This window comes from Schistocerca cancellata, chromosome 3, assembly GCF_023864275.1.
Source record: "Schistocerca cancellata isolate TAMUIC-IGC-003103 chromosome 3, iqSchCanc2.1, whole genome shotgun sequence".
Classification (NCBI taxonomy): domain Eukaryota; kingdom Metazoa; phylum Arthropoda; class Insecta; order Orthoptera; family Acrididae; genus Schistocerca; species Schistocerca cancellata.
The window spans coordinates 940,163,749-940,432,844 of record NC_064628.1 but is presented as its reverse complement, the minus strand read 5'-3'; the positions used below and the strand labels follow the sequence as shown (position 1 = coordinate 940,432,844).

The 269,096-nt window shown below is 43.3% G+C and overlaps 1 protein-coding gene across 1 annotated transcript; it reads right to left on the bottom strand.

Annotated features, from left to right (window-relative positions):
* Window positions 1-35,695: 35,695 nt before the first annotated feature.
* LOC126176011 (E3 ubiquitin-protein ligase ZNRF2-like) lies at window positions 35,696-182,247 on the bottom strand. The gene is made up of 4 exons (XM_049923129.1): window positions 182,066-182,247; window positions 155,279-155,374; window positions 40,623-40,728; window positions 35,696-37,615 (listed from the first exon to the last, which is right to left on the bottom strand). Exons 1-4 carry the CDS (start codon window positions 182,238-182,240, stop codon window positions 37,558-37,560), a joined length of 435 nt encoding a protein of 144 aa, XP_049779086.1. The 5' UTR covers window positions 182,241-182,247; the 3' UTR covers window positions 35,696-37,557.
* Between the last annotated feature and the right edge of the window lie 86,849 nt (window positions 182,248-269,096).

Sequence of the window (269,096 nt, the reverse complement as noted above, 5' to 3'; positions counted from 1 at the left end):
ATTCACAGAACTTTATTGTCAGAGGTTGTATACAGCAAAGACAGATTAGATAACATAGGATGGGGAGAGTCCACTCCAGTTGACAAAAATATTCTCTCTTCTGAGGTTGAAATTCAGTGCGACAGTGAATTTATCTAGCAGCAAACAACATGTCTAGGTGAAACCAATTTAATTGTTGGATATTTTTACCGGCTACCCAATCCTGCTGTGACACTTGTAGAATCCTTCAAAGAAAGTCTGTGGTCAGCATTGCAATAATACCCAGTTCATGGAATACTAGTTGGAGGCAACCCGAACCTGCCACGTACTGACTGGGACATCCACGAATTAGTTGCAGGCGATACAGAAAGGCAGTACTTTTGAATATGCTTCCCAAAAACTGTCTTGGGCAGCTAGTTTGGCAGCCCACACACAACAGAAATATCTTAGACCTTGTAGCTATAAACGAACTAGACCTTATCAACAACATCAGTATAGAAATGGAGATTAGTGCTCATGATGTCATCATAGCAACTATGGTCACAGAAGTTAATCAATCAGTCAAGAAGGCGAGGAGAGTGTGTCTGCTAGAAACAGCAGAAAAATGTAAGTTAATGTGGATGAGTGGGAAAAACTAACCCATAATGTCCAGAGACATCGTTAGTAGCAACCTGCCTTATACAGTCACATGGTTTAAAGATCTGGGCATAACACTAAGAAGTGATACGAAATGGAATGAGTGTGTCAACATTGGTTCAAATGGTTCAAATGGCTCTGAGCACTATGGGACTTAACATCTATGGACATCAGTCCCCTACAACTTAGAACTACTTAAACCTAACTAACCTAAGGACATCACACAACACCCAGTCATCACGAAACAGAGAAAATCGCTGACCCCGCCGGGAATCAAACCCGGGAACCCAGTCAACATTGTGGTAGGAATTTACTGGGAGAAGTTTGGAAAAGTGTGGCTCTTCTGTAAAGGAGACTGCTTATAGGACACTTCTGTGACCTATTTTTAACTACTACTCAAGTGTATGGGATTCGCAACAGGTCAGATTGAAGGAAGACATCGAAGCAATACAGAGACAGGCTGCTAGAATTGTTACCAGTAGGTTTGAAGAACATGCAAGTATTATGGAGATTCACCAGGAACTCAAATATGAATTCCTGGAGGGAAGATGATGTACAGGGCTATTACAAATGATTGAAGTGATTTCATAAATTCACTGTAGCTCCATTCATTGACATATGGTCACGACACACTACAGATACGTAGAAAAACTCAAAGTTTTATTCGGCTGAAGCCGCACTTCAGATTTCTGCCACCAGAGCGCTCGAGAGCGCAGTGAGACAAAATGGCGACAGGAGCCGAGAAAGCGTATTTCGTGCTTGAAATGCACTCACATCAGTCAGTCATAACAGTGAAACGACACTTCAGGACGAAGTTCAACAAAGATCCACCAACTGCTAACTCCATTCGGCGATGGTATGCGCAGTTTAAAGCTTCTGGATGCCTCTGTAAGGGGAAATCAACAGGTTGGCCTGCAGTGAGCGAAGAAACAGTTGAACGCGTGCGGGCAAGTTTCACGCGTAGCCTGTGGAAGTTGACGAATAAAGCAAGCAGGGAGCTAAATGTACCACAGCCGACTGTTTGGAAAATCTTACGGAAAAGGCTAAAGCAGAAGCCTTACCGTTTACAATTGCTACAAGCCCTGACACCTGATGACAAAGTCAAACGCTTTGAATTTTCGGCGCGGTTGCAACAGCTCATGGAAGAGGATGCGTTCAGTGCGAAACTTGTTTTCAGTGATGAAGCAACATTTTTTCTTAATGGTGAAGTGAACAGACACAATGTGTGAATGTGGGCAGTAGAGAATCCTCATGCATTTGTGCAGCAAATTCACAATTCACCAAAAGTTAACGTGTTTTGTGCAATCTCACGGTTTAAAGTTTACGGCCCCTTTTCCTTCTGCAAAAAAAACGTTACAGGACACGTGTATCTGGACATGCTGGAAAATTGGCTCATGCCACAACTGGAGACTGACAGTGCCGACTTCATCTTTCAACAGGATGGTGCTCCACCGCACTTCCATCATGATGTTCGGCATTTCTTAAACAGGAGATTGGAAAACCGATGGATCGGTCGTGGTGGAGATCATGATCAGCAATTCATGTCATGGCCTCCATGCTCTCCCGACTTAACCCCATGCGATTTCTTTCTGTGGGGTTATGTGAAAGATTCAGTGTTTAAACCTCCTCTACCAAGAAACTTGCCAGAACTGCGAGCTCGCATCAACGATGCTTTCGGACTCATTGATGGGGACATGCTGCGCCGAGTGTGGGAGGAACTTGATTATCGGCTTGATGTCTGCCGAATCACTAAAGGGGCACATATCAAACATTTGTGAATGCCTAAAAAAACTTTTTGAGTTTTTGTATGTGTGTGCAAAGCATTGTGAAAATATGTCAAATAATAAAGTTATTGTAGAGCTGTGAAATCGCTTCAATCATTTGTAATAACCCTGTACTTTTCGAGGAACACGACTGAGAAAATTTAGAGAACCAGCATTTGAAGTAGATTTCAGAACGATTCTACCGCTGCGAACATACATTTCATGTAAGGATCAGGAAGATAAGAAATGACAGATTAGGGCTCATATAGACACTCATTTTTCCCTTGCTCTATTTGCTAGTGGAACTAGAAAGGAAGTGACTAGTAATGGTACACGATACCCTTTGCCATGCAATGTATGGTGGCTTGCAGAGTATGTATGTAGATGTAGTTGTCAGCCCTGGCTATTAACAAATATGACTCAGTGAAGACAGAAACAACTTTATCATATGAGCAGCCAAATGGTTCAAATGGCTCTGAGCACTATGGGACTTAACGTCTGTGGTCATCAGTTCCCTAGAACTTAGAACTACTTAAACCTAACTAACCTAAGGACATCACACACATCCATGCCCGAGGCAGGATTCGAACCTGCGACCGTAGCAGTCCCACGGTTCCGGACTGAGCGCCTAGAACCACTAGACCACCGCGGCCAGCTATGAGCAGCCATAGCTCTGGAAATTCATGGTAAACTGAATGTGAATAAGACTGCAAACAGCTGGTAATTAATGATTTATTCACAACCAGTTTCACTAAGTTAAAGTAGCATCTTCGAGTGGTTCTACAGAGAAAACAAAGTATCCTTGTAATCTACACATTTTAAAACTTAATTAAGGACAGCCAATAATATAAAACCTAAATAAAAGTATGTACAGTAGCGTCACATTATTAACACATGGAGATGCCCCCAACATTCACCGTCACAGAATTCAACCCCATGATGCTGGAAGTTGTCAACAAATAACAACCAGCAGGGGATTGGGGCAAATAGCACAGGGAATGATGCACTATGGCAAAAAGAAGCATACTTAATGTGATAAATATAATTAAAATTTAATACAAGAAGCATAAAATAACATACCTACAATGGAGCATCTGTCTGAGAAATCCAAACCATCAACCAATTGTTACTACAAAGATAAAAACTTCTAAAAGGATAAAATCAGATTAAAAATCAGGAAGAGAGTAATTAATTAAGCTATGGGCCTACCTGAGCATCCACGTGCAAATTGAATGCAGATGAAGGACTGAACCTATTCAAAACCTTATAAAGTTATAAACTTTATTCAAGACACTAGTAAGAACCAATAATGAAAATCAAATAATAATAAACGACATTTATAAAGGTCGGTCGGATTAAAAGAGGGGGAAAGGGACCAAACTACAAGGTCATCAGTCCCTTGTTCCCAATAAAACAATGCCACAAGTGTGAGAATAAAAGAAACGAGACTGATAACTCAAAACAGAATGAAAGAAAAAATCACAAGAACAATGAACCCCAAAAAACATGTAAATGGACAAAAGGGGACAAGAAAACAGAAATGCAAGAAATGGGATGAAGAGATTAAAACGACAAAGCAGATTACCATGGCTGGCTGACCATGAGAATAAAAAAGGAGAAGCAACACATTAAAATCTTCACCCTAGAAGCACTAGGGTGGAGGACACAGAGGGTCAAAGAACATGCCCTTAAACTTAGATCAAATGATAAAACCCAGCTTCATGTATAAGACGTAAAACTAAATCAGCCACTTTGGTGTTGTCAGATAAAATTAGCAGCAACTAGTAAAGTAATCCAAGATTTTGTTGCTGAGCAGTCAATGTCGGACAGAGCACCAAAATGTGAGCCACTGTCAACTGGGCGCCGCACCGACACTCTGGCGGGTCTTCACGGCACAGGAGTTAACTGGGGGTCGCTAGAGTATGGCCAGTGTGGAGCTGGCAGAGGACAACTGATTCCCTGCAAGAGGCCCACATGGAAGTCTTCCACACATTCATAATCTCCTTAATGACAGTTTGTTGTGTGTAGTGTTACACCATTCTGTCTCCCAAAGCCGAAAAACCCTACGGCATAAGTCAGAATATAGGTAAGGTTCAGAGATGCCCATCTCCAGAAGCGGTTTCTGCGTAACCTGTTTGGCCAGCCTGTTGGCAAGTTCGTTGCCTCGGATGCCAGCATATCCTGGGGTCCACACAAACACCACTGAACGATGGGACTGGTCCGGGGCATAGATGGACTCCTGGATGGATGCTACCAAAGGATGGTGAGGCTAGCACTGGTTGACAGCTTCTAGGCTGCTCGAGGAGTCAATACACAGAAGAAACGATTCCCCGGGGCATGAACGGTTATACCGAAATGCACGAGAGATGGCCACCAGCTCTGCAGTGAATACACTGCAGCCATCGGGCAAGGAATGCTAATCGAAATGGCATCTGTGGATGTAGGCAAAGCCAACGTGACCATCAGCCACCGAGCTGTCAGTGTAAACCACTTCAGAGCCCTGGAACACGGCAAGAATCCAGAGGAAGTGACAGCGGAGAGTGGTAGGATTAACTGTGTCCTTATAGTCATGCGAAAGGTCCAGACAAATCTGCAGCCTAGGTGTACACCATGGAGGTGTGTGCAGATGGACCTGGATAGGAGGTGGTAAAGGGAAGGACTCCAGTTCAGACAGAAGGGATCGCACACAAACTGCAATTGTTAGCCCTGACCTGGGCCGCTGATGTGGGAGATGAACTGCTGCGGGTGGAAAAAGGAAACAGTAACTCGGGTGCTTAGGAAAACTACAAATGTGGGCACATCAGATCTGCAATGGAGGGACTCCAGCCTCCACCAGGACACTGGTCAACGGACTCGTTCTAAAAGCTCCCGTCGCTAGGCGAATGCCACAGTGGTGCACTGGGTCGAGAACATGCAACGCTGAGGGCATGCTGAACCATAAACCAGACTCCCATAGTCAAGGAGGGATTGAACAAGGGCTTCTAGAGCTGCAGCAGAGTAGAGCGATCTGCACCCCAGTTGATGTTGCTCAGACAGCGGAGGGCATTGAGGTGCTGTCAGCATTTCTGCTTAAGCTAATGAAGGTAAAGTAGCCAAGTCAACTGGGCGTCGAAAACCACTCCTAAGAATTGATTTGTCTCACCACAGTGAGTGAATCGTCATGAAGGTAAGTTCTGGTTCCGGATGAACGGTACAATGCTGACAGAAGTGCATGACACATGACTTAGCAGCTAAAAACTGGAAGCCGTGAGGGGGAGCCCATGACTGCCCCCTGTGGATGGCTCCCTGTAGGTGCTGCTCAGCAACACCAGTACTGGTGGAGCAGTACGAAATGCCGAAGTCATCTGCATACAGAGAGGGTGAGACAGATGTCCCTCCACTAAAAATTGAGATATACTCAATATAGAGCCCTGAAGGACCCCATTCTCCTGGATATGGGGAGAAATATGGAAGGCACCAACTTAGACATGAAAAGTACGGAGCGACTGGGCCGCCCTGATCTGGAGCCAGCAGGCCATCTGACTCCAGGACCCAACCCAACTGTCGACACACCATACGTTCCAGCAGCTTACAAACAACATTGCTGAGGGTGATGGGCCAATAGCTATCCACATCAAGCAGGTTATTACCGGGTTTGACCACCGGAACAATGGTGCTCTCCTGCCATTGCAATGGAAAGATGCCATCACACCAGATCAGGTTGAAGATGGTGAGGAGGTGGCGCTTGTAGTCAGGCGAGAGATGTTTAATCATCTGACTGTGGATCCGATTTGGCCCAGGTGCTGTGTTGGGACAATGTGCAAGTGCACTGAGGAGCTCCAACTATGTAAATGGGGTGTTACAGGGTTCACTGGGGTGTTACAGGGTTCACTGTGGTGTGTAGTGAACGAGAGGACTTCCCTTTCCATCCGCCGTCTGAGGGTGCAAAATTCTGGGGGGTAGTTCTCCGACACAGAGGCTCGAGCAAAGTGCTCGGTAATCGTGTTTGTGTCGGCACATAGCACACCATTGATGGTAACGCCAGGGACATTTGCTGGGGTCTGGTACCCAAAAGATGTCCGATCTTCGTCCAGGCTTGGGAAGGTGACGTATGGCACCCAATGGTCGACATGTACCTCTCCCAACACTCCTGTTTCCATCGTTTTATAAGCTGGCATACACAGGCACGGAGCCGCTTAAAGGCTATCAGATGCTCTAGGGACGGGTGCTGCTTATGTCGCTGTAGAGCTCACTGACACTCTTAAATTTCCTCAGCAACTTCTGGCAACCACCAAGGGCCTGTCTTTTGCCGGGGGCATCCTAAAGAGTGAGGGATCGCATTTTCTGCCGCAGAAACGACTGTGGTAGTCACCTGCTCAACCATCACATCGATGTTACCATGTGGGGGAAGTCAACGGTGACATCACAATTGAAAATTTCCCCGTCCACCTTGTTTAAAGCCAATCTGGGTAGGCTTCCATGGGCCTGACACCAGGGCAGTGACAGGAAGATGGGGAAGTGGTCACTACCGTACAGGTCATCATGTGCTCTCCACTGGATAGATGGGAGAAGTCCTGGGCTGGAAACTGATAAATCAATGGCCGAGTAACTACCTCGAGCCACACTAAAATGTGTGGTGGCCCCAGTATTATAGAGGCAGAGGTCGAATTGAGACAGTAAAGTTTCGACATCTCTGCCTCAGCCAGTAAGCACGATGTCACCCCACAAGGGGTTAAGGGCATTAAAATCTCCCAAAAATAGAAAAAGTTTAGGGAGTTGATCAATCAGTGCAGCTAATACATTCAGGGGTACTGCACCATCTGGAAGAAGATATACATTGCAGACAGTTCTTTCCTGCGTCATCCGTATTTTGACAGCTACAGCTACAAGAGGGGTTTGAAGGGGAACAGTTTCACTACAGACTGAGTTTAGGACGTAAACACAAACTCCACTTCACACTCGATTATATTCGCTATGGTTCCTGTAATATCCCTTATAGCCACGGAGGGCAGGGGTCCGCACTGCCAGGAACCAGGTTTCCTGGAGGGCACTGCAGAAAACAGATGTAAAACTTATCAGTTGCCATATCTCAGCCAGGCGGTGGAAAAGACTGCCGCAATTCCACTGGAGGATGAAGTCATCGTGAGACAGGGAAGGCATGGAACATTCGATGAGACAGTTTACACCTCAGGGTCACCTGTTGCCGCCGACTTTTCACCTGATCAGTCTACATCCATTGTCTCCGAGGCTCCGGCGAGATCCAGGTCCTCAGCAGACCCCAGAATCTCCACCCCATCCTCAGATGCAGAGCTCGTAGGTAGCAATGGTGTGGATGGCACAACAAGTTCCTTGTTCTTGGGTGTCTTCTTTTTCGATTTCTTGCACTGTTCCTTGTGTTTCCCAGGTTGGGAGAGCTTCACTGGTTCAGTCTCTGGAACTGAGGATGAGTTTGAAGCCCTACGACCAGCTGCTTTTGGGCTCTTCAGCGACTGGCAGGTGTCATATTTCCCATTAGCAGAAACCTGGGAAGGGAGTGACCCAAGGGACCCCTTTCTAGCAAGTGGAGCCAAAGAAGCCTTACACTTCTCTGGCTCAAAAGTGGGGACTGAAATCCCTGATGGTTGGAGGGTGTTGCTCCCACAGAAGATGGTGCGGGAGCAACAGGGAGGGAAGTGCCCCCCACCATCAAGGGGGCAGGTGCAGTCTCCCAGATCTGAGAGGCAACAGGAATGCGAGGAACTGATGGGGCAACAACTGTTGGTGTAGCAGTGGTGTATGAGGAGGTCATAGGCACAGGATGTGGGCGCTCAAATTTCCTCTTAGCCTCAGTTTAGGTCAGTCGGTCCAGGTTCTTGTATTCCATGATTTTCCTCTCTTTGTAAAATCCTACAGTCTGGCAAGCAAGGTGAATGATGCTCTCTGCAGTTGACACAGATAGGAGGGAGGCACATGGAGTATTGGGATGCAATGGATGTCCACAATCTCGACAGGTGGGACTGGAAGTACAACGAGAAGAGATATAGCCAAACTTCCAGCAATTAAAGCACCACATCGGGGGACAGATATATGGCTTGACATCACAGCGGTAGACCATCACCTTGACATTCTCAGGCAATGTGTCACCCTCAAAGGCCAAGATGAAGGCACCAATGGCAACCTGGTCATCCCTCGGACCCTGACTGACGCACCAGACAAAATGAACACCTCACTGCTCTAAATTGGTGTGCAGTTCATCGTCTGACTTCAAAAGAAGGTCCCTGTGGAATATAATACTGTGGACCATATTTAAGCTCTTATGAGGCATGATGGTAACAGAAACAGTGGTGTCACCGCCAGACACCACACTTGCTAGGTGGTAGCCTTTAAATCGGCCGCGGTCCGTTAGTATACGTCGGACCCACGTGTCGGCACTATCAGTGATTGCAGACCGAGCGCCGCCAGACAGCAGGTCTAGAGAGACTTCCTAGCACTCGCCCCAGTTGTACAACCGACTTTAGCGATGGTTCACTGACAAAATACGCTCTCATTTGCCAAGATGATAGTTAGCATAGCCTTCAGCTACGTCATTTGCTACGACCTAGCAAGGCGCCAGTACCAGTTACTATTGATACTGTGAATAATGTACCGTCAAGAGTGGTGCTCATCATTAATGGATTAAAGTTAAGTATTCCACCAGCTACGTCCGTTTTTCTAAATTCTAATTTCCTTGTCCTGTTCCAGACCTTACGCCAGCCTGCCTGAGCTAAAACGCGTGCCTTTAGGCTTCCTCTAGTAACCCAGTGTTGGCTCTCCTGCCAACCCACAACATCGGCGACGAGGCAATACTGCGTTCTTAACTATACTGCCCTGATTTACTTGTGCAATGGCTTCGCCACCATCTCCAGATGTACTGTCCGAATTTTATCGCTTACAGAATCAGCAGACGCAGGCCTTACTGGATGCCCTTGGACAGCTTGTCCAGGGTCAATGTGCAATGCAAAACGATGCAGCAGCCGCCGCTCCACCGCTAACGCAGCCACAACACGCAGTTGCACCAACTTTTCGTCCTTTTGATGCTGCACTGGAAAGCTGGACGGAGTGGTCACGCCAATTTGGATTCCATCTTGCCGCCTAAAGAATTCAAGGTAACGAGCGGCAGCCTTTTTTGTTATCATCCGTCGGGGTGACCACGTACCGTGTGATAGTCAAATTATTTCCCCGATGTGACGTAGCAACTCTGTCCTACGAAGAAATTTTGTCTGCATTAGATGCAATTTCAAAGAATCAGTCAATGTAGTTGCGAAAAGGTATACCTTCTTCCGTACAAAACGTTCGGCAGGTGAGACTAATCGGGAGTGGGTTGCAACCTTGCAAGGCCTTACTAGGGATTGTGCTTTTGAGTGTCAATGTGGACTCCCTTATTCAGATACTATGGTACGTGATGCAATTGCACACAACGTTTCTGATGTGCGTATAAGGGAACAGATTTTGAAACTAGTCAATCTCTCCCTTCAACAAGTGATGGACATACTGGATCGGCAGGACACACTTGACTTCGCTGAGGAATCATTTGAAACTTCACCACCTGTGTGTCAGGTTAACCGGCTCGCCGGGCGAGCTGCACGGAGCAGTAAACAGCCCTCGTGCCCGGCCGCACTGCTGCCGCCAGGCTCTCAGCTACGTGTACAGCACCGGCAAGCAAATGCAGTGCTAAAATCATGCCCGCGGTGTGCTACTAGACATTCGCGTGAGAATTGCCTGCCACGCCAAGTTATTTGCTTTTACTGTAACAAAAAAGGACATGTTCAAAGTGTTTGCCAGAAAAAGCCCAGATCGGACACTCAAAATCATTCCAGGCCCTTTGCTTCGCGCCGGAATCGGAATCGAACCAAGGATACACAGGCTCGCGCAACTTCACCCATGGAAATTCATATAGTTCATTCCACTCCGCCCAGTGCCACTCTCTCTAACAGTGACTGTGTTCGTCCCACAAATAGTGTGGGTCGACATCGCCGGAACTCCCATCAAGTCGCAAGTGATTTTGTACCAGTGTCAGTTCACGTTGCACGAGACAGGCGCTCTTGTCGTCAGCAGGACAATAAACTTTTTGTGGACTTGGACATTAATGGCAAAGTGATACCGTTCCAGCTCAATACCGGGGCTGCAGTTTCACTGATCAATCAAGACACTTACAAACTGCTGGGCACACCTCCGTTGTGTGCCACAACTGTTAAGTTAACTAGCTATTCAGGTCACGAGATCCCTGTGTTAGGACAGTGCAGCCTTCATGCAACATACAAGGGACAAGGGACAAACAAAACTTGTGTCATTTTACGTTCTTCGTTCTTCTTCTGCAGTGAACTTGTTTGGTTTCGATTTATTTCAGTTGTTTAACTTGTCTATAGTAAATCAGGTCCTATCAGTGAACCAGACTGTGCCTTCCAACAGTGTTTCTCGTCTACGTGAAGAATTTGCAGACATTTTTGCACCGGGCCTCGGTTGCACTAAGAACTATAAAGCACTGATATGAAACTTCCTGGCAGATTAAAACTGTGTGCCCGACCGAGACTCGAACTCGGGACCTTTGCCTTTTGCGGGCAAGTGCTCTACCATCTGAGCTACCGAAGCACGACTCACGCCCGGTACCCACAGCTTTACTTCTGCCAGTATCTCGTCTCCTACCTTCCAAACTTTACAGAAGCTGTCCTGCGAATCTTGCAGAACTAGCACCCCTGAAAGAAAGGATATAGCGGGGACATGGCTAGCCACAGCCTGGGGGATGTTTCCAGAATGAGATTTTCACTCTGCACACAGTTTTAATCTGCCAGGAAGTTTCATATCAGCGCACACTCCACTGCAGAGTGAAAATCTCATTCTGGAAACATCCCCCAGGCTGTGGCTAGCCATGTCTCCGCTATATCCTTTCTTTCAGGAGTGCTAGTTCTACAAGATTCACAGGAGAGCTTCTGTAAAGTTTGGAAGGTAGGAGACGAGATACTGGCAGAAGTAAAGCTGTGGGTACTGGGCATGAGTCGTGCTCCGGTAGCTCAGATGGTAGAGCACTTGCCCGCGAAAGGCAAAGGTCCCGAGTTCGAGTCTCGGTCGGGCACACAGTTTTAATCTGCCAGGAAGTATCCTATCAGCGCACACTCTGCTGCAGAGTGAAAATCTCATTCTACTATAAAGCACATTTGGAACTGAAAGTAAACACGCAACTGAAATTTTTCAGAGCACGCAATGTTCCCCACGCATTGCGTGATGAGGTCGCAAAAACATTACACGATTTGGAATCACAAGGTGTCATTGAACGTGTGCAGGCTTCTCTCTGGGCATCACCCTTAGTAATTTTGCCAAAACCTTCCGGAAAATTGAGACTTTGTGTGGACTTCAAGGCAACAGTGAATCCACACCTAGTGATTGGAACTTTTCCTTTACCCCGCCCGGAAGATCTTTTTGACAAACTATGCCCGGGTAAATATTTTTCGAAGTTGGACCTAGCAGATGCGTACTTGCAAATACCGGTGGATGAAGAATCCCAGCACGTTTTGGAGGTTAACACGCATCTTGGTTTGTATCGATTCAACCGACTGCCATTCGGGTGTGCATCCGCCCCTGCATTGTTTCAGCAATATCTACAACCTGTTTGTGTGTCGGTCCCTACTGCAGCAAACTGTCTGGACGATATTGTGATCTCCGGAAAGACGGAAGACGAACGTTTAGCCAATCTCAGGTCTTGCAACAAAATGGTTTTCGCTTGTGGAAGGATAAATGTGTGTTTTTTGCTCGTGACTTGCCCTACCTGGGACATGTACTCAATGCCCAAGGTATACATCCCAGTCCCGAGCACATCCGTGCCATACAAGACTTGCCTTCGCCGCAAAATTTGAAGCAGCTACAGTGTGTGCTGGGACAAATTAACTATTATCACAGATATGTGCCGCATGCCTCTTCCATTTCAGCTCCGCTTCATCGCTTACACCGTAATGGTGTTACGTTCGTCTGGACGAAAGAATGCAAACGCGCCTTTCGCCAGTTGAAATCGGCGTTGCTTTCCAATACTTGCCTTATGCCATTCGATCCCCAGAAGCCCCTTTTGTTGATGGTGGATGCATCGGATTTCGGGATCGGTGCTGTGCTTGCGCACAAAGATGGATCGCACGATCGCCCTATTGCCTTCGCATCCAAATTGCTCTAGTCTGCACAAAGAAATTATTCACAGATCGAGAAAGAAGCATTGGCTCTCGTATTTGGGGTTACAAAGTTTCATGATTTCTTGTATGGTTGTCACTTTACCATCACAGACCACAAACCTTTGACATCGTTTTTTCATCCAAACAAGTCTGTACCTCCACGTACAGTGCAGAAATTCATTCGCTGGTCTATTTTCCTCTCGCAGTACCGCTACGATATCTTGTATCGGTCCACTGCTAAGCACGGAAACGCCGATGCGTTGTCCCATTTGTCTGTTGCTGAGGATAGAGCATTCGATTCCTCCGAACTTGCTTGCATGTTCATTGATACGGAAACCGATGGCGTGGTCGAATCGTTTCCAATTGATTTTCGTCGTGTAGCTACAGCCACAGCTGCCGACCCTGTCCTTGCTACCGTTCTGCGTGGTGTTGCTACGCAATGGTACTTGTCAAAGTCACAGATCGGGGACACGTTGGTTCGCCGAATTTTTGCTCACAAGGAGAGACTTTTTGTTCGACATGGTGTTTTGCTGTTGCATTCTGATAATGATCTGTCCAGGGTTGTGGTCCCACGTTCGTTACAGTCCTCTGTCTTACAGCTTCTCCACCAAGGACATTGGGGTATAGTGAGAACGAAACAACTTACTCGTCAGCACTGTACTTGGTTCGGAATCGATGCCGCGACTACGAATATGCGCTCTTCTTGCATGGTGTGTGCCGAACAACAATCAGCACCATCATGGAAATTCTTTGCATGGCCAAAAGCCAGTTTCCTTGGCAACGCTTACAAATTGATTTTGCTGGTCCATTCTGGAATGCTCGATGGTTGGTTGTGGTAAATTCATTCAGTAATTTTCCTTTTGTTGTCCGCATGTCTTCCACGACATCATCTGCCACCATCCAAGCGTTATCTGCTATCTTTTGCATTGAAGGTCTTCCGCAGACTATTGTTTCTGACAATGGCCCACAATTCATGTCCGCAGAATTTCAGTCATTCTGCAAGGCCAATGGTATTCAACATCTGACGTCTGTGCCGTTTTCACCACAGTCAAACGGTGCCACTGAACGATTGGTCAGGACTTTCAAGTCACAGATGTTGAAGTTGAAAGAGTCGCATTCTCGGGAGGACGCGTTATTGCTCTTTTTGTCCTCGTATCACTCTTAGCCCCGAGATGATCGCTCACCGGCTGAGTTGCTCCACGGTCGCCCTCATCGAACCTTGATGTCTTTGCTACATCCGCCGCATCAGGTTCCTGTGCAGCGGCAGACACCTGCTTTTGCTCCAGGCCACGTTGTCTACTATCGTCACTACCGAGGTTCACAGCATTGGCTCGAAGGGCGCATTCTTCGCTGCCTCGGCCGCGCTATGTATCTGGTTTTGGGGGCCTCTGGTGAGGTGCGCCGGCATCTCAACCAGCTGTGCCTCTGTCGTCACACGGGATCTGCCACTCGCCGTCTGCTTTCAGTGACGGTGCCGTCCGGTCAGCGCACTGGGGACCCATCTACTAGCTCGCCTCGGCCCCAGGTGGTACCGACGCCGCCTTCCATTTTGCCCCATGGCGACGCGCCACCGCCGCCGCCTGTTCTCCCACCAGCGACACCCGCAGTGGACGTGTCACTGCAACCGCTGGGAGCCTCCCTGGGTCACGCGCCGCCGATCGCTTCCCGTGACCAGTTGTCCTCCAACATGGAACTCTTGCCCGCTCCAGACCATATGTCGTCTTCGCCCGTCGGGTGCCCCGGCCCGATGGAGGTCGACCCTTCGGCCCCTCCTGTCTCTCCGCGGGCGCATACACCGCATGTTGGCGTGCACCCTGGAGCAGGTTTTCAGGCATTTCCTAGCTCCCCGCAGTCCGAATGGCAGGGTGCGGGTGGCACAGCCTCGCCTGTTGTTAGGCTCCCCACCTCGTCGCATACGTCAACATGGGGTCCTCCCCACAGCGGGCGGAAGCCTTATGCCACAACCGTACGCCAATTTGCGGGGGAGGAATGTGGTGTCACCGCCAGACACCACACTTGCTAGGTGGTAGCCTTTAAATCGGCCGCGGTCTGTTAGTATACGTCGGACCCGCGTGTCGCGACTATCAGTGATTGTTGCAAACCGAGCGCCGCCACACGGCAGGTCTAGAGAGACTTCCTGGCACTCGCCCCAGTTGTACAACCGACTTTGCTAGCGATGGTTCACTGACAAAATACGCTCTCATTTGCCGAGACGATAGTTAGCATAGCCTTCAGCTACGTCATTTGCTATGACCTAGCAAGGCGCCAGTACCAGTTACTATTGATACTGTAATCATGTACCGTCTAGAGCGACGCTCATCATTAATGGATTAAAGTTAAGTATTCCACCAGCTACATCCGTTCTTCTAAATTCTAATTTCCTTGTCCTGTTCCAGACCTCACGCCAGCCTGCGTGAGATAAAACGCGTGCCTTTCGGCTTCCTCTAGTAACCCGGTGTTGGCTCTCCTGCCAACCCACAACAGAAACATTCCCCAACTTGCCACAAGCGAGTAATGCCCATGACTGGGCAGAGGATGCTGTTTTTATCAAAACTGACCCAGAGTGCAATTTGGACAAGCCCTCCACCTCCCCAAACCTGTCCTCCAAATTCTCCACAAAAAACTGAGGCAACATGGACATAAAATAGTCCCCATCAACTCTCATACATACAAGGTACTGGGGCAATAAGCTTCGCTGCCATCCATAGCCTGGCATTCCTCCCATAGTGTGGCCAGGGAGGGGAATGTCTTGGGGTCATATTTCTTAGCACTGAAGTTGGACTTCGTTCACTTAGAGACTGCTGGCAGCAGACCACCAGTAAGAGATGACATACTATGCTTCATGGTGTGTCATCCACCCTGATGCCACCCACTTCACCCAGGGGACCTCCCCACGAGCGCCACCCAGCCGCAGCAAAGGCCACCTGGCAGGATGGCCGTTGCCAGGATTCCCAATGTCCCAGGGTAATGGGCATCTACTCCTGGGTATACGTGGAGAGTTAATCAGCATAGTGATCCCTGTGTTGTCAGGGGGCTACAACCAACAGGGTACATGGCGGCCCCACCACAACGGACTGGCTACCGTGATGGATATGAGGTGCAAAGAAGTCCACGTTCATCGGCGGCATAGGCAGTGACATCGCATAGTGCATGGTGGAAACACACCCAGGAGGTGTCCTCGTCCAAGAGATGGAGGATGTGTGGGACTGCAATGCAACAACGAGAAAGTGGGCTAAGGATCTCAATGCATGATGGACACGATGTACCATGTAAGGTGCCCTTCCCCAGTTGGCTCGCTCTTTGGTAAAATTTTGAAAAATGGAGGTCAAACCCTACAGGGGGCTATCACATAAAGGCCAAAATGTGAGAGACTCCTTTTAGTCGCCTCTTACGACATGGAGGAATACCTCACGCCTATTCTAACCCCTGGACCCACAGTGGGTATTTCTACAGACAAACTTAGGAACCAGAAGAACAGATTTATGAACCACATAATATAACTTAAATTTTCCAAATTTACCAACACACAAAATTTACATACCCTGTAGCTGGTTGTTATGAGGTCAAAACACTGGATGAGGTCAACTGTGTACTAACCTCACGGGGTTGGCCATATGACTGGAGGCACAAGTGTACGAAGGAAGACTACAACATGTGATAGGTGAGGAGGGGTTTTTAACTCCAAAGATCTGGGAGTTCCTTACCAGTGGAATAGTGTTCTATGAAACAAAGAACATAGTAAAAATGGAGATGTGCCCACTGTATTTAGTGGGGAACGCTAGAAATGTATAAAGTGAGGGAAGGTACCAAAAGTGAGTATAAAAGTCCTGACTTTGAAATCTATTAATGATAAGCTGGCTTGCAACCAGGCCTTAATTACACAGGCTGATAAGGAGAAGACGGTGGTCGTAATTGAAAAGAAGATTTACACTGAAAAATTGGAGCAGTTTTTTATTTACATTTAATAACATTGTCAAATGTAAATTTGATCTAATGTCCAAGTACAAGAACGTAACTAGTCTAAAGAAGGTCTTTAATTCCTTCGAATGTCTTCTCAACGGCTTTCAGTAAAATCAAATACTTTGAATGCATTCAACCACCCCTCAATTATGGGCCACTATGAAGTTTCATAAGGACCACCGGCCTGCCCAACCCTTTGTTAATGCTAGGGGGCAGCTGGCTATCATGTTTTGCTGGCTAAGTACTTGAATAAATATTACAAGTGTCCCACTTAGTTATTGAGAAACTGCCAGCACATGTGAAACATGTATTCCAACACTCAAACTGATGAAGTTTTAATTCACATTTCCAGTAATTTATGCACTTTCAAAGGAAGGAAAAAATAAAAAAAAAGCAAGGGGGGGTGGGAGAGAGAGAGAGAGAGAGAGAGAGAGAGAGAGAGAGAGAAGTAGATGAGGCCATAGACAAACTAAGGATAGCACTTCAGTTTACCTATTTCAGGTTTGGGGACTCTTACTACATGCAAGAAGACGGGCTGCCAATGGGGTTTCCCTTGGCCTTTTGTTTACCTAACACTTTTCTGACTAGTTCTGAACAGGATGTCACAGAATAATTTTGCTGCCATACGGAAAAAATACTGTTGTGGTGCAGATATGTCAGTGACATTTTGCTAGCCTACGATGCCAATAGGGAGCCTCCACCCAAAGATTCAGTTCACCGTGCAAGAAAGTGTGTTGGGTTCACTTCCTTACTTAGTCTTCATGATCATATTGCAGAATTCCTTTATCTCTTTTGATATTTATAGGCAACCTACATCCACTGACTCAGTAATCCACAGTACTTCAAACCATTCTCCCAAGTATAAAATGGTCACTTTCAGAACAATGCTAAATGAACAAAAAGAACTAAATACGTTAGCTTCCAGTGAGCATTCATTTATTTCAATGGAACTAGTTGGACATGTCCAATAGAATAGGTGCCACATATATATAGCCATCTAAATAAGATGCACGTTGTGCCCTTATCTTGTAAGTCATTCAATAAAGAGTACCAACTGATTCAATTAATATTTTTTACGTAATGGTTACAGTACCAACTTTTCTATTGATATTAAAAAGGGCATTTTAAACAAAAGTGTTCTGATCTGAGGTCTGGTCATACTCATGGCATTACTCTCCAGCCAATAGCTTAACAATTGCGAGGCCATGGTTGCCATAGGCTACTCTATTCTGGTAAGATTTCAGAGAAGACTGGTGCCAGTCTCATAGCAAAGAACATCCCCCCTGATGTTTTATACCTCAGAGCATTGGTTATAAATGTAGGCACACAGATTACTCTACAGCTTGTAAAGTCGATGTACCCATTGTTTATAGTATCCCATGAGGTCCAATGAGACATATCGGCCAGACTGATAAGTCATTCAGTACACATTTCCAGGAACATCTTTATCTGGTCAGTTGAAAGTCAGCCTTGAGCACACCCCTCCACAAAATGGGACATACAGTTACAAACTTGAACTCCAATTTACTTATTATGCCCCATCAGAAGAAAGATCTGAATCTCAACATTCATGAGGAGGTTGAGATTATTCACAGTAACAACACATTCCAATGGTGTACTTTAAATAACCCGATGGAGCCAGGACACTATTGTATTCAAAATAATTTTGTTTGTCTAACGAGTGGAATATAATACCTTGGATCCAACAACTTTTGCATTTACTGTTGATGCCTTATTCCCTCACTATTTATATTTCTAGCATCTCCACTAATATGAGGAAGAATCAGAAAGTCACACACTAATTTTATTAACAAAAAGTTTAATAGGTAACAAAACAAAAAATAAAAAATGGACCTACATCATTCACCTACTTTTCTACATAGTCACCAATATTCTCAACAGATTTTGCTGATCATTGTAAAAGCTTCAATATGCACTGTTCATAGAACTCCATTTTGGTTGGAGTACAGTCATCTGTAGACTGCTTATTTCTCTTCCACATCTGCTGTAAAGTGTTAGTCCACCAGGAATTTCCTCATGGGACCAAACAGATGGAGGCCTGGCAGTTCAAGGTCCAGACTGTATGATGGGTGCTGGGGCACCTCCCACCCAAATTCGGAAATTTTCTCATTAAAAGGAGCAGCAACAAGGGGGTAAGCATTTTCATAAGGAAGTCTCATACTGTCAGCATTAATGTAGTGGCATTTGTTACAAAGGGCATGATGCAACTTCACCATAGGTTTAATGTAGACTGAAGCATTCACAGTGGTCCTGTGTTCTGCAAAATCCACCAATAACACACCATACATATCCCAGAGCACTGTCACGAGCACTTTCCAAGCAGACCAAATCACTTTGAATTTTTTTCACACTAGGGAACCAGCACACTTCCACTCCATAAAGGCTCGCTTTGTTTTGGGCTTGTAGCAGAATCAACACTTAATTTCTAAGGAAACAATGAGCAACTCTGTCTCAGTCAGGGCCCACACTGCAACATATGGCAGCAGGCAGCTGAGCATGAAGTCGCTCATATCCGCAGGGACAGCAGCCTCCAATCAGTCTAAAATTTTATGTGTCAGTATGCGCCTCGCTGACCATATACAACCCATCCTCCACAATAAAACACGTTTTGTTTTCTGGGAACTTGTGGTAAAACTTACAATGAGAAATGATTTTTTTTACAAAATATTGTCCTGAATTCTGATATTTGCAACATAATTTATCATAACCAAAACAATAAAACCACAATATTTAATATAAACAACAGATGCTATCATCTGTCCCCATAGCAGTGTCACTTTGCTTCCTTATTCCACTCAATACATATCTACACAATAAGTCAGCAGTCTTTGTGACTATGATGTCATGTCTTGAATGAGTACCTAGAATTAAAAAAGCATTTAGTGATGATAAAGTTACTCCCACCCATGGGAGTCACATACAGTTGCAACTTCCCAAAGAGATGTGATATGAGAGATGGAATTGGATGTTTGGTAAATGCTTTAAATGTCATTTGTCTTCTACTCGTTGAGTTGTATTACAGCTCAATTAATCTAAGTTCATATTTATTACACAAATAATTTAATACATGTGTACCATTCTACATCTCTGGTCCTAAATTGCTCCATTAAGATCAAAAAACAATTCCCTAGGAGGTGCCACAATGCCTTTCCAGCACATACCAAATGAAATTAACCCCTGGTTTCAAGCACATTTCGGCGGTAAAGCATGCAACTGCACAACACCCTGCGATCACCCAAATGGTAAGAATAATTCACAATAGATGCTCCAGATTGTTGCACCAGTACAAGCCGCCTACTTCCTCGACACATGAACCAGCTCAGTTGCACACCATTCCCACGCAAGACGTGCAGACTCTATATCATAGACCATACTCCCAACCAATATTTTCTCAATGACACGGGGTCTGAAGTGAGTACCACACTTATGAGCTAACATTATTGGAAAGAACTTTAACCACCTTCCAACTTCATGCAGCAAACGATTCACATATTGCAGCATACGGAACCTCATTTCAAACCTTGAACCTGAGTGTAGAAGAGATGATTTCACGGTAGTTCTTCATCGCCGACGTCAAGGAACCAGTACTGGGGACTCATTTCCTTAGAAATGTTCATCTGTCTCCGGATATGACACTTTGAACTCTTCTACATCACGGCAGGGGACATTTTGTGACTGGAACCATACACACACGCCTTCCACAAACACTAGCTTGCAAACCACTCATTACATCAACTCTTAACACAGCTGATGATCCTCCAGTCAGTGTTCAAACTTCTCTCTCTCTCTCTCTCTCTCTCTCTCTCTCTCTCTCTCTCTCTTTCAGAGCTCATATCGACAAACAGACTGATAGTCTTTGGGCCCCTAATCACAGCACATGTAGGCTGTGCGGTGACTATCTGTCTCTTAATGCCTGCATGATCCTGGACAGTCATCCAATTTGGAATATTCAGGTCTTTACTCAAGATTTAACAATCACCTCCATGTTCAGTGCGCTGGACTGTTAAAAGGCTTATTTTGCAGATTCCCATGAACCAAGGTGCTACACAAAAGAAGACTATTATTGCCTCTTTTGCACTTTATGAATTCTGTTACATGCCATACGGACTCAAGAATGCAGTGCAGACTTGGCAGAGGCACATACAAAATAATCTTTTCATGTTTTCCTTGTGCTACGCTTACTTAGATGATATTTTAGTCTTCTCTATTTCTTAATGCAAACATGAAGGGCATCTCAAAGTAGTTAATGATGATAAACGTCAACTGCAACAGTTGAGAGTTACTTTCCTTAGTCATTTGGTTAGCAGTGACAGCATATGCCCTACAACACAATGGACTGAGCTCATTAGTATACTGCTGTGGCCACAGAACTTTCAAGGATTAACCCAATTTCTTGGCATATTTTTATAGCACATGGCTACCTCATGCAGCTGCCATCCAGGCATTGCTGACAAATGTGTTAGCAGGCAAGCACACACTGAGAGAGCGAGACAACAAGTGGAACTCAAAGATGCAACAGGTATTAGAGCAAATTAAAGACTGCGTTTCTCAGGATAGGATCTAGGTACAACAGCTACCCACCACATATCTGTCAATCACTTCAGGTGCGAACATTTCTCCAAGTGGAATGGTTCTGCACCAGCTGGTAGCAGGAATACAGCAACCACTACACTTCTTTCAACAGAAGATGACTGACCTGCGCACAAGTGGTTGATGTATGACAGGGAATTGTTGGCTGTGCATGAAACAGTATGTCAGTTCAGAAAATATTGAGGGCAGGCCTCTAACAATCTACACCAGTCATTGGCCCCTGGCAGATTCCATCTAAAATCTATCAAGGATTGCTGCACAGTCATTTTGCCATTTAGATTATATTTCACAATTCAAAACCAACATTCAACATCTCCATAGCTGAGAAGATATCATGGCAGACGCAATCTCTCAAATCAACACACTCTCAGTTGATACTGATTATGAGGAACTAGCAGGTGCACAACTACAGGAATGACACAATTATGCAAACCCCGGTGTGACACCACAACCAGTTTGCGAATAGAATGCCTCACCATTCACAGCTTGCCAAGAAATGTTGTGTGTGAGATTCCACAGAATCATCTTTGACTAATCCTACCGCTCCGTACGACGGATGCTGTCTTCGATAAACTACACAGGCTGTCCCATCTGTGGGGACTCACCACAGACCACTTCATGTGACCAAATGCCAAGGGATTGTAAAACCTGGATACAAGTGTATGCTGCCTGCCAACACTGTAAGATATGACGGCATGGACAACCTCAACACAATCATTACTCAGTCCCTAAGGGTCACTCTCAGAATGTCAGACCACTCCCTCAATCAGTTTTCATTACACCCTTTCAGCAATCGATAGAGTACGTCACTGGGTTGAGGCTATACCAGTATCTGACATAATGGCAGAAACCGAGGCAATGGCATTTGCCCACTTATGGATTTCTTTTTTTGGCTGTCCTGCCTCTGTAGTTACTGATCAAGGCAGCCAATTGGAACCCACTTTTTACTGAACCCTGTCAGTTTCATAGTGTTCAGCCATTCCGAACCATGTCCTACCACCCTGAACATACTTGCTTAGAGGAGCACTGGCACCACACACTCTAACCAGCCCTCATGTGCCAAAGAGGGGACCGCAAGGAGGCCCTGCCGCGGGTACTTTTAGGTGCGCATTCCATGTATAAGGAAGACCTTTCTGACCTTAGCATAAATCCTTTACAGGGAGCCACTAACTGTGCCACCGGACTCCACAGGGCCATCTCAACCACCAACAGATATAGAACTTCCTATGCTTGTCTGCAATGTGAACTGGCACATCACCCATCTCAAGGTACCACTCCTGCAAGCACATGGTTCACATAAAATCTTCATCCATCAAGCTCTAAAGGACTGTGATCATGTAATGCAGATGGATGACACATTCTGCCTGGCCTTGCATCAGCCATATGCGGAACTCCACAGAGTGATTAGGCAGAGCAATAACATGTTTGACATCCTGCTTTGCAAGAAATCAATGGCTGTTACCATCAATAAACTTCAACACAACCAATTATAGCACTGCCCACATACATGAAAGTACTTACATTGCTCACAGTGTATTTGTAGTGTGACTAGACTAGACATGTAACAATTTCAACCTGATAAAACTCATCAATAACCTTGTCATCATGGAAGGTCAACACAGGGAAAGGCTGGCAATGAAGGGACACTCCCCAGAATATCCTCTGACAACTACAGACTACCACTGCAGGTGCCGTTACTTCCCAGCTTTTGGCACACAGAAACACCACTGCCACAGCTGCTAAGAAACAACCAAGCTTCAGCTCTTGCAAATGTAGCAGGACACATCCATAGCCAAGACATTGCCACAGTCACACTTCGGACACTTCACTCCATCCAACTGCCGCATCGAGAAAGTTCCAGCTGTGCCTGCTTTAGCAGCCACCAACCACAGCATGGGTGGTCCTGCTGCCCCCCCCAGTTCCAGCTGACCTTTTACTATGCGCACCTGCATTTTTTTCATGTATTGCTACCATCCAATAAAGTGCAGTATTTCACATTTATTGTCTCAATCATTCAACTATGAGCATACTTGCCTGGGTCTTCTTCAAAAAATAACTGTTAGGTTGTAAAACTTTCCTTTCATTCTTCTCCAGCATATTCTTTGATAGTTCCTTGTTCTGTTGGCTACTGCAAACCAACTGCAAGTTGATGTTTAAGTGTTTCCACTATAGAAGTAGCAGCAGAACAATCTTTATGTGCCCCTTCTCTGCACCACCTGATCTCCTGCAGTGCCACTAAATCTAGCCTGTGCTTATTCCTTTCTTAATCCAACATCTTCACTGCTCCACGCATGCAGAGTGATCTTACATACTTAGTACATCAATTCAGTCAGGGATTGTTCTGAGATCTTCCAGTACTAGTCATTGACTTTCTAGAGTCAATTACATTGTTGTTCCAAACCAAATGTTAAGCTATTTCTTGGGTTTCATAACAGTTATCATTATTTTATGGTGTGGGGACTCGGCCCCACACCCAACCCCCAATCTGGAGGACCAGGTCATCCCCTTCAGTCTGCATCATCACATTTGATCTGTCCAGCTTGGGAGACCTTACCATAGTTCAATCTACAAAGAAAAATTGGGGAAAAACTCATGCATCACCAGTTTTTTTACAATTATAGGAGGAAGTGTCTTGAACAACATACTGAAAACTCTGACCGGTGTGGTGTCAGCATTGGTGTGATGGGGTGTTTATAGGTCACTTTTTTATGTTTTTCTTGAATAACTACAAAAAGGTGGTGTTTGGTAAAAATATCTCCCAGTACAATTTTGTGCAGAAAACGTCAAATTCAATTTTCTCTTTGTTGCAAGGGATGGGATAATGTAAAATATTGTTTTAATGGTATAAAATCAATGTTCATCTTTGAATGAAGTGGATTAAGAACAAATATTAAATGTGTGTACCAGTTCTAACTGCAGCACAGCTGTATGAAGGAATAAATTGTGTTCTGGCAGTGTAACAGGATGGAAGGAGGTGGAGGGTACAAGTGCAAGGGAGGGAGGTCTCCACATTGTGTTCATGCACTTCCCTCATTCATGCATCTACAAATTGAAGAGAGAGTAGGTGATTCTCCACTCTGAATGCCCCAAAATATCACAAGAAGCAACTATAGAGTGTTTCACACAGCTATACCCACCCTCCACAGTGCACCTTATGAATCACTGGTCATGCAGTGTGCAAAACATGCCCGTGCTGTTTATTTTATACAAACTGCATTAACACTACAAGGAAACAGGTACAAGTTGCTGATAATACTAATGCAAGAAATGCATATGGGCACTCTCTGGTTACATCTCTGCATGCTGTACTACACTGGTACAGAACAAAATTATCCTTAAGCATCCTGTACAGCAGTTACAGTGTTCCTCCAGGAAGCGCAACTTCCCCCAACACAAGTGCTGCTTGTTTTTCATTTTGCATATGAAATCTACCTCCCCAGCATTTCCTGTCCCATTCTCTTATGAGAGTAGACAAACAAACTTTACTGATCTTATGTTTATGTAGTGGAGTTATCTTCAGTTTATTAAATGAGTGCTTATTTGAGTTGCTAAGTGATCTTGTTTGTAAAATATGTCCCTATAAACAATGGCTGAGCGGTGTATAATTTGTGCCACGTTTTCAGTGACTGTTGCAGTGTTGGTAGGAAGTAGATTGGATTGGGAAATGTGGCACACTGCTGTTGTCTACACAGCATGCTGTGAAGTCATGTAATTGTGTTGTAGTCATTTGGTGGTGAATTAATGATTGGCCACAAAAATATTGCATTTCTCTTCCCATTAATTAAGGTATTGCATAAATACTTACAGTCATGAATTGCTGGCACTTGTAGAGCGGGCTGTACCAATTGCAGCCCCTAGCCACACATACACAGTGTATTTACCATGTTGGTTGTGAATATGTCGTGTTCAAGTCTAGAGCATAATTTCCTGTAATCTGTTGCTTGACTTGTGGCGAGAGATCTGAAGTTCTGTAACATATATGTGATTCTACTTCTGTGGTGATCTTCTTCTGGTGCAGGAGGAGATAATTTAAGCCTCTGGACCTCTTCAGATCTTGGGAGAGCTCAGGCTGAGGTGACACATGTGACAGCACCCATACTGTGAAAACGTTCCAGACAGTGATAATGGAGATAACAAAACAGACATTATCAAACACATATTGATGGCATGTTACACGTGGGACAAGCTCTTCAGTATGGTAGACAGTAGACAGCTCCAGCTCCCCAACATTTTTATGTAATAGCTCAATTAACAGATGTAAACACCCATTTAATAAACTAAAAATAACTCCAATATGTAAACAAAAGTTGACCAAAGTTATTTGATCAACTTGCATAAAAGAACTGTACAGTAAGTACTGGGGAGGAGTAGCCTGTCTGCAAAATAAAAAGTGAGTAGCACAAATTGTGGAGGAAGTTGCCTTTTCCAGAAGAACAATGCAGGTGCCTTACTGGATGACTAAGATTCAGTTTTCTGTCTAGCAGTGTAGGACAGTGTGCAGAGATTTACGTAGATTTTGTCCATATGCATTTCTTGCTATTATACGTGCTTTCTATTGCTTATAACCTGTATCTCTATGCTATGTTATGTTAATGCATTTTGTGGAAAATAAACACCCCCTGGTATGTTGCAAACTGTGTTGCCACTGATCCATAAAGCACACTACGGACAGCTGGTATGACTTTGTGAATCACTTTAGTTGCTTCTTGTGACATTGTGGGGTAGGTAGAGTGTTGGAACACCTGCTCCCTCTTCAGTTTGTAGACGTATGGAGGCGGGAACTGCACGAGAACAATCTGGCGACCTCCCTTTTCTCGCACTTCTATGGTCCACCACATCCGCCTCCACACTGTTACACCTCCACAATACAAATTATCCCTTAATATGGCTCTACTGTGCTTAGCCATGGTACACACATTTAATATTTGTTCTTAATCCACTTCAAGTCCTCTACCTAGACAAGGTAAGGATAGCAATAGAGGAGCCCACGACTGATCTTCTCAAATCAGGACATGAAAGGGGGGGGGGGGGTGAGGGAGGGGGGAATGGGGGGGAGAAAGGGGGGAATGAGGGGGGAGAGGGAGAGGGAGAGGGAGAGGGAGATGGGGGGAGAGGGAGAGGGAGAGGGAGAGGGAGAGTCAAGAATCAACCAAAATGAATTATTTACAATGTAGGTAATACATTACTGCTTTATGTAACAGCCAGTGCTACACCAGCAGTAGAAGCTGCTGTTTTGTATCATATCATCATAATTTTGTAGCAGATCTGGAGCCAATTGGGAACCAAATTTGTGCAAATTTAGCTCTATATTAGATAATGAGACAAAATAAGATTGTGTGCATTGAAGATGGTTTTTCATTCGACAGTTTGTATTAAGACCCAAACCTCTCGCCAATCTCAGGCAATCTGCTCTCTTAAAAGCTATCTCTTTAATAAATTATATATACTTCTCCTGTTGTCACCTTGCATGCGTAAATGATTGTCTTACATTAATGGCACAGTTGCAGCTGTATATTTGGCAGTAAGAGGGTGTAACAGAACCAAACTGGTGCTAGGTTCTTGAGAACAAATTAAGGCCATACCAAATGGTTGCAATATGTTGGGTACTTTCATCCACTGGGAAAATTTAATCTATCAAGCAACCTAGCCTTCAGCACCTGAACTAGGCATCACTGCTGCAATTTCAATTTCAAATGTTTGATGAAAAATAGTTCAGTGCTGCAATTAGTATTGCTGCTGCTGTTATTAATCCTTTTGAAAGTGCCTAAAAATAATATGAGTAGATGATTTTTCTACATTTTGCACCATTCAGTATCAGCTCTGACTTGTCTCTTGAGCTGTTATTGATGTATTTTTTCCCCAGCTTGCACTTGTTTTGAAAGTGTTTCTCAGCTTCACCTGATCCTTTGTGCTGTCTTCCTGTGAAGTATGCTACTTTATATTTTACATTTGTTTTGCTTTGGCCACCTACAGACGCAGGAATATGTGCAGTCATTTAGAATGATTTCCTTTAAGTCTGAAAAGCATTTATTATTAAATATATAAGAATCACTATAGCTCTCACAGTTTGTGTCATATATGGTATTTATCTTTCAGATTTAATCTAAAAGTAGTCAAGATTTTATTCATACTTAAGGGGTGTTTATTAACTTATGACACAGAATTGCTGGCTAATACTTGTCTCCAGGACGCAAAATATTTAGTACTGCCAACAGACTTACAAAAGTATGACATACTATCCCAGCTCTTGGAACTAGTAGTTCTTTCCATGGACATGCAGTACACAGTTGCTGAACGTGCTGTCTCTGCAGCACGAGTCAAGGGAATTGAGTGCCTCCTACACCATCCAGGCTACTTGGTTCCTCGCATTCGATACTAGTTTCCCTGAATTCTGAAGACAAGAACTTGCCTTCCAACACATCCTCGCATCCTGACACCCTCCTGAGCTATTGCTTTCATTTCATCTTCATTCTCTACCCTCCACTCTTTATCTTTTTACCATCTCTTTTCCTCCTCATTTTCACCTTCATTATTCATTCCTCTTCCCCTTCCCCTTTAACCCATCTTTACTCTTCACTCTGCCCTATCATGTCTGGAAAGAAGCTGACACAACCTATTACTGTCTTCGCTTCCTCCTCCATCTTTGTCTACCACTGTCCTCATAACAATTGGGTCCCTCTCATCCTGGGGTCTAAGTAGCCTGCCCTTCCTTTTAACCTGCCCCAATTTATCTTCCTCTCCTCCCCCAAAAAGGATCTACCAGTCATAGCACATTTAAACAGAATGTGCATTTTGCATATATATTCTTAGGTGGGTTAAATTTGTCTACTGAAAGCCAATGATAATATTGCCTAAAAATGTGATCTATTAAATATTGTGCCAGTTATGTAAAAAGGACTCCTTTCAGATGGATCCTTTTAAGCTATAATTTACTTATCAGGCATCCAAAGTATGTTTATAGTGGGCTCTGTTATGACTTTTGCAGCCACAATTGTAAGAAGGAAAAATAAGAAGATAGTTTAGAGAGCAAATATTTGGCATTCTATCTGCTTTGTGTAGTGTAAATGGCAGCAGAACATACTGTTCATCAAGAACAACATGTTTCATTCCTTCCTTACAGGCTGATCAAAGTCGTTCATGTGACAAAATTATTTAGGTAATTAGTACGCAGGGAATTTTCCATTGGGTCTGCACCGAATTGACGTATGTACAGAACTGAAGGTGTCGCTTATGCTTTGGTGTTGTGGCTTGTCGCTGTCTTGAAAATCGAGGAGCGGACAGGCAGACGGCAATGTCAACACCCTGTAAACAGCTGAAGAGATGAAAACATTATTCTGTTCTAAGATTCTATTTGGAGATGTTAGTCTGATCTATGAATTAATGAAAGATCTGTTCACCGAATGTCGTTACTGTAACATACAAATACAGAAAAGTTATTTAAAAAATGGTCATGTCATTTCGTAGCATGGACTTCTGTTACAGCCCTCTGCAGAAGGTGAAGAAGTTAAACCGGACAGATCAGGGTCACTGCATCACGAAACTTAAAGAAAGGCAACCGCGCAAACATAACTGAGCTAAAAATTATCGTGAAATTATCAGAGTGACCGATCATTTGTAAATTACACATACACACTGTATGTGCTAAATGTGTGTACTGTTCAATCTAATGGTTGGGGATAAGATGTATGATCCAAGAACACTATGTAATCTCTAGAGTGTATTGTTTACAAAGTATTATAATATAAATATAATGAATGAGACTAGTAATTTTTTCCAATATATTGTGAAGCATTGAAAATAGTGGTTATTCCACATCCAAATGCAGTGTTCTTAATAGACCCTAAAATGGGACAAGAGAAAGGATTGATATTGTAAAGAAATTTATATCCCCAGGAGAATTTGCACCCTTTGCAAACTCAACAGTGTGATATCCATCAGTAGCAACAGTTAATTGCTTCGTAGCTTTATATTTATTTTTATGAAGCAATTTCTTCATCATCAACTAGCCATTACCTTCAAATGATCTCCATCTCGTACTGTCTATCATAAGACGAAACGTGAGAGTAGTGAGAAATGTGTCATTTGAGAGCCAAGCATACAGTACATATATTATTAAGTAACAATTATAAACAACATGGCTGTTCAAGCACACAAAAACTATGAACATAATAATTTTTTGTGCTTTTGAACAATTTGTACACATGATTTGTGCTTTTTCTTTCCTAGGGTTTTGTTTATCTTTTATAGTGGAGATTAGGTAATTTTAGTTATTCACTACATATTGCTAAGATGAAATATTTTGCATTATCACACACATACATACATACATCTGACGGTGGTGAAATACTTTGACTGACCCAACTTTTAGAGACTTTGCTTTGGCACAGTAAGTAGACGATTCTTTTTACTGTCGTTTAAAGAACATGTTACCAATGTCAATAGAGTGAAGGGTAGAGAAAGGGAAACTATTCCCTACGGCAGTAGGGTTGGTGACATGCTAACATGTAAGCGAACAGGAAATAGTGCAGTAAGCGAACTATATTGCCACCTCTGTGGTACATGGAATTAGTGTTTTAAGTTTTAGGAGAGTGCAGATGACTTGTTCAACAGATGAGAAGTGTAAGTAAACTACAGAACACTGCAATAAGAGAGTGCTAGTGCATAAAGGATTTCTGTAAGTGTAAGAAAACTGTGATAATTTTATACCACATCTTTCAACATAAAGCAGAAGGGTTAAAGAGCCACTAAGTAAACGTCTTGTATTTTATAATTATTAAAAAAGATGAAATAGAGATTAACAACAAACATAGAAGTGTGCTCAAGAGAAAGTGGGAAATTACTTTATAACATATACAGCAAAAAAGTGGAAGGATAAGTTGAGAGAAGCCTCTTTGTTACATAGTTTGAAAGCATTGTGAGAAGTATAGGTAAAGGAGTACAAAAGTAGAAGTCAGGAAAAGTTGATAAGCCATGGAGCAACTTCATCATTGGAAGATATACAGTTAAGGGTCAGAAGCTTTGCATAAAGCTAAAAATTATTACGATGGGGTGGACCCAAGTTTATGTAGGTATGGGAGACAGGAAGGATAGGCGAACACAGGGAAGGGATGATCTAATCCTTGATCAGGTGAATCCATAGAAGGAATGACATGAACCATTTTTATGGAAGTATAAAGAAAGGGACACTCACATCACAAAGACAATAATGTATGTACATAGTGTCTCTCTGGGGGATAAGATGTAAGAGCAGCTATTACAGAGGTAAGAGCTGTGAAGTGACTGTTAGTCACACTAATGAAGTGTTCTCGAACATTGTCAGGATTATTAGACATACCTGAACAATGAAGATTCTTGGAATTTTCACTTCTGTACACGTTTGACTTCATGTCACCAAGATGCGGCAACAATTGAGAGTCTCCACCTCCTGTGGAGAGGTCGCTTATGCTTTGGTGTTGCCCCTTGGCGTTGACTTTGAAATCAAGCAGCAGTTGGGCAGACAATAATGTCAATCCCCAGTAAACAGTTGAAGAGATACAATGTAAAACATCATTATGTTCTAAGAGTCTATTCGGAGATATTAGTCTGATCTATGAATTAATAAAAGATTTGCTATTTCAATGTTGTAAAAGTGTTAAACACAAGTAACAAAACAAAGAAGAGTTATTTAAAAAGTGGCCATGTCATTTCATAGCTTCCAGTTCTGTTACAGCCTGGTACAGATGGTGAAAAAGTTAAGCAACACCGATCAGAATCACTGCATAACGGGTCCATTACATCAGGAAACTTAAAGGAAGGTGAGCATATGAACATAATTAAAGTAAAAATTATCATGAAATCATCAGGATGACAGATCATTTGTGGGAGTAATACACCAGATGGCTTAGTCCAGCTACAGAAGATGGATATTACATGCCAGAACTTACATAGGCATGACAACACTCAAAATAAATTCATGTTTTTAAACAATTTTTCCCACAAATCTTCAGATCCAATGGAAATCATTAACAACATGACATTGACAATAGCATCATTAATGGAAACACAAAAAGAACTTGAAAGGCACATCAATGAAGTAGAAATAAACCCTTAAAGAATAAAATACAAAGTTTGCAAAGATTTCAAGGCAGAATAAATAAGAAATCAGGAATAACATGGACAGAAGAAAGAACAGAGGAGAAAGTGGAGTGCTGGAAAAATAGGCAAAAATGAAGAAAGAGGAGGAATTTAAGTTATGTGATCCTTGTTGGTCATCACAAAGATAAAAAACCTATCATGTGGTACTAAGCTTGCTGCATCTACTCTTAAATCACTGGCATGAAAATAGTATACTACTGCTGTAGAAAGAAATGCATCAAAGGTGTTAATAGAGTCATTCTCATTCATATATGTAACGAATTAATTTCAGGACTCCACATCTACTGAAATTGCACACCATCTAGAAATACTGATAATTAAATGTTTACATTACTGCATAAATTAATGAAAACCAATAAGCAGGAAATAAGATCTGGTTCGAATGATAAAGTTATTAGACACTGATCACCTGCACTAATTCTGTGAGATTGGGGAAGTAAATTGGTCATGAAGTCTTTAACAAACCATTTTGAGATTTGCCTTAAGCAGTTTAGAAGAGGCATGAAAAATCTAATCTTAAATCACCAACCAGTGATTTGAGCCCCGCTTCATCTACACAAGTCCAATCTCTACAGTACTACCTCAGACCTTCTAAAACATTATTTAAAATTAACTTTGAAAAGGCATTTCTAAATGTGCCTAACATCAATATTAATGTATAACAAAAACAAATGGATAACAGGTATTGGGAAGTCCTCCCAAACCTCTAAGTATCTTAGCTTTATGAAAAAGAGTTATAGTAAGACAGAATTCTTAAATTCCTATCGGATGCAAAAAGATTTATGGGAAGCTTCTGACTGCTGCAAAAAAAACTTATTTAATGATGAAGTAATATAAAATACAGAGAATAAAATCAAAGCAGTCCTGGAAGTCAGCAAACAGGAAAAGGGGAAAGAAAAACAAAGGCATAAAACATACTGATAAAAGATGAGGATAAAGCAATAAATAATCGACATCAGCCAACAAACTATTTGAATGAGTGATTTTCAAATACTGCTGAGGAATTGCACCAAAAATTCTCAAAAACAGGTGGGACACCTGTAAATACATAGCTGTTAGTGAAAATTAGAACCATCACAACACTGAGAATGAATGGCTGAAATCACTCCAAAATCTGAGGATGTGTAGAATAGTTGAACAATAATAAATAATTAAAATTGTACAGAGACAATGTGCACATAGGCCAAGCTGCACCCTCTTTTGTATGAGCTAACACACCAGTGTTACAACGTGTTCAGTCGGTGAAGGACGTTAAGCAAAGTGGAAACACAACCAAGTGTTCAATGTGCCTCCTTGACCTCGAAGGGCACAATATCAGCATTTGAGCGAGTTCAAAAAGGGCAAGAAGGCTGGACTCCAGGGAACGATAAACGAGTACTGGACCTAACAAAGTGACCACACAGCAAGAGGATCGACATATTGTCCACGTGACCGTAACCGACACAATAGCTTTGTCTACATTTTTAGCATGACGTTGAAGTACTGCAACAGGTAAAATAAGTTTGCGTCAACAGACTGACACCATCTTCTGAGGGATGGACTGGTGGCCATTGCATCAACTTCCAATGCCCAGAAACCACCAATGCTTCAGACTACTATGGGAATGTCAGTTGCATGCAGAGTTGCTAAATGTAGTATTTTCAGAGGAGTCCCACTTCAACTAAACCTACAGTGATGGCTGCATACTCATTAGATGTTACTGTGGTGAACGAAATCAGACAGACTGCACTGTAGATAGGCATAATTGACATAAGCCAAATGCGACATTTTGGGGCACCACTGGCTACAACAAGTGATCTCACCTTCTACATATTGATGGTAATATGAACAGCAACAGCTACATCAGTACATCAGGGAGGTTTTTGAGACCAAGTCACTGCCCCTCCTGCAGGCAGCTCCACATTCCATATTTCAACAGGACAATACCTGGTCACATGTGGCAAGGAATGGACAAGCTTTCTTTTAAGAATTACAAGTACCACTGCTTCTCCAGCCTGCACTGTCACTTGACATGTCATTCTTCGAACATGTCTCAGATATGGCCTGTCGGCAACTTGTTCATTCGGTGCTACTGGGGAAACAATTACAGCCTGTGTACAGTGTGTTCCACAGCAACATATCCAGGCCTTCTTTGATTATGTGCTAAAACATCTAGAGGCTTTGACTGTAGCATACACTGCCTTCATTCCACGCTTAATTCCACAGTCGAAGTGCATGTACTGTTCTGTAATTCTTATCATTTGTAAATTGTCACATCCCTTACCGTGGAATAAATTTCGTAGTAATCCTGCATCTCCTTCTTTGTGTTGCAACTTTTATAAACAGTAGTGTAATTATGTGCACAGTACAGTGAAGTTACTACCAACAACAGAGCATGAAGTCAGTAAACTGTACAAAACCTAAAAAACCAAATGTCAGTAGGATGAGATAATGTACCAAGGTGTGTGCGGAAGCAATGTATACAGAGTATACAAGCTCCCTCCACAAATGAGTCATTTATATCAGGGAGATTTCCAGAGTATTTAAAACAGGCAAGAGCCGTGCACATGCTAAAGGAAGGTAACGCAGAAGACAGAAAATACCAGCCCAATTCCCTGGTGTCATTGTTCTAAAAAATAATAGAATTGATTATAAAAAAACAGATTAATGAATAACTTGAGTAAATACAACCTACTATGGGAATTACAGTTTGGTTTCAAAAGTAGTAGAAGTACAGAATTATAAATAGTAGAATTCACAGAATATGATACTTAATGCTCCTGACAAAGATGAATGTGACACAAGACATATTTACAGATCTTTCTATATCTTTTGCAACTGTTGACCATAAGATTCTACTAAATAAATGAGAATCATTAAGAATGAGAGATGCAGCTAATGTCTAGTTCTGATCATACGTAGTGAACAGGGTACAAGAGCAGAAATAATATATGATCAGAGTTTTTATAGTGCTTTAATACGTGTACTTACCAATGTTTTAAGTATCATTGCCTCATATCCAACATTTTCTTGTCACACTCCTACCATCCCTCTTTTAGGATTGTACATGGACTGTACCATATTTTAACTGGCTTGTAGTAACCAACATGATGTTTGGCACAGTAAGTTAATTCAGACCATTGGGAATCAATTAATCCCAAACAACTTAAATAATCTAAAGATTAAACTATCACTTGGCATTTAAATTGTAATTTCTGACATAAAATTTTGCAGCTAAAGTGTAGGTTGACATTGCAATTTAGGGGAACTTTCATCAGTTTTTATATGTTCTAATTAAAAGTGTTGAGAGCTGTTACCTCCGAATGCGACTACTGCCTAATATATCTGTATTTTTGTAGTTTCATGATTTTTTTCTTAAATATGATTATCTAAAATGAACAGTCTACACTTACAACCCTTATGGACTGACTTAAACACAGGCAACTTCAAAATCCTGTCAATTTTCTGCTATTAAACATCTTTCCTGTACCATTTCTTGCTTTAATACAAACACATGAATCATATCTGGCAGTAATAAAAGAACAATTAAGCAATTACATGAAGTTTGTTTTCCCACCTCATCAAAGTAAGAACAACTGTGGGAGAGTGTTACACACAGACAGAAGACTTCTCATAGTAATGACCTAGCCACTACCAGAAACGTGTGTGTGTGTGTGTGTGTGTGTGTGTGTGTGTGTGTGTGTGTGTGTGTGTGTGTGTGTGTGTGTGTGTGTGTGTGTAATATTGTAGTTCATATTCAGGACAACTACATGTTGAGGAGGTGTAATGAACACTTTGTGTGAAAATTTTACAATGTCTAGTAGGAGAGAGTGAGTAAGCCATCTGAGAAAACACTACACCTCTTATGATTTCAGTGCATAAATTCTGACAGTGGTTTATAGCTGATAACAGAGCTAACTGCAGCTCTTTAACAAAACGGAATAAGTTCAAAACATAATTTAATGACACCTCCTTTCTCTTCAAATAACAGTTGTCTCTCTTCATTTGCCTATTCAGCCAATATCTTCCAAATTACTTAGCACATTTATGAAGAAAGAAACCAATAAATGGTCAATCTTTCTAAAAATAGCTCAATCAGAAACACAGTTTCTTATTAAAAAGTAGCTCAAGAAGTCACTCCCCACACATCCAATGCCATGCATTATCAAGCATGACACATCTAGCAGTACACATAAATGTCAGTTGACTGAACTAGTCACACAATTATTTGCCATCTTACAATCAATCAATCTTACCTTCCTTCTATTGCACTACTTTAACAATCTGTAAGAATTGTCTCAGTTTTTGTAATGATATACAAACCATGGATCACTCGAAAATGGCTCACAATGGACAAGCTGAAAAAAGGTTCAGTTTTAGACTTTAATGAGTTGTTGCTTTTGAGAAGCACCAAACTGTTATCAATGTATACAAGGTTTTGATTCCAGTGTTTACAGGATTTGACTGGAAAAATATACACAAACACACAGGATGTTGTTGTATATTATAATTGATTTTGGCTAAAATAACAATACAGAAGTTTCATCATCATAATATTGGTTATTTACATGTCTAATTACTGCATCACAAGGAATATATTTCCACACAAATTTGAGTTTTACACCTTCAAGTGTAGCACCAAGGCATCTTTCCGAAATAGTGGCAGCACAGTGCAGCCTGGTAAAATCAAGCCTTTATAATGGAATCACAGTTAGATTTTATTACCACCTCTTCTCACTCTTCACTTAGCATGTGAAAAGCACTGACTGCTGTCTCTCTTCAGATTCACTTTTTTTAAATAAATCATTCTTAAACCACTTCAGTGTTTCAGCTGTAAGAATTAATCACAATGTTGTCATGTTTTACTGGAGTTTGTTCCACAATGCATCTTTATCTTACTATCACAATGTCATAAAAACCATAAAACAATTTCCCATAGCACACATATTCAACATTGTTTAGAACTTAAATCGTAAAAGCAAATAGCACTTATAAGCTAGCAACAATCATATAATTTTCACATAAAAATTAAACTGCTAAGATAATTTCAGGATTTTTGTTACACTGTAGCTGATTTCAATAATTATATACGATAGGAACAAAATTGAAAGAAATGGCACAACATGTTGTAAGGTACTCTTATAGTCACTCCCACTGTAAGCTTGCAGCAAACTGATAAAACTTTCTAGCAACAGTACAATTTGACTTAAGCATCATCAAAACAGTGTGTGTTTATAGGGTTAAACCAACTGTTAGAAACTGCTTACGAATACAATTTCCACACTCATTAATAAAAAGTAAGGATTTACAAATCTAATATTTTTTTAAAAAGTTTCTAAGCAATAAAAATTTTGGATGCAAACAGTTTTAAACTTTAGCACTGTTTAATCAACATCTTTGGTTTCACTTATTTCCATTCACAACAATAAATTACTTAAGCTGTCACTCAAAAATACTCCTGAGTAGCATGTTTGCTCTATATAGTTTTTTTATGAAAGTATCAAAAATATTAAAGCCTACCAGACTTTTAGGGAGTTCCCTGCTTCTAACACAGTTACTTGTATGTGCCCGTAATCCTTAGTCTAAGTCTTTTCAATTATACTTCAAAACATATTACAAGTATTATACGCTCTTACAGCAAAGACAAGTGGTCGTTGCAGTGAGTGATGTTAAACACAAGAACTCGAAGGACTAAACATTCGGCTTTCGTTTCAGCATGTAAATACAGTTATGTTAATCAAATACTCAAACATATGTCTAATATGTCACAGTAAATATGGTACAATGCCTTAAAACTGTATGTTATACCAAAAAAGGCAAAGCAAGCAATGTGTTCTGTCTGAGAAATATATATATAAAATATGAAGCAATATTCATGAACAGAACACGTAATTAAATTCTTGCCCTTTCCCATTCTATTTCAGTGAGGTTTCAAACAACCTCTCTTAACTGTTGTTAGTAACTGACAAGAATGCTGGCAAAGCACAGTAGCTTCTCTTTCCCTAAAAAAATCTTTCAACACATCACAATATGAGTCATCCATCCCCCTCACAAAACCATCTCTCTCTCTCTCTCTCTCTCTCTCTCTCTCTCTCTCTCTCTCTCTGTTGTTCTTATTTGGGTAGATAATTAAAACAGATACAGAGGGCAGGATTCTAAAAATGTGAATCCAGATCACAAACTCAACAACTATATTTTTCAAACTGCCTAACTATCCTCCCAATGTTACTGCATTTGTTACGGTGTGAAAACTGTAATTCCTATTTGAATGTATGTAACAGTTTTAAAACAATCACTTCACCATGAGGTAATACCTCAACAGTTCGGGAAGAGGCGGCTGACAGAGGCTAATCACCAGGGTGTTCTGGACACGAACGGTTCACTTCAAACCACCTGTCAATGCAGCTGTAACAAAAAAATTTCCAATAGATATAGATCCACAAGTAACTTCAATTTTCAGCTACAAATAATAAGAAATGAAACAACCTTTAGCTTGGCACTACACTGTAACACTCATTTAAAATCAAACACTTAGCAAAGGCACTGGAAAATGATTACTAAAAAGATATTACATTCAGTTACACAGATGAAATGAAAAGGACCCTTTCCCACACTTTACAACATTGTTTGATCTTAATATCCCCATCCCCACAAACACCATTCTTCATTATGGAATCACCTCACAATGTAAACGAAGAAATATGAAAAAACTGAAGGAATATTTTACTTTTTGTGTGTCACTGAGTGTCATCTACTCTATTAATTTTTAACGGCTGCCCTCCCCCCATTACTCACTCACACAAAAAAAAGGGGCGGGGCAAGTATGGCACTAATAGCACCTACTAAAAGCCAATGATTATAAAAGGAATCAATACATCATGTGTAATGAGTAGGAAATTATATGAAAGGGTTAGGGCAATTGAAGAGGTAGGAAGATATACTTTGCTTTATTGTTAAAAGTGATTAAAGAATAAAATCCGAGACTTATATAGTGTATGAAAATAATAGCTGAGATGATAAAATTAATTCTGAATGAGGAATAGTAAAGATATAAATCAATAAATAAACTGAAGAATGTGGAGATTTTGTTTTTAAAGATAACAACCAAATGGCATTATACAATAATCTGGTACCAAACAATAATAACCCCATCACTGAAATAGTTCAAAAAGCTGGTGTGACAGTTCAAGGAATAATACAATACAACATATGCATGAAGCAATACATGCAGCAAAACCATAATTACTGCATGCTGTACCAAAGACATTAAGAATGTAATTCACTTACTCAATAGTAACAATCCTCGCAGAGCTGATAATAAATAAAATAAATTGCTAAAACCCCATTCTTCAGATATATATCAGGAACTCAGTTACATATGTAATACACCATTATCACAGGGTATACTTCCTGACAGGCTGTAATGTGGCACTGTCAGACCACTTTAGAAGAAAAAGTTACGTACGCAAGAACAATAACACACCTACCTCAAAGTAAAATATTAAGTCAGTTTCAATTTAAGTTTTAAAAGCATCTCTCCACAGAAGATGCCATTTTATGGTCCACAAATCAGATTATACAAAATTTAAATTAGAAATACTGACTTTTTTCCCCCACTGCGACATGCCAGAAGCATGCAATTGTGAGGTCACCATTTTCTCCAACAGAAAGTGTAATATTATGGTATTCAAGATCTTGTTGGTAATCAATTTTTATTACGTCTAAGTAGATAACAAACCCAGAGAGTGTATACAAAAAGTATCTTCATAGAGGGGAACAATCACTGTAGGTGTATCACAGAAACTGGTGTCGAGTGGTCGTTCTTAGAATATATAAACAACATGCCATCAAATATAGAAGAAGCTGTAATAGTTCTTTGCTGATGGCAAGGCGCTATAATCATGTTTAATAAAAAAATTTCAACACTGAAACTTCCTGGCAGATTAAAACCGCATGCTGGACTGAGACTCGAACTCAGGACCTTTGCCTTTCACAGGCAAGTGCACTGGCGACTCAGCTACCCACGCACAACTCATGACCCAACCTCACAGCTTTCCTTCTGCCAGTGCCTCATCTCCTACCATCCAAACTTCACATAAGTCATTCTGCGAAACCTGCAGCGCTAGCACTTTTGAAAGAAAGGATTTAGTAGATACATGGCTTAGACAGCAGCTTGTGGGATGTTCGAGATTTCCACTCTGCAGCAGTGTGTGCACCGATATGAAACTTCCTGGCAGATTACGACTGTGTGCCAGATCAAGACTTGAACTCCTGTCCATAATGCTTCCCTTTAGAGGAAAACAACCTGAATCATTTAATGCAACAGCATCAGAGTTACAGATGCTAGCTTGTGTATTAAAAGACAACTGAAAGCAACGTTACTAGTAACAGTTGCTTATGCAATGAAGTGCAATACTTGTGTTTTTGCTAATAATTGTAGAATACAAGTAAGATAGATGGTAAGATCTTGTGGCAACACATAGTTATTCCATCTAAATAGCAACATGTGGACTGCTGGACTTATGGACCCACTGGATGGATCAATCACTAATGCCCTTATTCAATAAGACACTGCAAAGAGGTTTACAAAATAACTGGGATGTTGGCACACAGAGAGTGATTAGCAGATGCATCTCACCATCTCTCCCCCCACCCCCAAAAAAACATTGATCACAAAAATTTCATTTACCATCAAAACTGGAAATGACAAACTTAAGTTCACCACCACGATGCTAGAGTGCATTTGCAATATCGCTACAGAGAAAGGTGTACAACAGTAAGCTGGAATTTTGTAGGGCTCAATATGTTTTTACAGATGCCTTACAGGATGACATATCAGAGCCATAAGAGTGGTCTACATCATGTTACTTAGAAAGATGAATATTATGTTAATTCTGTAATTTTCAATGAGTAACATGCTCCTAAAATAGCATGAATGTCTCGGATTTATTTTATGAGCATAACATGGTGTTATAAGAGCAATGACGTACATGAAATAATTCACTACTAAAAATCATCCATAAAGTAAGTTATAATGCACCTACTATATTTACAGATATGACTTGTTCCTACATCAAAATCACAAGTGTCACTAATGTATCCAATATATGATACTTCCATTTTAGATACTTGAAAATGGCCTAATGCCAAAATTGTACAATTGTACATATAATAAGGAGAATGGCAGCTGATGGCATCAAGAAATCTTTCGAAACAGTATGTTAATTGTTTGAGAATACATCTCACAGACAAGTAACTGGCCATTCTGTAACCTATCATACCTAACCAAGTAATTATTTTACCTTTTTTTCAGAAACTGAATTTCAGCATATATCTTCTATTTAACTATGCCTTATGAAGTCTTATCAAATCATAATCAAAAAGCTGTACATTTGTGAGAAAATTTACTTGCCTTTTGTGATATATACAGAGACAAGGCAGTCTAGCAATGATATCTCCTTGCTGTAGATCCTCCAGGCATATGACACATTCTCCTTTGTCATCTGCCAGAACATCTTCTGCAAAAACACAGTTAAACAAAATTGTCAATAGTTTTTAGTAAAAAAATTATGGTTAAAACAAAAGCAAAAGGAAAGTGTTTCAGTATGTGAAAATTACTGTTATTTTAAGAAATGACATAAGCTTTCTTTTTCTTGAATTCTCTTGAGCGAATATTAATTTAAATAGATGGCTTAACTGAACTATCTACTGTTGTATGTATTACAGTTTTCTGTAATAAAGGAGGAATATTATGCCAGAAAATGGTAATATAAAATATTACAAAATCATAAAATTAGCTGTCATTACTGTTTAGTAGAAATGGAAGATGAAGGAACTGTAACTGAACTGAAGACCTGCACTACAGACAGATGCTGCACAACTGTGTGTCTCAATTAATGCTTCAGTTCCATGTTGAACATTCAAAGCTATTGGACTTGGTAAATACAAAACCTTTACAAGAAAACTGCAACAAAACAAAAAATTTTTTGCAAGAATGCAGCCAATTTAGGCAATGTGACAGAGTTTCGATACTTATTTTCTGACGTAAATTGCTCAGTGGTGTTTGGTTCTATTGACACATTGGGAAATTGCACCAAAGGTACAAATTGGTACTCATTCCCTGCCCATCTCTGCCAATTAACATTCTACAAAAATGATGGACATCATACAAAATTTGATGACAGTTTCATACAGTGTTCTCAAGATAATGCACATCTAGCTCCTGTAGGACCAATTTCCTGTCAAAGAGTAGTATAGGTGCTGTCATGGCTGGAGAGTCATTGTAATTTGATACTAATGATGACTAATATGAGGGTTGGAACTTTAATAGTGGCAACTATTTATTTATAGCTCGTACAAGATAGATACGTGTTTCAAAGTTTTACTGATCTTCATAGTAGTCACCAGCATTGTGTATAACCCGTTACCAGCGATGTGGAAGTCATAGGATACTCTTAGCAGTCCCAGATGTGTTGACAGTTCAAGCGGTGTGGCCTATTGCCCAATGAATTTGTAGCAGTTCTGAAGCGAATGCCGTGAAGTGTTTCCTTGTGTGACTGACCAAAACTCAAAGCTCTTTTGGAACAGTAAACATAAATTCGCTTTTCCAAGCACAAAAATTACACAAATTAGGGAACAATAATTCCACACACATATGGGATTAATTTTGGCAACTACAGGCTTTCACCCCATCTCTATCCCCCCTCTTGCCACTCTCGCCCCCTTCCACCCTCCCCCCCCCCCCCCCCTCTCTCTTTCGCTCTCTTAAAACGTGCCTCGGAGTTGCCTTCGCCATTAACAAGAACATACTAAAGTCAGCAATAAATATGAATCCCTTAAATAGCAGATTAATAATCATCACCGTAAAGTGTGCAAATCAATAAACGCTCACATTTTTGTCAATGAAGGTAGTAGAAACGATGCTAGAGATGGGAAAAAAACATGCAGATTCAGGTCAATACATGACTGGTTGACTTTAACGAACAGTTAAGTAACTGTACCGGCAAGAAATACTGGAAAACAAAAGTGCAGAAAAATGGACTAAGTTGAATACAAGAATAGTCAAACGTTTAGTGAAGTAATGTGTCTGACAGTAAATAAATGCTGAGTACAGAAACACTTGACGTAACTCATTTTCTATATTTCATTGCAAGCATCTACATCTACATCTACATTTATACTTGACAAGCCACCCAATGGCGTGTGGCGGAGGGCACTTTATGTGCCACTGTCATTACCTCCCTTTCCTGTTCCAGTCGCGTACGGTTCGCGGGAAGAACGACTGCCGGAAAGCCTCCGTGCGCGCCCGAATCTCTCTTATTTTACATTCGTGATCTCCTCGGGAGGTATAAGTAGGGGGAAGCAATATATTCGATACCTCATCAAGAAACGCACCCTCTCCAAACCTGGACAGCAAGCTACACCGCGATGCAGAGCGCCTCTCTTGCAGAGTCTGCCACTTGAGTTTGCTAAACATCTCCGTAACGCTATCACGCTTACCAAATAACCCTGTGACGAAACGCGCTGCGCTTCTTTGGATCTTCTCTATCTCCTCCGTCAACCCGACCTGGTACGGATCCCACACTGATGAGCAATACTCAAGTATAGGTCGAACGAGTGTTTTGTAAGCCACCTCCTTTGTTAATGGACTACATTTTCTAAGGGCTCTCCCAATGAATCTCAACGTGGTACCCGCCTTACCGACAATTAATTTTATATGATCATTCCACTTCAAATCGTTCCGCACGCATAGTGCCAGATATTTTACAGAAGCAACGGCTACCAGTGTTTGTTCCACTATCATAAAATCATACAATAAAGGGTCCATCATTCAAAGGCGCGTAAATATTTCTCCAATCTATTTCATTGACAAATCATTCCACAAAACATTTGATCATTTTTTTTTCAAGTTTTGCTCAGGAAAATATCGTATTATTGACATGTCATTTGCTTTCCTATGTCTTCTCGTCTCGAAATGTCCTGTATGCACTTGTTCAAAGGAAACCCATTTGACAGTTAAAATTTCACACCAATGAAACCTTTAATGCGCAAAATAACTACACCTTGAAATGAAGGACTTTTTGACACTTCATTTTGATACCTAGCAGCAGCTGTTCCTGAAATATTACAATTTTTTCTCGGATCACTTGTTAATCTTTTCTGAATTACCTACATCGTCTCGTCCATTTTTCACTCTTCCTCTGGATATGAGAATTAGGATCAAAACCCACTGTGTAATTTACGAGAAGTCTTGTTTTCGCTCCGCTCAAACGTTTGACGGCCGAACTTAATTGTATACTGCAGAAGCTTCAATCCGATAACGCTAAAAAAACCTACAGCAGAAAAGGTGGAAACACGCTAGATGGAATGAGGAATGCGAGCAGGTAATTAAACTGAATCAAGCATATGAAGTAATAGCTGGAGCTGTGTGCGATATTGTTGCAGTGTTGCACAACTCCCAAACTCTACACTCATTTGCTGTCTTTGCATGTAATCTTTTAGTTTAATATACCAAACATATCCTCTAAAATATGTTACAATCGACCATCTTCGGCCGTTCAACGTCCACATTCTGCATATCCCGATCCTCCGTAACAGGCCAACAAACGGCCTTCTCAGCCGACAGCGCGCCACAGTAGCTCTGGCAGCGATGGGTGATGAGCCCACAGGCGCAACTCTGGAACAGTGCACCTGCGTATTTCGGTGGCTTGTTGCTGTCAGGTTAGGTTTCGATTTTAGTGTCGATTCGACAGTATACGAGTGTCTGAACATACACAACGTGAAGATTTATATTATAATTTATACAAATTTGTTATGAGAGTTTCGTAGGAAATGTTTGCTCATCAACATTTTGTATTTCTGTCCGCTGTAAATCGAGATTACAAGGAGAGCTTCTGGTCTCGGAAATTCAGCTCGGAATGAGACTTGGCCGGTTCGTAGTATACCTTAAGCTTGTGCACTCGTAGAAGTCTTAAAGTGCACTATCCAGAAAATTCCGAGAAAAGGAGCTCTAAAATTTTAAGCGCACCTCAAATAACGTTAGACGTAGCGTTCCAGCACACAGGTGAAACGGCTCAGCCAGTAGCGTGTTAGAATGTCATACGGCCGATCCGGCCCTGTGTGGGAAGCCAGCGAGAAACAAAACGGAGAACAAATTTCCACAGGGCATCTGGAACCAAATACGGAAGAAAATCCCCCAAAACGTGTTACGAAAAGATGCCAAGTGGACATGGAACAAAAGAGTAAACACAACGGTGCTAACCAATCAAAGACTGGCGGAGATAAAACTCGTCGCAACTGATAAGTGTGACGTATGCGCCTTGACAGACACCATCGAGCACCGTTTCACCTGCGGAAATGCCACCGAAATATGGAAAGCATGCCAGCAAATGATAGCTCATATCATCGGAACAGCGCTGAGGAGTGTCACAGTGGAAGTTATCACTGCCCCAGAGACCAACCCATTTCCACGACCCAAGAGGCTGTCGACCCTCTGGTTGCTCGCCTTCGCAGCGAGGAAGCGGACTGGCCACCTGGTCTCCCTCGTGGACCTCTGCGGCGAGAACACGAGGGCCCAGCAGCACAGACAACTTCAAGAACTTCCTCCAGATTCCACTACAGACAGCAATCGGCAGAGTCCTCCCCAGCCTGTGACCACCACCGCCGCCACCTATCCAGAGAAAGTGCGCAGTGAAAGTGAAAAAGTGCAACAGAAAAAAGGGTATCTCCTCACGCTCCAAATAGCCTACCTCGATCAAATATAACAGTGTGAAGTGCGTTTAAGTGAAATTAGTGTTTACGAAGTGTTCTCCCTCTGTAACATCTGTCATGTCCGTAATTTCAAATCATAGTCCAAAGAGCTTCCAAAAATATTACCAGTGTTTTCTAAATGTGTGTGTGTGTGTGTGTGTGTGTGTGTGTGTGTGTGTGTGTGTTAAAAAAGCAAACTTTCCATCCTGCCGTGCAGTGTTGCTTACCATCCAGCCGTACTCGACTGTACGTACTACATTGTGCTAGGCAATATGCTTTACTCAGTGACAAGCGCCTATTACACGCACATTTTGAATGGTTTCCTTTTGTTATATGCTTTACTAGTTTTATATAATGTATACTCTCATTCTCCTCATGACTCTTATATAGCATGACATCGCTTTTCAATTTATCTTTTTGTTGTATTGTACGCAAATTTCTTCCACTTCTGTTCCACCCGTCATGCTAATGTTTTCTCTCATACTTTGCCAATGCTGATTAAGGAAAGAAAATTAGACCAGCATACACAAAGTGTCTGTGGCATCATAAAGTGCATCACACACGCAAAAAGCTGAACTCAACAATCATTGGTGTGTTGAACTTAGATATACGTTTATTATGCTTGTCCTGCTATGATTTATCTACATAAAGACGACAAATGGCCATGGTAAACGGATTTGAGGAAGACCAATAGGGGAAACCAAACCGAAACGGAATGTACAAACGAAAAAAACCATAAAAATAACAGCAATATTTACCAACTTTGACAACATTGATACATTGAAATGTTAAGAATTTATCGTTGTTAATAAATTTAAAATATATATATACGGCTAAAAAAATGTTCGATTCTAGCTGCAGGTTCGATTTTTTTTGTTTTCTTAAGTATTTCAAGAATGATAATTTTTAAATAAAGTTAATGACCTAAAGTATTATCAAGTAAATCATAAACAATTTTATTTTGTTTATGAAATGGCTGTCAAAGGCTACTTAAAATGTGAATTACAATCGTCAATACTTCTTTAAAAAAAGTTGAATTACTTCCAATGCATTTTGATGGAGGTAAATTAAAGCGTTAATTATTGTCATTAGCGCTACAAAATTGGACGATATTATAAACTGTGGAAAGGTTATAAATATTGGTTGTAAATTCGAGGAACCGGTGTATAGCTGATGCCCTATTGTATATACACCCATGCTCAGAAATTAAGGATAATGCTGATACATGGTGAAACGACGCTCTGGTGGGTGGTTTGGAGGTTTTAATCACCTCGGGGTACGACCGTGCGGTGCATTTGACCTGCGTTCGTCGCACGGTGGCGCTGGCAGCAGTCCACATACGCAGAGGTGTGTTGGTGCATGTCAGAGTACGGTGCAGCGAGTTAAGTGTGCACATGTTTTCAGACGTGCTAATGGTGACTGTGTATTGGAAATGGCTCAAAGCACACATATTGATGACGTTATGAGGGGTAGAATACTACGGCGACTGGAGGCTGGTCAAACACAGCAGGTCGTGTGCCACATAGTGTGATCTCAAGATTATGGCAACGATTCCAGCAGACAGGAAACGTGTCCAGGTGCTACAGTACGGGACGTCCACGGTGTACAACACCACAAGAAGACCGATATCTCACCATCAGTGCCCGCAGACGGCCACGGAGTACTGCAGGTAGCCTTGCTCGGGACCTTACCGCAGCCACTGGAACAGTTGTCTCCAGACACACAATCTACAGGCGACTGAACAGACATGGTTTATTCCCCTGGAGATCTGCAAGGTGCATTCCACTGACCCCTGGTCACAGGAGAGCCCGTAAAGCCTGGTGTCAAGAACACAGTACATGGTCATTGGAACAGCGGTCCCAGGTTATGTTCACGGATGAGTCCAGGTATAGTTTGAACAGTGATTCTCGCCAGGTTTCATCTGGCGTGAACCAGGAACCAGATACCAACCTCTTAATGTCTTAGAAAGGAACCTGTATGGAGGTTGTGGTTTGATGGTGTGGGATGGGATTATGATTGGTGCACGTACACCCCTGCATGTCTTTGACAGATGAGCTGTAACAGGTGAGGTGTATCGGGACGTCATTTTGCACCAGTATGTCCGCCTTTTCAGGGATGCAGTGGCTCCCACTTTCCTCCTGATGGATGACAACGCACAGCCCCACCGAGCTGCCATCGCGGAGGAGTACCTTGAAACACAAAATGTCAGGCGAATGGAGTGGCCTGCTTGTTCTCTCCAAACCTAAACCCCCTCGAGCACGTCTCGGTCGACGTATCGCTGCACGTCTTCAAACCCCAAGACACTTCAGGAGCTCCGGCAGGCACTGGTGCAAGAATGGGAGGCTATACACCAGCAGCTGCTCGACCACCTGATCCAGAGTATGCCAACCCGTTGTGCGGCCTGTGTACGTGTGCATGGTGATCATATCCCATATTGATGTCGGGGTACAGTGGCGTTTTGTACCACATGTGTTTCGGGACGGTGTTCTCAACTTATAACCACGTGGACTTACAGATCTGTGTCGGGTGTGTTCCCCATGTGCTTATGCTATTAGCGCAAGTTTTGTGTAGTGCCACGTTGTGTGGCACCACGTTCTGCAATTATCCTTAATTTATGAGCATGAGTGTAGAAACAGGTGGACGGTCAGGAAGTATAAGATCTGCACGGAACTAATCGAGAAATGGGTCTTACCTGCTACAGTGCCAGTTCATTCCTGGCTTTCGCAGAGATGGAGCGTCCTGTACTGTAAAATATTACCAAAATGTTTACAATATTGTGAATTAAAAGTATCTGTCAATGAAGACATCGTGAAAATATAGGAAGCTGCAGATTCATTATACAGTGAAGTGTCGAAGGTGATGTTAAAAGATGTGGTTTTTTATTAAGAAATCTTGCCTGCTGCAAATAATTTGATTGCATCGGAATCTTGAACGGCAATTTCTCGTGAAGCAGTGTCGATCGGTAAAGAAATTTGCAGAGGTAGTATGGCCATGTTGGCTGAAAAAATACTTGTGACTGATGAACTTGCTCACGAAAATGAAAACTGCGAAGGTGACCCTTTCGAAAAGTGGGGAGGGAGACCACAGCTCATCGGATGTATATCAACCAGATGAAAAGAAAGCAAGAGAAGTACATCGTGTTTCTCTGGATTACAAAAGCAGCGTTGTTAATATCCCAAAGGCTTACCCCACGTGGAAACTACAAACATTACAAAAAAGAGGATGCAGCCGGTTAAGAAAGAAGGATAATTTATCGCAATGGACAGAAGAAATAAATAAAAGGAGGCAATCAATTTGGTAAGTACGCGACAATCAGTTCCTGGACATACCATCTTTTTGTTGAATCCCGATGGAATTGTCAGCAAATGACGTGTCAGCAAGACACGGAATTTACAACAGCTGGCTTTAGCAGCAGCACAACAGTCTACAGATTTTGAATTTAAAGCTTCTGACAGCTGGTTCATAGATTCAAAAATAAACATGGAATTCGTCAGCGAAAACTGACAAGATTTGTTTTAAGAAAAGAAACAGGGACGATCGAAGAAACCTTAGCTGCTGCAGACACTTTTCGAACCCAGACATCAAAATTGACTCTGAATTTCAACGAAGATTTTGTTATCAACACTGACCAGACAGATATTTTTTTCGGGGTATTTAAAAATTCATTTTGCTCTCTGACAAAAGACTTTGATTTCGGTTGTTTTTTCTTTCCACGCTGTCACTATCAGTCGATGTACAACAGAAATCTGGCTCTTCAAAGGAAGAAAAACTATTTTCGTCAAAAGATACGACATGAATAAAGTGACGCATACATATACCGCTCAATATGCTCTCACTCTGTCTGGAACCATCCTACCTCAAGTGTGAGTTTACTTACAAGAGGTAACCGGGAACTTTTGTTCCCGAGTTCAAGAAACAGTAAATAAATATGAGCAAATTATAAAAACGCTGTAATAACGTCTTCCAAAGTAACGACAGAACTGTATACAGACTTTCTCAACCAATGTTTGAAGTCATATGTGTGTCAAGAACGGTTTCTGTCACTCTTGAGGTGAACACGCAAAGCCTGAATTATACGACGATGCACTAAATTATAGACTGCAGCAATCAGTCGTCCTTTTAAAATTTTATTATGCAGATCTAGATTTCAGCTAGAAGCTAGCCATTCTCAATGCACTATTATTTTCGCTCAAAGTATGTAAGTCCCTTCACCCACAGTCGCCGAGTGCAACCGCTTTCCGGATGGAAGGTAACCTGACGACGATATCTTTTATGGATGACGAGAAATCACCAACATGTACAATTAAAGCGATTCCTCCGAAATGTACTCCACTTGTTCTACCATGTGACATCTATTTTTATAGACAAGTAAAAAAATCTGACAAAGTGTGTACAAAATAGCGCTTATGTTATTAAACATAATATGGAAATAAATTCTCGTGAAGACTGTATATAAAAATACAATCAATAGTCTATCGTCAGCTGTCATCACCAATTTGCTTCCACGCTTTCTGATGAAAGAGGAGGTTTCAGGAATGTCAACGAAGTATGTTTTTCAACAGACCTTTTTAAAAAAAACGTTGTTCCTGTAAAACTATCGTCGTTCATGAATCGTACAAGATGCAAAAATATTTTTCGTTTTCAATTATTTTATGACAATTATCATTCTGATGCTTGCACATAAAATACAAAATCAGCAAACGAACATGATATTGTAAAAAAATTTACATAATAGAAACTCCACCCTGAATTTTGTGATTGTGGTAATTAATTTGCCTCCATTAAAAATGCATTTGAAATTATTCAACTTTTTAAAAAGAAAACACTGATGAGTATAATTCACATTTTAAGTAGCTGTGACAGCTATTTCATAAACTAAATAAAATTATTTATGATTTAACTGATAATACTTTAGGTCTTTAACTTTATTTAATAGTTGTTATAATTTTTAAAACAATTCATAAAACAAAATAAAACCGTACCGACTGGTACGTGCGATCGAACCCATGTCGGTCGCATGATAGTCTAGGACACTACTGACTGAGCTACTTCACGTATCTGCTTGGTTGCATTTAAAAGAGGGAGGGCGAGGAGGGGGGGGGGGGCGAACTGCCAGGTCATCGGTCCCTTGTTCCCAGTAAAATAATTACACAAGGAAAAGAAGAAAAGAAAGGAGACGTACAGCACAATAACAGGAGAAAGGAAGAACCAGAAGAACGACAAAAGGGCAACCAACACTACTATGTACAAAACAGGAAAAGAAAACAACAGAGACAAAAATGGCTCTGTGCACTATGGGACTTAACAGCTATGGTCATCAGTCCCCTAGAACTTAGAACTACTTAAACCTAACTAACCTAAGGACAGCACACAACACGAAAATAAGAGAGGGAAGCAAGTAACAGGTAGAAAGGGTAAAAACAAAAGAGCAGATGACGGTGGCTGCCCGAACACTAGAATAAAAAGGAAAAGCCAGTCATTCAGCGACACATTAAAACATGCACCATAAAAGCATTAGAGGAGAACACAAAGGGACAAGGGACATGCGCTAAAACTTTTATAGAATAATAAAAACCACCGTCACGTATAGAACGTAAAACCGAATTAGCCGATGAGGCGTAATCAGCTAATATTTATGGCAACGAGTCTGGTAACTGAAGAGTGCGTCGCGGGGCAGCCAAAGAAGGGCAGCTCACCAAGGTATGGGCCACTGTCAGCCGGGCGCCGCACCAACGCAAGCCGGAAGAGAACCACAGAGGCCGCATGGAGGACTGCCACACTTTCGTAGTCTCCTTAATGGCACGCAGCTTGTTTTGCGTGCTGAGGTTATGTCACTTCGTCTCCCGAAGCCGCAAAACTTTGCGGCGTAGTACTGAACGCAGGTCGGTTGCAGAGAAGCCGATCTCCACAATCGGTTTCCGCATAGCCTGTTTGACCAGCCTTACCGGCAAGTTCGTTGCCTGGGATTCAGACGTGACCTGGGGTCCACACAAACACCACTGAACGACCGGACCGTTCCAAGGCATAGATGGACTCCTGGATGGTCGCTACCAAAGGATGACTAGGGTAGCACTGGTCGGTAGCTTGTCGGCTGCTCAAGAAGTCAGTACACAGAAGAAACGATTCCCCACGGCATGAACGGATCTGCTCAAGAGCACGAGATATAGACACCTGCTTGGCAGTGAAAACACTGCAGCCATCGGGTAAGGAATAATGTTCAGTATGTCCTCCATGGACATACGCGAAGCCGACGTGACCATCAGCCATCGGCCTGTCAGTGTAAACCACTTTGTGGCCTCAGTACATGTCAAGTACCAAGAGGAAGTGGCAGCGGAGAGCTGTGGGGTTCACTGAGTCCTTAAGGCCTTGTGAAAGGTCCAGGCGAAACCGCGTCGTAGGTGTACATCATGGAGGTGTACATCAATGGACCTCAAGTATAGGTGATAAAGACAAAGACTCCAGTTCGGAAAGAAAGGATCAGACACCAAGTGCAACTGAAGCCCTGACCTGGGCCGCTGATGAAGGAGATCAACCGCTGCGGGTGGGAAAAGGAGACGGTGATTCGCATGCGCAGGAGAACTATGAATGTGTGCAACGTAACTGGCCAGCAGCTGTGCACGCCTAACCTGCAATAGAGGGACTCCCGCCTCCATAAGGCGCTGATCACCAGACTCCTGTCGCTAGGCGAACGCCACAGTGGTGCACTGGGTCGAGTGAACGTAACGCTGAGAGCGCCGCCGAACCGTAAATCAAACTCCAATGTTCAAGGCGGGATTGAACAAGGGCACTGTAGAGCTGTAGCAGAGTGGAGCGATGAGATGATGTTTGGTTTGTGGGGCGCTCAACTGCGTGGTTATCAGCGCCCGTACAATTACCCAATCTTTGCTCAGTCCAATTTCGCCACTTTCCTGGATGATGATGAAATGATGAGGACAACACAAACACCCAGTCATCTCGAGGCAGGTGAAAATCCCTGACCCCGCCGGGAATCGAACCCGGGACCCCGTGCTCGGGAAGCGAGAACGCTACCGCGAGACCACGAGCGGCGGACAGAGTGGAGCGATCTGCACCCCAGTTGGTGTTGCCCAAGCAGCGGGGGGCACTGAGGTGCTTAAGTTGACGAAGGTGAGGAAGCCAAGTCAATCGGACGTCGAAAACCAGTCCTAAGAATCGATATGTCTCCACTACAGTGCGTGGGACGTCATTAAGGTAAAGTTCTGGTTCTGGATGAACGGTACGACGCCGACAGAAGTGCATAACACACGACTTTGCGGCCGAAAACTGGAAACCGCCTTGTGGATAGCTCCCTGTAGGCGCCGCTCAGCAACCAGTACTGGTGGAACAGTACGAAATGCGGAAGTCGCCTGCATGCAGAGAAGGTGAGACGGACGGCCGTACAGCTGCTACTAGACCATTAATGGCCACTAAAAATAGACACTCAATACAGAGCCCTGCGGGACAACATTCTCCTGGACATGGGGGCAACTATGGGAGGCACCGACTTGGACACAGAAAGTATGAAGCGAAATTTTGGATGAAAATTGGGAGCGAGCCTTGGACACCCACTTGCATAATGTGGCAAGGATATGACGTCGCCAGGTCGTATCATCCTCTTTTTCGTAAATCAAAAAGATAGCAGCTGGCGTCTGGAAAAGGCTGTTCGGATGGCAGACTCGAGTGGGACAAGATTATCAGTGGTAGAGCGACCCTGGAGGAAGCCGCGCTGACATGGAGCCAGTAAGCCGCGTGACCCCAGGACCCAACCCAACTGCCGACACACCATACTTCACAGCACCTTACAAAGAACGTTGGTGAGGCTGACGGGCCGATAGCTATCCACATCAAGCGGGTTCTTACTGGGTTTGAGCACTGCAATGATGGTGTTCTCCCGCCACTGCGATGGTAAGACACCATCGTACCAGATCCGGTTGAAGATGACGAGGAGATGGCGCTTGTAGTCAGATGAGAGATGTTTAATCATCTGACTGCGGATCCGATCTGGCCCAGGAGCTGTGTCAGGGCAATGTGCAAGGGCACTGAGGAGCTCCCACTCTGTAAATGGGGCGTTATAGGGTCCCCTGTGGTGGCGTGTAGTGAACAACAGGACTTTCCCTTTCAGCAGTCATTTGAGAGTGCGAAAGGCCGGGGAGGGGGGGAGGGGGTAATCCTCCGACGCAGAGGCTCGAGAATTGTGTTCAGTAAAGTGCTAGGCAATAGCGTTTGCGTCGGTAGATAACACGCCATTTATGTTAACACCGGGAACACCTGATGGGGTCTAATACCCGAAAACACCTTTGGTCTTTGTCAAGAATTGGGAAGGTGACGTATGGCACCCAATGGTCGAGACATATCTCCCCCAACACTCCTGCTTCCGTCGTTTGATAAGTTCGCGAACGCGGGCACGGAGCCGTTTAAAGGCTATGAGGTGCTCCACGGAAGGGTGCCGCTTATGCCCCTGTAGAGCTCGCCGACGCTCCTTGATTGCTTCAGCGACTTGCGGCGACCACCAAAGGAACTGCCTTTCGCCAGGGGCACCCTAAAGAGCGAGGGACCGTGTTTTCTGCCACAGAAACGATTGTTGTAGTCACCTGCTCAACCATCACATCGATGTTACCGTTTGGGGGAGATTCAGCGGTGACAGCAGAGGTGAAAGTTTCCCAGTCTGCCTTGTTTAAAGCCCGCCTGGGTAGACGTCTATGCGCCTGAGGCTCGAGACAGTAAAGTTCGACATCTCTGCCTCGGCCAGTAAGAACGGTGCCACCCCACTAGGGGTTATGGCCGTTAATATCTCCCAAAAGTAAGAAAGGTTTAGGGAATTGGTCATTCAGTGCTGTTAATACATTCTGGGATACTGCACCATCTGGAGGAAGATATACATTGCAGACAGTTATTTCCTGCGTCGTCCTTATTCTGACAGCTACAGCTTCAAGAGGGGTTTGAAGGGGCACAGTGTCACTATCGACTGAGCTTAGGACATAAACGCAAACTCCACCTGACACTCGATTATAGTCGCTACGGTTCCTGTAATATCCCTTATGGCCATGGAGGGCAGAGGTCCGCATTATTGCGAAATACGTTTCCTGGAGGGTAATGCAGAAAGCAGGTGTAAAGCTTAACAGATGCCATAGCTCAGCTAGGCGGTGGAAAAAACCACTGTAATTCCATTGGAGGATGAAGTCATCGTGAGACTGGGAAGGCATGGAACATTCAATGAGGCAGCTTACGCCTCAGGATCACCTGCTGCCACCGACTTTTTGCCTGAGCAGTTTATATCCATTGTCTCTGGGGGTCTGGCGAGCTCTAGGTCCTCAGCGGATGCCAGAATCTCCACCTCATCTGCAGGCAGAGACCTTGTAGGTAGCAGTGGTGTGGCTGCCACAGCTATTCCCTTGGTCTTGGGGACCTTTTCGATTTCTCTCGCTGCTCCTTGGGTTTCCACAGCTGAGAGGGCTTCACTGATTCAATCTCCGGGACTGAGCATGAAGTCCTAAGGCCAGCTGCTTTTGGGCTCTTCAGCCTCTGGCGTGTCGTCGTCTTTCCCACTAGCAGAAACGTGGGAAGTGAGTGACCCAAGGGACCCCTTCCTAGCAAGAGACTTATGGTTGGGGGGGGGGGGGGGTGTTGCTCCCGAAGTAGGTGGTGTGGGAGAAACAGGGAGGTAATTGCCCTCCCCCCCCCCCCACACCGGTCAAGGGTGCATGTGTAGTCTTCTGGTTCTGAGAGGCGACAGGAATGCGAGGAACTGATGGGGCGACAACTGTTCTCGTAGCAGCGGCGTCATAGCCACAGGATGTAGACGCTCAATTTCCTCTTAGCCTCAGTCTAGGTTAGTCGATCTAGAATCTTATATTCCATGATTTTCCTCCCTTTCCGTAAAATCCTGCAGTCTGGCGGGCAAGGTGAATGATGCTCTCTGCATTTAACACAGATGGGAGGCGGAACACAGGGAGTATTGAGATGTGATGGACGTCCACAGTCTCGACATGTGACGCTGGAAGTGCAGCAGGAAGACTTATTGCCGAACTTCCAGCGCTTATACCACTGCATTGGGAAAGGGATATATGGCTTGACGTCACAGCGGCAGACCATCTCATTGACCTTCTCGGGCAATGTGTCACCCTCAAAAGCCAAGATAAAGGCTCCGGTGGCACCTGATTATTCATCGGACCGAGACGACGTGAACACCTAGCCGCTCAAAATTGGCGCGCAACTCGTCGTCAGATTGCAAGAGAAGGTCCCTGTGGAATATAATACCCTGGACCATATTTAAGCACTTATGAGGCGTGATGGTAACAGAAACATCCCCCAACTTGTCACAAGCGAGTAATGCCTGTGACTGGGCAGAGGATGCTGTTTTTCTGAAGACCGACCCAGAGCGCATTTTGGACAGGCCCTCAACCTCCCCGAACTTGTCCTCCAAACGCTCCACAAAAAACTGAGGCTTCATGGACATGAAAGATCCCCCATCAACTCTCGTACATACGAAGTACTGGGTCGAATACGCTTCACTTCCATCCTTAGCATGGCGTTTCTCCCATGGTATGGCCAGGGAGGGGAACGATTTGGGGTCATAATTCTTAGCATTGAAGTTGGACTTGCCTGCTTAGAGACTGCTGGCGGCGGACCACCAGCAAGAGACGATGTACTACGCTTCATTGCGTGTCATCCGTCCTGATGCCACCCACTCCGACCAGGGGCCCTCCCCACGGGCGCCACGCAGCCGCAGCAAAGGCTACCTGGCAGGATGGCTATTGCCGGGAGTCCCGATGCCCCAGGATGATGGGCATCTACTCCTTGGTATACGTGGGGAGTTAAGGGCGCTGGCATCAGCAGAGTGATCCCTGTGTTGTCAGGGGGGTACAACCAACAGGGTACATGGCGACCCCACCACAACAGACTGGCTACCGTGCTGGATATGAGGTGCAACCAAGCAAAGAAGTCCAATATCATCATCGCGTAGAAAAGGATACTGCACAGTTGATGGAAAAATACACACCCAGGAGGGTGACATCGCCCTATTGTTGGAGAATGAGTGGAAGTGCAGGTCCACGTCGTCGAAGGATGCGAAAGGTCTCAGCGCATGATGGACACTATACACCATGTAAGGCGCCCTTCCCCAATTGGCTCGCTCTTCGGGAAAATTTTGATAAATAGTGGTCAAACCCTACAGTGGACCATCACATAAAGGCCGAAACGTGTGAGACTCATTTTAGTCTCCTCTTACGACAGGCAGGAATACCTCTGGCCTCGCGGTTTTCCGAGGTGATTAAGTGTTTTGGTTTCAGACACTTATGTAGGTGCTGTTACGACTGATAGGTTTGCGACTTTGTCAATATAACACAGTGTAGCGTTAATAATTTTTAAGTTAGAACTGTCTCCTCATTGAGGGCTTACTAATTTGCTGCAACACTCAGAGGCTGATACAGGTGACATCAAAACGAATAAGGGCCGTTATAGAAGAAGAAACCAGCGACATTGCAAATGTATTTCAGATGCCTGGTTTGTACTGTTACGTAGTAAGCTGTAAAATATTGGAAAGGTTACGACGTGACATGGGGCTCAGACGTGCTGCATGTTCAACATCGCATGTTTAACATTAGAGAAGCACAAATTAAATTAAATGCCCAAAACTTTATTACACACACGTACGACGGGGCATGCGTTATAGCTCATTCCTTGTTGGAGTACAAGCTAGTCTTATTTTTGGAAGATACATCCCAGCACAGAGTCTACGTTAATTTTGTAATAATTAGGGCAGCATCAATCAACCGCAATGTGAATTCTTTTAAGCATGAAAGGAATTTAATGCATTTTTCTCCCGAAAGCACCCAGCTGTCCGTGATCCTCGATGAAGTGATGAGAAAGAATTTGTGGCGATCTTGTATTACTGCGAAGAATTTTTGGTTCAGAACTTCAAACACAGTTTATGATGAAAGACGTTAGCAAGTATACAAATCAGAGTTTGGAAGGCGCGTTACCTAAAGAGTGAAACTGCAATTTGTCAGGGTCTTGGTGTAAACAAGTTCCACGCAGGTGTAGTTTTAATTGCTGGTCGGACTTCTTTGGCACAGTAACGCCACTATGGAAAGTCTCTGTGGGTGAGCTGAACACGGAGCCACTGACGCCGAATCAGCTTTCCAAGTAAATATCATCGAGGGCCTGACCAGCGGTAATGTGCTCACTGATTGTCCACAGACGAAAACGAAACTGTACAAAAGAGAGTGGAAAAGAGGAAGTGTGTCTCAAAAAAAGACGCCCGGAAGGTGTCCGCGCGGGTCGCGCGGCATGGCCGCCTCTCTGACGCGCTTCCCCCGAGTTAAGCGTAAACAAATTGCCGTCTGATTAACTCGAACTTACATATATTTACAGTAGTTGCTGAAAATGATGTCCCTCTGTGGTAGAGAGCAGCCTGACAGCTCATGAACACATTAGAAAACACGACGAATTTTGGCTGTCGAAACCTGGAAAATGTCTAGCCGAACCTTGTCTTCCAACTCTTCGAGCGTGTGGGGACTGGTTGAATACATCTTGTCTTTTAACGTTCCCGAAAGGTAAAAATCACACAGATTTAGATCCGGAGAACGAGGAGGCCTGTCAACTATCTTATCAAAAACAGTTCCTTTGCTGTCACAGATGCATAGGTGATGTGTGGTTCTGTATTGTCCTGCATGAAGTAACCGCACATCTTTTCGTTAGGCGTTAGTTTTCGAGAAAGAAAAAAGAAAAAAAGGAGGCACTGTATTGTTCACATACCTGTCCCAACGCACCGTTTCGTGGAAAAAGATTGCTCCAATAATTCGTCTTGCTGTAACTGCACACCCAACTCCTCTCCGCATCATGCAGAGGTTGTTGATGCGATTCATGAGAATTTTCGGAGCTCCGAAATCGACTGTTCTGATAATTTACGTACCTTGACGGCACTACCGTTATTTTGTATGGTTTGAATTTCAGTTCGTGCACAACTCTGTGAGCAGATGCTCTTGACACACCAGTCTGGAGTCTCCAACGGCGCAGAGGTTTTCTCGGACTTCTTTCCAAGGCCTCCCCTATCTCGTCTAATTTATTTTCGGCTAAAACACTAGGTTCTTTAGGCCTTAGTTTGTGTTATAGATCCAGTCTCTCTTAAATTTCTTCACTACTCAAAGAATCATTGGAAACATGCACTCCGGGAAATTTTCGTATGACCTCAAGCCAACATTCCATATATAATTCTGTCTATGCATAGTTCGACACAAGAAACACTCGCTGATCCTCCGTGTATTCCATACCGAATGGAAACTCGACAGGAAACCCAAAACAAAACACCCAAACACTCAAGTCTCCCAGTATAGAATACACGCGCATGGTGTATCTGTCCGAGGACCGGGCCAACGACAAAAGGGCAGGAGAAGCACCGGACGCGGCGCAGCTGTTATAATGACGTCTATCAACAATATTTGAAGCGATTAAACTTCACAAAAAGACTCAAAAGAAAACACCAGTACACTCAGCCGCATAATGTAGGGGTCGCGCGCAAACTATTGCTGTCCGAGAACTACGGAGAGCGACAACCGCCTCGCCCCCCCCCCCCCCCCCCCACAATGTCTTTCGTTACCCTTGTGCTTTCCGTCTTTAAAGATTGTTCTAGCTCATGAGGTCGCCCTATACCGTCCTAATTGTTTCTCCAGAGAATTTCTCTTCTTTTGTTGTAAGTTCCTTGATGATATCTGAAAGACTGCTGTCCAGTGTACATACTTTTGGACAAGTTAAAACTACTTTGCATCTATTTAGCACAAGAAGTAAGGTTATTTTCTGCTGCCGTTAGTCTATACGAGTTTACAACAACAGAGAAGACGTTGACGGAGAGTTTAACGCTGTTCCAACTAATCATTGTAATAAGAAATGACATCAGTTGAAGTACGAAGGAGTGTTTCTACTTTGGAAAGAATAAGAACGTCCTTAAGGTGTCACCTTACTAATATTTAAAGAGCTCCTCTTGACGTTTTTCTGTGCTTTCGATCTAAAATTTGGGTTGTTTTGAAAATCTGCCTTATGCAAACACTATCTATTTCTTGTATTCGTTCAGACGGGTTTCGACGCCTATGTGTCATCTTCTTTGGATCAAACTTCTTATCTCTCTAAAGTGTAATGTAAACTTTATAATCATTTATCTAATGTAGGTTTAAAATTTTAACAGGTGCGTTTTGTTCCGATTGCTCGAATCAAAATTAGATTGGTAGTGAAACTGCGTAATTATACATGGGTTTTTGTGTCCTTTTTTGTCATTTTTGACAGCATGTCATCCATCTGCAAAGCAATCGGGAAGATAATTGCTTGTGCATTTGTGAAGTACTATTTCGTGGGCAATGGTCATGTACGTCACTGTACTTACATTTTCGTCCTGTTGCGTATCTCTGGTGGATATCTCTTTATATTGCTACTGAGTACACTGTTTCCGCACTGTTATTTATAAAACTTCGCTCACAACTTTACTTCGCAAGTATTATCCACAAACCGTCACTTGAGCAGACACTTCTGTCTCCATTCTCACTGAGAGGTGGTGCTATGTTGTCGCTGCTCACTTGTTCATCGTCTGCATTTTGTTTAATGTGGCGCTTATTTTGAATGTTTCGTGACGAAGATACTGAAGATGAACGTTAAGATGAGAAAAATTTTAGGAATTTAATTCTTGGAAAACCCTTCTACGATCTTCTTCCATTTCTCAACCGCAGGCTTATTTTTGTCATCAAAACACTGTGCCACGTCCAGGCTTCTTTTAATTATTTGAAATTCTTTGTATAAAGAGTCCATGTTCTTCAGTTGATCGACGCTTAAAAGTTCCGCAGCTTTTTGAAAATAGTCATAATGTATTGGTGATTTTAAGTTTCAAAACAGTATTTTGGAAAGGATGTTGTTTTCAAAAACATCTTATCGTGGTAAAAAATATCTAACAAAACTGGCTCTGAGCACTATCGGACTTAACTTCTGAGGTTATCAGTCCCCTAGAACTTAGAGCTACTTAAACCTACCTAAGGACATCACACACATCCATGCCCGAGGCAGGATTCGAACCTGCGACCGTAGCGGTTCCAGACTGAAGCGCCCAGAACCGCTCGGTCATTCCGGCCGGCAACAAAACTGGTATAGAACTGTAGAAAATCGTTCCAAATAGACTGTTGTGTATTAGTGTTTAATTCGCCCGTTATTTTTGTCTTACTTTCGAAAAAGTTGTGTTCATTCTTTGCTCAATCTTCAAGCGAATCCCGTGCATTTCAGCATGCATCTTAACAACTGATGGAAAATCTCATTCAATCTTCTTCTTTGTTGTTTCTATCGAAAACATTACGTTATGCAGTAACGACGAATAGACCAAAGTTTTTTCCTCTCCTTCATCACATGTGATTATCTTTTCTAATAGACGAGGACAACTAATATTCTTTCGATATGCGGACCAAGAGATAAAAATCTCGAGGCACTCTACTGAAGTATCAAACTTTCTACATCACTTCCAGTTTATGAGCACTGTGATCTGTCGCACTATGGAGGATATGGACGGCACTACCTTCTTTGACAATCATTTTCAGCTAGAAGAAGTGTATAAATGGAAAGGTTTCTCCCGAAGTTTACATTAGTGTTGTCAGCGGCGAATGCCGTAACTTCATTTAAAGCCAGTCCATTCTTCTCCAATGTGTCCATCAATAAACTTCGAAATTTAATATGCACATTCATCTGAACATTCTACAAATTCCAGTAGACTCTTTACAGCCCTGGTATCGCAATCAAAGAATCGTTTGCAAATTGAAAACATTTTCCCATTTTTTTTATTATTTGCATCTGTCGCTAAAGAAAAGGATAGATTTTTTTCCTAGGATGGTCTTAAAAATATTTTCAACTCATTCTTTGGTCAATACACCGCATACAATAGCTTCCGCTTTTGTTCTTCCGCAGCTAAAACGAGCGATTTTTGAATCACTGCAGATCTTTTGATTTACCTGCTTTACGTATCACGAGCAATTTTTTTTCTCAGTTCCATCTGCGTTAGCACAAACCAAAACTGTTTTTCGTTCTTTAGATAACTTGCCACCGAGACGTTTTTCGCCCTTGACTTTTAGAGTTTTGTCGGGCGTCAATCTAAAGAAAACCCAGTCTCGTCTGCATTCAAGATGTCACAGTCTGCATATCCTTCACGAATTGTAGGTGACACAGCAGTGAGCCACGATTCAGTATTCACACTTATGGCTTCACCTCTCATTATTGAGAAAGTAATGCCGTAGCGTTGCTTGAATCTGTCAATCCAGAAACACAATTTCCTCATCTTTTAATTTCTTGGCAAATTCTTGTGCTTTCACCATAAGCAGAGGTCCACTAATGGGTGCACTGTTGCTGAGACCACTTAAGCAGTACTTCATCCACCTCGCTCCGTTCAGCTTTTCATAACCGCTTAATTTTAGATCCATTTTGTTCAAACGCTGTAATAATTTGATACCTGTTCTCCCAAATCGTTTGCACTGTGGAATTTACGAGGCCAAACTGACGAAACACGTCAACCTTTTTGGCTCCAATCTCTATTTCATGAATCACTTTCACCTTTTCTTTTGCTGGCCATGCTGTCCTAAAAAGCGTGCACTTCGTAACGAATTGTTATGGAAACGGACATCACGTCTACTGTTTACTATTATCCATTTCATAATGATTGAACCCTGACTTTGAGCTCAAATTCTGGTCAGATCGCATGGCGAACATCGATATGTTACACCTTGTCGGGATCGTGGAAATGTCTACTTTAATTTGGTGTACGAATACTAGATTTTAGTTGAAAAGGGGGGTGGCATACGCGGTAACATTTAACAGAAAGCGTGCTTTTTCGACCAATTTTTGGCGAGTGTAAAATTAGAGGAGTCATAGAAGTCAGACCGCAATTGGGAGAAAAATTTATTTTGTTCAGTTTAATGAAACAACCATATTCCATTTCAATCCAGACTAACTGTCGTTGGTTTCCAATTAGTCGTTTTGTCCTAATATGGCGGGCGTAGATGGCTGCAATTCGCCTAATGGAGGTACATATTAACATCTCTACATCTACGTCATTCTCCGCAAACCACAGAATGGTGTGTGGCAGAGGCTACTTTTCATACTACTAACTGAGACGTCCACCCCCGTTCCACTCGTGAATAGCGCGTGGGAAGAATGATTGTCGGTAAGCCACTCTACTGGCTGTAATTTCTCGAATTTGTCCCTTGTGGTCATTAAGCGAGGCGTATGTGGGTGTAAGCAATAAGTTGTCAGACTCTTCTCGGAAAGTGCGCTCTCGAAAATTCGATAGTAAAGCTCTCCGTGATGCACAACACCTGTCTCGTAACGGCTGCCCATCCAGTCTTTTGAGCATCTCCGTGACGCTTTCGCGCCGGCTGAACGATCTCGTGACGAAACGCGCCGCTCTTGGTTGGATCTTCTCCATCTCTTCTTTCAGTGCTACCCGGTAGAGATCCCAGAAGGATGAACAGCACTCAAGACTCGGTCGAACAAGAGCCTCATAAGCCACTTCCTTTGTGCATGAGTTATATTTCTTTATGAATCTTCCTATAAATCTGAGACTGGTGTCTGCTTTCCCCACTATCTGTTTTATATAGTCATTCCACTTAAGTAAGGTCGCTCTGTATAGTTACTCCTAGATATTTTACGGTAGATACTGTTTCCACCGGTTTGTCATCAATAGTGTAGCTGTACAGTAGTGCATTTCTTTTCCTATGTATGCGCAATATGTCACAATAATTTCCGTTTAGGGTCAGCTGCCAGAGCCTGCAACATTCATCAATTCTGTGGAGGTCATACTACAAACTGTTACTATGTTCTGGCGTTGCTACATTGTTTCAGACAACCGCATCATCTGCAAACAGCCTCAGAGAGCATCCGACGCTTTCTAATAGATCATTATATACATTGTAAACAGTAACGGTCCTATCACATATCCTTGGGGTACTCTGGAAATTACCTTTACACCTGTCGACTTTGTTCCGTTAAGAGGAACATGTTGAATTTTTTCTGCAAGGCATTCTTAAATCCAGTCGCAAATCTGCTCCGATGCTCGATGTGCTCGTATTTTTTTTTTTTTTCCCCACTAAACGGCAGTGCGGGACGGTGCATCGACCTGAACGCTATTGTCTACGGCGCTGTGGATCTCGTGGAAGAACAGCGTGAGCTGGATTTCGCAGGCTCTTTGTTTGCGGAATTTATGTTGATTTTTTATAGAGTAGGTTTTCCTTCTCCAAGAATGTTATAATTCTTGAGCATAAAACACGTTCCATAATTCTACAACACACTGACGCCAAAAATACAGGTCTATAATTGTGTGCATCTGTCCTACGGCCCTTCTTAAAAACGGAAATGACCTGCGCTTTCCTCCAGTCGCTAGGTGCCCTTCGTTCCTCAAGCTATCTACGATAAATTACTGCTAGAAAGGCAGCAAGTACTTTCGCATGATCTTTGTAGAATCTTACAGGTATCTCATCTGATCCTGGCGCCTTTCCACGATTACAGTTGTATTTCTCTTCCGCGATCGGCTGTCTCACTATCTGCCATTTCGACGTTCGTACGGCGAATTTCGGGGAACCATGTTGCGATCTTCCAGGGTGAAACAATTTTAGAAACCAAATTCAGTATTTCGGCCTTCTCTCTATTATCTTCCGTTTCGGTGCCAGTATGGTCACTAAGTGAATGAATAGATGATTTTGACCCACTTACTGATTTTACATACGACCTAAATCTGTTAGGGTTTTTACTCAAATTGATTGACAAAATTTTATTTCAAAGTTATTGAACGCTTCTCTGATTGCTCTCCTTAGCTCATTTTCGTTTCGTTCAGCTTTTGTTCGTCAGCTAGGTTTTCACTTCTCTTGTATCTAAGATGAAGTTATCTTTCTTTACGTAGCAGTTTTCTATCACGGCTGCTAAACCATGGTGGGTCTTTTCCATCCCGTAAGACTTTACTCAGAACATACTTGTCTAGGGCATATTCGTCCTCATCACAGAATATTTGATGCGACTTCTCCGATACAATGAAATTTGTATTCTGGGCAAAAATATCTTCATACCTTTCTTAACATTCTTTGTTAAGACCCGTTGTCATAGATGCTATCACAGCGTTATGATCACTTAAATGTGTGTGAATTCCTGAGGGACCAATCTGCTTAAACCAACTTATGCTAAGAACAACACACACACCCATGTCCGAGTGAGGGCTCGAACCTCCCCAGGAGGGGCCGCGCAGTCCGCGATATGACGCCTCAAACAGCGCGGCCGCTGCGCGTGGCTGATGACCACTGACAGCTTCCTCTACGTGCACCTATTCGATAAGTTCAGGTCTTTTGCTGCCAGGAGGTCTAAGACGTTATCCTCACAAGTTGGTTCTCTAACTACCTGCTCAAAATAATTTTCGGACAAGACATCCAAACAATGTCTCTGGCGCTCCCAATCTATACTGACAAAGTAGAACTCATCCCAATTACAACGGCAAGACCAGGAAAATTTATAATGAATTCTGAGGATTCTGTCTGAAGCGCTCTACCACTAGAGTTTCTGATCCAGACGGTCTATGGAAGCATCCGATTACAGTTTTTGACCCATCTATGATACTTAACTTCACCCACGTCAATTCACAGTCTGAATCAGGGGTAACCTCGCTAGATTTTATCGAATTCTTTGTCGCAATAAACACGCCGCCACCATTGGCGACTACCCTATTCTTACGATAAATACTCCAATCTGAACTGCCGGCCGCCGTAGCCGAGCAGTTCTAGGCGCACAGTCCGGAACCGCACGACTGCTACGGTCGCAGGTTCGAATCCTGTGATGTGTGTGATGTCCTAAGGTTAGTTAAGTTCAAGTAGTTCTAAGTTCCAGGGGACCGATGTTAAGTCCCATAGTGCTCAGAGCCATTTGAACCAATCTGAACGTAGGATTTCGTTGACATTTATGTCCGGTTTCAAGCAACTTCCTGTCCCTAATACTATCTGTACTTACCTTCAGTAAGCGGTAATATTCTGGAACCTTTCCTTGGATGCTCCTGGAGTTTACTAAAATCATATTAACCTCTTATATCTCTAATCTGCGACGACAAGCATTTTCTGGGAGACTGTGACTAATTTATCAGGCAAATCTTCTTTGATCCTACGGTAGGGTTCATCTAGCCTAAAAAGGCCCCATATGTACGCCACGGAATCGTCTTAGCCTCTGGTTTAGAGCTTCGACTCTGCTCCACACCACATGAAAGACGAAAACCGTAAATGCAAACTGTGTGGCCTTTCACAGCAGTTATGTTTTTATGCACATAAATCTGCTCAAAACGCTAGTATCACATCTTTAATTTGTTTGCTTTTGCGTTTCTACGCGCTGTACGCTCGCGTATGCTATGTTGCCGAACCTCTGAACAGTATTTCCACTTCACCACTGTGCTGATCTGGTGCAAATCATTTAACATGCCTTTTGCACCACAAAACGTACCCAATTATCACACAGGAAGTTTTCAAGAGTGGAATGGCTGGAAAGGAGGAATTCAAACACCGTCCGATTCTGTGGAATGCGTCTCACTGGGAACGAAGGTTGGTTCATGCAAAATGCTGGCATATGCTTTATTGGGAAAAAAGGAGGTACACATTATCATTGTGAAATGAATGCCAGACACTACCTCGAGTGGTTTAGGAGCATTCGCGAAAAATTACCAAAGAGTTCTGCTATTGTTTTAGGTCAGGCTCCATATCACGCGATGATAATTTATCACGAAATCCAAAAAATGGCTCTGAGCACTATGCGACTTAACTTCTGAGGTCATCAGTCATCTAGAACTTAGAACTAATTAAACCTAACTAACCTAAGGACATCACACACATCCATGCCCGAGGCAGGATTCGAACCTGCGACCGGAGCGGTCGGTCGGCTCCAGACTGAAGCGCCTAGAACCGCACGACTACTCTGGCCGGCCACGAAATCCATCTACGAAACGGAGAAATGATTCTATTACTGGATGGATGGAAAGCAATAATGTAGATCTTCTGTCTAATGCCACATCGTATGAAAAAATTACCAAAGCTGGACTACTGGAACACATACGACCGCAATTCAGGGCGCAGGAATACCTTCTGGAAAGTATACCTCCAAGGAAATCAAACTTATGTTGTCGCCTGTAGCGCACTGCGAATTGACAGCCTGAACTTATCTGGACGTTTGTCAAGATCAATGTCGCAAACGAGAACAAGAATTTTAAAATAAATAGTACTTTACAGTTGTGTCGCTTCGCTCTGGGAAGTGTTTGGACGAATTCAGTGAGTAATGTACACAAACTTGGAAACAGTTATCCACAAAGAGTCCCTGTTTTTACGTAGCAACAGAACCGCAGCTGATCCAAGTAGACGAGACGACTGCAACAGCAGCAACGAGACCTCAGCCAGCAGCGACAGTGATTACGGTAGGTTTTATTTCGGTCATCATTCTTTACTGAAAAATATATTCGATCTAATCGACTTTTCCATGACTGAAATGTGCTATACAAATGCTCATTTACTGTGAGCTGCTTGCATGTCAGCATTCATTTCCAATTTTCCATATTATTTGCCTCTACTCGCAACGTGGCCAATGCTGTACTGGAATGCGACTACGAAGTTGCCGTTCGCGCTAATTGAGACGCGTACAGCACGTGTGACGTGGCACGACACTGCAGCGCGACACGCACGTGCCGCACGAGTCGCGCGGGTGCAGCGCACATTGCGATGCGTGCAACCATACTTCGCACGCGCCGACTGGCCACGCTCTGCGCTGACAGAACCGAAGCGCGCGCAACCTGTTATCTTTCTCAAACGATTTTACAGAAACTATTCACTGAAAATATATGATTTTTGCCTTACTTGTAGCGTTATATGTCAGCTTCGTGACGAAGTGCCCATCAACTCGCTAATGACCATTCTTATTGTGATGTACACATTGTAGTAAGACACTACGCATCTCTCGTATCTCCTAAACCGCTCGAGACATCGAAACGAAAGTTTGGCGAATGATAGCACATAAGGAGTTGAGTGTTTTGCCAATTCTAAAACACACGGAACTTTCTTATCTATGGTGATATATCAGTACTTACACTTCCCTTTTTTATTTCACTCCAGTGACTGTAATTTTTTAAGAGTTATCGACAGATAGCGAAACAAGAGCTTCCTAGTATGAAAATAAACATGAAATTTCTTCTTTTATATTAATGGAAATATGAGGTTCTTCGTAAGCTGTTGAGCTTTGTGACTGCCAATTACGTGTTTAATGAGACACTCCGTTTCGTAAATGACACTGTGACAAAGGAAGTACAATTAAACCATTCACCAGGAGAAATGTGGCCGTTACTCACAAACGGTGATGCTTCTTCGAATGAGAAACGATTAACAACTCATAGACTGCCAATTCCGTTGGAATTTTGGTGGAATCCACGTATTTTTAACACTGAGCGACTGGAATGGAAACTTACCAAAGGATTTTATTCCTTCTCTTGATCTGAGCAGTATTAAAATAATGACGAGCGTTCCTTCAGGCGGAAGGATAGGCACATGCCAGATACTGGTTACTCACCTACGGCTTGCCAAATTGACAATGTGTGATCACGAATAAAATAGTTGTTATTGACAAAAATAAATAATTTATCTGTCGCACGCCGCAGTCAGTGTATTGTCAGCAGCGGAGGATAATGCGCGCGACAGGAATGCGGAAGATTGCCATGTGTGCCGTGTGAGTTGGAGTTCAAGTAGCAGTACATTCCAACAAATTAAATATATCTAATCATGACACTCTTTTAGGATATTCCTACTTTCGTAATAATACCGACCATTTTCATCATTTGTGTAGCCTGTTGTATAATTAGTTTATTAATGCTGATAATGTGCATGCAACAATTGAAATCCTTTTTCTCATCACGACGAACCAATTAAAACACTGTTATTTGTGATTGCTTTTCGACTGTTTCTAGCTTGCAGTCGAAATGTGATGTTCACATGCATGTAGTGCAGTGTGTCGTATTACATTATTACAGCCACATCCAAGTACAGCCACATCCAAGTAATCACAATGAGACTTCTATACGTCAGATCTCGGACGCTTTTTACCAGGAGCACAAAGGGATCACACCTGTTGAGATTATCCCTTTCTAAATTTTTGTAACACATCATACAGATAAGCCAGCATACTAGGCAGCGCGAAGATAACCTTGTTTTACTTTCCTGCCTTGCTTCTTAATCACATGATTTTATAATATTCCTTGCTTCCTTTTTTACTACCCTCTGTCCCTTCTTGCGATCTGAAAACATCGCGGAGGCATACGATACAACCCCAGCGGCCAATGGCTCACCAGTTACCGAAGTATGCATTTTTCCTGAGAGAAGAAAAACAAAACTATACAGATACAAATAACAAAAAAGTATAATGTACTAACGAAGAAAGCTGGAGGGTTTAAATGGCGAAAAACGAAACACTACCCAAACGCAATAAAATTTAGTATACAGTAAGACAAAATTTATCGTATTGGCAATACTACCACTGCTCATATGTGCAGTTCCGATGTGAGCACATGGCCGGATTACTTTTCCGCTCCCCGCCTCAAATTTCCCACGGTGCAAGCGAGGCACGCGCGACGCGAGAAACTGTGCCTCAACCACAACGCCGCGCGACCTGGCGCAGGCGCGTGTCGCGTCCCAGTCGCGTCGCGTCGCAATTTGCGTGGCCCCATTTGAACCTGTGATGTTACAAAAACGCGCGCTGCGCTGCGTCGCGCTATACGCGTCTCAATTTGCGCCGCGCCGTGCTGCACCGCCTTGCTGCACCCCGCGCACAGCTGTACAGGCTACAGCTGGTTCCTACTAGGGCTGCCGCGCGGCAGCGGCGTGGTTACCATGGGAACGCCGTCAGCGGTCGCGGTTTGCTTGATGTACCGACAACAGCCGGAAAACTGCGCGGTGCGGCGTGGCACGACGCGGCGCAGCGCGGTTCGCCGTCCACACAGCAGTATTCATATGACGTAACCAACAAAAGTTCAAGCCTAACACCAGTGTCTTCCCCGTCGCAATAGCTACACCGGTAAGCTCAATCGCAGAGCTTTAGCGATGGCTCGAGTTATTAGAAAATAACTAGAATCCCCCAGTAAATAGAACAAGATTGTATCCCCCAACTGTGCAATGGAAATTTTTCTCCTAATTACGGTCTGATTTTTGTGCGTCCTTAAAGTTGACACTCGACGAAAAAAATTTGGGAAAAGGACAATTTCTCTTAAATATTACCACGTATATCACCCCCATTTCAACTAAGATGTAGTATTCATACTCTCAATAAAAGTAGACATTTCCAAGATTCCGCCAAGGTATAACATATCGATGTTTGTAATGCAATGTAACCAGAAAATGAACTCAAAGTCAGGGACCAACTATAATGAAATGGATAATAGTTCTTTGATTGTCACCACTACTGTACTACGAATGTGCTAGGGTAACAATGACGAGAGTTGTCTGTACGACACTTACTGTTGACGGAAGGGCAGAGAGAGGAATATACGAGGTTGCCATACTGCAACAGATTTCCTTCTACAGTACATTGATTCTTAGAAAATCTTGTTACCAAATGAAAATGACGTTGAATTATTTGCCTTACGGGGAGTATGGAGAAATCACGAGTTATGGCTGAGCTGTCACTGTAACAGATATTCAAGTGTAGCTTGGTGAGACATGTCAAGTACATGAAACTCAAAAGAAAGTTTGAGAGGTTAGAGGTGGGAAAAAACTGAAAACTGTGTATTACCATTCAAAATAAATAAAGTAAATCTATTTCCAAACACACTAAACTGAACACTACAATTTCGTCATTACATCACAATATCTCAATGATTCAGAAACACTAATTTAGAACCGGAAACGCTGAAAAATGAGAATGGAAAATAATTTAAAAAAATCCTTGAACGGAAATGCACAAGAATTCAGTTGAGGCTAAGAAGCAAGGAAAGTAAACAGGCGATCATAGTGACGTGACGTTAGTAAACAAAATTTTTCGGCACTATCAAAACAAGGAGACCTGATAAACTTGCAAGACAAACACTTACATTTTATGAAACCAGGGAAAGCAAAAACAGTGGCCATGAAATGGAGCAGAGAAAAATACAAATAATTATCAAAAACTGCCATGGATCACACAAGATGACACCCAAAACATAGACATTTTTCGGTCTACAGTTCAACAAATTGCAATTTGACCGAGAGGAAAGAAAGAAGGCTGGAGCAGCTTGATCCGAGGTAATGATGCAAGCCCATAGCAACAAGACTGCACAGAAGAAGACCAAGCGAGGTTTCTAAGTACTTGGTGTAGTCTTGGATGGGGTTATTCGCATCAAAAGTGACATTCATTTATCCTCAAACGATCACCGCCTTCATCAGTCGAGTACATCAAGCGATCTACCATAGCGATTAACACTTTGGAGTGATATGTCGCTTTCGAGAGAAGTGTGGTTCCAATATCTGCCCTGTTGAGGTAATTTTGTTTTGTTTTCCTTGGGTTACTTAAATATCTTCAGGAGAATTCTGAAATGGCTCCATTAATAGGCGCCGACCGGTGTGGCCGAGCGGTTCTAGGCGCTTCAGTCTGGAACCGCGCGACCGCTACGGTCGCAGGTTCGAATCCTGCCTCGGGCATGGATGTGTGTGATGTCCTTAGTTTAATTAGGTTTAAGTAGTTCTAAGTTCTAGGGGACTGATGACCTCAGATGTTAAGTCCCAAAGTGCTCAGGGCCATTAATAGGCCAACGCCGTTTCATTCCGACACCCGATCATCAACTGGTGTGTCCATTTGTAGCAGTCTTCAGGTGTCAACTGTTATGAACCGCCGGCCGGAGTGGCCGTGCGGTTCTGGGCGCTACAGTCTGGAGCCGAGCAGGTTCGAATCCTGCCTCGGGCATGGATGTGTGTGATGTCCTTAGGTTAGTTAGGTTTAATTAGTTCTAAGTTCTAGGCGACTGATGACCTCAGAAGTTAAGTCGCATAGTGCTCAGAGCCATTTGAACCATTATTTTGTTATGAACCGACAAACTGCCTGATATTTAGTAAGTGGCTAAAAATAACCTGGTACGTGCAGGAATGAAATTCAGTAAGTCCATAAAAAGTAATCTATTGTTTGGAACGGTATAATCAATTTGGAACGGTATAATCAATCAATAATCTTCAAAATACGACGCTCTTGCGTCAATACATTTTCACCAGCTGGATTTCCAAGCGTTTTAGGCATCTTGGAATTCCTGGGATGGAATGTCCCTTAGGACACGAGAAACAGCTTCTCACTGGTCTTGAAACTGTGCTCTCCTAAGCGTCTCTTGAGGCAGAGAAACAAAGAAGTCTGCTGTAGTGAAGTTGGGATTGGTAAGGGACGGGCATTGGGTCAGCGTAGCCATATCGATGGTAACTCCTCAACAACAAGACGATGTGGCTGGGCGCCTTGTCTTGGTAGATCTTGAACGGATCGAGAATGTGTGATTGGACGCGCACTGCCCTTTTCTCAGGCTTTTGCGTACTTCCACAAAATAGGCAGCACTGTCCTCCACGTACAAACTCATCACGGATGACACCACTATCACAGAAAAGGATAACGAGCGTTGCCTTCACTTTGGATCAGCTCATGCGTGCCTTCTTAGGACACAGTGACTGCGAGGTGTGTCTCTTCGTCTCAACGTCATATTTAAAAACCCACAGCTCATCTCCCATTATTTGTCCAAAAAGTAGTATCATTTCTACATGAACACAGAAGTATTTCTACAAGAACACAGAAGTTCTTCACAAACGAGCACTTGGTTGGATTTGCGGTCGTCGATCAAAATTTTCGGGACCATTTTTGTACACTTCCTTCATCTGCAATTGCTCTTTTACAGTTTCGTGGCCAATGGTATTGAGTATATCCCACGTGTAAACGTGCACTCATTCAATCATTGAAAACGTTTCAATATCGGACGCCCTAAGATTCACGCAGACTTTGATTTCAAGTGCACACTTCATCGTGGATGGAAACGGTGCCAAACACAGATGCACGTATGGACATGTCCAGACTTTGGAGCAGCTCGGATAATACTAGGCTTAGCTGCGTTACGACGCTAACAAAATTCTACCAAATAACCCACGCAGATGGGCCGTGGCCCGGCCAACAGCAACGTCATACTAGAACTGGACATACTCTTTTCCACTAACCTTGTTTTCCTTGCTACTGTGGTGGTCATATTCTGAAAAGGGAAAGTATAGATCGCAGCTGTAATTAATTTAATAAAAGCAGACAGCACAAACAGTAAGATCGCCATCAAAGAACATATGGTATACCGATATACGAAGGTATGGACGAAAATAATGTTCTCACGTTATCCAGTTGATAATGAACTGCCAGCAGACAAAGAACACCTGCAGTCAGCTAGCGACTAATAACAAAACAGGGATTACCATTAACAAGATAAGTGGCTTGATTTACAATCGCTTTGTTATCAGCTTTGCGATACTGAAATCCGAGCAGCCAGCTAGCTTCATCATCATCATCATCATCATCATCATGAGTATTCTACGGCTGGCGCCGCTTCTCGCTTTCCGTGTCCCATGTCCTCCGTTCATGCTAATCTCTTTCTCGGTGTCTGAAGTAATAACAAAGACCAACAAATTTGGAAATCAGTAGAGACAGTGAAATACCAACTTCATGCTTTGATCAAAATAGTTTAAAATATGTCACGTTATTCTGGGATGTGGTGTTGTAGATCTGCTACGGTTTGGAAAACGTATAGCAACAGAACACTGAAAGTCTTATATCGCTCAAATAACCAAACGAAACTTAACATAGAGTAACGGAATTGTAATTCTTACGCTATTCATCGAAATTCTAGTATTGAAGTATTTCTTGATAAGACAATATTATTGCATACAATTATTAGGTTATTTTTTTAATGCTTCCTGTTTCAATTAAGATGACGTGTCTGATAATTTGAAAATAATCTATGGATGAACAAACAACTAACAAGCTTAGTTAACGACGTCTTTGTCATAGAATGACTAATCCTGTAACTATTCCTCTGAATTCAATAACAAAATGCTTCGGCTCTCCACCCGTACCTTGAAAGTTACGCAAGGATACATACTATTGCGGTATAATATAATTTACGTCTGAAAAATCATCAGTTGTCAGTAATGAATTTCAACGGTGAATCCATAGGCAGATAACTTCGCTACTTGTAAGACAAGTAAGCCACTTTGAAAGCCTAAAAATCGAATAAAAATCATTTTGAAATAGACAAGTGGCTGTACTATCTGTAAATTCAACATTTGTGTACCTCCGATGTTTGAAGGTTAACCATTCTGAAGCATACGCATGCGCAAGCCGCTGAACAAATAACAGTGATTAATAGAGAACTATTTCATAAGAGTCATAAATGAGGGAATATTTGACCAGAAGCTAAATCTCTGCTTCAAACAATGTATGTTAACACATGCAGTACTTGCTTCTTTCTTCCTCTTCGATGTATCGACTGGAGCTCTCCGATGTCCTCTGTTCCGTGTCTCTACAGTAACCTGTTTGGAATTTCGTCTTTTTTTTTTTTTAATGTCATCCAGCATTCTTAGCCGTCTTCGCCTCTTCCTTTACAACTCTTCCTTCGATGTCTCTACGTTGCAGTGCGATTTTCTCATTCTCGTCATTTCCACTAATTTTCTTTCCTCTCCTATTTTTCGCAGGACTTTATTCGTCATTCTGTCAATTCATTTCACTTTTAGTATTTTCCGCCACAGTGACGTGTTTTTTCCTCTTTCTTTTCAACTATCTATCATTCGCGGCCATATATCACACTCCGGACAAAACATGCGTATTTCTTAATTCCATTGAAATTACTTTTGATGTCAACAAGTCTTTCACCTTTTCAAAAGCTGCTTTATCCATAGATATTCTTATATCCTCCACACATTCCTATTTCCTCCACACTGTTTTCACTTTCTTTCACCAAAGTTCAATATATTTCCTTCTAACGATTTTTTGATGGCACCTTCATGTTTGTAGATTCTCAACTCTTTGGTGTCTCCTATAGTTATATTCGTTTAATTTTTTTTCTCACTTTTACGATCCTCTCCATCATAAATTGCAGTTCTTCTTCTGGTTCAGCTAACACCGCCTGACCATCTGCAAACTTAACTGTCTTTATCCTTTCTCCTCCTCTTGTTTTTTCTAATGCTATACCTGTCGGTTTGTAGCATAGTTATTCAAAAGTGTTGATGATTAACAACAATCTTATGTAACATTTCCTCCATTATCTGTCTCATTCGTTTTCTTATCGCCAATCCACGTCGCCACTCTCTCTGTTTTAGAGTTCGTTTGTAAGTCTTCTGCTCTTCAGTCCTCACCAACGTATTTTACGATATTCAGGAGGATACAACAGTCCAAAAAAATGGTTCAAATGTCTCTGAGCACTATGGCACTTAACATCTGAGGTCATCAGTCCCCTAGAACTTAGAACTACTGAAACCTAACTAACCTAAGGACATCACACACATCCATGCCCGAGGCAGGATTCGAACCTGCGACCGTAGCAGTCACGCGGTTCCGTACTGAAGCGCCTAGAACCGCACGCCCACCACGGCCAGCCAGTACAACAGTCCACTGTCATACACTTTTTCGTAATCGTCATTACATGTAAAAGATACGTGCTCTATGTATGTCTCATGTTAACGTCTAGCATTCTTTGTCCTATCATACTCAACGTCCAACAGCATCTCGTGATCCTCTTCCTTCCATGAACCCATGTTTTCTTTAACTTGTATTTCTAATCTTCAGAGCAGTAGACTACACACCGCCTTTGTAATGTGCCATATGAAATTAACTGCCCTTTAATCTTTGCATTCTTTGGTGATGTATTTCTTTGGTAAAAGCGGCTAGAACGGTTTGAACTAGATCTTCCGGCCAAATACCTTCGTCATATACCCCACCGATCAGGCACGTTTGTCTGAATATTGCTCTATTTTCAAGCCGTTTCGACCTTCAGCCACTATTTATCACAGCCCACTTGTTTCCTCTTTCTGAGATGCTAAAAGGTTTTCTCCAATTCACACCGACAAATACATATAATATCACATATATAATTTTCGGAATCTATAGCCTTTTCAGTGGCAGGCGTGATGATCTAAATCCCTCTGGGTGGCTGGCAGTCATAACATGTAAAAATCACTGTAAATGGCCAACATCAGTACGCAATTCAGTTTCAGAGGTTCTAGGACTGTTGATAACCATCCTGATAACATTTAAGTTGGAAGATTGTACACTGTACTTATACTTCTGAGTGATTTAATGAAAAAAATTTATTTCTTTTCCAATCTAACAGGAAACTGGTGTAAGTAAATAACCGGGCAATGACGAATAAAGAGATAGTAACGGTATAAAGTGATAATGATGATGTTCACTATCTGAAGGGATTGTTGCCCGAAACATTTGTAATAAATCATTTCTGTACAGAATTTTTCATTTAATTCTCTTGAGAGCAAATTTTTTCGAACGTAATAAGCAGTTTCGGCTATGCACTAGGCATCTTGAGAATCTACTAAAGAAGTGAATGTTGTTTTTTTCTTTTACTTCTATACCAGAGCAACACAATACAATAGGCATCTTCAGAATCTACAACAGATGTAAAAGAAAAAAAACGTTTACGTCTATTGTAGATTCTGGAGATTGTTATTTTATATCCGAAACCGGTAATTCTGTTCAAAAAATCTTTGCGATCAAGATAATTAAATAAAAAATTATATACATAAACATATAACTACTCTCCAAATTATTTTATGTCCAATTCTGTTCAATAAATTCTGGTTTAATTCACTACCATGCCTGGCACAGGCAGCTGGAGATGATAAGATTATTAAAATTACCTCTTCAACCTGATGCAGTCCAAAAAGAAAGTGTACTTTAAAGCAAATCTATTTTGCCAATAATTTTGGTGCTACTCAAGTCGACTTGTTATATCAAAAGCTAAAACAAACAAATAACACACACAAAAATTCTAACAGGAGATTTACTAAAATAACTTACATGGGATTTACTTCACACATGATAAATTACTGGAAAAACCAAATCTGACGATAGCCTTCACAACCACCAAGATACTACAGAAGAAACTGAAACATACAATTGGCGAATATAATACATATCAAAATTCTGGCATCTACAAAATACTGTGCAATGGCTGCGATAAACAATATATCAGACAAACTGGTTGTATCTTTCTACTACTTGTTAGAGAGTACACTTCTGGTACTGCATATACCAGAAACTTGTCAGGTCAGCATCTTGATGTTGCATTTCTAACAATTTGAAAATTTTACACAAAACACCTGAAGGGCTGTTTCTTAATATGTTAGAAGTAAATCTAAACCTATTCACATTATAAAAACAAGTTTCCTTGAGCATTTGACGATCTGCTTTAGAATGCTTACTGTGATGTCCTGATTTTCTAACAGTACAAATCTATTTTACACCTTCTTCACACACTTTTTATTGAGACCCACATTATTTTGCTTCCTTGTGATTTTATTGAAATATAATGGCTCATCACATTTTCTCATTACTTTTACAAATATGTTCCACATTAGGTCAGTCAGAAGTGGATTTTTAATGTATATTTGTTCCTCATGGAATCATTTTAATTTATTACTTGTCGACATTACTTATTGTCTCTAGTTACCACATGATATATTTTACAAATATGGACAGATATTTGCCTTTAATATTGCTGGCCTCTCACATTACTTCCGTCTATTTGCTACCACATTACGATCTACAGCTATTTACTATAGATCGTTACGTCCATTAACGGATTCTGCTTGTTTAATATCCTGAGGCTGCGTCTATGGAGCGTTCTCTACTTCATTAATCAATGCTGTAGGTGCTTCAATGGAAACCGCGCAACATCAGCGCCTGCCGTCTCCAGAGTAGCCAAGTACCACGGAAGGTCGCCTGCTGGACCTCACCTATCGATACTCGCAGCCATGTGCTACATCTTTGCAACGCCGCCCACCTACTCTGCAGAAACCAACAACACCGTAATTATTTTTCCAGCATGCTCCTAGACTGCAGCCTACACAACGAATGTGACGTTTGTTTGTTTCCTTTTTAAAGCTCTTAGTATATTTATTCGACAATAGCTGTATTAACATAACAACACGTTTCTTGTTTACAATAATTCTATGTAATTCTGGCATTGTGTTTACTAATAAGTACATCTTTTTGTACATAATTCTCTCGACTTATACCTAACTGGCTGAAACTGACGTAATGTTGTCAGCTGTAGCCGGAGTCCCCAGTATTTAAGAAATAGCTGCACTGCTCTCTCAGCAATGACTATCGTCGATCAGCGGTTCCTGCTGCATGTACAGCCATTGTCCATCACTATGGGTATATCTATGTTTTGTAATTTAGTAGTTAATTTTAAGTTATTTTTATGTATTCCTCTAATTTATATCCTTTATTATATTGCAGCTGAAGATCAGAAGATGATCACGTGATGATCGAAACTGGCCACCTTTTCATAAAATGTGTCTTACGATCTGGGATGTTTTATTACTATTTTCAATATTACGTTGTGATCGCTCACTTTCTCCGGCAAGAATCGCCAACGCTGTATAATGAGGAACTTGTTACTCTAGTATCCAACAGCACATACCTAATACCCTAAATTTTCTTATTTCTGGTCTTAAGGGGAAATAGATTGTCGCCGTTAATAATTTAACTGCAGGGCACGTGACTACCAACAAAACGGAACGTCTTTTACAGTTAATTATCTCTCTGAATTACATAATCACGGTAGAGTTGAAGATGACAACCTGCATTTTTTTATTGGTGTGTGTAAAATATAAAAACCTAAGAGTGAAAACACTACAAGGACTGATGTGTTCATTCTTCCTCACTCCGATCTTTCCCAAGTTCTTCGAACTATCCAGCATGTAAATGTATGTATAAAGTTCATCAGATCATAAAGGGATCTGTAACGATAATTTTCTTTAATTTGATTAATTTATGAAAAAGCTAATCTTTGAATGATGTAATGTTCAATCTCCTTATATTCGTGACGAAGCGTCTGAATTACAGTCTAAATTCAACCTCAGTCATCACGTTTGTGAAAAGCTTCCACTTCAACATGCGTCCAAGCGAGGTCTAGTCCACTGATCTACACTCCTGGAAATTGAAATAAGAACACCGTGAATTCATTTTCCCAGGAAGGGGAAACTTTATTGACACATTCCTGGGGTCAGATACATCACATGATCACACTGACAGAACCACAGGCACATAGACACAGGCAACAGAGCATGCACAATGTCGGCACTAGTACAGTGTATATCCACCATTCGCAGCAATGCAGGCTGTTATTCTCCCATGGAGACGATCGTAGAGATGCTGGGTGTAGTCCTGTGGAACGGCTTGCCATGCCATTTCTACCTGGCGCCTCAGTTGGACCAGCGTTCGTGCTGGACGTGCAGACCGCGTGAGACGACGCTTCATCCAGTCCCAAACATGCTCAATGGGGGACAGATCCGGAGATCTTGCTGGCCAGGGTAGTTGACTTACACCTTCTAGAGCACGTTGGGTGGCACGGGATACATGCGGACGTGCATTATCCTGTTGGAACAGCAAGTTCCCTTGCCGGTCTAGGAATGGTAGAACGATGGGTTCGATGACGGTTTGGATGTACCGTGCACTATTCAGTGTCCCCTCGACGATCACCAGTGGTGTACGGCCAGTGTAGGAGATCGCTCCCCACACCATGATGCCGGGTGTTGGACCTGTGTGCCTCGGTCGTATGCAGTCCTGATTGTGGTGCTCACCTGCACGGCGACAAACACGCATACGACCATCACTGGCACCAAGGCAGAAGCGACTCTCATCGCTGAGGACGACACGTCTCCATTCGACCCTCCATTCACGCCTGTCGCGACACCACTGGAGGCGGGCTGCACGATGTTGGGGCGTGAGCGGAAGACGGCCTAACGGTGTGCGGGACCGTAGCCCAGCTTCATGGAGACGGTTGCGAATGGTCCTCGCCGATACCCCAGGAGCAACAGTGTCCCTAATTTGCTGGGAAGTGGCGGTGCGGTCCCCTACGGCACTGCGTAGGATCCTACGGTCTTGGCGTGCATCCGTGCGTCGCTGCGGTCCGGTCCCAGGTCGACGGGCACGTGCACCTTCCGCCGATCGCTGGCGACAACATCGATGTACTGTGGAGACCTCACGCCCCACGTGTTGAGCAATTCGGCGGTACGTCCACCCGGCCTCCCGCATGCCCACTATACGCCATCGCTCAAAGTCCGTCAACTGCACATACGGTTCACGTCCACGCTGTCGCGGCATGCTACCAGTGTTAAAGACTGCGATGGAGCTCCATATGCCACGGCAAACTGGCTGAAACTGACGGCGGCGGTGCACAAATGCTGCGCAGCTAGCGCCATTCGACGGCCAACACCGCGGTTCCTGGTGTTTCCGCTGTGCCGTGCGTGTGATCATTGCTTGTACAGCCCTCTCGCAGTGTCCGGAGCAAGTATGGTGGGTCTGACACACCGGTGTCAATGTGTTCTTTTTTCCATTTCCAGGAGTGTATGTTCCGAAGCGGAAGCTTACCAGGCGAAGTGACTCAGCGTTAACAAGATCGGAGAGTGCGCGTTACAGTGCGGGCATTCCGGTATCAGATTCTGCTAATTTGGTGCCATTACATCCGGCTAAAACCGGAACTTTCTCTTAATCACTGCCTGCTACAATTACCTGTAGCGAGCTGTGTTTAAACCGACACAAACTTGGCGTCGCTAACGATTACATTTCCGCTCGCACGAAACGCTAGAGTTTAGAGCGCGTGAAGGGCGCAAAGGGTTTGGATGTCGTAAAGGAGGACGAGGACGAGGATGAGGACGAGGACGACGCAGTGACTGATGAGCGGGAGGGAAAGAAGGAAGAGGAAAAGGAGCGAAAGAACGGCGGCTAACTTGCTTCTGCACTCACAAACACACACTTCCCATGCAGATCCAACAATGTGGAAATTAAAATGGAAATGACAGTTGAAAAGCGGAAGGCTAGGAAGCGGTGCTCTTCTACCGTCCCACCATCACAGCTGAACTGACGTTTAGTACGCACAATAGACGTAGACACTTTAGGCGTGTTGGAGCGTCGTGTAGGAACACATCTCAAAGAAATGTAACAAATGAGAAGGGAATCTTGAGGGGACGGGTTGAATGATTCAAAACTTGTCTAATCACTTTCAGTATTAATAAGCACACAAGTTAAGAGGCTGCCTTGCTTGTAGAGCTGCTATTGCTCCTCGTTTGCCTACAACAGCTGTTCAGATCTGTGCTATAATACGGTTTTATGTGGCAAAAAATCTCAGAGATGCTGACATTCTGCGCGAATTTGTGCTGTACGGGGACCGAATGTGAAGAGCGAAGTGTTGTGCGCGTCTACGGCGTCACTGGTGCACATGACAGAAATCATTTATAGTCAGGAACAAACTTTACAGAAAATTGACAATTCGTGGTAAATGGCGTTCCACAATATCTCAACCGTCGTACAACTTCCCGCAGAGATCCTAAAGAGGTTTTAAATATTGCGACCGAAGTATTATAGGGCAAATTTTGTGCAGTTTGGGCTCCAGAACGACTTTCTGAGAACCACAAAACTCTATAGATGACTGTTTCTCTGGATTTTCTCTCTCGTTTCGATGTATAAGGAGAAAACCTACTGAACGGAAGGAGAAAACCTACTAAATGGAATCGAGACCAATGATGTCAGGGGTTTCCTATGCTAACGCGAAGACAAACTACCGGTCAGTGGTATGGGGAGAGAGCACTTCGCCCCCTCCTCTTAAAAAAAAGTACGCGCAGTTTATGCCTTTTTTTTTACGAGAGGAGATGGGGGGGGGGGGTCTTACGGAAACCTGATCGTGGATTCTACGCCACGCGCGCCTGCAAACACTTCCGAAGCATACCGTGCGACATGACGGAATCCGGCAACCTCTTGACGACAGGTGTGCTGTTTTTTGCACGAAATGCTCGACCATACTCCTCCCGGCACACACAAGAATTATGTAAGACGTTCCTCAACCTCTGTCCTACAGCCCAGACTTAACTCTAATTGATTTCCACCTATTCAAGCAAATGAAAAAAATCGCTTGGATCCCGACACTTTAAGCCGATGAAGAACCTCAAGATCGTGCCTTTCACGAGCTATCTGCAATGCCAGAATTTTACTCAGAGGGGATTTGGTAACATAAGAGATGCGACAGATGCTTAAACATGAATGGTGATTATGATAAACGGATGGTATTTTGCATATATTTACAATAATTATTTCAGTATTTCATTTGTAGCCTAAAGGAGAATACTTTCTAGTAGCATATGAAATCCCACACAATGACGTAGTTAGGGACTGACAGAAACTCAGATTCATCAACGAGGCAAAAGTAAATCGACAGGGATTTTTTCAAAGACCCCATGCTTGCAGGAGATTTACAGACAGCACAGAAATCTAATTATGGGTGGCCAGACGGGGACTGGAACAAGCACAGCGTGTCTGCCTCAGTGGCATCTCGGTTGTAGAGGGTGACTAGTGGGACAGCTCCGAATGGCAACAAACGAGACGGCGCAATGGTTAAAAGGCAGGCCTCGCATTTAAGAATATCGCGATTCAAATCCTGTCCCACTTTCCTAATTTATGGTTTCGGTGGTTAACGGACTACTGCCGCGAAGTGTTACACGGGTAGCTCCTTCCACCGGCTGCGGAAATATTTTAGGTCCGTTATGTTCATCACTGTCACCTAACATACACTACTAGGCAGAGGCTTCCTCCAGACTCTCCCATGCATTACGGTTCCTGCTTATAATCATACATGTTCCTCCTGCATGATTTCCATTCCAAATTCCGTAAGATCGCTGTTACGATCTTTCCTGCCTCGTCACTTTCAGCAAGGAACTTGACCAGTTCTTCTACTAACGGTAGGCTGTTGACAATGTCTAGACAAGAGCTTTCACTCGGTTGCAGGCAGCAGAGGTAGCAAGCTCCGCCTTCCGAATCCCAACACTCAGGAATAAAGGACGCTGGGCTAGAGTTGCTGTTCGTTCCGATGTATCGGGACCGTCACTTCTATGGACCTCCTGTCCCGACATCTCGATAAGACCCAATTTTGTGCCGATTTTGCAAAATACTGTTACGAGCTTGGTTACGTACTGGAGTAATGCCATCTGTTAGCGCATCATGTAAATACGGCTACAGTTAGTTAAAAGTCAACAAGCTTATGTTGACGAGGTCTCACACATGGCGTTGCATGTTGCGTGTCCTATATCAACGATGTAAGCCCCTTCTAGATCTAACGCAATCATTCGGGAAAATAACAGACGTCTCCAGTATTACGCGGCTGGAACAATTAATCAGCGCCGCGCGGAAGAATCGTGTTGTTCCCATTTGAATAGCGATCTGATAAGGTGATCCTTTCTAAACGTAATACGATCAACGAGAGCAAGTTAGTAATGTCTGAAGTATTTACTGCCGATATACAGGCCGTGAACTGTACGTTGACGTGTACTTCGTGGACTAAAGTGTTATTGTCGACTGTTTACCGTCTAATAAACTTATCATAGCTTACGAAAATGTCTTAAGGATGGAAAGCGAAAGTGTCACTTTTCGGATGATTACACAAAAGAGCGGTCTTTTGTCAAGAAGGGACGTACGAATCAGGAAGCGTTGTGAGAGATATGTAGCTGTTTCATCTCAGCAGCTCACAGAGATGAGGCAGCTGTGAGCCATCACATTTCTACGAAAAATCGTACAAATAGATTGGCGGCAGCATCGAAATTAAAGCCTATTTCTGCATTCATGATTAAAGATGATACCCAGGAAGAACTAACAACAGCTTATGAAGTTTCATCAGTCCTTCAGTTCTCTCGAGTGGACAGTAAAACTGAACGCTACAATGTATCCTCAAGCCGAAGTCGCCGCAAAACAGGCTACAGCCACGACCAAAGTTGCAGCGATTTTTAAAAATATTCTCGCACAACACTCCGTGTCAGAATGCATAAAATAATCGCAAGAAGTTTCATTTTATGGCATAGGCACCGACGTTTGAACCACAAGGCTGAAAAGATATTTCCTTTAGTTGTTCAGTACTTTCCTGAAACTGATGGAATCCAACAGAAGCTGTTGAAATTTGATTCGCTGAGTAAAGAAACATCGGAGACAGTTTTCAAAGTTTTTCTAGACACTTTAAGACAACTGCAAATTCTATTTGATAAATTAATCGCTTTTGGTGGAGGCAATACGAATACGGCCAGCGGAATGTCTCACCAAATTAATGAAGAGCTGGGAAAATGTAGAAGGAATTGGAGATCTTGCCCATATTCTCCACAATAATATATCAAGCGCTGCTAGAGTCTTAACCGTCGACACTGAAATCACCGCCATGAAAGTATTTAATTACTTTTCAGTACACACGATAAGGACAGAGAAGCTGAAAGAGTTTTGCTTATACGTTAGGTCAGTCATCAGACTCTCCCATCTCACTCAAAAACAAGATGGCTGTCGTTAATGCCCGCACTTGAGAGAATTTTTAAGCTTTGGACTCCATTAGAACAATTTTTTAACACCGAAGACAGGCCACCTAAGATAATTGCAGATTTATTCAGTAGTCCGATCAGTGAAATTTACCTCGTGTTTGTGCAGTTAAACTTGGCTCTGTTTGAAAGAATATATATATATATATAAACAGCGTGGAGAAGAATAAAGACTCGATAGTTGAAATAAGAGATATATTAATCGACACTCAAAGATGTTTGAATGAAAGGAAGACAAGACTGCCAATTATATTGGCATGCAAACAAAGATGAATTTGAAAAAACTGAAGAGTGAGAACCCTAACCAAAATAAAATTAATTTGATTTCGTAATTTGAAGAAGAGACGATGCCTTACTATACCATAGCATTTGATTACTTAGAGAAATAGGCTTTTTAAAAATAAATATCAAGTATTTGATTGGATGACGCTATGTGAAGCCCCAGATTTGGTGATGATTGAAAACACTGACTAAAAATGGTGTGAAGATTTCAGGCTTGGTAGATTGGTTGATGTAGAGGCGGGAGAAGGGACCAAACTACGTGGTCGTCGGTCCCTAGTTCCTAATAAAACAATCCCACAAGTGTGAGAATAAAACGGACGAAACATATGACACAAAATGGAAGGAAAGGAAAAAGGGATGAACACTAAAAGGAACAAAGGACGACAAGAAAACAACAGAGAGACGCTAGAAACAGAAGAGAGTAAACCATGAAAGCAGATTATATTTGCTGGCCGACCACGAGAATAAAAAGGGAAAGCCAGCCACTCTGAAACACATTAAAACCTCCACTTTTTCACTAGGGTGGAGCACACAAAGGGACAAAGGATATGCACTGAAACCTACATAGAAGTATAAAACCCACTCCCACAGATAAAACATAAAACTAAAGCTGCATTGTCGCCCAACACCGAAGGCAGGGTGCTGGGAAGGTTAGAAGTCTGCCGCAGAGCGGCTAAAACTGGGCAGTCCAGCAAGAGGTGGACGACTGTCATTTGGGAGCCACAGCGACACTGAGGTGGGTCCTGGTGATGGGGTAGGTAACCATGCGTTAGCCACGTATGGCCAATCTGGAGCCAGCAGAGGACAACTGATTCCCTGCGAGAGGCCTGCATGGAAGACTTCCACACATTCATAGTCTCCTTAACGAGACGCATTTTGTTGAGCGTGCTGTTATGCCATTCCGTCTCCAAAGCCGGAAAACCCTGCGGTGTAAGACGGAACGCAGGCCAGCTTCGGAGATGCCTATCTCCAGGAGCGGTTTCCGCGTCGCCTGTTTGCCCAGCCTGTCGGCAAGTTCGTTGCCGGGGATTCCGACGTCTCCTGCGGTCCACACAAACACCACGGAACGGCGGGACTGTTCCAGAACATAGATGGACTCCTGAATGGACGCTACCAGAGGGTGGCGAGGGTAGCACTGGTCGATAGCTTGTAGGCTGCTCAATGGTTTAGTACACAGGAGAAATGACTCGTCAGGACATGAGTGGATGTACTCAAGATCACGAGATATGGCCACGTGCTCTGCAGTGAAAACACTGCACCCAACTAAGATGACGGACTACGCTTCACCGCGAGTCATCCGCACTGATGCCACCCACTCCGACCAGGGGCTCTCCCCACGGGTGCCACCCAGCCGCAGCGAAGGCCACCTGGCAGGACGGCTTTTGCCGGGAGTCCCGATGCCCCAGGGGAATGGGCATCTCCCCCTTGGCATACGTGGGGAGTTAACGGCGCAGGCATCAGCGGAGCGATCCCTGTGTGGTCAGGGGGCTACGACTGACAGGATACATGGCGGCCCCGCCACAACGGACTGGCTACCGTGCTGGATATCAGGTGCAAAGAAATCCATGGTAATCGTCGACGCAGAAATCGACACTGCATAGTGCATGGTGGAAAACGCGCCCAGGAAGGTGTCCTCGCCCAAGAGATGTAGAATGGGCAGGACTGCAATGTGACGACGAGAAAGTGGGCTAAAGATCTTAGTGCACGATTGACACGATGCACCTTGTAAGGCGTCCTTCCCTAACTGGCTTGCTCATCGGGAAAATTTCGAAGAATGGAGGTCAAACGGTACAGGGGACCATCACACAAAGGCCGAAACGTGTGAAACTCCTTTTAGTCGCCTCGTACGACAGGCAGGAATACCTCGGGCGTATTCTAACCCCGGACCAGCAGGGGGAAGATTTCAGGCGTCAATTGTTTACAGGAATATATGTATCTGAAGAGATTTTTAGAAACTAAGCATGACCCGGAAGAATGGAAGTCTAAACACTCCGTGGAAGAAAGGAGGATCTACTTTCTTAAGGAAACAGAAAATCCTTAACGCAAATGCCAACTGCTAAAATTATACGACTATTTGTTTTCTACTCCCGCACACAACGCCACTGTGGAAAGAGTATTTTCGCTGATGAAAGGAATCGACTGTTGCCAGGGACTGTGAAATCAATCTTATAGTGTCAGTTTAACTAAGGCTGACTTTCATGGAGTTTCATAAGTACGTCAAAGGGAGAAAAGATTTGCTGCAAAACGTGAAAGCTTCCGAAAAATATGGTGTTACAACTACTTCTGTCACAAGTTCCATGTAATTGTGTTATAAATACAAAGGAATAACATTAAATAAATTTTTTACGTTAAATTGTACATTCCTATCTCGGAATGACCCGAAAAAGGTCACAGCTAAATAGTACAACCCTATGCGTGAAGCAAACAAGTCACGGTTTCCTCATGCTGTTCTGGGACTACATATTATTATGCGCGGAATGATACAACATGGAAAGACAATCACTTCGTAACGGCTACAGTACACAAACATACAGTATTGTCCCACTGCAGATGTTCAGCTATCTTCTTTCTACTAGAGAGGGCTCTCGTTAGGGACGTTGTGAACAAGTTATACGTCTCGGTCACCTCCATTTCATTCCGGTCATGATTACGTTTCCACTCCAGCCATTGTTTTCACGTGTTAACTGCCAATTCCTGACATGCTTCTCTGCATTACTCACTGAACAACCTCTCAACATTTGAAAGCTTTTCCTGTTGGGAGTCCATGTTTCGCTGCAATAAGTCAGAACCATCCAAAGAACCAACTGTAAACTTTCCGTTCCAGGAAGATCAGAAAGTTTGTTTCGAAATTTATATTAATTCAGGACTTTTTACAATAATGTTTATTTCTTATAATGTCCATTTAGTCTTGCCTTTAACTGCAATAAACACAAAATCTTTTCTACTGATTTTATTTGTTCAAATTTAATTTGTACTATTTTCTTTCTTATTCATTGATTCTCCATTCTTCTTATTAAAATGATGTTCTGATCTACTTGAGAACATCCCCTATTTTCTTTTGTTAGCTGATGAAGTCACGAACAGTAAAGAATCATTAGTAACATACGGCTGTTCAGGAACATCGCTATATCACATACTCATTCTTCTTTTTCCCCAGTTTAAAAATCAGAGAACATATTCTGTGACTACTGAGAGTAGCTGTGAGGATATGGAATTTCCTTGCCGATTCCTCTTTCAGTTTAAATTTCCCACTGTCCTGACGAAATCTAATGGAAGTTAAAGCACTGTAGTGACCTACCTAGTCAATAATGTTATTGAAATGTAATTGACCGAAATTAATGAGTTTATGTAGAGTTTTCCAGAAGAAACTTCCCAGCATGTTCTGAAGAACTTGGAAAAACAGTCCTACCATACTGCTTCCTAATAATAGCAACACTCAAAGCCTCATCTTACCCTAGAAATTTGAAATGTGGACTATAACTGAGATAGTACAAGTCTTCTGGACGCTGCCTGTTACACAGTACTCTGCCGACACATACTTACCATGTTGTAGAGGGCGTGCATATTGTTTGTGTTGAAAGCAGCTTTTCGTTCAAATGTGTGTGAGTTTCTATGGGACCAAGCTGCTGAGGTCATCGGCCCCTAGTCTTACACACTACTTAAACTAACTTATGCTAAGAACAAGACACACATCCATGCCCGAGGGAGGACTCGAACCTCCGGCGGGAGGGGCCACGCAGCCCGTGACATGGCGCCTAAGACCGCTCGGCCACTCCGCGCAGCCAGCTTTTCGTAATGGTTCGAGTGATATGCCCCATGTAAGCCAAAAGCCACATCCGAAATTAATGTCATCTACATCCGCTTTCAGCAGGTGTAAATCTTCGTGAAACAGCCAAGTGATGCCTGGATTATTTTTGGCTGGGCAAGATAAGGTGGCCGAGGTAAAACTGACCCGGAACAACTCGCTGCTGCCAGCACCTCTGATGTAACTCTTTAAATGGGTCAAGTACGTGAATAAATGTCAAAAATCGATTTTTTTTAATTTTTGTCTTAAAAGTTTCTGTGTAGTTTGTTGAACAAGAACAAGTTTACTTCGAGGAAATTGTACCGAGGAATATAGGGAATTAGAGGAATTTAAAAGTGTCTGCACGCAAGTCACGCCGACAGCTCTATTAAAAAAAGAATTTTGTGCTCGCTTGTTGTTTTATGACGTTTTAATCTATAAAGTCTTAGTGACACAACACTGTTAGAGAAACAATTACCCGGTAGGCCTAAAACCCAAATGAGAGTTATAACAACTGTATATAGGAAACGGATACCAAAAACTGTCCTGGTAGGGCTAAATACTTGGAAAATGTGTGTGCTGGATGCTCTGCTATGTTTCACTAATGATGCAGTGTCGAAGTTTAAGGTTATCGAACTGATGGGAGTGCCTGGTGGACTAAATATGCAAAGAATTTCAATTGCAATTGACCGCAGACGATTCTTAGAAGCAGAGAATTCAATGTTGGAAGCTACCAAAGAAGCATGAAGAAGAAGAAGAAGAAGAAGAAGAAGAAGAAAAGCCTGAGATAGAAACGGGAGGGAGAACAATAACAGAAATCAGATGAATATGGACACGGGATTCATTACTGTTATGCTGGGTAGGCAGAGAAAAAAACTTTAGCTTTAATCTGAATTACGTAGACGTTATTTTTTTATGTTCTGCTACACACTAGTTGAAAACTATTACAGATAGAGCGCTGAAATTTTGTAAACTCTCTTAAAACATATTTAATTAAAAAATAGACTATTCTTACGACTTAAATTTGAAAATTAAAGGCATTTTTAAAGAAAAACTGAGTTAGTTATTGAAATTTCTGATAATCATTAGTAAAAACCTTTCTGAACCATGATGTATGACAGCAATATCTTTTTAAAATCCTACTTTAAACATAATCACGTAAACAGCTACCAGAAAAAAATGTAGCTACTACTTTGTTTCTATTTCGAGGCATGTTTACCTACGCTGAAAATAAACAATTAACATTTGAAACACAAAATAAAATTCGGGAAAAGTATGAGACCAAAAGCAGTGGTTTATACGTAACATTGTTCCCAAAATATCTCTTAAAAGATTGTAGGCATTACACGGACTTACAACTCCCTATTTGTCGGGCTACACTGTTCATAAAACTGACAATTTTTTTTTAGGCTGTCCCCTTGTGTTCGCGAACCAGTCCCCTGAATGCAGTGGTCGTCAAACTGCCAACTATTAGTATGGGCTGCAGTTCGCAACCTTGTTTTATAGTGATATGCAACTAGTAAATAACAGCCTCATCCAAAAATGTCAATTGACGTTAAGAGCGTCCTAAGAAAGTAGTTCTCCGCTCAGGAACAAATAGGAGTTTCCATACAGACAGTTATATTTTAAGATGCGCTTAATTTTAACCGACTCTGGTGAACTTGGATGTGGGCTCAGCAAAGTTGACCGCGTTGACCGCTTGCCTTAGTGGCAAAGGAGTAAGTACGGTGACCACAGCGCGGTTAGAGATGTGAAACAGGAAATGTTTCGTTGCTTGCCTTCCAGTACTAATGACCGAGGCGCGTACGCGACTCGTGGCGGTCTATCGATACGGCATAAATTTTGACACAGAAAATAACACGAATTCATCATGTTCAAACGTGGTAGGTATTTGTAGCAAGGAAAATGAAATTAGATTAAGGGTTCTCTAATACAACACACTAAGTAGTAGAAAAATGACATGCCAAACACTTAGCAAACATCTGTGATCGTGTCTCACACTCAACAGAGCATTTAGATAAAAGTAGAGTTACTGTTAATCATACGCTCATACAGACAACACAAAAAAACTTCGTCAGACAAATACGATACTTTGGGATCGCTGAGAGTGGCAGGAATCTGAAACAGGGACACGAAGCGTTCCGAATGGTGGCGACTTTTTAAAGATCAGTGCTCGGTGGCCGGTTGCCAACTTACCGCTCATGACATTCGACGAGTGTTGCCCAGAAAGTAATGCACCGATTTTTTTTTTCCTCATTCGAAAACAATGATACGTTACGTATGTATTATTTGAATTCTCCCGAGCGAGCGCGCCAAGTTTCCGTCACTTCCGACAGATAGAGTAGCTGGAAGACAGTTTCAAAATTGCGTCTGTAGGTGTACGTAACAAGCATCGTGCCGTCATTGAATTTCTCACTGCAGAGAAAGAGACTGTGGGGAATATTCACAAACGCTAGTGCAAAGGCTGTGGAGCATCTGCTGTCGAGAGAAGCTCAGTTAGTCGCTGGGTACGGAGGGTGTTCAGAAGGCGGGGAGAGCATCCACGGCTGTCACACCTGACACACTGCAGCGAGCTGATGTTCTCACTCGCGAGGACAGACGCATTACGACTCGGCAGTTGGCGCTGCATCTATCGATCGGCAAAGGCAGTGTGGATGCGATTATCCGCACTCTTGGATATTCAAAAGTGTCTGCAAGATGGGTCCCGCCGTGTCTAACGGTGGATCAAAAAATCGCAAAGAAAAAACATTTGTCGTGATTTGTTGCAACGTTTTGAAGCTGAGGCGGAGGCCTTCTTGTACCGGATTGAGACAGGTGATGAAACGTGGGTTAACCATTTTGAGCCCGAAACAGTCGGTGGCATGGCGCCATTCCCACTCCCCACAGAAGAAAAAATTCAAAGTAACTGCTTCTGCCGGCAAGGTCATGATCACCGTGTTTGGGACTGTGGAGGTGTGACTGTCATTGATGTGATGACGTGTGTGTGTGTGTGTGTGTGTGTGTGTGTGTGTGTGTGTGTGTGTGGGCGCGCGCGCGCGTGTGCGTGTGTGTTTTGCTTTGAGGCACAATTTTGTGTGTCCTGATTGGCAATGTCCTCTTTACTGTTTCAATTGCCCTGTCACGACAAACCGAAAACATTTTTTGGGATAGCTCTCCTTTGACAACCTGTTAACCTTATTTGGCACCTCCCCAGGAAATAATAGTCCGCAGCTCGTGGTCGTGCGGTAGCGTTCTCGCTTTCCGCGCCCGGGTTCGATTCCTGGCGGGGTCAGGGATTTTCTCTGCCTCGTGATGACTGGGTGTTGTGTGATGTCCTTAGGTTAGTTAAGTTTAAGTAGTTCTAAGTCCTCGGGGAGTGATGACCATAGCTGTTAAGTCCCATAGTGCTCAGAGCCATTTGAACCAGGAAATAATAACAGATTGTAAACGTCGGGAAAATTCCTGCTTTTCGCACATTCAGGTTTCTTTCACATAGATTGATATTTAATGTGTCAGATTATTTACTAATGCATAAGGGAAATAGAAAGCTGTAGCTTTGTGAGATGATGTGATTATTTTCATGGTATGAAGCACATACCGAAGTGGTGACCAATGCAACTCCTTGTCTCCCCCCCCCCCCCCCCCAGTTCTTTGCTCTTTCCTGCACTTTTTACATACGAGAATGATGTGACTGAGATCAGACTTTGGGAAAACTTCCTCGGCACAGTACGCATCATCCTTTATTTTTATCTTATGAAGAAGGCCTGCGTAACGTGTGTGTCCTAGGCGCATCTTACGTCTTGCATAATAACAGAACTAATGCTACAGACGGTTATTCACTACTTTTCAGTACAATATGTTGCAATGGTAAGTTTCGATACTGAACATAACGTCAAGTGCCTTGCATTTTTTTGCAACCTCTTCTAGCGTGAAGTTCGATAAACATGATTTTCTCTGTAAAATATAATTACTTTTAATTTTTCAACATTCTACTGCATTGTGAATGATTGTTTTAGTAACCAAACTATTCAAAATACTATATCGTTCTTTCTCAACTATTTAAAGTATCAACTAGATCTATAGCAGTTAGATTTCCATGTCTATAGAAATGTGATTTAATTTTTGTTGTTGTTGTTGTTGTTGTTCTTCAAAATTCCGACAGAGAACGAAACATTTATGGCAATAGACAACATGGAAGACGCACGAAAACTGTAAGCTTAAGTTTCTTCAGTTGTCCAGCAGATAAGTGCACAAGCGAATTTCCACTCATAGGATCCGTGTTTTTTGCTTCAAAGTGAACATTCACGAAATCGAGCGAAAACAGTGTTTCAATATTTCTTTGAGAGTAATTCGAATTAGACGTATTGGTGGCGAGTAATGCGGGGACAAGTGATCGCCCATAACTAACTCTCACTGATGCTGTAAATGTAGCACAGTGGAGCCTCTTTATTTCTCGAAACTATTTAGAGAATGGTCTGCCACTTCGCTGACATTCCTCGTTACATTCTCCTAATTATATTTCTAACTCTTCGAATTAAGCGACGTGTAAGGTATTAAAAGCAATTTACTGAATTCTCATTCAACTTTCGTACAGATCGTAAGTTAGTGTTGCTTCCACTTACGGGAATGCTGCAAATTAAAAATCTTGGGAGCGCGCGTAGGTACATACAATATCCGCTTGCATTCTGCGAACAAATGTAATAATAACACTGTTATCGAGATATGACGCTTTATGTATCAGTAACAAGAAGAACCCAGCACCGTAGGATCACAAAATTCTATTTTAATATCTCACGAAAATATTACATTTCTTGTATGTCAGGGTAGGCATAATGTTCAGAGATGACGGTGTAGAGCGATGATCGCGTATTGTACTCTCTGCTACGACTAGGTTGTTCAGGATTCCTGCTTAAAAAAAATAAAATAAAAAATGTATAATGTTCACTTTAATCTTACCGCTCGATACAGTATGACATGTACTTTAATTAGGCACGCGATAAGCCATTTTGTCTGTACACATTGGATGTATAATTCATTCTAATTTACTGAAGAGAGAGAATAGTCACACGAAAATTACGTAATTACCTGTAGTCAGAATAATTATAATATTGAATATCAATCCTTTTCATCACTAGGAGAATTCTTGTGTGGTACGGTATTCATTACCGGGCTGCATTTCTGTAAGCGATTTACTTTGGTTATCTGCTGCCAGCTACTGAATCCGCCCTCACCAACGGCCCACTGAGCGATCGAGCGCGCACTGCACCGCACGTGGCTCCGCAACAGCCACTTTGCGCAATAAATTCTGCTCTCGAGCTCAAAAAGAAAAAATACCGAAAGTTCTTTATTTCACTAAAAATGGGTTTGTCTCTTAGAGTAGTAAAGGAAATATGCGTTGTACACAGTTTAAAGTAAACAGAAGATCAGTTCACGCTCTCTGCGGCTGCCAGGAGACATCATCATGAACACCCGATCGCCAGTGATCATTTCGTAGGATACTACGCTAGTGTTTGGAGGTTAACCGAAATAGGAACAGAGAGCATCAACGGAAAGAGAAAACTTCAGCAATCGTTTCCACTGACCGTCAGAGTTTCCACATGTACCGCAATTCTTATTAAAACAGTCTCGAACGCTTGTTTTACAATTTTACTGATTATCTGTTCTGGTCGTAACCATCAACACAATTTATTTCTTTTGCCGTATGATACCAACTCATCATTCACTACACATTTTCATACAAATGTATAAATCACTACCAGATAAAAGCTCGTTCATTATTTTTAATTTTATTTCAAAGAACAGTTTTCACCTCTTACAGCGTCTTCTACATCTGCACGCGTACTTGCCAAGCCACGGTATGGTGCATGATGGAGGCTACCTCGTACCACTACTAGTCACTTCCTTCCCTGTTCCATTCGCAAGTAGTGCGAGATAAAAAAAACGACTATCTGTACGCCGCAGTCGAGGTGTAATTTCTCTTACTTCTTAAACTGGCACGAACGTTTCAAGTGCTGAAGTAGTCTGAAATTGCTTTTTATACAAGATTTAACAAACATAGAACGGTGAAACTCGTAGGCGATAAGATGTCGGACGTCACAGAACGTGGCAATCTGAGCCTTGCCCACTCCATGAAGCAGAACAGGCGACGATCTGTGGCGGATCTGCAGACAGAGTACAACGCTGTCGCAGGGGCGAGTATTCCTGAGGACAACGTTCAACCCACACTGTTGACAAGCCGCTGTGCAACAGACGACCCGTCTAAGTCCTTCCAAGGTGACCGAACGACTTCGCCAATTACGATTTCAGTGGACTCGAGATCATCGAGACTGGACCGTACACAGACGGAAACGTGTCGCCTGGTCGGACGCGCCATCGACCAGGCGGAAAGCTGCCCGGTGGGGGCAGTACTGTGCTTTGGGAGGACATTCACCTGTGGTAGTAACCGAAGGCACCTGGACCTGTGCGCTACATTAATATGATCGCGGACCACCTTCATCCTTTCTGCTTTATGTCTTCTCCGATGCAATGGCATTTCCCGCAACACAGCTTGTAACACCATTATCGATTGTAAGTAGTTTATACAGTGTTATTATGTGTATTTAACTATGAAGTGATTGCTCTGTACTAGTTAAGATCATTGAATTGTCAGAGGGAAAGTGGAAGTTTATGATCTGTATACTGTAAAGATTTAATAATGTTTAAAAATAATTAAACTTTATAAAACACGTATGCTCGTAAAAGAGAAATTCTACTTCGAATACTGGTTCATTAGTTGTATTATATAAAGGAAAAGGTGAAGGGAACCCCTTCCGCTGCGGAACGGGCTTCGCGCGTGGGAAAAGGTGGTTTTGTCGGCCAATCTGGGCGGCAAGAGAGACAGAGTACATTACGCAGTCAGTGGCCAGTAGTTGTACAGTCAACACCGTACGCGCCAAGTGAGGCATTCAGAAGCCGATTCGTGTTGAAATTGCCTCGGATGTGGTTTCGACTGTAATATGGTGCTCTTGTATTATGCGATGGTTCTGAAATGATCAATACGTTGCCAAGAAGAAATTTGAAAAGAGCCTTAAACTGCAAGAGGTGAGACCAGATTGCCGCCACGAGCTTGCCACCACTATTGCGCCACTGCTTCGCCAACTTCAGGAAACCAGATATATATCTTAGTATGGACCAGTACATTTGTGTGTGTTTCTTTCAATAATAATTGAAGTGATAAAAACGTGTGTGAACTTTGAAACTGTTCTGATCATAAAACCGTATTACGGTCCTATCCTACACGTGCAAAAGACCGAGTATCCTGTTTCTGAATAATCATTGAATTGTTTCTAATTTGAATGTGCCAAAGTTTCACTGCTAAAGTGTATAAATGAGGCTAATTAAACCACCTGCTTCACAGGAATGAAAGAGGTACATAATTTCAACTTTCATGAAACTTAACTTTGTTGTGACTATTACTAGGAACTCAGTTCTGAAGTTTTATTTCAAAATATTAATTGATTAAATTGCTGTGTGGTGTTGAAAAATAAAAAAAAACTCAAGTGGCGTTAGATATCCACATTAGTGTAATGCAGTTGTCTCTTAAATACACTCCTGGAAATTGAAATAAGAACACCGTGAATTCATTGTCCCAGGAAGGAGAAACTTTATTGACACATTCCTGGGGTCAGATACATCACATGATCACACTGACAGAACCACAGGCACATAGACACAGGCAACAGAGCATGCACAATGTCGGCACTAGTACAGTGTATATCCACCTTTCGCAGCAATGCAGGCTGCTATTCTCCCATGGAGACGATCCTAGAGATGCTGGATGTAGTCCTGTGGAACGGCTTGCCATGCCATTTCCACCTGGCGCCTCAGTTGGACCAGCGTTCGTGCTGGACGTGCAGACCGCGTGAGACGACGCTTCATCCAGTCCCAAACATGCTCAATGGGGGACAGATCCGGAGATCTTGCTGGCCAGGGTAGTTGACTTACACCTTCTAGAGCACGTTGGGTGGCACGGGATACATGCGGACGTGCATTGTCCTGTTCGAACAGCAAGTTCCCTTGCCGGTCTAGGAATGGTAGAACGATGGGTTCGATGACGGTTTGGATGTACCGTGCACTATTCAGTGTCCCCTCGACGATCACCAGTGGTGTACGGCCAGTGTAGGAGATCGCTCCCCACACCATGATGCCGGGTGTTGGCCCTGTGTGCCTCGGTCGTATGCAGTCCTGATTGTGGCGCTCACCTGCACGGCGCCAAACACGCATACGAGCATCATTGGCACCGAGGCAGAAGCGACTCTCATCGCTGAAGACGACACGTCTCCATTCGTCCCTCCATTCACGCCTGTCGCGACACCACTGGAGGCGGGCTGCACGATGTTGGGGCGTGAGCGGAAGACGGCCTAACGGTGTGCGGGACCGTAGCCCAGCTTCATGGAGACGGTTGCGAATGGTCCTCGCCGATACCCCAGGAGCAACAGTGTCCCTAATTTGCTGGGAAGTGGCGGTGCGGTCCCCTACGGCACTGCGTAGGATCCTACGGTCTTGGCGTGCATCCGTGCGTGGCTGCGGTCCGGTCCCAGGTCGACGGGCACGTGCACCTTCCGCCGACCACTGGCGACAACATCGATGTACTGTGGAGACCTCACGCCCCACGTGTTGAGCAATTCGGCGGTACGTCCACCCGGCCTCCCGCATGCCCACTATACGCCCTCGCTCAAAGTCCGTCAACTGCACATACGGTTCACGTCCACGCTGTCGCGGCATGCTACCAGTGTTAAAGACTGCGATGGAGCTCCGTATGCCACGGCAAACTGGCTGACACTGACGGCGGCGGTGCACAAATGCTGCGCAGCTAGCGCCATTCGACGGCCAACACCGCGGTTCCTGGTGTGTCCGCTGTGCCGTGCGTGTGATCATTGCTTGTACAGCCCTCTCGCAGTGTCCGGAGCAAGTATGGTGGGTCTGACACGCCGGTGTCAATGTGTTCTTTTTTCCATCTCCAGGAGTGTAGTTATAGAATTTACCTATAGAGCAAATTACAGTTTATGGGCCCTCACTATATTCTTTTCCACTATGAGACAGTCAAACTAAACATTATTTTTTGTTGCTATTAAAAGAAATCTGTGACATTGCTAATAATGAAGGCATAATAAGTATAGGTGTAGGATTATTTAATTTCATTTGTGGTATGTATGTGTTAGCCGAAATCAAAACTCTTTCCATGCCCAATTTCAGTGCAGTGTGTCTTTAGTAACATCTTCATGTTAAATTAGTACTGAATTAATTAATGATTGCAATAGTAACTTTTATTACTAGGAGTGAAGTATTATTTAGTTCTCTATGTTGGCCGGTTGGTGTAAAAAGCTATCTACTGCTGACCACTACGTAGTTCGTTCGTTAGTTGTGTGTACCCACTGCACTTTTAAAAGGAGCATTAATGGAAGTCTCTTCAGCAATCCATGTTCATTTCTTTTTTAATTTAATGTATCAAGGTATTATGCCTATTTTGGCTGCCGACCGTTTAGTATTTCATTTACATGAACTTTACTACTTTCATTACTTACAAAATTGTCTTTCATCTTTCTATTAGCTGCCATAGTCACAAAATCCATGATCGGTACACTTTGTCCATTAGATAAAAATACGGTCCAATTTCAAAATTCCTCCCGGAGGGTGTCGCTAGTTGTGAGAGCGTTATACTTAGCGCTGACTTGCAGCATATATGTTATAAACTTTCTGCCAGAAGGTGGGAATCGTGTTACAGTGGTTTGACGAGCATCACAGTGAGGTAACGTTGATGTCTTGGCCATCAAATTCGCCTGATCTGGCCGCTGCTGAACACATCTGCGACGACAGTTCTACGTCCGCAAACTATCGGACCGTAATTTCCGGGAACTTCACGGAATGCGACACCCCTCAAAAAAATTACCAACGATTTTTCGAATCCACGCCACACAGAAAGGCTGCTGTTTTGTCTTCCAAAGGTGAAACAACTCGCAATTAAGTAGGTGCTCATAGAGTGTGTGTGTGTGTGTGTGTGTGTGTGTGTGTGTGTGTGTGTGTGTACAGCAAATCGTAGACGATATACGATGCACCACCTATGCGGAATTGGTAACGGTTTGGCAAGCGACATGTTTGTAAAACTGGGTCAAACTAGACTTAGAGTTCATGATAAAAAGAACAATACAGAAATCACTGATCTCTCTTTCTGATATCGAGGTGATAGTGAAAGTGAGTGTAATAGACTTGCAAGCCTCACACGCATTTGCACTTTCACTGTAAGCAGATGGTAATATATTTGTGAAGTTTACAATGTAATGTCACAAAGACGCACAAGGAGTCTGCTTTGCAAGGCAGAATCTTTGGCATCCTGGCGCAGAGCAGAGAGAGATCGCAGTTTTAGATGAAGCGTTATTTTGAGAAGAACTATGGACGAACGTGGCGTTAACTTCGCGACGTAATCCAGAAATATCCGCAAGGACACTTTGCACTGAACGCGGCTGCCTCGCAATTTGCAGGGTTTCGACCAGTGACTGCTGAACTGCAACGGTAACATCTTTTGTGGACAATATCAGAATGTGACCATGCCCGCATCAGTTTGCAGAGTCCGTGGTTACACATCACGGGCAGGGCCTGGTTGCGGCAGCCGCCGCTTGGGGCGCCAAGCTGAGACGGACACCCAAATGAATGGTATTTACACAGTGGTTATCACAATTAGCAGCAAAAACTGACACGGGTGGAAGTATACGAGGGAAAAAGAGGGGGAGAGGCGCCAAATGATAACCCGCTCGTGTGGTAAAATGTTCTCGGACCGGCCCCGATAATAGCGACAACTTTGTGGTGGTGGTCGTCGTCGTTCTCCCGGAAGTTTAAACTGGTATTAAACGACACACCTACCATATACACCAGCGCCCCCTATTACACCTAACGTGTAAGTCTGCACCAGCGCCCCGAATGTACGCCGCGCGGGATTAGCCGAGCGGTCAAGGCGCTGTAGTCATGGATTGTGCGGTTGATCCCGGAGGAGGTTCGAGTCCTCCCTCGGGCATGGGTGTGTGTGTGTTTGTTCTTAGAATACTTTAGGTTATGTAGTGTGTAAGCTTAGGGACTGATGACCTTAGCACTTCAGTCCCATAAGATTTCACACACTTTTGACATTTGACCAGAATGCACATATTCCGAACCACAGGCTTGGTTACTTCGTTGAGTGTGAAAGTTGATATTTTTGTAAAGTTCCTACTTCCTCTTGAAACTGAGAGGCCTAGTTTCGTATTTATTAGAAAGTTATTGTTATCTTGTGCAGCTATAACAAAACTACTTAATGATTATGCAACATTTGCCGCGACAGTGTCCGCCTTAGTCGTTAGGAGAAGGCCAGAACGATGAAGTAATGCCAACAGTAGGAAGCTGATCCACGGCAGAAAGCGCTGTTGCCAGCTTCCAACTGCAAAGTGTTACCGGCTACAGGCGAAAGCAGTTGCCGTCTACAGAGGTGTAACAACACTGAGGCGTTGCCATAGATACGTGTACAAAATCGCTGGCTGAAGCTACCGCGGCCAGCCCACTGCAGCTGTCAGGGATCAACTTACGTGGATTCAACTGTAGGTGGCAGGCCGTCTACACCTGACTTGGCGTATCGTATAATTCCGGCTTTAGGAGCACTATGCTGGCTGTCAGACCTGGAACTTGAGGAATGTGGCGCCTCAGGAGGAAAATTGTCAAGGTACTATGGTGCAGAGACGTGACGCAGCGCACATATACTTCTGCAAAAGTGTAGTTGCAACTACAGGTTTCCTCTTCGTGAACGGCAGTGCCCGCCCGCATCGAGAGGCCTCGGTCCATGAAACTTCAACAAGTGAAGGTATCTACCACATGGACCAGTCAGCAAAATCTCCAGGTCTGAATGCTACACTGCATATGTAGTTTGCATAAAGGGAAACGATTTTCAGCCTACAGCTGTCACTAACAAGGGAAGCACCCCAGCTAATAGCGCTGGGCTACTTCACATGTAAGTACAGTATACGCTTGAACGATCACGCGCTTCCTTCTCGGGAGGGAGATCGACTGATGACAAAATCCTTCCACAACTTCTCAGAAAGGAAGCCCAGCATTGGTGTAACCATCATCCTCTTCACTTTTTAGTTGTTGTCCAAGAGACTTTTTACGAATATCTCGGGTTTGAGGATATTTCTAATGACATATTTAGGTCATTGTCAGTGTCACACATCTTGTAATTAAATTTAACTCTTTCTGTCCTGTTTACGAAACTTGATTACATCTTATTTCGCATAGCTACCGAAAAGTGTGCTTCCGTCCATTTACGTAGTCCTAGTTGTGGTGGCGGTGGTGGTCCTAGTAAAGAAAGCGTTTTGCATAAGCAAACTTTTAAGAAAGAGAACGATATTTATAAAGTAGCTGGAACAATCAGTGCCTCAGATTGTATGGAAAACAGACTTAAGGAGAAAAGCACAATGCCACTCTAACAGATGATACTATTTTAAACATCTACGATAGTGGCAGCTGGTGGGAACAGGGAGGGGGGTCTTTAAAAAATGAACCTAAGCTCTGGACAGTGCAAGGAAATCATCCGCGTCGTTTTAAAATGAACCACCTTGGGCATTTATACTTTAACAGATTCTGGGAAACCACAAGAGACATACACTGGATAATCATACCGACCAATGTAGCGCAGTGTTTTAGCATACTAGTTTCGCAACCGGGAGCACGACAGTTCGAATCCCCGTTCAGCCATCCAGATACAGGTTCTCCGTGATTTCCCTGAATCGCTCCAGACAGATGCCAAAATGATCCCTTTGTAGAGGGCACGGAGGACTTCCTTCCCTACCTAAGTTGTGCTCCGTCTGTTGTCCGTGGGACGTCAAACTCGAAATATTACCTCCTGTATGGTCAGACACTACTTCAACCCGGTCTTTCCGAATACAAACCCTGTGCCACCAACGTTACGTCAACTCGCTCGATCCACACACTAGCTACTTAAGTTTTCTTACGGCTACACAGGTCCGTTTCTTAAGCTTAGCCCGGTAGCACCTAGTTTTTGTTAATAAAGGCTCTGTCGACAGTCACACAATCTGAACGATCTCTGTTCCGAAGAAATTAGTATCCCTCAGGCCATGTCAATGTGTAAAGTTGGTTGTTGACCGATTACTTCAGTAGACAATAACATTTTCATTCGTAATTTATTTCCTTCTTTTGGCTGAACAATTCTGTTCGTGACCGCAGCCGTTACTCAGCTGTGACAACGTACGTTTCGTTTCGTATTATATTGATTCGTGTCGCTATTCAAAGGCACCAAATCGATAAGACCGGGGCTATGGCGTGCTGCTGGCAGTAAAGCCAAGCTGTCATATTCCCACCCATTTGACTAATTGTTTCTACTGCAATACATTTTCAGGCAGCTGGCGATTACGAAACCAAACTTGAATTATGAAGTGGCAGTCCTATAACCATTCTCGCTCATCAGTACAAACTTTGACTGATACATTTTCGAAGCAGTGTCGAGAGTGTTTCATATAATTACGTTCGTATTGACAACCATAATCAAAAAATTCTCCTTTCACATCACAGAAAGTTAAATATTTACTAGGCAGAACTTGGGATGTTTATGTAAAAAAAGAGAGAGAGAGTAGTTTTTCGATTTATCTGGTAGTTTCAAACACATTTAAAACAGAAAATGACGTATTCGCGCGTTTTTATTTGTTAGTATCAGTACCCCCGTCACGTAATAAAGTAACATGATACATAACGTCATGTCGTATAACATGGCACATACCATCACGCGATCCAACATGGCATTTGTCATCTCGGGCAATATGAAACAACATGTCATTAACGTTTAGGACGCGTGCATCCCACTCTCGGATATTTTCTATTGTAGATCCATCCCACTCTCCATAAGCATACAAATTTATATCTATTTGTTCTTCACCCAACACCGTAGACTGTAATCCAGGTGCAGGAGGGTCCGCTCCAAACGCGAATTAACTGCACAGGCAGAGTACACACGCGACGGCGTGATAACAGCAAATTGCCGTGCCCATCGAAAGCTACGCCAAGATAGACACAAGTGGTTACAACAGCAGAATATCCGATCGCAGAATATTAAGTCATTTCAGGCTTTAAGACACTGTTTGAATTAATTTTAGGTGTGCCGATCCCGGCAGTACTGAATTGCCGGATCAACCCCAACGGTGGTTGTGTTTGAGCGAGAAATAGTCCCCTCGGAAAAAAGTAAAAGAAAAAGAAAAATTAAAAAATCAATCCCTCCACCCAGAACCTCGAAATTGTTACAGCGTCACCCTCCCCATTCCTAGAAATGTTACGCCCCAAAAATACTTTTTTATAGCTATTACATGTATGCTCTTCAGCCATATGATACTATATATTGTTTACTATGGCTGGGCGAACCTTCTGGATTTTGGACACTAGGCGCAAGTGCGCCAATACCTTGCAGACGTAACTGCGTAGAGGAAGTAGGGTTAACTCGTCAAAAACGCGAACATGTCAAGAAGTTTCGATTTAAATGTCTTTGAAGCTTCCAGATGAAAAGCTAGTTCCCTTCTTTTCACATACCTAACTCTGCTGAGGACGTATTCGCCTCTTTCTGAGCTACGCTAGCAGCTCTGTTCGTTCTGGTTCCCAACTTTTACTCTACCACAATTTTGACATTAGACCGCCACAGTTTGGCAATCGATGCAGATATTTGTTGACTCGGGCAACGACTGATCCGGTTTAGATTATTTTGCTGTCTTTTGAACCGCATCGCTTGAGCTGGGCATCGCTGGCCTGGCTGCGTCCAGTAGGCCTACTGTGCCCCTGAGCACTATTTGTTGACTCGGGCAACGACTGATCCGGTTTAGATTATTTTGCTGTCTTTTGAACCGCATCGCTTGAGCTGGGCATCGCTGGCCTGGCTGCGTCCAGTAGGCCTACTGTGCCCCTGAGCACTATTTGTTGACTTGGGCAACGACTGATCCGGTTTAGATTATTTTGCTGTCTTTTGAACCGCATCGCTTGAGCTGGGCATCGCTGGCCTGGCTGCGTCCAGTAGGCCTACTGTGCCCCTGAGCACTATTTGTTGACTCGGGCAACGACTGATCCGGTTTAGATTATTTTGCTGTCTTTTGAACCGCATCGCTTGAGCTGGGCATCGCTGGCCTGGCTGCGTCCAGTAGGCCTACTGTGCCCCTGCGCACTATTTGTTGACTCGGGCAACGACTGATCCGGTTTAGATTATTTTGCTGTCTTTTGAACCGCATCGCTTGAGCTGGGCATCGCTGGCCTGGCTGCGTCCAGTAGGCCTACTGTGCCCCTGAGCACTATTTGTTGACTCGGGCAACGACTGATCCGGTTTAGATTATTTTGCTGTCTTTTGAACCGCATCGCTTGAGCTGGGCATCGCTGGCCTGGCTGCGTCCAGTAGGCCTACTGTGCCCCTGAGCACGCGGGCATCACCACTACGTCAAGGTCAAATGACCGTGGGAGGTTTTTTGTTTTATTTCTTATATTCTCATTTTTCATATTTATATTTTTAATATTTTGTTTCATATTTTTATTTTTGTAATATTTTATTATTTTTAAATTTTTTATTTTATAATTACATTTTATTAATATACGCATGAGACTATATAATAAGCAAACATATGAGAAATAACCATGAATACTTAACCCGTGCACAAAACAGCAGCAAACATAAATATGATATCGAAAGAAATATTGAATACCATGCGAAGTTTATGATGATAATGAATGCTAAATAACTTATATTACCTAGATCTTACGAAAGGACCATATTACACAGATAAACTTACTTTAAATGTTACTACATCGCAACTTTAACGATTCGTACAAAAAATAATAAACTACTGAAAAGCATATATCTTCGTATTATCTATCTTAAAATTCTTGTCATTGTTTACTTAGGGTATGCAAATGCAAAAATTGAGAATTAACAAACCGCCACTACAAAAACTCACATGAATAATTTTGGCGTGAAATGTTGCAACTACCAATCCGAATAACGCATGATTGCCTGAAATGAGCAGGACAACTGCGAAACAAGGTATTCACACAAAATATTATCTGCCGTATGAAAAGTATATCGTTTTGTACGGGGCTGCGCTTAATTCTGTTTTGATACATGCATTGTTTTGCACGTCCAAACATTTTTTCAATGATTTTAAACCACTACTGAATAAAACTTTTAACGTATAAACAACGAAACGATGATTAATATTAACAACCAGTTTTTTTAATTATATCTTAATGCAGCGCATAAAATGCAACGCATTTCTACAAAACAGTTTCATGCGCAACGGCGTGATTTTTCGCACGTAAAACCAGACGGATGAAAGATTTCTGTAAATGCTTTTTATAAAGTCGGCGAGTGTCATGTAATGTGGGCAAGTGAAGGGACGTCACCAGCTACAAGTGGCAATGTAAGGTTGAACAACAGCGTAAATCTTTCAGCGTGGAATATACATTCAGTTTACTGAGGAATACGTGAGGGCAGGGGCACCGTATAAGACCCATTTTGCAAAAAGAAGTTCGCCTGCGGTAAGGTCATGAGCGCTGTTCATCTGTCCGGAACTTCGCCAAGCTATGGCTAAACATGACATGAAATGGTGAGCGAGCTCCGCGGTTTCTGATTGATGCACACATGAAGCACACATCAAACACTAAAAGAGCTATGTTGTACATTTAACCAGACAGAATCCTCTTAAACTATCAAGAATGCATCCCGTACGTTGAGTCGAATAATTTTATTCCGCTTCAACACAAACTTATCATGGGGCTTCCAGCATACTTGATTAATCGCAGGGCAATAATTTGAGTCAACCATTTCGATACAGAAACAGCCACGCCCGCAAGATTCACTTTTTATTTAACTGACGACGACTTTAGTTTGAATATGGGTTCATATAACCGAAAACTATTCATCAATTACATAAAAATTGAATCTTTCAACTTTGGCTGATTCTATATCGAACGAAAGTATCACTTAAGGACAAAATCAGAGAGATTACGAAAGCTATTGGAGTGTATAATCAACAGCTTTTTCTTCGAACGCTTGCCAGATGCCACCTACAATACTTGCAAAACACGCGCTCGATATAACTTCCTGTGGATGCAACTAACCGGACTTTTCAACACTGCTCACACACAGAAGCAGCCAACACAATATCTCGTTTCTGAATGGAAGACGGATGTTCTATGAAACACAGAGAAATCCATTTCTGTAAGGAAGACTGAAAAATCTCCAGTGCAAATCGCCTTTGTTTTGTCTTAGGGCGCAAAAACAACTAAGGTCACACGCGCCCATGTCGGAACCGCAAAACATTAAGATGAAAAAGGAGTTAAAAGCGACTAAACGTTAAGCCCAGTCGATGCAAGGAAAGACAGCTAAAAAGAGGGACTTCCTCTCGGAGAAAAGTCCATAAAACACGGCACAGAGACAACAGAGGTCCTCAACTAACGATTAAATGTTTTTTGCCATATTGCTACGACGAATAATAAGTAAAATGCTGTCGACAGGCCGTGCGTCGTTCGCTGAAACGGCCGAAAACTCAGACGGCAGGCACAAACGTGAACGTAATGGCGGACCGTCGAAGGTTGAGCCCAATGAGCACAAAGTGGGGGAGAGCTCCACTTAACAAATGGCGACAGCTCAAAAGACAGTGCCCGATACGCAGCCTAGCTAAAATGATCTCCTCACGAGGACAGTACCGAGAGGAGGTCGCCCAAGCCGCTGGGAGAGGTTTAATTCCCCGGAGTTTGTTCCCACGAAGTGAAGACCAGCGGTGATGCCAAAGGGACATCGCGTGCTTACAGATGGCAACACGGAGACGATCAGAAGGAATGGAAGAACCGGCGGGCCCAGGCAGGAGGACTGCAGCCTTGGCAGCAGCGTCAGCGGCCTCGCTTTCGTCAGACCGTCGTGACGCCACGATGGTGAATTGTACTTTGACGGCTTAAGATGGACGGACGTTTAGATGCATAAACGGAACACTCATAGTCAACTTTCGATCGGACAACGGATTAGTAAAATCGGAGGAGGGTGGTCCTATCCGCTCCCAAGGAGGTACCGCTGAGGACACTGTGGGGCCGGATACAACCAGTGCCAAGGTAAGACATGTGGAGGACCAAGAAAGTTTCCTATCGAGCATATACAAATGGTTTTGCCAGTGTAAAAATGAAAACCATCGTCGATACTCCACGAGTAACCTCTGCCAGGCACTTAATTGTGAATAGCAGAGTAATCACTAGACGTAGAGTAGAGACGATCGAGACATCGCTGAAGAAGCTGCTCAGTGAGATTCCCGGTGGTAGACTGGCCGTAGTAGCGTTAATGGCGGTAGCAAGGAGGACAGCGCTCAGGGCGGAAACCTGAGGCACACCGTTTTCCTCGATACACGTGTCCGACAATGCAGAACCCACACGTACCTGCAAAATACGGTCTTTTTAAAAATTCCTGGACGAAAGACGGCAGGCAACGCCCCACTTGTAGAGAGTACAGAGGATACCAGTCCTCCAGCAGGTTTCATAGGCTTTCTCCAAATCGAAAAACACGGTCACAGTCAGGTATTTCCGCAGGAAACCAGTCATGGCATGGGTGGACAAAGTGACGAGATGGTCAAATGCACAACGGCGCCAACTAAATCCACATTGTGCACTGGTCAGTAAATTGCGAGACTCGAGCCACAATACCAGCTGGGCCTGAATCATACATTCCATCACCTCGCAAACACAGCTGGTGAGAGAAATGAGGCGGTAGCTAGAAGCAAGATGTTTGTCCTTACCGAGCTTAGGTATGGGTATGAAAACGGCTCTACGCCAGCATCTGGGAAACATGCCCTCTGCGCAGACGCGATTGTGTGCACGAAGCAGAAAATGCTTGGCCACAAGAGAAAGGTGCAGCAACATCTGAATGTGAACACAGTTCGGTGCTGCGGCGGAGGATCGGGATGAAGTTGGTTGGTTGGTTTCGGGAAGGAGACCAGACAGCGTGGTCATCGGTCTCATCGGATTAGGGAAGGATTGGGAAGGAAGTCGGCCGTGCCCTTTCAGAGGAACCATCCCGGCATTTGCCTGAAGTGATTTAGGGAAATCACGGAAAACCTAAATCAGGATGGCCGGACGCGGGATTGAACCGTCGTCCTCCCGAATGCGAGTCCAGTGTGTAACCACTGCGCCACCTCGCTCGGTTCGGGATGAAGTGAGAGCATGATCTAGCTCCCTCATAGTGAAGGCGACATTGTAGCACTCATGATTCTGAGAGGGGAAAGGTATCGCCCGAGCCGCCTCCACTCATTTCCGGTGAAGGAAGGCAGAGTGATAGTGAGTGGAGCTCGAAATGTACACAAAACAGCGGACCGAGGAGTTGGGAGACAGCAATAGGCTCCACTATGACATCATCTGCTACAGTCAGGCCGGAAACTGGGGAATGGACCTTCCCAAGAGAGCCGTCAGGGGTTGGCTCACCAGACGGGAGAGGGAGTAGAACTGTTGAAAGAACTAATAAATGAAATCCGGCTACATTTTTTGCTATCCAAAAGAATGGTACGACACTGTGCAGGGAACTGTTAAACAACAAATGCAGTTCGCCTTTGTGGTATGACAGTTAAAAGCTCGGAGAGCACGTCTCCGCGCGCGCGAACTGCGTTGCGGCACACCGTACTCCACCAAGATACCGGGACATCGCGCGGTAAAGACCAAGTGCGAGGATTGGAATGTTCTGCGGCGGTAGGGATAACGTTTGTAAGATATTCGAGCTGGTCATCACAACTGGAGAAATGTTGTTCGTCGAAGATCGCCAGGAAGGAACAAAGCCTCCAGTAGGCCTAAGAAATCTGCCACTTGGGTTTGCACATAGATGGGGTAGGAAGACACAGGAAATGGTCGCTCGAGTACGTGTCAGAGAGAACGGACCGGTCGAGACGACGGGCGAGCTGGGCAGTGCAGAACGAAAGGTCCTAATGGGAACTGGTGTGTGTGTGGAGTCTGAAAGGAACGTGGGTGCTCCAATGTTAAGGCAGGTGAGGTTGAGTTGATCGAGAAGGTCAGCCAAGAGGGCACCTCTCGGAAAGGTTCTGCATGAGACCCAAGGGGAAGGTGTGCATTAAAGTCACCGAGCAGCAAAAAGGGCTGAGGGAGTTGACCAATAAGCTGGAGGAAGTCTGCCCTGGTGACACCGAATGATGGAGGGATGCCGATGGTACGAGGGAATAAGGGAGGCGAGGAAGGAAAATGCGGGCAGTAACAGCTTGCAGGCGGTTGTTCAGTGAGATGGTTTGACTATGAACATCATCCCGGATGAGCAGTGTGACTCCCCAGAAGTCAAAGCGGTCGTGAGGACGCAATTTTGTTTCCTGGAGGCAGATAACAAGTCGATGCTGCAATTCCAAGAGCAGCCGTAATTATTCCTTGTTGGATCTATGGCCGCGAACGTTCCACTGGAGGAGAGCCCTGACAGAGAAAGGGGAGGAGGGAAAATAAGAAGGCACCTTCCCTCAACAATTGCCGAGTGCGAGCCTTCGAAGATTTTCTCTGTCAGGGCGCAGAGACTGGAGGATCCTGATTCATGAAATCTACATAGGCGTCGGCGTTCTCCCTCTGTCGGTCTACGAATTCTAGGGCAGAAAAACGGTTGGCGGTGCGCACCAGCAACACGAAGGCGGGCCGCGTGAGGGTGGCGCCATAAGAAGAGGATCTCCGAGTCAGCGAAGGAGAAGACTGTTGTCTGTCTGACTTCTTGGAACCTCTGCGGTTGGCAGACGAAGATTCAGATGTTTGCTGGCTGGAGGAACGTGGAAAGTCTTCGCAGGCGTATTCTTTCCATCCTGCCCGAGCTGCTGATTGTGTAAGAAGTGATTTTGTTGCGTGAGGCGAAAATTTTGCTGCTTGCGCACAGCTGGAGGAGAAGGAGACGGGGATGCTACCGTGACACTGGGCGATTTTACAACCGTGGTGTTAAATTTGAGGTCGCAAGTCTGCTTGGCCATGTCCTTTGTGGAGCGAGACGTAGTAAGAACGGTAATGTAAATGCCAGATGGTGAAACGCAGGGCTTCTGACTATCCAACATCTTGCGAGCGACAGGTTAAGGCACTTTTTCCTTCTCCCGGATCTACTGGACGGACCACTCATCGACCGACATACACAGGACATTCTCGGGAGGAGGCCACATAATCGCCATTGCAACTGATACATGGGGTGGGGGTGGGGGTGGAGGAAAGCAGCAGGCAGTCGCTCTCATGAGGATCTCTACTACACGTAATACATCCGGCAGGGTTTCGACAGGACATTCGAGTGTGGTTGTAGCGATGACGCTCGTAGCAGCGTATTGGGTTCAGAATGTATGGTCGGACTGTTATTACTTCATAACCTGCTTTGATCTTTCATGGAAGCACTGTTCTATCGAACATGAGAAAAAGAGTGTGTGTTTGTGAGCACGAAGGATCCATCTACTTTTTTCGTCACTCAATTGATTGCAATGACAACCTGATCAGAGAGGTACGTTTGGATTTCTGCCTCGGCCAGATCATCGAGCAGCCTATTGTAAATAACACCACGGGAAGAATTCAGCATTCGATGAGCCTCAACACGAACCAGATAGACATGGAGGAGCGAAGCTGCAAGCAGTTGTGCTTGGGAATCACAATTAGCCCCCAAAAGCCAAGGGCCCCCGCGTAAACGAGAACAGGACTGGTCAGGGCCAGTAACTGCATCAACACATTCCTGAATAATAAACCGATTAATGGTACCAATGGACTGACCGTCTTCAGTACACGAAACCACGAGGAACGAAGGTGCAGCTGAAAGGGTCTTTGGGTCATTAGCGTCATTCCATTTACGTTTAGTAGACACCAACTGAGAAGACGATGATTGGTTCATGTGAGAAAATCTCCCACGATTGTCATCTTCTCCGATGGTGTGCTCCTTTCAGCTTTCCCTCCCCCCCCCCCCTCCCGCCACTCCCTCCAGAGGGAGGATAATCCGTCCAAGTGTTCATATCTGAAGCCACATCTCTCGAGCTCCTGACAGAGGGACCATTTAGCGATTTGGGAAGGTCACAGCTAAGGGAATGACCCCTCCCTGGGCGTGGCCTGTACCAAGGGGTATGTGCACACCCTACCTGTTAAGATGGGGCTGGAAATTACGCGATACCCCATCACCTGCTACGCATCAAACGCATAGGCAAGCCTTCAGGAGCGCACAGGGAGGAAGAAGAAAAATAGGAATCTGAAAGGCCGAAGGGGAGGAAGGATATGAGAAGGGGAACGCAGAAAGAAAAAAAGTACGAGAAAACAGCGGACGGACTGTTCTGGTCTCAGGCTTCTGAAAATTTAGGGCACATTCGCAAAAAAAAAAAAAAAAAAACAACACATATTTCGTAAAGGAGGGGAAAAAGAATAACAGCAGGATAGACATGCAGCACGGAAGGGAACAGGTCCTGTGAAGCTTGGGGTTCCATGGTAGCCGAGCACGAACTCACCAAAGAGTGTACATAACAGTACTAATGATTGCTGGCATGTTAGAAAACACAATTTACTCTTTTATTCAAATTTACATGCTTCATACAAGTAAGAGCACATTGAAAGCAAACAGAGAAAACACTTGTGGAGTTTCTCAGAAGGAAATGCCGGGAGGGAGGCTGGTCAATGGCTTGCAGTGCGCCGGACACATTTTTGTAGTGCCGACCTCGGGCGCCCGATACACAGTATGCTTCACAGATAAGGTCCCGATCAGCGAGCGTTTCACAACCCAGAAGTGGAAAGGGAAGGAACGCTGTCTTTGGGCAAGTCTAGGATGGCATTATTATGCACAAAACGTAGAAGGTTGTTTTCTTCGGAAATCACCGGACGCTACAGATACCATGTCGTACACAGAGTGAGAACCCATTGTCTGGGGCGCCTTTGGAGGTGTGAGATGCCACTGGAGGTTGGCTTCGCAACACAGGAATTGCCAGGACTGGCTATTGTAAATAAACTTGTAGGTTAGAGAAAGAAACTCGACTACGCCGACGAGGACTCACCGCACTGGCGACGGAGAGAGAGAGAGAGAGAGAGAGAGAGAGAGAGAGAGAGAGAGAGAGAGAGAGACGCGCCTTTTTTCTGCACTAAATGGCAGGACGCACGTTAGCGCTGAACCGCCTCAATAGCTCAGTGAAAGGGGGCCAGCGTTTTGTAAGAAACGTTTTTATTGCAAGTCGGCGATCCGAAGATCCGTAGCCCGGCAAATCCGAACAGATTGACGAGTGCAAAAGACAGCAAGCGGGCTTCGCTTGTGGCGAGTATTTGGTACAATAGCAGTTTCTCATCTCGATCGTTCGACTTCAGGCTTTTTCGCTGGGGGCTCCAGGGTCAGACTTCACCACCGCTGGGCCTGTGACACCGCCAAGACATGAACTGAGGGACGTGACGACATTTCGGTCTGGTCCGCACTTATCCGTTGGCTGGTTCTGCAGCCACTTGAGCCTCTACAGTTTGCTATGGCGAGATCGAGTCGTGACCGTGGGATGACGCGCTGGGGAGGCTCTGTCTTTTCTTGTACGACTTTGCAATTGCAATTGTTTCACTTACACGGTTATCAGAATTTACCGCAGACTGTTTTATCAGATGTACCTAGGTTATACTATAATATTTTTGTTTGTCAAATGTTTTACGAGTTATTTTAACAGAATACACCGAATTAACTGATTCTTTCTCCATTCAGGAGCCACTGAATTCCTAATTCATTATTTGTGTATCTACTTAGCGTATGTCAGATTACAGGATCCAATTTGCATGCCTCCTTTAAAATAAACAAGACGCCTTCCCACCAGATCGAGATGTGACACTGGCGGTTGCAACTCATTTTGCCTTCCCTTGTCGCTTTCTAAACCCAACCTCGAATTGTAATACATTTTTGGAAAACGACTTTCGCCAGCTTTGAGTCGATCCTATATGAGCGTTTGGTCATGCCGGCATTAGTGTCGTCGACCTAATTGATTCTGTGCACATCTAAATGTATTCTTTCCAATGTTCAAAATATTTCTGCACGTCGTTTTCTCTTAGGATGACCACCAACTTGTGAAAATATATCCAGTATCCGATAATAATGTTGTTTTGTTTTGTTTTTGTCTTAGTTTTAAGTCACTTGAGCAACGAGCATCCTGCAGTGCGGCTGACAGAGACTTGGCTCGCTGCTGAGCTGCTTCCTTTGTACTCTGCGGTGTTTATGGCTTTCTTGTAAGTCTTTATGTGCTTTCTCAAAATCTCTCTTTCTACCGCAATACCTGTAAAAAAATACCTGACAAAATAAGTAATTCGTAAAGAAGTAATTACTTCGTTGCGCTCAGCGAAAAGAAGAGACAAAGGTCTATAATTCTTAACGGAACAGTAAATTTGTTTTTTCCTGTATTTTACAATTGTTTCTATAAATAATTTCCATGGGAAACACTAAGTACAATACGTTGTTCGTCAAACAATTTATGTGTCGAACAATTTTTCTTCTATAATTTTCAGAAAGTTCAGAATCTACATAGTGGCTGTACATAAAGACCGGGAACACTTTCAATTATTTATCGCACAAGAACTAAACATTGAACAGATATCATACATATTGCATTTCGAAGAGAAACTCTGAAAGTTGTTTTAGAAACATGTGATGTGCGAACCATGAGTGACCCGGCAGACGTCAATACGGTAATCGAATTCTTGCCATACCTGTGGCAGTCGCTTCCCATATTCTCTCCCGGAGCTCTGCTACATGACATGGTAGAGGCGGTACATACACCAGATCTTTAATGTGTCCCCACAGAAAAAAGTCACACGGAGTGAGATCTGATGATCGGGGAGGCCATTTCATGAAACAGCTGTCCCCTTCCGTAGCACGGCCGATCCACCGATGCGGCAGCTTCGTGTTCAGATACCCACGAACTTCACAATGAAAACGGGTGGAGCCCCATCCTGTTGAAAGATGAACGGACAGTCCAATTGCATTTGAGACATCAACCATAGCTGCAACATGTCCAAGTAGGAACATTCAGTGACAGTGCTCTCGGCGAAGTGCTCTTGCACCTGATCTTGCCACGTTAGCCACTAGCGCGGACTATCGGCTAATTACCAAACTACGCTGTGGCGATATACACGAAAAAACTTCAGGGTTTCTCTTCAAAATGACATATCTATGATATCTGTACAATGTTTCGTTCTTGTGGAATAAATAACTGAAAGTCTTCTAGGACTTTACACCCAGTATAATGACCCCGACATGAATTATACATCAATTACATTGTAGCCAGGAAACGCACGTGTGGGCTGTTAACTACCAAGCAAGGTCATTTCGAACGCATTTACTGCATGCCTATTATCCCCAAGGCATATATGTTCTGCACAATACATTGCTTCAGTACAAATTACTTGAGACGAATACAACATTACTGTACATACACCGTGATTCTATCTCGATATTACGCGAGAGCTTACGAAAGCACAGTAATAAGAAACCAAGCAGGAGAAAAACTTTTAATGTGATCTCTTAAATGAATCTCGTTCCCGGACAGTATAGTTTCAGTGCTACTAAATCGTTTGGTTCAGCTGGTTTCTTTTACATTTAGTTGCTTTGATTTTTCCCTATAAAAACGATATTTTCCTACTTAATATTGGTTACCTTTATCTGCTCCTCTTTCTGAGTACTCTACACGATCAGTTGAAGGTCACTTACAACACAGGATCTGCGACATCAATATCGTCTTTTTTGTGATGATTTGAAAGTTGAACCTGAAGCCAGCGCTCTACTTTGGCGACACGCAAGGCTAACTAACTGCAGCGATGAACGTACGAGCCCGCCATCGCTTACAGCTGTAGGGCACGAGTCCTTGCCGCTGCCGTTTGGTGCCTGTCCTGGGTTTCACGCCCTCCCTCCCCTCCATTCCGTCTTCGCCCATGACTAAACAAACACAACACTACATTCCGCACGCACTCACAGCAATCATCCACGCACACATATACAAACTTGACATTGGCCGGGCGGTGTGACCGGGCGGTTCTAGGCGCTACAGTCTGGAGCCGCGCGACCGCTACGGTCGCAGGTTCGAATCCTGCCTCTGGCATGGATGTGTGTGATGTCCTTAGGTAAGTTAGGTTTAAGTAGTTCTAAGTTCTAGGGGACTGATGACCTCAGATGTTAAGTCGCATAGTCCTCAGAGCCATTTGAACCGAACTTGACATTTCGTAACGGGTGGGAGCGAGGCAATGATCAACTACCGGCTCAGCACGTAACTGTGGGGTTGCCGGCTTGTCCTCAGCACTCATTTCTAGGGTATAGGACTGAATTTAATGCGAGTTATTACGAATGAGAGTTCGAATTTTGGTTTGGAACGAGGAAGAAGATAAAGAACACTGCACAAGTGGAGTGAATCCAAATGCTGATCTCGAGCAGTAGATATGGTAAACGCGGTGGTCTACTACGACCGTTAATGGTACATTGCTTTGGAACTTATTTCAAATTGTTTCATTAAGTAAAGGTGGTGGTCTACTAAGGCCATGAATGGTACATTGTTTTATTACTTATTTCAAACCGTTTCGTTAGAACTCATTCTCTGAGTCTATGGCAGAAAGCGCCTCTTAACAGCTGTCAATACGTTGTTTTCTGTATCATACAGTGCGCCTGTTTTTCATAGCAAGTGATTGGTAACGCAATTACGAAGCTATAACAAACGCCCCAATTAACGTGCTGGCAAAAACTGAAAGTGTAAGGGCTGCAGACAAAGCAGCGACGGCGACTACACATAACAACTGCTGTTAAATTAGACAATTAGTGATATCAGTGCTAAAACAATAGGTTGTGATTTCGGACCTTCAAAAAATGGCTCTGAGCACTATGGGACTCAACTGCTGTGGTCATAAGTCCCCTAGAACTTAGAACTACTTAAACCTAACTAACCTAAGGACAGCACACAACACCCAGCCATCACGAGGCAGAGACGGACCTTCTGGATGGAGGAAAGCTAATTATAAAACGCACGCATGGCACACAGAGCGCAAAACTAAGAGATTCTAGAACGCACGATGTTTTAGCAGTGCGGGATTTTTTTTTAAATTTGAAATGCGTCGCGGCCCAGCAAAAGGACGGCGCCCGTGACCGGGGTAGAAATTGGAAGGTCCTGCAGAAAGTTCATCACTTCTGTCTCTAAGCTGGTCGTAGGTTGTGTTCCAAAGGTGAACAGCACAGAGACAGCAGTGATGACACTTTCTGCAGGACCTGACCATCATTTTGCAGGACAATGCCCAAGCACGGACAGTGCAAGCTGTTACTGATTTGTTTGACTGATGGGGCTGCTAAGTGCTGGATCACCTACTGTACTCCCCTGAGTTAAGCCCTCGTAAGTTCAACTCGACTTCTAAACTGAAGGAAACACTTCACGGCATTCGCTTCAGAACTGCTACAAATTCGTCGGGCAACAGACCGCGCCGCTCGAACTGTCAGCAGAACTGGCACTGCTGAGAGTATCCTACGACTTCCACATCGCTGGCAACGGGTTACACACAATGCTGGTGACTACTGTGGAGGTCAGTAAAACTTTGAAACACGTATCTATTTTGTACGAGCTGTAAATAAATAGTTGCCACTATTAAAGTTCCAACAATCGTATATTCCTTTTCTTTTGAACGTATACGAACACGAATGTTTATAAACAAATCGACAACTTTAGTGGATGCAATTATCTTTTGGACCAGCTAGCTGGTTGTTGTACCTAGACGCGCGCGTCCAGGCTGGTGCGTCAACTTCCCTCGACAATGACGGCCACACACCGACCACCCTCAGACGAGCTGACTTCCTTCACTTAGCGGCTTGTGACGACATTACAGCGTCATCCGAGCTATGCCACATAATGACATCGTTTTCTTAATTGTACGCATATTGTACATGTTACTAATTTCAGGTACAGGGAAATTTTCTGCATTGTTCGGGACATTATGATACACATGGTAGTCCTTCGCTGAGTGCTGTTCTGTATGAATGAAAATCAAGTTTACAATATGTGTGTAGATTGGACCGAGTAGATGCAACCGAAAATGTGATATAAACGCGAAGAACAAAAACTGCACAGGAAGTTGCACAGTTAAAACTGGCTATTGTTATGTACATTCGATCAAACAATGGCAGTTCATTCGCGCAGTATGGATATGAATCTGGGAGTTCTGACTTGTTTCAGCCGAGAAAGGTCAGTTGATTCAAAACGGTTTTAGAAACCGTGAAAAAGTGAAGTAGCGCTTTCATTTCATTTTCATATATTTTGGCTTATTATTTAGTTACGAAGTACAGATAGTACCATCTTTAGCGAAATTCTAATTGACATAAAAATAACATACATGAAGCTCTCAGCTGTACACAATGATAAGAGGCAAACTGGTAGTTTTGAGAAACTGTACGGTAAAGTTTCAATAAATTTTCAATAACAAAGTATTTCAAGCACATGCAATGTGATTTTTGAGTCATTTACGCCACTGTTTTCAAATATATTTACAATAAGAACATGTTTTTACAATGGTGAATTCTATCTGAAATTGTATTCTTAAAACTATATCATCAAGACGTATTCAACACTGTTTACTTGCAAACTGTGTGACTGTTGGGACAACCTGCGTTCTGGCTCAAAGTACCGTTATCCAAGATGGCGGCCGTGACGTCAGTTGACACAAGTGCCACACGCCCCTGGCGGGAAGCTTGAATTTTGGCGGGAAGATAGGACAATTGGGCTACCTCCACTAACCTAGCCCCCACTAGAAAAATGGCGGTAACTTCAAAATCCATCAGGACAATGCAACCTCTACTAGCCTAAGAAAATGGCGGAAAGATAGGGCACTTGCCGCTAACCTAAGTCACCCGACCGCCGCCACCTCCTCCTAGGAACTGGTGCCAAGTTTGAATTTGGGCGGTAAAGAAAGGTCACTTGGGGTCTCTCCACTAAACTAAGAAAATGGCGCGAAAGAAGGGACACTTGGACTACCACCACTAACCAGTCACCCGTCCGCCACCTCTTCCTAGGGATTGGTGAGAAAAGGTCTCAGCCTGCAATGGGCTGGTGAAGAGAGGAAGGAGTGTACTTTATTTATTTTGAAACAATTTATTTACGGGTGGAGAATATTTATTACACAGATACAAAAGACACTCTCTGACATGCTTGGGGTCATATCACACAGCCTACAGACATGCGAACCACTAAAAGACTCTGCAACAATGCTTGCTAATCGTCAACTGTCGAAATCATGCACCATTCTTAATTTAAACAATTTGATCCACTACTGCCATCCGCTGTGTTCGCCACAAGGTCCAGAGAAAAACTGACCTAGTGCACAGTACCACTGCCAGAGAGCGCTATCATCCCTCTCATCTATTCGACCGCTTTCTCCCTCCTGTAATTCTAATGGGACAGGTCTGACGTGTCTAGCCTGCGTGTGCGCATAGCGACGTCGCATTGTACAGCCAACACGCGCATATGGACGTCACATCTCTATCTAAATAAGCGGCAAGTCGTCCTCTGGGCTGCGGGCGTGTGTGTTTACCGCCGCTGATGTCATTCCCATCCCTAGCTGCTCTCCAGCGAATACCTATCTGCAGAGCGACTCACCCTCACATACGCTATAGGAAAACTGTTCCACCACTCGCGACTAGTTTGTGAGACGTGCATACTGACGCCACAGTTTATGCAACAGAAATCTGCTCGCGATTGTAACGGAACTCGTGCGACGTGTGTAGCCAGCGCGCGCATGGTGACGTCACAGCGTATAGCCCGCATACATATACAGATGTCACAGACTGTGCAACTGTGCAATAGAAATCTGCCCGCGACTGAAGCGGAGCACGTGGGTGCCGCAGTCCCCAGCCCCGACCCCCCCCCCTCCCCCTCCCCGAGCAGCGGCCGCCACAGCACCGCTATGGCGCCCATGGGCCTCCCTCCCTCAGACTAGCGGGTTACGGCTGCAGCGACCAGCCTGATCACAGTGGCCCCGTTCCACAGCGCAGCCTCCTCCGCCGTCACGCCCTTGCCAACCGCGTGAGGTACAGCACACACACCCCTGTCCACCACGCCACAGAACTCCAAGACGTGCTCACACCGATCCCATCATGCCTGTTAATTGTAAACTGTCCAAATAAAGCATTCCGCAACCTACACACATTCAAATTACTAAATCAAAATTATTTCAGTACAGACCTGCAAACTGCTTCTAAATAACGCAGTACAGTGATGCGGAGACACGCTCAGTACTCGTAAACTGTCCAAATAGCGAATAGCACAGCCTTCAAGCCTGCTCGCAAAATAATGCAACAGGCACGCAATCAACGCGCGCAAGCACCGCACCGCACCCCACCAACACCGACTCAAAGGAAGGCCTCGGCGCTTGTTGGTGACGTCACGTCAGCTAGGCAAGGCGAACGCCAGGTCTGTTGCTGGCAGAAACGCCTGGGCGTGCTTATCACTATAAATCTCTTATTTTTGGACAAAATGTTTGGTATTGTTTTGGATTCTGCAGTTTTATTTAGATGAAATATTTTCTTACTATCGTAAAGCTACAAATGAAGAGCATAGTTCTGTATTACTGGACCCTGTCGAAACAAACGCAGATCAATATGAGAAGATGCTTTGCCCCATTGCAAGCTTCGGAAATTTTACATTCAAGTAATTATATTTACTTGATCCATTTTGTTATCGAAACTTACCCCAACCCCCTTACAATTAACTCGTTTCTTTTATTTATTTATTTATTTTCGTTTGACATCGTCACTGGAAATGTGAACTAATTTACATGTGTAAATGCCCAACTGTTGCTAGTCATTAGATTACAGTTTCAACGAAAGGAATTCTAAACAGGAAACAAAATAGCTTCATACATCGAAAATACTGCTGAGCTTAAACTTTTTTAAACATGGACATTAGAAAAGATAAATATTCCCCTCTTGCAACTGAAAGGAGAAACTTTATAACATAAAAAAATTTTATTTGATAAAACAAGTATCTCTCTTTTGCCTCTTCTTCTGTCCCCCACCCCTCCCCCAACGTGTACAATCGCAAGATATTTCATTAACATTCTGTGCTCCTCACCCGATAGTCAACCAAGACACCTAAAGATGAGCACCTATATGTTTACAGTTTCTTCTAAAAGCAACCCAGTACAAACGTAACGTCCTGAGATTTACAAATAAGGTAAAGAAGGACGAATTCTGTTGCTGCTGGACCACGAAGTTGTTTTTGTATGTCAATCCTTAAAACAGGTGGAAATTTAAGTTCAACAGTACACTATTTGTTAAGAAGTGTAATGAATTGCATAATTAATTGATTGCAGGGATCTCTCAGAACAATGTGTTGGTCAACTACCGCCAATAGTTTCACATTTTCCTGTGGCAGACCTGCAACAGACCTGGCATTCGCCATGCCTAGCTGACGTGACTTCACCAACAAGCGCCGAGGCCTTCCTTTGAGTCGGTGTTGACCCCACCCCCTGTCCACTGGACCGCACAGGAGGTTAGAGGCAGTCCGCGTGACGCGACGCGGTCGTCAGCTGTCAAACCACGCACAGACATCCGTTTGGGTCCTGCACACATGAGGCAGTGGCATCTCCATCATATCGTCAAATACGGAAAGACTCCTACTCACTTATACTGCATTCCCACCGAGGACAGGAGCCTGAATATTAGAAAATGAAAGCATATTCTTGGTACGAGCACCGCATTCGTTATTACTAGTATCAGCTGTGTTTCTGGTAGTTCAGCTGTTTACATGCACACATTCTGACAAAGATATAACTTAACGAGAATCTGAAATTACAAACATCGCAGCTATTTCCCGGTTACCGTGAACTACGAACTTACATGAGTAAAGCACATTAGTTAGCATGTTTTGCATTCAGTAACACTGTTTACCATCGACTGTCCGTTGCCGTGGTTTCCAGCCGAGATCTTCTCATGACCTTAGGTACTGCATCCTCTCTGCAACATACGTCTGAGGGAAGTCGCGTAATTAAAATACGAGAGCATCAATTTTCTATACGGTGCTTTTCGTTGAGAAAATTCTCTTACTGTTTTGCGATAATGTCCTTTCGCGATTGAGTAGGTATTCTTAGATACACTTCAATCTTTCATCTTCCTCCAAGATCTCCGCAATGGGCTCGAATATTTCCGCGACTGTGTGACGCTACTGACAAATTTTAAGAATGTCGATTACGACAATGGACGTCGGTATCTCTACTCCACAGCCAAACTAGATATAATATTCACACATTGTACCTGTTCGTAGAATGACAAAGGGACAGTCAAACTGACGTGGTACCACAAAATATGCTCACCGCTCGATGGTCTGCCAACACAGAGAATTGCTTCAGTTCTTTGCGTCGTATGGATGCAGACTAGCATGCTTAGGGCAAAGTGACCGTAGATTAAAAGCTTTCGTAACTGGCACATTTATTTGTCATTCGTTCCCCGAGTAATCGAGAAGCCACGCTGGATCTGTGTATCACACAGATTTAGGAAGACAGAAAGGTCCTTTAGTTTTCAAGAGGCAAATTTTTATTATTGCACGACACACAGTTCAGGAGACATGAAATTTTATACAACGCAGTTCGATTTTTTCAATAATCGGGGATGAGGTGTTTAATGGTATGTGAGAAACTACTCGATGACAAAGACCTGTGTCTTGGTCAGAGCTGTCGACGTATTGGTTCTTTCAAATTGATAGTGGAGTTAAGGCTTGGCGCATACGACATGTGTCATGGATCCTGATTACAGCATTGGCTGCCGGGTACTTTTCAGGCACATATTGTGTGTTTTGGCATGACAATGGTTCAACAATAACCTAGTTACTACTATATGCGCAGTCGAGCTTGATACTCCGCGCGGGGATGATGGAATACGCAGAATCCTTTATGGTCACTCCCAGCATCCTCGGCGCGAGGTGCACATGTAGTAAACACGTAGTCTTTAACACACAGAAAATTAACCGTGTTAATGCCGCCTCTACTGAAGGTTTTTACTGCCTGGGGAGTGGGGTGGGTCGTTTTTTGTAACATGAAATAAAAACAAGGGCAATCGAACGAATCATTTTCGGTGCTAGTAGTGGATGTTGCATGCGCCTATAGAAAAATGGAATTAATGTGGACATTGTAACATTATGTGATAGCCTTATCATTTTAAATCATTCACTAATCGAGCAGTCGCTCGGCAACAGCTACAGTTAGCAAATAATGTTGCGAGAATGTAAAAGGTGAACGACCTGTGACGTAACTTGTTTATTGTCGAAGCGCCGTCAGAGATGCAGTGAGTTATTGACTTTGAAAACCGCGGCGCGAAAAACAGACAGACGAAGAACACTTTTACACATTTTTTTTTTTTTTTTTGAGGTACGAGATATTCTCGATGAACACTTACTCAATCTTCTCTTGTCTCTTGTGTCGGACGCGCATGTCTTGCCGCCGTATTATTATTGTTAAAATTAATATTGTCTAGTGTAAAGTACATGTGTAATACTAAAAGTGCCTAGCAGTAGATTTATTGTGCGGCGTGTATGTGAAAACGTCAAAGGAATTGTTTTCATTAAGAGAAGTGCCAGTCAAAACGGCATCCATGTTAAATCCTTCATTGCAGTTTAAGTTCGTCTATTACTTGCCATAAATTCAGAGTTGAATGGAACTTGTGTATGGACTATTTATTTAATATAGAATCTATGTCTCACTCCTTCATGAAGTTATTTAATTTTCTTTATGTTTCTGCCAAATAGAGAGTTCACAGTCACGAATTCTTTCGTCGAGTTCGGACGGAAGTTGCATGCGGCGAAATACTTTCTCCGCGCCATATTCTACTGGTAAATGCATGATAAACTACGGTCCCTTAGGAAATTCATGTTGAGCTATCCAAAATAATTATATTTTGAATAGGCATTTACTCTCCTCTGCAATGCAACTTCCGACTGATCAGACGATCCAACAAGAAACAGCCGCACACAGTCGGCGTTCGCAAATATGTTTCCACCGCTGATTACAGCTATATGTTACAGCACAAAAGTAACATATTGTTATAATTAGAGACTACGAACGGGGACATTTATAACTGTATGTTTATGTATACACATTATGTAAACATATCGTTATAACATACAGCAAAAAATACTGTAACTTTGCGCTGTCTGCGAGAAAAAGAGGTAAGGATTTTCCAAGATTGAAATTTATTAAGATATATTTATATATTTTTCGCAAGAATAGTAGTTGTTGACAAATTCGCTATCCCAAACAACCGCAGCAGAGAAATGAAGCGCTAATTTCGTAGAGGTGCGTGATTTAGAGCAGCGTCAATGAGTCGACGGTGGTCGGCAGAGATGATCACCTTCTTTCTCTTCTTTCGCAACTTGTCCCTGACGCAGGACCTGGCGCCGGCGCCGGCGCAGACACGGCTCCAGATAAGGGCGGCGCGTGTGGGCGGATCGCCCGAGCGATCGAGCGTTATCAGGTGACTCAAACTGTGGCGCTACATTCGTTAGTGGATTAGTCGGCGAACAAAGAGCAAAGAAGCCTTCTCGTATCAGACTGACAAAACGGTATCAGGTCGACACGTTTCTGCTAGCTTTAATCGCTTCCCTTTGCAAGCGACCCAGTTTTTTTGGAATGGGTAAATAATTACTCTGTTTGCAACCACAAAATTCGTAGGAAAGGAAAAATTCTTAGGAACGGAAAATAGCTGCGAATGAAGTTTCTGTTTTCTTTCCAAAGAAGTGTTTAACATCTTACACAGCGGAACAGGAAAATACAGGAAAGGTGACGACGTGTCAGTACCGACAGCTAGGAGGCACTCTTTATAGCTGCTGTACCGTTGGGATCTTTACGTCTCGAAACCAATATTTCCTTGTGGTTATATTTTTAATATTAAATTAAATACCTTTACCATACTCAATGATTTACGCTGTAATTTTTTAAACTTTTTGGCCCAAATGGTCGATGTTACTGCCATAGTGTTCGTGTCAATATCGACAAAAACAGGAGTTTTCTTAAACATTAGTTATTTGCCGTGCGTTCACAGTTTTGCTTTGTCAAATGTTTCACCTCGTGTAACAATTTATGTATTTTCAATATATGTATTCTGCGTCTTATTCCCATGAAACCATGCTGACTTCCGAAAGCTGTTCAATATTACTATATTACTAGCTCACAAACTGGGCAATTTTCTATTAGAAAATGAATAGTGTTTGTAGTGAAGTATCAAAATATTTCATTTCCATGTATTCGCGAAAACACCTTTCAAATTATGAAGGAGTTGTACAGGTGCTCAAGCGTGTAACTACAGTATCACGGACAGTTTCTCTACGCTGGGCTAGCTGCTTCGCCTGTCTACGGTGCGATTTTGTAAACGTCTCTACAGCAACAGGTCTTCATAGGTCTATAGACGGGTGTTGTGTTCTCCTACAGCCGTTTTCATTTCGTAGTTGAAAGCTGTCAAAAGCGCTGCCAAGTGTCAAGGACTGCCTTATTTATTTGTTTAGCGTACGGCTAGAGATACAACATCTATCATGATTGAAATGTACACTTGTATGTCTAGATAACGAATGTAGTCTATAGTTTGTGGAGTCGCGAGAGCAAAGTCACAAGCACTGTCATTATACTTTCTTGTCCTACATTCGGTGATGACGTGCTGGATCGTCTGTTGTGTAGCACCACAGTCACACTCAGGTAGTGATGGGGAGCTCGTGAATGAGTCGTTCAAATGAACGCTTCACTCCAGTGAAGTGTGAACTAACCACTCAATTTCAATGAACTGGTACTTCAAACTCTTCACAGATAGCACACTCCACACTTTTTTCTAGTTCACTCACTCTCACCTCCTCTTCCCCTCTCCCACTACGTCGGCGCTACGTCACTCATTCTCCCTTCACTTCTATGCTCCCTCTACTGTCTGTCGACGAATCGCGCGGCAAAATACACTTAGAACAACAGTTGCACTTTACTTTCCCATCACCTAAATCGGCGAAGAAACCCCAAATTTCACTACTTTTACGCGATCGCTAGTTGCTAGCCATTGTATATGCGTGAACAGATACAAAAACTGCTTTCCGAATAAAATAAAGAGGGATTTTACCTGAAATCGTACCAATGACTACAGGTGACAGTTTACGTTTTGAATTTAGAGGGTTATTATTCTCAAGAAAAATAAAATCAACAAGAAAACTTCTGAATAATTACTTAACGTAGGTGTATAGACTTTGTGACAGTGGTAAACATACTCATTCTATTTTGGATTAAATTTGGAAAGGAACATAAAATTGGACTGAATTTCGTTGGTAGCCCTAGTTTTCAGTCCATGAATACAACAAATAAGGTTTTACTTGGCAGATAAAGATTTTTTTGGGCGCTTCATGAGAAAATGTCGAGCAAGATTAAACGTAATACCTTCTTTATATGTGACAGGCTTCTCTATTTATCTTTCCTTTGTCCCCTTTGACCATGCTCTACTTAGTTAACCCAGACGCTGTAAGAGCGTAAAATGTTGCGTGCACATTACTGCATAGTTCGGCCATCTGTTGGTAAAATTATGAAGTATTACGAAGCTTCAATGTACGAGCGAGGCGAAGCGAGCGTAGCTGCGGCTGAGCGGCGAACTGGGCAACTTCGCCAGGCTTCCGTACTTCATGAATGAACTACTTCATTGGAACGCTTCACGGCAAAGAGCGAAATGAATGAAGTAGTTCACGGCAATGAAGGAGTTCGACCCATCTCTACACTCAGGCATTGAAGTTATATTCCACTTGAAGTGGGAGGCTGCACAATTCCCATTGTTGGTTCGGATTTTGTTTAGTGTGGACCATTGTCTGCGAAGGAGGTTGAAACCAGGCGGCGACGTCTTCTTCACAGGAGGCATTGTTGGGCAGCGTTTGTCGTTAAGTCTCTTCTGCAACTCAATGGTAGTTTGGTACCTGCTGTTCCTCAAGTTCATGCCATCTCTTGTTGGTGGTTTTCTCGAACACAGGCGATTATCATTTGCGTTGCTGATGTCAGAATGTATCGGTAGTTCTGGATTGTCCATTATTTTGTTGAATTCTCTTAAGAGAACGTATTTACGTCTGAGATCTGGCGGGGGGTATAACTTAGAACTGGTCGCCAGTGTAGATTTGATTGTGCCAGTGATACGACGCATTGTGGTACTTAGTTGGGTATCTACGATATTTGCATGGGCGCTATTGAGCCAGACAGCAGCACAGTACTCAGCAGTCGAGTACACCAAACCTAGAGCTGATCGTCGCAAATTGCGGCTGTAGATCCCCGAATTGTTTCACATAGTTTATGAATTATGTTGTTGCGAGTTCTTATTTTTGCAGCAACATTTTAGAGATGATGTTTGAAAGGCAGCGTTTTATCCAATGTGACCCCTAGTCATTTAGGGTATCTGTTGTGTCTCAACTGCTGGTTGTCCATGCACACCTTATCTCCCTATTAGGAATTTTGTTGTTTGGATGAAAGCAACAAACTTCAGTTTTACTGGTGTTTGGTCTGAGTTCCCACTTTTTGAAGTACTGAGCCTGCCTCTTGAGGTTTCTTTCAGGCTCTCTTCCGTTTGTTCAATGGTTTGTTTTCCGATAGCAATTGCTCAGTCATCTGCATACCTGAATTTTCTTGAAAGCGTCTCTGGCATGTCTGAAATGTACAAACTAAACAACAAGGGAGCAAGAACCGACCCTTGAGGTAGCCCGTTGTTCAACGATCTTTTATTGCTTACATCTTTCCCCTTATACACACGGAAATGTCTTTGGCTCAACATGGTGTTCAAAAGTCGTGTAGTTCTTCTACATGGAATAACTTTAAGGAACTTGTAGAGTACTCCTATTTCCACACTGTATCATAGGATGCTGTTAAATCTACGAATGCCACTGAAGTCTTGAGTTTTCGTTGACAGCCTTCTTCTATGTAAGTTGTAAGAGGCATAACTTGATCTGTTGTATTCCTGTGTCAAGCCCGCCTGTTCAACTGGAATTATCTTGAGTATATCAGGACCAATTCTGTTCAGTATAAGTCTCTCCAGGATGTATGAATGCAGAGTCTGACGTCAGGAGTTTATATGCAATGCTGAGCAAGGCAATATGGGTGTAGCTTTCTGGCTTTTCACTTGGTTTATTTTTCTTCAGTGTAGCAATAACCTTTGTCTGTCTGAAGAGCTTTGGTATTTGGCCTCTTTTAGGAATATCAGTATAGAATTTGGCTGGCCAGGCACGAGCCTCTTTTCCACAGTGAGCGAAGAACTCTGCGTGTAGGCCGTCCTCACCAGGGGCTTTAGTGTCACTGATGGCGGTGTTTATTTCTTCCACGTTGAATGGTTTGGGTTGTGTCATCAGGGAGCTACATTTAAGGAGTTCCATTTCTTTCTTTGTATCCTTAGTAAGATTTTTGCTCCTTTTGCTTTTGGGAATCATGACTATATGCGAGGCAATCTTGTTTGGATGGATTTCTGACGTTGTCTGTGCAGCTTCCTTAGAAGAGAACAAGCGTCTCGGCTTGATTTTGTGTAGTCAAGTGAGCTAACTTTATCTTCCCATTTCTTCCTCCTGGCTGTATCTATGCTATGTAAAAGCCGATCTGCAATTTCATGGTCATTGCTCTCAGTAAATTTGTTGTTAAAGGTTTTCGCTTTCTTCACTCCATCCAGGAATAAATTCTCTGTGACACACTCAAGGGATATGTTTCTTTGCTGCAGATATCGTAGCTCCTATAAATCGTTCATAAGCTTCATATGTAGGTGGTATTCGACGTATACAATTACCAAGTTTTTCTGTGAAGCCACGCTAATTGGCCTAATTGAAATTCCAGCGTGGTCGGAGGCTGGATGTGATCAGGGGGATTTGGATGCCGATTTCGTATATCACAGGTCTGTGCTGGCTATGAGTGAAGTCATTAAGCTCCTTTCGAGTAGTTGGTAAAGGTTTGTTTCCTTCATCTCTGGACACAAAGCATAGATCAGGAGAGTACCCTCTTTTCCAGGCTTCTGAGTTGAATGTGCTTCGGTCTTTGGCATCAAAGATGTGGAAGAGGTTGTTTCTGTCCATCCATTCCACTACTGCTTCACCATTTTCATTATTAGATTTCCTTAAGTTGCCTCGACTGCAGGAGTACCTTAGTACAAAAGAGTAGCTGTATTAAAATTTCACGCACGATGTGGCATTTTTTCCTCAAGCTTAACACAAAACTTGGTGGTAAACGTTGCTCTAAATTCCGCTGTTCCATTTTCGTAAAACACAAATTCTTGACGCTCTCAAAAGCACTTGATGGCCGTACGGAGCTGAAACTCGGACACTGTTGCCTGAGAGTAAGCTTGGTCGAAACCGGTCCATAGGTTCAGGACGAGATGTGGAACAAGGCCCCTGCTCCCCCCACCCCCCCTCCTCCTCCTTCTCCTTCTCTCTCCCACCCCCCCCCCCTCTCTCTCTCTCTCTCTCTCTCTCTCTCTCTCTCTCTCTCTCTCTCTCTCACACACACACACACACACACACACACACACACACACACACACACAAACTAATGGCCAGAAATAAGTATTGACTTTTTATACACATAAACAACACACGCCTTATAGCAACAACTTGAATTCCTCACTAATGTTCGAAGCGAAGAACCCAGATCCCTACATCAGCACCGCACTGTTTGCCACACCATGTAGCACCATGTCTAAAATACTACTGCGTGGAAAATTCTTTGTTCACAATCTTGGTCGTCTGTCCGTTAATTGAGCTACCTCGTTTCTATACATGATGATGAATTCCTTCCAGTTTGGAATATACCGATTGAAAAGCTTTACTCTGTACTTTCGTTCGATTTTCGCGTATTATTAATGTAAATAGAAATGAATGTAATTAAAGCGTATAAAATATTACAAAGGGGTAACAGACAAACTTACTTCAAACTGCAGTCCCTCTCACACAGTCAAATAATCACGCATCCATTAAAATACTATAAGTATAGTCAAGCGTTCTATTAAAAGTCCGCTTTTCCTAATCCCGAAAACATAGTGTTCTACTCCAAATCGGTGGCTACAAATAAAAACTGCTTTTTTCGTCATGAACGACATTCTACATGACAAAAGCTCGTTCCGTCGTAACGTAAAAGATACTTTGAGTCACTCCAGAGAATTGCTTGAAATCATCCTCTCACTTTACATACCTATCCTTTTAGATGTATTTACTTTATCAAATTTGTTCGTGTGATTAAAGTCATCGTATTCGGTTTCTGTTTTACAAATTACCCCTAGCTTTACTAACACATGCATCTTTTATCCGCAGTGACGTGACAGGTTTTGTGGAGATTGGCTTCCATCAACTAATTCCGCAAAGTCTGATATGAAACCGAGCGAGGTGGCGCAGTGGTTATCAAACTCGACTCGCATTCGAGAGAACGACGATTTAAACCCGCGTCCGACCATCCTGATTTAGATTTTCCGTGATTTCCCTACATCGGTTCGGGCAAATACCGAGATGGTTCCTTCGAAAGGGCACGGCCGACTTCGTTCCCCAACCTTTCCTAATCCGATGGGACCGATGACCTCGCTGTTTGGTCCCCTCCGCTGAACCAACCAACCAACAAATCTGATATGACCGGCACTGCTCATCTTAATTGTTACACTTATTTCGAAAAGGCTTTTGAAGCAATTCATGTATTTCAATTGCAGCAGGAGGTCAAAATACATCGACACTCACAATTAGTTTCACTAGTTAATAATAACGTCGATAAGGGTACATCAATCATTTTCTTCTAGTTAATAATAACGTCGATAAGGGTACATCAATCATTTTCTTTTTTCTGATCAAACGAAATCGTTTGATAGGCATCAGAACAGCAATCGGTTTAATTTTTATTTTGTTTCTCCCTGTGTTTTGTTTTTTAGGCCTTCGATCTGCGTATTATACACAATTTTCATCCACCGGAATCGGAAATATCTGAGGCACTCTCAATATCATTATCCACATCATTCACCACCAGCATAGCTTAAATTTACACGGTATTTAATTTTTCGTATTTACAAGACACTTCGTAACACTACGGTGAGGACTGTTTGACGCCAAGGGAATGAAGTCAGAAATCACAACAACAAAAAAAGGTTCAAATGGCTCTGAGCACTATGGGACTTAACTTCTGAGGTCATCAGTCCCATAGAACTACTTAAACCCAACTAACCTAAGGACATCACACACATCCATGCCCGAGGCAGGATTCGAACCTGCGACCGTAGCGGTCGCGCGGTTCCAGACTGTAGCGCCTAGAAGCGCTCGGCCACTCCGGCCGGCCGAATTACCAAGATAATAAAAGCAGCAGCTCCAGTCGAAGGGCGCCAGCCGCACTCACTGCCAGGCAGCCGTGCGGCCCCTTCCTAGGCTCTCGACACGTGCTGCGTTGTTTCAGCCCAGCACCGGTAACACTGATGCAGAGACGTATTATCCGGCCAATCAGACGTACAGCCTCAACAGCAGAGCTAAGATCAGCAGCAGCTTTTCCGTTGTACACAGTTTGTTCACATCGTTTAGTTTAGAGCTACTCTAACTTGCTTCTGGGCAGAAGTGAACAGCAGCTGATTATTTAGCTGTTTTTAGTAGTGCTATATACTTTTGTTGCAAAGATTTTCTGTATTTTCCATCTTTAGTATTCAGTGAGTTTACTTTTTAGTGCAGCTTTCCGCCGCAGAAGCCACTAGTGTCGTTTTGTTTACTTGATCCCCCGACCTAATAGTAAATATTCAGTAGACCACCAGCCTTAGATTCTCTGAGTTTAATCTCGCGTTTTGTAAGTGTACATCCAATTAGTCAACAGCGCAGTAGTTACTCAGCTGTTTGTTTTGAGTGTAGTTAGCCGCTCAGTTCGGTGCCAGCTATCGCCTGGCCGGCCGTGTGGCCGTGCGGTTCTAACCGCTTCAGTTTGGTACCGCGTGACCGCTACGGTCGCAGGTTCGAATCCTGCCTCGGGCATGGATGTGTGTTATGTCCTTAGGTTAGTTAGGTTTACGTAGTTCTAAATTCTAGGGGACTTATGACCTCAGATGTTGAGTCCCATAGTGCTGAGAGCCATCGCCTGTGACACATCTACAGGCTTTTCCTTAGTAGTATATGTTTTACTGCTTGCGTGTTTTCGCATTGAAGAAGTTTAGTCTTTTTTTTTTTAAAAAAAATGCTGTAAGTCTAATTTGAGGCCCTTTGTAACTCAGTCGTCATTTCTTCCGAACAGCCAACTACATAATTCACTGAAAATTATCAGGAGGGTAACAAACAAATTCCTTTTAAGCTTTCTGCCGGCTTGTACTGTTTACTCGTCAATTAGTCTTGCTAGGACGGATAGGGTGTGTGCCTGCTGTTTGCATATGCAGGAGGTGCTGGGTGTAGTTCGCGAACAGTTGAATGTGGTTTTGGCTGCGATCACTAGCCTTCAGGCGGAGATTCTGGAGCGTCGCATGGGACACCTCAGGTACCGCTTGTTTCGCCCAGGGGCTCTACCGCCGAGGCACCTTCTAGTGAACCCGAAGCGGTGGACCCGCAGGGTGAGTGGCGCGTGGTAACGCGTTTGCATCGCTCGAGACGGAGGGCCAATATGGAGCCTGGCTGTATGGCCTCGCCTATTCATCCTGTGAGTGAACAGGTGGCCGATCCTTCAGCAGAGCGTTCAGGACTGGAAAGAAAGCCAATGTGCACACGGTACATCTGCCGAGGGGGAGATGTGGATGCGGCCTTGAATGCGGCTATCGAGCGTGCAGGGTGCAGTCGTCTCCAAGTTGTAGCTCACGTCAGCACCAACGACTCTTGACGCATAAGTTCTGCGGCCATCCTCAATTCTTACAGGCGGCTGGCGGAAGTCGTGAAGACTGCTGGCCTCGCACGCGTGATGCAAGCAGAGCTCGCAATTTGCAGCATCATTCCCTTAGTTGATCGGGGCCCTTTGGTTTGGTGCCGAGTGGAGGGTCTCAACCAAATGCTTCGTTCATCTGTGACAAGTCTTGGCTGCAGATTTCTGAACCTGACCTGCGTTACTGGATGCGGATTTGTAGGACTCTCCTTGATAGGTAAGGGGTGCACTACACAAAGGAAGCAGTTACTCGGGTAGCAGAGTACTTGTGGAGTGCACATGTTGGAAATCAGACCGCGTGCAGAATAAAGAAAGATCGACTGTAAAAATTTTATCACTAAACTGTCAAAGTATTCGTAACAAAGTTTCCGAATTTTGCTGCCCTCCACCAAAGTTCTCAATCTCAAACAATTCTTGGGACTGAGAGCTGGTTAAAAACCGAAGTAAAAAGCTCTGATGTATTTAGTTTATGGTCGAGCGGTTCTAGGCGCTTCAGTCTGGAACCGCGCGACGCTACGGTCGCAGGTTCGAATCCTGCCTCGGGCCTGGATGTGTGTGATGTCCTTAAGGTTAGTTAGGTTTAAGTAGTTCTAAGTTCTAGGGGTCTGATGACCTCAGAAGTTAAGTCCCATAGTGCTCAGAGCCATTTGAACCATTTTTATTTAGTTTATTATCTTTATCGGAAAGACAGATTAGACGCGGTAGGAGGGCGAGTGTTGACTGCAGTCGAGAAAAATATTGTCTCTACTGAGGTTGAAATTGAGTGTGAAAGTGAAGTTATCTGGCCGGGCAAAAAAGTCTAGACCGGGACGCGTATGAATTCACTGGAGGGGGTACAGACAGACAGTCTTGTGAAGTACTTCTGAACACGTTTTCCGAAAACGTGTCTTGAGCAGCTAATTTGGGAACCCACACGCAATGGAAGTATCTTGGACCTTGCAGCCACAAACAGGCCGGACTTTACTGATGGTGTCAGTACAGAGACGAGGATCAGTGATCGTGATATCATAGCGGCTATGGTTACGGGTTACTAGAACATCAAGAGGGTTAGGAGAGAACTTCTGCTAGAAAGAGCACGCAAGAGTTGTTAGCATCGCCTCAGACAAGGAATTGCAATCATTTCGTTCTAGAATCATATATACTGCGGAATTATGGACAAAGTTTAAAAAGATTGTCAGTCGTGTTCTGGATAAGTATGTGCCTAGTAAGTAGTCTAAGGACGGAAAAGACGCACCGTGGATTAATTACGAAATTTGGGAAAATTCTGGGGAAGGAAAGGCTGTTGCACTCTTGATTCAAAAGACGACGTGAAAATAACGATAGGTAATGATTAGTAGAGATTCGTGTGTCTGTGAAAAGATCTATGAGCGAAGCATACAACAGCTACCACCTTCATACGTTGGGTACAGATTCGACGGAGAATCCGAAAAAAACTCTGGTCCTATATAAAATAGCTAAGCGGATCCAAGCATTCTATCCGGTCACTCCTTGACCAGTCTGGTTTGGCAGTAGAAGACAGCAAAAGGAAGGCCGAAGTATTAAATTTGACGTTTAAAAAATAGTGCATACAAGAGAATCTTGCAAACGTACCATCATTTGACCATCGCAGAGTCCTGTACGGATGACGTAGTAATATGCACACCTGGCGTAGAAAAACAGTTGAAAGAGCTGAAAACAGATAAATCGCCAGGTTCGGATGGAATGCCAAATCGGTTTTATAAAGGGTACTCTACGTAACTGGCCCTTTACTTAGTTGGCATTTACCGCGAATCTCCCGACCATCGCAACGTGTCAAAATGGTGCAAATGAGCACTATGTGACTTAATATTAACGTCATCAGTCCCCTAGAACTTAGAACTACTTAAACCTAACAATCTGCGGTTGTTCGCGGATGATGCTGTGGCGTACATGAAGGCGTCGAAGTTGAGTGACTGTAGGAAGATAAAAGACGATGTAGAAAAAATTTCTAGTTGGTGTGATGAATGGCAGCTGGCTCTTAATACGGTAAAATGTAAATCAATGCAGATGAGTAGGAAAAAGAAACGCGTAATGATCGAATACAGCATTAGTAGTGTCCTGCTTGACGCTGTTTTAAATACACTCCTGGAAATGGTAAAAAGAACACATTGACACCGGTGTGTCAGACCCACCATACTTGCTCCGGACACTGCGAGAGGGCTGTACAAGCAATGATCACACGCACGGCACAGCGGACACACCAGGAACCGCGGTGTTGGCCGTCGAATGGCGCTAGCTGCGCAGCATTTGTGCACCGCCGCCGTCAATGTCAGCCAGTTTGCCGTGGCATACGGAGCTCCATCGCAGTCTTTAACACTGGTAGCATGCCGCGACAGCGTGGACGTGAACCGTATGTGCAGTTGACGGACTTTGAGCGAGGGCGTATAGTGGGCATGCGGGAGGCCGGGTGGACGTACCGCCGAATTGCTCAACACGTGGGGCGTGAGGTCTCCACAGTACATCGATGTTGTCGCCAGTGGTCGGCGGAAGGTGCACGTGCCCGTCGACCTGGGACCGGACCGCAGCGACGCACGGATGCACGCCAAGACCGTAGGATCCTACGCAGTGCCGTAGGGGACCGCACCGCCACTTCCCAGCAAATTAGGGACACTGTTGCTCCTGGGGTATCGGCGAGGACCATTCGCAACCGTCTCCATGAAGCTGGGCTACGGTCCCGCACACCGTTAGGCCGTCTTCCGCTCACGCCCCAACATCGTGCAGCCCGCCTCCAGTGGTGTCGCGACAGGCGTGAATGGAGGGACGAATGGAGACGTGTCGTCTTCAGCGATGAGAGTCGCTTCTGCCTTGGTGCCAATGATGGTCGTATGAGTGTTTGGCGCCGTGCAGGTGAGCGCCACAATCAGGACTGCATACGACCGAGGCACACAGGGCCAACACCCGGCATCATGGTGTGGGGAGCGATCTCCTACACTGGCCGTACACCACTGGTGATCGTCTAGGGGACACTGAATAGTGCACGGTACATCCAAACCGTCATCGAACCCATCGTTCTACCATTCCTAGACCGGCAAGGGAACTTGCTGTTCCAACAGGACAATGCACGTCCGCATGTATCCCGTGCCACCCAACGTGCTCTAGAAGGTGTAAGTCAACTACCCTGGCCAGCAAGATCTCCGGATCTGTCCCCCATTGAGCATGTTTGGGACTGGATGAAGCGTCGTCTCACGCGGTCTGCACGTCCAGCACGAACGCTGGTCCAACTGAGGCGCCAGGTGGAAATTGCATGGCAAGCCGTTCCACAGGACTACATCCAGCATCTCTACGATCGTCTCCATGGGAGAATAGCAGCCTGCATTGCTGCGAAAGGTGGATATACACTGTACTAGTGACGACATTGTGCATGCTCTGTTGCCTGTGTCTATGTGCCTGTGGTTCTGTCAGAGTGATCATGTGATGTATCTGACCCCAGGAATGTGTCAATAAAGTTTCCCCTTCCTGGGACAATGAATTCACGGTGTTCTTATTTCAATTTCCAGGAGTGTATTTTGGCGTAACGTTGCAAAGCAATATGAGGTGAAATGAGCATGTGAGCACTGTGGTGGGGAAGGCAAATGGTCGATTTCGGTTTATTGGGAGAATTTTAGGAAGGAGTGGTTCATCTGTAAAGGAAACCGCATACAGAAAGCTGGTGCCAACTATTTTTGAGTACTGCTCGAATGTTTGTGAACCGCTCCAGGATGGATCAAAAGAAGAATAAGGCACTCATTTGGAAGAACGCTACTGAGAAAGTTCAGTGAACATGCATTTGGAAGTGACTTCAGAAGGATCCTACTGCTGCCAAAATTCACTTCGCGTAGGGACCATGAAGATAAGATACAAGAAATTTGGGCTCATACAGAGGCATATAGCAGCCGTTTTACCCTAGCTATATCTGCGAGTGGTACAGGAAAGGGAACGACTAGTTGTGGTACAAGGTACCCTCCACCACGCGCCGTATGGTGGCCTACGGTGTATGTATGTAGATGTTGAGGACATTATTGCACTCGTCCTCGCGCGACCGTTGTCGGAAATTTTGCACTGTGACGTATACAGTAAACAAGAAGAGTGATGACTAGGGAAAATACATCAGATTGTCAAAGATTTCAAGACAGTTATGCACATACTATCAAGTGTTTCAGCGTTTCCTCGAGAAAAATCAGGATTAAAAACTCACGATAAGCCGACCGAACGCACTCACTCCCAGGTGCACTAACATTGTGGTGGTAAAATTTCGGCTATGGGGCCGGGCCACAAGTGCCAAAGCGGCGCGCGCTCAGCCTCACTCCACACTTCCCCCCCCCCTGCGACACTTGCTCCACTACGGCGCCCGAGGAAGAGGAGAGAAGGGGAAACCTGGGAACGCGACGCGTTTAAATGCCAGTGCTGTTACACTACATACCACGAGGGAGCAGTAACTGCTGCGCAGAAGCAAACCCATTTCTGACGTTCTGCGCATGACGTTACTGAGGAACAGCTCTTGGCGCGCGCGAAGTGTACGTCTGAGCTTTGTGTTGCCGTGGTTCGTCCGTGTTGTGCTTCGTGCGTGTTGTCGTTACCGTTTGGTTATCTTTGTAGAAGTTTTTATGATCATCCATCGCCATTCGAGGTAAAGATCGGGGAAAGACTGTTGTTGTTGGGAGCAAACGCATCGTCTGTTGAGCCAGATGAAGAAGGAAGATTCGTGACTGCAACTGTTTTTGGCAATATCCTGCCTGATATGTCTGAGGCGTTGGCAATGGTTGAAGGGGAGAAGGAGATAGAAGATTTAGATTTCGGAGTAGGAGAATCCGATGTGTCTCTAATGTCACTGGCTTCTGATTGTAGCACTGAAGGATTTAAATATCTTGCTGTATATGTAGCTTATCGATGCAGACAGTATGACAGATCACTGGCCACACCCACTGGAGAGTTACTGACACTGCCTGAGGAGACATCGAGAGGATGGCTGGGCATGGTTTCTCGTGGGGGTTTGCTTGTACCTTCAGAAACGTGGCTCGAAACAATAAGCAAATTTGAATTAATTTTTGCCCAGATCCATGGACACGACAGTTTGTCCAGGGAAACTGGTGTCATCAAGAACCTGTGCGCTATACTTATCGAGCGATTCCCCACTATTCACCCAGAAATCATTAAGATTTACGCTAAGACGAGAACATTTATCCGACTGCGTTGACTGTCTGCAAAGGACAAGTCGAAGAAAGCAGTTGCCACTCAGCAACGGAAAGCAAGGAAGAGGTAGTTGTCATCGCTTTAGAATGTAAATAAACAATATTTGTGAAAGTTAAATAATATATAAACTTAGTGATAGAAGTGAAGGTCCTCTGACTGTGTTTGTTTCACAACTAGCAAGACACTACACTGACAGTGCCAAGGATTGGCTTATTGTTTCCCACACTACATACCAACTTTGCTGAACGGCGGAGTCGGTAAGTTAATTTACCATTATTTCCGGTAAATCGTATTTTGCAGCACTTTTTTTGATTCAATGCCCTTTTATATAAGTGAATTTTAACAACTAGGGCAAACATTATACATCCACCTTGATAAAAATATAAGCCAAAGGTTTGAGGTGTAAGAAAATTAAGAATGTGTGTGTGTGTGTCTGTGTGTGTGTGTGTGTGTGTGTGTGCCAGATCAGGTAGGTAATTCAAATGCTTCCTACAAATAAGGCAATTGCATAATTTCTTGAGTGAAAACGACAGTGTTTTTGTAGACATTATGTAAACAGAATATAAATGAGCGTTACATAGAGCTTGTCTACAAGTTAACACTTTTCCCAGAGCCAAAGTTAGAAAACTGAATGCTCATTTCGAACGTTTACTTCGTAGAGTACTGCAAAACAGACTGTACTTTGCACTTATTTTTGTATAGTTTGATCTATAGACGCTTGATTTTATTAAAGTCAGCACTCAGCAGTGTCTGTTTAAAGCTGGACAAGCTACAGAATATAGCAGTAACTTTCTAGAAATAGCAGAATAACAATTTACCTTTTACTATTTCTGTAGAAACTGAAACATTTCACAAATACATCGCTTAAATGCGCGGGCTGCGTCTTGTAGCGCTGTTCCAGAGGCAGCGGCGGTTCCTTCGTGACGTCACAGCCTCAGCCAATGGCAGGACAGAACGCTTACTGCTCAACCTTATTTTTTTTACGGACCTTGCTACATACTACTTCGTTTTAAATTTAGGTCACAAACAAAACAAGTTTTCAGTATTATTTATTTTTGGCGCGCTGAAGACATAATTTTTACCTTTGTGAGAACGTAAATTGCCTACAGCCGTCCTTATGATTTTATTTATTTTGTTGCAACCAGTTGTTTTTTGAGTGTTTCTCCAGTCAGTTGGCAGTTGATGGTTAGAGTGCTGGCACCTAAGTTTTCAGATTATTTGTGTATCCACTTATGCTGGCCACTGATGCGATATATAAACTGTTCCGCATCGATTACGGCCTGAAGATGGCGCACTTCCGCCGAAACTGGTTGCCACAAAATAAATAAAATTATAAGGACGGCTGTAGGGCGTTTTATTTTCTCACAATAGCAAACGACCATCATCCCGAAGACCTCCTGCCAAAGGATGGACATACAAAAACTTAATTTTTACCTGGTACAAACAGTTGGCGTACGGACAGACGCAGACTGTTTCAGAGTTTTACACTCAAGTTGTCAGGTAATCGTGACTTCTTTAGACACGTAATCAAAAAAGGATCTTTCACACAAATATGTCGATCGAAATACTGTAGCATTTTTGGAAGATCATTATGGAGACTTGGAAACTTTACCTGAGGAAAACAATGTAGGCATCCTTGATCGTTTTAAAGTAAAAATATTTGTCATTAGAACGGGGATTACCTTGCAGATCGATCAATTACACCTGCACATGCACAGGGGTGCTTTCAGCTGAAACGGCAAACGGCTCGGAAACAGATGAAAGATCGACAGTGTCCTCAAAATCTTTATAAAAACTATCCCAGTAATTCTTTCGAAGCCACAATGAATTCTTCAAACCTCGCGTTCTCTTTAAAGGCAGAGTTCTCAGGTAACTGGACTGTCTCTGTCAGAATGTGTCCCTTCTACAACGTGATTTTCTTTTTAGATGCATCCTCATCAAATCAAAAGGAAATTATCTTGCAATGTCTTACTGTGGGCAAGTCCACTTAAATGCGAGATCTGTACTCCATTCCGGACGTTTTAATTTTCGTTTCTGCACTTTCCTTCCTCCGTAAATTCAACAATATAGATTATTAAATCGAAAAATCGTTCCAGGCATGTTCCTTGACTTACAGAACGTACTTTGCAGTAAAACATGACTTCCAATGAAAACTGTTGCAGCAACTAACAATGGAATAATGTGTGCGACTTCAGAAATTTTACTATTCGTACCACTTGCGCTCCAGGCCCGTAAATATAGCACAAAGTGCTTCTTTATGTACTGAACAACGAATTCCGTCTCTGGATTACTGTAAGTTTTTGCTCTGTCAAACATAATCTGAAAGCTTTCATGGTACTTTAATGTAGTTTCATAGCAAATAGACAGTGCCAGGCGAAAAGAGAATTCTCATCCTTCTCTACTGTCATTCGTAATCATTTTAAAGGACTGTCAAATTAGGTCGCTAGATCTGCCTCTTTTTGTGCAAAAAGCCACTGGACTTATCATCGTCTTTCGTACCACGGAACAAATAGCGAATGTTAAACAGCGCTGAGAGCACGATTCTGCCGAACTGGGAAAGTTGTGCCGACAGAAAAATCCCACGTGGCAATGTTAAACGAAGCGTCGCGGCGTGCCGAGTACACCTGGGAATGAGCGAGCAACGGCGAGTGGCAGGCAGGCCGGGTCTTCGCCTCGCCCGCCCCTGGTTTGTTGCATCTAACCAATATTGCTTTTATTTTGAAAACCAAATAAACAGATACTACGCAAAATTTTTGTTTACCACTTACAAAGTTAAAAAAATACCTCAACACACAAAAGTCTATCCGTCGACCTACAACAGATGACACTAAACAACCCCAAGTTCAATATATGCACAGGAATTCTGGATTTGCGAATAGATCTTTGAGCCAGCCGCCCAGTTAGTACCACATTACAAACTAATCCTCAATGTTGCAGTGCACAAGCTGGGCACTTCACAGACTCTTAAAGCCGTGCCACATTCGTCTCGCTGATATCTAAAATGGACTGAAAACCTGCAGGTAAATTAGCTGCTGCCCCCTTCTCTGAAAATTTAACACAGCTTACGTAATGCGTGCCGCGCTGTCATCCGTGCGCCACAAGCATCACGCCGTCTCGCTGTCGTGTTACAAGACTGACAAGGAACCCCTCGCGTGCGAGGTTACAAATTCTGTTTTCAGTAAGGCTCATTTCAAAGCGTTAACAGTTATGACAGGAAAAATATTAGGTGCTAATGACTCACCATGTGCATCAGGAGAGCGACAGGAAGTGACTGTCCGGGAGGTGCAGATATAAAACTTCTATGGGATGTGTGTATCGCTCTTCACCCAATGGACATCGTCGACATTCAAAATGTTCAAAACAAAACCATTAACTTCTACCATGAACATCGAATCAAAAATGGAGCGCCAGAGAGATCACGAAAGTTCGCACCGTCAAGGTCGAAGGCACTCTTAAAGAATCAATACAGAATCATATTGCTGTAATGTGATAGGATGCAACCGAATGCGAAACAGTTTGTCGTGGAGCTTATCGTGAAAACTTTAAGGTGTAGCTGGAGATAGTTCGATGATACGTTTTACAGGCGTGCAAAAAACAAACATCCAGGTGCTCAATTTGTCCAATGGTTCCAGGTAGTATGAACTGCAATGTGACACACTTTTCAGGAAGGACAGTTTCCTCTAAAGGAGTAAGATTTTTATACATAGACCAATAATCAAACAAAGCATGTTATTTTGATCAGCTATTGGCCAAAATCAATGCTCGTACCGTAGTTGTAGTTCTCTTACGTCCATATTCCCACTCTTGCTTGCTGTGACGTAAATATTCACTATTGCCCTTTCAAGATGACGCACATGTGAAAGGACTGTAGGAGCCAGAGAAACTCAATCTTCTGGCAGCCCAATAAATAACTTTCCAGCAAATTTACTATACAGATTAACAGTCGCCCTAATTGTATACGAATGTGTTAAGGCATTGATGTTAGTTAATCTTGATAAAACTCCCTTGGTACCTCTCATTTGCAGGGTTCCTTTCATACGCATTTCCTCTTCCCGATTGGCCGGAGTTCAAAACAAACTCCTTCCTGAACGATGGGATACATCTGTTTATCTCATCTACAAATTTTCGGGCCGATTACGCATACTGCTCCGATTCGTCGAGTTGATGCACTGTTTGAAATTTTGTGATCTTACGTCTTCCAATTCTGTAGCACTGTTCGAAGTCAAGCAATCATCCACTTCTTCCCCTGAAATCACTGTAACCAACGTAGCGCGCAGTTTAAGTTGCATAACGTAGCAGGTCACTGTCAAGTACATCCTGTAAATTGTATCGAGCGTCCTTGAAACGTGCAAACACCAGCTGTAGTAACAAGTGCGCCTTGTCCTCCCCCGAATAGCCACTTTCTTTCTTATGCACTACGTGGTCCCATTGCTGAGGACTTATTCGAAATCTGTTCATATTTTTTACCTATGCTGAAAAACAACCAATCATAGTTGTAAAGTCAGATGAAAGCAATACATTAGTTGCGATGAAAGAAAAAGAATACATAGACAATACCAATGAATTTTCTACAGCTAACAATATTCAGCACACTGGAAAAGATCCAAACAAACAATTTCAAAGTAAAATTAAGGAACAACTAATCCTATCGACAGAAACTGAAAAGAAATACCTCACATGCATGAATCCAAAAGCACCACGCCTAAGAGCACAGCCAAAAATACACAAAGATGGAATTCCGATGCGTCCCGTCGTCAATTCTATAAATAAGCCAGCATACAAACTGTCACAAAAACTGAATAACATACTGATGAAAAATTATACGTATGAAGCAACATATTCCATAAAAAAAGCTCCCCCAAGATGCGCAGTTTATATCACTTGACATCACCAACCTTTACTCAAACATATCCATACAAGAAGCTCTAACAGCAATAAAAAAGAACCTTATGCAACACAAAAACTTTCATACACTGAGATTGTCGAATTATGGAACTCCTTCAGCTAACCCTAAGTAACAACTCCTTTACCTTTAGTAACAACGCCGGCCGCGGTGGCCGAGCGGTTCTAGGCGCTACAGTCCGGAACCGCGCGACTGCTACGGTCGCAGGTTCGAATTCTGCCTCGGGTATGGATGTGTGTGATGTCCTTAGGTTAGTTAGGTTTAAGTAGTTCTACGTTCTAGGGGACTGATGACCTCAGAAGTTGAGTCCCATAGTGCTCAGAGCCATTTAGTAACAACATTTATAAACAACCAGATGGCCTAGCAATGGGATAATGTATATCTGGTACCATATACATAAATCACTTAGAACAAAAATTATTTGACAGGCAAGAAAATAGAATTTTATAGGAGATATGTAGATGACACACTACTGTTAGTGAAAGGACATACCAAAGACATCACAGACATTTTAAATCATTTCAGTAATCTACATGACAAAATCAAATTTACAATGGAACATGAGCAAAAAACAAAGAAAAAAAAAACAACTTTCTGGACCTATATGTTACAAGGCATAACAACACATGTACATTCGAAATTTATAGGAAAAACACAATGACTGACACCACAATCCCTGCAACCCTATGTCACCCAAATACCCATAAACAGGCAGCATACAGGTCAGTGCTCCATAGAGCAACAAAAATACCATTGAAGCAAGAAAATATGCAACAACAAATAAACATGGTGAAAAAGATTGCAGTTGTCAATGGTTACGATGTTTCCATGGTTGACACAATCCTACACAAAGTGAAGAAAGACCCAGGTGCAAACTGCACCACAGAAGAAAAAAAGAAAAACAAATGTATATCTAGTATTCCATACATAGGCAATGTATCACAGAAGATTGCAAAAATTCTCAAAAATCTCAAAGTACACATTCGGTTTTCTACATCTAATAAACTACAACAAAAACTAATACATAATATAAAGTGTAATCATGATTCAGAGCGAATTGACGCATGGTGCAGGGAATGGCAACTGAATCTCAATGTAGACAAGTGTAATGTGCTGCGAATACACAGAAAGATAGATCCTTTATCATTTAGCTACAAAATAGCAGGTCAGCAACTGGAAGCAGTTAATACCATAAATTATCTGGGAGTACGCATTAGGAGTGATTTAAAATGGAATGATCATATAATGTTGATTGTCGGTAAAGCAGATGCCAGACTGAGATTCATTGGAAGAATCCTAAGGAAATGGAATCCGAAAACAAAGGAAGTAGGTTACAGTACGCTTGTTCGCCCACTGCTTGAATACTGCTCAGCAGTGTGGGATCCGTACCAGATAGGGTTGATACAAGACATAGAGAAGATCCAACGGAGAGCAGCGCGCTTCGTTACAGGATCATTTAGTAATCGCGAAAGCGTTGCGGAGATGATAGATAAACTCCAGTGGAAGACTCTGCAGGAGAGACGCTCAGTAGCTCGGTACGGGCTTTTGTCAAAGTTTCGAGAACATACCTTCACCGAAGAGTCAAGCAGTATATTGCTCCCTCCTACGTATATCTCGCGAAGAGACCATGAGGATAAAATCAGAGAGATTAGAGCCCACACAGAGGCATACCGACAATCCTTCTTTCCACGAACAATACGAGACTGGAATAGAAGGAAGAACCGATAGAGGTACTGAAGGTACCCTCCGCCACACACCGTCAGGTGGCTTGCGGAGTATGGATGTAGATGAAGTAGATGTAGATTCAGACTCTGAAATATACAAGGTAACATGCCAGGAATGCCCCATGTTCTACCTAGGACAAACAGGCCGGAATTTCAACACCAGGTACAACAAACACACTACGTCAGCAATAGCACCACACATACATAATACAGGACACCCAATTAGAAAAATAGAGCAAAATGTCAAAGTTCTCCACCGACTAAGTAAAGGACATAAAATGGATTTGCTAGAAGAACTGGAGATATATTCACATTACAGAAAATATGAAGACAACATATTGAACGAAAAACTTTTAAGTGAATCAGTGAATTTCTTTGGATGTTTCGTTAGTATACTAAAATAAAAATAGTAAACATAGAAATAAGCACAATTGTAAAATCGATATATGTAGTTTATGAGCCAAATTGTTTAAGATACATAACCTCTGTACAAAAGCATATCATGATCTGTGGAAGACCTATAATGATCTCTCTGTGGACTACGTGTAAGAAGATCTTTGTAACTGTTTTGTTTGTATAAGATATTTTCGATGTGTAAAGTGTACAACAAGTTGTGTGTGATGTTTAGTGTGTGTGAGACTCGGCACAAATGGACCATTAGAATACTGTAAGTACAAATTCTTCTAAATTTCGCCACTAACTTCACCAAAAGAATTGATACCCAACTGAAAAAACCGCTGTTTCTTATATATTTCAGTAAAAGTCAACGAAATGAAGCAGACTCTCACACATTGACAACATCAATAGAAATGGCTTAATACACACAAAAAACGGACTTGAAATTAAATGGGAATCATTTCCCCAGACGCGTCGTACGAAAAGTAAAATAAAGAAAAATCGTGACTGGTAGCGGAAGATTTATTTCTAAACAAATCCATTGTTTTCACAGTCGCAGGCTTTCAGAGACCATTTATAATAGATCAAATCATATATCCAACATAATCAAAAATACAACCAGAATACAAACAAGTGACAGAAATAACAATTTACTTTGGAAAAAAAATTATTGAGAGTCAGCGAATTTCTGACCGACAAAGTATAAAAAAAAAAAAAAAAAAAAAAAAAAAAAAAAAAAAAAAAAAAATCTGTAGGATACTGGAGATTACAGTTAGTCTTTATAAAAACAAATTGGCTCAATAATTTCATTTCCAATCCGTGCATAAAACATCATTTTAAATTAACTTTTTTATTTTTGTCTGTTGTTTGTAATTCTAGTGGTGTTTTTGGTTGTGCTGGATGTAGAGAAACGACCATGTTGACGACGCTGCTTTGTTAGAGCGTATCACTGACTTTGGCGTCATATATATATATATATATATATATATATATATAGGATGTTGGACAACGACACCAACAAACTTCAAGGGATTGAAGAGGGTGTCTTGAGGAACAAACTGAGGACAGGAGCCTGTGTCCGGAAACGTGATTCAACGATAGTGAAGAGCGCCGCCTGCCGCCAGGCCATCCCTCCTTCAACAGACGTGATCTTGTCCGCCGATGCTCCGCAGACGCAACGTCTCACAATATACCTAACAGAATGCTGGGCGTTAACTAGGGCTGAACGCGTCAAAAATGGTTCAAATGGCTCTGAGCACTATGGGACTTAACATCTGAGGTCATCAGTCCCCTAGAACTTACAACTACTGAAACCTAACTAACCTAAGGACATCGCACACATCCATGCCCGAGGCAGGATTCGAACCTGCGACCGCAGCGGTCTCGCGGTTCCGGACTGTAGCGCCTAGAACCGCTCGGCCACTCCGGCCGGCTGAACGCGTCAACCCCAGTCTCAACAAAGCTGTAGAAACCGCTAAGAGCACTGGCGGCAGAGTGGAATGACATACGAACACATCGCTCATTCGTACTTTGTCTTGTGCTGTCGCGCCGCATCACGGAGAACTTCGCTTGGTTTGAGCAGTGTGAGCTGCACTTCGTTTGCGATGATGCGAGAAGGAGCCCGGCCACGCAGTTTTACGCGTCTACGGGCAAAGATATCGAAACTGGCGCCGCCCACACTACTGTACGGTAACCTTGCGACTATTCATCACCGTCTAGAGGGTGAAACAAGTGCTTTCCAAGGACGTTGGAACGGCGGAGGTCGCGTGAGAAACGTACGATCTGAAGAGGAGTTATTAGAGGGGAATTCGACTGGGACCCATCTGCAAGCACACGTAAAAAAGCAACCACATCGCGGGTGTGTCGCGATGCATGCCACGGGAAGGCATCAGTTCAATTTTCTTGACTCAGGCACTGATGGGCCACTAGTCTGCTTTGCGTGTGTTCGGGCAGTGGTTTTTGCAACGTTGCGCCGCTCAGCCGTATTACGCTGCATAAGTTTTGCTCGCGGACGAGATCTTCAACCGTTAGCGTGTATTCAACGCTCAAAAAAATGGTTCAAATGGCTCAGAGCACTATGGGATTTAACATCTGAGGTCATCAGTCCCCTAGAACTTAGAACTACTGAAACCTAACTAACCTAAGGACATCACACACATCCATGCCCGAGGCGGGATTCGAACCTGCGACCGTAGCGGTCACGCGGTTCCAGACTGAAGCGCCTAGAACCGCACGGCTACGCCTGCCGGCTATTCAACGCTCCCAACTGCCATACTTGCGCGGAAGAGAACACCGACGCCGACCACGAACGGCGTCATCAAGAAAAGTTTATCGGACTGCCGTGGTACACAATTGCTTTATTGTCTCCTGCATAGTTTCTCCTCGACTCGCAGGCGACAGCTAAGCAACATTCGGTCGAGAAGTGAGGGGGTTACACTTGTTGCTCATCGAGGTCCGTGGTTCCAGCACGATCGGGCATCCACGCACTTCAGCCTGGCTGCCAGTCACCAGACTGGACAGATGTTTGGAGACCGCTGGATTTGTCGAGGCGGCCGTGTAACTTGGTCGCCCGCTGGACTTTTTCTTGTGGGGTCATCTGAAGACCGTGGTGTATGAAACCCCAGTGGAGTCGGCGGAAGACTTGGTTGCAAGGATGCATGCACAATCAGTAACAGAAATGATGAAAAACTGAACTTTTTTTTATTACAACAGATACTCAAAGGACTGTTGGGGGCTTCGAAGAAGTACTTGTACCTGGAAATGAAAAGCAAATCTATGGCAAAACTTATTTTTTAATATAAAAACTAGTATGTTTCTATGTAAAACGTCTAACTAATGCTGATTTTATTATATTATAGTCGTACCGTAAATTGACAAAATGCTTGTATTCGAACTCTGCATTCTCTCGCAAAGCAATCGAATTCATTGAAAACACACGTTCCGACCTCGGAGTAATCAAGACTATCAATGAACCTAAATATACTATTTAAGCATCTGACAGTGAAAAAAAAGAGAGAGAAGAAGAAGAAGAAGAAGAAGAAGAAGAAAGCGCGTTTGCAAATACTGCCAGTCAAATCTGACAATAAAATGAACAACTTGTGTGGCGATCAGACATTTGTAAGACTCACGTCACCTAATTGTGTCCAATCTGTCAGGTAAGAGAGGGAATATTGCCAATCATAATTAAAAAGATGCACGCAGTGTTATGAAGACGGTGCGAAAGATTCAATTTTTCAATAGAGGAATTTTTATGAATTTATTGTACTCCCCCTTCTCAATATTAACACTTTATCAGAAAAGTAAATGCGAACAGAGCGAGCAGATTTGATACCAGAAAAGGAACTACTTTCCTCATAATTTTACATTTGGCTGAGAGATTATCAACGGATATAGAGAATCTTCTCAAATACAATACGCATCTTTTAAGAAAACAGTCCGTGACGCCGACTGAATAAACATCCCTTCAATGATTTATCGGAACCATCCACAACTGGGCATTTACATCTTACCTTCAGCAGTAAGTAAATGGGTCCCGGGAAAGATGAACAGCGAATCACGGCTCCGCAGAGGTTCCGCCCAACGGCGGCAGGGGCCTTGCAACTGAACTTTACTGCAAGACAGCGTCGTAATTGGCCTTCCCGTTCGTTACGCCGACGTCAGCTTTATTGCCGCTCTAAACTTCGTCGTTTCGCAGAGCCGACCCTTAATACAAAGTCGCTCTGTGGCCTGCACGAGTTATCTGTATCGACTTCCAGGCTAAAAGGGTCGCTCCAACATTCGACGCGTCAATTTGCAAGCTGCCACATAGTTCGTGCCGTGTCCATAAAGAACGTGGGCGGATCTCTCTCAGGCTTCGTTAGCGATACAGTAGCGACACCCTCGTGCGCCTCTCGTGGCAGCTGTGAAACACACGAGACGTTTCCCTGTCCCCTTTCGATTTCAGTCCTCTGCGAGTACCATCACCTCAATATTGCTAGTTTTCCTGACACATTCCGCACAGCCTCCACCTTATTACGTATTGCTGAGATGATCTTACAGATCCCTCCTAATGTTCACAATTCGTAACTTGGCTTACGCACATATACTTTATTACGACCCACAGGTGTCACTGCAAATATCCAGTTAATATTTTACCCTAGAGCTACGGTAACGCCAGTAGCAAATTACTTATGTTAATTCGAACACGTTATTTTAAACATTTCAACACTTGCATCACAACAATATGCATACGTAACAGAAAAAGGTAGAAAGAAAAGAGTCAAACGTAAACCGGTGAAAAAATTTTCGAGTACGTTGGAGCCGAGCACGGTTTGTTTGTTCGCTGTTGCTTTAGGGCGCAAAGCAGCTGAGGTCATAAGCACCCGAGTCGTAACTTGAAATGGTCAATTACCGAATGGATTTGAAATCGATAATACTCGAGATCCCAATCGATTGGAGTAGAGGGATACCTAAAAACTATCACTCCTATTCGAGCAGGTTGCTCAAACAGCTGAAAATTAAATTTCCTTCGTCATATTAGTACGACGAACATGAATTAAAACGTGATCTACAGCTCGTGCTGTATCTGCTAAAATATCTGACAATTCAGATGGCAAACATACATTAAAACATAAAAGGTTATGAAATCGGCATTGGGTCAGAAAACGGCGCTTTGTCAGTGGTTGGTTGCAGTAAACACAGGAGGGATGCGGAGTCTCCATTTAAATAACGGTAGCTGAAACGACAGTGCCAAATACGAAGCGTAGCTAGAAGTACCCTCTCGCGACGAGGGGGCGACAGAAAGTCGTCCAAGCCGTTGGGAGGCGTTTAATTCCCGTGGTTTGTTCCCATATAGAGAAGACCAGATGAGTGACACAATGTTCCTACGTATGCGGACAGAGGGATCGTCTGAAGAGACAGAATAGCTGAAAGGCCTAGGTAGTCTGACTGCAGCCTCGGCAGTTTCATTCGCCGACATTCCGACGTAAGCAGGGACCCACATAACATCACGTTGGCTCCATCATCATCAGCGAGCGAGTGGAGGCAATCTCGGATTCGTTGTACTAAGGGATCAGCACGCGGAGGCTCTGGAGGACGCTAAATGAACCTGAGCATAATACACAGTTGAGGCGCCTGTGACGACGATGTATCGGGTGTCCTGACAGACGGTGGACAGCTCTGCAGTACAAATCCAACACTGTTCTAGAAGCCGGTATCTAAAATGTTTGTTGGCAATGACAAAATCGCATCCTACACAACGGTCGGTCTTAAGAGCCATCAGTGTAAACGAAGGTGCTGTCTCCAATTTGGGTGCAAAGTTTGAGAAACTTATAGGTAGGTCGCAGCTAGAGTAGTGTTTTTGGGAAGCGAACTAAGTCCAAGATCAACGCCGACCTCTGCACGAAGCCATGGCGATGAAGAACGGCTCTCACCCATCGGGAAAGTGGCAGGTAACGTAAGGTTAAAAGCTTCCCTAGCAGTATTCGGGAGGCAACAAAGACGTGGCGCTTATTCCGTACGGGACGTCAAGGGAGTCATCAAAAATGGACGCATAGGATGGATGGTTGGACATAGAAAAAGACAGCACTGGGGAGAACATCACGCCGATATGACACTGGTAGTTCCCAAACACGATGCTGCGTTGTAAAGTATCCGGGATGGATACGTTCAAACACCCACACGGCCTTCCTGGTCACGGCTTTCGGTGGTCGCACTTAACTACACTGGACAAGTCACGGCTGCCATCTTTCCTTTTCTCCAACTGAGATGGGACTTCGTCTCCAACTGTTTTGACGTCGACCAGACATGCTCGAATCTTATTTCTTTCATAAAAACATTATACCAATAAGCCAGACACTTCCGAAACACTTAACTGCCCTGCACAGTACGATACATGCACACCTGTTTAACATTAGGCTTCCAGTCATCCTTTGTGACATGGAGACACACTATACTTATAGCACCGGGCTTTACCACACTCTAAATATCGAGTCCAGATGTTTTTCAATCGCCGCCCGTTTCGTAAAATTGTTTCTGAGTGCAGCAAAAAATAATAAGACTATGACTGAACTTAAGCTAACACACTATGGATAATGCAGAACCCCGTGACTGTAGGATACATTGAATGAAATAAAACTACAGGTAGTTGTGACCATTCGCTTATTAAACACACAGCAAAACACTCGTCCCACCTTTCCCTGTGGCCATTCCCTCTTCCGCCGCCCCCTCCATCTCTTTCCATCTTCTCCCTCTCTCCAACACCTACTCCATCACCCCCCACCAAATTCGAGCTAGGTGGTCTAGATGGTTCTTACGCCCACAGCATATTTTCCAGACAATAAATGTTACGTGTACCAAGTTTGATTGAAATCGATGGAATAGTTTAAAATGAAATTAGGAAAACATAGAGTGAGAAATTCATTTTACATTCAACCCTCTGCCAGGCACTTTATTGTGAATAATAGAATAATCACGTACATGTAGATATATGTAATGATTTCTCTACTTCCATGAACTAACATTATACCCACTTCAGGCTCATCTCCAGATGAAACATGCAAGAGTTTATATTTTCCTACTTGTAGGATGATGTTGGGCGCTGGAGGTGGCTTCACCACAGCAGGATGACAGCTGACACGTGAATGTATCGCTTTGTGTGCTAGTTATTTGGCAGATCCGAAATCTGAAATAATCTGGTTGAAGGTCACGGTTAAAGAAGGCTCAAACATGGTAGTTGGATGTCTCTACAGGCGCCCTGGCTCAGCAGCTGTTGTGGCGGAACACCTGAAGGAAAATTTGGAAAATATTTCGAGTAGATTTCCCGACCATGTTATAGTTTTGGGTGGAGATTTTAATTTACCAGATATAGACTGGGAGACTCAAACGTTCATAACGGGTGGCAGGGACAAAGAATCCAGTGAAATTTTTTTTAAGTTCTTTATCTGAAAACTACCTCGAGCAGTTATAACAGAGAATCGACTCGTGGGGATAACATATTAGACCTTCTGGTGACAAACAGACCCGAACTATTTGAGACAGTTAACGCAGAACAGGGAATCGGCGATCATAAAGCGGTTACAGCATAGGTGATTTCGGCCGTAAATAGAAATATTAAAAAAGGTAGGAAGATTTTTTTCTGTTTAGCAAAAGTGACATAAGTAGATTTCAGAGTACTTTACGGCTCAACACAAAAGTTTTATCTCAAGTACAGATAGTGTTGAGGATCAGTGGACAAAGTTCAAAACAATCGTAATATATTCATTACATGAGTATGTGCCAAGCAAGATCGTAAGAGATGGAAAAGAGCCACCGTGGTACAACAACCGAGTTAGAAAACCGCTACGGAAGCAGAGGGTACTTCACAGTAAACAAACATAGCCAAAGCCTTGCAAACAAACAAAAATTACCGAAGCGAAATGTAGAGTAAGGAGGACTATGCGAGAGGCGTTCAATGAATTCGAAAGTAAAGTTCTATGCACTGACTTGGCAGAAAATTCTAAGATGACAGATTAAATGCCGAAATACTAAATGTTTTTTTCCAAAGCTGTTTCACAGAGGAAGGCTGCACTGTAGTTCCTTCTCTACATTGTCGCACAGATGACAAAATGGTAGATATCGAAATGGATGACAGAGGGAAGAAAAACAATTGAAACAGCTCAAAAGAGGAAAGGCCGCTGGACCTCATGGGATACAAATTCGATTTTACACAGAGTATGCGAAGGAACTTGCTCCCCTTCTTGCAGCAGTGTACTGTAGGTCTCTAGAAGAACGTAGCGTTCCAAAGGATTGGAAAAGGGCACAGCTCATCCCCGTTTTCATGAAAGGACGTCGAACAGATATGCAGAACTATAGACCTATATCTCTAATGTTCATCAGTTGTAGAATTTTGGAACACGTATTATGACTTTTCTGGAAACTAGAAATCTACTCTGTAGGAATCAGCATGGGTTTCGAAAAAGACGATCGTGTGAAACCCAGCTTTCGCTATTCGTCCACGAAGAGGGCCATAGACACGGTGCATGCCTTGTTTCATGACTTCCGCAAGGCGTTCGATACGGTCCCCACAGTCGTTTAATGAACAAAGTAATAGCATATGGACTATCAGACCAACTGTGATTGGATTGAAGAGTTCCTAGATAACAGAACGCTGCATGTCATTCTCAATGGAGAGAAGTCTTCCGAAGTGAGAGTGATTTCAGGTGTGCCGCAGGGGAGTGTCTTAGGACCGTTGCTGTTCACAATATACACTCCTGGAAATGGAAAAAAGAACACATTGACACCGGTGTGTCAGACCCACCATACTTGCTCCGGACACTGCGAGAGGGCTGTACAAGCAATGATCACACGCACGGCACAGCGGACACACCAGGAACCACGGTGTTGGCCGTCGAATGGCGCTAGCTGCGCAGCATTTGTGCACCGCCGCCGTCAGTGTCAGCCAGTTTGCCGTGGCATACGGAGCTCCATCGCAGTCTTTAACACTGGTAGCATGCCGCGACAGCGTCGACGTGAACCGTATGTGCAGTTGACGGACTTTGAGCGAGGGCGTATAGTGGGCATGCGGGAGGCCGGGTGGACGTACCGCCGAATTGCTCAACACGTGGGGCGTGAGGTCTCCACAGTACATCGATGTTGTCGCCAGTGGTCGGCGGAAGGTGCACGTGCCCGTCGACCTGGGACCGGACCGCAGCGACGCACGGATGCACGCCAAGACCGTAGGATCCTACGCAGTGCCGTAGGGGACCGCACCGCCACTTCCCAGCAAATTAGGGACACTGTTGCTCCTGGGGTATCGGCGAGGACCATTCGCAACCGTCTCCATGAAGCTGGGCTACGGTCCCGCACACCGTTAGGCCGTCTTCCGCTCACGCCCCAACATCGTGCAGCCCGCCTCCAGTGGTGTCGCGACAGGCGTGAATGGAGGGACGAATGGAGACGTGTCGTCTTCCGCGATGAGAGTCGCTTCTGCCTTGGTGCCAATGATGGTCGTATGCGTGTTTGGCGCCGTGCAGGTGAGCGGCACAATCAGGACTGCATACGACCGAGGCACACAGGGCCAACACCCGGCATCATGGTGTGGGGAGCGATCTCCTACACTGGCCGTACACCACTGGTGATCGTCGAGGGGACACTGAATAGTGCACGGTACATCCAAACCGTCATCGAACCCATCGTTCTACCATTCCTAGACCGGCAAGGGAACTTGCTGTTCCAACAGGACAATGCACGTCCGCATGTATCCCGTGCCACCCAACGTGCTCTAGAAGGTGTAAGTCAACTACCCTGGCCAGCAAGATCTCCGGATCTGTCCCCCATTGAGCATGTTTGGGACTGGATGAAGCGTCGTCTCACGCGGTCCGCAGGTCCAGCACGAACGCTGGTACAACTGAGGCGCCAGGTGGAAATGGCATGGCAAGCCGTTCCACAGGACTACATCCAGCATCTCTACGATCGTCTCCATGGGAGAATAGCAGCCTGCATTGCTGCGAAAGGTGGATATACACTGTACTAGTGCCGACATTGTGCATGCTCTGTTGCCTGTGTCTATGTGCCTGTGGTTCTGTCAGTGTGATCATGTGATGTATCTGACCCCAGGAATGTGTCAATAAAGTTTCCCCTTCCTGGGACAATGAATTCACGGTGTTCTTATTTCAATTTCCAGGAGTGTATATAAATGACCTAGTGGATGACATCGGAAGTTCACTGAGGCTTTTTGCGGGTGATGCTGTAATATATCGAGAGGCAGTAACAATGGAAAATTGTACTGAAATGCAGGAGGATCTGCAACGAATTGACGCATGGTGCAGGGAATGGCAATTGAATCTCAATGTAGACAAGTGTAATGTGCTGCGAATACATAGAAAGAAAGATCCTTTACCTCTTAGCTACAATATAGCAGGTCATCAACTGGAAACAGTTAATTCCATAAATTATCTGGGAGTAGGCAGTAGGAGTGACTTAAAATGGAATAACGAAAAAAAATTAATCGTCGGTAAAGCAGATGCCAGACTGAGATTCATTGGAAGAATCCTAAGGAAATGTATCAGACAGGGTTGATAGAAGAGATACATAAGATCGAGGATCATTTAGTAATCGCGAAAGCGTTACGGAGATGATAGATAAAATCCAGTGGAAGACTGCAAGAGAGACGCTCAGTAGCTCGGTACGGGCTTTTGTTGAAGTTTCGAGAACATACCTTCACCGAGGAGTCAAGCAGTATATTGCTCCCTCCAACGTATGTCTCACAAAGAGACCATGAGGATAAAATCAGAGAGATTAGGGCCCACACAGAGGCATACCGACAATCCTTCTTTCCACAAACAATACGAGATTGGAATAGAAGGGAGAACCGATAGAAGTACTCAAGATGCCTTCCGCTACACACCGTCAGCTGGCTTGCGGAGTGTGGATGTAGATGTAGATGTAGAATGCTTCGGAAGTTGGATTTACTTACTTCCTTACTGGCTTAATGCGCCAGTATAGCCGGTATTGGTGTAAAGATCCAACTAGTAGTTTCCACTGTCATTGTGCTTCAGTCACACATCATTTCTTGTTATTATTTTGTACCAATACTTCCACCAGAAACCGACCAGCATGCAGTATGTGCTGTACAATAGTGTACAGCACAAAGATCTTACTGCAAATATACAGTATAAAATTTCTGGACTGGAAAAATTTCTTCAAATTCTGTGTCTGCAAGGAGCCCATCAGCCAGATCCTAACAAAAATAGCGCCCATAAGTAAATAAATTTTACTTTGGACGCAATTTGCTAAATAACTAAAACACACGGCGATACATTAAAGTGCACCCGTCTTCTTGTGACAGTACAGCAACAAGTATGAATATGTTGCACACCTGATCTAAATAAATGCCACGTGACTATGGCCTCCCGTCGGGTAGACCGTTCGCCGGGTGCAAGTCTTTCGATTTGACGCCGCTTCGGCGACTTGCGCGTAGATGGGGATAAAATGATGATGATTAGGACAACACAATACCCAGTTCCTGAGCGAAGAAAGTCTCCGACCCTGCCGGGAATCGAACCCGGGCCTTTAGGATTGACATTCTCTCGCGCTGACCACTCAGCTACCGGGGGGCACATCCTATCTGAATCTGGGCCTTAAAACTCGATAATTAGTTCATGAAAGCAAGAGATATTAAGTAAGTTAATGATCGCGGTTACCTCCAATTATATTTCTTGTCTGTAAACCTATTTTACATGACAGCTGCCTGATAAGAATAACGTACCCGCGTTCTATGGTATACACACAACATGTCTTTCCCTTGTTGGTGGACTTAATGGCAAGATACACTGAAATGTCACACACTTTCTTTTGGCTTATTTAACTCTTCAAAGTTATTCGTGGTTTGCAAACAGATGAGGATTGTTTACTCTTGGACATGGAACAACTTAGCTATAGCGAATAACTATGCTATTGATATCAGTTAAGCATCCATATGTAAAAACATTAGTGATGTCGATTGTCACTATGATGAATTTTTATTGTATCACGAACTTCTGTTGAAACTTTAAACAGAACAACTGCTCAACTGCTTTCAGTAGGTTGCTAATTAACGTTTCGCGAACTGACGCCCTGGCGCCCAATATTTTTCCTGTGGAGGCACGCAACCATCATTACATCTATCGAGATAGAATGCTGTACGACCGTTAGAATTAAGGTCAAGTCGTGCGCCACTTACTGAAGCTATCCTGCTCCAAACATTACGCGCGCATGAACCAAATTTTCTCCGGTTTTACCAGCCTCTAAAATGAACTTAATTGTCATCTGCTGATAATTTTAAGTCCAGGGTGGAAAAGTCACCTACCAATGTAATTTAACTGTCCTCAGTCGCTGTATACGTGGTAGCGCAGTGGCTGGAGGTAACCGACTCGTACTTGGGACGGCCAAGGTTCAAATTTCTGTCCGTAATCACATCATATGGAGGCTAAAATGTTGCCCTAAAAAGAATAATGACTATATGTTAGACTTGAACCGTTCTCCCTACCAAAAGACTCACGTAGTTTGACGTTTTTTCATGCGAGCGACCTTGTTAACCACAACCTGCAACTGCCTGGTTCACCTGCAGTAGCAGATGTCGCAGACAGCCTCTTAACAATCTGCACTAGCTTCTGGAAATTCATGTTTTGATGCCGATATCAGTTCTCTTAGTATTTACAGGTCAAGCGGTCTTGTTCGCAAAAATTACAGAATTTTTTAAATCGTTATGAATATTTACGCGTCAGAGTTGTGTGTCCTCTTGGCTTAATCATTAACTCTTTTCAGGCAGACCCAGATGTAGACGTCAAGGGCATGTAGTACTCTTTACCTTTCACCGCACAAATGAACAGTTTGCCATATCACTAGCCTGTTTCCTCAGAATGGCAAAGCAACAAATAAATAAACTTAACGCACACATCTACACTCACTAAAATGCAGCCCCCCCCCCTCTCTCTCTCTCTCTCTCTCTCTCTCTCTCTCTCTCTCTCTCTCTCTCTCTCTCTCTCTGTGTGTGTGTGTGTGTGTGTGTGTGTGTGTGTGGGCGTGCGCGCTCTCGAGTGCCATTCTCAGGCGACAGGCGACAGAGGAGATGAGATGAGATGATGCAATTTTTTCACTTACCGTTGTAACTGAGCCGCGGCTTCGTGAGGCACATCACCAGGTGACATTCTATGTCATCCGGAAGGACGAACTTTGCACACACAGGACATTTTATTCCTGCGGAAGAAATAAAAGATAACAATAAGTTTCTGTAGCATAAGAGAATGTACGAACTTTTAGTAAAATACCATAAATTGTACTCTTTTGAATTTGGAATTATTAGCTGCTACGGCGTTCTATTTTCGAAAGGGTAAAACGCCTGTACAAGTCTCATGAGACTGAAACTCTTCAGCTAATGCAAAGTTATACATGCGACACGAAGTTTTCTGAGACAACTTGGCAAAAGCACAAGAAGTTAAAAACGACTGTCAGTGCCCTGGCAGCAATTATCATACGGTTGGGGAATGTTGGAAGTTTAATAATAATTTCTTAAATTTACAGAAGAATAGGAAGTGCCTTTCTTTTTTATTTTTAGAATTTTTGTTATTCGTACTACACATACGACACTTATTTAAGGGTAATCACGTTCAGAAGAACGACGCACGAGCATGACGCTTCAAACTGGTTTCTTTAAGAGAAGATGTTACTGAAACTTCATTTATTACCGTTTATTTATCTTACGATAATAGAAGAAAATGCTAGAAAATAATTTCGAGGGAGAAGTCGGCAAACTGGCATTATACGTCACAACAGTTCTCTTGTGAAATTTCTTTTATGTGGCATCACGTTCTTTTTCTGTGAGTATGTAAACTTTCCTGGCGAATTAATTCTTGATAATCTTGTTCCATCTGCAGTCATCCTCACACACTGTTTCAGCGGTCAATCTGGCCTCCATATACAGGTGAGAACGCTGTTTGCTGAATCTTTCTTCCGGTGAAATTTAATACTCAGAGTTCTCACTTGAAAACAGCGGCCGGGCGGACCGCTGAGACATCGTGTGAAGATGATTGTATGATCCGGCTGCAGACTCGACAAGCATACGACGACTTAGGGCTCTTTTATAATTTGGCACTGATTTGACATCTCACATACCTCACACTTACCATTACAGTTTATATCGTATATTCACAATACTTGCGTATCGAAAACACACACTGTTCACATTGCAAACTGTTGCACAGGTTACCGAGAAGTAACACGGTTGTGATTATTATCGTCCACCCACTGATAACCGCGACAAACAGAAACTAAATTCATAAAAAATAACAGACGCATAACATTTGTACAGAAATGTAAAATGGAACAAATGATGCAAAATTCATTAAGAACTTTATAACGATAAATATTTACTATTGGTTTGTCAGAAGCAGCCCGTTATAGAAACTTAAGTTTTCCTTCCAAGCAGTTTAGATACGAGTTGATAGTTTTAACACAAATCCAGGACGTCCTTTTCACTTGTAGTGCCGTCTCCAAAGCTTGTGGCCATGTCTCTTGTCAAACTATGAACTAACTCATCATCATAAAGCCTAACACAAAAGTGTTGTATGGACATACACACATCGTACACCTTGTATACCGACGGGTCACGATTTCTCTCACTGCCGAAGACAGCCTCGGGTCAGGGGCCAGTGTCCCATATGGGGGCTATGGTACGTTCAGCATTAAGGATGCGAGTCACAATTTTATTATTCAAAATTAAATTACTTTCTGTTGTGCTACACATCTTCCGAAGCAGAGAGATGTACCAAAGAGACAACTGCAACTGACGAAAACAGTTACCGAACACGTAACACGAAGCAAGTAGGAGTAATGACCAAGTTAGATGACAAGCCACCGACATCGAACAGAGGTGAACAAAGCATCCGAGAAACTTTAGATCAAGCGAAAAACGACCATTTTCTTTTCTTATCCCGTTTCGCAATCACAGAAACTCTGCTGTTCCTTTGTAACGTCTGCGGTTATCCTGTAAAAAAAAGGAACAGTGGTCGCTTACTACCTTCCCCGTCTTCTGACGTTTAGAGTACGGGACTCCACTCCAAACTGCGTCCCTCGAGCCTACACCGGCCCCCGGTAACGAGTCGGACATGTACGATATCTGGCCCGCAGTCATTTTTTTTTATTACAGTCGAAGCTTGTTTATTGAGCATCTACCGTAACGAATGACTCGCAAAAAGAGTAGAACAAATGTAAGAAACTGACTCGCGTAACAGACGATGATTCACAGAGATCCCGTTTACTGAATTTTTTTCTTTTTTTTCACTCTTTAAGAACCATTTCAAAAACCACCTTCTGGCCTGGACCCGTCTCTTTGATCACTATAAACGAAGACTTAAGTTGTGCGTTCTCCTATAAACTTCTGCTCAGGAAAGTAGCAGCTCAGTCGGCTGTACTGATCGCAATGCGCTTCGCGCCGCAATCCGTGTGATGTGTACTAGGGCTCGCGCTTCAGCGACCATTTTGCAAGACCTTTCTTCGCAAGCGCGTGGTAACCCTTTCCCTTCCAGTATCTCTTTATGAATTCCCACTCTGATTTGTCATCGTTAACGAACACAGATTCATTAAAGACGCCCGTAAGGCAGCAGCTATGCACGCTACGAATCAGCTGTGTCTTTTGTTCCGAGAAATTTTGAAGCAGGCGTTCACAAGTATACAGTACTATATTAAAAATCTATTTCAGTACCCATTTTTTCGGAATGGAAGGCAATGAGCTATTCCACATGGATTCCTACGAAAAAAAAGTGTTTCACTTGACGATTCTTAATTTCGAGCAAGATGCAAGAACGAATCATCTTATTACGCGAAGTAACAGCGTAAAATGTACAATGCAAATGAATGTTACAAAATACATACAAGAATCAGTCGTTTTTATTTTATGGCCAATTAAGATACACATTACCTGTTATCTATAACTGTAATTAATTATATGAGATTTCCTGAAAACTTACCGTACCTAAATGACATAATTAAATTCACACAACGAAATTAACCATAGAAATTGTAACTGATGAAATTTATGTAATTGTAATTTCCCATTTACAATTGTTCGTGGACGTGGATTAAGTTTATTAATGGAAATCACCGACAGAGACTTCAAATGTTCATCAGTTAGTTTAGATCTGTAAATGCTTTTGTGTATTTCATTTTGGAGAACGGTTTTTCACGTGTCGAGACCGGGGCAAAAGACACGAGGAAACTTATGGAACTGATCAAAATGTCCGCGTGGAAGATTCTTATAAAATTACGGTAATGATGACTTTAAACATTTAAATTTTATAAAAAATCACTACACTGCAAATCAATCCATTTCCAAAGCTGAGTAAAGAATTACCCTGGGTTTATCTTTAAGGCAATCTTAATTACATTAAAAACTCATTGTTAAACACACTGGAAAACTGCAGTTACGAAACACACTAGTCACATTATATTTTGTTTTTCAGGTCGCACATGTTGCCGCAAAGGTGCTGGTACACTACTACTTGACTCAGCTTCTCTACTCTTCGGAAGACGTCACTGCCATGCACGTAGCATAGTCTGAAGTAGTCGTAACATACGTAAAGCTCGGCACCCGCATAGGCCATCACCGCGGCGATGAAGTGACTGGGCGACTTGCTCCTAAGTGCCAACAGGAATTGCTAAGCGGAGTCCACCCCCGTTCCCTGTACCACAGGTCTCTGAATCACGTCTAACCCCAAATAAAAATTTAGACGTACATCTACATCGCTACTCTGCAAATCACATTTAAGTGCCTGGCAGAGGGTTCATCGATTCACCTTCACAATTCTCTATTATTCCAGTCTCGTATAGCGCGCGAAAAGAACGAACACCTGTATCTTTCCGAACGCGCTCTGATTTCCCTTATTTTATCGTGGTGATCGTTCCGCCCTATGCAGGTCGGTGTCAACAAAATATTTTCGCATTCGGAGGAGATAGTTGGTGATTGGGATTTCGTGAGAAGATTCCGTCGCAACGAAAAACGCCTTTCTTTTAATGATTTCCAGCCCAAATCCTGTATCATTTCAGTGACACTCTCCCCCATATTTCGCGATAATACAAAACGTGATGCCTTTCTTTGAACTTTTTCGATGTACTCCGTCAGTCCTATCTGGTAAGGATCCCACAAGGTGCAGCAGTATTCTAAAAGTTGTTCGTAATTCTAATACGTAGGTATTTAGTTGAATTTACGGCTTTTACATCAGACTGATTTATCGTGTAACCGAAGTTTACCAAGTTCCTTTTAGTACCCATGTGGACGACCTCACACTTTTCGTTATTTAGGGTCAGACTGCCACTTTTCGCATCATTCAGATATTTTTTCTAAATCGTTTTGCAGTTTGTTTTGATGTTCTGATGACTTTATTAGTCGATAAACGACAGCGTCATCTACAAACAACCGAAGACGGCTGCTCAGATTGTCTCCGAAGATAAGATAGATAAGGAATCGTACTTCAACACTACAGCATGCTGGTATTATGAACCATACTCTGTCCAACTTTTCTTGAGCCATGTCTGTGGCGACCGCAGGCAACGAATCATTATTGACGCCACGTGGCGAGATATGTTACCACAATGCTACGAGATATGTTACCACAATGCTACGGCGAGAAGACATCCCGCAATGCTGATACCATGTGCAGCTCGCGCTCCGTTCTGACCACTTGCTGTGATGTTGATGACGGAAGGAAGTAACGAGGTTTCGTGAAAGCTCGTTACATTCATACGTGGTATTTATTTGCAGCAACGTACACGAATTTATATTAAGGCCACAGCTCAAGGTAAAACAATACGCTGCTCACTGTGAAACGGCTACTGCAGGGCCACTCAGTGTCATGTCGTAAAGACTGGCAGCGGTGGGAAGCGTCACGAAACTTGTTAACTGTACTGAGAGGTCCCGAGCAGGGCCCAATGCCCTCCCTGACACAAATTTCAGTTCACGTCTTCAGCTTATTTTGCCCTTTTTAGACTGCCACTATTGCAGAGGTTCTCCGGCATTGGAACAGAACCCAGGCATTAGATGTGGGGTGCTCTTCCAGTGCCAGAGAGCCTGGGCAATAGTGACAGTCTAAGAAGGACAAAATAAGCTGAAGACGTGAACTGAAATTTGGGTCAGGGAGGGCACTCGACCGGGGTAGTGCGTGCAGCAATGTTAGCTGTGGTGCTGTGGCCATGCTAGGGCTACCATTCCCATCTAACAAGCAAGGAGACCTAGGTTCAAGTCCCGACCATGGCACAAATTTTAATTCATTTCTTCATCTTCCATCATTATCGTGCATAAAGATGAGACTCAAATGTCTCGAGGAAAATTTAATTATGAGATCTATAGAACTGTACTTGACACAAGATATCTACGGAAGACTTATAACTATGTGGTGTCACTGACATTGAAAGCTTCAATGAAGCCGAAAATCGATGGTTAAGTGTTGGTTGGTTGGTTTGGGGGATGAAAGGGACCAGATGTGGTTAAGTGCCTGTGCATGATGTGCGACATACATCAGACGATCTGAGATGCCTAATGAAACACATATTGAAAATAAAATATACAAAATTTCTACGAACACTAAAACAACAACGATTATAGTGTAGCAAAACGAAGGAACGAGGAAAGTACGGAATATTACGGTTAGACGTCACATCGACACAGTCATTCTAGACGGAGCGTAAGCTTCACATTACATGCCCATACCAGGATAATCGTCATCGCCTAACTTCAGTTACTAATTTCCTCTGTTTTTATTCGTCTTCCCAAATATGAGTCTCAGGGCTGCGTTAAGCTAGGATCGCACAAAGATTTGTAATGGATGCGGCTGTGCCCATGTTGATTGAACTAACACAGCATTAGTCTCTAATAATGTCTACGAAAAAATGGTCTTGAGAGAGGGGCGAGGGTGTAGTGCCAGTACTATAGTTTTAGGTCCACACTCAAGAAGGCAGTAAGCTGGGACACCACGATGTGGTGCTCACTGTACTACCAAAAGACACGTCTGCCTGCGGGATGCCACGCCCCGAGCGGTCTAAGGCACTGCAGTCATGGACTGTGCGGCTGGTCCCGGCGGAGGTTCGAGTCCTCCCTCGGGCATGGGTGTGTGTGTTTGTCTTTAGGATAATTTAGGTTAAGTAGTGTGTAAAGTTAGGGACTGATGACCTTAGCAGTTAAGTCCCATAAGATTTGACACACATTTGAACATTTTTAACGCTGTGAGGCGTTGTGGAAGGATGACTGGTCCCACGAGGCAGTCGCCAATTATCCCCATCCACATGCAGGCCGAACTGGTGATGCTGGTTCGCTGTCGCCATACGAAGGGGATTCTCCATACCACACAGGTGGGTGTCATGAGGGGCGATGATACCGCCCCTCGTAACGGTAGGCTCATCTCTGAATAGGGTGGATGACAGAAATCCCAGCACTGTACTGGCCTGTGCGACAATCGCCGCAGAGGGTAGTCCGTAGCTAATAAAGCCTGCATGCGTTTTAAGTGATAAGCATAGCGGCAGTGGTCGTCGAGAGTGTTCCACACGGTCGTCTGGCTTTTACAACACCTGCCTGGTGCTGAATCTGGGTCCACCTTCACGTGGATGTGCCTGTAAGACCCGCGTCGCTCCTCGTTATTCTGGGGCCGCCCCCTGCAGTTTGCCACCATTCAGTAAACTCACTCCGTGTGGTGAATGTACCAAAATATACAGGAACACGAACAGGTAAAATGTAGCAAATCAGTAAATGTGCATATCTTGGACAGACCATACAACAGACTAGAAAAAATCGCAACTGATAAGAGTTACTAAAACGGACGAGTGTAGTGTGACTACTAAGACTACCTGCAACTAAAATTACAACACCAAAGCAGCATGACACAGTCGTAAGGCCAGAATGGTTACATGCACTTGAATGGTTAACGATTATCTATAGCCTCCACAGAACAGAGATATTTTAAATAAGGATTATTAGGAAAATAATGGGTGCAGTACAAAGTTCATATGGTTGAAAAATTAGTAGTAATGAGAAGATCTACTAAAATATACGCAAAATATCAGAAGCAACGGCAAAGCGAAGGCGAATCTTCTTTGTACACCTCCACTGAATGAACAAGAACATGCAAAAGAAAGAAATTTACTTGTATTTCTGGAAAAAGAAGTCAACAGTAGCATTGATTACGGAAATAAGAACATAGTAGCATATATACATCAAAGAACCAGAGATACAAAATGAAACACATTCCAGAAAAAAATAGTAAATTTAGAAGGCTGCAACGCAAAAGAAATGGGTTCCATTTGTGAGATAACGTGTATGTAACTGACGACTCCACCGCACTATCCTGTTCTTTCCTGCAGAGCAAGTCTGGGAAACAACTGCAGCTCGTCAGCTGGCACTCGGCATTCTGCAACACCTCCGCACAGGTCCTCCACAAGAATGGGAACTGGTGAAGCTATTGAACCACTTCTTAGAGAACATATTGCTCAGCTGTCATGTTTCTCTTGCAGCTAGGGTAACATTGCTCTTCTGCTACCAGTTTAGTCGTCACGAAAAGGACTTGCCACTTTAACAACCAATCCAAAGACAAACGTATTGAAATTTTCCTAATTTCCCCTAACCTTTCGACATTCTCCTAATGAAACACGCTCTCATTTCTACATTACACTTAACTCTCGAATAGTAAGAGAATAATACTTGCCCCCATCGCCTCCTGGAACCTGTTCCGCTATCTCCCGGATATCACTCGGCGCACGCTGCTCAGACCTGTCGCTTATTCTTCATGTAACTCTTGTGAGCACGGATGGTAAATTAGTGTACGCCACTCAAATCGAAGTCAGTCCCTTGCCTCATCAACGAGCCCCTGCTATTTTGTTCTCCCTTCACGTCCATCAACTTCTCTTAATCTACTGGTCAGTGATAACCTCGACGCTGGGTACGCTGGCCAACAGCAACAACAACAACAACAATAATAATAATAATAATAATAATAATAATAACGCTTAGCTTAGCAACTTCTTTTCTAATGTTACCTAACCATATTTGTCTTGGTTCTCCCCTTCGTCTTCTGCATTTCGTGCTTCCTTTCGAAACTTCCATACCAAGTTGATGCTTGCGGTTTAACTTTACCTGTGAGACCTGTGCTACACTATTTTATTCTGCCTTTGATTCGTCTTCGCGCACCAATTTCACGAAAAATTCCAAATATCTGTCTGACGACTGCGTTTCTGGAGACCATAAGCTTCCTCGCCGTCTTCAGTTTCGTGACTATTTCGCAGTTCCACATAAAACCACTGGTTGGGCAATTGTATTATACATTTCAGTCTTACTTGTCTTTTAAAGAAGGTTGCAGTCGAGGAATTTATTAAGTGCAAAACGTGCCTTTTTTATTGCGAGGATCCTGGGCGACCTTTCGTGATAAGTTGTTGTGGTCTAACAGACTATAGAAGTACTTGAAGCTGGTTACTTTTTTAAAGTCTATTCCACCAATTTCTACATTTCTCTATTGGTTCTGCTGACCGCATTGTATTTCTCATTTTCTCCGGTTCATCCAGAGGATGACTTCTTTGCCTTTCTCTATTAATAATCTAGCCATCTGCTTAAGCAATTATTCATACCTGACTGTACTACACCATAGACATACACTAGAATACACCGCATGAAAGGACTATACTGGACCGAGACATACGCATAAGACTTGAGGTGTACAGGCATGCAGAAGACTTGTACAGAAAAACTCTACACAACACGCGTAAACAACACTGGGAACGGTTTGTAACAACACAAAAAGAGCAGAATATATGGGGGAAGCATACAAAAATACTAACAGAGAAAATAAAACCCCTTTAGTTCTGGGAACGCTACGGCTGGATGACGGTTCGGTGATGAGGGGATGGAATAAGACAGCGGAATTTCTGCTGTATAAACTGATCTCTGACAATGTCATCGATACAGACACACAATACTACACAACACTAAGAGAAGACCTAAACACACCATACCAACACTGCCACAGTCACCTTTCCTTTTGCGCAATATGAGGCTGCGCTAGCAATCTAAGAGCTCAGAAACACAAAAGCACCTGGTTCACGTGGTATCCACACGGAAATACTAAAAAACTAGCACCGGAGATCGCCCAGTTCCTAACAACGTTACTACAGATGATGATGATGTTTGGTTTGTGGGGCGCTCAACAGCGCGGTTATCAGCGCCCGTACAATTTCCCAACCTTCGCTCAGTCCAATTTTCGCCACTTTCCTGGATGATGATGAAATGATGAGGACAACACAAACACCCAGTCATCTCGAGGCAGGTGAAAATCCCTGACCCCGCCGGGAATCGAACCCGGGACCCCGTGCTCGGGAAGCGAGAACGCTACCGCGAGACCACGAACGGCGGACAACGTTACTACACATTGCCTTACGGCCGGGCAGGGTACCTACAGTATAGAAAAACTGCGAAGCAGTTATTATTAAGAAATCAGAAGACAGGAGTCCTACAGAGCCACAGACATACCGACCTATATCCCTAACAAAACACACTAGCAAAGATTCAGGGAAGCTACTGTGTAAGCGTTCGCAAACCCACAGGGCATTAGCCAACACCAGTTCGACTTCAGAACCGGTAAACACAGAAATACGCCATGGCAATAATGACTGACACTGTCGGATGATTCAATTCCCTCTGGTGGCTCGCAATGTTGCAAAGGTTAAGACATCTGGAAGTACCGAAATCACTGTACAACAGTTTCCTATACAACTGTAAAGACCGAGTAGTTGAATGGCATATAGCAAGAAAAGAATTAAAAGAATTACCAAACGGTAGATCTTCTGAGAGTTCTCAAGGCTAGATCTTCTGAGAGTTAACAATCGAACCCCTCCCACAACTTCTGGCTGGAGATGACAGGTCAGACGAAATTGGCGTCTATGCAGATGACTTATTAGATGTAGTCTCTACAAACAACAGAGTCCAGCTAGAAGAGAAAGCCAGTGGAATATTACAAACAATTACAAAATGATGTCACAACAAAAGACTCAGGATAGTTGAAAACAAAACAACATAAACATTACCGAAAGTATCACCCCAAAGAAGTCCTTCGGTTAAAATAGGGGACACAAACATCAAACAAGCACATGTTAGACGCTATCTTGGACTATATATAGATGATAAAGTTGAATTTGCTGGAACACATAAGGCTAATCACAGACAAAGCTGAAAAAATATCCCATAAAACGTTGAGGTTAAATTCGAACCAGTGCAGAGAACCTCTAACAGTCTTAGAATCAATACACAGCTTCGTGGCTAGTACGTGAGCACGCAGACTGGACCTGGTCACCAACAAAGCATCAATCAGACGATGGCAGAGAAGTGTTCAAAAATGGTTCAAATGGCTCTGAGCACTATGAGACTTAACATCTGAAGTCATCAGTCCCCTAGAACTAGAAACTACTTAAACCTAACTAACCTAAGGACATCACACACATCCATGCCCGAGGCAGGATTCGAACCTGCGACCGTAGCGGTCGCAGGGTTCCAGACTGAAGCGCCTAGAACCGCTCGGTCACATCGGTCGGCTAGAGAAGTGTCCTATTTAGGCTGTCTGGCGCCTTAGGCACCATCTTAGTGGATGCACCCTGTGTTGGTGCTCGGAATTGCCTGTCAGATATCACGATGAAATATAGAACTGCAAGGTACTGGTTAAAGATGGTGAGACTAGGTAAGGTACGCACTATAATTAGTGTACCGATACAGACATGTCACCTCAAAAGTTGGTATTCAGATACATGGCAAGGAGAGTGGGATGTAAATGACAAGGGGTGTAGACTGTACGACTTCCTCCCTGACATAAGGGAGTGGCTGAGAATGAAAAGCCGGCCGCTGTGGCCGAGCGGTTCTAGGCGCTACAGTCTGGAAACGCGCGACCGCTACGGTCGCAGGTTCGAATCATGCCTCGGACATGGATGTGTGTGATGTTCTTAGGTAAGTTAGATCTAAGTAAATCTAAGTTCTAGGGGACTGATGACCTCAGATGTTAAGTCCCATAGTGTTCAGAGCCATTTGAACCATTTTTTGAGAATGAAAAATATCGACCCCAGCCGCGGTATGGTACATTTCTGAACTGGACACGGACCTTATCGGACGCACTTAACCGCATGATTATGAGACAGACATCTACATGCACACACTGTCTTCTTCTGCGGGCAACACTACACTTAGACTATACAGAAACAGACACTTATATAAAGCAATAAGAGACCAAGAACAATGGGTACAATTAAATGCGTGAACAAACAGTATTTCAAAAAGAGCACACGAAGCGTACCTGCGGTTACGACGTGACAGGCATGCCTATACGCAACGTAACGACAATCTCAAGGGGGTGGACAGCCACATTCACAGTGACAGTGACAACAGTGACAACGAAAAGGATCAGGAGGAGAAGAAAGATGAGTTGTAACAGTTAATAAGGCACACACAACTGTGAATCAGACACAACATGCCAAAATACGCTGACAAATTGTACGTATCACCCGCGTCCACGAGGCCCACGAGAAAGACAGGCCGTGGCGGCTACCTCACGAGGGTAGGCCTGAACTTGCTCGCTCGATCGCTCGCTCAGCTCAGCAGACAAAATGCGTTTCTGAGCCCGGTAACTCGCAGCTGGGCGTGTACGTACTGACGAGAACTGCATCGTCTACTGGAATCTGCTATTATGAAGTCTTACTCATTAACAAAATGGTTCAAATGGCTCTGAGCACTATGGGACTTAACATCTGTCATCAGTCCTCTAGAAGTTAGAACTACTTAAACCTAACTAATCTAAGGACATCACACACATCCACGCCCGAGGCAGGATTCGAACCTGCGACCGTAGCGGTCGCGCGGTTCCCGACTGTAGCGCCTAGAACCGCTCGGCCACCGCGGCCGGCTTACTAATTCACAGTACTACAACAAAATTTAATTTAAGATCAATAATCGAAATAAATGGTATAACGGCTTGTTCATAGTATTTAGTCTCTTCTGCTTAGCAGTCCTCATTTCATGTAAGAAGTGGTGCCTCATGCAACTGATAATCATATTGGCATGATCTCAATTTTATTGCATTCCACTACAGCCGTAACAAATTATAAGTAAGTCTATGGACTTCCGATCAGTGCAGGAGTAATAACAGCACGATGCAATACACACCTAGTCACGAGTTAACAGGTGTATAAACGTAGTTTGCCTGCTGAGTGCAGCGAGCGGACGTGACGATGAGTAGGCTCTGTGCCGGCACGTCTCATCACCACCCAACACTAACTTTACACACACACACGTAGTATTACAAAATCACAAATATTGTAATGCTGCAAAAGCATTGTACATGTCAGTCAATAATAGTTAAGGATAGCGAATACTAGGGTAAATACAGTATAAGCGTTTGCAGTAGAATAAGAGCTGCTTCTTGTTTTCATTTTTTTTCCATTAATTTAAATGGTTACCTTATTTTACCAGATGAGTGTAGCAACAGCGGGTATCTTGTGACTAATGACGCTAGTATTGTTTACTCTGAGATGGTTTATTTTAAGCTGAAACCGGATTAGCATCATCTTGTTGAATATGTATTCCAGCGACTGGAACAGTAAAAGACCCTAACATGCTAAGTACTCTCTGTCATGCACTTAGTACTAATTTGAAGAGAATATATAGATTTAGAACCGACAGCATGAAGGTGACGGGTAGGAAACTGGTCCAAAGATTTCTTCAAGACGACGCTATCTTTTTTGTTAGTCAGAGACGGTTTCTCGAACGAAACTCGCTTAAGAAACTTGCATTGCCCACAGCGTCCCCGGCTGGCTGGCCAAGTCGGCACAAGAGTTTCCTCGCAGTGGGCAGAAGACAGAGGAGGCGTGCTGGCCGGCCCACTAAGAGGCTTACACGCTCGCGCGCCGGGGTTTCAGCCGGGTTACACAGGACGTCACCTCGCGCCGCGCCCCACTCGCGTTTCCAACTCTACGGATTCTGCTTCACAGCTCGTTACGGCAGTTCCAGTCACTCCAAGTTACAATTAACGTAAATGAGCTAATAGCCGGTATTTATTTCGCGCAGAGCGAGAAACGAAATATTATTTTCTAGCGAAGTGGGTCAGGAAATGTGTCGTCCCGAAACAGTTGTTCTTTCAGAACATTCTCGGTGCACGGTGCTCTACGTGCATCCTCCGAGTCTCCAGTATATGTTCATGCGTAGGTCAATAATACCGCGAGCAATTTCTACCAAAACTGGTACACGTACTTTTTACTATCAATTAGAAAATGTGTGTGTGTGTGTGTGTGTGTGTGTGTGTGTGTGTGTGTGTGTGGTGGGAGGGGGGGGAGGGGGGTTACACATATGCCTATTTCTCAGGGTCGGTATGTCATGCCACGTATGTGGAACATTCGAGAGGCACCAGGCTACGGACTCACCATCTTTCTTTCCTTTTTCAGAGTGTTTTGGTTCGTCTTGCGCTGTACCACGACACTAAGCATCTCCTACTAAAAAAGATGTATTTCGTGTGTCGGCGTGCAATCATCTGTCGGTAATAAAGTTTGCAGATACTCACTACGACTTCCATACTCCACCTCTGACTCTAACCCGGAAATTATTTCCACATTGAAGAGGAGAGGCGCCTTCAGCCATCGGGAAGTAACAGAAAAACCGCCAAACAGTGTCACGTCGTTCGATTTCCTGTACACATCTAAATTACCGTACCTACAGGGTTTTTCATGTAACGCATTTTCTCTGTAACTTAAGGAGTATTTGCGTAGCTAGCCAGGAATACAGTTAATTCTGTTATTTTTCACAGAGTTCAGAAACGATTTATAGAAACCATAAAAATGTCAATGGTGGAGCAAGAGACTCTACACAATTGGCTGTGTTCAGATTCATGTTCTGGTGGCCGAATGTTCATTTATGTGGGGTGTTCAAAAGAGTGTCCATCTTCTAGAATACACAACACAACGCGCCTTCTAAACGACCTGCCGACGAGGTGTAGAGTTGCTCGTGTCACGAAATGACAGCTTCCGAGATGCGATCTTTAACGTCATCTACAGTTGTGGGTTCGATGACATCAACACCATTTTCTAGACATCCCCACAACAAGAATTCCGTAGCTGTACGGTGAGGCCATTCCTGAGGAACAAGACGTCCTAAACATATTCCAGGAAATCTGTTGTTCCCTTCTTGCGCAAGACCACGACGAGAATACGTCGGGTGACCATCGTGCTACACTGCTACACTCACTTACGGCCTCTAGTGTCCAACGTTAAGACTAACATTTTCAAGGAGATTACCTAAACTGTCGACAATAAAAGATCGATACATCTCGCCTGTCAGCGTGTCTGCGAAGTAGTGTGCACCGATGATTTCATCTCCAAAGATTCCACACCATACATTAACGGACCACGACGATCGACATGACGTACTCCATTTTTCTGTGGCCCGGTAATGCATACTATGACGCTACAGTACACAGTAATTTCTGAACGTGGATTCATCAGAGAAGGAAGACGCCCAGTGTGAAACTATTCATAACCCGTTCGCAGAAAGTAGCTCTCCAGACGAGACACCTGCAAGATTGTACAAAGATGATGCTAGCAACTGGCAAAAAGGGTAGGTCATTCCTGTTTTGAAGACATGCCGTAGGACAGATGCACATAATTTTAGGCCTATATGGTTGACGTAAATCTGTTGTAGAATTATGAAACGTATTTTATGCTCAAGAAGTGTGATATTTTCGGAGAATGAAAATCTTCTCTATAAAAATCAGCATGGATTCCGCAGACAGAGATGTTGTGAAACAGCTTGCTCTGTTCCACCACGAGATCTATCGGCGCTCAGATTGACGCCGTGTTCCCGACTTCAGGAAGGCGTCACCGTCCCGCACCGCCTTTTAGTGGAACAAAGAGAAGTTACGGAGAATCGGATCAGGTTTGCAACTGGATTCAAGGCTTCCTTGCAGGTAAAACTCAACATGTCGCTCTTAAGGAAACAAAATGTACAGATGTAAAGGTAATTTTCGGAGTATCCGAAGGGAGTATGATAGGACTATTACTGTTTACATTGTACATAAGCGATACAGCACAAAGCGTTGGAAGGTGTGTAAGCCTGTTCGCAGATGATGCGGTTATCTATAAAAAAAATAAAAAACAAAAAAGTATCAACGCCAGAAGACAGTATTGATTTGCAGAATGACCTACACATGATTAATGAATGGTGCAGGCTCTGACGGTTAACCCCGAACGTAAATAAATGCAACATATTGCGCGTACGTGGCAAAATACATCCACTATTGCCCAAGTAAACTACTGATGACAAATTGTTGAAAACAGTATGCACTGTAAAATATCTAGGAGCAAGCGCTCGTTCTACCGATTCTTGCGTATTCGTCGTCAATCTAGGATTCTTATCAGGTGGGACTCACAGAAGACAGAGAAGAGCCAACAAATGGTGGCGCATTTCGTTACTGGCACGTGTAGTCGGTGCGACAGCTTTACAGAGATGCCCAACGATCTCCAGTGGTAGTCATTACGACAGAGGCGACGTGCGCCTCGGACAGTTTTAGTGTTTAAATTTCGAGCGAGTACTTTCCGGGAATAGTCGGACAACATATTACTTCCTCCCACATGCATCTCACGAAATGACCGCAATGAGTAAATTAGAGTAATTAGAGGTAATACAGAGACTTACCGACAGTCTCTCTTCCCACGGGTAATTCGGGAGTGGAACAGGGAAGTGGGCATTAGTTAAAGTGGTACCAGAAGAACCCTCCGTCACACACCGTCAGATGGCTTGCAGAGCACATGGAGACAGACGGTCCAAAGTGCAGTAGATCGCTCGCTAATTCGATGTCAGACAACCAACGATGAGCAGCTATACCATTCAAAATAACCATACATGCACATCTGCCCTGAGCGCTATGGACACCCGGTGGGCGTTGAAAGTCCGGCTCGTCTGGTGACTCGAGGTACGCGTTTCTACAGTCCAGTGGCACGGCATGAGAAAGTCCAAGACCGCACAGGCCACGAAACGGAAATCTTGACGTATCTGCCAGAATCTCTCATCGGCGAACGACACAGCACTCTACTGATCGAAAATTTCCATCCTTCTGAACTCCCACAGCAGCCTGCAGACGATCTGCACTTTCAGCAAGACAATGCACAAACACAATCGCTCCAAAATAGTATCCGAACCGTTACGGAATATACTAAGAAAAAGAAAGCGATTGTGTGGCACTCTAGATCACCTGCCTTCAGTACCACTAAAGCCCATTTACGACGCAGTCAAGGGAAATTAGTCTCTTCCACTGACCAGCATACGTACAAAACTAATCTCAGACATTTCGTTGTAATCAGTCATGAGACCTACAAATGCACTGTGTTTCACGTATGAGGCAAGCGCGACGTCCGGCGCTGAGCGGTGACCAATGTTGTGAACGCAATCTCCGATCGCCATACATGCTACACTCCGTTCCTTGGACTTGGGTGGGTCGCTTTCAGTCTTAGCCGAATTGAACGAAACAGCACCAGCAGCCAAAGGAAGTCGTTGTAGTTTAGCACTTCAGCCTAGAGTGTCCCTAACATGTGTTCACAGAGCTGTACACAAACTCGAGCTGAAACCTTACAAATGAACGCTAATGTGTCAACTGGCTAATTCAGGTACGATAATTCCTGTTATTAAAGACACTTCGCGGCATCGCTTTGACAATCTCTTCCACTGACAATCTCTTCCACCTGCTTTAACAATCTCTTCCACTGACCAGCATCAAACAACTGTAGGACTTGTAGTTAGTTGTCACTTCTCTCAAAATGGGTTGCAGTATGTTGTTCAGATACCCAACAGCATAAATGGTTTGTTGGAACAAGTTCAGTCCTACAATTCGTGTTGGATTGACATACTACCGTTCTCACATCATTCTTCATTTCACGATGAGGAACTTTAGCCCTCATGCACAGACTGCAGTACTGACGCCGAGAAACCGTACCTCAACTGGCCACTTGGCGCTCTACTGTTACTGTAGAAGGTTTCAGTTTCTGTGAGAACACTGTCGACACACCAGTCTTCAGTGCTAAATGGCACCAAGATTTCCTTCCCAGATCCACTCCTCGACAGTCCAGTTCGGCTGAAACTGGCGCGCCAACTGACAAATCCCACGAACGGGAGTTGGCTATGGGGCTAATAACCCCATACCGTAACAAAAAGAAAAAATGAATAGTATAGAATTTCAACTGAAGCCTCGGAAACCGCATGGAAAACATGTATCATGACACCGGCAAACGAAACGGATAAAACAATCTGACAACAGCATCGTGGAATGTGAGGACAATGCTTCAGCCTGGAAAAATGGAAGAAATAGCCAACGAAACCATACCATTTAACTATGATGTGGTAGGGCTACAGGAAATAAGCTGGCAAGGAAATGGGCAGACACATAAACCAGAGTACTCGATGTTGTATAGCGGACCAGAAGAAACGACAGACCAATTCGGAACAGGGTTTATAATAACTAGGGAAGTTAGGACTAGTTTACTAGAGTTTGAACCCATAAATGAAAGGATGCCCAGACTCCGACTAAGAGAAATTTAGGAATATATCAACAGTATATGCACAAGCAGCGACAGAGGAGAAAGAGGATACAATAAAAGAACAGTTCTATGAAGACTTGGAAAAGTATGCTGCGCAGTACTACATATGACCTGATGCTAGTAATAGATGATTTTAATGTAAAATTAGGAAGGAATCAACATCAATATGGAGTTTCTTGGAAATATTCACTACATGAATAAAACAACGAGAATGGAGGCTTACTATGCCAATTCGCAACAAGGAATAATAAGATTATTAAAAGTACCTGCTTCTCACACAAAAGGATCCATGTGGGACCTGGAAGTCTGCAGTCAATGAAGTAGTCAATTAAATTGCCCATATTTCAGTGACTGCACGGTACTCCACGTCTATCATAGACGTACAGAGCTGCAGAGGACCAAACTGTGACTCAGACCACTTTGTGATAAAATCAGTCCTCAGAGAGAAACTGTCACTAACAAATCGCAAGTGAACAGAAAAGAACATGAACTAGGATACTCACAAACTGAAAATCCCTGATCAAGTAAAAAGTACCAAGTAACACTAAAAGTTAGCCATAGTTAGTAAAAATTGAGCAATAAAGAGACTGAATAGGAGTAGACGAAAGGCAGAGTAGGATTGAAGAAGCCATTACATATGCTGCAGAAGAAATAATAAGCAAAAGAAGGAACAGAAGAATCCAGGAATGGTATGATGAATATTGCAGGTCAGCAACAGAGGAAAAGAACAGGGCAAGAACAAAAGCGCTTCAGAGAGAAACCAGAAACAATGTGGAACAATATTGTCGCAGAAGAAGCGAAATAGTCCAGTCGCCGTAGTGTACTGGTTATGATATTAGCTTGTTGCATGGAAGGTCGTGAGTTCAAAACTCACCTGAACTGAAACATTTTAATTTCTATCTTCGGTTCGAGTACATTCTAGAAGTATCCACAAATGGCAAGAATCATTGTACTTCAATGTTCTGTAGCTGTACATATATACACTGTATGTGTTCTGGCCGGAGGCACTTCGCTCTGCGCTCTTGTGTGTGCAAGTGCTGAATAAACCTTCGTTACGTGAAGTTAGTGTTCGTCATTCATCTGCTTACACCTTCCTCTACGTGACAATATAGAGAATTAAGGAGAAGAGATAACAGACTGCAAGAGAAAGAAAAACGTAGACTAAGAAGAAATTTCAAGAAACATGAGAGTTACAGGAACAGAGTGAAATAAGGAAGTTCTACCATGCTGTACGCAAAATAAAGAGCAGATTCCAGCCAAAAATAATGGTATGCTCCAGTTAAGATGGTAAAATGGTAAGGGAGGAAGAACACATGGGCAGAGTATTTCAAAGATACACTAAATACCAGCGTAGAAGGTGAAGATACAGCTGAACAGAAGGAAAGAGTGTATCCGGAAGTAGAAAATGAGGCAAGAAATACAACACTACAAGTCTCCTAGCCTGTACAAAGACGAAACACAATCGAGGCCCTGGGGAAAACAGCATAATCCCTGAATTAATAAAAACTTGTGGAGAGACTGTAATAAAGTAACTGCATACGTTAATATCAGATATATGGGAAACAAAAACTATGCCAGATAACTGGAATAATAATCCCCATCTATAAGAAAGGGCACAGCTTATAAGATCTTCAAAAGTATATTAAACGAAAGGATACAGAAGTGCGCAGAAGACATAGAAGGATAGTACCAGAGTGGCTTTCGACCAGGCAGAGGAACAATTGAGCAAATATTTGTGATAACACATATGATGGAAAGTTCTATGAATACGATGTAGATCTGCTTTTCCCATTCATCGACTTCAAACAAGCCTTTGACGATATAAACCGGCAAGAACTGTACAAAGAACTGGAAGATGCTGGCATATGTGCTAGACTAATTAGACTAACCAGAATGGCAATGACAGAGACAAGAGAAAAAGTAAAGGTCCTTAGCAGAACAAGTGAAAGCTTTGATTTTAATAATGGCGTGAAGCGAGTGATAGTCCCTCCACTGTCCTCTTCAATATAGCCCTGCATAGTGTAGTACATAAAATCAACAAGAGAAGCATCATATTTATGAAAACTAGACAGTTTTGTGCATGCGCTGATCACATCGCTATAGTAAGAAGAAAAATCAATACACTCCAAGAAACATACCGAGCAATGGAAATGGAAGCATTAAAAATTGGCCTCATAGTAAATGGAAACAAAACAAAATATATGGTAATGTCACAACCTGGGATCAGAAGAACCACTCAGACCTAAACTTCAGTGGGAAATGCTTAAAAAGGAGTGCCCTCTTTTAGATACTTGGGAGCCCTAAGAACAAATGATAACACTATTGAAAAGGCTAAAAAGGAAATACAAGTAGGAAACAGAGCTTACTTTCCAAATATGCAGCTTTTAAGAAACAGCCTTATTACAAGTAAAACAAAACTACTGGTATACAACTCCCTAGACCGCCTAGTTACACAAACGGGTGACAGGTATGGACGTTGGCAGAACATGACAAAAATGCACTAAGAACCTTTGAGCTGAAAATACGTAAAATCTATGGTCCAATAAGGCAGGAAGAAGGCCGGAGAACACGCTACAACGCCGAATTACAAGTATTAATACAAGGTAGGAACATAGTAAAATCACAACGAATACGATTGCTCGGACACGTTGAGAGAATGGCAGAAGATAGAATCCCGAAGAAAATGGTTAAAGGTGTGATCCATTCAGCTAGGCGAAAAGGGAGACCTAGAAGAAGATGGATTGACGATGTAATATTGGATCTCACCAGTGTGGGGGTCTGGTTGTGGAAAACAGCAGCAATGAACCGAGAAATGCGGAGGAAAATCATTGAAGAAGCCACGGCTCACCAAGGGCTGTAGCGCTACCAAAGACGAAGAAGAAGAAGAAGAAGAAGACGAGGAAGAAGTAGAATGTAAGAAGAGAGAGAAAGAGAAACATCGTTACCGAAGTCCAAATGTGTTACGTCTGAGTAATTATGAAACACGAATAAAATCCAGAAATCGAAGCACTGTGTTTGATTTTATCCTCCAGAGCAGCTCTCCTACGATCCGTTTATCATCGCCAGTATAAAGCAGTGCACGAGCGGATGAGAGGGCATCGCCAAGATACAGGCAACAGTAGAATCACACGAAGAAAACGTCACGGAACAGAAACAAACGCAAAGACTAAGTAGACTCATTCAGTTATGGAACAGGTTAAACTTGTTTATGAGATTAACAATGTTATTCCAATAAATAATGTGATGGCAATTGCCCTTCAAACGATAAAATAAAGCGATTCAAGAAACTGCCTGATACACATCCAATTTCAACATTTTTGAAAGAACATTCAAGCCACCTACCACCTACTGAGTTAAGAGAAAAAAGAAAATTCTTTAATTTTGTAATATCCACTCAGACCTTGCCACATCACCCTGGTCTAGTGGCTGCAAGTAATTTTTAACGCGGAGAATTCTAAAGTTGTGGACTGTATTGTAAAATTGTACCGGGTTTAGACTGTAAGGTTGATGAATCACAACAAGAGTCGCCGGCCGCGGTGGTCTAGCGGTTCTGGCGCTGCAGTCTGGAACCGCGGGACTGCTACGGTCGCAGGTTCGAATCCTGCCTCGGGCATGGGTGTGTGTGATGTCCTTAGGTTAGTTAGGTTTAAGTAGTTCTAAGTTCTAGGGGACTTATGACCTAAGATGTTGAGTCCCATAGTGCTCAGAGCCACAACAAGAGTCAGTCAAAGCCCGAAAAATACCTGGTAGAAAAAGTATGTGGGGGATATAATGAAGCATTATCACAGGAGCTGATTTGTAGTTAAAGAAAATGTAAGTGTTTCCATTTCTTGATAAACTATTGGAGAAACCAAAGATGAAATCTTCTGGGTTTTTAGACCCGTCATATTTCCTCCTAAAATAATCGACGTTTCGATCCCTTTGCTGGGATCTTCATCAGGATGTTTCGGTGTCCACTATTGTTAGAACACTATCACAGACCAGTGTCGCGTTCTCTTATAAAGGGAGGGGGGAGGGGGTTAAAATTCTTGTGGCTACCACTGGTGGGCTATCATCACAGGTTAATATTCCCGCACTTATGCAGAGGATGGCGTTATTGGCTAAACGAAAGGTTCGAGAAGCGGTTGAAATTTCTAAGAATGCATTTAATTTCAATAGAGAAGATGGCTATAGGCTTCCGGGATCGTGGCTCCCCGCCATCAAGGAAGTGAATATGCGGCCGCGGTGTGCGAGCGATACAAAAGACATGCTGCATCTCACCTCGGAGGACAATATTATTTTGGGTAAATATTCCCCCTCTCTTGCTCTGTCAGTTTCGCATCTAGCCAATGATGACGGCCAACCAATAGCAGTACGAGGAATTTCAACCAATAACCCTTCTTCAGCGTAAGTGTGGAATAGTGCCTTTCTATCCAATGACGATGGGCCACCAATAGTATCCACACGAGTTTAGCCAATACGCCCATTGTTCTGCGGGAATATTAGCCTATGACGATGGCCCACCAACGGTAGCCACAAGAATTTTAACCGATACACCCACTTCTCCAGCACAAACGCGGGAAAATTCCCCTTTATAAGAGAACGCAACACTGGTCTTTGACAGTGTTCTAGCAACATCCTGAAGAAGATCCCAGCAGAGGGGTTGAAACGTCAATTATTTTAGAAGGAAATATGACGCGGCTTAACAACCCATAAGATTTTTAACTTTAGTGACAACGACTTCGAAAGCTAGCAGACTTACATCGGAGAAACTAGTTTTTCTTTTTTTAGTGAAAGACGAGAATGCACACAGGGTTGTCTGGCGAGAGAGTACTGGAGGAATGCTGAAAAGGCTGAATTGTCCGAACCGTTAAAGCAAGACTCGTAATTATATCTTCCGACAATCTACACAGATTGTTCCCTCCAAACCGACCTTCGAGTTTTCTATGACTATTCTTCCGCCTCTTACATAGTGCCGTATTAGAGACCGTGAAGATACTATCAGAATAATAAAAGCTCGCAAACATTCATCCGAAGGTCCGTCTGTGAAGGTACACTCTGACATGGATTTGATACTGAGCTGGAGATCGTAGACGCAAACATATAAGGGTATGGGACTAGGTGATACGTGAGATCACATTTATTTTAAGAGGTGCTAAAAGAGCACATCGAAGTCAAAGAAAGCACAAATTTCACGGCGAAAAAGTTAATCCTATCATGCTTTCCTCGCGGTAAGTGAATTTAGTTCACGCCTCCATGTACCTCGCGTTTGGGAAAAGTGATGGAATATGCGATGATCCTGATGAGCATGAAATAAGAGAGAACTGTTTTCTAGTCTAGTTCCTGACTGTAACAAACATAATGATAATAAGAACTCTGCTTCTGACAATAGTGGAAGTGTTCCCGAACTTGTTATTGTCGTACATAAATTGAACACGAACGTCAGGACAAACATCAGAATGAGGAACACAACCTGAAATCACGTACATGACATATTTGGGTAGGAATGTGACTGTGATGCCATTTTAATGGATGTTAAAAGAAGCACTGTAATGGACAAGAAAGCCTTAGAAATAAAAATACTTGTTAACAACCAACTATCTTGAAGAAAAACTGACACTGTATTACTTTAGTGCATTTGAAACTCTAAAAATCTGATATCTTACCTTCCTCCAACTTTTGAACAGCCTTTCTCAACTTCGCATTTTTCACACATACAGATCAATGTCACAAATAAGAGAAAATGACACTGATCGATCGATTAAGAAGAACTCAGCAGAAGACAACTGGACTGTTGGACTGACACTTAGGCTCCTAGCCACCTAAGTGAAACTACGTGTGTAAGTTATCGGTCATTCTCCTGAAAGAATGGAACTGAGGCAACAGTTGTAGAGAGTGCTTGATCTGTAAAAGAAGAGGTTCCAGATTTGTGACTCTTCTTTTTTAAATTTTTTAACGTATTAAAACATTTTAACGCTTTTTTCGTCAGAGGTTCCGGTACGGCGAACCGGCGCGTACAGTCACAAATTAAGCACTGGTAGGCAAAAGAACCACAAAGAATTTCCTGGCTGCAAAGAAAAAAATAATTTTTACGGCTAATTAACGAGAAAAAGGCAAAAAAGAAAGTGACTGGACACGTAATTCGTTACAACGCACTCCTAAATAATATCTTGAAAGGAAAATGATCAAATTTAAAGAATGAGGCCCAGGATCACAGAATCAATGACGGCCAGTTCCACACATTTAAACAACAGCGGCTGCACCAACTAGAGGCAGGCGCTCTGCAGAAGGGCGCGCGGCGCGGGCGCAGCGGCGCTGACCTGGTGAGATTTCGGCGGAGCCACTGTGAGCCGAAATGTCTGCAGCGCACGCCGCCTTATCGATCCGAGCCCGTCCCGAAAACGGGCGAAGCGTGCCAAACGGTGCGGTCGAAATTTTCGGAGTCACGCAGAGGCGGGCGGAAGCCGGGGAGACTGAGCAGCTACCTGGACAGGACAGCAGGTGTTCCGGGGTCGATAGGGAAGCGGCCAACCACGCCCCCGCGCCGCCGCGCGCCGCGTGCGTGGTATTGAACCCGGCGTTGCTACCCCGGGACTCCGCGGCCAGATTCCCGCACGCGCAGCTCGCGGCAGCACGTAAACATCGGATGTCGCTTTCCGCGCAGCCCTTCGCGTTAGGTTTACGAAATGGCGTTTTCCCGAGGGAAAATGTGGCATAATCGAACGCACCGAAGACATCCACGCCGTTAACCCAGTCGTTGGAGATGAGGGAATAGTCACAAACAAAAGCGATATGCCACTTAGCCTCGATCAGCAACTATCCCCGACGTAGTGTAATTTAGGGGGCACCGAGTAGCTGCCTGATTTTTAGTATAGCGCACGAAGAAACACCTGCATGCGAGATACTTTTAACTGACTCGTCAGTAACAGGACCACGATTCTACACACTTCGCAAAGACATTGCAAAGAGAGTACTTTGTGTCCGTGTTAGTCCTCCCTCTCCTACTCCAGTATTACTTGTAGTGAGGAAAAAAGTACTTTATCTGTGCCTCGGTATGACATCTAAAGAAGAGACCAGAAGTACAGAGCAGAACTGCTGTACAGAAGCCTCAAGTGGCGCTTCCGTAAAAGTATTCAAAGATACGTGGGGACGTCGTTTTCATGGTCCCAACGATTCTCATCCAAGTTCCCGTAGTATCTCTTAGACTATTATACAGACAGCTCACCGACCTGTTCCCAACGGCCTCGCAGTCTCTGTCTGAATTGCTTTGATGTCTGCTGTAAAGCGGTCTTCGTAAGGATTTCAAACACAGTATTAGCACGTATAGTAACACAAACAGTCGTGTGCGCGGTTTCCGTAACAGAAGTCTTCCCTTCTTCCGAACGTAGTCTTTCCACGTATCATCCCCTCGCAGTATTACTCTTAGACAGTTGAACGACATGACCGACTAGATCAAGTACAACCACACACCACCACCGGACATTCCTCCCCTAGAATCCTACAACACTCAATAACTCAAATGAGCTAACTATTACGGTACCTACAATACGGTACACACGCCGATAAGATTACAGTTAATTAAAGTACAGACTAGTTCTGAATTGTTGTTATGCACGAGCTTTGGAAACTACATTAAGAGGCCTAGTAATGACAAAATCTGTTGTAAGTAATCTTTTTCTTTCTAGGACACAGTGTAATAATGAAAGCTAACACGCCATTTGTAGGAAAGCATACTGTTGATTGTACCGGGCAGGTCAACTTCTCGTTTTAAGGGGTGAGTCCAAATCCCAAACATTGCCAAAATAAAATTATATGACCACCGTACCTAAGGACCACAACAAAAAGGGTTAAAGCACAAGGCGACACTTATCTCCACAGCAGAGAGTTGATCTTTGTGCCTGCTGTACAAATCGAAAAGTACACAGAACAGGACAAACAGCATTACAACGCAACGTCATGTCATTTGACTGCAATCTCTTCAGCCCGGCGTCACACATCCTCTATTCCGCGAGTACCAACTGCAACAAACGTTCACCATTTTTGCTGCGCGTCTTAAATGTCGCCGCGAGAGCGAAGCTATAAGGAACGAGGAACTAGCTCAATTACCGAAGGACAACGGAAGAAAGTAGCCGTGACCTAAAAAATGACTCATCAGAAAAAAAATCAAGGAAGGATTTGAGTCCAGCATTTTCGAAATACGAGTCCGAGTTTTACCACGCTTTACGCTACACTCCGTTGCAAACGTGTGTAGTGCCGAACATTAGAAACTGTATGGATGAGTACGCTTCAACAGCACAGCGCGCAGATTTCAATTTTATGCACAGAGAGAGGCATACTTTTACGAGTATCTACCGAAGAAATATTTACTATTTCGCCGATACGTGACGTTTCATTTGCGCCAGCAGCTGGGAAAGTGGCATGACACAGTTCATCCTTGCGTAGATTTGACTCCCGTTAATAGGTAAATGTGCCTCGAATGTGCACGGAAAATTCAGCAGCCGATCTGTTTCTGTTACTATTCGAAGCACCTAGCAAGAATGTTTAACCTTCAGGGCGGATACAACTTCATGCGGCGGCGAACAAATGTATCTCCTTTCGCAATAAATGCGTGCCGACCTCCCCTCCCCCTCCCCCCTCTCTCTCTCGTGTGTGTGTGTGTGTGTGTGTGTGTGTGTGTGTGTGTGTGTGTGTGTGTGCGCGCGCGCGCTCTATGAAGTACGCGCTACTAGCGGAACTTTCGGAGCTACTGATTTTTGACCTTTTCAGCTACTTTTCGACCGCCCAGTACGCAAAACGTTACACGGAATATCCGAAGACGTGAAAGTAACAGGGGCCCTACACAGGAACTCGGTGTTTGGCGAGATGGAACGACCGGTTGTACACAGTCAGGGTCAACTACGACGCGCGGGACGCAGCTGCGCGACTACAAGCGTGACGATCGGGGGTTGCTACTAGAGGGTACACCCGTCTGGTAGTTCGGCGACGGCTTCCTGACGCGAATACGGGACAGGCGGTCACCACATACGCAAAACTGCACACATCTGCATAATCTGTGCTGCTGAAACCACCGTATTTGTGAATGCACAAGCATAGCAAGAAAGTGTAGTACTTACGAAAATGTTTAGCGGGAGTGAGAATTAAGGGGCGTAGCTAGCGAGCACTGTATGTGAGCGTCATACGACTTTCGCACTCCGTGCACTAGCCGGTCGCAAACTACTTTGCGCCAGGGCCACACCACAGAGTCCCTCGCCCGTGGCAGCGCACTCGGCAGCAGATTTTAAAGTGAAGAGTGACTGGTGAGCCAGCAAGTGGGCGGCGGCGACGCACCGTAGAGCACCCTGCGGATGCCGCGGACGCCGGCCACCCCCGGAGAGGCGGAGGCGGCGCCGGCGGCGGCTGCGGCGGCGGCGGCGGCCACGAGCTCGTGGTGGGCGGCGGCGGCGGAGGCGGCCGAGCCCTGCGCCTGCGGGTCGGGCACGCACGAGCCGATGATGATGCCCATGGCTGGCGCCTGGCGGCCGGCCAGCGTCGCGACTGGCCGCGCGCCGCCGCCGCCGCCGCCGCGCCCGCCATAACGATTTTAGCCACCCCTCCCTCTCTCTCTCTCTCTCTCTCTCTCCCGGCCCGCCAAATATCAACACGCGGTGCGCGCGCTTCGCTGCCGCCCGCCCGCCCGCCGCGTAGCGCGTGTCGCCGTGCACCCCGCGGCCCACACGCTCGTTCTCCGGCCTTCTCTACACCCGAGCGATCGTACAACAGCAAAAGATAAGGCTCTCTACAACGCGTCCTCTCACGGGACGTGTAAACGTACGTGGACGAGGAACTGGCAACGCCGCAGCGTGGAATTCCACGTCCTACTACATTGTTAAGCTCGAAATGAAGACTCCGGCATCCCAGATTCTCGCCTCGTTGACAGGAACGAAGTACCCAATGACATCCGGGCTCACTTGTACGTAGCAAGTGTAACTTAGGAGACGTCGTATAGTATGAGGTTAAACCCGGTATTTTGTGGTTTTTGTACTGAAGCACACAAGGTATAAACAGGTATAAGCAGAATCAGACCCAGGACACTGAATATCTCTCCAAAACGTGTATATATGAACAGGGTCCGTTTGTTTGTTTCTTTGTAATTCACACAAATCTACACCTTTATTTCGACCTCGATGAAATTATGCACATTTTACCTTCAGGACGCGACGTTTCCATCTACATTTACGTGATTACGCTGCTGCTCACAATAAAGTGCCTGGCAGAGGGTTCAATGAACCATCTTCAAGCTGTCTCTCTACTGTTCCACTCTCGAACGGCGCGCGGAGAAAACGAGCACTTAAATTTTTCTGTGAGACCCCTGATTTCTCTTACTTTATCGTGATGATCATTTCTCCCTACGTAGGTGGGTGCCAACAGAATGTTTTAGCAGTCGGAGGAGAAAACTGGTGATTGAAATGTCATGAAAAGATCCCGTCGCAACGAAAAACGCCTTTGTTTTAATGATTGCCACTCCAATTCACGTGTCTGTGACACTATCTCCCCTATTTCGCGATAATACAAAGCGAGCTGCCCTTCTTTGTACTTTTTCGATATCATCCGTCGGTCCCACCTGATGCGGATCCCACACTGCACAGCAATACTCCAGAATAGGGCGGACAAGCGTGGTGTAAGCAGTCTATTTAGTAGACCTGTTGCACCTTCTAAGTGTTCTGCCAATGAATCGCAGTCTTTGGTGTGCTCTACCCACAACATTATCTATGTGATCGTTCCAATTTAGGTTACTTGTAATTGTAACCCCTAAGTATTTAGTTGAATTTACAGCCTTAAGATTTGTGTGACTTATCGCGTAATCGAAATTTAGCGGATTTCTTTCAGTATTCATCTGAATAACTTCACACTTTCCTTTATTCAGAGTCAACATCCACTTTTCGCACCAAACAGATATCTTATCTAAATCATTTCATCTGCAAACAATCTAATAGGGCTACTCAGATTGTCTCCTATGTCGTTAATATAGATCAGGAACAATAGAGGGCCAATAACACTTCCTTGGGGAACGCCGGATATTACTTCTGCTTTGCTCGACGACTTTCCGTCTATTATTACGAAATGTGACCTTTCTCACAGGAAATCACGAATCCAGTTGCACAACTCAGGCGATATTCCATAGCAATGCAGTTTGGTTAGATGATGCTTGTGAGGAACGGTGTCGAAAGCCTTCTGGAAATCTAAAAACATGGAATCAACCTTACATCCCCTGTCGATAGCACTCATTACTTAATGACTATAAAGAGCTAGTTGTGTTTCACAAGAACGATATTTTATGAATCCGTGTTGACTATGTGTCAATAAATCGTTTTCTTCGAGGTACTTCATGATGTTCGAACGCAGTACATGTTCCAAAGCCCTACTGCAAATCGACGTTAGTGATATGGGCCTGTAATTCAGCGGATTACTCCTATTTCCCTTTTTGGGTATTGGTGTGACCTGAGCAATTCTCCAGTCTTGTAGATACGGAATTTTCTGTGAGCGAGCGGTTGTGTATAATTGCTAAATATGGAGGTATTGTTATCAGCATACTCTGAAAGGCACCTGACTGGTGTACAATATGGGCCGGAGGCCTTGCTTTTATTAAGTGATGTAAGCTGCTTTGCTACACCGAGGATATCTACTACTAAGTTTCTCATCTTGGCAGTTGTTCTTGACTGAAATTCTGGAATATTTACCTCGTCTTCATTGGTGAAGGAGTTTGGTGAAACTGTGTTTAATAGCTCTGCTTTACTGGTACTGTCATCAGTGACTTCATCGTTGTTATCGCGCAGTGAAGGTATTGATTGCGTCTTGCCATTGGTGGGCTTTATGTATGAGCAGAATCTCTCTGGGTTTTCTGCGAGATTCCGAGTCAGAATTTCGTTGCGGAAATTATTAAAAGCATCTCTCATATATTTCGGACTTCTGCAAAATTTTGCCAATCTTGGGGATTTTGCGTTCTTTTAAATTTGGCATACTTTTTTCGTTGCTTCTGCAACAGCGATCTGACCCCTTTTGTGTACCATGGGGGATCAGTACCATCACTTATTAATTTATGTGGTATACATCTCTCAACTACCGTCGATACTATCTCTCTGAAATCATTCCACATCTTTTCCACGCTTACGTGACCAGATCGGAAGGAGTAGAGGCTGTCTCTTAAAAAGGCGTTAAGAGCATTTTCATCAGTTTTTGAATAGGTGTACTTTGCGTTTCTTTTTGACGGTTGTAGGTGTTACGGTATTCAACCTATCAGCAACTGCCTTGTGGTCGCTAATCCCTGTATTCGTCATGATACTCCCTATTTGTTCAGGATTATTTGTTGCTAAGAGGTCAAGTATGCTTTCGCAACCATTCACAACTTCGAGTGGGTTCACGAACTAATTGTTCCAAATAATTGTCTGAGAAAGCATTCAGTACAATTTCGGATGATGTTTTATGCCTGCCGCCGGCTTTAAATGTATAATTTTTCCAGCGTATCGAGGGTAGATTGAAGTCACCACCGACTATAATTGTATGAGTGAGGGTACCTATTTGAGATGAGACTCAGAAGTTTTTTTGAACTGTTCAGCATCTGTATCTTTTGAGTCGGGGGTCGGTATAACGATGCAATTAATAGTTTAGTCCGACTGTCAAGTTAACCATACTCATACTATTTCGTAGGAAGTATCTACTTCAATTTCACTACAAGGCAAACTACTTCTGATAGCAATAAATACTCCACCACCAACTGTATTTAATCTGTCCTATCTGAACACTGTTAGATCGTTCAAAAAATTTTTGGCTGATCCTATTTCCGGCTTTTCAGTGCTTTGTATTAGGGCTGCGAGTTCTGGTTCTTTCCCAACACAGTGATTACTGTCTACATACGATTTCGTAATCTGGCTTGAAACATACACATGGTAAACACTAATGAAACCAACAAACTGCAGGGACGACGCAGGGAAAGAGGTCCTCTGACTGGGAGTGGAAGCAGCCCTAGCCACGGCTCTCCAGAGTGTGTTGGGACTCTTATTGTTTACGTCATACATGGCAGATAATACCAATAGTAATGTAAGACTTATAATTTAGTTACCTGTGACTCTGAAAAAAAAAATGCACAAATATCAATCATATCTTGACAAGATTTGAAAGTGGTGCTAGGAAGCCGGCCGGGGTGGCCGAGCGGTTCTAGGCGCTCCAGTCCGGAACCGCGCGACTGCTACGGTCGCAGGTTCGAATCCTGCCTCGGGCATGGATGTGTGTGATGTCCTTAGGTTAGTTAGGTTTAAGTAGTTCTAAGTTCTAGGGGACTGATGACCTCAGATGTTAAAATAAAGTCCCACAGTGCTCAGAGCCATTTGAACCATTTTTTGGTGCTAGGATTCGCAAAATGCTTTACACACAAACGTGTGAAGTTCAGAAAAAATGCAGAAAAGTATTATCCCCGGCCTATAACATCAATGCGTCTCAATTATAGTTATATTAAACGTAATCAATTCATAGGTTCAGCCGTAGGTAAAGCATGTGGCAGACTTCGGTTCAGTGAAAGTACAACAGGGAATGTAATCAGGCAGAGGACTACTTACAAATCGCCTGCGTGTTCCATCTTACAATATTGTTCCAGTGTGTGGAGACTGTACCATACATAACAGACTGATGATATAGAACCAATTCAAAGATGGGTAGTAAGAACGATAACACGTTTGTCTGACCGAGGGGGGAGTGTGACAGAGGTGTGGAAAAATCTCAACTGGCATAGGCTCGAACATAGACGCATACTATCCCAAGCATTGTTTCAAAGTTTCAAGTACGAGTTTTCAATGAGTAACCTGTGTATATGGTGGAACTCCGTACATACAAAATGAAATAATCGTATGGCATTGTCAGCCGGGAGGCCCCATTCGGAGGAGTTCGGCCGCCGTATTGCAAGTCCTTTTTAGTTGACGCCACTTTTTTTTAATGTTCAATTTTTTTTTTCGTTATTGATCGTTGTGTTTGGTCGTTGCGGACGTCGCAAGACATCCTGTTCAAGTTCGGTGTTTGATCCTTCCACTCAGTATTTTTTTATTACAGAGGCCAACCGGCTCTCTGACAGAACACGCTGAGCTACCGCGCCGTCAAAGTTAAACTTTTCACTCGAGGGAAGACTTGAACCAAGGACCTCTCGTTCCGCAGCTGCTCACGCTAACCACGGGACCTCGGCGCTCCTATCCACTTCGGCGACTTGCGAGTCAATGATGATGAAAAACACACAACACCCAGTCCCTTGCCGGGAATCGAACCGGCCCCCTGCGTGACAGGCGGTAATGCTACCGCTACGCTACGGAGGCGGACTCCGTACGTACAGATCGTACGTAACTGCATCGGGAAGAAACCCTTACATGTGGTACTGAGCTACGTATTCTACGCAGAGAACTTCACAGTCGTTCTGCAGAGTATGTATGTACATGGAGGTATATTCATTCCTGGTTGTATAATTCCGTAGAAGCGATGTAGAGAGAATTCCTCATATGACAACGTCGGCAGATGAGAGCGGCTGGTAACAAGGAAGCGTTGTCGGTCCACGTGCTGGCGGGCAAGACACTGGCAAACTGGCGACCGTCGCAGTTCGTGTTGGTGCCCGCCCGGTGGTCAGTATACCGACCGACAGAGATCAGAAGGCTACGAGGCCGTAAGTAGACACTTCCGCTGAAGGCAATAAATCTATAGACTCGGTACGGGCTAAACTAATAATCACGAGTAATACATGACGACGTTTCAGTTCGTACTGGCTAACAGCTTACAGGGACTTACTAATCAACTAACAGGTTCCAAGCGGATGGACGATGGACGCGTACGGGTATGGAGACAACCCCACGAATTAATGGACCCTGCGTGTCAGCAGGGGACTGTTCAAGCTGGTGAAGGCTCTGTAATGGTGTGGGACGTGTGCAGTTGGAGTGATATGTAACCCCTGATACGTCTAGATACGACTCTGACACGTGACACGTACGCAAGCGCCCCGTCTCGTCACCTGCATCCATTCATATCCATTGTGCATTTCGACGGACTTGGACAATTCCAGGAGGACAATGCGACACCCCACGCGTCCAGAATTGCTACAGAGTGGCTCTAGGAACACACTTCTCCGCTCCGCAGACATGAACATTACTGAGCGTACCTGGGATGCCGTGAACCGTGCTGCTCAGAAGAGATGTACTCTTGCGGATTTATGGACAGCCCAGCAGGATTCGTACTTTCAGTTCCTCCCAGCACTACTTCAGACGTTAGTCGAGTCCATGCCACGCCGTGTCACGGCACTTCTGCATGCTCGCGGGGCCCGTACAAGATATTAGACAGGTATGCCAGTTTCTTTGGCTCTTCAGTGTAGTTACTTTATACACTGCAGCGTTAGACGTTACAATTCGGAGCCCTCAAACAACTGTTAATATGTAGACGTGAAGAATAAGATGTAGAATGTTAATAACGTGTGTTTTATTTTAAAAGCGTTAAGAGCTTTCACATAAAAAATTCGGAACCATTAGTTTTCAGCACTCGTCATACTACAATGATCAGAACGTAAAACACACTCGGAGCAGTGACCACACGGCAGTGGTAAGCCCTTGTTAACTGCTGCCAGAAAAACGAATTCGTTCCAGTCGTGTGTAACAGCATGACATTGATCTGCGCTATCCACCGCCGAACAACGTGATCAACAGCACTAAGGCACGAGCGCAGCTGTCTCCAGGCTCACCACAGCTGGCAGACAAAATCCTGTCTTTAACTACTGGCAATAAGGAAAAATCAGTTCCCCTGCCTCCATCCCCGCCATGCATTCATATCGCGGTTCGCGGGTCGCACGATATCAAATTCGCGTCCGCGACCAGAATGCACGCACTGTTGGCGCCGCGCGTCGCGCGGGACGGGTGACGCGCCGCACTGCTGCACGCACAGGTTCAGCCGGGAACGTTTATTGGCAGACCCGACGTAATGCTCTGCTCTGCTCTGCTACACTACCAAGCGTTCTAAGTAAGGGTCGCCAGCCTCACTTTGACCCGCGATACAGCGTTATACTTCACAACTCAAAATTCGATAATGAAAAGTCCTGCAGCGAACGACGAGTAGTTTCACAAAAGATTCAGAGATCAGACCAGGGCAGACCGGAATAGTTTCAATGCAGCGCCTCTAACGGCTACTAGAAAATGCCGCGAAATGCAGCGAAACGTGGGATCGCTCGTAAAGCGGAAACGCCGCTGACGCTGCCCTAAGCCAGGGGACAACGCGGCTGACAGGGGCAGTAAACGAGCGGATCCAGCAGCGGGAACAAATACGAACAGTAAAGATGAACCTCAATAAAAGAGCACAAACACAACAGAATCTATATCACTAAAGCAGTATTAATAGTTGGGTAACTGGTTGATTTTTTTTTTAATTATAGTTTTGTAGCGGTGTAGAATTTTCGTAGCAGCACCATTTTCCCGTAGAATAAACATTTTTAAAAATATTTATAAGTGCCAGAAACAAATAATTCAAAAATGTTCAAATATGTGTGAAATCTTATGGGACTTAACTGCTAAGGTCATCAGTCCCTAAGTTTACACACTACTTAACCTAAATTATCCTAAGGACAAACACACACACCCACACCCGAGGGAGGACTCCAACCTCCGCCGGGACCAGCCGCACAGTCCATGACTGCAGCGCCTCAGACCGCTCGGCTAATCCCTCGCGGCAACAAATAATTAATACATGCATTATTACTACCCCCAAAAATGTGATTGTATGGCCTACGTTAGCTTTCCATACAACAGGTTGTCTCGTGAAGAACAAATAAATAAATAAAAATAATTTACTGCATATTGTCATGAGAGTACGAAAGCTTTAATGACATGCAGGCTCCTGCTAGCATTAATACGCTCAAGGTGCCTTTCAAAGGTCTCTTTTAATATTTAACAAATATGTCTCAGCTTCACGTCTAAATGTTAGTGGACCCCGGTGCAATCTACACTGCTGATGAAGAAAACGAGTTATGCTGTTAACTGCAAAGTCCCACTATAACGTTAACTTAGCAAAAACTTATTTTTGGCGCAAAATAATAGGAATATCTTAACGAGTTAAGTTCAGTGCTCCAGTAGCATTACGTACCCTGATGCAGGCCACTTGCAACACTGCCAGAAACGTTGCTTTAACATTTTATAAAATAACGCCGCCTAGAACTTTGTTCGCCAAACCCTACGAACATATATGACGAATTCATGACAGCTTATAAGAATAATAATAGTTTCTTGCTGGCGGCAAGACATGCCCCATTTACTATTGTTAACCTTCTACCGAAGAAGCCTATAATTGTAGACAATTTGTTAGTCAAAATAAGAACAGAATCAAAGCTACTCTTGTTCATTCAGAATAGACGCAGCTTGACGAGAGGAATAATTCCAATGTGCTGTGGCATGTGGAAAGCTCAAGGACGACATGGAAGAAAACGCAGGCAGTATTCTAGAACGTTGAACAAGATGAGAAGGTGAAGGAAAAGGTAAACACGAAGAAGAAAAAATAGGGCCGTTGCCTGTTTCAAACTAACTGTTTCATTTTCGGATCGATGCCTAGATTTACTTTCATTTCTATTACATATTGTTCGTGACATGCCAGCAGTTTCCTGTGCATGTCGAAAATTTCTTGCAGTGATCGTAGCCTTTGCCGACGAAAAGTTGTTTAGCAAAAGGAATGCGAAAAAACGAATAACAACATTACATCGCCCTTTTTGACAGCTTAGTTAATTTGCGTGCCCCTAACGTCAACAATTCGCTAATTTTCGTGAATGACGAAGGTCTGCAGATTCAAAGTCTGATCTTGCACAACTACATAAAGTGGAAAATTCAAATACGCATCGATACTTCCGCAAGGTATGTGGAGGCTACGGGGCCTCCTCTAAGTCGAGTGCAGATCGTGATATTCGCTGCACGGCAGTCGTTTTCCAGGAGGTAGCGCATTTCCGTGTCAGATGTTCAGGACGAGCAGCCGCAACACCTCCTTATTGTTGAGCCTAGCACTGAACAGGCCGCCCGTGGAGCTCCAGCCGCCCTACAGCTTACCTCGGGTGAGCCGCAGTGTTCCGGTTTCGCGGTGTCCTCCCCGTTCTCCCACACAACCACCCCCGCGCGCGCTGTCCCTCATCAATGAATGAAAGTACCGTGAGGCTGTGGGTAATATGCCCAGCTTTTGAGACATATACATGTGAACTAACCCTAATTTTAATTTTCATTATTTATGCGAAGAATACTTCTTGCCCTAAATTACAAGGTACCTCAGAACAACGGCATTCAGGGGATAAGTGAACCAAAATATGCAAAATTTATTAAATTCCTGATGTATTTGAACCCAAATAAGACAATTATTCTTACGGTAAAAGTAGCCGAACCTAAACGTTTTAGCAGACTTACTATGCAGTTTCTCAAGCTGTTCCCATCAATCCGCACGTCCAAACACTCGAAGCTTTCTACTCAGTTTATTACGATTTGTTGGTGCACTGCACTATTTACCCCTACCTAACGCGGAATTAACAGCTAGGTGTCGCGAGAGGCGCACGCACCAGTATACAAGGAGGTGGGGTGTACTGTGTTGTCAACAGAGCTCAGTGGTTTCGAATGTGGACTAGTCACTGGATGTCACCCTAGTAACAAATAACAGCAGAGTCATTTCAACTCTTCCAAAGCTGCTCAACTCAATGTTGGTGGTGTGGTTATGAAATGGAAACGCTAAGGAACGACCACAGCTGAAACAAGAGCAGGCGGACCTCATTTACTGACGGCCACCGACCGTCGAGCACTGCGGAGGGCGGTTGCAAAAAATCCCTAGTGAGTTCCAAAGTGGTACCGGCACGACGTGCGTAGGGAGCTGAACGGAAGGGGCTGCAGCGATCGAGCAGCAGAACGTCGGTGCTTGGGGTGGTGTAAAGGGCAACGCCACTGGACAGTGGGTGACTGGAAACGAACCACCAGGACTGACGAATCACGCTGCACCGTGTGGAAATCCCGTGAAACGGTCTGGGTTTAGCGAATGCCTGGAGACTGTTACCTGCAATCGTGTGTGGTGCCGACAGTGAAGTAGGAAGGAGGCGGTTTTCGGCTTGTTTTTTCGTGGTTAGAACGTGGTTCCCAAATGCACAACGACATGACCACATTTTACAGCACTGTGTGCTGCAAACACTAGAGGAACAAATCCAAGACGATGACTTCGTATCAATACGAAAATGTAACCAATCACAAAGGAGCATCTTGAGGCAATAGTTTGTGGACAATAACATGCATGAAATTGGCTGGCCTTCTCGTATTCCTGATCTGGGCCTAATGGAACAACTTTGGAATGAGTTATAACCTCGAATTCCGTCCCGATGCCGGCGATTTTCTCTGGTTTCAGTTCGTAAGGGAGCATGGGCCGCCAATCCTCCACACCGACATTGAGACACCTCACAGAGTGCTCCCAGCAGAGGCGAAGCCGTCAAAACGGTGAACGCCAGACACACCCGATACTAATGTCCACCGACAGCTGTCCAGACAGAGTACGTCAATCGCAGATGGGGTACTATCTACAGCACAAAATAGCAGGAACTGTGTTTTTCCAAGTCTGAAACTAATCAACTTCTACAAATTCAGTAAATAATTAAACCACGTCACCACTTACAATAACAAGATCACCATTTACAATACTTCGCTACTGCGGAGTGCAAGAGACCAAGAATGTATAAAGTAATATTTACAGCTTTCCTTGTGGGTGCTTCAATGTTCAGTTTGACAGCACCAACTACGGAAAGGAGTACTCCTATCTGCTGATTCAAAGGAAATTATAGATCCATTAATATACAGCAAGACCATTTACGGCCTATGATCGAGTCAAATCTGTACAGGGGCGCCTAAACAGTTGAGGTACACGCTCCGAAACTCGCTGTCTTGAGACCAGAAACTAAATGCTACAAATGAATGTTTCAGTTGGTGCAACCTCTTGGACGAGCAATGCGTGTCAAAGACTTGTTAGCAAGCTGATTATGTTTCTACGTCAACACTGGTGGCGATATGTTAAAAACAATTCACATTCTCCTGGGACGTGACCCTGGAGTATTTTGTATGTGTGTAGGGGAAGGGTTGGGTACGTTCGCACGAAGACGGCGCTGTACGAAAAAAAAAGGCTCTGAGCATTATGGGACTTAACACCTATGGTCATCAGTCCCTTGAACTTAAACTACTTAAACCTAACTAACCTAAGGACATCACACAACACCCAATCATCACGAGGCAGAGAAAATCCCTGACCCCGCCGGGAATCGAACCCGGGAACCCGGGCGCGGGAAGCGAGAACGCTACCGCACGACCACGAGCTGCGGACACGACGCTGTACGAAACATCAGCAGCAGAAAGTACTTGGTAGTCTCCTCGCTGCCTGGCTCACTGCACAACGACCGACAGCGATATTTGAGAGCCAGCGGCAACCTTTTATTAGCCGTCGTAATGGCTGGTTGTCGTCACATTGTACGACTGCTCTGAGCTTAGCTTGATGCTTAGAGACGGTTGTTTACGTAAACATAAAACTTAATAACTTTGTCTTATTGCGAAGTACTCAATTTAGCGTCGTTTACCACGTGTATTATTGTGGCCCTAAAGTTTTGTAACGCCCTCTATATTTCCGACTCCATCAGCAAAGAGCGGAACGCAAACGGCCGAAGGTTTAACACAGAGACCAACAGCTCTGAGACTCGCACATAAGAGGTGTTAAAAAATTACACCAATAAACTTGGAGACTGTGTCTCCAGGGACAAGCTGAGGACGGTAATTTATCTCTGGAAACCTCATCCAACGACGCTAGAGAGCGTCGCATTTTTAAGCGCCAATGGCCGCCTTCGGCTGGAAGGATGTGGGTTGTAGGGAGCCTATATAGATGGAGAGAGTGGCCAATGGTGATAGCGTCGCTGATTGGCTGAGAGCTGAGGACGCCAGGTTTTTACCAAACTGGTTTTTACCAAACTTGGTACGAGTATAGATAGATACTATGTGTGTGCTTCTGTGCTATTGGTTCTCTTCAACGCTTCGAACGCTAATTCCAATTATGTACAGGTTGTAATACGGTTCCAACGGGAGGCCCTCGTCACACGACATTTCATTTCATTTCATCAAGGACAGTCAAGAGAAATGCCTGGCTGCTCCGCTGTTGGGTGCAAAAACCGAAGTGAAGATAGGTATGTGGTGCTCGTTTTCCCAAGAAATGAAGAAAGACGTAAACAGTGGGCAGTGAAAGTCAACCTAGAAGGCGCGAATCGTAAAGGCGACTTATGGAGACCAACAAATTATTCCTTTCTGTGTGAAGTAAGTAATTTTCTCCTGTGATGTGCTGTTAGTAGGGCACGAGCAATAACATTTTGTTTTACTTGGAAGGTTCACAGGCTGTTTACTTAAATGGTGCCTTTCTATACGAGCAATAAATGCACTGGCCTGTAAATAGTTCAGTTTCTTTTCTATTGTAATAAAAATTATAAGCATTTTGAAATGCAACATTATACAGTAAAATACACGCAAATATCTATATGTGTGCATAGTGATACTTGCTCACAAGAATAGCAAAGTTCCATAATTACCCATATTGTTGTCCTCTTATTTTTTAGTTCTGCTTGCCTTTTTTATTACTTTATGTGCTATATATTAGCCTCCGTTTTTTTTTCTTATCTAGTACAGCTCGATTTTTATTGATTCATCTATGTTGATTTTCATTTAAGTGCTTTAAACGATATTGAGATTTGTTGTATATTTGCGACCATATTTTACAGTGTGTTTGTCCCCTTTTCCATTAGCAAACTGCACAAAATAATTTTTAATGATTGTAAACGGATAACATAGACCCACTATATTTATCCTGGAAATGACACAGAAAGAGGCTGACGTTTAGACATTTTTCTTAAAAAAGCTGAAAGTGTTAGCTTCTTGTGACTGAGGCAGTAATTAGGGGGAAAGTGAAGGCTAACGTGTATTGGGTTGTAATAGCAGTTAAGTTCTTAGATTGCATCCATTAGCAGAGTAAACAATTTTTTATGGTATCATAACCATTTCAGTATAAGCAATTTAATCAATGTGTGAGTTTAGCTTGCAATACTACTTGGTATTTCTGTATTACATTACTGCTTCTGAACTTATCATACAAGTAACAGTATTTTTTTTCTCCTAACAGGAACATTTTGCTGATGATCAGTGGGAGAAAGTCAGAGTTGATGGAAAGAAGAAACTAAAGTGTAATGCTGTACCCACAATTTTCTCCCACTCTGTGCCAAAGACACCAAGAAAGAAAAACGAAGAGTACCAGCTGCCATGTCCTCCTGTGCACACCAAAGAGGCCAACATGTCCACTGTTGAGGTGGAGAATGCACCACAATCGCCTACTTCAGCAGATGTTCAAAGTCTAAGAAACAGTGACAGTTTTGAAAAAGAAGATAATCAATCTGACACTGCAAAATTCACGCCTTCGAGTAAAGTTGAAAACTAAATGTAACTCTGTAGCAGATGTAGTTAAAGAAGTATTTAATGAAAATCAGACTCTAAAATTGAATAAAAAAAGTTAGGTGGTCTGAAGATACAGTGCAAAAATGCACTGAAGTTGAAATTTGCATGTGGTAGCAAGGGTTATGACTTTTTAGTCAGTAATCATTTTCCTCTACCTTCTAAACGAACACAAAGAAGGCGACTCCCAAATCTCAAGTTTGGTTCCGGAATTTTACATCAAGTGTTTGATCTTATGATGAACAAAGTGAAAGCAATGAGTGACAGTGAACGTGACTCTGTGTTACTGCTTGACAAGATGACAATAATTCCAGATAGGGAATTCGATGTGTCAACAGGCTCTTTCTTTGGGAATGTAACTCTTCCCTCTCATGAAGGTATTGCAATGCATGCATGTGTTTTTATGTTATGGGGTATAACTACACGGTGAAAACAAGTTTTCAATGGTGACAGCTGTAATGAACAAACCTTACACGATATAATAATAGAAATAATTAAATGCAGTGAACGTGTTGGGTTACATATATACTGCATCACTTCAGAAATGGGACCAATGAATCAGAGTATACGGAAATCATTTGGAATCATATCTGGTAAAATTTCAGTGTTACAGAATTATATTTTTAATCCTGAAAACCTCGCCGATAAAATATATTTTGTTGCAGATGTGCCACGCTTATTTAAAAATATCAAAAGATCTCTGCTATCAAATGGAACTATAAAGATTCCAGAAATGATTAGACTGAAACATTCCCTTCCCACAACAGTTGTAGTTTGTACCCATATTGAAGACCTCCATCATCTTGAGAAAGAAACTGATTTAAAGCTAGCTCCTAATCTTACAGAAGAAATCATAAAATCCAATAAATTCAATAAAATGAATGTGTCAGCTGCTCGAACATTTCTGAGCCAAAACACTAATTGTGAACTGAAGTTTGTGGCTAGTGACAAAGGTGATGAGAAGTACCAAACATGGTTTATTGAAATGATTAACAAATGGTTCACATTAATGACTTCTCGGAATCCTGTCATTGCTCTCAGTAACATAACACCACATATGTATGAGGATGGTGTGAATTTTCTGAGTGATCTAATGGGGGTGTTTCAGCACATGCAGATTGGTACAGCAGGTCACTGGAAGCCAATTCTGAGTGGGGTGAGACTATCCACTCAGTGTCCTTGACTTTATGAACTTCTCTTTGAATGAAAGGGGCTACAAATTTCTTTTGACAGGACGACTTACTCAAGACTGCCTTGTAAATTTGTTTTCTTGAATTAAGGAGTCTTCAGAGGGTGCCTACTGCACTACAATTCAGAAACAATTTAAAGTTATTGCGTGTGGCCCAGTGCTTAACAGATGTATCAAAATCTAGTTATGACAAGAGTGAAGGATTTTACCTCACAGGATATCTGGAACATACAGGAAGCAAAACACCAGCACCTTGCATGAATATACCCACATTAAAACTTCCAAAATGTTGGGATGAGAAGGGAAATGGATCAGTAAATGACCTAAGCTGTATTGAGAGAAATGCACTCTTTAATATTGCTGGATACATCATAGGAACAGCCATGAAGTATGACAAAACTTGTAAGAAATGCTTTACAGATTTAGTTACTAAAGAAAGAGAAAATTCTGATTATAGCACTTTTTTAATCTGAAACAGTATAAGCAGGACAAAAATAGTCTTCTGTATGTGTCCAACAAATGTTTTATGTTCTTTCTAGATATGGAAATGCCATTTAGAAAATTATCCCCCGTTCTTGATTGTGAGAAACAGTTCAAATGTATTAGTTTTGTATTCAACAGTATGACCAATAATGATCTCTTGAAGCAAGTTCAATTTCAAAGTTGCCATAATGTGCAGGTTCCGGCTTAAAATATACGGTCTCAAGCTCCGGAAAAAATATATACATGCTTTAAAATGTGGACACCTACTGGAAGCAAAACTTGTGCTATGTATGCTCTATCAAGAAAAGTTAAATAAATCTTGGTTACAAAAATTTTGAATGTATATATTGTGTTATTGAATTTATTTCAGTATCTAAAATAATAACAAGATCGTAGAAAGTTATTATATATATAAGTGACAATTTAGTAAGTCTTGGTCAGTTATGGTCTCATCCCTTTCAGCTACCTTAAAATCAGTGTAACTCTTGTTTTCCTCTTTATGCAAGTAATAATTTTTGAAAAAGATTGAAATGAAGCTAGTGAGCATCAACTTCCAGAGCTTAGACATCCAGTAAAACTGGTTTTGCTTTTCCTATAATGCTAAGTTATTTCCAATATGTTTCCTTAGTGATATGTATTTGAAAACTTGAGTTGTAAGGTCAGTTGGAGCCCACTGGACATTACACTGCATTATATGGATACAGCATGAATAAAGACAGGAAGACTTCATCTTATACCTACTGATAGATACAACATGACAAGCTGGTTAAACAAGCACGCCTCCTCCCTCATTTAGTTACTAATTGCAAGGTATGTCAGTTGTTGTACATACAATTTGCAGAGATCAGAATGTTTGTGTATAGTCTGCAATTGGTATTGCCGATTTTTTTAGTTGTGTGGTAAGTACAAGGAACTCTTGCAGTCATGAGATATCCCTATGTTACAAGTGTCCTACTCACTGGTTGTCACTGTTAGAAAGCTTGTTTGGTTTCTTCGTGTATCGAACAATCAATTTCTTTCTATATGCTTATACTGCCTACAAAACAAATTTTAAAAATTACAGAATGACTTTTTTACTGATGCATCCCCTCCATAAAAGAAAAACTAAATGAACACCATAGCACTACTAATGTGGCTTTGTAGCACAGAGGTAGAGTTTTAACTTTTTAATCCGAAGGTCGTGAGTTCGAATCCTGCTCAATTAAGGTTTTCTTAAACGCTATTTTTTGATTTTTAATGGTTCTTGAGTGACAATTCGTGCTACACGATGTGTTTCAACATGTATACGGAACCCTAAGTCCACGTGCTTCGACTGGCGACTCGCACTTGGCTCTGTGGTCTTGGCTATTCACATTCCTTTTAATTATAATTATCGTGTGGATATTCAGTTACCAATTTTGAATTACTTCCTGCTGTTTCAGTAGAGTACCTAAGTAGCGATATTTTTCCGATTTTCTGTGGTACAGAGTTCCTAAAAGTGTGTACAGAATGACGTGTTTTGCCAGCATAAGCAAATGTTATAAGATCGACACACACTTAAAAATGCATTATGTGGGGACGCAAAGAGACAAGAGTTTACCAGTTTCAGTGATGAATATCCGCACGGAAAAATCTGAAATAGCATCATGTACTCTGATATTCATTAAATGAAACTTCTTTTTCTTATTAATCAGTTGTCAATGTTTATACAGCATTATAAAATACAGCTGTTGAAATTCTGCAGACATATACACTGCTTCACCATACTTCTATTTGCTCACAAATTTATTAGCCCTACATAAATATAGACGGATGACATTTGTTTTAATCATGTACCGAGTCTAAATCTAGAAGATCTGCTTTGGTCTCATGCGTCAAACACATGCCTTATTTTACTCGTGAAGTGGCTAGCTTTCTGCTTGCGTCGCCACCTAATTACACGTCCCACGCGCAATCTGGTAAAAACATGGCGGCCAAGAGCAGACTGGCCACTCTCTCCCTATATATGTTCTCTATGAGTTTGTACACGTAAGCGACGCCTGGCGGTCTGCACAGTGATGCTCTGCTGACAGGTGGTTACGCCATCTGCCGTCAGTCCTGTATGTTCCAGATATCCTACGAGGTAAAATCCTTCACTATTGTCATAACTAGATTTTGATACATCTCTTAAGTACTGGGCCACATACAATAACTTTAAATTGTTTTCTGAATTGTAGTGCAGTAGGCACCCTCTGAAGACTCCTTAATTCAAGAAAACAAATTTACAAGGCAGTCTTGAGTAAGTCGTCCTGTCAAAAGAAATTTGTAGCCCCTTTCATTCAAAAAGAAGTTCATAAAGTCAAGGACACTGAGTGGATAGCCTCACCCCACTCAGAATTGGCTTCCAGTGACCTGCTGTACCAATCTGCGTATACTGAAACACACCCATTACATCACTCAGAAAATGCACGTTACCCTGATACATATGTGGTTTTATGTTACTGAGAACTGTGACAGGATTCCAAGAAGTCATTAATGTGAACTATTTGTTAATCATTTCAAAAAACCATGTTTGGTACTTCTCATCACTTTTGTCACTAGCCATAAACTTCAGCCCACAACCGTGTTTTGGCTCAGAAATGTTCGAGCAGCTGACACATTCATTTTATTGAATTTATTGGGTTTTACGATTTCTTCTGTAAGATTAGGAGCTAGCTTTAAATCAGTTTCTTTCTCAAAATGATGGAGGTCTTCTATTTGGGCACAATCTACAACCGTTGTGGGAAGGGAAATATATTTTGTTGTAAATGTGCCACACTTATTTAAAAAATATCAAAACATCTCTGCTGTCAAATGGAACTATAAAGATTCCAGAAATGATCAGACTGCGGCGTAAACCACTCATTAAGTGCAAACCGTGTATAGTCTTCTTGGGATTTTTTTTTCCTTTTCATGGCCCTGCAAGGATTTCCGCTGCGGCTGAGGTCCCTGTTGCGCACCGTAACAGAGGTCGCTTGCTAGCTTGGCCACAGTGCGTCGTATGCCCTACGTCAGTTTTTAGCGCGATGAATGCCACGACGGTTTTATTCTTAGAAACTAGTCCAGAATAGCGGATGTTGCTATTAAAATGACGTTTAAACCATTTCTGTCTCTCTAAAAGAATGGCGAGTAATGTACCCAATTTCCTCCGTTACAGGAATACATACTCGAGATGGTTCGTGATCACACTGAACAGAGTACGAACTCTCTGCACAACTTCAAATAAATTCAGCAAAACGGACAAGTCAATTAACCCTCAATAACTGCCATTCATTCAGTATACCAGTCAAAGACAAACACACGTTAAAATACGACACTACGGACACCTGAAACACTGAAAAGTGAAAATATATATATATACGCCGCCTTTGCAAATCACCTCAGGTAACAGAATCGCTACTCTACTGGCGTAAAAACACAAGCAAACAGTAATAACAATTCGTAGACAGCTAATGCCCACCTATCAGGTCTACAGCAACTTTAAGCTTCCAAACTGACTTACGCCACTTTTATCACTTGACTATATAATTTTTCTAGTAATAATATAGGCCTAAATTTCCGGTACGGATTTTGCCTGTGTTGCATATGACATGCTACATTAAGTATACACAGGAGGCTGAAATGTATGAACGGGCCAGGACACGCATAATGCAACACCAAGTAACTTCCAATGTGACCGCAGAATTTCACCGTCTGCCAAGTTACAAGCTCGCGTTTGTTGCGGAGAGGTTGGCCTCACAGAAGGCTTTGGTGTCGTTTCTAGAAATGGATTCCTACTCGCACCTCATTCCCCAAAGACACCCTCTAATACACCTCGAAGTTGGTCGCTATCGTTTTCTTACACCCTGTCCAGTCAATCGGGAAACTGCAACACATGAGGTACTAATGAACTCTGAAGGTAATTGTCTTTTAGTCATCGATCGATATCGTCATGCAGTGTAGACGCGACATCGATTACGATGGGGAGTGGTTACTCTTGGCCGACCTTGTGAGACACGTTTTGGCTCACAAACAACGCCACAGGCTTAAGATTACCGTCTGTCGCATAGACAACGCTAATGTGGGTGTGGACTGTGCGCGATGTAATTCAAGGCGAAATTGAGTCTGCGTCTGTGAAACAGGTACCAACTGAGGACTTTGCGACATTCCTCTGTCATGTATATAAAAGCCTACTCTCCACTCAATCTGTGTGCCTATTTGCAGCAGACAAAACTACTCTTCTACACAGCTAACAGAATTCCAGTTGTAAGGCAATCCAATACTAATGGTTATTTACAGCGATACCTCGCTTCCTCTTGTTTACATTTCGTTGTTTTTCCGATGTTTCACTTATAAACGCTAGTGGATTGCGATTAAAAAAAATTGCAAGTTATGTGGTCAAAAATAATTTCCGCACACACCTTGATGAAAGCGACTATGAGGAATATTCCACTCGTAAATACGTGTTTCCTGACCTCTCACAAGCGTCGTACTCAGTACACTGATGATCATCACTTTTGCTTACAATCCAGCTTGATATTTATAGTGTTCCAATATGTTCCAATACAAAAATCGTTTTCGTATATTATCTTTAACACTTCTGTCTAAAAATAATAACTTTGCTTAAATAAACTAACATTTTATATAAATTATTACGTGTTATCTATTTTATGTGCAACATACAGACAGTTTCTTATAAAAAGAACGGACTAAATGTGAACAGCAAACAAATACGGGCTGAATTTAGGATTAGCATCAATATGGTTTCTTACAGCATCAACCAACTGGTCACCTGCAGCGTACAAGTCCCTCCCACACATTAACAGAGAAAAATGTACAACTTCAGAATAAATTTACAATGAAATAACCCGTACTAAACACTACACAGCATTAATCGTAGGGAGCTTTGGAGTGTTTCATGGCGGATCCGGACTATTGTCCTCTTGTTCTTCGGATATCTACGTTTCCGTCGTCTTCCTTCCGTTGCGCTTTTTTTAGTATCTTTCTCTCCTGCCGAGTGTAGAGCACACAGTGTAATAATTAAAGACAAAATTGAATCTTGCTCACCAGCGTACCGTTCAAGCATAGGAACAGCGTGAAAAAGACGCAAATCATCTAGCCAGTGTGGAGTTGGATCGCTACGCCGAAGTAAAGCGTTGAAGTACATGTGAGACGCAGTTAAAAAGCTCAGCAGCGTTTTGAGCCACTTTCCAGAGTTTTCGCCCGCGAGAGGTGAAGCCGTAGGAAAGTCGTGTGGGGTTTCTGGATGACCTTCGGAACGCTGCCAAATATAACAGCAGCTCGCTCTCGCAATTACCTAACTGGCTCTTTAAAACACGTTCCCTACCTCATGTTCACCACACACACACACACACACACACACACACACACACACACACACACACACACGTTAATTAGTTGTTTTGTGAGCTCCAGAGAGAGGCTGCTGAGACTAGCGCCAATTAATTCCGCCCTGGAATCACATGTGTTCATGTTATTATGTAGTTCTGAAACACTGCTGCACTGAAACATTCCTACACGGAAATTCACCGTGACTATCAGTGCAGTACACACGAATTAATGGAACTGTAAGCAAACATCGCGAATATTTTTCTCTCAAATATATAATTTTTCTGCTCTCTAATGATTTTATTCAGTCGTGTTTTGTGCACTTGCAATCAAAGAACGTTTACCAGTACCTCAATGGGTAAGTGCGACAACGTGATGGTTAACAGTCCGCTACAGCTTCAGAACAACAGTAATACCGAAACCCAAGAATGTGTAATATTCCTCTCATATTAAAGTAGTGTGGCTGGGTTGCAAGCCCGCGTAAACGTCACACTACAAGTCCAGAGACTCACGGTACAAGTTTCGATCCCAGGATTTTTTTCTGTCACTTACAGCTTCTTTCTCCACTGGCAACGTTTTGTCTTCGAAAATGCCAAATCACGCAGTAGTTTGGAGTTCACGTTAAACCGTTCGCAGCAGTGAATGGGAGTTTGTACGCTGACACCTTGGGCGCAACATATGCCAGTAGGCTTGAAAATCCAATTGCTGCAAGAGTCTTTATTGTTTTAATGGCTTCATTTGTGGCCCAATATGATTATACAAGGTTCTCCCCCTCTCCCCTCTCCGGTGGTGTTGTGCTTAAGTGGTGACGGTACTCCCAAAAGGTATATTTTTGCGGTTTTACGGTTATAGCTAGTAAAGGACCCAAAATATCGAAAGTATGGTCCTACTGACGAAGCAATTCATCCGAGCGACGGGGAATTGCTGTCCGGATTGTTAAGAAGATGTTACCTTGTTTCCATGTCTGTGGGAATTTCACGTATGCTAAATCAGTGCAGTTCTATTTACAGGACATGATGGGCCTTGAAAAGGAAAAAAATCCCAAGATGACTATACACGGTTTGCGCTTAATGAGTGGTTTACGCCGGCCGCAGTGGCCGAGCGGTTCTAGACGCTTGACTCTGGAACCGCGCGACCGATACGATCGCAGGTTCGAATCCTGCCTCGGGCATGGATGTGTGTGATGTCCTTATGTTAGTTAGGTTTAAGTAGTTCTCAGTTCTAGGGGACTCGTGACCTCAGCTGTTGAGTAAGTTTTGGAATGGGCTATTGTCTGACATGACGATTAAACAGAAACTAATGAGCTCAGTGATGGTCGTGTCACTTCAGGCAGTATCCTGAGTAGATGGGTTCTGACCATGCCAACTCTTATTACAGTGACTCCGCAAGTCGTAGTTTTGTGTGGTATCACTCGTTACCTCGGGGCAACAAGCTGATGCGAGGGATACCAGAGTGCAGCGAGACAATGCACACCTTCCGAAGTTTATCGAGTGGTTTCAGTCCCATAATTCTTTCCCTGTGGCTAATTTTTTTATGTCCATCGACACAGAAATCGTTGGAGGCGACTGAATCAACTGCCACAGATCCTTTTAATTCTTCAATGCTCGCCCCGGTTGCTCAAACCTTTGACAACCTCAAGATTGCCCGGAAAAAAGAATAATAAGATACGAAGGTTCAACTGTAGGGTGACTACTGATGGGGAGGGTGTAGCAGTGAACCCTGAAAACAAATTTCACCAGACAGCACTCCTCAATACATCCGATGAACTGCTTCAATAATTCTTCCATTACGAGATGGCATAGCATACCCTCTCTCTGTTCGATGCACTTAGTTTGAGGAACATTCCTAAGTTAGTGCTACATGACTCGTTCACACCACTGAATGAGGTAAATCTGGAAGTAGCAGCTTTTGTCATCGTGAAGGATTTCTTCTCCACTGGGTTGTGTGGAAGAATGGCGAAACATTCCAATTAATCCTAACCAAATACGTTGACTACCTAAAGAGACATCACAATCGAAGTGCGACAGTTACGGTGTTTGATGGCTGCTCAGAAGACGAGCCGCCAAGAACAGCAAACATGCTGCGCGCCCCCGCCAAAGCGAAAGACACACTACTCCTGCGGTCTCCTTTACCGAGTTAATGGTGGTCACCGTGACTCAGGAGCAATTCCTTTCCAACGACAGAAATAAAGTCCGTCTTATTAGCTCGCTTACTGACAGGTTTGGAGGTGGAGGCCTCTGAGTGAAGCAAGCCAATGTAGACGCAGACCACGTGATTGTTGCCACGGCCCTTTAAGTATTCCAAGAGCTTGAGAAGACTGTCGTAGTTGGTGAAGATACGGACCTTTTCACCAGGATCAATGCCCTTGCCACTTCTTCGGCAAACATATATTTCTCAAAACATGGAAGAGGAACGACCTCGTCAAAAGTATTTGGTCCATCTGAAACTACCAGACAACACTAAAAGGCCGCCTCACGACATGTGTGTATGTGACAGAACCTCAGCGCTCTTCAAGCACGGCAATACGAAAATGGTTAAGTTGTTGCTCGAAAATAAAACCTTTTTTTGAGCATGACACTCAAGCTACTGCCGAAGCTGGCCTACTATTTTTAACAACCTTCTATGGAGGTAGGGCAAGAGATATTTCACATCAATTCCGATTCGATTTGTTTTCCAATGCCCTCGTGAAATCCAAATTCAACATGGCATCCCTACCACCAACATCCGAAGCAGCCCGTCAACATTACTTGATAACTTACCGACAAGTACAGATGTGGTTAGGACACGAGATGGATCCACTTCTTGGGGGATGGTCTGTAACCCCGCTCCCGTCCGCCCCTGGGTAGCTGAGTAGTCAGCGCGACGGAATGTCATACCTAACGGCCCGCGTTAGATTCCCGGTTGGGTCGGAGATTTTCTCCGCTCAGGGACTGGGTGTGAGGCCCTAGCCACACGGCATTTCCATTTTACCCCGCTGCTACATCCAAGGAAAAAGCTCCACAGTCTTTTGTCCGCACAATTTCCTGCAAATGCATCAAGTGTTATGCAGGAGGACTTTGGATGTTGGAAGAGTTGAATTAAGTGCTCACTGATTTGTGTCAACTGCAAGGAGAACTCTCCCTGCAACCAGATGAAACTGACGAACCATGTATGGAGGGACGAAAATTTCAGACTTTGAGGAGCCGAGTGATGTGGCGACTGATTCTGAGTCGGAAATTACAGTCTTTGAGGAGCAAAGAGACCCAACGACGGAGTCTCTGAAAGTTGGATACTCACCTACTTTTCTCCTTTTTATTTTCATATCTTTAACTACAGTTTTTGTTATTATGGAACATAATCATCGCTAATTCATTTCAAGAACTGTATTTCTTACCCTGCCTCCGTCTTCATATAGTTGAATGGATCTCATCATATTCTACATGAAAGTATTTTTTAATATTTTTATATATATTCCACATCTTTACTATTTTATTGTGATGATGATGTTTGATTTGTGGGGCGCTCAACTGCGTGGTTATCAGCGCCCGTACAATGACCCAATCTTTGCTCAGTCCAATTTCGCCACTTTCCTGGATGATGATGAAATGATGAGGACAACACAAACACCCAGTCATCTCGAGGCAGGTGAAAATCCCTAACCCCGCCGGGAATCGAACCCGGGACCCCGTGCTCGGGAAGCGAGAACGCTACCGCGAGACCACGAGCGGCGGACTCTATTTTATTGTGTTACTATATGTACTAAGTACAAGACTAGCACAATGGAGTGCTGTAGTACCATGTTTCATATAGCCTAAATAACACTTATTGCAGAACTGCAGTTTAAATAGTCTTCGCTGACGATAAGAATTGGTCGAAGTTTAACATGGAGCTCTACAGAAACGGATGGTCAAAAAAATTCACTTTTGGTCTCATAGAACTCAGAATTTATTACTCTACAACTTTTGTATTGGCCGCTGTATTGATAGATGGGTTAGTTTAGGTGATAATACGAAAAAACAGAAGTTAAAACGAAAATTTGTAATAAATATGTAAAATCTGTCCATTTTTGTGGGCAGTCGTATGGGAACGGGTGGTCCAAAAAATTTGGGTCTTCTCTCATTCAATGCAGAATTTAATGCCCTACAACTTTTAATAGGACCGTGTTTTCGGTATTGTGAGTCGTTCACGTGATATAACCGTAAAATGCCAAAAACACACATTTTGGGGTTTCATTTTTACGCACAACGCCGGGGGAAGGAGGGGGGAACCGAGGATAGTCTACTGGACCACAAATGAAGCAATTAAAACACTAAAATTTTTGTAGCAATTATTTCCGACTCTTCTACCTTTTTGTTTTATCCTAGTGGCCTAAGAGCATTTAGCAGTTATGTCTCTGTGAGAGGCGTGGATACATTCAAGCTGCTGCCACAGACACGTTTGCTGCTGGCCAGGTGACGAAGGAGTGGCTCTGCTGTTCTGCAGCAGTGTCGCTGGCGTTCGGGCCGTGGCTTCTATCCTCGATTTGTTCCACAAAGTCGTTCCCTGCCTCTCTCTACAGCCTCTCGAAGTTTGTATATTGACCTACAATACGACAGACTCCCGAAGTAATTGTACAATGGGTGACGAGCGTTATTTAATTCCAATATTTGCGATATTCTGTCCAACTAGGTTCTCGTTTTCAGCGAGAGCAAAATACTGTCTTACGTTATTCTCACCACCTTCTTAACAGCGCGCAATGCAACAGCGGTTCTGCGTGGTAAGGATTCGACAAGGCCTTAATAGGTTTCCGGAAGTAATTATGGGACAGCAGTTTGTGAGCTGGGACAGGCTCCCCGTAGCGTTCCGGACGTGTAACATCAGGTTCACATCGGTCGAATTTGGCAGGCAAGACATCAACGCGAGTTCACTACCGTTATCCTCAAACCACAGTATCGCGATTCTCGCTTTGTGACACTGACGGTTATCCTGCAGCACGATGCCATCAGACATGAAGGAATGCAGACGGTTCACAGTAATGTTCCTGTTAAGCACAGCTGTCACGGTGCCTTCCGTTACTACCAGAGCTCCAATGTAAACGAATGTGTGTGGCCCGCGTAGCATAACACGGCCCCTGCCCGCCTGCGTCCGTCGGACGGTGGTGCATGTTTTGAGTACGGCGTATCCGGACACGACCGCCGACCCGGTGTAACAAAATACGTGGCTAGTCCGAAGAGCCGGCCGGAGTGGCCGAGCAGTTCTAGGCGCTACAGTCTGGGCATGGATGTGTGTGATGTCCTTAGGTTAGTTAGGTTTAAGTAATTCTACGTTCTAGGGGTCTGATGACCTCAGATGTTAAGTCCCATAGTGCTCAGAGCCATTTGATTTTGAGCTAGTCCGAAGAACAGGCGACAAGTCTGCACTGATCCCCGTGAATGCGTGGCCACTGAAATCGTGACTGTAGATGTCCTTGGGTCAACGTGGGACCACGGAGCAGTCGTCTGCTCCGTAGCTCTTATGTTCGGCAATATCTTTCTGAACGGTGTGCTCCGAGATACTCGGGCCTGCACCGGCACTGTGCCCTGCCGTCAGATCTGCCACTGACAGCAGCCTACCCCCACCTACGGAGGGTGCAAGTTTTCCAATTCCAACCTCTGCCGTGGAGAGCGGACGTCCAACACGTCGTCACCTATTCGTGGTTTCAACGTCCTTCGACCACAAGTGTAGCACGCGAACAGTCGACCAGCGTCGTCGTTTCCGAGAAGCTATTTCCGAGGAGCTGAGCTCTAGAAACCTGCCATCCGTCAAAGGTCCTTACGTCAGCTGACTTCGCCATCTGCGGCGCGTACCGTCGCTAGAACGTTCCCAGTTCCTTTGCATTCGAGTGTCACACTCTCCTTACCACGCTACGCACCCACAACGCCACCGGGTAGCGTGGCTTCTTGCGGCGTGCAGTGCTGACAATTCTTTGGCTTATCAGTGTATACTATAGTGGCAGCAAAACTGTAGCAGAGTCCTCACCGATCCGCAGATTCTAAATTCACCCGACCAGATTAAACGAGAAAAAACGTTGGCTGACATGGATACATTCCCACTTACGTTTTCCGACCACATCTCTTACACTTTCGTAAGCGCTACACCAACCTGTTACGATTCCAACAGCGCGTTTATAAATTCGTACATTTCTGCTGCCCTGTCTATTCGGTAAGGACTCCAAATGTTACAACAACGGTCTGGAATTCGTCGCACTACTGTCTCGTATGCGATTTGCTTCACAGACGTTTCAACTTCTGTTTTTTCGTAATATCACCTAAACTAACCCACTTATCAATACAGTGGTCCAACAAATATAAAGTCCTCCATTCGTCGTCACTAATTCAGATTTTACGTATTCTTTCATTTTCCATCGTTTCTCAGTATGTCTCAATATTTAAATGCTGTAACGGCGTGACAAAGTTCGCACCCATTTTTTCAATCAGATTAAATTGAATTTCTCTATTTATTACGGGCATCACATTATCTGTCGCCACTTAAAGTGATCTGCCATGTATCATCCCCAGAATGTGCTCCGCAACGTACTCCCACGTTGCCCTCTAGGTTGGCAAGGAGTTCTTGTGGTAGAGATTTCCACTCCTCAACACGTCCGGTACACAGCTGTTGCGTCGGAGCTTGTGGGCGCGCTGCAACACGTCCCCCTAACGCATCCCAACGGGCTCAGCGGGATTTAAGTGGAAGGGACGAGCAGGTCAGTCCACCCGCCGAACATCTTTTCGTTCGAAGAGGTCCTCCAGCTGCACTGTTCGTGCGATCGCACCAGGTGCCAGTGTGTTGGGAGGCATAACGTTGCACGGACATACTGACCTCCGAGTCTTTCAACAGGGCAAATCTTTGAACACGTTACATTCACCGATCAACTTTATAGTCAAACTATACTCCTTCCCCACGTGCGCCTTTTCAGGGGTGCATTCGCTCTTGACGTCCATTTTTATTGACGACAGTGCGCGACCGCATCTAACTGTGCAGGTGGAGGACTTCTTAGAACGAGATGTCACTCGGCGAATGGACTCCCCCCCAAACTAGCATGTGTGGGAAGCGGTGGGCAGACGAACAGCACTACGTCCACAAGGCACCAACGAACATCCAGCATTTGTCAATCGCGCTGGCGGAGAAGTGTCACGCTCTGCCACAACACTATCTCACCAACCTCGTGGTCAGCGTGGGAGCATTCATTTCCGTCCGCGGTGATGACACGCCCTATTAACAACCCTGTTCCGCCTTTTGTAATGTCCCGGGAACCATCAAAAATCGCCGTGACTTCGGTATCATCTTTTCTTTGAGTAAATGTGTGATCGTCTCGTGGAGTATTTCTTTCATCTCCTACATATTGTAGCTGTTCTTTTTATGCATGGTCCAGTTTTCATGGAGCTATGTTACTTAGAAGGGAAGCCCTCCATCGCACCCCCTCAGATTTAGTATTAAGATTTGTCCAGTGGAGAGCCCGTCAAAACCTTAACACAAATCAAGCAAGAAAACACGAATATGTTGGACTGAACTGTGGAAAAAGAAGCAAAACATAAACAGTGAACGTCCCAAGCTCAAGATGTACAACATGGAGCGAGTTCGATAAAGCGGGGTGCTGGTTATGTGATCACGGTGTTAGGCAGCGAATGGGAATATCCGTGTCCAAATCTCCCTCGTGTCCCGCCCCCCCCCCCCCTTTTATTCAGAATTATGAACTGTCCGTCCGGTCACTGACGTGCCTGTATGCCTTGTTCAAATTTCTGTCTGTGTTCTGATGTAACGTCCCACTGCATCAGCGAGGTTCAAGGAAGAGACCTCCAGACGTACGTACTTCCTATTTCCTCTACACAAGTACCTCATGTTATAACTCCTGCTTTCCATTTTGGAAGTTTTGACTCTTGAATTTTTTCGTTGTAACATAGTTCACACCCGTTTATTTACTGTTTTCATTTCGGTGAGAAGCCTATGCGGCATCTCGCCTCCTACCACTATTCATCACATTTTCGTGCGACGGTAATATATTATTACCACATGACTATTATTCTACAACGAAGGAGCAGTATGACAACTGCCAAGACTACAGAAGCAGAACAGACGCGTCAATGACCGGACGCAAAATTCATAATTTTGTCAAGAAACAATTGGGCACGCTTCTTTTTACATACTACAGTAAATCTTCTCTTAGTTTTCATGCCTGATATGTGGTCAGTTTCTTACGCGCTATCCACTAGGCCATTTTACCACTAAATCTGAGAGGGTGCAATGGCAGCTTTCCTTATTAGAGGCCGGGCGGGGTGGCCGAGCGGTTCTAGGCGCTACAGTCTGGAACCGCTCGACCGCTACGGTCGCAGGTTCGAATCCTGCCTCCTGTATGGATGTGTGTGATGTCCTTAGGTCAGTTAGGTTTAAGTAGTTCTAAGTTCGATGTCCTTAGGTCAGTTAGGTTTAAGTAGTTCTAAGTTCTGGGGGACTGATGACCTCAGAAGTTAAGTCCCACAGTGCTCATAACCATTTGAACCTTGTTAGTAGCGACACCACATCGTGCGAAAGTTACTTTGGTCCTTATGTTATGCATACCAGTGTATACTGAGGATATTTATTTATATACCCGTTTCCCTAGTTGCCTACAATCGGTCTTATAAACACATCTTATATACGATGAAAACTCTAGTATTTTTATGAATTCATCATCTTTCTCAGCTTAATGCGATAATAGTAACAATAATTAACAACAGTAATAGTAATTTCATGCTTTAAGACTTTGTAATTAAACGTCTAAGAAGCCGACCTCGCTTAGCGTATTGGACGGGCCACACGTGGCGGATAGTGAACGTTCCATTAGATATCGTGAACAGCTGCGAGAACAGTACAAGCAGTCCACGACCAAGGCAAAACAAAACCAAATACACTTTGCGTCTTTCTTGTAGCAAGCAGCAAAGTGGTCAGCGTCTGTTCACCAGTGGTGCGGCCGAAACTTATGTTCAGGAACTCTGAGTTCACTCAGTGAGTATACAATCACTCAGTGAGTATACAATCATCATGGAGCATTTTGATAATTACAGTACTGCCCCAGGTGGTCAATCAACCGCCGGTATTACTGGCGCAACAAGTCTACTGGATTCTGGGGCGGCCAGGTTAAAATGCAGTGTGATTCAATAGAGGAAGTCTGAGTCCTCTGGCTAAATTATAATCAAAACAAATACTTTTTTGCAACACTTAACGTACAAATACTTTTGCAACCAAGTAAACTTCATACATTGGAAGATGCATTAAAAGAACAGAAGATTCAAATTTTGGCACTTCAAGAAACACGAATGACGGACAGGAACATCATGGATTTCGGCAATTGTCGTCTTTTTTAAAGTAATACTGATAAAAGAATAATTAAAAGACAGCACATCTGGGAGTCGCTTTTGCAGTCCTGAAAATTTTTTGAATTCAGTAACGGAGATAAAACCCGTTAATATAGACTAATGATTCGCTTAAATATGCAAATAAAGCATACACTTTAATAAACGCACAAATGCCAGTCAATGAGAATAACCGTAAAAAATCTGGGGAAGGTAATGAAGCTTGGGAAACGTTAGGAAACATCACTGAATGATGTTAATTGACCGTGTCGTTGCGTCAACACGTGAATACGTTGCGGAGGTCCGTGTTCAACAATGTACGATAAACGGTGTGCTCGGAAACACTTGTGCATCCACCAGCGGTGTGCTCTTTGGGCAGAGATGCCACAGACCACTATCATACTAAACAGAGCAGACAAGCCTCTTGAGAGCCTGTGGAGAGCCGTGGACGTCCAACCATTTAGCGCCTAGTGTAGTTTCGCTGTCCTGCCTCTCTCCGTAGATGCTCACGACAGTAGCACGTGAGCATTCGACCAGTCTGGTCGTTTTCTAGATGTTCGTTCACAGGCTCTGCCCTTTCCCAAAGTCGCTTAGCACCCCTGATCTTCACTCGGGTGACCTCCTGTCCGTGTCTGCTCAGTTGGTAACGCGTCACGAGCCCGCGACGCCACGGTGGCAGTGGTCATACTGGTTTGGCTCATCAGTGTACAGTTCCCATTCTTCAAGAATGTTCACTGCAAATCACTTTGATATTCCGTGCAGAATCTGGAGTGTATTTTCGATTGTGTCAGCAGCGTGGTTTTGGCTTTTCAAATGCAGAAAAATCTCGACACATATGTGTTCCTTACATTTGATGTTAAAATTTCTCCCTGTTTAGCCAATAAACATGCTTTCAGAATGGGAAATCTATACACACACGAGAAAATACCCACAAGAAATATAAAACTAGCATACAGAATTTAGAACCAAGTACTACCTCAAATATTTTACGGAATTTTTAAAATAACAAATCTATAAATTGGAAGTACTATACGGAACAACCTAAGATAATTGTGATAAATTTTAGTTAATAAAATACTATCACTGTTCATCTGCATATAGCGTCGTAAGAGTTGAACTGTCAAACAACTGTCAAACCATAATCAGAGTATTATTTTCAATACGTATACGTCATTTACCATCTTATCAAAATAGCGACTGTTATAAGACAGTTCACTACGACCTAATATGGATGTCACATGATTCTAGACATTAGTACGATATAGTCACCTCAATATAAATGACATTCACATTACGTACCTTGTCACCATAACTGTATTCCCAGCTACTTGCCAATGGCGAAAAATCTCGAAACCGTCTGCTCTGATTAGTTATTGTAAGCAGCTATTCTGATATATCTTTCTAGTAATCATGTCATTATCTGACGTGTACTATGCTGCAGGCCCTCAAAAAGAAAAATCCCAAAAGCTAAACAATGACTTGTCCAGTACATACAATTCATCTAAACGTTTATCAGATTATTCCATAATTTGATACGTAAATGAAAGACTCCTTCAATAGTACGGAACAGACGGATATTCGCTACTATTTTTGTTTCTGAACACCCGGTTTAATTTTCCTTCTGAAAGAAGATAATATATTAGAGATAAAATATTAAACGCATATGTCGCGCGCCGTTTGCCCACAAAAAAAAGTAGGCTTCGGGTAATGCAGATAGCAGCCTGGTTCGTGACACACGTAACCGTGGAATATGAATGGGATTTTAATGCTGTATCGAACGGTTATTCGGATGAAATTACCCTGCCTAGTAATGGAAATGGATTTTCCGCAAGGTCAGCAACAGGACACACAAAATCTCTGCCGCACTGGGTTACATGTTACCGGATGGCGTCCGCTACTTAGTATTCGACAGTCAATTTTTTGTCTCAGACGAAAAGTGGTGTGGAACAAAGTTGAAGTAGCAAAGATCTCCGCTTGCCGGAGAAAACGATGTGTTTTCGCAATGTCAAGAATACGGCTATGACACTCACGAGTAATTAAATTGCAAAATTTTCTCCACGCTTCGTATGAGATGAAATGCCGGCCCGTATACGAAATTTACTCGCGGCCAATACCCATCCTCATCTTACAACGGCAACGGGACGTTGCTCGCCTATCAGGTGGTCAGACAGTATTAGGTGGTCGGATGATGCAAATTTTTGAACAAAGCGACATGCTCTACAGGCGTTTCCGATAAACTTAACATACATAAAGATGAGAAAAATGATTTGTTATATATTTTTTAATTTCAACAATCTTTAATGAAAAAATCACTAACTAAAAATTTATAATTCCAATGAAAACTGGAATTTTCTGTGCAATATGTAATTAGAAATAAAACGACGTGCATTTTTCCATAATAAATTACAATCTGATATATCTTAATTAGCATATAATTGATGATTTTTATATTTAAATTACGCAGATATTGGAGCTGAATGAAAAAAAAACGAAAAAATGTAATGGCCGTTACGAGACTCGAAAGTGCAATCTAGCGATAACCAATGTCGAATGCTACTGTTTTTTTTTTATCGTTATGGTTTCGCGCTTTATGGAAATGCTAGTAGAGCGTGTACATTTGCTTACAAATTTCTATCAATTGGTAATCAAACGCAAGCCCCTCGCATGACATGCCAGTATTTTACCACAGAGCCACGTGGCTCATCGTAAAATCGTCCTAGATTTAATGATTTGAAGATACTCGGAAAATTTCGAAGTCGATTTTTTCGAGGATTTTTGAGAGTTGCATCGAACAGTTATGATAAACTGATGTTTCGAGTTCTGAACTTGACGTAGCATGAACACTCTCCTTGTTAGTGACATGCAGTGCGAGGCGAACTGCGCAACGTATTGGTTAACAAGGAGACGTTTACGAGTTTACCTGAATCAAGTTTATGCAGTGAAACTTGCAGGGCAGTTTAACTAATGATCTCCAGCCTAGCTTTTGATTCGCGAGACAAGCTTAAAATTGTCACCTCTCCAATACCGAAGTTTAATGGCCTGTATTAGTCTAACTGCTTTAACTAAAATTCCTAGATCCGACAACTCGAGTGCACGAAGTACATCATTAACAGTGTCTACACCATTTCCCTCTGGTTCCTCGCACCTCCTGCACAAACCACCACACAGTCAAAACAGGTCATCTGTTGCTTGATACGTACGTAGGTCGAGTGCACCATAAAAGCAAAAGACTCGAGTTGCCGCGGAATCAAATGTAGTCACTGTATCAGCGTTAACTGATGATGACTAAATTTGCCGTCGTCACAAATAGTTACGCAGAATGTTGCTGCAATACGAATAGCGGTGAAGGACGAGCGCCGCAGCCAGCAGAGGCGGAGCATGGAGCCTCTGCTCGTCGTCCTCGGTGAGCACGTCACAGCGACCGAGGTACCACGTCTCGCGGCGCATCTAGCTCTGACACGAGCAATGTTCACTTTGTAAAATGTACGCACGGGGAAACAGTACCTTCGGCCCGACTCGTCCAGGAATGTTCGCTCGGAATCATGAAAGTGGAACACCTCCTGGAGCCACAACGCCTCTGCCACTGGAGTTTGGTGAGCGCCGCCGTAACCTTCGGTTAAGAGCTAGAGTGAGGATCAGAATTCGAGAGCAGCTGGATAAAGTGTTTTTAAGCCACCGGTTTGCTCGATATTTTACACTTCAATAGTATTCTTCGAGTGAATCTCAAACTGGGATCAACTGTTCCTACGAGAGATTTTGTGCTGTTATTCCACTCCAGACGAGTACAGCCAGGTGTTCTACAGAACGATCAAAAAGTCTCATTACCCCCTATGTATTACATAGATGTTAATGAATTGCTGTCTCTTATTGTTGTAGTCGATGATATATACCCAAGTCATGACTGATGAGTCCACTGATAGCACGGGGGAACGGATCGTAATGAGTACCCCATACAGAAAAACCAATGAGATTTTACAATGACCTTCCAGAAACCTTCTCCACCAAACCTAATAACTTTACGGTGGGAAGAAAAGCTCTCTGCAACTGGTTGCATAAAAGATAAGCCCCTCTCAGGACGACCACCAACACGGCCGGAAACGTGTGTGGAGGCTGTAGCGTCTGTCGAACGTTCGCCAAAAAAGTCCATCGGTCAGCAGTCACATGAATTGGGGCCCCACATTCGTCGTTGCACAAATATATCAAGAATGATTTGAAGTTAAAGGCATTTAAACCTTCGTTTGTAAACGAACTGATTGATAATAACATACAAATATCACGTTTGTGGGCGAATGCTCGATGTCTTTACATCTCTTTCTCTGAGGGGCAACGTGATTTTCTCGCACAAGTGGGCAATATATCGCAGTACAAAAATAAGAACCATTTATTTCTGGATTAAAGAAAACCCACATCTTTATAAAGAACTTGAACACAAGCCACACATGTCACGGTCTGGGCTGCAATGTCTGCAATCCTCTCGGCAGGTACACAGGCTGGTCCATTGATCGTGACCGGGCCAAATATCTCACGAAATAAGCATCAAACGAAAAAAGTACAAAGAACGAAACTTGTCTAGCTCGTAGGCGGAAACCAGATGGCGCTATGATTGGCCCGCTAGATGGCGCAGCCATAGGTCAAACAGATATCAACTGCGTTCTTTTTTATAGGAACCACCCTTTTTTTATTACATATTCGTGTAGTACGTAAAGAAATATGAATGATTTAGTTGGACCACTTTTTTCGCTTTGTGACAGATGGTGCTGTAATAGTCACAAACATATAGCTCAAACTTTTAGACGAACAGTTGGTAACAGGTAGGTTTTTTAAATTAAAATACAGAACGTAGGTACGTTTTAACATTTTATTTCGGTTGTTCCAATGTGACATGTATCTTTGTGAACTTACTATTTCTGAGAAGGCATGAAGTTACAGCGTGATTACCTGTAAATACCACATTAATGCAATAAATGATCAAAATGATGTCCGTCAACCTCAATCCATTTGGCTATACGTGTAACGACATTCGTCTCAACAGCGAGTAGTTCGGCTTCCGTAATGTTCGCACATGCATTGACAATGCGCTGACGCATGTCGTCAGGCGATCACGATAGCAAATATCCTTGAACTTTCCCCACAGAATGAAATCCGGGGACGTCAGATCCGGTGAACGTGCGGGCCATGGTACGGTGCTTCGACGACCAATCCACCTGTCATGAAATACGCTATTCAATACCGCTTCAACCGCACGCGAGCTATGTGCCGGACATCCATCATGTTGGAAGTACATTGCCATTCTGTCATGCACTGAAAAATCTTGTAGTAACATCGGTAGAACATTACGTAGGAAATCGGCATACACTGCACCATTTAGATTGCCATCGGTAAAACGGGGGACAATTGTCCTTCGTCCCATAATGCCGCACCATACATTAACCCGCCAAGGTCGCTGATGTTCCACTTGTCGCAGCCATCGTGGATTTTCCGTTGCCCAATAGTGCATATTATACCGGTTTACGTTACCGCTGTTGGTGAATGACGCTTCGTCGCTAAATAGAGCGCGTGCAAAAAAATCTGTCATCGTCCCGTAATTTCTATTGTGCCCAGTGGCAGAACTGTACACGACGTTCAAAGTCGTCGCCACGCAATTCCTGGTGCATAGAAATATGGTACGGGTGCAATCGATGTTGATGTAGCATTCTCAACACACACGTTTTTGAGATTCCCGATTCTCGCGCAATTTGTCTGCTACTGATGTGCGGATTAGCTGCGACTGCAGCTAAAACACCTACTTGGGCACCATCATTTTTTGGAGGTCGTGGTTGACGTTTCACATGTGGCTGAACACTTCCTGTTTCCTTAAATAACGTAACTATCCGGCGAACGGTCCGGACACTTGGATGATGTCGTCCAAGATACCGAGCAGCATACATAGCACACGCCCGTTGGGCATTTTGATCACAATAGCCATACATCAACACGATATCGACCTTTTCCGCAATTTGTAAACGGTCCATTTTAACACGGGTAATGTTGTTGTTGTTGTTGTTGTTGTTGTTGTCTTCAGTCCTGAGACTGGTTTGATGCAGCTCTCCATGCTACTCTATCCTGTGCAAGCTTCTTCATCTCCCAGTACCTACTGCAACCTACATCCTTCTGAATCTGCTTAGTGTATTCATCTCTTGGTCTCCCTCTACGATTTCTACCCTCCACGCTGCCCTCCAATACTAAATTGGTGATCCCTTGATGCCTCAGAACATGTCCTACCAACCGATCCCTTCTTCTAGTCAAGTTGTGCCACAAATTCCTCTTCTCCCCAATCCTATTCAATACCTCCTCATTAGTTATGTGACCTACCCATCTAATCTTCAGCATTCTACGGGTAATGTATCACGAAGCAAATACCGTTCGCACTGGCGGAGTGTTACGTGCGTGATACCACGTACTTAAACGTTTGTGACTATTACAGCGCCATGTATCACAAAGCGAAAAAAGTAGTCCAACTAAAACATTCATATTTCTTTACGTACTACACGAATATGTAATAAAAAATGGGGGTTCCTGTTTAAAAAAAACGCAGTTGATATCCGTTTGACCTATGGCAGCGCCATCTAGCGAACCATACATAGCGCCATCTAGTTTCCCCCTTCAAGCTAGACGAGTTTCGTTCTCTGTAGTTTTTTCGTTTGATGTTTATTTCGTGAGATATTTGGCCCGGTCACTACCAATGGACCACCCTGTATATTTCTCTGACGGTGCTAAGAATCACGTTGCCTATAGCATCAAGTCAAGTGACCGGTTTATTCCACATCTGCAAATATCGGGGACTGTTCGGCCGTGTAACTTTCCAGCAGGATGAAGCACCAGCTCGTTATGCTATCGCCGTTAGAGAATATCTCAGTGACATATTTCCTGATACATACGTGTTTCTGTCCATGGGAGTGGCCAACCTGAAATCCTGATCTGTCGTCTTAAGCAACAACGCATTATTCCGATCCGTTAAAGAGAAGGCTGCCGCCACACGTTACGCGACAGTTGGCGAACTTAAGGTCGCTGTTCGACGTCAATTTCCTGCCGTAGCGCCAGCAATGTTGAGGAGAATTTCAAGTCGTACACGGAGGAGGAATGTACTCTATTATGAAAACGAAAGTGTACAGTCACGCAAGAATAAATAATAAGTAATAGTCACACCACCTCAAAGTTGTCCTCTGCCATGGTCTCACTTTGATACAACGCGTCCATCTATGAAGCTGTGATCACTCTGAGAGTTGTTAAAGTTTCCAATGACTGACAGCGAGAAATGTAACAATAGCAATGGAGAGTTCCGCGTATTGGTGCGCAATGCGTCGCATTTCCTGACCTTGCGGAAAAACTGCTTGGCCCCGTCACCGTACTGAATGTCCAGTACATCAAAGGGAAGGGAGGCTCGCTACTGGTGGTTAAGCTAGTCGCAGTGTGTATCTCAAGTCGCAGTGAATCTTGGACGGAGTGAGAGACAGTTGTATATTTCATCGAGAAAACTTTGCAGCAGACGGCAAAAAACTGTATGGACTATTTTGGTGTATACGGTTTCTCAGCTCTTCGAAGGATTCTATATGGCTCGCACTTTTCTCTCCGTGGCCCACTTTCTATTCCATCTGTGAGGCGAGCACTTGTCTGGGCTGGAACGATGCCGAGTTTAGCAAACAGAAGGCCCAGCGGAGCTTTACTTACGTCGGTAGGTCCTCTCCTACCTCCCAAACTACATACAAGTCTGCATGTCTTGCGGGGGTTGTGGTGTCACCGCCAGACACCACACTTGCTAGGTGGTAGCCTTTAAATCGGCCGCGGACACTTTAGTGTACGTCGGACCCGCGTGTCGCCACTGTCAGTGATTGCAGACCGAGCGCCGCCACACGGCAGGTCTAGAGAGACTCCCTAGCACTCGCCCCAGTTGTACAGCCGACTTTGCTAGCGATGGTTCACTGACTACATACGCTCTCATTTGCCGAGACGACAGTTAGCACAGCCTTCAGCTACGTCATTTGCTACGACCTAGCAAGGCGCCATATTCAGTTACTATGCCTTCTGAACAGACAATATTGTGAATCATGTACCGTCAAGAGCGACGTTCATCATTAATGGATTAAAGTTAAGTATCATACTAATTACGTCCGCTTTCTGAATTCTAATACCTTGTCGTGATCCAGACCTCACGCCAGCCTGCGTGAGCTAAAACACGTGCATTTCGGCTTCCTCTAGTAACACGGTGTTGGCTCTTCTGCCAACCCAACAGGGGCAGTAGTCCTGAAAGATAGGACACTGCGGAGAAATGTCTAAGCTGCAGCCTCGTAAGGGACTATTTCTAGAATGAGGCTGGTGTGAAGTTTGGAAGGTAAGAGCGAATATATTGGCGGGAGCGAAGCTGTGAGTGCGGGTCGTGACGCGCGCTTCCATGGCTCAGTCTGTAGGGCGCCTGCCCGCGAGAAGAAAAAAAAGTACCGGTCCGGCACACACTCTTAACCAGCCAGGAAATTCCATAATAAATACTGCTTAAATTTGCCGCAGCTTTTTAACTTACTCCACAACTGGCTATTACAACAGCAAGTACGGAGCTGGTTACAGACCAGAACTGCACACTATGACAGTGATCACGATACGTTCCGGCGTGTGCTCGTACTTTTTTACGTGCGCTCTCTCTTATTTGCGCGGTGCGAGCCGTACCTGACATGTAACAATTCCAATAAAATATGACTGCAGAGCCCTTATCTTTTTCACGAAAAAGATGTTATCTGATGGTGATAAATCGAACAGGGCAGAACGCGTGCTTGTCAGCTGTAACGATCTGCAACGCACACCACGAATAATACCGGAGGATGAATTTTACGAACAGTATCAGTTTATACGTTAACCTGTTGATGCAAGGAATACTCGTTAGCAGTCGTTCTCGAAACCCCTTCAATAGTTATTTTTGTATCTGTCTAGCACAGTTCTTGCTATAAAAGACACTTTTCTGAATAACGTACTGGACATATCACAAACCTTTTGTGATTCCGATCCGGACTGAAGGAAGAACGAAACCGGGTCATCCTGCTAAAAGGATGCTAAACACTAAAAAGAAAAATACGGCAGTAAGCTAAAATCAGCTATTTACCGTAGCTGTCAAGTGCGTAGGTTTCTTATCCACTCATCGTCAAGAAAATATCGAATGTCGAAGCCTAAAATTTTTGTTTCGGGTTCATTTTCAAAATGGAATAGACGCAGAAAATAATTTAAAAAGTCTTCATAATATTTGAACACAATAAGAACATTTTTTGAATAAAGGATTTAAAAATATGAATTATGTTTATAACATTTGTTGAGTTATTTACGCTTCTTGACCCTTTCACAAAACTTAATGCGTTTTAGATACATCTCTACACATACATCGAAATGCGTGATACTCATCAACAACGTATTCCTTATCAGTGTAGTACACCATGTTTGTTGGCAAAAGCTAATGAATTTGATAATGTTTTCGACTTAAATTTTACGTACTTACTACTAACAGGTCTTGATTGTTATTTCTTCAATGTAAGCTCCATACGTACCTGCAAAAATAAAAGAAGAAAACCTGCACTCACTAGAAACTATGTTGCAATAAAATTAAACATAATAAATAAATGAATGTATACTGAAAATGACTTCAGAGGTTTATTTATCCAACAACATTTTGCACTGACGGTCTCCAAAAGAAGCTCTGTAACCTAAAACACACACACTTCAAAAGATGGAGGAAAACGCGAAACATCGCTCCAATAACAACTTTACAGGCGATATGATTACGACTAGCTACCACCCATGCTCAGCTGTGGGGAAGAATTCTCTATCTGAGATGAAACTGTCCAAAGGTTGTATTGGCAGTGCATCGGATTACCGTGAGAGGTGGAACAGAGCTGACACCCTGTAACTCATCTCCGTAACGAACGGCAGTCAAGTTCTACAGAAGTCATATTCAGTGACTGCGTCACCAGTGCTGCTCCGTCCATTAACGAAGTTATGAAGAAAACTCCAACTCCCGAAACTCACGTCCTGCGAACTGTACCAGACACCAATTTCTCTCCGGGCGTCTTTGCGACGAGAAACATTCTGCAGGAACAAGCGCCATACATCTCTGAGCACTACAGTCCCACATCTATAAGAGCGTCTCTCCAAAGACTCTGGTGTTTCAGCAGATACTACAACTTCGTTTTCGCATTGTGGCAGCCCATACAAACAGTGCTCCTGACGTCCTTCATGCGACGGAGAGAGTTGGTTTGTTTTCCGTTATAAACGAGATGATTTTTATAGCGTTATTTCTTGTGCCCATTCGATAGAGCGATGGCAGATTAGTCCACTGTGATATCTGCTTTATCGGTATGTACGTATTGAAAGGGACAAAAAAATGTTCAAATGGCTCTGAGCACTATGGGATTTAACTTCTGAGGTCATCAGTCCCCTAGAACTTAGAACTAGTTAAACCTAACTAACCTAAGGACATCATACACATCCATGCCCGAGGCAGGATTCGAACCTGCAACCGTAGCGGTCGCGCGGCTCCAGACTGTAGCGCCTAGAACCGCCCGGCCACACCGGCCGGCCCATTAATATTGATGTATTTGCAGAATGTTAGTTCATTAGCTATTCTTAGCAAGTGTTTAATTTGCTTACGATATAGGTTAATCCATGTCCATATGTCCCCTGCGAGCGATCTGAGTTTTTATTTCTAAGGCTTACCGTGTTGAGCTTTGCAGGCCCACTTAAGGTTGCCAATACGTGTGTCATTAAGTTCTAGTGAGTGTCGGTTCTCGTGAGCCAATTCATTTCCCATTCTTAGTGTTTGTTTATTAGGTACTGTTTCACTTAAAGAAAGGACTTGTGAGTGAAATTAGTTTTTTGGGCTTGATTTTATAGTGTTATTTACTGGTCAATCTTGAATGTTAAAGTTAAGAAAAGTTTTTTTGGCCTCCTGTTGTCGGGTGTGGTCTGTGCTGCGGTGAGCTGAGGCAGCGGCCAACCGAAGCGCCGAGCTTCCCCTTAGATTACAAGTCTGGCTTAGGGCGGTGGACTCCGCCTGAGTTCGTGTGTTCCTCTTCGGTAGCGTTTGCTGGGTTCACATTTCGGTGGCCTACTCGATGTGGGGTTGCAAACGGAGCCACGTCTCGGTTCGAAGTTAAGTATTACTTCCCTCCGTCGGCTCCACCGTTCGTGGTTTTAACTTCGGCCTTACAAGCTTGGGCCTTACTTCTGTTGTTACACATATATGATTGTACAAAGTTGTAACTTTCTAAGCCCTAAAAGCCCATCTGACAAGCCAATGAGCAGTTGAATAATGTCGTGGTTCGCTCTGCAAGGTTCTGTAGTTTAGTAATTTGCAAGACTGCCCAAGTTACGTTTTAATATATATGTTCTTAGTATTCCTGTTAAAATTGAGGCTGTGTGTCCACTGTTATTGCCCGCATCTCGTGGTCGTGCGGTAGCGTTCTCGCTTCCCACGCACGGGTTCCCGGGTTCGATTCCCGGCGGGGTCAGGGATTTTCTCTGCCTCGTGATGGCTGGGTGTTGTGTGCTGTCCTTAGGTTAGTTAGGTTTAAGTAGTTCTAAGTTCTAGGGGACTTATGACCACAGCAGTTGAGTCCCATAGTGCTCAGAGCCATTTTCCACTGTTATTTTAAATGTAATGTTAAAGTACTGGAACTGAAAGGGTCTTAAATAACGTGTCTTAACTAGAGTTGTTTTGTTAAAGTTACGGTCAAATTCAGCCTTAGTGGCGTTTCTCAATGTTTATGGGAGATCGTTGGCTAATGATTTATTAACTTGTTCATGATTTTATGTAATGAGTGTTTCGTAAATAATTTTCCTGAGTGGCGTCTGTCAATTTTTATGTGAGATTGTTTTTGTTAGTTAATAAACACATTGGAATTGGAATGTTCACTTTATTGGGTCAGCCGTTCTACTCCCTTTAGATTTAAAGGTTAAACAAAGCAGGTGTTAAGTAAAAACATTCCACTACGGGTGCTGACACGACACTTTCAAAATGCTGGTCTCAATATTTTGCTTTCCTTAGCACGTTTCGGTTTTGATTTGAACCAACCTCAATTTTCTAGTTGTTCGTAGGCTTTTGAATTTGTAGGGCTAATCGCCTTGGCAGACCGAGTGGGTCGGGCACTGACCGAACGTGATCCGGAGTGACAAACAAGCGTCCCGAGGTCGTGGTGTGCCGATGTAACGTCAGAAGGGTTCGCTCGCCGCCTTTCCAATTACGGCGGGAAGTAATTCAGTAGAGGTGGCTATCGCTGGCTGACAGCGTGTTTCTGCCGGGGGCCGCAAATTAAGTCGCATCTAATGGCGGTGATCGATACGGCCCCTAACCGAGAGCTTCACTCCGCCGTGCCGGTAAATCCGCCCTCTAGCAAGTTTACGAAAATTACTGTCAAACGTCAACCAGGGAGGGCCTTTCGATAAAGTATTACAGCCATCCTTTTTTTTGGGGGGGGGGGGGCCTTCAGTCAAGCAGAGGATGTTGGTTTCAATACGTTAGTTTCCCCGATGAATCAGTTGGGATTAATGGTTTAAATATCGTTCTGTATTAAAGGAGTAACTTACGAGAAGCAGAGAAATCGAAAACTGAAGTGGAGAGAACCGGTAGGAAAATCAGATTACGCAGGGGGAGTGGGACGGAGAGGCGGGAGAAGCGAAGGGAAGGTGGGGGAAATTGCACAGAAGATAATCAGCCACGTAGGAAGAAAATGAGAGGCATACGCCCGTGGTCAGCGAAACGCTCTGATCTACCACTCGCGTCCTACTTGGACGATCAGAAATAGTCAATCATTCAAAGAGTTTGTCTCCATTGCCTGAATATTCCGTTATTTACGTTTGACATTTGAACCAGACTAATACGGCAGAATCAGAACACTAAAAAAGCTATTCGCGCCAAGAGAAATTCAATTATTGTCATTCGTAAGAAATGAGAGAGACAAATTTTAACTCAAACATGCATACACATGACTTTGTAGCGTAGTCCGCACGCATAATCGGGATCAATAAAAAGGGGATTATTATTAAGTGCTATGCTCTACCATATACCATGTCCGGCCGGGTAGCCGCCCGGCGGATTGGTGTCGAGGTCCGGTGTGCCGGCTAGCCTGTGGATGGTTTTTGTAGTCGGTTTTCCATTTACCTCGGCAAATGCGGGCTGGTTCCTCTTATGCCGCCTCAGTTACACTGTATCAGCAATTGCTGCGCAAACACCGTTTCCACGTACGTGTACACCAAATTATGTTACCACGCAAACATGTGGGGTTACAGTCGTCTAGTATGAGGCGTTCCCGGGGGGGTCCACTGGGGGCCGAACCGCACAACAAACCTGGTTTCAGTGTGGGGCTGCGGTGGGATGGGTGGACTGCTGTGGCATGTTGCGGGGTTGTGGACCACTGAGGGGTACGGTGGGGACGAAGCCTCTCCTTCCTTTCTAGGTCCCCGGATCAATACATACATACGTACATTATATACCATAATCACATAAGAAAATCGTGGAAGAAATTGCATTTAGACGTTATTGTAAGACCAAGATCATTCGAATCTGAGCACCGACTTAATTTTGCAAGAATACGGGACACCATCCGCTGTGTGCTACCCGAAGAGACCAGACCGGCGTTCGAATGAGATGACAACAGAAAAAGTTGGCTCAGGTTATCCTGATCGCATCATACTTGTCAAACGTCAACATTGAAATTACTCTCTACGTTTCAAAGATGTGATACTCTTTCAACTACGAGTAGAAATGTAGTATGGGATGAGAACAAACTTTAAAAACTGCCTCGCTTAGAGTTTACAATAAACAGAATTGGAAAAGGAATAAATGACAGTATTTAAGTCCTCGTGAGGAAAATATGCATTAAGGGTTGGTGAAGTAATGGAGGAAGGATGACAGCTACACACTCCATAGACATCGACTTCTTTAAGGACTGAGAATTCTCCTCCAGGATTAGGATCGTAGAAAAAACCATTCCGTGATTTGCCTGACGTGATTTCGTTCTGGTAGCGAGTAAACTGCAAATAAGGCGCCCTCTCAAAACATGCTATTCAAGGAAACAGGCCACTATGGAAAAATGGTAAGTAAGACAGGTATTTCGACTGTATATACAAAATCAAATTCATTTATGATGCTTCGTAGACAAGAACATCGGAAGTTGGTGAAACTTGTGGTTATTACGAGAAGAACAGCAAAGACAAAGTATTTTGAGAACTGAACATCAAAGAAGTTACTCAAAGTGGAGAAATTTGCATTTCAGAAAACCTGCAGTTGAGTACAATTGCTCGTAGTGGTCGGTTAACTCAGCCAAGATTTCTCTTTTACCGCCAAGAGTTTCTCCATCCGTAGGTCAGGAAGTATTTTTTTTTCCGCGCCAGCATTACCGCCATTCCACAGCGCAGCCATAAATCCTCTCCAGATGTATGTAGTGCCTGTCTCTGTCAATAATTCCACAAAGTAAACATTAAGTCATCTTCCGCTTACATGTATCCCTCGATAACTGCAGAATCCTTCGACACACTGCTGCCAGCAACGTTCGCAACACCTGTTGCATATCCCTGCAGTGTTATGTTGCTTAAAAACTTGTTTCCTGTAAGAGGGCATGTGGTGTGTGAGTGCCGATGGAAATCACTTGAGAGTGGTCCTTCAAGCTCCCATGTAAAATTTAACTAGTGCTGGAGGACGGAACACAGCTGCTAATAAAGTGGGAAGAAGTTTGAACGGTAACAACTTTCACAGTGAGCGGGAAAACATAACTGCTGACCAGTGGCATAAACATGAGGAACGCTGATAACTCAGAGAGAGAAAGTCCGAAGCGATGTAGATGACGCTGAGACAAGTAATTTAACGTAAGGCACATGGGGTCGCAAAACTCGGGATATACCTCAAAAGCCGATGACAAATGTGAAAGATGTGAGTCACCAGACGATGTACCTTGCCGCACATGCAGCAGTTGGGTTTGTAGATCCTAATCTCGCTGGTAGGGGGCAGTGCTACACATCACTCTGCTACGCTACTCTGCTTTCGTAAATGTAAACGGATTCATCGTAGTCTCTTATTACCACTATCGCGAGCACTACCATACCACACAGGCAAATGTGAAAACGAAAACAAAGTACCCTAACGGAGCGATGTGTAGCACTGCCCCTACCGGAGATCAGAAGCCCAACCACATGTTCATTTTTTGCGTATTTCCGATATTTGCGCCCTTATCTGTCTTATATTAAGTTACTTGTCTCAGCGTTACCTACGACGCTTCAGTGGTTTTTAAACACTAACAACGGTCACCCAGTATATGTAATGTACACTGCCGGATAGAAATTAGTACACCAGGAAAGACGAGGGTTCGCAGCTCGTGGTCGTGCGGTAGTGCTCTCGCTTCCCACGCACGGGTTCCCGGGTTCGATTCCCGGCGGGTTTAGCGATTTTCTCTGCCTCGCGATGACTGGGTGTTGTGTGATGTCCTTAGGTTAGCTAGGTGTAAGTAGTTCTAAGGTCTAGGGGACTGATGACCATAGATGTTAAGTCCCATAGTGCTCAGAGCCATTTGAACCATTTGAATTTGAAAGACGACGTCGATTTTGATCCGATGACGACATACGCCGCCCGGAGGATAGTAGATGTACTGATAATCGTTTTGACGTCGTCCACCAAGAGAACGCGTAGTGGCATAGCTACCAGATCACCATCTGCGTCCACCCGTTAACAGGGAACGCTTACGGCCAGAAGCCTCAGCGTGGTTTGAAGCAGGCAGGCAACCACGCCACCGAGACGTACTCATGCTTCCTACAGCCGACACAGCGAGTTTGAAAGAGACCAAATAAAGGCCTTCTGAGTCGCGGAATGGTTCTTTCGAAGAACTGCCACAGAAATTGGAAGTGGTGCGTCACTTGTGCGACGATGGTGGTACCAGTGGTCACGTGATCATTAACACACCTGTAGACGAGGTTACGGACGTCCGCGCAGCACAAGCACCCGCCAGGATCGTCGTATCGTAAGGGTGGCGGCGTCAGACCGTCCAGCTACGACAGCACATACAAGAGGGCTTGCGAGCCCACATGTGTCAAAACGAACTGCAGTGAGCCACTTATTAGCAGCACGCACACCTCTGGCCCGTCTTCCACACACGCCACAGCATCGAAGTGCACTGCCGTCAGATGACCACCTGGAAGATGGAATGTCGCCCCGTGGTCTTCAGCAATGACAGCAGATTCTGGCCATACGCGAGTGACGATCGACTGCACATACGACGTAGGCCTGCTCAGAACTAGGCCTTATAGTCTGGGGTGCGATAAGCTACAACACTCGTTCACCTTTGGTATTTCTGGAAGGGACGCTAATCAGTGCTTGGTACGTGTAAAACGTTGTCACACCTGTTCTTTTGCTCTTCTTGTAACAGGAAGGAGACGTGTTATTCCAACAGGACAATGCCCGCCCACACACTGCCCGTAAAACTCAACGTGCTCTGCAAGACGGGCAGCACTGCTCCAGACTTGTGTCCAGTCTAGCACGTGAGGGATGTAATGGGATGAGACGTGGCTCGTGCCACTCGTCAACCAACAGCGCTTTCAGAACTACGTGAACAGATAGAGCAGGCGTGGCATAACGTAGAAGTATTCCACAACAGTATTCGTCCTCTGTACGCTCGACTGGATGCCGGAGTCAGCGCCTGCACTGCCGCACGTGGAGGCTACACCACGGACTAAAATCCGTTCGTCATAAGAATATCCCTGATGTAAACAAACACAAAAGCGTTCATTGGTCAGAAGCCGTCGTAGCACATGTACACTGCTGCTGCCTCTTGGAACTAAGTCCTACTTATGTATTAAACATCTTATAACTAAGTTACGTTAAATGAAATTTGAAGACATTCAAATGTATTAACAGCCATCAATGTTTTTCTTAATCACGCTTTAGCTACGTAGTTTTTATTTCAAATATCGTGTACGGTCACAGCATCTGCACCGTTGTGTTGTTAATGTGCAGTATGAAAATGGCTGAGGCTGCTTTCTGTTCCGTAGTGAAACACGCGCATGGACCAAGGTTAAAAAGTGCCGAGAAATAGGCTTTTCTTAATCTTATTCATATATTTACTGAGATAATTCGCTTTGAAGTTTTCCTTGTGATGTATACATGCAGTCGATACTGAAACCCCTCTCTGAACGTTTGTTGTAGTCTGTAGCGTAATGGAATGTGAATCAAATGCGATTACTCGTACGTTGGTTCCAATCTCCACAGTAACATTTTTTTTCCGCGCTCAATTTGAAATATCTACATCTCATAATTATAAAACTCATCATCATTTTTTATGAATAATGCACGTCTTCTTATTTCTAATTACATATTGGTCGCCTTAAAAAAAAAGTTCTTAATTATTCCATTTCAAATACAAATTCTTAATTATCGATGTTTTATGAAAGACTGTTCATAAAAGTTGTTTAAACTAAGAAAATATGAGCTTATTAGCTTTTGTGCCACAGACGTACATAAGTATCGTAGAAACATGAAAAACAGTCCCCTAGAACATTACGTTAGCTAGAAACGATAACGTGTTGCGGTTTTCGTAGCCTCAGGACGCTGATGACCTCCGCCATAAATCATCGTCATCATCATGTAACATCGTCATGACACTTTTGTAGTAAGCTCCTCTTACCAGAACTACTTAAACCTAAGGACATCATTTTCACAGCATCGAGCACATCAGACATTTTTACATTTCCTATTGTACCATTACAATATGAACCCAACCGAACCGAGCTGGGCCTGCAAGACTACTGGAACTAAAGCACAGCGAAAGAGTCGGAACCACCACGGCAGCACCACTTCGAGTCTTCACCTTTCTCGGCGGCACTGCTGGCTTTGCTCTTTTCTCTCGGGGTTGAGAGATACACTCACAACTCATCCCATCGTGATAACTCGGCCGTGCTAGTTGTCTGGATTGGCCTCAAACGGCTTCAAAATATCCGCTGCTGACTGAGTTACGCTAGTTTTTTTGAATGGGTATGAGCAGTCGCGGAAACCAATGGGCGGCGATCTTTCGTTACGTTGAAAAAGTGCAAGATTCTGAAAAGTGACCAACGACAGTTTCATGTCGTCCACTATCGGCTGACTATGTTGTTGTTGTTGTGGTCTTCAGTCCTGGACTGGTTTGATGCAGCTCTCCATGCTACTCTATCCTGTGCAAGCTTCTTCATCTCCCAGTACCTACTGCAGCGTACATCCTTCTGAATCTGTTTTGTGTATTCATCTCTTGTCTCCCTCTACGATTTTTACCCTCCACGCTGCCCTCCAATACTAAATTGGTGATCCCTTGATGCCTCAGAAGATGTCCTATCAACCGATCCCTTCTTCTAGTCAAGTTGTGCCACAAACTCCTCTTCTCCCCAATCCTATTCAGTACCTCCTCATTACTTATGTGATCTACCCATCTACAGCATTCTTCTGTAGCACCACATTTCGAAAGCTTATATTCTCTTCTTGTTCCAACTATTTATCGTCCATGTTTCACTTCCATACAAGGCCACACTCCATACAAATACTTTCAGAAACGACACTTAAATCTAAGCTCGATGTTAACAAATTTCTCTTCTTCAGAAACGCTTTCCTTGCCATTGCCAGTCTACATTTTATATCCTCTCTACTTCGGCCATCATCAGTTATGTTGCTCCCCAAATAGCAAAACTCCTTCACTACTGTAAGTGTCTCATTTCCTATTCTAATTACCTCAGCATCACCTCATTTAATTTGACTGCATTCCATTATCCTCGTTTTGCTTTTGTTGATGTTCATCCTTATATCCTCCTTTCAAGACACTGTCCATTCCGTTCAACTGCTCTTTCAAGTCCTTTGCTGTCTCCGACAGAATTACAATGTCATCGGCGAACCTTAAAGTTTTTTTATTTTTTCTCCATGGATTTTAATACCTACTCCAAATTTTTCTTTTGTTTCCTTTACTGCTTGCTCAATATACAGATTGAATAACATCGGGGAGAGGCTACAACCCTGTCTCACTCCCTTCCCAACCACTACTTCCCTTTCATGCGCCTTGACTCTTATAACTGCCATCTGCTTTCAGTACAAATTGTAAATAGCCTTTCGCTCTCTGTATTTTATCCCTGCCACATTCAGAATTTGAAAGAGAGTATTCCAGTCAACATTGTCAAAAGCTTTCTCTAAGTCTACAAATGCTAGAAATGTAGGTTTGCCTTTCCTTAATCTATTTTCTAAGATAAGTCGTAAGGTCAGTATTGCCTCACGTGTTCCCATATTTCTGCGGAATCCAAACTGATCTTCCCCGAGGTCGGCTTCTACTAGTTTCTCCATTCGTCTGTAAAGAATTTGCGTTAGTATTTTGCAGCCGTGACTTATTAAACTGATAGTTCGGTAATTTTCACATCTGTCAACGCCTGCTTTCTTTGGTATTGGAATTATTATATTCTTCTTGAAGTATGAGGGTATTTCGCCTGTCTCATACATCTTGCTCACCAGATGGTAGAGTTGTAGAGTTTTGTCAGAACAAGCTCCCCCAAGGCTGTCAGTAGTTCTAATGGAATGTTGTCTACTCCCGGGGCCTTGTTTCGACTTAGTTCTTTCAGTGCTCTATCAAACTCTTCACGCAGTATCGTATCTCCCATTTCATCTTCGTCTACATCCTCTTCCATTTCTATAACATTGCCCTCAAGTAAATCGCCCTTGTATAGACCTTCTATATACTCCTTCCCCCTTTCTGCTTTCCCTTCTTTGCTTAGAACTGGGTGGCTGAGCTCTTGATATTCATACAAGTGGTTCTCTTTTGTCCAAAGGTCTCTTTAATTTTCCTATAGGCAGTATCTATTTTACCCCTAGTGAGATAAGCCTCTACATCCTTACATTTGTCCTCTAGCCATCCCTGCTTAGCCATTTTGCACTTCCTGTCGATCTCATTTTTGAGACATTTTTATTCCTTTTTGCCTGCTTCATTTCCTGCATTTTTATATTTTCTTTCATCAATTAAATTCAATATTTCTTCTGTCACCCAAGGATTTCTAATAGCCCTCGTCTTTTTACCTATAAGGTCCTCTGCTGCCTTGACTACTTCATCTCTCAAAGCTACCCATTCTTCTTCTACTGTATTTCTATCCCCCATTCCTGTCAATTGTTCCCTTATGCTCTCCCTGAAACTCTGTACAACCTCTGGTTTAGTCAGTTTATCCAGGTCTCATCTCCTTAAATTCCCACCTTTTTGCAGTTTCTTCAGTTTTAATCTACAGTTCATAACCAGTAGATTGTGGTCAGAGTCCACATCTGCCCCTGGAAATGTCTTACAATTTAAAACCTGGTTCCTAAATCTCTGTCTTACCATTATAAAATCTATCTGCACCTTCCAGTATCTCCAAGGTTCTTTCATGTATACAACCTACGTTCATGATTCTTAAACCAAGTGTTAGCTATGATTAAGTTGTGCTCTGCGCAAAATTCTACCAGGCGGCTTCCTCTTTCATTTCTTAGCCCCAATCCATATTCACCCACTATGTTTCCGTCTCTCCTTTATCCTACTCTTGAATTCCAGTCACCCATGACTATGAAATTTTCGTCTCCCTTCACTACCTGAATAATTTCTTTTATCTCATCATACATTTCATCAATTTCTTCGTCATCTGCCGAGTTAGTTGGCATATAAACTTGTACTACTGTAGTAGGCGTGGGCTTCGTGTCTATCTTGGCCACAATAATGCGTTCACTATGCTGTTTGTAGTAGCTTACCCGTACTCCTATTTTTTTATTCATTATTAAACCTACTCCTGCATTACCCCTATTTGATTTTGTATTTATAACCCTGTATTCACCTGACCAAAAGTCTTGTTCCTCCTGCCACCGAACTTCAATAATTCCCACTATATCCAACTTTACTCTATCCATTTCCCTTTTTAAATTTTCTAACCTACCTGCCCGATTAAGGGATCTGACATTCCACGCTCCGATCCGTAGAACGCTAGTTTTCTTTCTCCTGATAACGACTATGTTAGGTACTGAATATCATGTCATATGTCATTTCAGCGATGCTATATACGCTAACCAGGCTGCAAAGTGAGATGTTCAATTCCAATGTATAACATAACATATATAATTCTACTATATAAACAGAAATTGAAATAAAAATCCTCAAACACTTGGTATTTTGCTATTTTGCACAATGTTTGAAAAATCATTATTTTTTGACGAACTCTAGCATTGGGTATAATGGCGTTGGGTGCGGAAAAAAGTTATAGTAATCAAATCTCTAGACATTGTGCTCTTTTAAAAAGGAAATAGATACCAAAGCGCTAGTAACACACAAGAAATGGAGATACTTAAAAAAAAAACTGATAAACGTCCGAAAACTTGAAAGTGTTTTGACTATAGAAAGTTTAGTGAACATACATTTTGTTGGTAAAACATGGTTTTACAATCTTTCCAGTCATATGAACGAGTTAATAAGCGCCTTTCCGTGACTTTGACTGTAATAAAAATTTGACAAAATGGAACGACTTCAGATTTGGTTTAAAATTGCTTTACTACCTGTCGGACTTTTATACTATTCGGACAACGATCAAACATTTTTGTTGTTGCATACTGAAATTTATGAGCCACTGGCAGCTTTTAATAACGAGTAATAAATGTCTCTTTTCCTTCTGTTGCCGTACGTATAGATTACACTATTGTTCTCGAATTGTGATAGGCTCTTTATGACGAGTTCCATTAGCGAATATAAACAGTGTGAAGGTGCATTTAAAATGGCTAACACCTTGAGGATGTACCAACGAGGTAACTGCTTGACTTGGTATAATCAATACTTTCTTTCTAAGCGATGGGTTATCCCAGAAAATCATTCTATAAGATTATTATTGAGTGGAATTCTGCAAATGTATCAGGACGTTTATTCGTTTGTTTTCAAAGCTAGCAATTTTCCACAGACGAAAATTAATTCAACTACACTCCTGGAAATGGAAAAAAGAACACATTGACACTGGTGTGTCAGACCCACCATACTTGCTCCGGACACTGCGAGAGGGCTGTACAAGCAATGATCACACGCACGGCACGGCGGACACACCAGGAACCGCGGTGTTGGCCGTCGAATGGCGCTAGCTGCGCAGCATTTGTGCACCGCCGCCGTCAGTGTCAGCCAGTTTGCCGTGGCATACGGAGCTCCATCGCAGTCTTTAACACTGGTAGCATGCCGCGACAGCGTCGACGTGAACCGTATGTGCAGTTGACGGACTTTGAGCGAGGGCGTATAGTGGGCATGCGGGAGGCCGGGTGGACGTACCGCCGAATTGCTCAACACGTGGGGCGTGAGGTCTCCACAGTACATCGATGTTGTCGCCAGTGGTCGGCGGAAGGTGCACGTGCCCGTCGACCTGGGACCGGACCGCAGCGACGCACGGATGCACGCCAAGACCGTAGGATCCTACGCAGTGCCGTAGGGGAGCGCACCGCCACTTCCCAGCAAATTAGGGACACTGTTGCTCCTGGGGTATCGGCGAGGACCATTCGCAACCGTCTCCATGAAGCTGGGCTACGGTCCCGCACACCGTTAGGCCGTCTTCCGCTCACGCCCCAACATCGTGCAGCCCGCCTCCAGTGGTGTCGCGACAGGCGTGAATGGAGGGACGAATGGAGACGTGTCGTCTTCAGCGATGAGAGTCGCTTCTGCCTTGGTGCCAATGATGGTCGTATGCGTGTTTGGCGCCGTGCAGGTGAGCGCCACAATCAGGACTGCATATGACCGAGGCACACAGGGCCAACACCCGGCATCATGGTGTGGGGAGCGATCTCCTACACTGGCCGTACACCACTGGTGATCGTCGAGGGGACACTGAATAGTGCACGGTACATCCAAACCGTCATCGAACCCATCGTTCTACCATTCCTAGACCGGCAAGGGAACTTGCTGTTCCAACAGGACAATGCACGTCCGCATGTATCCCGTGCCACCCAACGTGCTCTAGAAGGTGTAAGTCAACTACCCTGGCCAGCAAGATCTCCGGATCTGTCCCCCATTGAGCATGTTTGGGACTGGATGAAGCGTCGTCTTACGCGGTCTGCACGTCCAGCACGAACGCTGGTCCAACTGAGGCGCCAGGTGGAAATGGCATGGCAAGCCGTTCCACAGGACTACATCCAGCATCTCTACGATCGTCTCCATGGGAGAATAGCAGCCTACATTGCTGCGAAAGGTGGATATACACTGTACTAGTGCCGACATTGTGCGTGCTCTGTTGCCTGTGTCTATGTGCCTGTGGTTCTGTCAGTGTGATCATGTGATGTATCTGACCCCAGGAATGTGTCAATAAAGTTTCCCCTTCCTGGGACAATGAATTCACGGTGTTCTTATTTCAATTTCCAGGAGTGTAGATTCTTTGAGTAGCTTAGTACTATGCACCTCCCGTTTCAAGTTTTTGTCAATGTATCAATATGTAATTGAGTTCCATATTCCCGTCGAATGGTGTAATATCTGACAATCACAGACGTAAGATCCAACTGGAATAAAAAAATTGCAACCATGTGCCTGTTTAGTCACCGTCCCAGACCACACAAGAAGTAACGCACAAAAACAGTTTGACGTGTGTCTTGAAATATAAACACATAAGGCGTGGTGAACGTCTTAAATTAGCACGAACGTCTACGACCTTGTAGAGGTACCATCATTCATCTTTTGCCTTTTTGGGGCCCTGGTCAACAAGTTGCTGAAGGCGGATCGAAACTGGGCCAGCTGGAATTGCTGCAGTCTTATCCGAAATGTTTGGCTGAAGGTCTTGAAGCCTATGAGAGTTGTAGCGATACTCCTTAGACCTGAGGGCTCCCCACACGAAGTGACAAGATTAGGTGACCTGGTTGGCAGGTAGGGCCGCGACCAGGCTAACCTCTTGAAGGTTGTGTAAATGTGCTCAAAGGTTCGACCGGCTGTATAGGCAGCTGCTCCATCACGCTGGAAGTAACCGTAGGTCTTTTCCTCCTCCGTCAATGCTGCCACAAATGGTTTCATAATGTTGGCTATGTAACGTCCGTAAGACAGCGTCTGATGAAAGAGGATGGGACCAATAATGCGGCGTACAAACGCTGCACACCAAATTCCAGCCTTCTGATCGTGCAATGGTGTTTCGTGAAAGTTATGTGGATAAAGAACAGATCCACGTCGAAGCCATTCATAGTTATCTCAGTAAACAGCCACTCGCAAAACTGGAGGAACTCAGGAGCAACAGATAATCGGAAGGTCGCACGAGCAGGTCCATGTGGACGCATGATCGACGTGATATGCCGGTCTCTTGCGACAGGCGTCGGGTTCATTTGATAGGACTCCCAAACATTCTCTGGTGAAGCGCAGCCACATTTCGGAATGTTTTCTGACTTGTTCAGGAGAGATCCTGTCTGACTAAGCGGTGCACGGCACTCTTTGCTGGCACCATTAAACTTTTCAATAAATAACTGACCACGCCGTTTCCACGACGAATCCTGGCTGCTCCACTGAGAGAACCAACGTCCGCTTTGCACTGCTCCACTCACACTGACAAGAGAGCGCAGTACGCTCTGAGCCGGCGCGGGTCACGTGACGAGCGTGGACGTGGTGAGGTTATATGCATACATTCACGTCGAAATGTATCCACTCGTCCGGGCCGTTTGATATGCCCACTCCTGTAGAAGCAAACAGATGAATGCTCACGCTTGACGAAGGCAGTTCAAGGAAGTTTTTTTAAGTTTATTGCGGATGGCGGGCTCATGGAATTATTGGCTGGACAGAACAGTATTATCAAAACATTCACCGATGTTTCAAACTGAATTCGACTATAATGTTCACAGAGAAAAGACCGCTGGAACGTAAACAAAGGTCACGCAGTTCAGTTCCGAAAATGTAGCACCGCAAAATGGTGGAAATGGAAACAGTTACACCTTGAGCTATCGCTACAGAACTGATAGTTCCGTATTTCAATGCCTTTGTGAGGTGCTGATTAAGATTTCGTCCTTGTGCAAGCTCACTTTCAGTACAGAAATAAGCCATTCCTAAAGGTGAAGAGTGGTGTAATTACACGAGGGCTATTTGGTACATCTAAAGCTACTGCAAACTTCTCAGGCAAACATAACAACACAGCATGCACAGGAAATGTGTATGTAGTAGCTTACAGCCATCTTTCGGACGTTTAGAAAGGTCGAAACACTGGCATGAGGGGCGCGGCATCATAACGACAGGTGTTGTTGTTGTTGTTGTGGTCTTCAGTCCTGAGACTGGTTTGATGCAGCTCTCCATGCTACTCTATCCTGTGCAAGCTTCTTCATCTCCCAGTACCTACTGCATACTACATCCTTCTGAATCTGCTTAGTGTATTCATCTCTTGGTCTCCCCCTACGATTTTTACCCTCCACGCTGCCCTCCAATACTAAATTGGTGATCCCTTGATGCCTCAGAACATGTCCTACCAACCGATCCCTTCTTCTGGTCAAGTTGTGCCACAAACTTCTCTTCTCCCCAATCCTATTCAATACTTCCTCATTAGTTATGTGATCTACCCATCTAATCTTCAGCATTCTTCTGTAGCACCACATTTCGAAAGCTTCTATTCTCTTCTTGTCCAAACTATTTACCGTCCATGTTTCACTTCCATACATAGCTACACTCCATACAAATACTTTCATAAATGACTTCCTGACACTTAAATCTATACTCGATGTTAACAAATTTCTCTTCTTCAGAAACGCTTTCCTTGCCATTGCCAGTCTACATTTTATATCCTCTCTACTTCGACCATCATCAGTTATTTTGCTCCCCAAATAGCAAAACTCCTTTACTACTTTAAGTGTCTCATTTCCTAATCTAATACCCTCAACAGCACCCGACTTAATTCGACTATATTCCATTATCCTCGTTTTGCTTTTGTTGATGTTCATCTTATATCCTCCCTTCAAGACACCATCCATTCCGTTCACCTGCTCTTCCAAGTCCTTTGCTGTCTCTGACAGAATTACAATGTCATCGGCGAACCTCAAAGTTTTTATTTCTTCTCCATAGATTTTAATACCTACTCCGAATTTTTCTTTTGTTTCCTTTACTGCTTGCTCAATATACAGATTGAATAACATCGGGGAGAGGCTACAACCCTGTCTTACTCCCTTCCCAACCACTGCTTCCCTTTCATGTCCCTCGACTCTTATAACTGCCATCTGGTTTCTGTACAAATTGTAAATAGCCTTTCGCTCCCTGTATTTTACCACTGTCACCTTTAGAATTTGAAAGAGAGTATTCCAATCAACATTGTCAAAAATGCTAGAAACGTAGGTTTGTCTTTCCTTAATCTTTCTTCTAAAATAAGTCGTAAGGTCAGTATTGCCTCACGTGTTCCAGTATTTCTACGGAATCCAAACTGATCTTCCCCGAAGTCGGCTTCTATCAGTTTTTCCATTCGTCTGTAAAGAATTCGTGTTAGTATTTTGCAGCTGTGGCTTATTAAACTGATTGTTCGGTAATTTTCACATCTGTCAACACCTGCTTTCTTTGGGATTGGAATTATTATATTCTTTTTGAAGTCTGAGGGTATTTCGCCTGTTTCATACATCTTGCTCACCAGATGGTACAGTTTTGTCAGGACTGGCTCTCCCAAGGCCGTCAGTAGTTCCAATGGAATGTTGTCTACTCCGGGGGCCTTGTTTCGACTCAGGTCTTTCAGTGCTCTGTCAAACTCTTCACGCAGTATCGTATCTCCCATTTCATCTTCTTCTACATCCTCTTCCATTTCCATAATATTGTCCTCAAGTACATCGCCCTCGTATAGACCCTCTATATACTCCTTCCACCTTTCTGCTTTCCCTTCTTTGCTTAGAACTGGGTTTCCATCTGAACTCTTGATGTTCATACAAGTGGTTCTCTTATCTCCAATGGTCTCTTTAATTTTCCTGTAGGCAGTATCTATCTTACCCCTAGTGAGATAAGCCTCTACATCCTTACATTTGTCCTCTAGCCATCCCTGCTTAGCCATTTTGCACTTCCTGTCGATCTCATTTTTCAGACGTTTGTATTCCTTTTTGCCTGCTTCATTTACTGCATTTTTATATTTTCTCCTTTCATCAATTAAATTCAATATTTCTTCTGTTACCTAAGGATTTCTACTAGCCCTCGTCTTTTTACCTACTTGTTCCTCTGCTGCCTTCACTACTTCATCCCTCAAAGCTACCCATTCTTCTTCTACTGTATTTCTTTCCCCCATTCCTGTCAATTGTTCCCTTATGCTCTCCCTGAAACTCTGTACAACCTCTGGTTCTTTCAGTTTATCCAGGTCCCATCTCCTTGAATTGCCACCTTTTTGCAGTTTCTTCAGTTTTAATCTACAGTCCATAACCAACAGATTGTGGTCAGAGTCTACATCTGCCCCTGGAAATGTCTTACAATTTAAAACCTGGTTCCTAAATCTCTGTCTTACCATTATATAATCTATCTGATACCTTTTAGTATCTCCAGGGTTCTTCCATGTATACAACCTTCTATCATGATTCTTAAACCAAGTGTTAGCTATGATTAAGTTGTGCTCTGTGCAAAATTCTACCAGTCGGCTCCCTCTTTCATTTCTTAGCACCAATCCATATTCACCTACTATGTTTCCTTCTCTCCCTTTTCCTACACTCGAATTCCAGTCACCCACGACTATTAAATTTTTTTCTCCCTTCACTATCTGAATAATTTCTTTTATTTCATCATACATTTCTTCAATTTCTTCGTCATCTGCAGAGCTAGTTGGCATATAAACTTGTACTACTGTAGTAGGTGTGGGCTTCGTATCTACACTCCTGGAAATTGAAATAAGAACACCGTGAATTCATTGTCCCAGGAAGGGGAAACTTTATTGACACATTCCTGGGGTCAGATACATCACATGATCACACTGACAGAACCACAGGCACATAGACACAGGCAACAGAGCATGCACAATGTCGGCACTAGTACAGTGTATATCCACCTTTCGCAGCAATGCAGGCTGCTATTCTCCCATGGAGACGATCGTAGAGATGCTGGATGTAGTCCTGTGGAACGGCTTGCCATGCCATTTCCACCTGGCGCCTCAGGTGGACCAGCGTTCGTGCTGGACGTGCAGACCGCGTGAGACGACGCTTCATCCAGTCCCAAACATGCTCAATGGGGGACAGATCCGGAGATCTTGCTGGCCAGAGTAGTTGAGTTACACCTTCTAGAGCACGTTGGGTGGCACGGGATACATGCGGACGTGCATTGTCCTGTTGGAACAGCAAGTTCCCTTGCCGGTCTAGGAATGGTAGAACGATGGGTTCGATGACGGTTTGGATGTACCGTGCACTATTCAGTGTCCCCTCGACGATCACCAGTGGTGTACGGCCAGTGTAGGAGATCGCTCCCCACACCATGATGCCGGGTGTTGGCCCTGTGTGCCTCGGTCATATGCAGTCCTGATTGTGGCGCTCACCTGCACGGCGCCAAACACACATACGACCATCATTGGCACCAAGGCAGAAGCGACTCTCATCGCTGAAGACGACACGTCTCCATTCGTCCCTCCATTCACGCCTGTCGCGACACCACTGGAGGCGGGCTGCACGATGTTGGGGCGTGAGCGGAAGACGGCCTAACGGCGTGCGGGACCGTAGCCCAGCTTCATGGAGACGGTTGCGAATGGTCCTCGCCGATACCCCAGGAGCAACAGTGTCCCTAATTTGCTGGGAAGTGGCGGTGCGCTCCCCTACGGCACTGCGTAGGATCCTACGGTCTTGGCGTGCATCCGTGCGTCGCTGCGGTCCGGTCCCAGGTCGACGGGCACGTGCACCTTCCGCCGACCACTGGCGACAACATCGATGTACAGTCGGGGACAAAACGAGCGAGACCCCTCGCCTTTTCGTTATGCTGATCCGCACGGCTTTAAAGTCTGCTACACAGCATAACCGGCAAGGCGACGAAGTGCTACCAACATACTATGCACAGGCGTGAAATTGACAAACTATCTGAACTTTTTTAGGCTGTTTTCAATAATTTGTAAGACTATATTAATGCTGATTAGTGTGTTAAATACAACACGTAAATATAAGACAGAATGAAGGAAGAAACGCTAATTGGTATGAACTGTACCAATAAAAATGAATTTCAACTTATCGAGATAACATAACTGTTTTAGTAAGACAAAGAACGCCGGATCGTTACGAATTAGCAAAATATTATCCGCTTTCGGCCGCGAAACGGTCTGTGTCAACGTTCAGACCAGTCCTACTGGATTACCGTTGCTGACCTACCATGAAAGTGTGCAAATTTAGCAATGCGTGAAGATTCATAACGAAATTCAGTTAAAAATCATTCAGTGCCACACTTAAGTCAATTCCATTATTGACAGAAGCGGAAAAAGTAGGCAGTAACATGTATGAAATTCTACAAGAGTGTCATATTGACATGCACAGGGCGGCAGTACAGAATAAAGGTAGCGATAAAAAGTATTGAGGGCGCGAGAATTTCTTAAAATTGCTTTACTGATATTCTACCTGCCTCCATCGAGATTAGAACCGAAAACAAACCAGACCTTCCTTTCACTACGCTAGCAGACAACCCAGGCAAACAGCCCTCTATTATTACCCCAGACATGAATAAGCCGACAATTTCGCAATGAAAATGGTAAAATGATCTACAGACTCTGTTCCATAGAGCTTTCTGGGCTCAAAAACATGAATTTTCTTCCTTTATGTCACCGCTTATGTGATAATCATTCGGGATGTTTATCGAAATAACAAAATACTCTTATTAGAGGGTAAATTTAGTGGGATAATTCTGCACCACCTCAGGAAATAAACGGCTACATAGCTGCCAAACATATTCTACACTGTTTCGAATTCTCCACTAGACTCGCCACAGCCAGAAAACGTTCATTAGCCTAAGTGTTTCTTAAGGTGCCTAGCAATGGGAATGTTCGCACTTCTAAAACACGGTAGCATTAATACTGGGATCTGAATTACAACGTGTATAGGCAAATGGATTCTATTTGCATTCCTGTAAACGTGATTTGGATCGAAAGCGTAGCTACGATTAATATGCTGATGTATCGACTACAACTAGAACATTTCGAATAAAGAATAGGGGGTGTTATTTATGCGGCCCTCATCTTCAGTAGCTGTCGTAGCTGTTTTCGTTGTTAGGATTTCGTCACCTAAACCGGTAAAAACGGAACCCTACTAGTCTCACTTTCTTGACCGTCTATCGGTCTACCCAACCTTTCAAACCCGTTTACCTCCAGAACGGGTAGACATAATAAGCGGAAATGTATCGCACTTCTTGCGGTAACCGGTCCCTTGGTGGTGTAAAAAAGTGAGCTTCTATGTCAACGCAATCTAAAGATACGGCCGTTTATGTAAAGAAAATTTACGCGAAAGGTCAAAAAATGGCTTCAAGAACTATGCGACCAAACTGCTTATGTCATCAGCCCCTAGACCTAGAACTACTTAAACCTAGCTAGCCTAAGGACATCACAGTCCGCATCGACTACTCAGTTTGTATATTTTGCTTTTTTTTTCATAGTTCCACACAACTTCTTCCTGTTTTCTCGATTGATCTGTGTTCAGTTTTTCAAGGCCTATCCACTGCGCCAACTTATAGGGAGGTTCCCTTGTTAGCTATGAAACAACTGTAGCGAAACGGAGCATCCTCGTTATCCATGTGATGGATAAGACGACTAATTCGCAACATAAATGTCAGTGTAAGCATCAATTTATGTTGGAACGTGCTTCCTGGACCAAATAACATACGTTTTCTACGTCTTCAATACGAATCATGAAGCAAATGTAATTTAAAGAACATAAAAATATCGAGTGATTTTACTAACATAATTATAAACCACCCACGAACATAAATCGATGATCACATAGTTGTAAAAAAGTAGTCTACAGTATTGCCATTGTCCATTAGACTAGCAGCAGGAAGAAAACGTACGCTCAGCTGTGATGAGATATCTTGCACTGACGAAGCTCGCGCTTCGAAGACACCACAGCATCGTCTGCCACCATTTCATGGGAAACGAAATATCTCAAGTGTACAGCCTTAGACATAAAAACACCGCCGGCGCAAGCACCGTGCAATCCGCGATATGACGCCGTTGAAAGCACGGCTAACCCGCGCCGGAAAGCTGTTAATATCATCTGATGTTGCTAACAAGTTATTTACTTCTGGTGAATGATTTTCTGCGCAGTTCATTTAAGATAGAATAACTAAAATATATTTGATGTTACGGAAGACGAAGGACGCCTAATTCATTTCCCTCTCTTTACTTATGATGTTACATTCGCAATCTGAGCATACGTATTATCCATAACCACACTTTAGCGCCACACAGATACGTGAATGAAACACATTGGAGTACAGTTTTAGACATAAAAACTGACCGCCGGCCGCCTGCCACAGAGACTAAGTCCGAGTCTATTCACTTAACGTAGCCAATAAAACTGACCGGCCATCTGCACAATCTGGCAACACTGTAAGATGCGGAAGCGTTAGGAGGAAGTGTTGTCTACTTCCGAGATGTTCTCGGATTGTGTGAGCCCGTGGTCTACTGCTAGCCGGCACGGTAGCTCAGCGTGTTCGGTCAGAGAGCCGGTTGGCCTCTGTAATAAAAAAAACTGAGTGGAAGGATCAACCACCGAACTCGAACAGGATGTCCTGCGACGTCCGCAACGACCAAACACAACGATCAATAATGAACAATAAGAAAAAAAAAAAGAAAAGAAAAAATGGTAATCGTCATGCATTCTAAGCTTATGATCGCCTGTTCGTGTCCAACTATTTTTTTTTACCACATTTCGGTCTAAAGTTATGATTCTGATTGAGCATCGAAGATAATTCGCTTAAAATTCTACCCACCAGCAACGACAAGTATTCCAGAAACAACTCCGCAGGACAGCTCGTGGCTGCGCCGCGATCATAACAGCTTCCGCTCGAACGTTTCCTCGCGCTGCAGCGGCTACCGGCCACCGGCCAGACGCCACCCGCCGGCTGAAATCCGGCGCCGCCCATGTGAACGCGGCGCCGCGTTGTCAGTGTATGTATCAACCGTCATTTTCGAATTTGAAGTTCTAGTTATCATCTTGCAGTTAAGCACTGGATTTTGCATACTTGAAAATCATGAACTACAGTTAAGCATTGTAAAATTGAGTCGCAAGTGGAAAAAGGTGTAACATCTGCAACACAACGTTTACTTTTGGTATAACAGAGGGGTGAATGCAGAGGAGGCAGCTAGAAAGATTTGAACTGTGTTTGGAGCGAGTGCTTTTGGTAAAAATACGCCAGAAAAAGATATTCGTGTTTCAACAAAGATCGTTCTGGCATGAATGATTTTCCACATTAAGGAAGTCTCGACTACTGATAGATGTGATAGATTACTATTTAACCATCATGCGATGTTTGCATTCAACAGGCAAAGTTCAGAAGTCTGGTGTAGGAGTACTGCATGCTCTAATTCGAAACAACAAAAATCAATGGAGTGACTATTATTGAACGTCATCAGGTCACTCATCGACCATTCCTATGCAGTACTGTTACTGGTGACGTATTTTGTTGCCTTTATTGTCAACTTCCTAAGAAGAAATAAAGGCTGTGCCCCACCAAAAGACGTAAACTCGAGGAAAGAGTAACGTGAACATGATATTTTACATCTGATAATTCCAAAAGTGTGTTTTGGGCTACGAATTCTGCCCCCAGGGTGTGTGCAACACAGCTGGCATTTGTTGCCACAACTGAGACACCTTTCTTTCGCAGTGTAAGAAAATCGAGCAACAAAACTACATCACCTGTGCTACTGTATGATAACGCACTATGTTGATTTGAGAAAGAAAACAATCCAGGAGATTGATAGAAAAGTCGTCTGTCAGGCACTTGTATTGATAGGGAAGTCCTCTCTCAAGCAATTGTCCCTCTCGTCATATATTTGTAAAATTTTACCTTTCCCGCTCTTGATCGATCAACCGTCAAGGCAATTCATTTCTAGACGGAAATACTCTTAAAACTACTCTGGTTTAATGACATCGTTAGAACCAGCAGGTTTCTACAGGCGTAGAATTTGTAAACAACTTTAGCATTGTCAGATCGTTTTAGATATCGTGAAAGAAAATTCTGCTGCTGATTAATTTCTCTTTGATAATTACTGTTGCGTTTAGTAAACTAATGGAAAATGCAATTAAAATATTCACTGTACTAATACAAATTAAATTCAGCTTCCTACAGAAACATCACGACGGCAGTCTATCTTAATAAAGCATTAAGTGTCTGTGAGACGATTGAACCTATTTTAACACGAATTAGTAGGATATTACCAACTTTTGACTTCGAAAAGATCTGTATTTATTTCATTTCCTGTACTATTCGCAAGTATTATGAAAATGTGACATTTCATAGGTAAAATTATGTATTCACAACAACAAAAAATATGTCGGTAGAAAACAAAAGTGGCATTATGAATTTGGCAGTACCGTAAGGTTTTCGCTCTGACACTAAGAGTTACTGAAAGTAGCAAGACGAATTTTGCTCGAGCGTTGTCTTACGATTCCCTTATTGAGTTTTTATCAGCCTGCTTGTAGCTGTGCTACAAAAGAATGAAAAATCTGGCTTTCAGCGAGTCGCGAATGGCGAACGAAAGCAGCTTGCACCTGTTAGCTAAGCATGTTACCTGGGAACTGGTTTTTTCCTAAACTGGGAAGACGTCCATTTGTGGTTGAATTGTTGGCAAATGTCAGTCAGACGTGTGCCGTTGGTCTAAGCGTTTCGGTGTGTTGAATTTGTACCAAAGATTTTTCTACAGGTTTTTTCTGCCCAAATAGAGAGTTGAAGTTTCCCATTAGTATTTTCACGTCATCCTGGTGAATTTTGCTCATAGTATTTTCGACTTGGTTCCAGAATTTTTCCCATGCACTTCTAAGCGCTACAGTCTGGAACCGAGCGACCGCTACGGTCGCAGGTTCGAATCCTGCCTCGGGTATGGATGAGTGTGATGTCCTGAGGTTAGTTAGGTTTAATTAGTTCTACGTTCTAGGCGACTGATGACCTCAGAAGTTAAGTCGCATAGTGCTCAGAGCCATTTGAACCATTTTGAACCAGAATTTTTCGACATTTTCGGTGTTTTTCTTATTTTCGATGTTGGTGGGGACAAGTGCATTGATGAGTGTATATTTTTTACTGGGGCTCTGAAGGAGCATAGTACCTAAGCTTACACACTACTTAACCTAAATTATCCTAAGGACAAACACACAAACTCATGCCTGAGGGAGGACTCGAACCTCCGCCGGGATCAGCCACACAGCCCATGACTGGAGTGCCCCAGACCGCTCGGCTAATCCCGCGCGGCTACTAAAAGTATACTCGTCCACAAAACCCATGTGGACAATTATCTGATAATCGGTCAGGCTTCGCTTTGTCGCAGCTCTTTAGCATACAAGTCCATTTACTTTCAGGCTCCTCCTTACAATTCTTGCAATGCAAGGTAATTGAAAAATCCCATCCACTCGACGCCAACTGAGGAACTGACTGGTGCATGTGTTGTTCAACACACAGTAGTTGTCAGCCTCACTAGAATCAATGACTGTGTGTGTGTGTGTGTGTGTGTGTGTGTGTGTGTGTGTGGGTGGGTGTGGGTGGGTCTTTTCGTTTTCATGCACAATCTGAATCAATACTATTAACATTAGAGAGAAAACCAACAATAAATAATTCATCAAATATGACTGTAAAGTATTTTAATGCGATGGGAAGTTACTAACTGAATTTTCACCCAACCCACGTCCAGCATATTACGTTAAGTAAGATGCATTAACTCCATAGTATCGTTAGCAGAGACAGTGCGCTCTTGTTGTCGAGGCTCGCGACAAGCGCAGCGATCAGCAGTGCCCAATGCCGCCGCGATTTTTTTATGTTGGCTGAGCGTGGACACTGCAGCAAACGCTTCGCCATAAACAGAAAGAAATCACCTTGTCTCTGACCGCAGTGAGCGGATATCACTGCCTGCGTGTTCTTATAGTAACCAACGTGAGACTCTACTCACAGGAGCCATGGAGCAATTGCAATGGGTATCATGTCATTAGTCATCAGAATATTAACCAGTGATGAAATGTCCACTCTATATGAATCCCAAGAAAATAGGAACCTTCTCACAAAGGAATGTGAGGTGATATCAAAATTTATCCAACATACAAAAATTAACTGCAGGGCTTTCATGTATGCAGTAGTAGCACACAAGGAAATATTATGTCTTGGAAGCGTATATTTCATTTCCTCTTCTCATTTTAACGCCCTATGAAGTGGGAAAATAAACACGAAAAACTCAATTTCCTGAGAAGCATATAAGTCATTTCCTCTTCTCATATCATAACTTTTGTTTTAGTATGAGGTAAAAAAATAAACAGTTTAGGGTTCTGAAACATAATATGACACCAGATTCTTATCGTAGGCGCTATCGGAAACGCAAAAAGCAGGGAGCTGTCCATTGTTTTGTCCAAAAGTCTGTTTCCTTTCATGCATTACTCACGTTAGGAGATTCTTATTTAAGGACTTGTGGGCATCAAGTTCTTCAGCAGAACAAGCCTTACGTTATTGTGCTAATTACGGTATGGAAAAAATGCAACAAAGACGAGTTCCCCTGGAGCACATGTCTGTATTCAGCAATGACCGCCAGCTGCCACAACACTTCACAGAATCCTTGCGGCGGGCAACACAACAGTGCGTGCACTTCAGACTTCATTCAGTAAGACGTCAGGAGATGGATGGAAACGTCAAATTAACGTTTCTTTCCGAGTCGTATTCAACCCAGAATGAGGTGTTATTAAGGTAGTTGAACGTTCTAGCAATTACACTTATATAATTCCAATATGAGTATTCAGATAGCCAAAAGAACCCGTTAGTGCGAAACCATCTGGAACTGCATTAACATCAAACTGCAAGAACTTGAGACAATACGTGGACTCTTCTCTTCGCTAGGTGACCTATTACTGATATTTAGGATTCTCACCTGCCTAGGCGTAATGGAAACGGAACTTCAGAGGCGCTTTCCGCTATTCTTGACAAACATGAGAAACTTGTAATCACTGCGAGTTACAACTGCGTGATGATAATGGTCCAGGTTGTCAGTAGTTGTGGTGGTGTTATGCTGTCAAACTGCTTACGGCAACGTTAATGGTGGCGCACATAATTTAGCGCTGACTACCTACCTAAGTAAAGATAGTGTTGTGGCGTCGTCGCTTGTCTTTATTTGGCCTCAGCTTGAGTAATCCGATTTAACGAACATAGTACTACATTCGCGGGCTGCTAATGATACAGTATGACTACAGAGATCATCGTGCGGGTATTACATTAATTCTGCAATGAATTGCTTAAAAAATGTTACCCTCAGCTATGCAGCTGGAATGACTCATTACACAGGTACTCTATGTTGCACTTGGTTAAGTGATCAGTTCGCTGCAATCCTGCTTCTTCTGTTTGTAAATGCTTGTATACGTCAAAAATGGTTCAAATGGTTCTGAGTGCTATGGGACTTAACATCTGAGGTGGTCAGTCCGCTAGAACTTAGAACTACTTAAACCTAACTAACCTAAGGACATCAGACACATCCATGTCGGAGACTGGAGTCGAACCTGAGACCGTAGCTCTCGCGCGGTTCCAGACTGTAGCGCCTAGAACCGCTCGGCCACCCTGGCCGGCATACTTGTATACTGACCACTCGTTATTTGACTAAATATGAACTACAATCTAATTCACATGTATATGGCATGGGTTAGCTCCGGCACGAAGGTATGACTATGGACTGGCTTCCGTTGGAGTCCCGTTATTTTGATGGCAAGACTAATGTTCGCAAATCACCTCTATTGCCTCAAAAAACAATTGCATCTTAAATATCGAAAGACCGACGTCGCACTGTCACAGCGCGTTGAAATACAGCAACGACAGCAGATGAAAATTTGTGACCGACTGAGCTTCGAACCTAGACCTGCTGCTTACTAGACAGACGTTCTGACCACTGCACTATTACTTTTTTTTAAAGTTTGAGAAGAATTTCAGCACCAGGTAGGCGGAGGCAAAGAGGGCAGGGGTCGAAAATCCGAGGCCTGGCCACAGTGCCTCCCCCATACCTGTCACTGAGCAGCTGCATTATTCACATGTATTCCATGTTTGCACTCATATATTCCTTTAAATTGTTGAACAAAATTGAAGTAGTAATTAAGGTAAAATAAATTACAGATTGTCGCCTCCAATCGCGTGCGATCCTTGTGGAACATAACTTATAACAGTGAACAGGGTGACGGAAAAATAAATAACAAACATTCATTCAGAAATATATTCACAATTTAAGTTAATATGCACTGGATGCATATGAAGTCTGTAAGGAAGCCATATATTTTTCAACAAATGGAAGAAGTTTCGGAGCCGGAGGGGGTTTGCCAAATTAGAACAGTTGTGATTTAAGAACCGACGTAAAAGAATATTCCAGGAATAAAAAAAAGTGAAAGAATAGTATTCTGCTTCTAATCAATAAAACTGTCCATCTCTTTGTAGCCCACATAAAGCAATAGATAAAAATTTTTTAAAACATTCCTTATATTTGTTATTCTTCTTCAGCTTAAAATGTTCTTCTGCAATATAAAACATGCACTCTTCTAAGTTCTAAGTTTTGTTTATTACGACGTACAACACAAACTGTCCCAGAAGCCATGAATAACTGTTATTCTTTGCGGACGGGTAACATTTCCAGTCAGGTTTAAAGCTTCAGTTATCGGTATATGACTTTCTGCGGTTCTGTGGATAGTGCTAATTTCTTCGTAGTTCAGTTCCAAATTCTGATTCTATTTTCACATAAGAAGATGTGCGCTACAGTTTCTAGAAGCCCACATTTGTCGCAGTATGAAGATGGTCTCAATTTGATTTTTCATAATCGTTCCGCTGAGGGTATGGTTTCGTTTACAACGTCGCACCATACGGCACTGACTCTAGTTGGTATAATTTTATTGTTGATATTTTTCCAGACGTTTCTCCAGTTTTTTGTAGGTTAATTCACCGGAATTGGTTTGTGTAGACGATGTCTGGTAATATAATCATAGACGGTTCTAGTGTTGGTTTGTGCTGGTGGAAGTCTTATTCAGCTCCAATCGCCATAGTACTTTCGGACGTAATCTAGGCTGGCGTGCTACATTAACAGGAGCGTTCCTATCTCCAGGATCTAGCGAGAGGAACAGAAGTTTCGTGATGCTTGTCTTAGTGGCATGTATTAGTTTAAAGGCACGTCTTTAATTCCAAGTCCTCTGTTTTGCCTGTCCAAAGTCGCCGTGTGGAAGGGTACTTTGAAGATATTTTGTTTCCACACATACCAAGAGGCTACAGCTAATATTTTATGTGCAGTGACCTGCAGTATCGGTAAGAGAGCTGTGACATGATAAATTTTGCTACGTATGTATGTATTTATAAACTGAACTTTCTGCAGTCACTCTAACGATCGCATATCATGGTCCTTCAACACGGTTCCGATGACATTAAGTTTCCGCTCCCAACTGTTCGTGGCCATTCGCTTGGGGTTCGCCCTTAACCACAATCCGAGATGGAGACTCACTTCAGTTACATCTATCCAGTGCGCACTTATTGCACTATTGTAGGAACCGAGATGCAGTATTTTGGATTTAAAATTTTGTAAATTTGTGGTGAGAACGTATGGGACCAAGTAAGCTTACACACTACTTAATCTAACTTAAACTATGGACAATGCCGGAGGGAGGACTCGAAGCTCCGACGGTGGGCACTGTCGGGACACAGCAACCAACCTCTCTGCAGCACATATCTACACACGCTCCTCATCAGACGCGAATTCCCATCTTTGCCGTATACCACATGTGCGTTACTCCCCCCTCCCTCCCCCACACCCCTCCTCACCGACCATTATTCCACTCGCTCGCGGCCACACTGTATTCCCGCGAGGGTTCGGACGATGCCGTGCGTCTAGCACTGAAAACTTTAGATGACCCGTCGAGAGCCAAATAATTATACAGGATGTTTCAGGAGAAATAGTAATTATTGTAGGAGATGGTAGTATAGACAAATTGCAGAAACAATGACATATAACATTTGTCCAATTTTTATTGAACATACATATAGCTGGGTTGTAATGTATCTAGAGGTAGCCCTAGATGGAAAAATATTATGAACACCTCACATAAATAATTTGTTCCACTGCGAAAGACAATCTTATAAGCACTAGAAGCTGCTGTAGGGTAAAATTGGGTCTAAACCCAGTACTTACTGGATATACACCTCTGTAAAAAGACCATTGGTAATTTATAGGCCTATAATATGAACAAAGTCGAACAGAAGGTGGCTGCTAGGGAGTCTGGCAAAGTGCAGAGACTGATCTGCTTTCACAAACAGATGGAATTAGCAGGACATCCACTCTTGGGATTGATATTACGCTAGACATGCCAGCCTCACACCTGTGGCTTAAAATGGAGACAGCGGCAGGGACATAAAGGCTAAAAATTGGAAATAGCTGGATATAGTTAGAATATACGGAATCCCAAATTAGTATGGCGCTGGCTCGGGAAACGCCGACTAACTATACAATAACTTGTAGCTGTTTCAATAAACCCTGCCATGTAACAGTTGGAGGCAGGGAGCAGTGGAAAAACGAACCACTAAACCGTGCAGGAGACATAATATAGTGGTTTGCTGAGAGGTCGAGAACAGATGAATGTACCGGGTCTGGTGTACTGCCTAGAATCTCTTTAGGGAAGATGGCCACAGTATTACACGACATCTTCTATCAGCAAGTGCACGGAGGAGAATTAGAGTAGACCCTACAAAAATCGTAGCATCCACTTTTATTCAGACAGCCAAGCAGCTCTGAAATCTCTATCAGCCCGTACAACTAGATCGAAGGTCGTTGCAGAATGCCATGAAACATTTTCTTTCGGACGTGTCCGAAAGAACAGACATCACACATATATCCATATACAGGGTGTTTCAGGAGGAATAGTAGATATTTTAGCAGGTGGTAGTACAGACGAAATGCATAAAAAAATTCCATATAAATGCGTCCACTTTTTATTGAGGACAGAGATACAGCTGTTAGTACACTCTTTGACATAAAACTCGACCGGCGGCCGGCCGCTTCAGAGGCTAAGTCCGCGCCGATCGCGACATGGGACAAAAAAACTGGCCAACTCGCTAATTCTCTAAGTCCGGTTATCTGCACAATCTGGCAACACTGTAGACTGCGGCACTTCCTGGAGGAAAACTTGTCCCAAGATAGAGAGACTCTAGGCTGATTACGCCTGTGGTCTTGCGGTAGCGTGCGTTGTTTCTGTTCATAATGTCAGTGGATCGAGAGCAGCTGGCATAAAATATTTTTATAGCCTCTTCTGTCTGAATGCTGAAGACGTGAATGTAATGGTAGCACAGATTCAATCTATTTCGCTTTGTGACACACCGATATCAAAATTTTATCTAGTAACGATTTTGCGGCATATTTCCTGCAGACTGTCCTCCTCTGGACGCCGTATGCGGCAAAGCTCCGGGATCCATTTGCTGGCTACTGGCAGCGGCCGTGGCGACAGCAGCGGCGCTGCACTCCCCCGTTCTTTATCGAAAGCGCCTGCTACCGCTCATCGCTTTTGATGATTTAAAACGCTTTATTATTAAATGTTGCTCCACAGAAAATTTCTGCAATTTCCATTCACGCTCAAAAGCAACGGAGACAGACGCCCTGATTAGTAGGCGGGTAATCGGCAAGAGCTGAGTATGGCCCGAAATTAATTTTATAGACTGGGACGAAATTAAACCTCCTCACTACATTCGATGAATTTATAAATGCTTCATACCTCGTTTCTTTTCCTTTCAAACTTAATTATTTGTGCAACTTTTCGTCAATGTTTGGATGTTTTCGTCAAGCCAGAGTGAGCGTCTGTGGTGTAAAGCGTATTACAGTTCTTGTTTCATTCCTTATGGTAAGTCTATGCGATAAACTGTGTGAATACCTTGCAATGCATGCTCTGTCGCAGTGCAGGCACACTGCACATTTGGAGTTCCATGTACGGGTTCATGAAGTATTTATTGTTGATCGGAAGTGATAGTTAAGGTCATCAGATTTCAACCAGAAAAATTTGTCGTTTTGAAGGTTTCAGAGAACGGAAAGGAATTGCTAACGCCGGTGTTAGAAAACGTCTACAGTTAAATGCTATTGCAAAAATTTAGAAGATGGGAACTATATTAATGAACAGGTGCACTTCATAAACAACCTTCCGACATGTTAGACCTATATGACGAACAAAGCTCAAATTTATATCGTTGACAGTCGGTTTGAATCTTTTCAGGACCTATTTTACAGTGAAGCACCTTGGAATTTGCAAAGCAGAAATCCATGATATTAACTTAATTTACTAAGTCGAAATCGGACGAAGATTGATGTTTAAAGGCATTCTTTAGATTTCGTATAAGAAATTTTTACTAGCAGTTTGCAACTCCATTAATTAAAATGAAAAATAAAAGGTTGTAGCCAGCGGCTTCTACCGTGATTCGAACTTATAGTACAAGCACTGCAACGCACAAGGGAACCTCTGCGCTAACGACACACTGGCGGCCAGAGGCGGACTATAGTCACTGCGATGTTGCCTGAGCCTCAAAACGCAACCTTAAACACACAAACAGAGGAGGTGGAGATTACTGTTTTAACATCCCGTCGACCACGATGTCATTAGAGACGGAGCGCAAGCTCGGATTAGGGAAGGATGGGGAAGGAAATCGGCCGTGCCCTTCCTAAGGAACCATCCCGGCATTTTCCTGAAGCGATTTAGGGAAATCATTGAAAACGTAAATCAGGATGGCCGGCCGCGGGATTGCACCGTCGTCCTCCCGAATGCACACACAAACTGATGTTACTTATGTGAAGAACGCCGTTCTTGGAGTCCAGAAATTAAATACACTTTCTAATTGTGTCATCTTGCAGTGGATTATATCGTACGAGTCTTCGATGTGAAAAACGAATGTCAAGTGAATTTAGCGAGGTAACGCCGACCTACACCCGGAAGTAAATGCACTATCAGAGTGTTGACAAATACTTGCTACGACGCTGTCATTTCTCGGCTCTCTGCTGAGGCAGCTCTTCAGCGAAATGCTTGCCGTGATTCTCCGATACGGTTCTTCAGAGTGGAGACGCGCGCGCACGTTTGGTTTTTATGTGGCGTTCTCCCCTGATGGTTTCTGACGTCGCCTTGTGGGCTATGTATACATATGAGACATTCAATTATCATTAATCCAGAATGATACAAGTTTCAGCTTCCGGCGTGGAAGAAGGCTGTTGACGCCGACATTATATCATTTCAACGTAGGGAAAGCAAAACGGATCATTCAATGTTTCTCATTCAACATAAAGCATGTGAGATAAATTTCCGTAACGTTCATAATCATCTAAAAATACAAACGAAGTAAAAATACACCGGAAGCTTATTCGAATTGAATATAATGTAAGATACCAAACGCTTTGCACCTCGATGTCGAATTTGTCCACTTGCAATCGTTTGCAGCATGCACATAGAATGTCATGATTACCACGAGAATGAAGAAATTTGTTGGTAAGGATGGAAGCAAGAAGAGACGCAGTCAACAAATATTCTATTCCTCATGGCATTCATTTCATTTGACACGTAAGAAGAGGTAAAGCGGGAATTTACTTTCGTTAACACGAAAGATATGCCGCACATATTGATAACGAGGAAGTCTGCGTCTTCATACGTTTCCTCCTTGAAATCTGTATGCTCTATTATATACTAAGTAGCCCGATCATTGTTTCAGTAATGTTACCCTCTTGTTTGACCCCATAACGATGAACAGATTCCAAATGCATGTCTCTGCGTGAAAGTAGCTGTTCGAACCCTTCCTGGGTTGTTTTTTGTGTTTTATTGCTTGGAATTCCTGAAGCAGACCACTGTGCCTTCCCCCCTCGTGGGTTAGGTCTCAAAACTAAACTATATCCATATCTATTGATCTTTGAGTTGGCACAATGCAAAAATATTCTTAGCATTTAGTTACTGAATTTAGTTCTGGATGTTTGCAGAGAAAAGGAAAAGTCGGTACTTCTCGCTAGTGTAATATAATGTGAACCAGCAACTACCCTTTCCTTAGAACACGACTCAAGCAGGTCCTCAAGCAGGCACTGCTGCATTCTGTTCCCTGACATTGCTCTGATGACGGTTAATGCAGATAGTTCCGATTATGAAATACAAAACGTATTGTAGGTTAGTTCCTAGGATAGTAACATTGAATTTCCGTTGTAGATGGCACATGAACGTGATGACTATCCATATTACTCATCAATATAAAAAGACAATATTTTGGGAATTTAGCGGGATTACTCAAAATGAATTCTGAAATTGGGTGACTGACCGCACAGGTGCTAAACGTCGTCAAGAGTATACGATGTCCTAATCGCATGTGTGTGATATCCTTAGGTTAGTTAGGTTTAAGTAGTTCTAAGTTCTAGGGGAGTGATGACCTTAGAAGTGAAGTCCCATAGTGCTCAGAGCCATTTGAACCATTTGAACTATTTAACACAAAATGACATTAAAAATTTAAGTTATTCACGAGCAGCTAGTTGAGAATATGTATGAACATTAAATGACACGACGAACCGTCTTGTTCTGCATATGGATTCAAACCCAGCTCATGCAGACTAAGCAAAGATTTCGTGACTGACGGAAACTAACAGTCATTCCTGATTAGGCATACAGAGAGTGATATACCTCGATTTTAGACAGTATCAGTTAGCAAATATCAACTTTAAATTGCATAACGCAAACACTTTTAACAGACGTGAATTCCTACCCAGCATCTATTGTCCCTGTTAACGAACTACGAGAGATGTTAAATATTGCTTCTTCACAAGTAACTTACTTGAAATGCCGTGAGGTAAAGCTGTGTGTTGGACACGGATTCGAACCCGGAACCTAATCGGATTGCCATCGAAGCACAGTCAAATGTGACATATCGGAATTTCGCGGCAGTAACTAGATGTTTTAACTGAAATGACGAGACGAAACATTAATTTTTTCCTTCCCAGGACTCCAACCCGGCATCTATCGCTGTTATATTCTAGAGAAAACTAACGTCAAATATGGGTTTGTTGCACCAGCAGTGACATGTGAGCATGTTTGAACTGAAATAATATGACGAAGAGTTCAGCGCTCACTGGGAATAGAGCCCCACACATATCGTTGTTGACTACACACAAAGAGACGTCAGCTACCGAATTTTTCTCCACCAGCTGCTCAGAATAGCATCTTGAACTTACAGTCATCTCGCAAATAATTCTGTGTCTCACTGGGAGTTAAAAACGTCGGATATCGTTAGTGTTGACAGCGAATGAAAATACATTAAAAATCAAAATTATTATCCACCAGCAGATAGGTGTTCTCATGCTAGAGCTTGATAATACATAATTAAATCTTTAGTGCCGGGCCAGGATTCGATCCCATTCACGCATAATATGTGAAGGTGTTGAGGAATCTGCAGTTTTGAACAAACAACAAATTGTAGTCGAGCTGTATTGCCACGAAGGGATCAAATATCGCGTTAAGGGCGGTCTGAGTTGCATTCCCAGTTCAGAACCAATTTTATCGACATACAGAAGCTCAAATAAAAGATGGAATAAGTGTCCTGTGACCATACATAGCGTTTGTGTCGTCACTTGAAATAAATAACTAGTATAAGAAAGGTTACTGGTGATAGAGTTTCTACATGTCGCCACTCCAGACTTTATTGTGGTTCAACCTACCGTCTACTTGGTAAAGAAGGAATATCATCTTTAATGTAAATTTTCAGACCACGCAGCCATTATATCTCCTTCACTTGGTGTAGCCAGGAGAGAATGGAATCTGTCTCTCCCTATCTAAAATCATTGACAGAAGTGGGAATCGAACCCAGACCATAGGTATAACAACCTACCATCCGTCCAACAGACCACGAAATCCTCTTCTCTGCGAGTCATTTTTCTATCGTAACGCAGTTGCGCCACACTGGATGAGAATTCTGACACACAGGCTCCCTGTAGTAATTTGCAGCATGTTCAGTAAATTCATTTACTTGGTTGACCGAATCACCATGAACTAGCTGCCTCGGCTACCCAGTGCATACATTCGACTATTTTGTAATCACAGAAATAAAATCACGTTACTGCCACCTACACACAACTGCCAACATTGTAGGATGCAGAAGTTTAAATAGGAAGTGTTCCTTTCCACTTGAGATATTCTATTGCGCTATCTGTTACTAGAAAACGTCGTTCAGTCCAAAAGAAAAGCTGTAACTGTTTGTCTCTCAGAAGTCAAGACCTGGCCATATGCATAATCTCACAGTGCTGTGGAATCCAAAAGTTCTGGAGGAATAGTTGCCGAGCTCTGGAGCTGTTGTAGCTACGTGTCAGCTTGTAGCATAGCTAAGATGTTGCGAGTTCGAATACATTCAGTGCTACATTTTTTAAAACGCAATTCTGCTCTCTGCTGAAGTTATCAATCTAATGGAACTTTGATCATAATTCCCTTCACTTCTCAACCCAAAGTAGTCGCATGTGGAAAAAGGACTAACTACTGTGACATTTTGTTCTATTCAGGTTTAATAGACAGCAGGCAGCAGATGCATCTCGAAGATGTGCAGGGAGAGCGCATCGTGCCATAATATGTCAGAAAAGTATTTTCTACATTAGCCGTCGTGTGGTAGTGATATTTGATTCTTCTTCAAACTTTGATTGACAGCTTTAACTCAGAACAAATTTTCTACATGCATGTAATCAATAAACTGCATGTGCATTGTCAGACTGTCATAGGTAACATCAGAGAATTCGCATATATCGTTGATGATTAATTTCTCTCTCATATTTACTATTGTTTTAACAACACTAAAGGAAACCTTACGAAAATTGTGCACTGTATTATAAGAAATGAAATAAAACTAACCATGATAACCTTACGACGAAAGTATCTGTACACAAGCATGCCTCTATCGACACGAATTAATAAAATTCTACTCACTTAGATTTTGATTGGGTCTGTGTTTAATTGGTATGCTGTGTCATACTCAAGAGGTATGCAAATGTGGCATTTCATAAATATAGTTACGTATTCCTAGAAACCCAAAATTCGCTTGTCAGCAGCGGAAAGAGGCGTTACCTGTTGTGCAGCATTGTAAGTTTTTCAACATTGCACTATGAGCTGAAAGCATTTTCTTGCGATTTCCTTATTGATGTTTGATCTGACTGCTTGTAGCTCTTTCACAGAAGGGATAAAAACGTTTCAGTCAGTGAGACTGGAACTGCGAACCGTAACAGACGCTGTTTCACGGGTCAGCACGTTACCACAGAGCTGTCGAGGAGGTATGGGTCTCGGCTTCCTATTACGACGGCAATAGTAACTAGAACTCGTAAACCGCTATTTAAAGGTCGAGATTAGTTGCGATTTCCACCTGCAACGACTTTCGTGGGCTGAAAACCGTAATTTTTCAATCTTTTGTTACCCTTCAAGCTATAATAACTCAGATTATTCAATGGAAATGACAGGTAAAATCAAGTGAACTTTGAGGCTTAATTCCGTGCACACCAGGAAGTAACTCGTCGATCACAGAGTTGCCAAACATACGTTGCCTTGTTGCCAAATCTCAGTTACAGTACCAGCAGGAAGAAGACGAACCGATGTGATCCTACAGCGGTCTGGGAAGTGACCATAGCTGGTGTCTCCAAGTCGCGGCTGCTACGGCCTGGAATACGTAATGCGTCTGATTCGCTTTCTGTAACTAGGTTTAGGGACTGGAGCGTAGTTACTAATAATACTCAGAACTGACTGCAAACTGAGCATCATAAATCAGTAACTCTCATTATTGTTTTTATATTTCTTTCGTAAGTGCACTCAAAACTAAGAAAGTCATTCACAGGCGTTTTCGTGCCTCGCCGATAGTCGAGCACAACATACAAATAAGAATAAAAAAGAATGTGTGTGTGTGTGTGTGTGTGTGTGTGTGAGAGAGAGAGAGAGAGAGAGAGAGAGAGAGAGAGAAATAAAAAGCAATGAGAGAGAGTGTAAAAAATTGTTGTAAAGAAATTGAATCATGGTATTTAAAGAAATCTTTCATTAAAATGACACGTTCCACATCATTACGAAATGTCGTATTCATGATCTATGGAACAAGAGTTAATCTAATGTAATCTAATCTAATCTAATCACATCATATTGATGATTAGCCATGAAGAGTCATGAATTACCGAAAGTTTTGCCAATACCAGTAATCAAATCTAAACTTGAAAATAAAAGACGACAATTTTTGTAATAAACCATGACTCCTATCAAGACCCTTTCATCCCTGTTATCTAACCACGAAAGATGTCTGATATACCTCCATTCTGAAGTAACAAAGTGTGCATGCATTTAAAGATGAAGTGCATGATGTGAAGTTCTGTGACGGAGATACGAACCCAACACGTAATCCGATTGTTAACTAACAAAAATCAAATGTTACGTATCGGTTTTTCTTACGAGCCGCTAGGTGTCTGAATCTAAAATAAGGATACAAACTTTTGTGCCTAAGCGACAATCGAACTGCACACCTACCGTGCATCCACGAATATAGCTTAAGTATCAGTTGCTTACTCATGAACAGCAAGATGTGTGCGTGTTTGACCAGAAATAACGACACCTGTTGCGATTGTTGGCAACACATGAACAGACACTGAAATTGCGCGTTAATTTTCACTAGCAGGTGGGTGTGCACTTGATAAAGCTAGAAATGAAATTATGGATATTTTTGTACTGGATCAGGTTTCAGACCCACATACTTACCTTTGGAGGAGACCTAGAGAAGATTGCAGTCTTGGGAAAAGGAACGAAATGACTGAACTATACTGTTCCGAGAGATTCAGATCCTCGAAAGAGGAGATACGAATTCGAATCACAGTCCAGCACCAAATTTTTAAACGTCTCTAGTTCAATCAAGTACAAGTAAAATAAGAGCCCTGTCCCTTTAAATGGCTATCGGTTCATCAAATAAAATAAAATTTTCTAATGTAAGTAAGCTTACTGGCGACTGTATTTCTTTTTACCATGACTTCCGCTGTGTCATTTCCCAACATAAACCGGCTCTGCCCAGTTGGTAATGAAGGAACGTGATGTTTAATGCGGATTCTGGATTATAACGTGTTTCTCTTGAGGTTACCAGAGGTAAAATAAATCTGTTTGTGCCTCTTAAAAGTAAATGCCTGAACCCACGCATTGCACCTGTGATAGCTCGTTCCACCAGACCATTGTGGCCACATTACCCAGCCGCAGGAGTGTGCTGTAACGGATGATGTGCTTAGCTTACAAAATTAGTCACGGTGGAAAAAATGCGAGTCTATTAAATGGTCAAGTAGAAGCAAGCTTCTGACGCAGAGATTATGCTATTCTCATGTCAGCAGGATGTAAAGACTCTTCTATGCATCATAGGCTGGATGTGAAGCCATTTTGATTTTTCACAAATTCAGCAAATTTCTTAGTTCGAGAAAATCCACTGTGAAGTGTGAAGTTGCCGGATAATTCGATTATTACTGTTATTATTAATATCATTTTATTCATACTGCTGCTGTAACACAAGTGCTTGAACATCATTTAGTGCCTTTTGGTCACTATAGAAGTAGTTTCCCAAGTACAGGTTCTTTCCCTGTCTACGGAATCCTTTTCATGTTAATATCAAACACCAGCAATTACTCGTAGATTACATTAAAACTAAAGTAATTGACGAAGACGTTACTTGGTAAAAAAAACGCACTGCATTTTTTCATTTACTTTCGCCTAGAAATGGCTATCGAGTACTGACAAACCAAAAGGCAAGAGATCTTACTGCCTTCCGATATACGTTGCTGTTAGTTCTTCCACATGATTTGATCGACATGACCTGTTTCAAGTAGTGTATGACGGACAGTGTTTTAGAAAATCTATTGTTTCCCTTTGCAATAAACAGAAGTATTTTCATTCTAAGCTGTCCAAGTACAAAATTTTCGCAATATTAGTGCAAATTTAATATTCGCTTCTATAATGTATAAAAGTATTTCACAGTCGCAAAACTCGCATTCGAAACGTTGACCTTACACTTAGTCGCTGACCATAAATTCTAGCTTAGAGTGACACCAGTTTAAATAACCTAATGTAGCGAAGACTGTTTGCCAGTGCTCTTTCTCACCGGAAAATACGCAATTGACTCATTTGGCTCCATAAGTACACTGTAACAGTAATTTCTGTGTGAAATTTGTCAGTAAGCTTTCGCCTTCCAAACGGCAAAATACGGAAGAGTACGGCCAGTAAACAATTCACAAACTACGATTTAGTGCCGATAAGACGATTTCTTTAAACATTGTCGAAGCTGAGGGAAACTAGTTTATGCTTCAATCGTCTTAAGCAGCAACGTTCACAGATATCTCAAATAGGAAAAAGCTGAATATCCAGGTACGAAGGTTGTAAAACAAACTTCCCACAGTTTGTGTCAGGTTGATCTTTTCGTCTGATAACACTGCTTAAGTATTTTGTCTAGGAGGTATCACAAGTAGTATCCCTGTAGCTGTGGGAATCATTGGTTGAAAACGAGTTTAACACAGTGCTGGTTACAGTGCTGCTATATTTTCAAAATTATTATCAACCTAAGTCTGAGTTCATCCACAAACTGAGGCGTATTTATAATATTGAAGCTAGACTGTGTATCCTTGTCTTTCTTGAGTGGTCATTGGAAGGCGTTTACACACACGTATACAATACTATGAATACTTCGAACGCTATGGTTAACGTTGCTCTCATAAACTACTTTTTTTTAAAATTCTTCTGGGTCTTAAGCGTGCAATATGTGTTGTAGATACAGTCTCAGACCAAAAACTTGACCGCCGAGTCGTTCACGTAAGGTGGACGATACAGTCATGCTCCTCTCAGAATTCTATGTCTGGCAATATGCTCGATCTAGCAACATGTAGACTGCGGCACTTCCCAGAGGAAGTCTTGACTCCAGTCTTAGTACATTACTCTTGACTACGACCGTAGTCTTGAGGTTAAACGCGAGACCAGCTAATATGATATTGTAGATTCGCTTGAATTACACTCATAGCTTCAGCACCGAGAGGAAAGGAGCGATAAAAATGTTGTCGATATGTGCTTTCGGTCGCCAGACGTCATATTAGCTGGTCTCGCGTTTTACCTCAAGACTACGGTCGTGTTCCATCAGCGGTATGAATAAAATGATATTAATAATAACAGTAATAATCGAATTATCCGGCAACTTCACACTTCACAGTGGATTTTCTCGAACTAAGAAATTTGCTGAATTTGTGAAAAATCAAAATGGCTTCACATCCAGCCTATGATGCATAGAAGAGTCTTTACATCCTGCTGACATGAGAATAGCATAATCTCTGCGTCAGAAGCTTGCTTCTACTTGACCATTTAATAGACTCGCATTTTTTCCACCGTGACTAATTTTGTAAGCTAAGCACATCATCCGTTACAGCACACTCCTGCGGCTGGGTAATGTGGCCACAATGGTCTGGTGGAACGAGCTATCACAGGTGCAATGCGTGGGTTCAGGCATTTACTTTTAAGAGGCACAAACAGATTTATTTTACCTCTGGTAACCTCAAGAGAAACACGTTATAATCCAGAATCCGCATTAAACATCACGTTCCTTCATTACCAACTGGGCAGAGCCGGTTTATGTTGGGAAATGACACAGCGGAAGTCATGGTAAAAAGAAATACAGTCGCCAGTAAGCTTACTTACATTAGAAAATTTTATTTTATTTGATGAACCGATAGCCATTTAAAGGGACAGGGCTCTTATTTTACTTGTACTTGATTGAACTAGAGACGTTTAAAAATTTGGTGCTGGACTGTGATTCGAATTCGTATCTCCTCTTTCGAGGATCTGAATCTCTCGGAACAGTATAGTTCAGTCATTTCGTTCCTTTTCCCAAGACTGCAATCTTCTCTAGGTCTCCTCCAAAGGTAAGTATGTGGGTCTGAAACCTGATCCAGTACAAAAATATCCATAATTTCATTTCTAGCTTTATCAAGTGCACACCCACCTGCTAGTGAAAATTAACGCGCAATTTCAGTGTCTGTTCATGTGTTGCCAACAATCGCAACAGGTGTCGTTATTTCTGGTCAAACACGCACACATCTTGCTGTTCATGAGTAAGCAACTGATACTTAAGCTATATTCGTGGATGCACGGTAGGTGTGCAGTTCGATTGTCGCTTAGGCACAAAAGTTTGTATCCTTATTTTAGATTCAGACACCTAGCGGCTCGTAAGAAAAACCGATACGTAACATTTGATTTTTGTTAGTTAACAATCGGATTACGTGTTGGGTTCGTATCTCCGTCACAGAACTTCACATCATGCACTTCATCTTTAAATGCATGCACACTTTGTTACTTCAGAATGGAGGTATATCAGACATCTTTCGTGGTTAGATAACAGGGATGAAAGGGTCTTGATAGGAGTCATGGTTTATTACAAAAATTGTCGTCTTTTATTTTCAAGTTTAGATTTGATTACTGGTATTGGCAAAACTTTCGGTAATTCATGACTCTTCATGGCTAATCATCAATATGATGTGATTAGATTAGATTAGATTACATTAGATTAACTCTTGTTCCATAGATCATGAATACGACATTTCGTAATGATGTGGAACGTGTCATTTTAATGAAAGATTTCTTTAAATACCATGATTCAATTTCTTTACAACAATTTTTTACACTCTCTCTCATTGCTTTTTATTTCTCTCTCTCTCTCTCTCTCTCTCTCTCTCTCTCACACACACACACACACACACACACACACATTCTTTTTTATTCTTATTTGTATGTTGTGCTCGACTATCGGCGAGGCACGAAAACGCCTGTGAATGACTTTCTTAGTTTTGAGTGCACTTACGAAAGAAATATAAAAACAATAATGAGAGTTACTGATTTATGATGCTCAGTTTGCAGTCAGTTCTGAGTATTATTAGTAACTACGCTCCAGTCCCTAAACCTAGTTACAGAAAGCGAATCAGACGCATTACGTATTCCAGGCCGTAGCAGCCGCGACTTGGAGACACCAGCTATGGTCACTTCCCAGACCGCTGTAGGATCACATCGGTTCGTCTTCTTCCTGCTGGTACTGTAACTGAGATTTGGCAACAAGGCAACGTATGTTTGGCAACTCTGTGATCGACGAGTTACTTCCTGGTGTGCACGGAATTAAGCCTCAAAGTTCACTTGATTTTACCTGTCATTTCCATTGAATAATCTGAGTTATTATAGCTTGAAGGGTAACAAAAGATTGAAAAATTACGGTTTTCAGCCCACGAAAGTCGTTGCAGGTGGAAATCGCAACTAATCTCGACCTTTAAATAGCGGTTTACGAGTTCTAGTTACTATTGCCGTCGTAATAGGAAGCCGAGACCCATACCTCCTCGACAGCTCTGTGGTAACGTGCTGACCCGTGAAACAGCGTCTGTTACGGTTCGCAGTTCCAGTCTCACTGACTGAAACGTTTTTATCCCTTCTGTGAAAGAGCTACAAGCAGTCAGATCAAACATCAATAAGGAAATCGCAAGAAAATGCTTTCAGCTCATAGTGCAATGTTGAAAAACTTACAATGCTGCACAACAGGTAACGCCTCTTTCCGCTGCTGACAAGCGAATTTTGGGTTTCTAGGAATACGTAACTATATTTATGAAATGCCACATTTGCATACCTCTTGAGTATGACACAGCATACCAATTAAACACAGACCCAATCAAAATCTAAGTGAGTAGAATTTTATTAATTCGTGTCGATAGAGGCATGCTTGTGTACAGATACTTTCGTCGTAAGGTTATCATGGTTAGTTTTATTTCATTTCTTATAATACAGTGCACAATTTTCGTAAGGTTTCCTTTAGTGTTGTTAAAACAATAGTAAATATGAGAGAGAAATTAATCATCAACGATATATGCGAATTCTCTGATGTTACCTATGACAGTCTGACAATGCACATGCAGTTTATTGATTACATGCATGTAGAAAATTTGTTCTGAGTTAAAGCTGTCAATCAAAGTTTGAAGAAGAATCAAATATCACTACCACACGACGGCTAATGTAGAAAATACTTTTCTGACATATTATGGCACGATGCGCTCTCCCTGCACATCTTCGAGATGCATCTGCTGCCTGCTGTCTATTAAACCTGAATAGAACAAAATGTCACAGTAGTTAGTCCTTTTTCCACATGCGACTACTTTGGGTTGAGAAGTGAAGGGAATTATGATCAAAGTTCCATTAGATTGATAACTTCAGCAGAGAGCAGAATTGCGTTTTAAAAAATGTAGCACTGAATGTATTCGAACTCGCAACATCTTAGCTATGCTACAAGCTGACACGTAGCTACAACAGCTCCAGAGCTCGGCAACTATTCCTCCAGAACTTTTGGATTCCACAGCACTGTGAGATTATGCATATGGCCAGGTCTTGACTTCTGAGAGACAAACAGTTACAGCTTTTCTTTTGGACTGAACGACGTTTTCTAGTAACAGATAGCGCAATAGAATATCTCAAGTGGAAAGGAACACTTCCTATTTAAACTTCTGCATCCTACAATGTTGGCAGTTGTGTGTAGGTGGCAGTAACGTGATTTTATTTCTGTGATTACAAAATAGTCGAATGTATGCACTGGGTAGCCGAGGCAGCTAGTTCATGGTGATTCGGTCAACCAAGTAAATGAATTTACTGAACATGCTGCAAATTACTACAGGGAGCCTGTGTGTCAGAATTCTCATCCAGTGTGGCGCAACTGCGTTACGATAGAAAAATGACTCGCAGAGAAGAGGATTTCGTGGTCTGTTGGACGGATGGTAGGTTGTTATACCTATGGTCTGGGTTCGATTCCCACTTCTGTCAATGATTTTAGATAGGGAGAGACAGATTCCATTCTCTCCTGGCTACACCAAGTGAAGGAGATATAATGGCTGCGTGGTCTGAAAATTTACATTAAAGATGATATTCCTTCTTTACCAAGTAGACGGTAGGTTGAACCACAATAAAGTCTGGAGTGGCGACATGTAGAAACTCTATCACCAGTAACCTTTCTTATACTAGTTATTTATTTCAAGTGACGACACAAACGCTATGTATGGTCACAGGACACTTATTCCATCTTTTATTTGAGCTTCTGTATGTCGATAAAATTGGTTCTGAACTGGGAATGCAACTCAGACCGCCCTTAACGCGATATTTGATCCCTTCGTGGCAATACAGCTCGACTACAATTTGTTGTTTGTTCAAAACTGCAGATTCCTCAACACCTTCACATATTATGCGTGAATGGGATCGAATCCTGGCCCGGCACTAAAGATTTAATTATGTATTATCAAGCTCTAGCATGAGAACACCTATCTGCTGGTGGATAATAATTTTGATTTTTAATGTATTTTCATTCGCTGTCAACACTAACGATATCCGACGTTTTTAACTCCCAGTGAGACACAGAATTATTTGCGAGATGACTGTAAGTTCAAGATGCTATTCTGAGCAGCTGGTGGAGAAAAATTCGGTAGCTGACGTCTCTTTGTGTGTAGTCAACAACGATATGTGTGGGGCTCTATTCCCAGTGAGCGCTGAACTCTTCGTCATATTATTTCAGTTCAAACATGCTCACATGTCACTGCTGGTGCAACAAACCCATATTTGACGTTAGTTTTCTCTAGAATATAACAGCGATAGATGCCGGGTTGGAGTCCTGGGAAGGAAAAAATTAATGTTTCGTCTCGTCATTTCAGTTAAAACATCTAGTTACTGCCGCGAAATTCCGATATGTCACATTTGACTGTGCTTCGATGGCAATCCGATTAGGTTCCGGGTTCGAATCCGTGTCCAACACACAGCTTTACCTCACGGCATTTCAAGTAAGTTACTTGTGAAGAAGCAATATTTAACATCTCTCGTAGTTCGTTAACAGGGACAATAGATGCTGGGTAGGAATTCACGTCTGTTAAAAGTGTTTGCGTTATGCAATTTAAAGTTGATATTTGCTAACTGATACTGTCTAAAATCGAGGTATATCACTCTCTGTATGCCTAATCAGGAATGACTGTTAGTTTCCGTCAGTCACGAAATCTTTGCTTAGTCTGCATGAGCTGGGTTTGAATCCATATGCAGAACAAGACGGTTCGTCGTGTCATTTAATGTTCATACATATTCTCAACTAGCTGCTCGTGAATAACTTAAATTTTTAATGTCATTTTGTGTTAAATAGTTCAAATGGTTCAAATGGCTCTGAGCACTATGGGACTTCACTTCTAAGGTCATCACTCCCCTAGAACTTAGAACTACTTAAACCTAACTAACCTAAGGATATCACACACATGCGATTAGGACATCGTATACTCTTGACGACGTTTAGCACCTGTGCGGTCAGTCACCCAATTTCAGAATTCATTTTGAGTAATCCCGCTAAATTCCCAAAATATTGTCTTTTTATATTGATGAGTAATATGGATAGTCATCACGTTCATGTGCCATCTACAACGGAAATTCAATGTTACTATCCTAGGAACTAACCTACAATACGTTTTGTATTTCATAATCGGAACTATCTGCATTAACCGTCATCAGAGCAATGTCAGGGAACAGAATGCAGCAGTGCCTGCTTGAGGACCTGCTTGAGTCGTGTTCTAAGGAAAGGGTAGTTGCTGGTTCACATTATATTACACTAGCGAGAAGTACCGACTTTTCCTTTTCTCTGCAAACATCCAGAACTAAATTCAGTAACTAAATGCTAAGAATATTTTTGCATTGTGCCAACTCAAAGATCAATAGATATGGATATAGTTTAGTTTTGAGACCTAACCCACGAGGGGGGAAGGCACAGTGGTCTGCTTCAGGAATTCCAAGCAATAAAACACAAAAAACAACCCAGGAAGGGTTCGAACAGCTACTTTCACGCAGAGACATGCATTTGGAATCTGTTCATCGTTATGGGGTCAAACAAGAGGGTAACATTACTGAAACAATGATCGGGCTACTTAGTATATAATAGAGCATACAGATTTCAAGGAGGAAACGTATGAAGACGCAGACTTCCTCGTTATCAATATGTGCGGCATATCTTTCGTGTTAACGAAAGTAAATTCCCGCTTTACCTCTTCTTACGTGTCAAATGAAATGAATGCCATGAGGAATAGAATATTTGTTGACTGCGTCTCTTCTTGCTTCCATCCTTACCAACAAATTTCTTCATTCTCGTGGTAATCATGACATTCTATGTGCATGCTGCAAACGATTGCAAGTGGACAAATTCGACATCGAGGTGCAAAGCGTTTGGTATCTTACATTATATTCAATTCGAATAAGCTTCCGGTGTATTTTTACTTCGTTTGTATTTTTAGATGATTATGAACGTTACGGAAATTTATCTCACATGCTTTATGTTGAATGAGAAACATTGAATGATCCGTTTTGCTTTCCCTACGTTGAAATGATATAATGTCGGCGTCAACAGCCTTCTTCCACGCCGGAAGCTGAAACTTGTATCATTCTGGATTAATGATAATTGAATGTCTCATATGTATACATAGCCCACAAGGCGACGTCAGAAACCATCAGGGGAGAACGCCACATAAAAACCAAACGTGCGCGCGCGTCTCCACTCTGAAGAACCGTATCGGAGAATCACGGCAAGCATTTCGCTGAAGAGCTGCCTCAGCAGAGAGCCGAGAAATGACAGCGTCGTAGCAAGTATTTGTCAACACTCTGATAGTGCATTTACTTCCGGGTGTAGGTCGGCGTTACCTCGCTAAATTCACTTGACATTCGTTTTTCACATCGAAGACTCGTACGATATAATCCACTGCAAGATGACACAATTAGAAAGTGTATTTAATTTCTGGACTCCAAGAACGGCGTTCTTCACATAAGTAACATCAGTTTGTGTGTGCATTCGGGAGGACGACGGTGCAATCCCGCGGCCGGCCATCCTGATTTACGTTTTCAATGATTTCCCTAAATCGCTTCAGGAAAATGCCGGGATGGTTCCTTAGGAAGGGCACGGCCGATTTCCTTCCCCATCCTTCCCTAATCCGAGCTTGCGCTCCGTCTCTAATGACATCGTGGTCGACGGGATGTTAAAACAGTAATCTCCACCTCCTCTGTTTGTGTGTTTAAGGTTGCGTTTTGAGGCTCAGGCAACATCGCAGTGACTATAGTCCGCCTCTGGCCGCCAGTGTGTCGTTAGCGCAGAGGTTCCCTTGTGCGTTGCAGTGCTTGTACTATAAGTTCGAATCACGGTAGAAGCCGCTGGCTACAACCTTTTATTTTTCATTTTAATTAATGGAGTTGCAAACTGCTAGTAAAAATTTCTTATACGAAATCTAAAGAATGCCTTTAAACATCAATCTTCGTCCGATTTCGACTTAGTAAATTAAGTTAATATCATGGATTTCTGCTTTGCAAATTCCAAGGT

Bases quoted from the DNA above. Each gene is read 5' to 3' on its own strand.
- LOC126176011 (XM_049923129.1), bottom strand. From the start codon at position 182,240: ATGGGCATCATCATCGGCTCGTGCGTGCCCGACCCGCAGGCGCAGGGC. The intron at 155,375-182,065 runs GTGCGTCGCCGC...TTTCTTCCGCAG, and splicing joins CATCCGCAGGGTGCTCTACG to GAATAAAATGTCCTGTGTGT. The intron at 40,729-155,278 runs GTAAGTGAAAAA...GTGTTTTTGCAG, and splicing joins GCCGCGGCTCAGTTACAACG to AAGATGTTCTGGCAGATGAC.